Source organism: Symphalangus syndactylus, chromosome 8 (assembly GCF_028878055.3).
Source record: "Symphalangus syndactylus isolate Jambi chromosome 8, NHGRI_mSymSyn1-v2.1_pri, whole genome shotgun sequence".
NCBI lineage: Eukaryota > Metazoa > Chordata > Mammalia > Primates > Hylobatidae > Symphalangus > Symphalangus syndactylus.
Window position 1 is genome coordinate 52030981 of NC_072430.2, and position 266033 is coordinate 52297013.

General features: G+C 44.4%; 5 protein-coding genes, 1 long non-coding RNA gene and 1 other non-coding gene across 23 annotated transcripts; 4 read left to right on the forward strand and 3 right to left on the reverse strand.

The window, feature by feature from the left end:
- The first annotated feature begins 26597 nt into the window (after positions 1–26597).
- LOC129489055 (U2 spliceosomal RNA) lies at positions 26598–26788 on the forward strand. Its single transcript, XR_008659874.1, has one exon. It is a non-coding gene; the product is annotated as a U2 spliceosomal RNA (small nuclear RNA).
- Positions 26789–49389: 22601 nt separating this feature from the next.
- Positions 49390–145870, forward strand: MAX (MYC associated factor X). 10 transcript variants are annotated; one of them, XM_055289085.2, is made up of 5 exons: positions 49390–50069; positions 50801–50827; positions 58813–58920; positions 74578–74701; positions 75955–77490. In XM_055289085.2, exons 1-5 carry the CDS (start codon positions 50034–50036, stop codon positions 76140–76142), a joined length of 483 nt encoding a protein of 160 aa, XP_055145060.1. In that variant the 5' UTR covers positions 49390–50033; the 3' UTR covers positions 76143–77490. The 10 variants fall into 10 exon arrangements, with proteins under 10 accessions (XP_055145060.1, XP_055145061.1, XP_055145062.1 ...); XM_055289086.2 differs by lacking the exon at positions 75955–77490 and adding an exon at positions 74971–75179 and having other exon boundaries at positions 49718–50069; XM_055289087.2 differs by lacking the exon at positions 50801–50827 and having other exon boundaries at positions 49759–50069.
- LOC129487767 (uncharacterized) lies at positions 56778–62694 on the reverse strand. 2 transcript variants are annotated; one of them, XR_008659457.2, is made up of 3 exons: positions 61981–62694; positions 57190–58996; positions 56778–56904 (listed from the first exon to the last, which is right to left on the reverse strand). It is a non-coding gene; the product is annotated as an uncharacterized lncRNA (long non-coding RNA). The 2 variants fall into 2 exon arrangements; XR_010122099.1 differs by having other exon boundaries at positions 56778–58996.
- On the reverse strand, positions 89954–163976 carry FNTB (farnesyltransferase, CAAX box, subunit beta). Of its 2 annotated transcripts, none has more exons than XM_055289078.2 (12): positions 163618–163976; positions 145878–145942; positions 138124–138196; positions 134487–134578; positions 125169–125315; positions 124987–125070; positions 120083–120169; positions 111366–111495; positions 108183–108315; positions 98984–99095; positions 97636–97750; positions 89954–91429 (listed from the first exon to the last, which is right to left on the reverse strand). In XM_055289078.2, exons 1-12 carry the CDS (start codon positions 163762–163764, stop codon positions 91298–91300), a joined length of 1317 nt encoding a protein of 438 aa, XP_055145053.1. In that variant the 5' UTR covers positions 163765–163976; the 3' UTR covers positions 89954–91297. The 2 variants fall into 2 exon arrangements, with proteins under 2 accessions (XP_055145053.1, XP_063500578.1); XM_063644508.1 differs by lacking the exon at positions 163618–163976 and adding an exon at positions 160599–160715.
- An 8713-nt stretch (positions 163977–172689) lies between these two features.
- Positions 172690–204151, forward strand: RAB15 (RAB15, member RAS oncogene family). Of its 3 annotated transcripts, none has more exons than XM_055289083.2 (7): positions 172690–172709; positions 197410–197470; positions 198319–198379; positions 198829–198906; positions 199589–199678; positions 201225–201290; positions 201446–204151. In XM_055289083.2, the coding sequence occupies exons 2-7, from the start codon at positions 197424–197426 to the stop codon at positions 201602–201604; spliced, it is 501 nt and encodes a 166-aa protein (XP_055145058.1). In that variant the 5' UTR covers positions 172690–172709; positions 197410–197423; the 3' UTR covers positions 201605–204151. The 3 variants fall into 3 exon arrangements, with proteins under 3 accessions (XP_055145058.1, XP_055145056.1, XP_055145057.1); XM_055289081.2 differs by lacking the exon at positions 172690–172709 and adding an exon at positions 177345–177774; XM_055289082.2 differs by lacking the exon at positions 172690–172709 and adding an exon at positions 196061–196202.
- CHURC1 (churchill domain containing 1) lies at positions 204061–235269 on the reverse strand. Of its 4 annotated transcripts, none has more exons than XM_063644511.1 (4): positions 235102–235230; positions 225537–225672; positions 223567–223637; positions 204061–206676 (listed from the first exon to the last, which is right to left on the reverse strand). In XM_063644511.1, the coding sequence occupies exons 1-4, from the start codon at positions 235219–235221 to the stop codon at positions 206563–206565; spliced, it is 441 nt and encodes a 146-aa protein (XP_063500581.1). In that variant the 5' UTR covers positions 235222–235230; the 3' UTR covers positions 204061–206562. The 4 variants fall into 4 exon arrangements, with proteins under 4 accessions (XP_063500581.1, XP_055145071.2, XP_055145072.2 ...); XM_055289096.2 differs by lacking the exon at positions 204061–206676 and adding an exon at positions 214648–217495 and having other exon boundaries at positions 235102–235269; XM_055289097.2 differs by lacking the exon at positions 204061–206676 and adding an exon at positions 214648–217495 and having other exon boundaries at positions 223567–223640; positions 235102–235236.
- On the forward strand, positions 207248–210825 carry GPX2 (glutathione peroxidase 2). The gene is made up of 2 exons (XM_055289084.1): positions 207248–207469; positions 210145–210825. Exons 1-2 carry the CDS (start codon positions 207248–207250, stop codon positions 210493–210495), a joined length of 573 nt encoding a protein of 190 aa, XP_055145059.1. The 3' UTR covers positions 210496–210825.
- Positions 235270–266033: the final 30764 nt, after the last annotated feature.

The following is a 266033-nucleotide window of genomic DNA, read 5'->3' on the forward strand; positions in this document are numbered from 1 at the left end:
GGAAGGGCCTTGTGGGCCACACTGAGTAATTGGCATGCTATCCCAGACCTGCACTGTCCTATCCAGTAGCCATTAGCCACAACTCAGTTCCACAGTCACATTTATGTAGCCATGTTCAAATGCCCAGTGGCCACATGGCTAGTGGCTGCCATATTGGACATTTCCATCATCACAGGGAGTTTTATTGGGCACACTGTTGTGACTCTCAGGAGGCTCTAAGGATCTTTAAGCAGAGGAGAGGCAGTACCACATTTTCATTTAGATGAAATGAAAGGGTGGAGGGTGCATTGGAGCCAAGGAGACTACTACGATAGTCCAAATGGGAAATCTGGAGTCCCTAAAAACGGGCAGTGTCTGTGGGAAAGGGAACAGAGGAACAGATTCAAGAACGACTTAGATGATGGAACCTAGTGATAGGTATGTGTGGAGCCTGACAGACAGGACAAATCCCAGTTTCTAGACTGACCCTGAAATGGCATCTACTCTCAGTGAAGGAGAAGGCATGGTCAGCCGCTGAGACTCGGGTAGGAGACTTGGTTAGGCCATTTGTCCTCTCTGGAGCTGTAACCTTGCTATACGACAAAGAGAAGAGAGTGAAGGGAATAACCTTTTAAAAATGTTTACTCTTCTATTAATATTTCAAATCACTTTTTATTTATTTATGTATGTATATATGTATGTATTTATTTATTTTTTAGAGATGGGGTCTCACTATGTTGCCCAGGCTGGCCCCAAACTCCTGATTGAGAAATGCTCCTGCCTTGGCCTCGCAAAGTGTTGGGATTAGAGGCATGAGCCACCATGCCCGGCCACACACATCAACTCCTAGTAACAAATTATAGCCCAAATTCTTCAGTTATTATATGCCTAGAACACCTCTTTATCATGTTAGCTACCAAAAGTTTCAAGAAGATGAATAAAAATCTTAAATCTTTAGGTTCTCTAAGCATTACATTCTTTAGCATTTATTGAGTGACTGCTATTTGTAAGATATTGAGGGTAAAATAAGACATGAGAGACACAATCTCAGCCATCAATCTTTGAATAAAAAAAGACTTCAAATGAATAATATATTTTTAATTTTGTATTTTACAAATGTAAGGAGTACATGAGAAATTTTGTTATATGCATATAATGGGTAGTGATCAAGTCAGGGAATTTAGGGTGTCATCACTCAAGCGCAATACATTTTGTTAAGCATATTCACCCTACTCTATCAAATATTCAGGGTATACTTCTGGAGTCTTCACAGAGACAAAAAAAAAAAAAACATTCAGGGTATTTATGGTGTCCATTACCCAAGAACAATACATCTTTATTAATTATAATCACTCTACTCTTTCAAACATTTAATTTATTCCTTCTGCCTTACTGTATGTTTATACCCATTAACCCACTTCTCTTCATCCTCCCTCTTCCACTCACCCTTTCCAGTCTCTAATTTATTGGGTTTTTTTGTTTTGTTTTGTTTTTGAGACGGAGTGTCACTGTGTCGCCCAGGTTGGAGTGCAGTAATGCAATTTCGGTTCACCTCAACCTCCGCCTCCCAGGTTCAAGCGATTCTCTTCCTGCCTTGGCCTTCTGAGTAGCTGGGATTACAGGCACCCACCACCATGCCGGGCTAATTTTTGTATTTTTAGTAGAGACAGGGTTTCACCATGTTGGCCAGGCTGGTCTCGAACTCCTGATTTCAGGTGATCTGCCCACCTCGGCCTCCCAAAGTGCTGGGATTACAGGCATAAACCACCATGCCCAGCCCCTAATCTATCTTAAAAAGAATAATACTTAGATACCTGTTTCGGGAAGTCAGGAACGCAGGGACTGGCTGAAGCCATGGCAGAAGAACATAAATTGTGAAGATTCCATGGACATTTATTAGTTCCCCAAATTAATACTTTTATAATTTCTTATGCCTGTCTTTACTACAATCTCTGAACATAAATTGTGAAGATTTCATGGACACTTATCACTTCCCCAATCAATACCCTTGTGACTTCCTATCCCTGCCTTTACTTTAATCGCTTAATCCCATCATCTTCGTAAACTGAGGAGGATGTATGTCACCTCAGGACTCTGTGATGATTGCGTTAACTGCACAAATTGTTTGTAGAGCATGTATGTTTGAACAATATGAAATCTGGGCACCTTGAAAGAAGAACAGGATAACAGCAATGTTCAGGGAACAAGAGAGATAAACTTAAACTCTGACCCACGGTGAGCCGGGCGGAACAGAGCCATACTTCTCTTCTTTCAAAAGCAAATGGGAGAAATATCACTGAATTCTTTTTCTCAGCAAAGAACATCCCTGAGAAAGAGAATGCATCCCTGAGGGTAGGCCTCTGAAATGGTCACTTTGGGGGCAGCTGTCTTTTACGGTCACAGCTGTAGGGATGAAATAAGCCCGTCTCCCATAGTGCTCCCAGGCTTATTAGGATGAGGAAATTCCCGCCAAATAAATTTTGGTCAGACCAGTTGTCTGCTCTCAAACCCTGTCTCCTGATAAGATGTTATCAATGACAATGCATGCACAAAACTTCATTAGCAATTTTAATTTTGCCCCGGTCCTGTGGTCCTGTGATCTCACCCTGCCTCCATTTGCCTTGTGATATCTTATTACCTTGTGAAGCATGTGATCTCTGTGACCCACACCCTATTCGTACACTCCCTCCCCTTTTGAAAATCACTAATAAAAACTTGCTGGTTTTGCAGCTTGTGGGGCATCACGGAACCTGCCAACATGTGATGTCTCCCCCGGACACCCAGCTTTAAAATTTCTCTCTTTTGTGCTCTGTCCCTTTATTTCTCAGACTGGCTGACACTTAGGGAAAATAGAAAAGAACCTATGTGACTATCGGGGGCAGGTTCTCCCAATAGATACCAATGCCACCAATCCCCTCCATTGACTCTGTTTTATGTCTGGTGTTCAGAAAAGTAATTTATCTTCAGTTACTACTATTAACAAAATTTCTAAGCAGCTTCAGGATGTTCTGGATATGCATATTTGAGAGTAAGGAGTTTCTGCTTTCAGCAAAAGCCAGCATAAGCTCATTTACCCAGGTGTGACTGAAGAGGTTGGTTTTGCAATCAGATGAACCCGGGTTTGAATCCTGCCTCTGCCATTTATTGGCTATACAGCCTTTTGTAAGCATAACATCTCTGAGCATCAGTTTACTCATCATAAAATAGGTGACAGTTTACCTCATAGGATCCATGTGGCAAGTAAGTGAGATTAATGCAAGAGAATCACTTGGCAGAATGCTTGGCACTTGGAAAGCATTCAATAACAGGGATGTATATCCCTCATTTATTCAATGTCTTCCACCTGGGCAGGAAAACTAAACATGGCCTCTGTCTCTCTTTCCTCACGTCCTCCATCATTCTATTCTGATCCAAGCCAGGTTGGTTGGGCATAAGTGGTTCTATTCCCACTTGTCTTGGAATTTTTTCTGTAAAAGGTGCATTATACATTCCTCTCTATTTGGCGAGAGTGCACTTGGTATCTGGCCAGTTTCCCCCCACATCATAATGGGAGCTGGGACATGAGTAGCAGCCCGAACTCAAGCTAAGATCTCTTACAATCCCTCTCTGCTAATTCCTGCCACCAGTGATTAACAGTGACAAATTAAGGAGCATAAGACCACAGTTGGGTTTACTTCTGGCACAGAGAAATGTACACAGTAAAAACAGACAAAATCCACAGATAATTTTCACATATTTGTAAAGTGTTCCCCAGAGAGCATAAGCTATAGGAAACCCAAGCATTGGCCACGTGGCTGTCTCCATGTCCTTCAGCTGGCTGGGGTCACTAGCAGGGTTGGAAACCCAAAATGTCCACGTTCCCACTAGGATTGTGTTCTCATCCAATTTGCCACCTCTCATCCAATTTCTCATTTACACTGAACTCTGAATCTCCTTCTAGCATTGACTTCTTACTGCTGTTTCGTTCCGTCAGCTGGTTTGACCCAAACAAGGAAATCAGTCTTTTTTGCTTTGAATATCCCAAGGCAACAACTGGCCCAACACAAAGCTGGGAAATAAATGTGTGGGGGTAATTTATTCCTTAAAAAAATGTACAAGTGATGCCGGGCGTGGTGGCTCACGCCTGTAATCCCAGTACTTTGGGAGGTCGGGGCGGGTGGATCAGCTGAGGTCAGGAGTTCAAAACCAGCCTGACCAAGATGGTGAAACCCCATCTCTACTAAAAATACAAAAAAGTTAGCTGGGCGTGTTGGCGGGTGCCTGTAGTCCCAGCTACTTGGGAGGCTGAGACAGGAGAATCGCTTGAACTTGGGAGGCAGAGGTTGCAGTGAGAGGAGAAATTGTATCACAGCACTCTAGCCTGGGTGACAGAGCAAGACTCTATCTCAAAAAAAAAAAAAAAAAGTAAAAGTGACTAGATATCATGAGGGCTGGCTTCATGGGTGTGCAAGCATTGCAGTCCTATGAGACCCTATGCCCAGAAGGATCCTGTACTCAGGCTTTCATATTCTTTGGTCACTGTCTTAAAATTCTCAATAATTTTATCTTTGAATTTGTGCTTTGTAAGTGAAGTCTGTTGGGTCAATGGTGCGTGCACCATGGACTTGGAGCCTGGATTCATGCTCAGTACTGCCCCAGGCCAACTCCCTGCCTTACTGGGCCAGGTTCTCAGCTGTCCCCAACGGACTCCCTCACCCACCCGCTGCCCATCTCTGCTGGGTGCCCCAGGCCCCCTCTCCACCCTCACCTAATGGCCTCCCCTCTACCCAATGCCTCTCCACTGTGGGTTGGGGTGGCCGGCACATGCGAAAGTGAGATGCCTGACCCGACTTCCCCAGCCCTGGCTTGGGCAAAGCACCTGAGTTGGTGGCTGATGGGAGGGGAAAGGAGAACCTGCAGCCAGTGGGTCCCCGAGCAGGGCCCCCACGGGCTCGGTGCCTGTGAGGATCTGTGCTGGTGGGATTCCCTATGCCTGAGGGAGCACAACAGTAAGTAGCAAATTAAAAACAGCATGACAGGCTGCAGTTGAAAGAGAAGCACTTCCTGTTTGAGCACCTCTAATGGCACTTCTTCCTGCATTTGGAACATGTTCATTTTGTTTCCTCACTGGGCTCCACGGATTACTGGTCGTCATGGTCAGCGTTTCGCTGATAAGGAATTTCTGTAGCCTTCTCTGCCGTAGGGAATTTCTCACTGGCCAGCTTTCCCCACCAGGTTGCTTTGATTCTTCTCAAGTCACCATAGACCCTTCTCATCTCCCTCTTTTCCGGTCCTGTTCACCCCTTCAATCCTTCTTCCTAGCCCCAAACTCCAAATTACCTCATGCTACTGTGCAGAATTCTCTAACACTCTGTTTCCATTTTCCATCTTCCAGATCGAGTTCCTAAAACCTAACTTTTCATGACCAAATTACCTACTAAAAGTGTTTTTGTGAAACAAAAAACAGGTTATTCCCCGAGAGAAATTCTACTACCAGCTTTTTTGGTGGCTTTTGTTGTTGTTTCCAGTAGCAGGCTTTTTTTCTCTCCATTGTGTATATACAAATCTCCAATTACTTGTCAACAGCATTTACCAAGTTGTGTTGCCTGGAAGATTAGTGCCATAAAACAGCCCAGAAAACAAAAGGGTTTTACAGCCAGTAAGTTTGGGAAACATCAAATACTCTGCTTCCCTCCCCTCCCACTCTTTTTTGTAGATTTATATGTCACATTAGCTTATTAAGGAAATTGGTTTGATTTTATTTTAAATAGCATTTTCCAATTTATTTGTCAGTGGACCCCTTTTTTTCAGGTAACAGCTACTAACTGTCCACTTTGAAAGCATTGCCTTAGAGCCAAGATTGGCAAACTTCTTCTGATAAGGGCCAGATGGTAAATATTTTAGGCTTTCTGTGCCACTACTGACCTCTGTTCTTGTAGCTAAAAAGCAACCATAGACGATACATAAATGAATGAGTGCGGCTGTGTTCCTATAAAATTTTATTTATGAACACTGGAATTTGAATTTCATATCATTTTCACTTGTCACGAGATAGTCTTCTTTGAATTTTTTTTTTGTTCAACTATTTTAAAATGTAAAAAAAATTCTTAGCTCAAGAGACAAACGAAAACAGGTGGTGGGCTAGACTTGGCTGGGAGGCAATATTTTGACAATCTCCGACTTAGAGGAAGACGGAGGAAAAAAGTTACTCATAAGCACAAGTTGAATACCGTTTCTCAACCTTAACTATTATTGATTATGATTTTTTTCAATTGATTATATCTTACTACCTCTGGGCTATTAAAAGAAAAAAAAGCATTGTTACCCCTTGAGGCTCAGATGGTTTCAACTCCTATGATTAGCTGATACTTAAGCTCTTGGTGGTAAATACTTAATTATCTCATGTCTGCAACTATTTCAGCACACAACCTCATGTTCCAAGCAGTTTAGCTCTCCGTACGTGAGTCGCTGCCAGCATTACTTGTCGGGAAGAATCTGGATGCAGAACTAGCCATGTTCTTTAAGCTCTTCCCAGTTGCTTGTTTTGAGATAGATACACTCCCCTAGAGCCCAACACCAGACCCAAAGAATTAAACCACAAAGCAGACACCCACGTGCTTTAGAGAATAACTAACTCATTCCCAGTCTTTTCATAATTACACCCACATACACATGTTCTTGACTTCATGGCACATCCCATTTCCCTCTTATAAATACATGGGGTTTTAAGCCAAAATTGATTAAAATTGATTTTCTGGAAGGTTTATTGTTAAGATTATCCCCTAAGATAGCTGGAGATAACGTTGGGAGTTGTAAAAACTCAGTTTATAATCACATTGAATGACATACACTTTAAGGCTCTGAAGTATGTTTCTGTTTTGTCTCTTTTTAAATTCTTGTACAGTGGGTATGTAACAGGAATAGAATCAAATGAAGAGGAAATTACAGGGCAGCAACTTTGGACAACAGTGAAAAGGAAAGATGCATTGCTTGCTTTAGTGTTCATGTGACCACCTTATCCTAGAAACAGAAACTAAGTGGCAGAGAGTCACCTGTGAGTGTGACTAATGCCATCAATTCCAGGAGAACAAGAAAAAAAAAGCCTTCTGTCCCAACTGAGAGAGCAATAAAGCCATTTTAAGAAACCAGCATAAAAACATGAACAAAATCTTAAATGAGAGATGTCTCCTCAACCACCTTGTGGAAGAAACGAAGGCGGGCCACCCACACTCAGTTAATAAAGTCTCAAAAGTGGGCTTGTTAGGGGACTGAGAACCAGGAAGGTGGCAGTGGGTGGGTGGGTGGCTGGTGACACTCACTCGTTTTTAGGCAACACCAAGCATGTGTTTTTGCTGATCTGTGGAACACATCAAAGCAATACTCCAGGAGGTAGGTAAGCCATTGGTATTGTCCATGTCTAAAAGCTCCCTAAATACTTAATTACCTGATTCCCTGATTACGTTTGACATCACACTCTTAGAATAATAACATCTGCAGCACAGCTACAGCCAGTGGCTGGCGGGTGAGGGAGAGCATCTGGTGGCTAGTCAGAAGACATAGACTGTCACCTTAGCCATGCCACTGACCTACTGGGTGATCTTGAATTTCCCCCTTTAAGTTCAACTTCTGCCATCATCCTTACCAGATGCTTATTAACACATCAAGGCCTTGTAGTCCAGTGATTAAAAACATGGGCTGGCTGGGCATAGTGGCTCATGCCTGTAATCCCAGCACTTTGGGAGGCCAGGGCGGGCAGATCACAAGGTTTACAGGCATGCACCACCACCCCCGGCTAATTTTGTATTTTTAGTAGAGACAGGGTTTCATCACCTTGACCAGGCTGGTCTTGAACTCCTGACCTCAGGTGATCTACCAGCCTTGGCCTCCCAAAGTGCTGGGATTACAGGTGTGAGCCACCTTGCCCAGCCCAGAATTTCTTCATCACCGCAAAGAGAAACTCTGTACCCATTAAGCAATAACTCCCCATCTCCTGGCCTTTTGATACTTAGCTTGTGCAGTGTTTAAGTGAATGCACTTTAGAGCCAAGGAAACTGAGTTGAATCATTGGTTCTGCCCTTGCTAGCTCTGGGACCTTAAACAATTTACCTGACCTCTTTAAGCCTTGGTTTACTCATGTACAGAATGGAGCAAATAAGAATAACAACACTCATTGGGTTGTTCTGTGCATATAATATCACACCACAAAAGTAGTGCCTGTAGAAAGACAAATATTACATGTTGTCACTCATATGTGGGAGCAAAAAAAGTTGATCTCATGGAGGTAGTGAGTAGAATGGTGGTTACCAGACACTTTGAAAAGTAGTGGGGGTAGAGGAGCATAAAGAGGGGTTGATTAATGAGTACAAAAATACAACTGGATAGAAGAAATAAACTCTAGTATTCAATAGCACAATAGGATGACTATAGTTAACAATAATTTATTGTATATTTAAAAATAGCTAGAAGAGAATATTTGGAATGTTCCCAACACAAAGAAATACTGAATGTTTGAGGTGATAGATATTCCAGTTACCCTGATTTAGTCATTACACACTGTATGCTTGTATCAAAATATCACATGTACCCTATAAATATGCACAACTATTATATATCAATTTTTTTAAAAAAAGGAGTGTGTGGAACATCATAAACTCTCAATAAGCACTGACTTCTAATTATTGCCTGCTTTGCTTTGCCTCCTCCTTGTTGTCAGTGTTGCTTCAGATGAGGGTTCTCTGCTATGATCCCCAAGTCCCTAGAACTTCCATCCCACCTGGGCTAGGACTAGCTCCCTTCCCACTCTTTGGGATGGGCTTGGGGGATTTGGCATTTCTTCTTTTTTTTCTTTTTCTTTTTTTTAAGAGATGAGGTCCTCGCTATGTTGCCCAGGCTGGTCTTGAACTCCTGGCATCAAGTGATCCTCCCACCTTGGCTTCTCAAAGTGTTGGGATTACAAGTATGAGCCACCATGCACAGTTGGATTTAGGCATTAACCTTCATATTAATTATTAGCATTTCTTTTTTGTTTTGAGACAGAGTCCCAGTCTGTTGCTCAGGCTAGAGTGCAGTGGTGTGATCATGGCTCACTGCAACCTCAAATTCCTGGGCTCAACGCAATCTTCCCACCTCAGCCTCCCAAAGTGCTGGGGTTACAGGTGTGAGCCCTGCACCCAATAGTCACTAACATTTGTCAAGTACTTATAGATGAGGTAAACCAACACAGATATTAATATATACTAAGTAACATGAAGAAGGTTTCCCAGCTTGTAGGTGAAAGAGATAAGATTTGAATGCAGTCTGACTTTATAGCCCATGTTCTTTTTTTATTATTTATTTTTGAGATGGAGTCTCACTCTGTCACCCAGGCTGGAGTGCAGTGGTGCAATCTCGGCTCACTACAACCTCCACCTCCTGGGTTTAAGCGATTCTCCTGCCTCAGCCTCCCGAGTAGCTGGGACTACAGGCATGCACCACCACGCCCGGCTAATTTTTGTATTTTTAGTAGAGACGGGGGTTTCAGCATATTGGCCAGGCCGGCCTTGAACTCCTGACCTTGTGATCTGCCCGCCCCGGCCTCCCAAAGTGCTGGGATTACAGGCATGAGCCACTATGCCCAGCCAGCCCATGTTCTTAATCACTGGACTACAAGGCCTTGATGTGTTAATAAGCATCTGGTAAGGATGATGGCAGAAGTTGAACTTCAAGGGGGAAATTCAAGCTACCCAGTAGGTCAGTGGCATGGCTAAGGTGACAGTCTATGTCTTCTGACTAGCCACCAGATGCTCTCCCTTGGGAGGCTGAGGCAGGAGAATTGCTTGAACCCAGGAGGTGGAGGTTGCAGTGAGCCAAGATCACACCAATGCACTCCAGCCTGGGCAACAAGAGCGAAACTCAGTCTCAGAAAAAAGAGAAAGAAATTCTGGAAGTAGTTGTGATGCTCACACGACATTGTGAATGTACTTAATGCCACTGAATTGTCCACTTTAAAATGGTTAAAATGAATTAGCCAGGCATGGTGGTGCATGCCTATAGTTCCAGCTACTTGGGAGGCTGAGGTAGGAGGATCACTTGAGCCCAGGAGCTCAAGGCCATAGTGAGCTGTGATTGTACCACTGCACTTCAGCCTGGGCAACAGAGCAAGACTGTCTCAAAAAAATAAAAAATTGGCCAGGCATGGTGGCACATGCCTGTAATCCCAGCACTTTGGGAGGCCAGGGTGGGTGAATCACTTGATGTCAGGAGTTGAAGACCAGCCTGGCCAACATGGCAAAACCTTGTCTCTACTAAAAATTTAAAAAAATAAAAAAACTAAAAAATAAATTAGGCCAGGAGTGGTGGCTCACACCTGTAATCCTGGCACTTTGGGAGGCCGAGGCAGGTGGATTGCTGGAGCTCAGGAGTTCAAGACCAGCCTGGGCAACACGGTAAAACCCTGTCTCTACTAAAATAGAAAAAATTAGCCAGGCGTGGTAATGCTTGCCTATAGGCCCAGCTACTCAGGAGGCTGAGGCAGGAGAATCACTTGAACCCGGAAGAGGGAGGTTGCAGTGAGCCAAGATCACGCCACTGCACTCCAGCCTGGGCGACAAGGCGAGATTCCGTCTCAAAAAAAAAAAAAAATTAGCCGGGCGTGGTGGTGGGCACCTGTAATCCCAGCTACTTGGGAGGCTGAGGCAGAAGGGTGGCTTGAACCCAGAAGGCAGAGGTTACAGTGAGCTAAGATCATGCCACTGCACAGCCTGGGCAACAGAGCAAGACTCTGTCTGAAAAAAATAAAATAGAAATAAAAATAATGGTTAAAATGGTAAATTATATGTTAAGTATATTTTATCCCTTCCACACATACAAAATGCCAGAAGACAGGTTGAAAGTTCCCCTCAATCGCAAGAGGTTAAAGAGAGCTTTGGAAGTCAAGGACCAAACTAGGCATTAGTGATTGAGAAAAACAAAAGCTAGAATGGACTTTTGTCCCTCCCTTGCAAAAAAGATAGTTTGTAAAACGTTGTCAATAATAAACTTGAGCTTATTCCTTGAAGAAAGCATTTTGCACCCTTGGAAGCCCACAGGCGCAAAGACACCACTCTCATGGGCCTTTCCTAGGATTTCATAGAGAAAACGTATTTTAAAAGCCAGAGAACTACCAAGGGGGACAAGCCTTTTAAATTAAAAAAAAAAAAAAACTGAATCAATCCAGTAAGGGCTGTGTTTGTTGGACAATATTTCTTTCTCGTATAATTAAGACTTGGAAAAACCTAGGCAATACCATTCAGGACATAGGGGTGGGCAAGGACTTCATGTCTAAAACACCAAAAGCAATGGCAACAAAAGCCAAAATCGACAAATGGGATCTCATTAAACTAAAGAGCTTCTGCACAGCAAAAGAAACTATCATCAGAGTGAACAGGCAACCTACACAATGGGAGAAAATTTTTGCAACCTACTCATCTGACAAAGGGCTAATATCCAGAATCTACAATGAACTCAAACAAATTTACAAGAAAAAAACAAACAACCCCATCAAAAAGTGGGCAGAGGACATGAACAGACACTTCTCAAAAGAAGACATTTATGCAGCCAAAAAACACATGAAGAAATGCTCCTCATCACTGGCCATCAGAGAAATGCAAATCAAAACCACAGTGAGATACCATCTCACACCAGTTAGAATGGCCATCATTAAAAAATCAGGAAACAACAGGTGCTGGAGAGGATGTGGAGAAATAGGAACACTTTTACACTGTTGGTGGGACTGTAAACTAGTTCAACCATTGTGGAAGTCAGTGTGGCGATTCCTCAGGGATCTAGAACTAGAAATACCATTTGACCCAGCCATCCCATTACTGGGTATATACCCAAAGGACTATAAATCATGCTGCTATAAAGACACATGCACACGTATGTTTATTGCGGCACTATTCACAATAGCAAAGAGTTGGAACCAACCCAAATGTCCAACAACGATAGACTGGATTAAGAAAATGTGGCACATATACACCATGGAATACTATGCAGCCATAAAAAATGATGAGTTCGTGTCCTTTGTAGGGACATGGATGAAACTGGAAAACATCATTCTCAGTAAACTATCGCAAGGACAAAAAACCAAACACCGCATGTTCTCACTCATAGGTGGGAATTGAACAATGAGAACTCATGGACACAGGAAGGGGAACATCACACTCCGGGGACTGTTGTGGGGTGGGGGGAGGGGGGAGGGACAGCATTAGGAGATACACCTAATGCTAAATGACGAATTAATGGGTGCAGGAAATCAACATGGCACATGGATACATATGTAACAAACCTGCACATTGTGCACATGTACCCTAAAACCCTAAAGTATAATAAAAAAAAAATATATATATATATATATATATAAAACCAAACATAAAAAAAAAAAACAAAAAAAAACAAAAAAAAAAAAAAAAAAAGAAATACATGTATCATTTGCCTTCAGTAAAAAAAAAAAAAAAAAAAAAAAAGAAGCTTAGCATTGTGTTCAAGGTCAAGACCATAGTCTCAGGATCTTCTGTGAGGCTCTATTTGCTGCAACTGTTTTTGTTTGTATGCTTGTTCTTAGTAAATATTGTGTTATTCAGGTTTTAATAAAGAAAACAGGTACGCATGTGTTAAAAATAAATAAATAAATAAAGACTTGGAATACAAAATGTGCTCACCAAATAATGAAGAAAGTGAAATAAATGTGTGAAAGAGCCGGAAAAATGGAATAGACGATGCCTCGATAAATCCCTCGGGAGAGATTCATGATAAGCAGTTTATTTCCAGTCATAAAACAGTCTCTAAAACAAAGGTGCAGGATAAACACTGGTCCACTTTGTTAAGGAGGCTTGTGGAATAATCTAGGAAAAGTCAGAAACCCCATGCAGGGCGGATGGGGATTGCCTGGTGGAACAGCACCTGAGCTTGTTTTCTTCACAGAACAGCAGGAGAATCTTAAACAGCTCAGTGAGTGGGGATGGGCCAGGGGGAAGGGCGGTGGTATCGCAGATGTTTTGCTTGGGCTCCCCTCTCCAGAGAGTGAAAACTGGCTGAAGATGAAAATTAGTCTGGCAGGCCCAGACATGACTAACAATACTCCTACATCTCCATTCCACAAGGCATTTGGCTGGATCCCATAGAAGCTGGAAATGGCCATTTTTCCCCTGGGGTAGTGACTCCAATCCAATGCATTGATCATTCTTAGTTGCTAGAAGCCTGGGAGCTGATAATGAATCTGACTGGCTGATAAGAAGATGGTTCACTAGGCCAGGCTCACACCTGTAATCCCAGCACTTTGGGAGGCCGAGGAGGGCGGATCATGAGGTCAGGAGTTCGAGACCAGCCTGACCAACATGGTGAAATCCTGCCTCTCTTAAAAATACAAGAAAATCAGCCAGGTGCGGTGGCTCATTCCTGTAATCCCAGCTCTCAGGGAGGCAGAGGCAGGAGGATAGCTTGAGCCCAGGAGTTTGAGACCTGCCTGGGCAATATAGTGAGACCCTGTTCTCCACAAAAAGGAAGAAAAAAAAGACAAAAAAAAATGTAAAATACAAAAAATTAGCCAGGTGTGGTGGCACGTGCCTGTAATCCCAGCTACTTGGGAAGCTGAAGCAGGAGAATCACTTGAACCTGGGAAGTGGAGGTTGCAGTGAGCCGAGATCCTGCCATTGCATTCCAGTCTGGGTGACAGAACAACACTCCATCTCAAAAAAAAAAAAAAAAAAAGATGGTTCACTGGATGTTTTGTAGACATGTGTCCATGTGGCATTGAACTCTAGCCCACTGCCTCCCTATTGGCTTCTTTCTGGTGGTCCAGAGCCTATGTGAGGGTAAGGACTTGGAGAAAACTGTGTCTCCTCAGATGATGAAAGTCTCAGAAAGGGAACTGTTTATTCCTGGCAGTACTGCCCTTTTACCTGGGCAAGTGGTACCCTTTTCCTAGGCCCTATGCATTAAAAGTGCCCTCTCTGGCTCTCCACTGGCAGTCACCCTCCCTCAGAGTGGTGTGCCTACTGCACGTCCAAGCCACTCTTCTAACATAACACTCCCAGAATTTCTTGTACAAACAGCTCTGAGCCCACTTCCAGGGCCTGCGATGTCTTCTTCTCTGTGTCTGTCTTTTGGGTCTCTCCTTAGGAGGACAGACCTCTGCATAAGTAGATGCTCCTAAAACCCAAGGGGTAGCCAAGTGGCAACTGTGGGGAAGGAGGTGCAACATACGGATGAAGCGTGGACATGTGGGCTGAGGTGCCTACCCACATGCACACAAAGTCCTTCATGATGCAGATGAGACCAGGGTGTAAAGAGAAGGGAGTGGGCTGGGGGGCTGGGCAGGTACTCCCTGGTCTTCTGTGTCCCTGTGCAGAACCCTGAGGAGTCCAATAATTCTAAATTTGTAACTGACTTTCTAGGTTGTTATGAAGATATATGCATCAAGGTGGGAGGATATAACTTCATTAAGCAGCTTGCTGGTTTGGTGTATAACTTTCAAAGACGTGGCCAAATGGTATGTGGGCCTTCCTTCGTTCTCTTCTCCTAGGCCCTGCAGATGTGGGATGGGCTTGTTTCTAGGTTGCATCCCTTTCTTCCAGATGCCACTTCCCGATAGTAGGGTGTTCAGTTTGTTTGTCTTTCTCCCTCTTAGACCTAAGAAGTAAACCACTCATCCGTGATTTGCAAAAACCTGCTGTTTATTCTTAGGGGTGAAACCATGAAAGCTAAACCATTAGTCTTCAAGTTAACTGAACGAGGCAAGAGAATCCATACTTTCTCCAAGGAGTAAAAAACTCAGTCAAATCGTACACCAGATAAAAGGTAATGAAAATTCCTGTTTTCCTTTGGGGTTGTGGCGGTTGATCTAGGAACAGGGGGAGGGAGGCCAGGCTTCTACCTATAGCTGGGAAGCAGCCCTGGCTTTTGCTTTTAGCTCTAGGGGGAGATGCTTGTGGAAAGCACCTGTTGGTTGGGAGCTCAAAGCATTTTCCTTTTTCTCTCCCTAGAGAACCTGCTGAGTATCCTGGAGGAAACGGGAGGTAAACTGTTCAGAGTAACAAGCCCAGTGAGGCTGTCTAAATGAGCACCAGCCCGGGTTACTTATGGTAGGGAGTTAGGATAAAACGTCTGGCATACCCTGGAGATTTGGAGGCAGGTTCGATAGCAAACTGCTGCCCTGAATATGCAGAGAGGTGCCAGGTGAGGCTCCTTCTCATATTCCTCATAGTCCTGAAGTTTCACAAAACACAGGAAAGCATTCGGTGAGGTTATTGACATTTGTGATGGAGACGGAGGGGGAGAAGCCAGTGGTGAGTCTGGCCCAGCTGTCCTGAGGTTGGTTGGCACCCTCAGGATGGCAGTAAGGCTTGAGTCTAAAGAAGGTGGACTCCTGACTACTCTAAGCCTAGCACTGGGGAAGAGGCCCTGCTCCCACAGAAGGCCAGACCTCTGAGAAGGGGGCAATTGTGCAACCCCAAGAGAGAGCACTGCCTTAAATGTTATACCCTAAACACCTGGCTTGCCCCACCCCAGGCCCAGCCCTGAGGCTGCCAGGTCCAGCAGGTGGTTCTACGATTACTAGGCAGCTGAGCCACACGTGGGTTGGTTTCTCCTGTCTTGAGAGAAGAAAAGTCAAGCCTTCACAGAGAAGCAGTCCTCTGACAACCAGTGGACTGCCCCAACCTGGACGAAGGCCTGACTCCCTGGGAGATTTGGAGAGGGGCATCCATCCAGCCACAACCTTCCACTGACTCAAAGCCACTTTATTAAACTGATCTCATCCCTGCCCTCAGCTGCCCTCAAATGCTCTCTCTCGTCTTCTCTCCGCAGACCATGTGGTCCTGGACCCAAAAACTACCAGTGCTTACCTCCAAGAAGCAGAAGGTAATCTGAGTGTAATGAACACAGGCATGAAGCTGTCTGTGCCTTCCAACCCACAGAGGTTCTCCTACTTCAGTGTGCTGGGGACTGTGGGATTCTCATCAGGCAGACACGACTGAGACGTGCAGGTGGCTTTTGGTGGCTGATGGAGGCTCAGCATGATCAAAGAATGCATGAGTAGAAAAGAGTGGTTTAAACTAAAACCCAAGGAAGGCACCTCAGTTATTGGGCTCTCTACCAAAGTCAATACCAGGCTCTCACCTACCCCTGCACTGACATCTTCTTCTTCTTCTTTTTTTTTTTTTTTGAGACAGAGCCTTGCTCTGTTGCCCAGGCTGGAGTGCAGTGGAGCAATCTCGGCTCAGTGCAAGCTCTGCCTCCCAGGTTCACGCCATTCTCTTGCCTCAGCCTCCTGAGTAGCTGGGACTACAGGCGCCCACCACCATGCCCAGCTAATTTTTTGTATTTTAAGTAGAGATGGAGTTTCACCGTGTTAGCCAAGATGGTCTCGATCTCCTGACCTCATGATCTGCCCGCCTCGGCCTCCCAAAGTGCTGGGATTATAGGCGTAAGCCACCGCGCCCGGCCAACATCTTCTTAAAAGACAGACTCAGGACTTTAGAAGAAGGCCAAATGTCATTCTACAACATGGAGAATTTAACCCCCAGCTCCATTTCTCAGCCAAGTGTATTCAGAAAAATCTTTCCTTTTTTCTGGCTGCCCTCAAAAGGGGCCAGCGTTATCCTCTTGCCCTAATAGGAAGCCCCTTCTGAGCATACCTCCTACCAAGAAACTTGGATTGTGGGTCATAGGCACTCAGGAGTGCTTCTCAAACCATCTTTGCTGAGGCCATGGGAGCACAAGCCTTCTTATTGCTTGTAGGATGATTTGGGTGGTTGGAAACATAGTAGAAATAAAATGAACAGGACATCCCTCGCCATGAGCCTTATCCTGTTTTAATGTAGTAGCCAAGCAAAAACTCTTCTCAACTCAATTTCTTCTACTTTCATCAAATGCCATTTAAAACCCGACTTCAAACTCTCTAGGAAAACCCAATTCCTCTGCCCTAAGCTCTCTCTTCCAAACAATGGCAAGGAGAGCAAATGAAGATAATTGTGGAGCCACAGAGAAACTTAATAACAAACGCATTATCGAGAATCATATTCAACACATGAATGTTATTTCTATAGCAAGATGTGATGTGAGAACAAAAACTATGCGAGGTTCCTATATGCTTAAAATAGTGTCTTGTATATATTCCATAGAGACCCTGCAACATGGGTGTACATCACCATAAAAGATTTTCATTCTAAGTTTCAAAATATGTGCTGACTATAACTGAGGGAGGCTTAATGATTGGCAAAATTCAGGGCACTTCTCGCTGTGGCCCAGATGTTACTTTCATTCCCATTTGTGACAACAAGGTAGACATTTTAGAACTTTAGGACAAAGACTGATGAAAAGAATTTTACTGTCCCTTGATTTCCTATTAAATTCAGCCTCAAGCAGTATCCACACCGTTCCTATCCTCTGTCTGAGAGTGGGATTATTCCATTATCTGAATGGTCCATGGTCCCAAAACTGGGCAGCTCACCAGAATTGGGGGTGAAGGACAAAGGGGGCACCTCACACCTGTGGTGGGGCCTCTGTCAATAAGGAAAGGAGATGATTTGCTTCCATTTATTACTTTCCTCAGAGAAGAAATTGTGGGCCCACAGTGACATCCCACTGCAACTTTCATACCACACTGGGACATGAGTACATGTATATTTCTATTCTAAAATGGAAAGCATGTATGATTTGTAAACAAAGAGCTACTTTAACCGGAATGTGTAGACAGTGTTCTCTTCCTATATTGCAACTATCAGCCCATCTTCTGGGGAGAGCGTTTGGACCTTGGAGTTTCCTGCTTAATCACAATAGATAAGCACCATAGCATGACATTTAAAAAACACAGACTCTAGGCTGGGCGTGGTGGCTCATGCCTGTAATCCCAGCACTTTGGGAGGCCAAGGCTGGTAGATGACCTCAGGTCAGGAGTTCGAGACCAGCCTGGTCAATGTGATGAAACCCTGTCTCTACTAAAAATACAAAATTAGCCGGGGGTGGTGGTGCATGCCTGTAATCCCAGCTACTAGGGAGGCTGAGGCAGAAGAATCACTTGAACCTGGGAGGTGGAGGTTGCAGTGAGCCGAGATTGTACCATTGCACTCCAGCCTGGGCAACAAGAGCGAAACTCCGTCTAAACAAACAAACAAACAAAAAACCATGGACTCTGAGGCCCAACTGTCTGGGTTCAAATCCTGGCTCTGGCACGTACTAGCTGGGAGGCTTTAGGCATGACACTCAACCCCTCTGTGCTTCAATTCCCCTATCTGTGCCTCAGCTATGTGGGAATGAGGATGGTCCCCTCACCAGAAGGCTATTAGAAGGCTTTACATGGGCTGGGTGTGGTGGCTCACTCCTATAATCTCAGCACTTTGGGAAGCCGAGGTGGGAGGATTGTTTGAGCCCAGGAGTTCAAGACCAGCCAAGGCAATATGATGAAACACCATCTCTACAAAAAATACAAAAATTAGCCAGGCGTGGTGGCACATGCCTGTAGTTCCAGCTACTTGAAAGGCTGAGGCAGGAGAATTGCTTGAGCCTGGGGGGTCGAGACTATAGTGAGCTATGTTTGCACCACTGCACTCCAGCTTGAGCAACAAAGTGAGACCTTGTCTCAAATACAAAAAAAAAAAGAAAGAAAAGCTTATATGAATTACTATCTGTATAATATTAAGCACATAGTAAGCAACTATAAAGGCATTTGTAAAATAAATATATAATTACATGTCTATTCATCTTACATGCCTCCCACAAGAAGGAAAAAGTCATTTCTTGGTGGTGTTAGGAGGTCTCAGGCCCCAGTGGGAAATTTCTGAGGGTCTCCTTTAACAGAAGCTCAAATACTTATAATGTTAGCCTTTAGAACAAAATCATGAAACTGAGACCACACCTGATCTAGACTCTTACCTTAGAAAAGACTACACACAAACCACCTTCAAACCAGTCTAGTCCAATTTGAACTACCCCCTGGAATATTGCAAACAGTAATTATTTTAACCAAAGGAGTTTAAATTACTTATTCATCAGGTCGGCTTTACGGATGAGTAAAACAGTTTCATGTTGAGTTGGAGATGGAGGCAATTGTTTTCTAAAAATAATTTATTGAGGTCAAATTCATACAATTATTTTTTAAATCTTAAACCACCTAATTTAGAGAATAGCCGTAAAGTATCTCAAGCTTTCACCTGCTTGCAAAGTTACTCCCAGGCCTAGCCAACATGTGTTCTCCAGGCGAGATTTTACCACCTCGCATGGTAAATAAGAATGAACTTCCTCATACCATAAATGTATTAACTCATACTCTGTGAATGGCATGTTTATGATGTGGTTATTATCGTGTCATGAAACTGTAACAGGCAGATTTTTACAAGACCCTGCCTTCCTTGTGTGTAGGGACCTCGTGAGTGAATCATCACAGAATGATTCTGAAGTGGGTGGAGCCAAAGACCTGAGTGGCAAGGGCTTAAAGCAGGGGTCTCCAATCCCCAGGCCGTGGACTGGTGAGGGTCTGTGGCCTGTTAGGAACCGGGCCATAGAGCAACAGGCGAGCATTACTGCCTGAGCTCTGCCTCCTGTCAGATCAGCTGCAGCATTAGATTCCCATAGGAGCACGAACCCTATTGTGACCTGCCTGATGATATAAGGTGGAACAGTTACATCCTAAAACCATCCCCTACCCCACACCCATATGGTTTGGCTCTGTGTCCCCTCCCAAATATCACCTCCAATTGTAATCCCCACATGTCGAGGGAGGGACCTAGTGGGAGGTGATTGGATGATGGGGGTGATTTCCCCCATGTTGTTCTCTTGACAGTGAGTGAGTGAATTCTGATGAAATCTGATTTTTGTTTGTTTGTTTTTGAGATGGAGTCTCACTCTGTTGCCCAGGCTGGAGTGCAGTGGTGTGATCTTGGTTCACCACAACCTCTGCCTCCCAGGTTCAAGCGATTCTCCTGCCTCAGCCTCCCAAGTAGCTGGGACTACAGGCGCATGACACCACACCCAACTAATTTTTGTATTTTTAATAGAGAAGGGGTTTCACCATGTTGGCCGGGCTGGTCTCAAACTCCTGACCTTGTGATCTGCCCTCCTCGGCCTCCCAAAGTGCTGGGATTACAGGTGTGAGCCACCATGCCTGGCGGAAATCTGATGGTTTTAAAGTGTGCAGCACTTCCCCACTTGCTGTCTCGCTCCCTCCTGCTGCCCTCTAAGACATGCTTTGCTCACCCTTTACCATCTGCCATTATTGTAAGTTTCTCAAGGCCTTCCAATCATGCTTCCTGTTAAGTGTATGGAACTCTGAGTCAATTACACCTCTTTTCTTCATAAATTACCCAGTTTCAGGTAGCTCTTTATAGCAGTGTGAAAATGGACCAATACATCCCTGCACCCTCACCCCTACCCCCACTATCTGTGGAAAAATTGTCTTCCAAAAAACTAGTCCCTAGTGCCAAAAAGGTTGGGGACCACTGGCTTAAAGACATCCATCTGTATGGACACATACAGCTCACAGCTCAGCTGTGGACTAGGTATACTCTTATACTAACTGTACTAGATGAGAAAGACAGGCTTCTAGAAGTTCCAGAAGGTTGAGTTTTAGTGGAGCTGGAGTTTGGCCTTACATGGAATGAGATGTATCTGTTGAACCAGGTTCCCTGGACTAGGAAGCAATATTACACCCAGAGGCCACATCGCTGAGAGGCAGGCACAGGAGCCGGGAGTATAAGAAGCCCAGATGCCTGCAAAGCTGGGCCTTGAAGAGCTGACATGAATGCATTTCTTTTTTTTTTTGAGACAGAGTCTCACTCTGTTGCCCAGGCTGGAGTGCAGTGGCACAATCTCACCTCACCACAACCTCCGCCTCCCGTGTTCAAGCAATTCTCCTGCCTCAACCTCCCGAGTAGCTGGGACTACAGGCATGTGCTACCACGCCGGGCTAATTTTTGTATTTTTAGTAGAGACGGGGTTTCACTATGTTGGCCAGATTGGTCTCAAACTCCTGACCTCGTGATCCGCCTGCCTCAGCCTTCCAAAGTGCTGAGATTACAGGCATGAGCCACCGGGCCCGGCAAAATGAATGCATTTCAAGAGCAGGGAATCTGAGAGCCATGTACAGATCTTAGATATTTTCACAGAATTTCTTAGGATAAGAAACCTAATTGTGTTTATGTTGCTATATTCTGAGGTGTTATTTTCTTTAGATATTCCCTTCATTTTTTATAAAATATCTTGTTTATAAACTTTTTTGGCTCTATTAAGGGAGTTTGGCCTATGCCTTTTTTTTTTTTTTTTTAGACGCAATTTTGCTTGTCACCCAGGTTGGAGTGCAATGGTGTGATTTGGGCTCACCGTGACCTCCGCCTCCCGGGTTCAAGCAATTCTCCTGTCTCAGCCTCCCAAGTATCTGAGATTACAGGCGTCCACCACCATGCCTGGCTAATTTTTGTATTTTTAGTAGGCCCAGCTGGCCTATGCTTTCTTTGGAGTGAATAGGGCCACATTTTATCCCTAGGTCCCTGAGCAGTAGAGAAAGGAGGAGTGAAAAATGAGAGAAGCTAAAAGACAGGCCGGGCGCGGTGGCTCATGCCTGTAAATCCCAGTACCTTGGGAGGCCGAGGCCAGTGGATCAGCTGAGATTAGGAGTTCAAGACCAGCCAGGCCAACATAGTGAAACCTCATCTCTACAAAAACACAAAAATTAGCCAGGCATGATGGCAGGTGCCTATAATCCCAGCTACCTGGGAGGCCAAGGCGGGAGAATCTCTTGAACCCAGGAGGCGGAGGTTGCAGTGAGCTGAGATGCGCCACTGCACTCCAGCCTGGATGACAGAGTGAGACTCCGTCTCAAAAAAAAAAGAAAAAAAGATAAAAAAGAAAAAGAAGGGACAGACAAAAACTCAGGGAGAAACAGCCTGTCCTGCCAGCAGAGCATCTTGCCGTAGCCTCCCACATAGCTCAAAACTCAGAACCAAGAGCCCACTCCCCCATTCTGTGAAGATAGCCTTCTTCCTGCCTCCCAGGACCCTCCCTTCTTCAAAAGTCATCTCACAGCCAAGACCTCTCCAGTTGTGCCCCCTTTGCTCTCAGTCTCCCCACGTCCTCCAGTATCCATCTTTCTTCTCATTTCCTCAAATGCGAAGTCCTTTTTATAGCTACAGCTTGCCTTGATATTTGTGTTTCCTCCATGTTGTTTTTACAAGTATTCTATAATATATATAAATAATTTTTACCTTGTCTGATTAGAGTTGAAGTTCTTTGAAGGTGAATAGCTTCTATCTCCTTTGTAAGTCTCTGCCATTTCATTTATGTTAAGCAGTTTTTCAAAAGTAAAATCTCTTTATTTTTTTTAAATGTATCACTGTAACATAACAACAACAACAACAACAAAACTCCAAACAGTACAGAAAAGAAAATTCAAAAATCCCATCCCAAAGAGATAACATCCATTAATAGTTTGGAATACATCTTTACCACACCTTGGTCTGCTGCAGTACAAAGATTGACAAAAATGGGATCTCCATATTCTCTTCACAACTTTCTCCTTTTATCATGATGTTGCTACACAGACTGACTTCATTCCTCTAAATTGCAATATGATATTCCAAGACACAGACGTTTCATAATACTATTGGTCTATTTAATAGATACAGAGGCTGTTCCAGATGGACTTTCAGGTTGTAAGAAAGCAGTCAAGGATAACTTCTGTGTTTCAAGCTTGGGTTCCTCGATAGATAGATGGTGGTAATGCCAATTAAGATGTGGAATATGCTAGGCGTGGTGGCTCACACCTGTAATCCCAGCACTTTGGGAGACTGAGGCGGACAGATCACTTGAGGCCAGGAGTTCGAGACCAGCCTGGCCAATATGGTGAAACCCTGTCTCTACTAAAAATACAAAAATTAGCCAAGCCTGGTGGCGGGTGCCTGTCATCCCAGCTACTCAGGACACTGAGGCAGGAGAACTGCTTGAACGCGGGAAGTAGAGGTTGCAGTGAACTGAGATCGCACCACTGCACTCCACCCTGAGTGACGGAGCTAGACTCTGTCTAAGAAAGAAAGAGAGGAAACGAGGAAGCGAGGAAGGAGGGAGGGAGGGAAGAAGGAAGGAGCAGAATACCAGAGAAATAGCAGGTCTTGGGTGTATAAATAGTTGTTTATCTCCCTGATTATTTTCTCTTTACAATAATACAACCATCAAAATCAGAAACTAACATCAATAACTTACTGCTATCTAATCCTCATGAGCCACTTGAGTTTCACTAATTGTTCCAGTAACATCCTTTATAGAAAAGTATTCAATCCAGGATCATGCATAGCATTTAGTTGTCATGTTTTTTCAATTTGCTTTAATCTGGAAGAACTCCCCACTTGTTCATGGACTTTCATGGCTTTGAAATTTAAAAAAAAAAATTTTGTAGAAATAGTGTCCCGCCATGTTGCCCAGGCTGATCTCAAACTCCTGGCCTCAATGGATTCTCCCACCTTGTCTTCCCAGAGCTGGGATTGCAGACCTGAGCCACCCTTCCTGGCTGGCCTTGAAACTTTTGAAGATTACTGGCCAGTTTTTTTTTTTCCTAAATGGAAAGTTCCTCATTTTGTGTTTGTCTGATGTTTCCTCACGATTACATCTAGGTTATACATTTTTGTCAAGGATGTCACAGAAGTGATGTTGTGTCCACACTATCAAGGGGTGCTCGATATTGACTTGGCCCATTACTTGTGATGTTAACCTTGAGTAGATAACATCTGCCAGATTTCTCCATTGTAAAATTACTTTTTTTCTTTTGTAGTCATTGACTATTTACTGGGAGGTACTTTGAAGTGATGTAAATATCCATTTCTCATCCAACTTTCAGCCAATATTTTTACCATCCCTTGGTGATTCTGAGCTGAATTTTTACCATTATTTTGCTTGCCAAAGTGATGTTCTAATTCCATTATTATTCTAAGTTCATTAGTTGACATTCTGTGGTAAGGAAAAGCTTTCTCCTCTTCCCATGTATTATTTATTTATTTCAGTATAAGCTCATTCCCCTTATATTAAATGAGTTATAATCTATAATTGTTATTATTTATATCGATGCTCAAATTATCCCAGAATTAGCAAGTGGGAGCCCCTTCAAGCTAGTTTATATGTTCTTTTGACAAGTGTCCATTATTGTTTTAGCACTTTCTTATTTTTTTTCTTTTTCCTAACCACTAAATGATATAGGAGCACCTCCTTAATTTCTGACACAAAAGATATTGCAGGCTCATTTGGTACTCTCTCTGGCCCAGCCTTAAAATTAGACATTTCTCCAAACAGCCTTGATTTCTTTTAGCAAAGAATGGTATTTATTTATTTATTTACTCTTATATTTATTTATATATTTTTTTCAGATGGGATCTCGCTCTGTTACCCAGTCTGGAGTGCAGTGGTGTGATCTCAGCTTACTGCAACCACCACCTCCCAGGTTCAAGCGATTCCTCTGTCTCAGCCTCCCAAGTAGCTGGGACTACAGGTGCACGCCACCACGCCCAGCTAATTTTTGTATTTTTAGTAGAGACAGAGTTTCACCACATTGGTTAGGCTGGTCTCGAATTCCTGACCTCAGGTGATCCATCCACCTTGGCCTCCCAAAGTGCTGGGGTTACAGGTGTGAGCCACCGCACCTGGCAAGAATAGTATTTAGAAGCCAAAACCTGAGTACAAAATGTGCTCATTGCTATGAGGTGTTGCTCCTCCCAGACCCTCTCAGAGGATAGACCTATATTTACTTATTTATTTTTCCCTATTTATTTTTATATATGAAAGCCTTAAGTTTATATGGTTACCTTCCATTCTTTTTTTTTTTTTTTTTTTTTTGAGACGGAGTTTCGCTCTGTCGCCCAGGCTGGAGTGCAGTGGCGCCATCTCGGCTCACTGCAAGCTCCGCCTCCCGGGTTCACGCCATTCTCCTGCCTCAGCCTCTCCGAGTAGCTGGGACTACAGGCGCCCGCCACCACGCCCGGCTAATTTTTTGTATTTTTAGTAGAGACGGGGTTTCACCGTGGTCTCGATATCCTGACCTCGTGATCCACCCGCCTCGGCCTCCCAAAGTGCTGGGATTACAAGCGTGAGCCACCGCGCCCGGCCTATGGTTACCTTTCATTCTTATCCAACACCACAAGATTCATTAATTCTAGTCACTTTCCTCTCCACATGTAACTTCTCTCTTTGCTAGGCAGACACCTGTCTTCTACTATTCTCAGTATGTTTATTCATATGATCAGAGCCCCTATACATTAACAATCTTCTGTTTCTGCCATCATACCCCTGCACAGTTGCTCTCATCTGTGCAGATGGCCCATCCTCACCCCTGCATTGGCACAGGTGTCCTCTTCCCTCCACTCAGACCCTGACAATGTTATCAGGCTATCACCACCCCTCATTCACAGAGGCCGCCTCACTCCACTTGGGCTCTTATACCCTATGATATAGTTTAGATATTTGTCTTAACCCAGTCTCATGCTGAATTGTAATCCTCAGTATTGGAGGCAGAGCTTGGTGGGAGGTGATTGGATCATGAGGGTGGACTTCTCATGAATGTTTAATACCATTCCCTTGGTGCTACCCTCATGATAGTGAGTTCTGGTTGTTAAAAAGTGTGTGGCACATTCCCCCTCTCTCCCTTGCTCCAGCTCTGGCCATGTGATGTGCCTCCTCCTCCCTTGCCTTCCACCACGATTGTAAGTTTCCCGAGGCCTCTCCAGAAGCCCAGCAGATGCCAGCATCATGCATCCCGTACAGCTTGCAGAACTGTGAGCCAATTAAGCCTCAGGTTTTTTTGCTTGTTTGTTTTTGTTTTTTGAGGCAGTCTTGCTCTGTTGCCCAGGTTGGAGTGCAGTGGCGCTATCTCAATCTTGGCTCACTGCAACCTCTGCCTCCCAGGTTCAAGTGATTCTCGTGCCTCAGCCCCCCAAGTAGCTGGGATTACAGGCACCCACCATGCCCAGCTAATTTTTGTATTTTTAGTAGAGATGGAGTTTCACCATATTGGCAAGGCTGGTCTTGAACTCCTGACCTCAAGCAATCCTCCCACCTCAGCCTCCCAAAGTGCTGGGATTACAGGCATAAGCCACTGTGCCCTGCTACCTCAGGTATTTTTTATTGCAATGTGAGAACAAACTAATACACCCCATGACAGGCCCCCAAAACGCCACTACCACACGACCCACTGATGCAGACTTTGTTCAACCCAACCTAATGGCTTTAGACTAAAATATTCAAAGGAAGGAAATGAAGAAGAGAGGGAAACATTTCCCTGATTTTTTTTTTTTTTTGAGATGGAGTTTTGTTCTTGTCGCCCAGGCTGGAGTGCAATGGTGCAATCTCGGCTCACTGCAACCTCCACCTCCTGGGTTCAAGCGATTATCCTGTCTCAGCCTCCTGAGTAGCTAGGATTACAGCCCAGCTAATTTTTTATATTTTTAGTAGAGACAGGGTTTCGCCATGTTGGCCAGGCTGGTCTCAAACTCCTGACCTCAGGTGATCCACCAACCTCAACCTCCCAAAGTGCTGGGATTACAGGTGTGAGCCACCGCACCCAGCCTCCCTGATTATTTTTTAATTAAAAAATTAATGCAAATATCATGAACAATAAAGAAACACTAAGAAACTCTCTTAGAAGAAGACTAAGGATCACTTCTTGGCCTTTTGGCTAAGATAAAGTATAGTATCTGTTTTTATCAGTTTCATATCTGATATGTCCTCTATCCAAGGACAATATATTAAATGGATTTTTGGAAATAGGAGATGGAATAGGAGCTTGCTACATCCACTCCACACATTGACCTGGTACTGCAGCACTTCCAGGAACAGTGCACCCAAACCTTGAAAAAAAAAAATTTTTTTTTTTTTTTTCTGAGACAGAGTCTCACTCTGTTGTCCAGGCTGGAGTGCAGTAGTGCCATCTCCGCTCACTGCAAGCTCCACCTCCCAGGTTCATGCCATTCTCCTGCCTCAGCCTCCTGAGTAGCTGGGACTACAGGCACCTGCAACCACACCCAGCTAATTTTTTTGTATTTTTAGTAGAGACAGGGTTTCACTGTATTAGCCAGGATGGTCTTGATCTCCTGACCTCGTGATCTGCCTGCCTCAGCCTCCCAAAGTGCTGGGATTACAGGCGTGAGCCACTGCGCCCGGCCAAAGAAAAGCAAATTTTAACGAAAAAACGAAGAAGGAGACTAAGGAGACAGGACAACTAAATGCAATGTGGAATCTTGGGCCAGAAAAGAACATTAGTGAGAAAATGATGAAACTGGAATAAGGCATAATAATAATAATAATAGTGTTATTATCAGTTAATAATGTTACGTCAAAGTTAATTTTATGATTTTGATCATTCTACTATGATTACGTAAGATGTTAATATTAAGGGAATCTAGGTGAAAGGTATATAGGAAGACTTGATAGGATTTCTGTAACCTTTCTGTAAGTACAACATTATTTCAAAGTAGAATTTTTTTTAAGTATTGCATTTTGGGCATATGTTCCCAGGATCTCCTTAGGGCTGTGTCATGCGCTAAAAAATAAAAAAATATATTTTTAAAGTATTGAATTTTATTTAGAAAAAATTCAAATAAGATAGACATATTCAAACTAAAAAAATGAAGAATAAATAAGAAATTGTACTGATTTTATACAAACTCTCCCAGAAAACAGAAGAAGAGAGAGAATATTTCTCCCCTTGTTATTCCAATACCAAAATCAGAAAAGACGCTACAAAAGGAAAAAAACAAAAACCATGGGCCAATATTCTTATGAATCTAAACAGGATAATTCTTAACAAAATATTAGCAAATCAAGGGCCGGGTGTGGTGGCTCACTCCTGTAATCCCAGCACTTTGGGAAGCTGAGATGGGTGGATCACCTGAGGTCAGGAGTTTGAGACCAGCCTGGCAAACATGGTGAAACCCTGTCTCTACAAAAACACAAAAATTAGCAGGGCATGATGGCATGTGCCTGTAATCCTAGTTACTCAGGAGGCTGAGGCAGGAGAATCACTTGAACCTGGGAGGTGGAGGTTGCAGTGAGCTGAGTTCGCACCATTGCACTCCAGCCTAGGCAACAGAGCAAGACTTTGTCTCAAAAAAAAAAAAGAAAAAAGAAAATCAAATCTAGTAATACATAAAAAGCATAACACATCATGACCAAGTAGGGTTTATCCAGGAATGCAGAGTTGGTTTCCTGGTTTTGAATGTTGATTCAACATATAAAAAACTCAATCAATATAATTTACCATATTAACAAACTAATAAAGGTATGGCCATAAAAGCATTTGCCAAAATCTAGCATTTTTTCATGATAGAAACCACTCATGTAACTGGAAAAGGAAGGGAACTTTCTCAAATGATAAAGAACAACATACTGGCTGGGCGCAGTGGCTCACGCCTGTAATCCCAGCACTCTGGGAGGCTGAGGCGGGTGGATCACGAGGTCAGGAGTTCAACACCAGCCTGGCCAATATGGTGAAACCCCATCTCTACTAAAAATACAAAACTTAGCCGGGTATGGTGGCAGGTGCCTGTAATCCCAGCTCCTTGGGAGGCTGAGGCAGAGAATTGCTTGAACCTGGGAGGCAGAGGTTGCAATGAGCCAAGATTGCACCACTGCACTCCAGCTTGGGCGGCAGAGTGAGACTCCATCTCAAAAAAAAAAAAAATGAACAACATACTTAGTGAAAAAGTAAATATTTTCCCTGAAATTGAGAACACAGCAAGATATCTGTTCTCACCCCTTCTATACAACACTGAACTGGTGTCCTTGCCAGAACAATAAGGCAAGCGAAAGAAATAAAATACATACTATTTGGAAATAAAGAAATAAAAATGTTACCATCAATATAGAAAATCCTAAAGGATATACAAAACCATGAACTAATAAGTGAATTTAGTAGTCACAGAATGCAAAAATTATATTTCAAGATACTAGTAATAAACATTTAGAAATTAAAAATTTTTAAATTGCATTTACTTTAGAATAAATAACATAAAATTCTTGGGAATAAATCTGACAAAACATGTAAGATCTTATACTGGAAACTAAAAAATATTGCTGAAAAAATTAAAACCTAAATAAATGGAGAGGTATACCATGTTCATGAATCAGAAGACTCAATATTCTTAAAATGTCAGCTTTCCCTAAATTAACCTAAAGATTCAAAGTAATCACAATAAAAATCCCACAGCCTAGTATTTTTATTTTAGAAATTGACAAGCTGATCCCAAACTTTGTATGGAAATGAAAAGAACTTGGGATAGTCAAAGCTATTTTGAAAAAGCAAAACTGGAGGACTCACATTACCACATTTCATATCTCTGACAAATTTATAATAATCAAAACAGTGTAGTTTTAATATATGGTAGACAGACTGATGGAACAGAATAGAAAGTTCAAAAATAGGCCAGGCACGGTGGCTCATGCCTGTAATCCCAGCACTTTAGGAGGCTGAGGCAGGTGGATCACCTGAGGTCAGGAGTTCAAGACCAGCCTGGCCAACATGGCGAAACCCCATCTCTACAAAAAACACACACAAAAATGAGCTGGGCATGGTGGCAGTCACCTGTAGTCCCAGCTACTTGGGAGGCTGAGGCAGGAGAATTGCTTGAACCTGGGAGGGGGAGGTTGCAGTGAGCCAAGATCACGCCACTGCACTCCAGCCTGGGCAACAAGAAGAAAACTCCATCTCAAAAAAAAAAAAAAAAAAAAAAAAAAGTTCAAAAATAGACCCACACATATAAGTAAATTGGTATAGAAAAAAGATGCCAAGGTAAATAGTTCCAATGGAGAAAGGATAGTCTTTTCAACAAATGGTGATGCTGGAACAATTGGACATAAATGTGCAAAGAAATGAAATTTGACTCTGACCTTGTATCATATAAAAAATTAACTCAATAGGCAAATCTATAGAGACAGAAAGTAGATTAATGATTGCTTATAGCTGAGGAGATGGGAGAAGAAATGAAAAGTCACTACTAATGGGCATAGGGTTTCTTTTCGGGTTGACACAAATGTTCACAATTAGATCATGATGGTGACTACACAACCCTGTAAATATACTAAAAACCATTGAATTCTACACTAGAATAGATTCAATGTGTGATATATGAATTATATTTCAATAAAACTTAAAAATTTAACTCTAAATGAACCATAAACCTAAATATAAGAGCTAAAACTGTAAAGTACTAAAAGAAAACAAAAGAAAAATGTGTGTCACCTTCAGTTAGGCAAAGATTTCTTAAATAGAACAAAAAAAGGACAAACCACTCAAGAAAAAAATACATTTTATCAAAACTTAAAACTTTTGCTGTTCAAAGGACACTGTTCACGGGCCAGGTGTGGTGGCTCACACCTGTAATCCCAGCATTTTGGGAGCAGATCACTTGAGGTCAGGAGTTCGAGACGAGCCTGGCTAACATGGTGAATCCTGTCTCTACTAAAAATACAAAAATTTGCTGGGTGTGGTGGCACATGCTTGTAATTCCTGCTACTTTGGAGGCTGAGGCTGAGAGTCACTTGAACCTGGGAGGTAGAGGTTGCAGTGAGCTGAGATCACACCACTGTACTCCAGCTTGATCAACAGAGCGAGACTCTGTCTCAAAAAAAAAAGAAAAAAAGACACTGTTCAGAGAATAAAAATTCATGTCTTAGCTGCTTTCAAAAAAGAAAAAAAGTAAAAAGACAAGTCACAAACTGGGAGAAAATATTTGCAAAAACACATCTGTGATAAAGAATTTATATCCAGAATATATTAAGAACTTATAATTCAATAATAGATAACTCAGATTTTTTTTTTTTTTTTTTGAGACGGAGTCTCACCCTGTCACCCAGGCTGGAGTGCAGTGGCATGATCTCGGCTCACTGCAAGCTCCGCCTCCTGGGTTCATGCCATTCTCCTGCCTCAGCCTCCCAAGTAGCTGAAGATAACCCCGATTTTTAAATGCACAAAAGATTTGAACACATCACCAAAAATCATATACAGATGACCAATAAACACATGAAAAGATGTTCAACATCATTAGTCATTAGGGAAATGAAAATTAAAACCATAATGAGATAACTACACACCTGCTAGAATGATTCAAATTCAAAAAAATGCCAATGCCTAAAGCTGGTGAAAATGTGGAGCAACTGGAATACTCATGATGGGAATGCAAAATGCCACTTTGGAAAAGTTTGGCAGCTTCTTATAAAGTTCTCATTTCTAGGTATTTACTCAAGAGAAAACATATCTACCTAAAAACTTGTGCACAAATGTTTGTAATTGTAAACACACATTTTGTTTTATTTGTAATTTGTAATTGACAAAAGCAGAAAACAAGCCACATTGGTAAATGGATAAACTACAATACATTGGAATGCCACTCAGCAATAAAAAGAAACAGGCCGGGCGCGGTGGCTCACACCTGTAATCCCAGCCCTTTGGGAGGCTGAGGCAGGCGGATCCTAAGGTCAGGAGATCGAGACCATCCTGACCAACATGGTGAAACCCCATCTCTACTAAAAATACAAAAATTAGCTGGGTGTGGTGGCATGTGCCTGTAGTCCCAGCTACTCGGGAGGCCGAGGCAGGAGAATCACTTGAGCCCAGGAGGCGGAGGTTGTGGCGAGCCGAGATTGCACCACTGCACTCCAGCCTGGTGACAGAGTGAGATTCCATCTCAAAAAAAAAAAGAAAAAAAAGAAACAAATCTCTACAAGCATTATGATGGGTGAATCTATATAGCATTTTGCTAAGTGAAAGAAGCCAGGCACAAAAATATACATGCTTACAGTATGATTCCATTTATTTGACATTCTAAAAGAGACTAAGCAATAGGGACAGAAATCAGATCAGTGGTCACCTGGGGTGGGGAGTGGAGACAGGAGATGGACTGCAAAAGGGCAGGAGAGAAATTTGAATGTGGTGGAAGTGTTTTTTTGTTTGTTTTTTTGTTTTTTTTGAGACGGAGTTTCACTCTTGTTGCCCAGGCTGGAGTGCAATGGCATGATCTCAGCTCACTGCAATCTCTGCTTCCCAGGTTCAAGCGATTGTCCTGCCTCAGCCTCCCGAGTAGCTGGGATTACAGGGGTCCACCACCATGCCCAGCTCATTTTTTGTACTTTTAGTAGAGACGGGGTTTCACCATATTGGCCAGGCTGGTCTTGAACTCCTGATCTCAGGTGATCCGCCTGCCTCAGCCTCCCAAAATGCTGGGATTACAGGCATGAGCCATGACACTTGGCCTGGAAGTGTTCTATATCTTGATTCAGGTGGTGGTTATATGACTGTGTACATTTCTCAAAACTCATCTAACCATAGACTTTTTTTTTTTTTTTTTGAGACAGGGTCTCACTCTGTTGTACAGGCTGGAGTGCAGTAGCACAATCATAGCTCACTGCAGCCTCAATCTCCTGGGCTCAAGTGATCCCTCCACCTCAACCTCCCAAGTAGCTGAGACTACAGGTGCATGCCACCACATATGGTTAACTTTTAAAAATTTTTTGTAGAGACAGGGTCTCACTGTGTTGTCCAAGCTGGACTTAAACTCCTGGGCTCAAGGGATTCTCTTGCCTTGGCCTCCTAAAGTGCTGAGATGACAGGCATGAGCCACTGTGCCCAGCACCACAGAATTTTTTTTTTTTTTTTGAGATGGAGTCTCGCTCTGTCACCCAGGCTGGAGTGCAATGGCGTGATCTTGGCTCATTGCAACCTCCACCTCCCAGGTTCAAGCAATTCTGCCTCAGCCTCCTGAGTAGCTGAGATTACAGGTGCATGCCACCATGTCCGGCTAATTTTTGTATTTTTAGTAGAGATGGGGTTTCATCATGTTGGTCAGGCTGGTCTTGAACTCCTGACCTCATGATCCACCTGCCTCGGCCTCCTAAAGTGCTGAGATTATAGGAGTGAGCCACTGCACCTGGCCCACCGTAGACTTTTAATAGGGTGATTTTACTATATGTAACTGTTACTTCAGTGAAGCTAACTTTTTAAAAAATAATATAATAAGTACCAAAAAATATTTTAGGGGTGGGGGGAAGTAATGCATTATCTTTAGAAAAAACTCAAAGAATATAAAAGCATACAAAATTTAAAAAATCTCCTCTTTGCCATTTTCAATCCTAGCTCTATTAACAGTTTGTAACTATTATTCCAGATTATTTTTATATACTCATTTATATTTGTAAAAATATGTTAATATGATACCACAGTACATATTGTTTTGTAACCTGCCTCATTCATATTATTTTCATTCTGGACATCTTTTCCTCTTTTATCAGTAGATTAAAATCTCTCTCATCTCCCACATCAGCACATCTCACTGTCAAGGATGGAATGGGCTTTCCATTATGTTGACCATTTCTGCTTGCCATAGGTCAGCTGGCCAGAGAGGGTCGGCCTGACCGACTAGAAGAACAGACATCTTCCAGCGGCTGTCAGCGTCCAAAGGACACTGTGTTCCTTGGACCTCTTACCAAACCAGCCAGGTCAGTTTCTCCTCCTATTTCAAAGCATATTTCCTCTCATCCTCTTGAATTGCCACAGCATTTGGCCTGTAATTTCACTACAGGATCTGGGGAGAAAGGGAGGACTGTGTCCTAGAAGAAAATATTTCTATAAATACTGAGCAACCGTTCACACACTATAATTCCTATTATTTTAATCAATATACTTCGAGCTTAAACAATTCTACCAATGCTTGAGAGATCTTTTCAAGGTCACACAAGCGACTGGCAGTGATCAGAAGGCAGAGAGTAAGATGTATTCACCCAAGACAGCCTGTGCCAGGGGCTGCTATCTCTACCAAGCCCAAAGTGGAAGGACAGGAGCATGAAGTTCAGCATTGGCAGTTGGAAGTAACAACTGGATTGTGGAAACTTACATGACAGTGTAGGTGGTGTTTGCCCACTCACCCCTAGAAAGAGCACCTGAGTGCTCTAGACACCCAGGTTCTCCTTCACAGATCGCTGCTCTTCTCTCCCCTGACATCCCGGAACACCTGTCTTCGTGAAGTGCATGGCAGCTTCAGACTGTGCTGACCACAAAACGCTCTCAATCCACATAAGGAATTAACAAGCTGGAGTTCTCCATATCACTGTTCTACAAACTGGAGTCGGCGAGGAGCTGACAGAACTGGAGAGGTCGCAGCCACTATGCTGTGGTTGATCGAAAGCTGTAGTTTGGGGTTTCTCAGGGCCTTTCACATTATTTTTCTTTTTTTTTGTCATTAGTTTAGATATCATTAGTTTGTTATCAAAGAGATACATGGAAATTATACATGATGAAACATTTTGGAACTTCAGTGGGATGGGCAGGTTCATGTTGATGCTATTTCAATAGTGATTTTATTTCAATCTACATACTTTGCAAGAATGTCACCATCTCTAAATGGGAAATAATCCTTGTAGGCTGGGCACAGTGGCTCATGCCTGTAATCCAAGCTACTTGGGAGGCTGAGGCAGGAGAATTGCTTAAACCCGGGACGTGGAGGTTGCAGTGAGCTGAGATTGTGCCACTGTACTCCAGCTTGGGCAACAAGAGTGAAACTCTGTCTCAAAAAAAAAAAAAAGAAATAATCCTTGTCATCTAGAACTACTTTGGTAGGGCCCTTCACATTCTAAAATTCTTTACTATGTTTCTAATCCAAGGCAGCAGTGCCATAGTTAAGAGCACATGCATTTCAGTGTCAAAAACTTGGGCTTAGGTCCTGGTTCTGCCACCTACTTGCCAAGTGTTGTTGGACAAGTTACTTGACTTTGCCCAACCTGTTTCATCTTTGCTGGGCTGCTGGGAGGGTTTCTGTGGTATGATGCAGGACACAGCACAGCACTTGCGACCTGGAAGGTGCTTAGTACCATGGCTATCATTGTTACTATTATTAAGAAATTTATTGAGGCTGGGCATGATAGCTTACATCTGTAATCCCAGCACTTTGGGAGGATCACTAGAGCCCAGCTTAATTCAATACCAGCCTGGGCAACACAGTGAGAATCCTCATCTCTAAAAATAAAAGTAAAATAAAATGTGGGCGCAGTGGGTCACGCCTGTAATCCCAGCATTTTGGGAGGCTGAGACAGCTGGATCACTTGAGGTCAGAAGTTGGAGACCAGCCTAACCAACATGGTGAAACCCTGTCTGTACTAAACATACAAAAAATTGGCCATGTGTGGTGGCACATGCCTGTAATCCCAGCTACCCGGGAGGCTGAGGCAGGAGAATTGCTTGAACCTGGGAGTTGGAGGTTGCAGTGAGCTGAGATTGTGCCACTGCACTCCAGCCTGGGCAACAGAGCAAGACTCAGTTACAAAAAAAAAAAAGTAAGTCACTTAACATCTCTGGGTTAAGCAAGGTGCAGTGGCTCATGCCTGTAATGCCAACACTTTGGGAGGCTGAGGCAGGTGGATGGCTTGAATTCAGGAGTTTGAGACCAGCCTGGGCAACATGGCAAAACTCCATCTCAAGAAATACAAAAATTAGCTTGGTGTGCTGGTACATGCCTCTAGTCCCAGCTACATGGGAGGCTGAGATGGGAGGCTCTCTTGAGCCTGGTAGGCAGAGGTTGCAGGGAGCTGAGATCGCGCTGCTGCATTCAAGCCTAGGCAGCAGAGCAAGACTCTGTCTCAAAAACAAAAACAAAAATAGATAAAAGAAATCTCTGCGTTGTATTAATGTTAAGCTATTGTTTATTGAGCACTTACTATTTGCCTGGCACTGTGCTCTCATCATCATTCATCCAATCCTTAAAACACCCCATGTGTAAATGTTCCACAGTCAGCAGGTCTCGGCAAACCTACCCCCAAAGACTGAGGAAGCTGAAAGGCCATAGAAAGAGCCTGACAAATCCAGTTTCTCAGAAAGAAACATTTAGTAGAAACTTATTAACAGAAGCCAAGTCTTGGGATGGTGGATCCCCTCAAGGTTATACCCCAGATCCAGGGCTTATATACCATAGAGAATTAGCTTAAGGGCATGATATGGTTTGGATTTTTGTCGTGGCCTAACTCTGATGTCAAATTGTAATCCCCAATGCTGGAAGAGGGGCCTGGTGGGAGGTGATTGGATCATGAAGACAGACTTTTCCCTTGCTGTTCCGGTGATAGTGAGTTCTCACGAGATCTGGTTGTTTAAAAATGTGTAGCACCTCCCCCTTCTCTCTGTTCCTCCTTCTCCCGCCATGTAAGACATACTTGCTTCCCCTTTGCCTTCCACGGTGATAGTAAGTTTCCTGAGGCCTTCCCAGCCATGCTTCCCATACAGCCTGCAGAACCATGAATCAATCAAACCTCTTTTCTTTGTAAATTACCCTGTCTCAGGTAGTTCTTTATAGCAATGCGAGAATGGACTAATACAGGGCAGGATTTTTGTTTGTTTGTTTGTTTTTTGTTTGTGAGACAGAGTCTCTCTCTGTCGCCCAGGCTAGAGTGCAATGGCATGATCTCGGCTCACTGCAACCTCCGCCTTCCTGTTTCAAGTGATTCTTCTGCCTCAGTTTCCCGAGTAGCTGGGACTACAGGTGCCCGCCACCACGCCCAGCGAATTTTTGTATTTTTAGTAGAGATGGGGTTTCATCATATTGGCCAGGCTGGTCTCAAACTCCTGACCTTGTGATCTGCGCCCTGCCTCCCAAAGTGCTGGGATTACAGGTGTGAGCCACTGCGCCTGGCCAGGGCAGGATGTTTGTGTTTATGCCTAAGGACAGGATTTTTGTTTTTTTGTTTTGTTTTGTTTTTTGAAGATGGAGTCTCACTCTATCACCCAGGCTAGAGCGCAATGGCAAAATCTCGGCTCACTGCAACCTCCACCTCCTGGGTTTGAACAATTCTCCCTGCCTCAGCCTCCCGAGTGGCGGGATTACAGGCGCGTGCCACCACGCCCAGCTAATTTTTGTATTTTCAGTAGAGATGGGATTTCACCAAGTTGGCCAGCCTGGTCTCGAACTCCCAAACTCAGATGATCTGCCCATCTCAGCCTCCCAGTGCTGGGATTACAGGCATGAGCCACCACGCCCATCCAAGGACAGGATTTATAGTTAGTACATGAAAGGAGAAATCTTAGAGGCATTCCCAGAACTAGGGTTAATCAGAAGTCAATATGGCAGATTAGCATCCATGATGGAGTTACTTTAGCCTCCACAGTAAGTATCACTTATATACAGAGAAACATAGGCACAGAGAGTTAATCATCTTGTCCAAGGTCACACAGCCCGTAAGTGGTGGAGTCAGGACTGCAGCACAGCAGTGATCTATTTTTGTGGATACAAGGGATGAGACTATGTGATCTCCAGGGTCCCTGTCAGTGACAAGCAATGTCTCTGTGGATGTTAGGATTCCAAGGTTTTCTGAAGTACTCAACATTATCTCCCTAAAATTGTGCCTCCATGTGAAGGTGAGAATGGACCCACATCAATGCAAAAAGTGGAGAGGGAGTCTGTATCTTGGCACAAGACTTTCAGTCCTTCTCAAACTAGGAAAGGATGGTCATTCCACACCCCTTTCTCACACATAGTTAGATTGACAAGAGGCTTTCTTCCCAGAATATCTCTGAAGATAATGATATGTAATTTATGGCATGGTTCCGAGGAAGCCAGTAAGGTCGACAGCCCAGGACTGAGCCTAGAAAAGAAGCCCCTTGAGAGAGCAGCAGCAGGAGGGCTCAGGGCTGCCTAGCAGAAAGCCTTAGTTCTGCCCAATGTTCTTGGCCCAGTTCTTGTGTGTAAGGAAAAGCAGAAGGTGCAATCTGAAGAGTGTTAGTAACTAGTAACTATCAGTAGCTAAAGGCCAGTAGGCTGGCATAGGATAACAAGGGTCTATTGTCTGGATTCCAACATACCTGGATTTTAGGGGTTGATGGAACTGTTCTGTATCCTCATTGTGCTAGTTTGCATAACTGTATTTGTTTGTCAAAACTGGCAGAGCTGCACCCTAAATTTTACTTTATGTAAATTATGCCCCAACTAGAAGAAAACTAAAACAAAATCCTGCCACATATCTGATCTCCTTTTATCCCCATATCTCTGTCACCTAGGGCAGATTATGTGCTTTGTGCTGGGGGAAGGTAAGGCTGGTGGAGGGGAGTGGAACTCAAGTGGCTTTGGGACTCTGGCCCCTTGCTGGAGCTATTTACATTCTGATTTGGTGAAGCCTCCAAGACTTTAGCCCCTGCAGTCACTTCTCTCTCCCACCCTCTCTTTCCCATGAATTTCCAATGTTTTAAGTCATCAGTCTAAATAACACCAATAATTGATAAATTAATTTGTTAACTAAAAGTTTGGGCCAGGTGTGGTGTGGCTCACACCTGTAATCCCAGCACTCTGGGAGGCTGAAGTGGGTGGATCCCTTGAACCCAGTTCAAGAGACCAGTGTGGGTAACATAGCGAAACCCCATCTCTATACAAAATTTATATAAGTGGTCCCAGCCACTCAACAGGCTGAGGTGAAAGCATTGCTTGAGCCCAGGAGGTGGGAGAGTGAGATCCTATCTCAAAAAAAAAAAAAAAAAAAAAGGTTTGGCAATGGGTGTCTGAATTCTGCAAAGCTCCAGAGAGCCACCTCCTTTCAAAGTCCCAAGTTTTGTCACAGGGAGGAGACGAGGAATACCTGTTTGGAGGAACCAACTGCCCCAGGCATGTTCCTCTGAAATAAAAGGAACTTGGAGTTTGGAGGCAAAATATTTTTGCTTTGATAAGCAAGAAGCAGGGTCAAAGCTGGGCAATCTGTCACACGTCTCAGCAGTGACTTCTGACAAAGATTCTTTGCTTGGCCATACCTTTTTCAGGCTTCTGAATTTTCTGCTAGGCCCATCTGTGCACTTCCTTGTAAAATCTGGTTTTAGCAAAGAACCCTAAGTCCATTTATCAAGAAGGTCCTATCCTCGATACCATCTTCAATATCTGATCAGGTTCCTCATCCTCCATTATCCCCTAGGCAATGTTTAATCACCCTGGCCTGTCTTCAGCAAGAATCCTATTAGGTATGTTTGGCCAGAATCTCCCTTACCCCTGATGTTTCTTCTTGGTAATTTTCTACCCACTGATCCCGATAGTGCTCCTTGGCTACAAACTCCCATTGAGCCCGATCTCTCTACCCCTCTGCAAGACCCAGTTGCAGTGGTCCCTATACTTGATGGTCCTGAATAAAGTCTTCCTTACCATGCTTTAACAAGTGTTATTAAATAATTTTTTCTATTAACACTTTTAAACTGTCTGTTGAACTACATTTTGCCATTTGGAGAGCATCAGAATGGAGACCCTGATATAATTATATTTTAAACAGAAGTTATTGTTCTGGGCTGGGCACAGTGGCTCACGCCTTTAATCCTAGCACTCTGGGAGGCCAAGGCGGGCGGATCACCTGAGGTAAGGAGTTTCAAGACCAGCCTGGCCAACATGGTGAAACCCTGTCTCTTCTAAAAATACAAAAATTAGCTGGGGGCGGTGGCACACGCCTGTAGTCCCAGCTACTTGGGAGGCTGAGGCAGGAGAATCGCTTGAACCCAGGAGGCAGAGGTTGCAGTGAGCCAAGATCGTGCCATTTTACTCCAGCCTGGGAAAAAAGAGTGAAACTCCGTCTCAAAAAAAAAAAAAAAAAGTTATTGTTCCATTCAACCTCAAACATCTCCATTAAAAATCTGTGATTTTTTGTTTGTTTGTTCTTCGTAAGTTGGGCTTTGACTATAGGATGGGACATATTATAATGGGTGCAATATTATTCCATTATATTAAAATTTCTCCTGTATCATATAAAATCTATTGTATATTATTAACAGTAGCCAAAGTGATCAATCAACTTCCATCAACAAACTTACAATGCATATTAGGCAACTAACCCTGGTGTTAACAAAACATCCTCTGCTGGCTTTTTCTTACAAAAGCTATGAACAAATGCCTTTGGTTTTCTGACAAAGGAGTCAAATTAATTCAAGGACTTCAAGTAAGGTATAGACTAAGCCCTTGTCTAGATCAGCCCTTGACATTAATCTCCTCTCCACCATGACCCCTAAGTCCTCAGGATTGTCTAAACACATCTGGAGAATATTTCAAAGCTAGGCATTATTAGCAGGGACTGCCCTGCCAAGCACACTGTGTGGAACAGGACTCTAACCAACAGCTTCTTTGTTATCCATCAACCCCAGGATGGGTTGTTCTTACCTCCAGGTAGGGAAGCTCTTCTTAGCTCCCTGGCAAAGGTGAAACAGTCTTCATAATTTGTTTCCAGGTACTTCTAGGTGTGAATTAACATTCATGCAGTCTGTAAAATATGATGAAATTAAAATAAACATTTGTGAGGTTCAGTCCCCAAGTATTGTCTTAGAACATTCAGGCTGCTCTATGACAAAATACCATAAACCAGGCGGCATATAAACAACAAACATTTATTTCTCACAGCTCTGGAGGCTGAGAAGTCTAAGATCAAGGCACCAACAGATTCAGTATCTGGTGACAACGCATTCCTCATGGACACCACCTTCTCACTGCATCCTCACATAGTGGAAAGGGCAGATGAGCTTCCTTGTGCCTCTTTTATTATTCTTTTTTATTCTACTTTTTTTATACAGACAGGGTCTTGCTCTGTCACCCAGGCTGGTCTCAAACTCCTGGGCTCAAGCAATCTTCCCACGTTGGCTTCCCAAAGTTCTGGGATTACAGACATGAGCCACCGCACCTGGCTCCTTGTGCCTCTTTTATAAGGGCACTTATCTCATCTATGAGGACTCTGCCCTCCTGACCTAATTATCTCCCAAAAGGCCCCACCTTGTAATACCACTGCACCATTGCTTGGGGGGATAGGATTTCAACATACGAACTTTGGAGAAACACAAATATTTAGACTATAGAATATTACGTGCCTACCATGTGCCAAGTACCATGCTAGGTGCCAGGGATGACTAGGAACAAAATGGACAAGGTCTCTGGCCTCATAAAGCTTTTCGTGGTCTAATAAGGCAGTAGCCAATAAATAAACAAACACCAAATAATAATCGATGTCGGCCGGGCGCAGTGGCTCACGCCTGTAATCCCAGCACTTTGGGAGGCCGAGGCCAGCGGATCACGAAGTCAGGAGATCAAGACTATCCTGGCCAACATGGTGAAACCCCATCTCGACTAAAAATACAAAAAATTAGCCAGGTGTGGTGGCACATGCCTATAGTCTCAGTTACTCAGGAGGCTGAGGCAGGGGAATTGTTTGAACCCGGGAGTTGGAGGTTGCAGTGAGCTGAGATTGCACCACTGCACACCAGCCTGGCCTGGCGACAGAGCAAGACTCCATCTCAAAACAAACAAACAAACAAACGAAAAAATAAAACTGTGGCAATAAATGCAGCCTACCTGACAAGGTAAGAAGGCCTCTTGGAGCAGCTAAAAATGAGCAGACCACTCCAAAGCCAGGGTGACAAGCATCCTGCCAGGGGAAGCTAAAAGCACAAAGACCCTGACTGGAAGAAGGGAGGCCAGGGCAGACTTAGGGGTAGAGACGAGGTGGGGGCGGTGACAGCTGAAGTCAGAGAGGTAGGCAGAGGCCAGATCACACAGGACCTCACAGGCTGGTAAAAAGGTGATGTCAAGGTCATTGAAGGTTAAGCACAGAGCGACGTGATCTGATTTACCTTTGTAAACAATCATGCTGGCTGTCTGAGTGGAGAACAGATTAAAATGGGAGAAAGTACAGAAGTAGGAAACCAACTTTTTATTAATTCAAAAACTTTTTATTAAATGCCTACTACGTGCTAGGCTCCTTGACTAATATGAGATGGTAGAAAAGGAAGAAAATGAATAAAGAGAGCGAGCTCTGTTCTGGAAGGAAAGCCAACAGGACCTGCTCATGGTGAGAATTCAGGGACCCTGCAGAGAGACAAAAGCAGAATTTCACTCCCAGGTTTCTGGTTTTGGTAACTGAGAGGATGGTGGCACCATCTTGGGAAAGAGGTGGAAAACCAGGTTAGGGAGGGGTGGGAGGACGCAAGAGTTGTTTCAGAGTCAGACGTGGTGGCCCACGCCTGTAATTCCAGCACTTTGGGAGGCCAAGGTGGGAGGATTGCCTGAGTAGAGACCAGATGGGCCACATGGGCAAGACCCCAACTCTTAAAAAAAAAAAAAAAGTTGTTTTGAAGAGGTAAATCTGAGGTGCTATCTCCTAACAGGAGACAGTTACTACTACTACCTCAGAGGTAGTCTGAGATGATATCTCCTAACAGGAGATATCAAGTGCTATGGATGAATGGAGGGCTTCAAGGAAGGTCTGAGCTAGAAGACCATCAACATATACATGACAGTGGACATGAACATCTAGAAGAAAGACCTGAACCCCAAATATCTCCAGCAAGCAATCAGGTAGAAGAGTCAGCAAATGCGGCAGTGAGATGAGAATAAAACCACTGAGTGCAAAGCCTTGTATACCTGAATAAAGACACCCCAGGATGCAGAGGGACTAACTTTGAGGAGCTTACAGTCAATTTAGTGCAGGACAGGGACATGCAAACAGGAAGTCACAAAACAAAAATAGTCCTATGAGAAGGAACGCACCAGGTACAATGGGAACAATAGATGGGCACCTAATCCAGCCTCGGAGAATCCAGGAGGACTTCCAGGAAGAAGAGGTGATGGATAAGCCCCAAGGATGAGAATAAAATGGAGATAAGTAGGAGGAGTTTGGGGGAGATAACACTCAAGGCAGAGAGCGCAGCACGTGGAAATTCCTGCAAGCAAAAGAAAACATGGTCCTTTGGGGGAAAGGCAAGAGATTCTACATGGCTGGAGTGTGGAGGATGAGAGAGCAGGAGCTGAAAGATGAGGCTGGCACAGGAGTCAAATCATGGAGGTCCTTAAGTGCCAGACTAAGGAGGCTAGGCTTATCCCCAGGTCACTGGGAGGGAGTGAAACATTTTATCGACTCAGTGAAGATATTTCATTCTGCACAGATCACTCTGGCTACTGGTGGAGAATGGCAGGTGGCATGGAGACTCACCAGGGGGCTGTGGCCCACGAGAGATGGCGGAGGCCTAAATGAGACAGGATCTGCAGTGGAAACAAGGGGTTTGAAAGGCCTGGGACATAGCAGGCTTGCTGAGTGACTAGATGAGGGATTGGCAGGTGAGGGAGGGATGTTGAGGTTGAAGAGAGCCAATAAATAGCATCCAGGTCTCCTACCCCAAATTTGGAACCAGTTCAGACAGAGACACAGTCAGACAGATGGAGACAAAAGTAATAGCTTCATTATTGATAAGGCTTAATTGGAGAACAAGGTTCAGCCTGTGTGGCTTCCATGACATTTCTTTTTTTTATTATTTATTTTTATTATTTTATTATTATTTTATTTTATTTTATTTTATTTTGAGATGGAGTCTCGCTCTGTTGCCCAGGCTGGAGTGCAGTAGCACAATGTCGGCTCACTGCAAACTCTGCCTCCCAGGTTCACGTCATTCTTCCGCCTCAGCCTCCCAAGTAGCTGGGACTACAGACATGTGCCACTATGCCTGCCTAATTTTTGTATTTTTAGTAGAGACAGGGTTTCTCCATGTTGGTCAGTCTGGTCTCCAACTCCTGACCTCAGGTGATCCACCTGACTCAGCCTCCCAAAGTGCTGGGATTACAGGTGTGAGCCACTGCGCCCAGCTTTCTTTTACTTTTTTTTTCTTTTTTTGAGACAGTCTTGGTCTTCTCACCCAGGCTGGAGTGCAGTGGTGCGATCTTGGCTCACTGAACAACCTCTGCCTCCTGGGTTCAAGCAATTCCCCTGCCTTAGCCTCCCATGTAGCTGGGATTTCAGGCGCCCACCACCACACCCGGCTGATTTTTGTACTTTTAGTAGAGACAGGGTTTCACCATATTGGCCAGGCTGGTCTCGAACTCCCAACCTTAGGTGATCTGCCCGGCTCGGCCTCCCAAAGTGCCGGGATTATAGGTGTGAGCCACTGCATCCGACCTCTTTTTTTTTCTAACCTTTTTGTTTTAGTTTTGTCTTTGTTTTTGTTTTGAGGCAGGGTCTCACTATGTTGCCCAGGCTGGCCTTGAACTCCTACGCTCAGATTATCCTCCTGCCTCAGCTAAGTAGCTGGGACTACAGGTGTATACCACTGTGCCCAGCCTCCTTAATATTTCTTGAATTAACTGTACTCACACAGTCATAGCAAAACTGGGCAAACATAAGTCCCCTCCCCAAGGACAGCTCCCCACAGAAGAGGGGAGCCTCCTCCCCAAGGACAGCTCCCTACAGCTCAGGGAGAGAGGGCTGAGCCACATGGGACCAGTTTCTCCTTGCAACTCACCAAGTTGATGATTCAGTCACTCACCCACCAAGAGGAAATGAAGGAGAGGGCAGAGAGGCCAGAAGTATTCCTCCCATATTTTCCCTTTCCTGTAGAGTAGATTGGAAGTTCTCAGCCTTCTCTAAAAATGTGAGAAGAGGAGGAAAGGGTCCCTCACTGTGCTTAGAGATCTTCCATTTGGCCTTCTAGATCCAACCACTCTGGGCCATGGATCTAAGTTCTTCTTCTTGGGCTCTCTCCACACACACAGTCCCCCAACCCCCCAGTTCTGGTCACCACTCTGCCCCCTCTCCCCTGTAGGCCTCGGGGTGAGAACAGATTCCCAATGGTAGTGTGCAATCCCTTGAAGTTTCTTTAGAGCCTGCCCACATATTTGCAAACAACCTCTTTATTTAAAACTCAAACGATCCTAATTTGAGTATGTCAGCTGGTTCCTGTGGGGAACCTTGATAGTCACACCCCTTCCCCCAAATAAAGAGAAAGCAAGCACAACTGACATGGGAAATGATCAGGACCATCTTCTTACGGGTTATGGCTTAAGAAGTTTGCTGCTCAGGAAAGACAGTGGGCTTATTGAGATAGCAGTTGTCTTTTAATAGCTCTACTATTTTGGTGAGAATGATGCTACTCAGTTAAAAAAAAGTCATTGAGGCTGGGCGCAGTGGCTCATGCCTGTAATCCCAGCACTTTGGGAGGCCGAGGCGGGCGGATCACCAGGTCAGGAGATCGAGACCATCCTAGCTAACACAGTGAAACCCCATCTCTACTAAAAATAGAAAAAATTAGTCAGGCGTGGTGGCAGGTGCCTGTAGTCCCAGCTACTTGGGAGGCTGAGGCAGGAGAATGGCATGAACCCAGGAGGCGGAGCTTGCAGTGAGCTGAGATCACGCCACTGCACTCCAGACTGGGCGACAGAGCAAGACTCCGTGTCAAAAAAAAAAAAAAAAAAAAGAAAAAAAAAAAGTCATTGAAAATCCCACCTCTTGGAAACAAACACTATTAAAATGCTTTCTCTTTGTGTGTGTGTGTGTGTGTGTGCGTGTGTGTGTTTGTGTGTGTATGGAGATGAAGATCTCCTTATGTTGCCCAGGCTGATTTCTAAGTCCTGGTCTCAAGCAATCCTCCCACCTCCAAAGTGCTGGGATTATAGGCATGAGCTACTATGCCCAATCAGCTATTAAAGTTTTTGATTAATACTATTCTACATATTTCTCTATACATATATGCTCCTACAGATATACTCATTTTACATGAATGAGTCATACTCTAAATGCTGTATCAAAACCTGCTTTTGGCACAAATGTTCTCAGGATCTCTTGAGGGCTGTGACACAGGAAGTAAAAAAAGAAAGAAAAAAAGAAAACCTTGCTTTCTCTCACTCATCCATAAGCCTTGTGTTTTGAGTTTCCTGTGGAATAATTCAAGTAGATGTGTCCAGAAGTAAACTGCATATAACAATCTAGAACTAAAAAGAGAGGTGTGGTCTTGGGGTCACCATCAGAGAGCTGGTCACCAAAGCCTCAGGGGGTAGAGGATCCTAGCAGGCAGAGGGTGGAGGACAGAGAGGCAAGTGCCAACCAAAAGGTCCCTGGAACGCAAACAGTGATGGTGGGAAGGAGAAAAGCACAGGAATTCTTGGCCTTCAAGAGAGGAGTGGCCAACAGCGTAGATGGCCAACATCAGGTCAAATAAGATAAAGGCTTTGGATTTGGCAATAAAGTGGTAGCTAGTGGCCTGGAAGAGTGATTTTAGTCAAGTGGTAGTGTGGGAGCCAAATTGTAAAAGAGCTAAAGAGATAATGGAAGGAATCCACCTGCTCACACCACCGCTACTCCACTCCCTCTTCATCACAGCTCTCAGACCCCATTGTGCATATGAATTACCTGGGCATAATGTTATCATGTAGATCTGATTTAGTAGGTCTGGGTGGGGCCTGAGGTTCTGTATTTCTTACGAGCTTCCTTGTGATGTGTTTGCAGTTCAGCCCTGATAAGCTCACCTGGGGCTTTGCCAAAGATACTCAAGTGTAGATGAAAATGAGTTCTTGCGGTTCTAGATGCACAACAGAGAAATACTGAAAAGGAACACTAAGGAAACTTCTCATCTGCCTCGTTCTTTCCTGTGTGTATGTGCCTCACTCATGAAAATCCCTACATTTGGGTCATTTAAAAGTTTACTTTTTTTTTTTTTGAGACTGAGTCTCGCTCTATTGCCCAGGCTCACTGCAACCTCTGCCTCCCAGGTTCAAGTGATTCTCCTGCCTCAGCCTCCCGAGTAGCTGGGATTAAAGGCATGTGCCACCACACCTGGCTAATTTTTGTATTTTTGGTAGAGAAGGAATTTCACCATGTTGGCCAGGCTGGTCTCGAATTCCTGATCTCAAGTGATCCTCCTGCCTTGGCCTCCCAAAGTGCTAGGATCATAGGAGTGAGCCATTGTGCCCGGCCTAAAAGTTTCTTAAATCCCAAATGTATGAGACTTTTCTAGTTAACTTTTTGTTATTTTTCTACTTTAATTGCACTAGGTCCAAGAATACACTAATATTACAGTCCTTTAAAACTTGTTGAGATTTGGCCAGGCAAGGTGGCTCATGCCTGTAATCCCAGCACTTTGGGAGGCTGAGACAGGCAGATCACCTGAGGTCAGGAGTTTGAGACCAGCCTGACCAACATGGAGACACCCCATCTCTATAGAAAATACAAAGTTAGCCGGGCGTGGTGGCTCATGCCTGTAATCCCAGCTACTCGGGAGGCTGAGGCAGGAGAATCACTTGAACCCAGGAGACGGAGGTTGTGGTGAGCCGAGATCACGCCATTGCACTCCAGCCTGAGCAACAAGAGCGAAACTCCATCTCAAAAAAAAAAAAAAAAAGTTGAGATTTGCCTTATAGCTAAGTACATGGTCAATTTTTGTAAATGTTCCACGAGTGCTTGAAGACAACATATTCTACAACTGTTGGGTGCAGTGTTATGTCTATTAGGTCAAATTTCTTAATCAGGTTGACAGGTCTTCATATTCTATTGATTCCTAAAAGGAGATGTGTTAAAATCTCCAGTCTCCCTACCAGGAAAGCCTTTCCTCCTCACCTCAGTCCACCTTATTCACGATAAACAAAATGTTACGTGGTCTTTGCAGACTCAGCCCTTACCCTAATGCAACTGACAACCTAAGAAGACTTGCCTGGTCACCAACACCTCCCCAGCCCCACCTCATACCTCATACTCCTTCTTCCTCCTCTGAGCTCTTACAGCATTCACTGTCTGTACAAACAATTTGACACTTACCTAATTTGTCTTCATCACAATTATTTGAGTTGATAATTTACTCCTGTCAGGTTTTAAATTCCACGTCCGTAAAGATTATCTTATTTTTCTTTTATAACAGTTTTATTGGAATATAATTATTGACATACCATAAAATTCACTCTTTAAAAGCATACAATTCAATGGGAAACTATATTATTTATTCTGGCATCATCTATAGCTGTGGTTCTTAGTCTTGGGTGCACACTGGAATTACCGGAAGAGCTTTAAAAACTCCTTCAGTCTGGAAAAAAAAAATCCTTCAGTCTGGATCTCCCCTCCAGAGGTTCTGGCTTAATTGGTTTGGGGTGTGGCCTGGGGATGGGAATTTTTTTAAGCTCCTAGGATGATTTTAACTTGTAGCTGGGGTTGCCCTAGAGTGCTCTGTTCATAGCAGGCACCCAACAACTGTTTGTTGTAATCATCAATTAGCTTTAACTTCTAGTATCCAGTTAATTAACTCGCTCAAAAGTGGCTGTCTGTCTCCCCAATAGCCCATCAGCTCTTATCACATAATGGTCTGCTTATATCTGTCTCCCCAACCCAGCAGGAAAGGAACACTATGAGAAAAAAGCATGTAGAAAAGGTAAGTTCACTTGCAAAGATGTGCAGACTTCAGTAGGACTGGATCACTGAATAAGAAATACAACAGATATTAGACCGCGCACGGTGGCTCATGCTATAGGCGTGAGCACGTGAGCACTTTGGGAGGCCGAGGCGGTTGTATCACGAGGTCAGGAGTTTTGAGACCAGCCTGGCCAAGTTGGTGAAACCCTGTCTCTACTAAAAATACAAAAATTAGCCGGGCGCGGTGGTGGGCGCCTGTAATCCCAGCTACTCGGGAGAGTGAGGCAGGAGAATCGCTTGAATCCGGGAGAGGGAGGTTGCAGTGGGCCAAGATCCCGCCACTGCTCTCTAGCCTGGGCGACAAAGCAAGACTCCGTCTCAAAAAAAAAAAAAAGAGAGAAATACAACAGATATTAAAGGAAAAATTACCACATTTACATTTGTCTTTTCGGCATGAATGACATGCTCACGTTGAGGAATGTATGTCACAAGAATTGTGTGTGACATATCCCCAAATTTCCACACTCAAAAGTCAGGGATAATATGGTATTCATCCGGGAATCAGTAACTCATGGGAAAAACTCAAGATGTCATTCACTTTGGAGACCAGATGTAAAGGAGTAGTATGATTCAGGGTGGAAAGTGTCTTTCTTATGGTTTTCTTCCTTCCCATGGGACTCGTTGCACACTCATAAAATGGCGGCAGGGCCGGCACGCTTGCTTGCTCAGCTGTGAGCTGCATGAAGGCAGGGATGCTTTTGGTCTTATCCGTTATGGCATCCCCTTGTGGCACATGTTAGGTGTTCAATAAATATTGGTGGAATGGATGTGATTACACTTTATGCCACAGTATATAAATATTTTAACTGGATTTTAACTGGACAGGGAACTGCAAAAGTTTCCCATATTGATCCTTTTTGCAATCTTAATTATGGTACTCTGAGCTAGGATATTGCCTAAACTGCCTGGGCTACAACAAACTCTGAAAGGGCTTTTACTTCCACGTCCATAGTGGTTGAGGGTTCGCGTTCTGTGAACGCTGCAACCTCACGTGAGTAGCTTAGGAGCGAGGACGGTCACTCCCGGATAAATGAATACAGGATTCTCGCGGCTGGGAGCGGTCGCCCGACGAGGTCGGTCATTCTGCCTGTCCGGTAGCACCACGAACACCTGCCACCGACACCTCCCCACCAGCCCCCGAGGGTTCGCGCGGGCATCCCGAGCCGCGCCCCCTGGTCCGCCGCAGCCAGATTCCCTCCCGGGCGGGTTACGCCCCTAGGCGCAAAACGGAACCACTCCGTATCAAGAAGACAAAGTATAACCAGTCATACCAAAGAGAGGCAGCATTATTTAGACAGCCGGCTACTCCCCCAGAGACTCCACCCAGTCCCCTGGGCCCGGCGTCCAGCGCGCAGACGGTGCCCGGCTCCAGGAGCTCCAGCTCCCTCCACGTGTCCTGTCTTCCCAGCAGCCTCCTCTGCCGCCTCGGGAGGAAAATCTCCTGACAACTCGCGGTCTGCGGACTACGACTCCCAGGAGGCGCCGCGCCGCGGCTCTCCCCGCCCCACTCCCCGGGACGCGCAGGCGCCTTGGGCTCCGTCAACAAGCCGGACTGGCGACGCCTGGATGCGGTTTCTTCCGGGATTTGTAGTTTTTCTGGAGCTACCCGGGCCGTCTGTCAGAGGGACAAGAACTACAAGTCTCGGCTGCCCCAGCGCTGCGAGCCTGGTCACGTGGCGGGGGCCGACCGGGCGTGCGTGCCGCCGTTGATCCGGTGCTGCAGTGAGGAGGTGGTTCTTGCCCGTGTTGTGTGTGTGTGTGTGAGTGAGAGAGCGAGTGAGTGAGTGAGTGAGTGTGTGTGTGGGGGGGACTCGGCTTGTTGTTGTCGGTGACTTCCCCCTCCCCTTCACCCCTTCCCCTCCCCGCCGCCGCTGCAGTGGCCGCTGCCTGGGCCGTAGGAAATGAGCGATAACGATGACATCGAGGTGGAGAGCGACGTGAGTCCTGGGGCTTCTTCCTTCCCGTGCGGGTTGTCAGGCGGGGACAGCGGCCAGGGCTCTCAGCGGGGCGACGGCGGGAGGGGGCCGGGCTGCCGCCGCCTCCTTCGTCTTCCCCTCGGGGCCAGGACTGCCTCCGTCGCGTTCCCGGCTCGCTCCCCTCCGGCTCCTGGCCGGAGCGGCCTCCTGGGACTGGAGGTTGGGGGAAGACACGCGGCTTCTGGGACCCCCCACCTTCTCCCGTGGGGGAGGGTGCTGCGGCCTCCCGCTCCCACCTTCCCCGGCTCAGGATCCGGGGGACAAGGATGGGGGGCGCCCGGGATCCCATTGTCCGGATCCAAGGGAAGGGGACGGCGTTCAGGACCTGCCCCTTCGGACTGCGATCCTCTCCTCCCGTGACCCGCGGATCCTGGGGGGCGAGGAAGGGCGGAGAGGGGTTGGGGGTGCCTAGATGCCCGAGCTGGGTCTGCAGGGAGGAGACAGTGCTCGGGACCCCTCTGGCCCAGGTCGGATCCCGGAAGGAGGGGCGGCGCTCGGGACCCCTCTACCCCGCTACCGGATCCCGCCGAGGGTGGAAGGGTGGGGGCAAGGGGTGGGGAGGGAGGAAGGGGTGTCGGGCTGACTCCCCACCCTCCGCTTCCTCTGCCGCCGGCATTTTCTTTCTTATTATTGAATGTTAAGTGTAAAAATAACTTCTATATTTTCTATTTTTTTTTTCTCTCTTATTCCAGGAAGAGCAACCGAGGTTTCAATCTGCGGTACGTCTCCTACTCTCCATTTCATTTTTATTTCCGTTCAGTTCTATTCCTTTTTGGGGTCAGAGAGAAAAAGAGATCGTACTATTACTTTTAATATTGTAGTAAACTCTAATGTTAACCACTAAGGTGAGGTGGGGCCTGGTTCTGGAGGGTGGGGGGGTTGCAAATCCCATCATTCTAGATTCTCAGGTGATAAGTTCAGTGATTCTAGGTAAGAGGAGCTGTATACAAAGAATTGAATTGTTGTGTAGTTTTCAGATAGGGGATCCAGCTGCCACTATGTAAGTGGAAATGAGAAATGCAGCATTCTGAAGTCTGTGGTAGTATCATTTCAGGGCAAAGTGGTCAGAAGATTTACTTAGGAACAAGTAGGTTTTAAACCATATCTGTATAATTGTGTGAAGCTGAAGCCACATGCAATAATCGCCTTTAACCAAGTCATGTGACTGCTATAGACCCGTAGAATCTAGCACAACATGGTATTCTAATGCAAAAATTGGAAATGTGGAGGAGTCAAACGTTGCATCATCAAAGTGTCACGTAAAGTTATTATGGTCTGATTCTGTGTATTTGAAGGAGGTATAAAGAAAATTTAAAAATAGCTGAAGAAAAGTGGCATTGCAGAGACAGTTTTGCTGAAAGGTGATGGATGAGACCATATAATGTTATCAATAATTTCTTAGTGTTTTGATATTAATGTTCTCAGTAGATGGTTCTGTGGATTTAGATAAGCACTAATTTCATGTCTTTGGAGTCTGAGACAGTAATATGGGTGTTTCATGAATAGATTAGAGAGAAAAAAAGAATATACACAGAATAAATCAGAATCAGAGAGGGGAAGAGAAATAAGTATATCAGAGTGTCTAATGTTTGATAGTTGGGAGCAGTAAGAAGTGTATAGAATGGGGGGTAAAAAATTCAAATGCTCATAAGGGCCATAAAGAATAAGGAAGAGGTGAGGGCTTGGGTACTGGAGAGCAGTGCCTCTTCTAAAAAGTCAGCACTACTGAACTCCAGTGGTTTGTTACGTAGGAGTGAAGGGTCAGTATTGCTAGATCTTCCTATTTTTTATTTTATTTTATTTATTTATTTTTTAGACAGAGTCTCACTCTGTTGCCAGGCTGGAGTGCAATGGTGCTATCTTGGCTCACTGCAACCTCCGCCTCCTGGGTTCAAGCGATTCTCCTGCCTCAGCCTCCCAAATAGCTGGGACTACAGGCGCGTGCCACCACACCCAGCTAATTTTTGTATTTTTAATAGAGATGGGGTTTCACCATATTGGCCAGGCTGGTCTGATCTCTTGACCTCGTGATCTGCCGGCCTTGGCCTCCCAAAGTGCTGGGATTACAGGCCTGAGCCACCGCGCGCAGCGGATCTTCCTATTTTTTAAGAAAGATTAGAAATCTAAAACTTTATGTTATTTTTCTGATTTTTAAAATGATGTGTGGAACAACTGTTCGGGGGCTTGTTAGAATTTGCAGGATGTCACTTTGATACCTCTCGTATAAGAACTTGCTAACCACAGGATAAAGGCAAGCCATCTCAGTTATACCTGCTCTTCATTAGAGCAAGCAAAGATTGTGCGGGTTGTCTAAGCAGATAGGCATTAAGAAAACTTATTTATTGAGAGCTGATATTTCCATAAAATCCGGGATGTAGTTGTTCCAGAAGTCTTAAAAATTATCCCTGGGTAATAGTCATTAAAGATAATTTGTTTTATTTATTCTTGAAGTATTCTCATATACTTATGCATATATTTGAAAATCGAATTCCTTTTTCTCATTTACTTTTATCCTTCATGTTTGGGGCCTAGTCTGTTGAAAACTTTTTTTTTCCCTGAAAGTCTCCAGTTGTAAAATCTGTGCCAGGTCTTGATCAGAGTTGGAGGGTAAGGATTGTTTAGCCTTCCTTTGCAGAATCATCCTTTGAATTGAAATTATACTGACTTCCCAGTAAGAGAAAGTTGTGTTTTTTTTTTTTTTGGTGAAATTTTGGCTCACAGTTCTTGAAAGCCTTCTGCTTTTCAAAATTTTCATCCATATGATTGTTGATATAAATTTGTTTATTAAATTATTACAATATTTCTGCTTTCCTGGAATGCTAATCTCATTGTTTTGTCTAGATGTTTTTAGTTTGCTATTAAGGTGCCTAGGATTTTTCCTTTTGATTTTGGGGGGTAGGCAAGGGAAGTTGGTTTGACACTTTGTTTTTAATTTAACACATCTATTTGTTGAGATTTCTAAGTATTACTCTGCACAATGTAATTACAACAGCATGGAGAGAAAAAGCAGATGTGTTATAGACAAATTTTGTAGTATATTAAACAACTATTGTGACTGTGTAGGGTAAAAAGGATTCCATTTTTTCCCCTCTGTGAATGCATCTGCTTACTTCTCTATATTTAATATTAGATAATAAATATATTTAAAATTTAAGAGGGAGCTATTCTTAAGTTTTGCCTTAGAAAAAAGGTTTAAAAAAAATGTGGACTGTGAACAACCAAATAGGTATTTAGGACTACAGAAGAAGTTGAAAAAGTTATTTGAAAAAGGTTCTGTGGATCCTAATATAAAAACGTTCATGTATGTTTTATAATGTCACTACAATATCTAGGCCTTACTACATGAGAAATGTAAGATACTGAGAACAGAGTTAGGAAGTTAGGCTAACTAACAGAAAGTGAAACTGATTGGGCAAATATTTTTTTCTATTGCTTCAGTACAAACGGAAAACAGCTTCTCCAATGACCAGTAAGCTTTATTAAAGGAAGTAACCCCAAAGAGTATTCTTATTACTAAACTGAATACATTGCAAAATCCCACTGATGTTATTTTTATTATATTTTGGAGGGAAGAGGTTGCATTTTAAAGATAAATTTCTGGGACAGGTATATTATATTGCAAGGGCTTCCTTTTGCTTTATTTCTGTTTGGGAAGTTTCTTTAGCAAAGAGTGAAAGTGTACAAGAAATATATGGGTTAGTGTGTTGGTCAGGAAATGCAAGGTTTTTTCCAGCGACCATCCTTGATGGCACCTGAGTGAGTTGCAGTTGCAGTATACCTGTTAGGGGTTTGAAAACAGATTTGTGCAATTCCACTTCTGGACCTTTCTGGTATGAAATATTTTTAACTTCTCAGAGCTCTTTGCTTCTTTAGGAATATTCAGAAGAGAACGAGCTTGGTAGCCTCCGAGATTGGAATTCACTCAGTAAACTACTGTCTGTTTTACCTGCAGTCAGTTGCATGGCAAAAGTGCTGCACAATGCATGTACTTTTTCTCTGCTTAGAGTTGTTGACAGTGATAACAGAAATGCCAGAGTTAGTTCCTAAATGTGCCTGTGTTAGAGTAAAAGTTGTTCTTATGTCTAAAAGAATTTTTCTAAGATGCCAGTAATGGTGAAATAGTTGGTCAAAGAATTCAGCTTGGTTTTTAATTAAAATTTCCTGACCAAGGCATCCTTCTCTGAAATGGCTATAGTATGAGGCCTTGTTTGGATTATAGCATTTGCCAGTTCTTTTAGGCACCAAAAGAAAAAAGTTTGAAAACAAATACATACATTAGATAATGTTGGAAATGTATACCAGGCAATCAGCTACAAGCAGGACAGGTATTGGAAAATTGCAATCCATGTCTTTCTCTTAGGGAGCTTGGTGAGTTTATCCCATCCTACCTGCCCATTATTTTATGTTATAATTTTTGGTTTGATTAAATGAGTATTTTAAGTTGCTTAGAAATTGAGCTTTATCCTGTCTTGTTCTTATCTATCAGAAGTAAGAAATAGAGAGAGATGAGATTTTTGGGTCTGTGTATTCTCGTGTCCTTAGTCTCAATTAAAGAATAGCTTGATAAGAATCATAAGCAACACAAGCTTCCCTCTAAAATACAACCTTCACATTTTGTAAAGGTAGTAAATATTTAGTGGGCAACTAATTCACTATATGCTAAGAATTTTCTGTATTAGAATTGAGATGATTCCCCTTATAGGTGGGGTTAGCTGTCAGGTAGCCTGCAAGACATGGCATTGTTCTGGAGAACCTTGTGCATCCTGGAATAATGAAGCATTTATTTCCCCATGCTATTTGCCTAGAACTTGGAGGAAATAAGATTACTGACTGATGTGATGCCTTGAACAAAGATGCAGTCTCTGTGCAGTAAGTTGGAAGAAAATAATTTTAAGAGATTTCCCTCAATTTTGAACAGACCTCCTTAGCCTAGATGACTTCTTGCCAACGTAGCAACTTCTTGGCTAACAAAATAATGTTTGCCTTCAACATCTAACAACACTTAAGATATACGTGCTTGGTAGTGTCAAAGATGGACAAATTGTAGGTGAAGATTTTTATTCTGGCTACCAGTGTGGAAAGTTGGGTAGAAATATAACTGAGAGGCTGAATAAAAACTTTGGCAGAGATGTCAAAGCTGGAAGTGATTTGGTGCGGGAGTTTCTGTTGAGCATCTGTGGACCACTGCATAGCCCCTTAGTATTTCTGTTAGGGATGCCCTGGAGGAAGGGTTTTCTGGCAGACATCCAGATGTACAAATCCAGCATACTAGAAGAGTGGGCAGCATCCAGCCGCTGTTCCCATAGGATGTGTAGGGGAGATATTTGGGAGCCTGCTGTACAGTCCAAGAATACCTCCGTGGTCTCCTAGAATAGGGCCAAATTAATTCCACAAGGGGGCTTTCCATACCATTCGTTTTCATTATTGAACATCATTCTCAGTACAGGCTCATCTGAGTAGAGTTTTATTTGTTCAAGACAATTGTTTGGCCCTGTTTTTTAAAACCAGTTTTGCATTTGTGGGTGGATATTAGATGCCTTACACTGGGAGTCTTCACCCAGTTTTTCTTCTTCAACTCTGAAATCTTGGCCCTCTCAAAAAGGGTTGCCAGTTAACAAGGTAGTGATAAAGCCTGCAAACTAGTCCTCCAATGGGGGTGGGGATGAGGCGCGGGCAGTGTTATCTGTCTGGGTGGATCTGTGGTTTGGAAATGTTTCCCACAGAGAATTCTCAGCCTTGTGTAAAGGTTTTTCTGTTTTTCGTGTGCTCTTTCAAAACATTAGTGAAAACATTTAATTCAGAGTTGCCTGGAATTAGGCTTGTTAGTTCTGCATGTTTTTAACTTGCTCTTTCTTTTTTTTTTTTTTTTTTTTTTTTTTTTGAGACAGAGTCTCGCTCTGTCGCCCAGGCTGGAGTGCAGTGGCACCATATCGGCTCACTGCAAGCTCCGCCTCCCAGGTTCACGCCATTCTCCTGCCTCAGCCTCCTGAGTAGCTGGGACTACAGGCGCCCGCCACTGCGCCCGGCTAATTTTTTGTATTTTTAGTAGAGACGGGGTTTCACCGTGGTCTCGATCTCCTGACCTCGTGATCCGCCCGCCTCGGCCTCCCAAAGTGCTGGGATTACAGGCTTGAGCCACCGCGCCCGGCTTAACTTGCTCTTTCAAATCGAGCTTGGGGAAGAGAAAAATACATCCTTGCCATTGTCTCTGAGAAATTTAAAATTGACTCCACTAGTAGCTCAGGGATGGACATGGCAGCAGGGATTGGTCTAAGATTCCACTCTTCTGCTAGTTAAATTGGGCCTGGAACCACTACAGAAATTCCATCCACTACTTTGAGAACAACAGTCCCCAGCCCAGGCTTTCTACTAGGCAGTGGATTGCTGCCTTTCCTTGTTGAGCCAACTTCTCAAACTTGGCTGGCTCCCCAGATGAGAAGCCAAGATTTCTGCTCATGATCTACAGCCAAGTTCACTTACAATCCTCTAACCGAGAGACTTGTCCATTTGAGTCCTTTCAGAGCTCAGTGAATGGGAGGGGGTAGTGTATTGTGGGGATGATTTTGGTATTAGATTATACTTAGCTCCACCTCTTTAGTGCAGGGCCACGTGAAACCAAGTGCAACTTCATTCTAGCCGTTTGAGATTTGCAGGGCTCTCCCAGAAAGAAAACAGACAATTAGAATTTTATTTGTATCAACAAGAGGGATTGTGGGTAATTCTGGTGCATAGCTCTCAGCTGGGAGGAGGGCCAAGAATCAGGGTGATTTAGTAGACAGGAGTATCTTGGGCTGCTCTGGAGACCAAAGATGGGCGATTAATTTGCATGTAAATAAACCACCTTAGGTAGTATATAGCAAACAGGAGCGGCAGACACATGCCAAATGTTGTCTCTTGGCCTTTAAGCTCCTTAGGTATAGTCCCAGCCTAACTTATCTTTATGTAGATGATCAGAGGGAACAACAGTAAGTTCAAAAGGACTAGATACTTAAATAGGTTTAATTCTGTCGCGCTATTTCATGCTACTGTTAGAAGGCATCTATAAATTTTGCTCTAAAGTTGTATGATACAGAGTACCTACCTCTAGCCTCAGGTTATGTGGTGTTCCAAACTTGACTATCCTCTCAGCTTCTCCATAATATTTCATATGTCACTATAGTTCAGTAAACATTCATTTTACAGTGAATCCAGACTTAACAAGATTAGGACAACTTTAGCAGTGCTCCAGGCATCTGCCCCCAAAAGAGAGATATGCTATGGAGAACCATGGTTGTCATGGGAACCACATGTCCATTTCAACAGAGCTGTAGGTGAGGTATTATGTTTAAGAGACCAGGAAGTAACTCAGATGACCACAGGTGCTCCCAGCCTCCTCTTCCTCTGTAATGACTAGGACTTTTAGGATTAAATAACAGGAGAATTTCAAGTCCTTTCATTCTCACAACTCTTGATAGATTTTTGTCTGTACATCTTCTCTAGTACAAGGATTCATGTGAGGCAGCATTATTCTTGTGCTAAGCCAAGTTATTTACTCTTGTTCCATTTTTTGAATTTCTGGCCCTCTGTGTGTATAGATTTAAGCTACCTGAACTTCCCATGTACAGACTGGCTCTCTAGGTTAGCTCAGTGCAACCTTGTGCATTCAAGGTGAATATTCAGAGCATAATTTCCATAATTCCTAGAGTGTAGGTGCGATGAAGTTCTTCTTGCTTTGGGTTGTTTGTGTTCCATTTGGAGGGGAGACCCCTCTCATGGGGACCTGCTGAAGTGCTCTTACCATGCTCTCCAGCGCTCTCTTCTGCCTGAAGCCAGAGCATTTTGCCATTCCTGACTTGGTGTTGGCAGTTTTGGTCCATCTCCAGTTGACTGTTCTTTGTGATTCCAAGCAGGCTAAGACTTTGACTTGGATATTTAGATACTGCCAAATTAGCCTGACCTGCCACAGGTACTTGAGGGAATTTATTCTGAGTATGTGGTGTCAGAAGTTGTGTCCTCTAAGAACTGCCTGTCTGGCACTGCCTGTGTGCAAGAAAGCCCTTGGCAGGATAGCACCTTGGATCTACTTTTAAAAAACAAGAACTCAGAATTCATTTGTCATCTTATCAGCTCTGTCATAATGATCTCAGATTCATGCATCTAGGTTTTATAGAGGTTTTAGTTTCTATTGTATGATTTGGTGAGAAGGTCTTAAACTAGTGCCTTTTAGTGGGCTTGGGACTCACGGCGATGGTTTCACATTAAAGAAGCACCAGTGACTTAACTCTTTCTTCCCCTGGACGCCCATCTGGGGAATCTCTTACAGTGGAGGTGATCACATCTTAAGAAGGGGCCACTGGAGCTTTCTCTAGTCACTTCCTAACCACAGACTGGTGGCTCTTCTGTCACATAAGCAAGTTGGGGGGGGACCACTGATGTTACAGCAGAGTCACACTTTGTCCCCCCGAATAACTTTTATTTTACTTATGCATGAGCTGGATGCATCGAGCTACTTTGGATGTTCCTGTCGCAAGCGTTGCTCACCCCTTTCTCCCCCTTTAGCAGATCCTAATTCTGGAGACTCCTAACTGCCCACCTCGAGAAATCCTTCCCAGGCCACTCGCCAGGGACAGTGCTGACAGCGTGTACTTCCAGGCTGTACCCCACCCACCTTGTACCAAGCAAAAGGAGTGACATTCCTAATATGTTCTTTCTCCCATTTTTCTAGGCTGACAAACGGGCTCATCATAATGCACTGGAACGGAAACGTAGGGACCACATCAAAGACAGCTTTCACAGTTTGCGGGACTCAGTCCCATCACTCCAAGGAGAGAAGGTGAGTTTCCTGAGAAGGCTGAGTAGCTGGCCACTACTAGCTTGGAACTTGTTGTGGAGCTTAGCAGAGCACTCACCTATTGGGAAGGAAATGTAGTCAGAGATATTCAGGTAGCATGGTTGCCTTATTTTTTTACTGTTTGGAGGATCACTGCACACCTTACCTACTCCAGTTTATCCTTAACAAAATATGTCAGATATAATGGAGCTATTTGTGAGATAACGGTAGGAGTTATCTTTCAAAATCTATATTATTTGTAATAAATTCTAGAAATTATAACTATACACTATAGTCTAAAGAGTGGCCCAGAGTTCGTTTGGGATAACAGTAAAGATTCCAGAGGTCATTAATACCCTAGACCTCCATGAGAATTTCTTTCCTATGGTTCAAAGTTAATACTTATTGTAAATGAGCACTTGCAGAAATGTATGTAATGTATGTGAAAAACAACCTGGGCACCATTGATTTTCTAGCCCCAATAATTGTTATTTCCAAGGCGTATAAAGAGCATTTTAAGCTGTGGGACAAAAGACTTGAGTGAAGAGACATGTTCATGTGAAATAGAAAAAAATAACCATTCTTCCCCACTCCCTTCTGGAACCTAGCGTTTTCCCTGGAGGGCTAGGCACCGGCTGTTTCTACATTTGAAAAACAAAATTAGAAGCTTTGAGTAAAAGCCTATGGGTTAGGGTCACTCCCTGGAATTTGGAGAAAACATCTGCACGGCTAGTTCCATCCTTGACAGAGAGTGTAGTTGTCTGCAGCAATTCATTGGAATAACTGGCAAGCTGGGAAGAGGACCTATGTTTTTGCTTTAGTGATTCAGTGTTTTATAAAGAAGGAACTATTCTGTTAAGAATAATCTTTGCTTTTGGGTGCACTTTGATTTAGTTCTGTGGTGGGGGTCCTGGATTTGTTTGGTTATCCAAGATCAAATTTGGAACCCTTATGCTTTCATTTTTTATATTGTCACTCTGGTAAGTTATAGCCTCTATACTTTATCTAAGGTGTGGCATTCCATGTGGCGGAAACATGGAGAAGGTCTGACCTTCATAAAGAACAAAACAGGCCATGTGCATACCTGGTATTGCAAAACCAGAATTTGCCATGGGTTAAGCCTACTTAGTGTGGACTTGATTTAATGACCTTAAACCAAGGTACTTACCTGGAATAACAACCTTCCTGGGTACAACACTAAGTACCACGGAAATGTTTATGACTAGAGACAGACTCACCCCTTTAGTCAAAGTAAACACATGCCAAAGATTATCTCTTAGGCTTCTTTGACCTGTTGACAGTTGGTGCTTATTCCTGTACCATAGTATCAATTAAAATTGCTTTGGTAAACTATATGGACAAGAGCTGCCTTCTCCTAAGTCTCACATCTAACCAGGAGTGGCACTGGGGCAATGTTTCTCAAGGGGTGAGTTGCGGACCACCCACATCAGATTCACTACTGAATCAGCCTTTCTGGAGGGAAGCCTAGGAATCTGTATTTATAACAAGCAGTCAGATGATTCTTAGGCATTCTTAAGTTTGAATACATTGGGAGAGGTGGGTCATAGGATCACAACTATACCTTTTCCTTATCCAGCCTGTTTTACAATGCCGTAACATTCTTCCTTAACTCCTTATAATTACATTATTCTAAATGCTATTTTCTCCTTTCTTTCTTCAAGGAAGTTGAAGGTTTGAATTTGGTAGTCTTACAAATGGAATAGTTTGTCATTTGTTGTGGCTCATTTATTTATTCATTCATGCCGTTCAACACATACTTACTGAGGGTCTACTACATGCCAGGCACTATCCTAGATACTGGGAATAAAGCAGTAAACGAAACAGACAATAACGGAGCTCTTGCTCTGATGAGGAAATGATTAAAAAATGAAGTAAGAATTTAAAATATATGTATTATGTCAGGTAAGTACCAATGAGAAAAACAGGGAAGAAGAGTTGCAATTTTAATTATGGCAGAGAAGAAGAGTGTTGCTGGCAAGGTGACATTTTAGCAAAGCTTTGAACAAAGTGAAGCAAAGAATAGTGCATCTGTCTGGTAATGAGCATTCCAGGCAGAGGGAAGGCAAGTGTGGTAGCACTGAGACAGGAACCTGTAAGCATTCCTGGGCCAGGCAGGGAAAACAAAGAGGCCAGAGTGGCTAGAGTGGAATGAGTGAAGGGATGGTGGCAGGAGATGCCGGCAGAAAAGTAGCAGGACTGGGAGAGAGGAGTGGTCCAGGGGAACCAGATTCTAGAGCCAGTCAACGAAACCCCAATTTGAGAATTTATAAGATACCATTCTAATTTCAGAATCCTCCTATCCTGTGTTATAATCCAAATATGTCCTACTGACAGTGAATGAAGGAAATGTCTAAGCTCTCAACTTCTTCCTCTTTAAAAAGCAAGCTGCCAGCGCTGTTTCATAGGTGCCATGAGTCTAACAATATTTTGGTCCCTCAGACTTATGAGTTCTCACTAAACCTGGCGTTTTTTTTAAGTGTGGTATTTGAACCAAAGGAAATAGGTTTATTCTTAGATTGTGGTAATTAAGGTTATGACATTATGTAAATAATCATGAGATGATTATTTTACCATGTGAGTTTTGGGAAACTTAGATTCTTAAAGGGAAAGCCTTTTATTTGGGTCTCTCTATGTTCCAGTCTCCTTTGACTTAAGCATCTTTATGATTCAGCTGACTTCTCCCTTAGCATTTGGATTATCTGTCATATGTGTCCTAAGCCTTTTGTTTTTTAAAGAGAAAGCAATATGTTAATTGAATTGGATCCTAAACAATAATGGGGGATACTTGTGTAAAAAAGAAAGAAAGCTTTAAATGTGGGACCCAAACTCTTATTTACCCTTTGTTTTCTGTATTTCTGCTGTAAATTAAACATTTTTAAAAATGGTTGGCTGGGCATGGTGGCTGATGCCTGTAATACCAGCACTTTGGGAGACAGGCAGGTGGATCGCTTGAACCCAGGCGTTTGAGACCAACCTAAGCAACATGGCAAAACTGCATCTCTACAAAAAATGCAAAAATTAGTCGGGCGTGGTGGTGCTTACCTGTAGTCCAGGCTACTTGGGAGGCTGTGGTGGGAGGATCACTTGAGTTTGGGAGGTCCAGGCTGCAGTGAACTGTGATGGCACCACTCCAGCCTGGGTGATAGAATGAGACCCTGTCTCAAAAAAAAATAAATAAATAAGAATTATCTTTTTCTTGAGAAAAAAAATCAGTAATAATTGACATTGTATTGCAATGTAAAATTAAATCCACACAGCAGTTGTATAAGGTATGGTACTGTTATTTGACAGTTATTACTGCTGTTGCTCCTGTCAGTGTTGTTAACAGGCTCAAGATCACTATCCCATCTGTAGCAGGACAGGGGCTAGAACTCAAGATTGCCAGTTGCCAAGTTCCATCTTTTTCCAGTACCATATGGGTAAGCAGTTTAAGGATATTTTAAAGAAATCTTGCTTAAATACTTGTATCTTGTCATTGTCCTGGGAGCTTCCCCTGGATAGGCCTATTAATCTTGGCAGTGTGTCATACCACGGCTACTACAGAAATGCTATCCTCTGAGGTGGCGTATGTAGGTAACACTGAAATGCAGGGTATTAAGGATCATTTAAAGCCTATAATTTCCTTCTGAGTTCACATAGTTGCTCTGAGCCCAAGAAAATAGACCATTACAGTTGGTGGTTCATTTGGGTTTTGCTGTAGGTCTCAGAGTTAGCAAGTAGACCCTTGAACTCTGTTGTTTGAGTCTTTTGTGTTCCTTGCAGTTTCTCAACTGTACATGGAGTTCCACTGTTGTTCCACTGGGAACAATAGGATGGAATTAGAACCATCAGCCAGCCAACCAGAATAATGGAGTAAGGGCAAGATCAACTATGGGCCCCTCCCCTTTTTTTTTTTTTTACAGAGATGTTACTTTTACAGAAAGTATTATTTAAGTGTCCTTGCTTGGGTACTAGGGAGTGTTACACAATGGTTCACTGGCACTAAGCTCCCCGTATTTATGTTGGGGGGCAAGACCTGATAGCCAGCCTTTACATGGGAGTATAATTCTGTCCTCCATCTCATAAGCCCCAGTACCTGAGCCAGAATGATTATAACCAATCACACTGTCTCTTTATCATGGATGGCTTTAGCAGTAGGTTGTTTTCATCATTGCCATTTGTAGCTCTACAGTGGTTTATAGTAATTTCTCATCTTTTAAGTCTCTCCCTCAGTGCCTGTTGTTATCAAACTCATTGCTCTCTCAGGCAGTGGAGCTCTGCATTTCTCCCTTATGGGGAGAGCTGTGTTGAAGAGAGAGAATATAACTTCAAATGAAAATAAAGAAAAACAGAATTTCTTGATTTTGAGGTGAGAATTTGAGGGCACTGCCTCTGTCAGTTCCTATCACAGATTCTGGCACATAGTACGTTCTCAGTAAATTGTGGTGGAGAGAGAGAGCCAGAGGAAACAGCAGGCTTGCTCAGCCATTAAAGAAAACAGCAACAGTCAACATTATGTGCTCAACTATATAAGTGAGACTTTGTAAGTGCTGTAGAGGTTAAAAGACATAATAGATGGTGTCTACCCTTGAGGGTCTTGCTCTCTTGTTGGGAAAGAGGATTACATCTAACAATTAACAATAATGAGATAACATGCTGAGCATCAGATAAGAGCTTTACATTGAGTTAATCTCAGTTTCATTTCCATTAAAATCTAGTTTTCTTAACAGGTAGATGTTGAAACCAAATACTAATAGTTCCCTTATGGCAGGGAACATGATTCTTAAGGATAAAGGCTCTCATAGCATTTATACTTTTATGTACACACATTTATATATTATACTTAATATATGTGGTTTTACATATATTTGTGTGATTATTCAATGACTGTCTGCTGGCACTACACTACAATAAGTACCATGAAGGCAGGGAAAGTGTCTCCTTTTGGTTATATTTCTTCCCTCAGTGCCTGCACATAGTAGGGAGCATAGTGAATATTTATTAACTGAGGGGAGGAATCCCCCATCAACCTGGCCACATTATTTTGAGAGATGGCTCATTCCTGTTGATGCTTTTAAGGCTGACAGTTCATTCGGTAACCTATGTCTATAGCATATCTGAGCCACTGGGGGGATTGTCTTTTAAATGAAATGTAAACTACAGCCCTATCCACTTCTCCTCATTACTCATTAAGGTTATATTAGCTAGCCAGACTCCAACTTGGGCAATTATCTTTTTAAAGTTTCTACATCTTAAATTGTTGCCCATAGTTGCCCAAGTCTCCCTTAGGCTCCAGGCTCAGCAATTATAAATGCATTTAATTTCTTATAAATTATTTGCATGCTGCTGAAAACCTCCAAGGGCTTTTCATTGCCCATTTAGGTAAGGACTGGTATTCCGTGTTCTGTAAATAAGGTACCCAGCTTGCCTACCTGCTTTTTCGCCTCCTTCCTAACATTAACCTTCCAGGTACTGTACACCCTTGTATTAGTCCATTTTCATGCTGCTGATAAAGACATACCTGAGATTGGGCAATTTACAAAAGAAGGAGGTTTAGTGGACTTACAGTTCACATGGCTGGAAGGAAGCCTCACAATCATGGCGGAAGGCAAGGAGGAACAAGTCATGTCTTACATGGATGGCAGCAGGCAAAGAGAGAGAGCTTGTGCAGGGAAGCTCCTGTTTTTAAAACCATCAGATCTTGCAAGACTCATTCACTATCATGAGAACAGCATGGGAAAGACCTGTCCCTGTGATTCAATTACCTCCCACTGAGTTCCTTCCACGACACATGGGAATTATGGGAGTTACAATTCAAGATGAGATTTGGGTGGAGACACAACCAAACTATGTTATTCTGCTCCTGGCCCCTCCCAAATCTCATGTCCTCACATTTCAAAACCAATCGTGCCTTGTCAACAGTCCCCAAAAGTCTTAACTCATTTCAGTATTAACTCAGAAGTCCACAGTGCAAAGTCTCATCTGGGACAAGACAAGTCCTTTCTGCCTATGAGCCTGTAAAATCAAAAGCAAGTTAGTTACTTCCTAGATAGAATGGGGGTACAGGCATTGGATAAATACAGCCATTCCAAATGGGAGAAATTGGTCAAAAAAGGGGGCTACAGGCCTCATGCAAGTCCAAAATCCAGCAGGGCAGTCAAATCTAAAAACCCTATAATGATCTCCTTTGACTCCATGTCTCACATAGAGGTCATGCTGACAGAAGAGGTGGGTTCCCTTGGTCTTGCATAGCTCTACCCTTGTGGCTTTGCAAGGTGCAGCCTCCTTCCTGGCTGCTTTCACAGGCTGGCATTGAGTGTCTGCAGCTTTTCCAGGTGCACAGTGCAAGCTGTCAGTGGATCTACCATTCTGGGGTCTGCAGGATGGTGGCACTCTTCTCACAGCTCCACTAGAGAGTGCCCCAGTAGAGACTCGGTGTGGGGGCTCTGACCCCACATTTCCTGTCTGCACTGCCCTAGCAGAGGTCCTCCATGAGGGCCCTGTCCTTTAAGCAAACTTCCTCCTGGACACACAGGTGTTTCCATACTCCATCCTCTGAAATCTAGGCAGAGGTTCCCAAACCCCAATTCTTGACTTCTGTGCATTCTCAGGCTCAATACCATGTGGAAGCTGCCAAGGGTTGGGGTTTGCACCCTCTGAAGCCACAACCTGAGCTCTGCATTGGGCCCTTTCAGCCACGACTGGAGTGGCCAGGATGCAGGGCACTAAGTCCCTAGGCTGCATACAACATGGGGACCCTGGGCCGAGCCCACAAGACCAGTTTTTCCTCCTAGGCCTCTGAGCCTGTTATGGGAACAGCTGCTGTGAAGATCTCTGACATGCCCTGGAGACATTTTCCCCATTGTCTTGGGGATTAACATTCGGCTCCTCATTACTTATGCAAATCTGTGCGGCCAGCTTGAATTTCTTCTCAGGAAATGGGATTTTCTTTTCTAGCACATGGTCAGGCTACAAATTTTCTGAACTTTTATGCTCTGCTTCTCTTATAAAACTAAATGCCTTTTACAGCACCCAAGTCACCTCTTGAATGCTTTGCTGCTTAGAAATTTCTTCCTCCAGATACCCTAAATCATCTCTGTGAAGTTCAAAGTTCCACATATCTCTAGGGTAGGGGCAAAATGCTGCCAGTCTCTTTACTGAAACATAACAGGGTCACCTTTGCTCTACTTCTCAACAAGTTCCTCATCTCCATCTGAGACCACCTCAGCCTGGACTTTATTGCCCATATCATTATCAGCATTTTGGGCAAAGCCATTCAACAAGTCCTTAGGACGTTTGAAACTTTCCCACATTTTTCTGTCTTCTTCTGAGCCCTTCAGGTTGTTCCAACCTCTGCCTGTTACCTAGTTCCAAAGTTGCTTCCACATTTTCAGGTATCTTTTTAGCAGTGCCCTACTCTACTGGTACCAATTTACTGCATTTAGTCCATTTTCATGCTGCTGATAAAGACATACCTGAGACTGGGCAATTTACAAAAGAAAGAGGTTTAATGACTTACAGTTCAATATGGCGGGGGAGGCCTCACAATCATGGTGGAAGGCAAGGAGAAGCAAGTCACGTTTTACATGGATGGCAGCAGGCTAAGAGAGCTTGTGCAGGGAAACTGCTGTTTTTAAAACCATCAGCTCTCGTGAAACTTACTCACTGTCACAAGAATAACATGGGAAAGACCAACCCCCATGATTCAATTACCACTCACTAGGTTCCTCCCACAACACATGGGAATTGTGGGAGTTAAATTCAAGGTGAGATTTGGGTAGGGACACAGCCAAACCATATCAACCCCTCTTCTGTTTGCCCAGGAATTTCATTCTCAGCTTATCTGAGTTCTTTGTTTTTCTTAAGGTCCAACCCCAGCCACACTGCCCAGGTGACTTGGGGGTTCCATATTGATGAGCCCTGCTCACAAGGCCTACCTGCAGTCTGTCTTCTATTTCCTGCCTGAGTTCCCCCCTTCCCTCAGTCTCCAGCTCCTTGCCTTAGAGGCCAATATCAAATACTGCCCCACCCTTAGAACTCTCCCTTTAACCTCTGTGGCCTTTTGTGGGACCTCTTCTCAGTCTCCCTAATTTCTGTGATTATCTTATCACCTAACTAAATGGTATGCTCCTGTAGGGCAGAAATCTAATTATTCCTTCTGGGAGACTGTCATACAGAATGGGAGAGGTCTCACTCCCCCAAGAGTACTAGAGAGCTCTTCACCCCTAACATTTTTCGCATCTTGAGATTCGGAAGGATAGAGATTGATTACTAGGCCTTGCCTTTAGCATTTTTTTTTTTTTCTCCAACAAAATGCAAAAACTTTAGAAAAATGGGAAGAAGAAAAAACATGAATCCCTCTTTCCTCTAACACAACTACAGCCTTCCCTTTGGCTATGACAAATGCTGCCCAACAGAAATTTAGCATGAGTCACAAATGCATTTTAAATATAACTTAAATACAATTAAATTTTCGAGTAGAGCCAATTAAAAAGTTAAACAGGTGAAAATTTGAATAATATAATTTATTTAGCCTAATATTCAAAAATAAGTATGATCTCAACATGTAATCAATATATTTAAAATTATTCATTCACTAAGTCTTAAAATTCAACTTAACAGCACATCTCAATTCAGAGTACTCACATTTCAAGTGTTTATTAGCCACATGTGGCTAGTGACTATCAGATCAGATAGTATAATCCAAAAATAGACTCTCCGTACCCCCCCGCCCCATTTAATGTGACTAAAATTAGACATCATCTTAAAGTGGATGTGAAAAGAAACCTGCCTCCTTTTTTTTCTCCCCAAAAGCTGCTATTGTTCAATCCATGGATTTATTGATGGAGTCTAAGAAGCAAGGAAATATAGTGTTATCAATTTGTGTATTCCTTCCTGGTCTCTTCATCTACATGCTTCCCACAGGGAAAGTACTATTTATAGCTTGCTGCTTTTACATAATATATTTTTTCCCCAGGTCATACAGTGTGCTCATGTTTAGTCATTAGGCATGTTCCTTTTGGGCAATTGGGGTTGCATTCAGTTTTTAAAATTTAAAATTTATAATTATAATATGGACATCTCTGTATATGTAGCCATTTCCATAGATTCCAAGAAGTTGGATTTCTGGGTTGAGGGGTGTGAGCATCTGACCTTTTTCCGTGTGTTGCCAAAATGCTTTCCAAGAGGATTGTTTTTATGTCCTCTTTCTTCCATTTCTTTCTTTTTTTCAAGCAAATTCTAAAGAGTAGTCTTTTGGTAGTGTTTTGAGAGTACCAGTTTCATTATCACTGGAATTTTTTTTTTTGGAAGAGGGTAACTAATTCAGTAAACAAAAGTTAGTAATTTTGTGTTCTATTTATTACTTGTGAAATTAACTGCTTTTCCACATGTTTATTTACTAGCTCTATTTCCTCTTTTGGAAATTGTGTACTCCTGTCCTTCATCGTCAAAGTTTGATGCAGAAATGCCACACCTTCATTTCAAGCTACTAAGTACACAAGAAAAAAGAATGCAAGATTTAAAAAATGATTGTTTTGAGTCCTTACACAAATGTCTTACTCCTGGCTTTAATTAAGCTGCTTGAGAGCTGATAGCTCTGCCTTTCCCTGGTAATCAGCAAAATGGTCCTGTGGCTGGGGAGGCCCTGGCAGCAGGAAGCCTTCAAGGAGCCACGGGTCTGTGCTGACTCTGGCCTTACAACCTTCCAGCCTCCTTTGCTGGCATTGATGGGGTTCCATTTTTGAATGAACTAGTTTAATGTGGATCCAAATTTATTGTGCATGTTCTTTCATTTTGGTTTTCAAAAGATGGCTTATTCACATGGAAACGTACACCAGTTTAGCCCTGGGCCCTCCCCTTACCTTCGTATGTGTAAAACTTACACACTTTTCAGAAAATAAATGGTTTCATTTTCTCTAAAATAACTAGTACAAAATAAAACAGATGTGAGTTGTTGAGTCCAGCAGTACCTCTTTTTTCATCCCTCCAGATATGGCATTTTGGTTCTTAGGGAAACAAGACAGCTGTAACATCAGCCCACTGGCATCTGTTTTTGGCACTGAAGAGGAACAGTGTTTAGTAGAGTTAAGATTATTGTTTCTCACATCAGCACTGGGACCCTAGGGAAGGGCAGTGGTGTTCCTAATGTTAACAATCTAGCACTACTATTCTTTTCCTCACCTCTCCCCACACACTTTCTAAAACAACTTGAATTTTTAGAGAAATCCAAGTTACTGTGATAAAATTTATAACTCCAGAAATGTTTGGAACTCTTGCCTTACATTGAAAATTTTTGAGAACCATTGCCTTAAATGAGATTTAATAACCTTGGACTTCATCTGAAGCATCAATGCTAACAACTTCAGTAGTCATTTGGGGCCTTAAACGGTTCTATTTAGAATCCAAGTCTTTTGGGTTTGAGGCCTTTTGTGACATATGTAGTCAGTTCTTACCATGATGTGTGGGGTGGGTGGATGCTGTTCAAAAGCAGAGGTCTGACATTGGGTGCCTCTGCTTGAGAGGGTTGGCCTTCCCTCTGTCTGCTTACTGCCTTGGGAGGGAACGCAAATGGACACGTAGCTGCAGCATGAACAGTAGGAGGGACAGGAACCTGGCAGACCCTCTGCCACACCCTGGGTCTTCTACGTTGTTCATTTTGCTTTTATCCTTCTGGGCTGCCAAGAGGTAATGAAGCCAGCAATACTGTGGGAAGCTCACATCCCCCATATAACCTTCCACTTCCGCCCTCCAGACCAGACGGTTAGGTCAGTTCTCTCACGCTAGCTTGCATCTTGAGGCTTTTCCTCTCAATGTGTTTCTGCTAGAAACCTGTTTAGTTCTCACCTGCCTTTAAAATAGAAAGAAAAATAATCTTCCTTCATTGCTGCTATACTGCTATTACAAACTACCATTTTTCACTTTTTTTTTTTTTTTTTTTTATGCAGGGTCTCACTCTGTTTTTCAGGCTGGAGTGTGTTGGCACAAGCATGTCTCACTGCAGCTTCAGCCCCATGGGCTCAAGAGATTCTCCCACCTCTGCCTCCCAAATAGCTGGGAGCACATTCGTGTACCACCATGCCCAGCTAATCTTTTGATTTTTTTATAGAGCCCAAGTGTCTTGCTGTGTTTTCTAGGCTGGTCCCCAGCACCTGAGCCCTAGTGATCTTCCCACGTCAGCCTCCCAGGGTGCTGGGATTATAGGCATGAGCCACTGCACCTGGCCTACTTCTTACTTTTCAACCAAATTCTGAAGACTAGTCTTCATCATTGCCTCACTTGCAACTCAATTCCTACACCTGTTACCCATGCAGAGACAATTTACCATTGGGCTTTGGCTGTCACTCCTCCAAGAAAACCACCTTCACTAGGGTCTTCCATTGACGTCCTTGTAGGCAAATCAGGTGACTTTCGTAGTCCTTTTCCTCCTCCAACTTTCCCCTCCATGACAACACTGTCCCTGCAATTCTATTGATCTTTTTAAATTAGTTCCATAGCTTCCCCTGTGTTCCCAAAATATGAGTGTCCTCGAGGCTTGGATTCAAATCCTGACTCAACTTCCTATTAGTTTATATAACATTGGGTAAATTACAGCTGTGTGTCTCAGTTTCCTCATTTATAAAATAGGGAAAACATCAGAAGGTTGTGTGAGGATGCCTGACACTTAGTAAGTACTCAGTAAGTGTTAGCGCTGCCATTGTTACCACCCCCATCATCATCGTCATTTGTGTTGCTGTGTGCAGCCATGGCTTTGGAGCAAGATCTGGCAAGGCTGCCCAGCATCCTTTTATGTGGCTCCCAGAGGTGAGAGAGAGGCCTGCTGAGCCCTTTATGTTTACTCACATGGCTACATGGGAGGCCTGGCTACCCCTTCAGTCCCTTCAGCCACCATCCACCCTGTCTCAGGGCTCCATCCAAGCCATTTAAAGAGCCATTTCTGTTCACAAAGACAGAATCAAAATTATGATTCTGCTAATTATAAAAACTATCAGGAAAAAAATATTCAGGTTTTTACTGAGTACCCAAGGCAGCACTTGCTCTGTGGACACGTTGACTTACCAAGTTCTATCTGATCAGTCACACTCACATGAAGATAGGCAGTTGACTCAGCTGACTTAGAGCAATTTGCAGAAAACAGAAACTGAAAGCCCAGGGTTATTCCATAGTCCATGCCATAAATCCCAGGGTTTCTTGCTGGCTTCATGTTTACTGGTCATATATTATAAACTCATAAAGACAAGGAAGGCCCTGCCCCCACCTTCATGCTGTGTTTGGCCACATGATCTTGTATGGAGTGGAAAGATGGGAGGGGAGGATTGCAGGTGAGTCTAGCATTTTTAGCTTCAGCCTTTTGCTTTTTCTTCCCTGGACTACATGCACATGCAAATTTGGGATATTTCTATATTTTGTGCTTTAAATTTTTTTCTTGTTGGATCTTAATTCTTGTTGGGTATCCTGGGAAGAGTAAAATAAAGTTAACTCTGAACCATTCTTTTGGACTTGCTGAGGGATCAGGGCACCCTAAGTGACCTGGGGCACTTCTGCTTTCAGCAGAGGATGGAGGAAGGGCTGTGCTTAGCATTCTGAAGGCCTCGTTCTGAGTTTAAACCAATCCAGCCTTCTTTGGACTCCTGTTGTTCCCAAGACACTATGTTCTGAACATCTATGAATTTTATCTTCATCCAAAAACTACCCTGAAATGGAAACTGCCATCCCTCACAGATCTTTTTCTCTCTTCTGGCTTGTTTTGCTGTGCTTACTGCTCACTTTTCACTTCTTGATCCTAATTCCCTGGTTTCATGTATAAATATTTGAAGGAGAAACTGGTAGCAAAAAGGCTGTTACTCAGTCTGGTCATTCGTTAAAAGTTATCATTGAACATTTGCAAGTGCTCTCTGGATTCAGAGATTGTGCATTTTTTCCCTTGTCCCAGATGCACATGGGTAGTTAAGAGCTAATGTTGCCTTCTGGGAACTGTTAGTTGAAAAAATAGCTTTTACATAGGCAAATTTAAAAAGAAGGATGTAAATATGCATAGCAATTACGTCAGTGATGGAAAAGGTAGACTTTGGAGGGCTAGATAGGGTCTTAGAGAATTTCTAGTCAGATGAGGAATAGGCAAGGTGAGAAATGTGTCTGCAGCCACAGAACCCATTAATGACAAGCATGTAGAGCACTCCTCTGTCCTCTAATTCCCAAATTCTTCCTCACCACTCTACCACCTCTCATCAGTACTAATCATTTTTCATTCCATCTCCAGTATCCAGAGAGGAAGGTATTTTAATTAGTCCCTTCTAATTATGTGCTCCTTTTTTCCACCCCATTTTGTCACCTAATAATTAAACCCTAATAAGGCCCCTTTGTAGAAATGGGAAACAGTGTCTGAAGTATCCATCGCTAGGCTAGGAACTCTCATTCCTTCTACATAAGCTGACTGACTTAACTAAAGAAACGCATCTTGCTTTTCCCCCATCCCATCTTGCCTGTGCTATTCCAAATGCCACCTTGGTCTAACACAGGGCTCACCATTTCAGATAGGAGCACGTTGCATGCACACATGCAGAACCAAGGCCAGTGCCTGGCACACAGTAGGTAATCACCCCAGCCAGAAGCCATCTTTCCCATGGTGTCTCTAATCTCTGCTAGTCAGGTTATGCTTGTCAACACTGCCCTGTGATTTGTCTGTGTATAGACATATTTATCTCCTCAACTAGATAGTAAGTAAGCTTTGGGGCAAAGAAGCCATGACTAATACATTTCGTTTCCCCACAGTATCTGCCTAGCATCTTGTACATAATTTGCGCCTGATAAAAATGGTTGATTATGAACAATTTCCTTGAGGAAATTACCTTAAGGGTGCTATAAGAGGAAAGCCTGGAAATTGTAGTACTCGTGAGGACTTACGAATAAGCACAGGCCTTACAAACCTTTCTGAAACTCAGCCCAAACTGAGGCCTATAAATTGAGATTGTTAGGATTTAATATGAGTAGATCTGGTTTTGCTAGCCACGGTGTACATGTTTTCTTTGTCTTTCTCCCGCTGTTGTGTTCTGGTTGTTTAGGACCCATTTGGCTTGTAATATAAAATTGTCAAGCACTCCCTACCCTGGGTAAGAAGCTTTCTGGCTGCTCAGGAGCCTCTAGCTGGAAGGCGATACTTAAGCTACTAGGCTACCCTGCCTTGAGCTTCGCTTGGCTTTGTACTATTCTACCAATTTGGCTGGCTGCCTGGCCATAAGTAACTCTGACTATGTTTGTAGCCTGGAGAGAATCTCCCAGACAAGTTTGATGTCTAGGGGCACAGTAACATGACATCCATGTTATTGACTTACGAACTTACTCTAACAAGGCAATACCCAGGCAACCCACAGCCATTGTAGAGGTGTGGTTGTTTCCTGAAATGGCCCAATCTCATGCTCTTCCTGTGTTGACATCAAGCACTGACAGCTTTTTATGAAAGTCTCTTTAGCCAGGAAGGCTGAAATAGTGACACAGCAGCATCGTTCAGTTGGGAATAGTTAACAATGGTTTCAGAGTTTGGCTGGAATCTTGGGTCTTGATGAAACACATTGTACCCATTCCATCTCAAGCCAGGCCCTAGCAGAATTAGTGACCTAAAGCTTTCATTTAAGTAGTATTTTTAATGTTTCCAGACATAGCGAAGCTAAAGACTTTAAAGCAACCTAAAGAACCAGAGGGGATGGGAGGAGTACAATTCAGGAGTCAGATGACTCTGAGTTTAAATCCAGGCCATGCCACTGTCCAGCTGGTGATTTTGAATAAAGCGGTATACTTCTCTGATCCTTAGGTTCCTAGTAGAGCTACCTCTGAGACTAATCTTGTGAGGTAAGCTCTATAAAGCACTTGGCACCACGTATGTCACAAAAAAGGCCTTCATGGATGCAGTGGCTCACGCCTGTAATCCCAGCAGTTTGGGAGGCCAAGGTGGGTGGATCACCTGAGGTCAGGAGTTCGAGACCAGTCTGGCCAACATGGTGAAACCCCATCTTTATTAAAAATGTAAAAATTAGCCAGCAACGTGGCATGTACCTGTAATCCCAGCTACTCTGGAGGCTGAGGCAGAAGAATCACTTGAACCCGGGAGGTGGAGGTTGCAGTGAGCTGAGATTACACCACTCTACTCCAGCCTGGGCAACAGGGCGAGACTACGTCTCCAAAAAAAAAAAAAACAGGCTGGGCACAGTGGCTCATGCTTGTAACCTATAGTCCCAGCACTTCGGGAGGCCAAGGTGGGCAGATCACCTGAGGCCAGGAGTTCAAGACCAGCCTGGCTAACATGGTGAAACCCCATTTCTACTAAAAATACAAAAAAATTAGCTGGGTGTGGTGGCGCACGCCTATAATCCTAGCTACTCAGGAGGTTGAGGCAGGAGAATCACTTGAAACCAGGAGGCAGAGGTTGCTGTGAGCCAGGATCACGGCGTTGCACTCCAGCTTAGGCAACAAGAGCGAAACTCTGTCTCAAAAAAAACCCCAAAAAAACAAAGAAGGCCTATAGTAGCCATTACTGTATTTCTTCAGCCTTTTCCCACCTTACCCTCTCGTTTCCAGCCACCCAAGCAGTTGCTGCAGGCCAGGTTCCCTCACTGCCTGGATTCGGTTTTTATTTTGTCCCCTGTGCTTTTTCTCATATTGCCACAGGCATCCCGGGCCCAAATCCTAGACAAAGCCACAGAGTATATCCAGTATATGCGAAGGAAAAACCACACACACCAGCAAGATATTGACGACCTCAAGCGGCAGAATGCTCTTCTGGAGCAGCAAGGTGAGCACCCGAGCTTGTGGGGCAGCTGGCCCTGCTGTGCTCCAGCCAGGTCAGGCTTTGGCACCTGGGCCTGCAGAGTCAGAGCCAGTCATGGAGTATGTGCTCAGTAGCAGGCTTGGTCCTGCTTCTTGGGGCCTGAGTAGCTGAGTGTTAGAGCCGTCCTGAGGAAGGACCTGAGGCGCCAGTGAGGAGACAGTGGAAGCTAGGAAGTTGGACAGCTGGAGACTTGTATCTTTTCTGGCCTGACCTCTCCCCTTGTTGGGGCTCAGGTGCTCTGCCGGCAGTAGGGATCACACCTGGCATCAGGTGTCTGAAAAGAGCTTTGAGGTCCTTGGAGTGGAATGTGCTGTGTAAGTACCAGAGACTCCAGGTGTTCAGGGACAGTGAGCCCTCCCCATTGTCAATGGTAGTCCAATCAGGGCAGCCTATGGGCTAGGCCCATGCTGTTCTCAATGCTCACACCCGCCTTTTCCTACAACCACAGGGGAAAGCGAGAGCTGATCAAGTTCTTTGTTCCTGGGGAATTCACTTCTCTTCCTCCCTCATGGAAGATGCAAGTAAAAGGAAATGCAAGTAACCACCTGGGTTAGAAAACCTCAAATAAAATAAAATAAAATAAAATAAATTAAATGGGTTGACCTTCCAGGCTCAAGCTGAGCTGAACCAAGGGATGGGCAGTGGGTGGTGTCAGTGGGTTGGTTACTGGGCCAAGCAGCCTGCATGTAGGGGCTATTTGAAAAGCCCAGGTATTTTACGTGTATTGGTGACTTGCTTCCAAGTGTCCAGCTTGTCATTCCAAGTGGATCTTGTACACGAGAGCTAAGCCAAAACTGTTCTTTGGCTGATACGTCTTATGTCATCCTTTCCTGCTGTTGTGTGGCCTCACACCTTGTGGAGCCTCATGCTCCTGGGCCAGCTTCTCCTCTGTTATTGCACTACTGAATCCCACAGGGAGCTCATGCTCTATTCTCTCCGCGGGGCTTCCACGGCAGGACGGTGACATCACAAGCCTTCTCTTCGGAGTTGGGTGGGATTGCAGAGTGTCTGCTGGCTCCCAGGTCCAGCTGGGAAAGGCGGGAGGGAAATGAAGTGTGTGAGTGAACAGCCACCTGAAGGGAGCTACTTCTGAGCATCTTGAGCCTCGGGGGCCGACAAGCAAGCCCTTAGGAAGAACAGGCTGGACCCTGAGTCTGAGACTCGGTTACTCCCAAGTCTCCAGAAGGCAGTAACACACTCCCTTGGTTGCCTTTTAGTCCGTGCACTGGAGAAGGCGAGGTCAAGTGCCCAACTGCAGACCAACTACCCCTCCTCAGACAACAGCCTCTACACCAACGCCAAGGGCAGCACCATCTCTGCCTTCGATGGGGGCTCGGACTCCAGCTCGGAGTCTGAGCCTGAAGAGCCCCAAAGCAGGAAGAAGCTCCGGATGGAGGCCAGCTAAGCCACTCGGGGCAGGCCAGCAATAAAAACTGTCTGTCTCCATCGTCTCATCCTCCTTTCAGTTCATCGGTAGAACCCTCAGAACCATTTAAGAGACTCTTTATTTTTCTCTTTCTCCCTTTTTTTTTTTAATTTTTATTTTTACATAGAAGCTCTTGGACAACAGCTGTCGTTCTCCTTCCCCATTTCCACTGTATATTTTTTTAATGTATTCCCTTCAGGGATTCCCTGTCCCCAACAGGAATTTTTAAACCAAAACACCCCAACTTGGCAGCTTTTTCTGTGGAGGACAGATGGCCGGCCGGACCTCTGAGCACATAGTGTCCTGCCCACCCTACCAGCTCCTCCAGCCCTGCCGGGCACATGCCCAGGGGACGCCTGCCCTGCCCAGGCGGCCTCCTGGCCCGCCCTCACCTCTGATAGACTTTGTGAATCTGAACTGCTCTACTTTGAGAAGATGACCGGTTTGGAGTAATCAGAATGAACCCTCCTCCTTTTTAAGGGTTTTTTTTTTTCCTTTTTCTAAAAAGCTATGTATCGCTCCTATTGAAAGACCAGATCCTTAAAGAAGTTTGTGGTATAAAAAGAAAGTGGGGACAGATTCGCAGCACAGAGTTGCTGGCATGTTTCACTCCTGCTTCTCTCAGACAGCTGTTTAAGCCTGCGGCGCCAGCCTCACGGAGGGCCGTGTGACACTCTCGTGGTATGTATGGGAGATGGCATCAGTGAAGCAGCAGCCACCAGGGAGTGGCCATTTGGGGTTGGGACAGGGAGGGTGTTTTGGGTGGCATAGAGGTTTTGTATTGAGGGCCAGTGATGATGTTTTGATATTTATTTCCTGCTACTTAAATTTGAATTTGAGTGAATTGTACCTATTTCTGATGATGTCGGTCTTGCAAAGCGACAGATTCATAAAGTAATGATGAACTCTTTCTTTCTTCCCGTGTGTATTTCTAAGAAATAGAGCCAACTGATTTTGTATGTAAATACCAAGAGCAATTTACCTGGTACTAAACCCGCACCCCAGTGCGGACCCTTCCCAGCCCTCACCCCACTTCTTTCCTACTGTCCTGGAACCTGTCTCCATTGTGTGATCCAGCCCTGGTTCTGGCTGTGGTCAGCAGATCCCAGTGAAGGGTTTTGTGTGTTTAGGCCTCATTTCTTTGTCTTTTTCCTACTCCGTTCCTGGCATTTGCTGATTTCTAGTGTATACTCTGTAGTCTCAGTTCGTGTTTGATTCCATTCCATGGAAATAAAAAGTATGTTGTACATACTGCCGAAGAATTGTCTTGCAAGTTAAGGCTTCCCCCTTTACTATAAGACTATAAATAAAAACTTATTTTATCCTTCTTGGTGGTGGTGTCTTCTTGCCCTTGTTAAGGCCAAGGTGGTTGATGAGAGACCCCTCTGGAAGCTGTTAGGGCCTCAGCGTAAGTCTGAGTGAGAAGTGGAGGTGGCTTACCTGGTCTTGCAGAACCAGGAGCAGCCATAAGCCAGAGTTGCTTCCCCTTTCTCCCCCTTTCTCAGCTCAGCCTGAGAGAGTAAATGGGTGGTGATGGCTTTGTTCATTGGATGAGGCTTTTGAGGTTCGACAGGGATGTAGCCTTAGCTGTGGCAACATTTCTAGGTCTAGTTTCTGCTAAGCAAGTGACCTTTGGGGGAATTGGTAGCCCAGAGCTGTGGTTCAGGTTCTCCTGGTAATGAGTACCCAGTTCAGAGGTGGCTGTTCTCCAGGACCTTTCAGTTTCTAGACAGTTCCAGTTTATTAAGAGGAGGCAGCACAGCTGCCAAGGACTGGAAGTCAAGAAGGCTCCAACTGCACCGAGTTAGCTCTACTCAGACTGGGACCCAACACCAGCCTGAACTTGTTTGACCTTGGAAGAAAAAGGAATTATGGCCAGAACGCAGCTCAGTGTTGGTTTTCCTGTCTGGCTGACAGGAAATACTGCTGTTCCTAGACCCAGAGAGGAAGTCAAGTCAAATCAGTTCTTGGATTTGTCACCATCTTTAGAGTGGTGGAGAGCACTGTGGCTCCTATCAATTGTATGTCAAATCCGTAATATCTTTTTTTGTTTAATGGGAGCTGGGGCAGATGGGTCATGTCTCTATAAGAGGCAATTTGAAACATGATCAAGCCTCCAAAGGCCATGATTACATTAAGGAAAGGAAAAATGCTGGGAAAGCAAGATCACATTCATTAAGGGCACTTCTTTTCAAGATAGAGGAAAGAAACTGCAATAAGGAAGAAATGGAAATGAGAATCAGGTTATTGCCTAAAGCCCTCAAGGTTAACATGCTTTCCTCTTTTTCATTGCCCTTAACTATATCTCTTTGTATATCTGGGCTTAAGTATACAGTCGGTTTGCTTAGTATTGGTGTTAGAAGTGAGCTGTGGGTGAAGCCGTGTTGATGCAGAGATGGAAGCCATGTGAAGCTGGCACCCACTAGGGAGATAGCAAACAGGAAGGGGCAGTCAAGCCAGCATGAGGACAGGTGGTGTCCCTGAGAGCCAGTCCCTGGCTCCAGTATATTGGCTGGACAAAGGATTGAGTTTAGGCTTCTCTAGATTTCAGTAAACCAGTTAGAGGACAAGGGGCACAGTGGCTAGGTGGCTGGTTCACCTAGGAAAATCCAAACTACCTGATTGGCGTGGTGAGCGGACTTTGGCACAGGGTGGAGGTACCACTGGAAACAGCTTCCTGGACGGGAACACAGGGCAGGGGAGCTCCACCTGGAGACTGCTCAGCTAAAAAGGACAAGTCAGTCACAGCCAAGCAAGCCCCTTCTGGTATGTGTGTCTAGGAAGTGAGTGTGAGTATTCCCTCAGAATACCAAAGTCTGACCATAGCTTACTCTCTCACAGTAATGGTAGTCTCTGGTTTATTTTTTATATTACTCTGGACACTCACTTGCACAAAGCCAGATAAGCTGTAGATTTGCTTGGTCACTGTGGCAGGTGGCTTCACTGAGGGGTCTGTTAAGCGTGCTATTTCCCTACCAATACAGTTGCCCCAAGTGCAAGGGTATTTAAAATGGCCCAGTTTTTAAAGTTCTTGATATGCTAGCCCCATTGTAAAACATCGACAACTTCTTAGGTAAAGAATCTAAGCTCACAGAGCTGTGATCTTAGCTGAGACAGGTTTAAAAAAGAAGACTGAGTAGACAATAGGAGCCAGAGCCCTGAACGGGGACTAAAGTAAGCAGAATTCTGTTTCTGATAGTATCATGTGTGTTTTATGCTTGGCCTCTGAAAGCAGACTGGCTGGGTTCACAGTCCTGTCTCTGCCACTCGGTGGCTGTGTTACTTCTCCCAGCCTCGGCATCTTTATCTATAAAATGAGGATAATAATAGCACTAGCCTCATGAGATGGTTATGAGGATTAAGTGAGATAATGCTTATAATGTGCTTGACCTCAGGACCAAGCAAGCACTGAGGTGCCTCTGCTGCCATTATCTACACAAAGCATGTAACCAGGGCTGACTCAGCAAAGTGGAAAAAGCCAGCTCCCGGACACCTTCCCTAAAGTGAGTAAGGGTTGACTTCTTGGTATATCACAAATGCTTCCCACTCCTCAGAGATGTGCCCCATCCTTACCAGGCACAGTGACTAAAGAGAGCAAGGTGAAACCAGGACTGGACTGACCAACTCTTCAAGACTAAAGCAGCCCCTGTGGGTACATTAATTAGATCTGGTGTCAACTCGAGCGAGGCTCTGCCCATTCCCTCCCACCACGATTCAGTGGCATCTCTCAGCTTTGGACACTTTTGGAGGCCCAGGCAGAACTGCTCAGAAGCCCCATGTGGTATTACTCAAAGTGGGATCCTTGGATCACGCCCAGGGCTGCTTGTTAAAAGGATTCCTGGGCTCTAACCCCTCTGATCTAAAGTGTGCCGTGGCCCACCAGTCAGTTTAACAAGCTCTTTCAGGTGGTCCTCAAGTCACTCAGGTTTGACTCCCAACAGTGATATAACCTGGGGAACCAAAAGGACGCTGTTGAGGAAGTTAGGCACAGCTGAGCTGAACTAGCGAAGTGGTTCTGAGGTCAGGATGAAGGTGAGGGAGGCAGGCTTGTTAAATAGTTCAACCCTTAGAGCTGCCTTGATGAGTCTACGTGCTCCCAGCGGGCCTCCGATGCTCTAGGGGGCTGGCTGAGCTACCAAGTTTTTAAACTTGAGAAGGAAGAAAGCTGAGGGCTGCCTACACCAGCCCCTTTAGAAGCCCCAAGCAGGGGTAATGACATGGGGCAGCACTCATTTCTGTAGCACGCCTTGGCTGGCCTGTGGTCCCCAGGCAGGTTTTATAATCCAGCTAGAGCAAGGCTCTCTCTCCGGCCTGGTCACCAGGATGCGTTCTCAAAAGCCTCTGGGAACATGAAACTAGAGCATTCCTTTCTTCAGAACGGTTTCTCTAGCCTGAAGAGGAAACCCAGGTAGGAAAAAAGAGTTTGCCAATGTCTACACTGCTAGATAGCGAATAGAGAATTTCCTTCAGTGTCTAGGGTTTACTAGGGCAGCGGCTAACTCATACATCCCCAAAGTTTCCTTGGGAAGGGAATAAAAAATATGTTCTAGTTAACTTCCTCAGGAAGGAAACCAATTTGGCTAAGCCAGGCTTAACTACAGGTAGGGCTGGGTGACTGCACCAGGCAGGCCTGTGCATGGGTTTTGGAGGCTCTCCTGGCAAACCTCATCACCCTGCTGGTAAGTGTTGTCATTGCTTGGTGTTTCGTTGGGGTTGGTGTTGGGAAGGAGCCCAAGGAGCTTCAGAATGACTGCCAGAGCGGGTAGGGCTAGGGGCTCTGAGCCCGCCTGTCTGGACTGCCATGCCAGCTACAACCCTTACCTTTGGGGTGACATTGCTCTGGCTTCCTGAGCCATAATGTGAGGACAATAATAGCACCAAGTGCCCTTGTGAGGCTTAAAGGAGTGTGAAAAGCCCATGAATTGTTCCTGGCATTTAATACTCAATAAATACTGTAAAATCTTAGATCTGTCTGCCATCGGGGCAGTGCAGCCATTTTTGAGTTTTGTTAAAATGTGGAATGAGGCTGGGCGCAGTGGCTCATGCCTGTAATACCAGCACTTTGGGAGGCCAAGGCGGGCGGATCACTTGAGGTCAGGAGTTTGAGACCAGCCTGGTCAATGTGGTCTCTACTAAAAATAAAAAAAAATTAGCTGAGCATGGTGGCGCACGCCTGTGGTCCCAGCTACTCGGGAGACTGAGGCAGGAGAATCACTTGAACCTAGGAGGCAGAGGTTGCAGTGAGTCAAGATCACGCCACTGCACTCCAGCCTGGGTGGCACAGCAAGACTCCTTCTCAGGAAAAAAAAAAAAAAAAAACATGGAGCAAATAAACTCTCCTTTTTGCTGATGTAATAAGAGTTTAGTATATTAACATCCTTGAAAGGGGAGGTAAATGTATGTTGAATGCTAAAAGGCAGTAAAAATTTGCATGTTTTCTGAAAGAACTTGAGCAAGACCACAAATCTGTTACCTTTTGGAGAAAAAAAAGGAGTCGGGGAATGAAATATACCCTTGCAGGCTGGCTCAGAGCCATTAACCATTAGCATACTGGTGACTTTGCCCTGTTCTTCATTCCAGTTTCAGTTTGCGTTTCTGCAGTACTGGGTGGCAGGCACTGTGCCAGGTTCAGATACTGCAAGCGCATCTTGTGCCTGCCCCGTGTTTCTTGCCCAGGGCTGGTTATGACAGTGGTCAAGCCATCGTTTTTCAGCCTTCCCCTTCAGGGACTCCTTGAGCAGAATCTGCCTGGTGGGTGAGGTGGAGCAGATGAGCCTCATGACTGGGCCGAGGGGCCCGCACGCTCTAGCTCACTCTGGATCCCATGTGCACACATGCACACACAACACACCCAGCAGGACGGGCGTGTCTAGAAGAATGCCGAGCAGGTGGCCTTGGACAGTTCACAACCAGCCGAGCAGGTCCCCTCCTGCGCCCTGTGCTAGATGCCAGCTGCCCCAGCAGGCCTGTTGTGACTGCCAGGCCCCATTTAGGATTGTTTTCCTCTGATGTCCTTTGTGGGGTGGGGCTCTTGTATACCCACAGCCTGCTCTGGGCAAAATTATGTAGCATGGTCTCTACTACTAATTTTTTCTGGTAAATTAAAGGCTAGAGAATAAGAAGAAAAAGAATCAAGGATCTAATATTAAGAAATCTGAGCCCAAACCTTCTACTCCAGTGCCGAACATGGTGAAGAATTAAGCTTCCTGTCAAGAAAAACAAGACTGACAGCCTGTAGACCAATAGAGGGAGGTGTGCCTTCTCTCCAGAAGCCTACTTCTGCAGGAACCCAGGAGTATGGAATGAGCCATGCAAAGTCTGATTCAAAAAATAACCCAATGGGCATGCACCCCCGGTCACTCATCCAGAGTCTGGCTGGCAGCCTGGCAGCCCATGGCTCCCATGCACAGTGCTTGAGAGCTTCATTGTTTCCTGTCTGCTGGTGCCATCAACAGCTCTGGGGTGGCAGGAGCAGATCTTGGGCTAAAGGACAGTGGCCAACAGCTTTGGGCCAAAAGGCCGCAGCAAGACCAACAAGCTAAGAGGAGGAATGTCATGTCCACAGCGAATACCTACTGCAGCAAGGCTGTAGGAGACTTTGCGGGGGAGAGACCGTTTCCAACAACTTGACCATGTTTCCCATCCAGGGCCCTCTGTGCAGAGAGTGGTGGTGAGCAAGTATTTCCAACTGGGAGCCCCCACAGGGTCAGTGGCTGGTCTGTGCACTTGCTACTGGACTCCTAGCACTGTGCCTGGCTTGTGGTGGGTACTCTACAAATGCTGCATGCAGATGTGTGTGTGCCAGTGGACTCCAGCCTCGCGATGTACCTTCATCTCTGTGCCGTTGATAGGGTGGTTCCAGGGTTGCCTCTGCATGAGTTCAACCCTCAGGTATTTGAGCAGCACGTAGCCTCAGCCCAGCACTGTGCTGGCTACTGCGGCAATCTAGGCAGCTTATAAAGGCTGGGCGTTGCCTTGAAGAAGCTTAGAGATGAGGTTAGGCATTTAGCACAAATGTGCATGTCTGGGCTCTGAATGCCAGAGGAGTTCAGGAGATGGGCCCTCAGTGAGAGCGGTTTGGCACTATGGGAGGGGCAGGGCCACCAGGTCATTGCTTCTCAAGCTCTTGATGGGCTCTCCTTCTGTCCTGCCCACAAGAGCCCAGCCTTGGGCTCCCCATCTAGCTGTCCAGAGAGGCTGGGGGTGGGGGGCTGTTGGTGAAGGGAGGGTGGACCAGAGCCGCCTGCTCTGCACAGGTTGGGTCACCATTCTATTCCACCACATTCACTGGTCCCTTGGTATCCAGGCACATGGCAGCCACTGCTCCAGAGAGTGAGGAGAGGGACTGGGGGGATGGAGCCTCGCAAGGAGCATGGACACCCAGCACTTATGTTATCACCATCACCATCTGCATCTGCCTTACCTGGCTACCTCTCCATTAAGCACACCTGGGAGCATTGCCCTTGCAGCCCTTCCCCCTTGACAGAGCTGTGACATTGAGCCCTGCCCTGGTCTGGTAGCTGAGGGCCCAGACTCCCCTTGCCTCCTTTGTCCCATCAGCCCAGGCCGTCATGGGTATAGAAGGTGGCAATGAAGTCTCACACTCAGGGTAACCAACATGCAATACTTATGGAAAGACTGTGTGATCAAGGGTTGAGAGAATAGTATACTGAACCCAAGTGTACCCATTACATAGTGTGAACAATGATCAACATGCAGTACTCGTTGAAAGAAAAGGGATGATAAAAATGCACTGTTATTGAAAGTAAGAAAGTGTGGGGTCTGTTAAGGAGACAAAGGAGCCCACTGAGAAAGCTCCCAAAGGCCAAAACTGCAACAATTTGAGCAACAAAATAAATAATGTAGCATTGGAACATAATATGAAGTATAGAGTCCATAGTGAAAGAAATGATTGAATAAATTGAGAATAAACATCTCCTGTGTAGAATTCTAGGTAGTTTATGTAGGTGCTCTGCCTTCAAGGATATGGAGCATAACTCCCCACTTCTTTTGTTTGTAGTTTTGAGACAGAGTCTCACGCTGTCGCCCAGGTTGGAGTGCAGTGGCACGATCTCAACTCACTGCAACCTCCGCCTCCCAGGTTTAAGCAATTCTCCTGCCTCAGCTTATCAAGTGGCTGAGATTACAGGTGTGTGCCACCACACCCGGCTAATTTTTGTATTTTTAGTAGCTATGGGGTTTCATCATTTTGGCCAGGCTGGTCTCGAACTCCTGACCTCAAGTGTTCCACCTGCTTCGGCCTGCCAAAGTGCTGGCATTACAGGCATGAGCCACCTCCCCACTTCTTAAGCGTGGACTGCATATAGTAACTACCTTCTAAAGGATACATTCAGGAAAAGGAGAAAAAAGTAACCTTATGGAGGAACCTGACAAACAGTACCTCAGCCAGGCGATGAAGGGTAACATCAGCATAAACATGATGAAGCAGGTTGATAGTATGTATCCTTGATGTGTGATGAGAATGGTACTTTACCTCTGTGGCCTTCCTCCAAAAAACTGTTAGGCATGGTCTGGGCACGGTGGCTCATACCTGTAATCATAGCACTTTGGGAGGCCAAGGGAGGATGATCGCTTAAGTCTATCAGTTCAAGACCAGCTTGGGCAACATAGCAAGAGCCTGCCTCTACCAAAAAAAAAATTTAGCTGCACATGGTGGTGTGTGCATGTGGTCCCAGCTACTCAGGAAGCTGACCAGGAGGATTGCTTGAGCCCAGGAGGTTGAGGCTGCAGTGAGCCATGATCCACTGTACTCTAGCCTGGGTGACAGAGCAAGACACTGTCTCTTGCAAAAAAAAAAAAACAAAAAACCTAACCCCATCTAGTCATAATGATAACATCAAACAAATCCCGCCTGAGGGATGTTCTACAAAATACCTGGCCATACTTTTCAAAACTGTCAAAGTCATCAAAAACAAGGAAAGAATGAGAAACTGTCAAAACCAAGAGGAGTCTAAGGAGACATGAGACATGACAGCTCAGTGTAATGGTGTCCTGGGTGGGATCTTGGGACAGAAAAAGGCCATTAGGTAAAAACCAGGGGAATTCAAATAAGGTATGGACTTTCATTAGTAATGTATCAAAATTGGTTCATTCATTATGGCAAATGCCACCTATTAGTGGAAGATGTTAATAGGGAAAAATGACTAATGGGTCTGTGGGAACTCTGTACTATCTTTGCAATTTTTCTGTCAATCTCAAACTATTCCAAAATGTTTATTTTGTAAAATGCTTTTTTTTTTTAAGACAAGGTCTTGCTCTGTCACCCAGGCTGGAGTACAGTGGCATAATCATGGCTTACTGCAGCCTCGATTTCTCAGGCTCAAGTGACCCCCCCCCCATCTTAGCCTCCCAAGTAGCTGTGAGCACAGGTGTATGCCACCGTATCCAACTAATTTTTTTTTTATTTTTTGTAGAGACAGAGTGTGGCTGTGTTACTCAGGCTGGTCTCAAACTCCTGAGTTCAAGTGATCTTCCAGCCTTGGCCTCCCAAAGTGTTGGGATTACAGTCATGAGCCACCACACCCGACCTAAAAAATACATTGTTCTTTTTTTTTTTTTTTTTTGAGACAGAATTTCGCTCTTGTTGCCCAGGCTGGAGTGCAAAGGTGCAATCTCAGCTCACCGCAACCTCTGCCTCCTGGGTTCAAGCGATTCTCCTACCTAAGCCTCTAAGCCTCCCAAGTAGCTGGGATTACAGGCATGCACCACCATGCCCGGCTAATTTTGTATTTTCAGTAGAGACGGGGTTTCTCCATGTTGGTCAGGCTGGTCGCGAACTCCCGACCTTAGGTGATCTGCCCGCCTTGGCCTCCCAAAGTGTTGGGGTTATAGGTGTGAGGCATCGCACCCGGCCATGCATTATTCTTATTGTTACTTCGGAAGCGCTGTATTTCTTCAGGGGGAGCAGAGGGCAAGGGAAAGTTTCCATTAAGCTGGCCTAATGATGAGCGCCCTGTCCCTGCCCTGCTTGGTTTTATTCTTGGATGTGCCAGAGAAGCGGGCGGGGGGAGGAACGTGAGGCCACCTGGCTCCAGTTCCCCAGCTGGTGGAAAGCAGAGGCAAAGAGGGTTACTGCAGGAAAGTGAGAGGATGCGCAGGAACCTGTTAGATGTGCCTGGGCTAGGTTGGAGAAAGCTGGCTGCTGTCAGGCTGTGGTCAGCTCCTGGGAAGACGGACTCATCACGGCCTCACTGAGCCACACAGCATCACACTTTGCACTGGTGTGGCATGCACCTGGTGCAGCAAACATCACTCTATGCCACACACTTGGCGGCAACTGGAGACCTCATTAGAAGGGTGAGGGGCCTGCCCTGCTATTTGCTGTCACCATCCCTCACCTAGTGACAGATGGCAGCTGGCATGCTGGGCCTCAGTCATCCAGCCTAGAGGTAAAACAAGCATGTTCCACCAGTGCCCCCTATTCCCCGAGACCTCTCACCTTCCTTCAGAGGCCTGCGGTGGTGGAAGGGCGTGGGCTTTGGAGGCAGCAGATCTGGGCTCAGGCTCAGGCACCACCATTTGACAGCTGGGAAACCTTGGGTGATTCACTTAAGCTCTCCAACCTGTTTCTCCAGTTGTAAAAGGCAGGTAATACGCCTGCTTCACTCACCTTACAAGGTGAGTCAAATGATCAAATGAGAGGCGGTAGACCAGGAGGGACTGTCTTAGGGGTTATTGTTTGGGTAGATGAGGCAAGAGTAGTCAACACTTTTTAAGCAGCAGGTAAGGCCTTGGTGTTAGGGCTAATTGGTGGTAGAGTTTTTTATATAGTCACACCACATAATGTTTTGGTCAACAACAGAATGCATGTACGACAGTGGTCCCGTGAGATCATAATACTGTATTTTTACTGTACCTTTTCCATGTTTAGATTCACAAATACTTACCACTGTGTTCCAGTTGCCTACAGTATCCAGTATGGTGACAAGCTGCACAGGTTTGTAGCCTAGGAGCAACAGGCTACCCCATCTAGCCTATGTGTGCAGTAGGCTAGGCCATCTAGGTCTGTGTAAGCGCACTCCATGATGTTCACACAACGACAAGATCACCTGACTGATTTTCTCAGGGCGTATCCTCGTGATTAAGTGACATAACTGTATTAGGTTGCTTTCAGTTGCAGGTAATAGTAAGTCCAACTCACACTGGCTCATATAACTGAAAATCCAGAGGCCACATGGGCCTCGGGAGCCATGTGATCAGGGCCATGTTTCTCAGTCTCAGAGCATGTGTGTGTGCTGGCTTCTCATGCTGGTTTCCTTCTAGGTAATAGGAAAGCGCTGCTTTTCCCCGTCATACAGCGTCTACAACATCTCTGTCTTTAGACTATTTTAGGTCACATGCTTGTGCTCTGAATTGATCACTAGGGCAAGGACAAGTCATGCTGACTGGCTTAGGCCTGAGTTACTCCCAACCTGAACAAATTACTGGGGCAATGAGAGACAAATGAAAATTATCGGCTTAGCCGATCGGGGCCTGGGCCTGGAGGTAGGAGGGCATCAAGCCCAGGCAAACCTTTTGGCTGCCACAGGTGGGGAGGAGTGGTATGGATGCCAATAGTGTCCCTACAGGCTTCTATCCCAGTAATAATCCACTGTTATTCCATACATAAATCCAATGGCCATTTGCCTCTCTAGCATCCATTTACCCCTTTGGCAACAATCCTAATTTGCATTTGGAGCTTTGTTCCTTCCCCGTTCCCAAAAACTACGTGCTTCTAAGGAAGCCTCATTTCCCTCTCATGGGAGAGGCATGTGACCAAGACTTTGGCCAATTGGTGCACTGTATCCTCCAAGCCATCGGACTGCTTCTTGGAAAGGCACTTGGTTTGATTAAAGCCAGTGAAACACAATGATACTCGCTGGAAGGAAGGCTGGGGTGGAACCAGGTATGCCTGTCTGCTGACCCTGACCCCAAGAGGATGTAGAGTCTGGAGCTATTGGTGCTGCCATTTTACAACCCCATGGAGAGCCTGAGATTGAGGCTAATGTAGAGAGATGGAGGGAGGGTGAGGAACCTAATAGGGCCAGCCTAACTCCTGGACTCTGCAGTTTGAGTCAACAGGTTGCCTCTTTGCTTTAAAAGCCAGTTTGGGTCAAGTTTTCTACCAGTTGCAATGGTGTCTTAAATCATATTATACTCTCTTTCCTATTCAAAGGCAGTAAATGCCACCAAGCAGTGCATGTGGGCAACTAGAATGCTTGGTCCAATCCTTACTATTTGTCACTTGACACATGAAAAGCATCCCAGTCATGAAAGATATGGAAGAATGCTCAATAATACCAAGAAGGGAGAGCAGTGTGGAACTATTGTTTACTGGTATTATCTCAGGGGTGTTTCCCCTGATTATCCATGAGGTTCTCTTTATGCTCCGCTCCCTGTAGGGTCTAGCAGGCTTCCCAACTTATCTGGTGTTCAAGGTGGGTCTAAGGGTGAAACTGGAGCCCACCTGGATACGGAGATCTGTATTAGTTTTGTGTTTATTGATGGGAGAAAGTATTTGGGGTCATCTACCTTGAATGCTACATAAATGTCTTCTACTCAAGGAGTCACATAATCTCTCCAAAGGTGCGGTGGCTCACACCTGTAATCTCAGCACTTTGGGAGGCTGAGGCGGGAGGATCACTTGAGCCCAGGAGCTCGAGACCAGCTTGGGCAACATGGTGAAACCCCATTTCTACAAAAAATACAAAAATTAGCTAGCTGTGGTGGTGTGCACCTGTGGTCCTAGCTACTTGGGAGGCTAAGGCAGGAGGAACTTCTGAGCCCAGGAGGTCGAGGCTGCAGCAAGCCATGATTGTGCCATTGCACTCCAGCCTGGGTGCATTTCAGCAAGATCCTATCTCAAATGAGTGAATAAACAAATCTCTAGGACTCACCTTGAGGGCTGTCAGGAAACCCTCCGGAAAAGGATGTCTCATGGATATGCCAGTGTAAACTCTCCTGAAATAACCCTTTCTCTTCTCTACCCAGACTAACTCTACCTACCCTTTGGGGTCCAACTCAGATCCCTCCTTGGTAAAAAGCCAGTTCAGACTGAAGCAGTCCCTTCTATTAACCACACTAATTATTACTGTAATTAATCTCATAATACCTTCAGGCTCCTCGTGCTGAGAGGATTTTGCCTTTTGTTATAGTGATGGAAAGGATGCATTTCAATATGTTGCCTTGCAGTGCAAACCTTTGTTAACAGGGCAAAAATAGCATAGGGGGCAGGAATTACATTCCTGGATGTGCATTTGGCTTATTTACATGGATTTGGGTGTCCTCTAAGGACACCATCTTCTCTCCCCTCCAAGAGGGTCAGGCCACAGGACATCCATATTCTTGGCTTCCCATGGGAGAGGGTCTCTCGCCAGAGGAAGGGAAAGCCAAGTGGCCACAGAGTTCCAGCCTGTCCCTGTGACAGCCCCTGCCTCTGGCCAGACATCCACCCACCCTTGCTAAGTCAGCCTGCTCTGGGGCTACTAGGCTCAGTCCTTGCTGTCTGTCGGAGACAGACCATGAAGTGCAGTGTGTGGAGGGCTGGGACATACCACACCGAATTACCCCAGGGAGCTTGGAAAACAACTCTTCCCACTCTCTGTTAGGCCCACGGCTTCCTCTACTGGAGGAGACAGCACGTGAGGATGGAACTCGGTCATTCCTCTGTCACCACCGATACGAACAGTCTGGAATCCTGCACACAGGAGACTGACGATCCCTGAGCAACCTTTAGTAGCTCCTACCATTGGGCATTTTCTTGGTACAGATCACAAATAAGAGACATCATAGAAAATGTTATTCTTTTATTATTTCAAGGAGGTAATACATAGCCCAATATGTCAAAGCAAAAGGGAATTAGAGGCAGCAAATGGCCAGGTTTTTCTAAGAGCCTCATGCTGCATCTCTGAGCTCCTGTCTGCCCGCAGCCCACAGCTGCTTACATGAAGGCCAGGTCAGTGGACAGACGGCCCAACTCGACACTCCACTGACCGAGAAAGGGCTCAATGTGCAGCACAGCAGAGGCACTGCCAGGACCCAGCACGCTGGGCGGCACCCCGCGCTGCCACCACCAGCTCCGGAGGCTAGTGCCTTAGTAGCAGCCAGTGTGTCTAGCACTTGATTTTATTCCTGTGAGCCTAGAGTGGGCAGGACGTGAATAAATCCTGAGTCATAAATTAAGGTGAAAGACTTAGTAGTGTTAATACTCTGGGTGAGAAAAGACAACACAGTCTTAGAGGAGAGTGGGCTTGGAGTCTGGTGGAAGAAAGATAAAAACCCCCAGAAGGGCCTCGGCCTGCAGGCACTGCCTTGAGGCCATCAGAGGGGGTTTTCACGGTACATGATAGGGAGGAGTGAGGCAGGTGGGCACTGGAGGGCTGCTTCCTCTGGCACAGTTGAACTAGAGGTTCATTTTCCACTCATAATTGGTTTCCTAGGTCTAAGTCACCACACCTGGGGCTGAAGCAAGTCTTGCCTGTGCACCAAGCGTGGCCTTGGACCCTGGAGAGATGCAAGGCTCAGTTCTCCAGTGTTGAAGTGGAAGGACTCCCAACTGAAGGAGATCTTTCACCCCCCACCTCCAGCTCTTTTTCCCTTGCAAATGACCAGGGTGCGAGTCGAGAGGCAGAGGCACCTCCTGGTGCAACCCCACCACAGTCTTACAGAGAACTCATCTTGGTGGGACCCAAAGCCCAGCCTTGGCATGGAGCAGACTTATTCCGCCCATGGGAGGGCACGCAGTCTGGCGACTGAATGGTGGCGTGCAAGTGGGAGTCAGCAGTGGCTCTGGATGCCGTAATACTCAGATGCCATTCATCTCTGTGTGATCATCCTGGCTGGAGAGCTGGTGAGGAGGGGCTGCTTCCTCCTGGCGTGCACTGTTCACCAACCACACCACGTGGGCTGATAGATTTTTGGTTTGATAGGTGTGGAAAGAATTTTTAAAACCAGCCACTGTGTTCTCCAAACCCAGAACCATTGGTTTTGTTTTGTTTGACAAGAAAGGACCAAGAGAACCACAGCTCCACTGAGGCTAAGGCTTGTGTAGCACAGAATACAGTATGTATTGAAACGTATAAACCTTGTCTGACTGGGGAGATGGGTAAGCAGAGAGCTGCGGGGACCCAGGTCCTCTAGATGTTTGCAGGCTCTGCCGATGTCTCATCCTTAAGCTCCTCAAAACCTGGGACTGGCTTCTGCAGAAAGTATGTAGTGGCCTGGATCACCTTGTCTGGTCCAATGTTGTACACTGGGTGAGTGGGCTGCTGCAAAGAGAAGAAAAGGTGCCAGTTAATCACCCCGGTCGTTCTTGAAAACATAACACATCCTTTGCTCCATGAAAGGCACTTCTAAGAATTTAGTATAAGGAATCAGAGACACAAAGATTTATCACACAAAGCCCAAAGGTTCAAAAACGGTGTATTTGCTAAAACTATCTAGTACATGGGACACAGGGTAATATACAGCCATTATAAACATGCATTTAAATATTTAACGATATAGGCAAATGCTTACAACATAGTATGTGAGAAAACAGCATGTAAAATACTATCTCAAACTTTTTTTTTTTTTTTTTTTGAGAGAGTCTTGCTCTGTTGCTCTGGCTGGAGTGCAATGACGCGATCTCAGATCACTGCAACCTCTGCCTCCTGGGTTCAAGCGATTCTCCTGGCTCAGCCTCCTGAGTACCTGGGATTACAGGTGTGAGCCACCATGCCTGGGTAATTTTTGTATTTTTAGTAGAGACAGGGTTTCACCATGTTGGTCAGGCTGGTCTCAAACTCCTGACCTTAGGTGATCCACCCACCTCAGCCTCCCAAGGTGCTGGGGTTACAGGTGTGAGCCATCACGCCTGGTCTCAAACTTCTTAAAAAGTGTATTTGTACCTGTGATGTATATAAATGGCAAAAATCATACCCATACCAAAATATTAATAGTGATATGATTATTTTTAATTTTCTTATTTACATGTTATGTATCCCAATTATTAAAATAATAAGCATGTATTTACATTTATAATCAAGAAAAAGAGGGCCGGATGCGGTGGCTCATGCCTGTAATCCCAGCATTTTGGGAGGCCGAGGTGGATGGATCACCTGAGGTCAGGAGTTCAAGACCAGCCAGCCAAGATGGTGAAACCCCGTCTCTACAAAAATACAAAAATTAGCCGGGTATGATGGTGGGTGCCTGTAATCCCAGCTAGTTGGGAGGCTGAGGCAGGAGAATCGCTTGAACCCGGGAAGCAGAGGTTGCAGTGAGCCAAGGTCACGCCACTGCACTCTAACCTGGGCAAGAGAGCGAGATTCTGTCTCAAAAAACAAAAAAAAAAGAAAAAAGGACCACAACCCTATTACGTAGTAAGGCTGTCAGGTCATATTTAAATATATAAACATAATTTAAATATAAAATTTAAGTTAAATAGATGTTATTCTAGTACATCACAGAAACCCAAAAGAAACTTTAGATTTGACACAGGGCATAATCCTAGGCCAATATTCAGGATTCTCCCACTGTGGGATAATGAAGAAGGGGACACAACTGCAGGAGAGATTTAAAAAATTTTGAGAGAATACTATGAGCAACCTCATACTAAAACATACAAAAATTCAGATAAACAATTTTTAAAAACCAGGAAAACTGTCAAAATTGACTTAAGGAATTTTTAAAGGCCTACATGAAGAAACTTATTCTGCCACCCCCACATACCCTAAAAGATACTAGACCTAGATGGTTTCTCCAGCAAGTAGTATCAAACCTACAAAGAAACAGATAATCTCTGACCTATACAAACTTTTTAAGGACTGAAAAAAAAAAGGGGCCAGTGTGAGGGCCAGGTACCATGGTTCACACCTATAATCCCAGCACTTTGGGTGGCTGAGGTAGGATAGCTTGAGGCCAAGAGTTCAAGACCAGACTAGGCAACATAGCAAAACCCTGTCTCTACAAAAAATTTAAAAATTAGCAGGTTCTGGTGGTGTGCACCTGTAGTCCCTGCTACTTGGGAGGCTAAGGCAGGAGGATAGCTTTAGCCCAGGAGTTCCAGGCTACGGTGAGCTATGATCACAGCACTGCACTCCAGCATGAGTGACAGAGTGAGATCATGTCTCTGAAAAAGAAAAGAAAAAGAAAAAAGAGGAGCATACCTCATAATTTTATGAGGCTATGATATTATCCTGAAACACTGGAAAAGGACAATACAATAAAATTTTAGATCAATCTTTCTTATGAATGCACATGCAAAAAAATCCTAAATAAAAGTACTAGGCAAACATACTGGCAAACTGAATCCAGCAGTATACTGAACAAAACACACAGACACAGACACACTGTCTCTACTATGACCAAGAAGGGCTTATCCTGGGAATATAAGGCTTAACATCAGAATATTAATGAAACATATCATATTAAAGAAGAAAAATCAGATGCAGAGAAAGCATTCAATAAAATTTAACACTACCTTATGATTGAAACTAACAAAAACAACCTAGGAAATCAGGAATAAAAGCGAATATCACTAACTTGACATAATGTAACTATCACAACCCTACAGTAAATATCATGCTTAATGATCAGATTATAAAAAGCCTTTCCATTACAATCAGGAACAAGACAGGAATGCCCTCTATTACCTTTAGTCAGCACTATGTGGGGATCTTAGCCAACAATACAAGGCAAGAAAAATAAAATGGAAACTAACTTAGACAAACTTAAAACTATTAAGAGAGTTAAACAAGGTGGCTGGACACAGATTTATACATATTATTAGCATTTCTATACACTAGTAACAAACAGTTACAAAATTGAAAATAAAAAAAGATTCCAGTCACAAGAGACATAAAAACTGTAAATTAGACATAACTCTAACTGAAAAAAAAAAATGCTAGTCTTTTATGGAAAAAATTATTAAAAAACCACTGAAAGACATTAAAGAAAAATTATGTTCATAAATGGAAGCCTAAATATTGAAAAGAAGTCAGTTCTCTTTGTACTCCTGGGAAGACAGGAAGAAAAAAAAAAAAACAAGTTGGTTCTCTCCTATTAATCTAAAATGTAGTGCAATTCCAATAAAAATCCCATTCGAACTTGACAGGCTGATCCTACAATTCACAGGAAAGAGCAAAAGGCAAAGAAAAGCCAAGGCAATTTTGAAGAAAAACAACAAGGCAGACAGGACTTGCCTACCTGTTTTCAGACTTGCTTAAAAGAGTGCAGATAGGCAAACAGACCAAAGGAACAAAATAGAGAGTCCAGAAACAGGGCCCTTTCATGTATGGAAACTTGAGGGTGTGGTACACATGAGATACACATCAGCAGGAAAGGTTGTAGACTTCAGTAAATGGTGCTGGTCAACTGGTTATCCATATGGAAAAAAGATAACATTATATCCAAGCCTCACCATACACAGAAACCAAATCCAAGAGAATTAAAAATCTAGATGAAAAATTCAAGCTTTAGACTATTTAAAAGAAGTTACACTTAATGACTTGCTGCATTGCCTTGTTCATTCCCTTCATAGCACGCATCACAATTTGTAATGTATTTGTTTAATGTGTGCCTCCTTTTGTCTGCTTCCCTCAAAAAATGGTAGAGATTCCCTAAGTAAATCCCCACCTACCCTCCTCCAAAAACAAACCCCTGAACGACAGAAGACAAACAGATTTGACCACTTCAAAATTAAAATATTAAAATATTTTTGTGGGGAAGGGGTGCTGGGGGCAGGGTCTCACTCCATCTCCCAGACTGGAGCAAACAGAGCTCACTGCAGCCTTGACTACCTGGGCTCAAGCGATTCTCCCACCTCAGCCTCCCAAAGTGCTAGGTTTACAGGTGCGAACCACCATATCTGGCCTAAGATCTTCTATTTAACAAAAAAACAAACACTAAAAACAAAATGCTATGGTTTGGATGTGGTTTATTTGTCCCCACAAAAATTAATGTTGAAATCTGATCCCCAAGGTGGCGATGTTGAAAGGTGGGGTCTATGGAATGTGTTTGGGTTTGAGGGGTGGATCCCTCAGGAGTGCCTTGGTGCTGTTCTTGCAGTAGTGAGTGAGCTCTCACTCTTGCTCTGGGGACTCTGGATTAGTCCTTGAGGGAATGGATTAGCTCCTGCAGGGGGAGGCTGTTATAAAGCCAGGATGCCCTCAGGCTCTCCTCTCTTTGCATGGGTTGGCTTCCCCTTTGACTTCCACATGTTATAATGCAGCACAACCCTTGCCAGAAGCCAGAGCCATGCCCTTGAATTTCTCAGTCTATAGAACCATGAGCTAAATAAATCTCTTTTATTTAGACATTACCTAGTCTCAGGTATTCTCTTATAGCAACACAAATCAGAGTCACAAAATGAAAAGACAAGTCACAAGCTGGAAGATATTCACTACACACATGTAATTGACAAAAGATTAGTATCAAAAATATACAGAGAACTACAAATACTTAAGGGAAAACAACTGAAGTTACCCATCAGTAAGAAAATGAGCACAGAATATGAACTGGCAGACAATTTGCAGAAGACAACACAAATGGCCAACAAACACTTGAAAATATTCTCAACCTCACTACTAATCAGGAAAACACAAAATCAAACAAATACTATTTCACACCCATCAAATTGGCAAAAAGGAAAAGGTCTGACTATGGATCGATTCATCTTACACAACCACGCTGGGGAGGAGTTAGAGAGCTATCTATCAAAGATGACAATACGTGTCCCCTTCAACCCAGCAGGTCCCCTCTTGGAGACATTCTAACATGTGAACCCAATGAGACAGATACCAGAACGTTCACTGCAACATTGTAATAGCAAAAAATTGATAACTAGCAGGAGAACAGAGAAATACACTGGGGTACATTTATACAAGGCAGTATCATGTAATAGTTAAAATGAATAAACTGGAGCAACACATGTGAACACAGATAAACCTCAAAAATACAATGGTGAGTGCAAAAAGCAATGTGGAATAACTGGTACAGTAGGTAACATACAAAAAGTTTGAAAACATGCAAACAACTGTTATATTGCTTATAAACGACTATATATTGCTTATAGATACGTATGTATGTAGCAATAGCACAAAAACATCCATAGGCATGATACATGTCAAACTTGGGAAAGGGTTACCTCTGGAGAAGGAGGGAGGAAAAAAAACTGGAAGAGGGCTACATAAGAGGCAAATAGGGGGAAATAATTAGGGCCTGGAAAAGCTGGGTGGTTGTTTTTCTGATTAAGAATGAGGTTGAGCGTCTTTTCAACTATCTATTGGCCATTTGTGTTTCTTCCATTTGAAATGTTTCCCAATTTAAAAGAAACAAAGATGAGGCCAGGCGTGGTGGCTCACACATGTAATCCTGGCACCTTGGGAGGCCGAGGCAGGCAGATCACTTGAGGCCAGGAGTTTGAGACCAGCCTGGCCAACATGGTGAAACTCCATCTCTACTAAAAATACAAAAACTAGCTGGGTGTGGTGGCGCATGCCTGTAATCCCAGCTACTCAGGAGGCTGAGGCACGAGAATTGCTTGGACCTGGGAGGCGGAGGTTGCAGTGAGCCAAGATCATGCCACTGCACTCCAGCATGGGTGACAGAGTGAGACTTTGTCTCACAAAAACAAATTAAAAATTAAAAAAAAAATTTTAAACAAAAAAGGAAGGTTAAAACGACACAGTTGAGAAAATAAGGCAGTGACCTAGGTGGTAGCAGCAGGCCGTGTTTACACTGGTGGAAGTAGGGCTTAGTAAGAGTAGGGAACTGCACACACAAATTCATGACAGTCTGCATGGGCCCTGTGATTTGATCACTGGGGACAGTCTCCATTGGATTCATGTCCAGAATCACATCTAGGCTCAGAGCACCTCCAGGTTGTCCTCAGCTGGCTGCAGCGGTGAGCATCCTGCCCTCACAGGGCTATTGGTGAGCATCCTGCTCTCACCAGGCTATTGTTTTTTGAGGAAAGCAGACAAACACACATTAAACAACACACCACCAACTGAGTAAAGTACTACAAAGAACATGAACAAGGCGCTGAGGCAGAGAGTTCTGGGGATCTCGTTCTCTGAAGAGATGGCATCTAAGCTGAGCCTCTGGGGGAGATGCGGCAGGCTGTACAGCCAGTGCCGCGCGGCTGCAGTGCTCTCATGAGCCTGCTGGGACTCACAGCCTCAGACTGACACGTAACTGTGGCCTCCTCGAGGGGAAGCTAATACCGGCAGTGGGCTAGGTCCTCAGCCCTGGGATAAAGGCACAACAGCTCTGTGACAGATCAGACCACCCATCTGGAACCCTGAGCTTGCCCAGAGGTGCGTCTCCTCTGCGGTCACATCCTCACTAATGGCTACACAGCTCCAAGGGCAGAGGGACCACAAGCTTCCGCCTGTCCACACAGGAAACGCAGAGCCAGTTCTGCTTGCTTGGAAAGCCTTCTGTCCGCGAGGTCCCTGTGGAGAAGGGGTGTGAAGCCCTGCACCCGCCTTACCAGAGCGTTTTCGGGCACACCCAGGACCACATCATGCAACATGGCTCCGCTGCCGAAGTGCTGGGCTATGGACAGGCCGCTCAGGCAGTAGCAGGTGTGGTAGAAATCACGCGACCTGTAAGGACAGGCAGCTCTGAGCAGGCGCTCCTCTGCTCCACACACATCTACGAATGCAGCCACACCAATTCAGAGACCACTGGTGCAATCACACATCCCCCGCCATCCTCCATGTGGCTAGAGGAGGCATGGTTTTCCCAGTAGTGTTATTTAAAGCCCCACTGGCTGAGCACAGTGGCTCACACCCATAATCCCAGCATGTAGGAGGCTGAGGCAAGAGAACAGTTTGAGGCCAGGAGTTCAAAACCAACTTGGGCAACATAGGAGACCCCGTCTCTACAAAAAATTAAAAATTAGCTAGGTGTGGTGGCCGATGCCTGTAATTCCAGTTACTTGGGAGGCTGAAGCAGGAGGATCACTTGAGCCCAAGAGGTGAAGGCTGCAGTGAGCCATGATTGTGACACTGCACTCCAGCCTGGGTGACAGAGTGAGACCCTGTCTCAAAAAAGTAAGATACAATAAAATAAAAGCCCCATCCTCCAGCCCTGCCCAGCAGTGGGAACTGTATTTTTTTTTCTTTTCTTTCTTTTTTACCTTAAACTATTAAAGGAAACTGTAATTTTACAGTCAGTCTCTCCAGCTGTCTTCTGGAAAGGGCTCTCCAGGGGCAGTACTAGTGATAAATTGATACACTTCTCTAGAAAAATACCTAAATATCTAGAAATGGGCCACATTCTTCCTGATAAATTGCGGGACCAGGCCTTCCCCTGGACGCCAAGAGCAGCAGGACGTGTGCTGGGGTCGGGGGAGACAGAGGGTGGGTAACAAAGATTAGAGGACTTATTTTATTTCCCTTTTTCTTTTATAACACATAAGCCATCTCAGATTTGAGCTTAATCATTTAATCCACTCTATAATAGCTGTCATGATTACAGTCTCTGTTTACAACACTCAGGGGTTTTAAAATCCTGTATCCTATTCTATTTAGATCAGTTTTTTGGTTTTGTTTTGTTTTTTAAAAAAAGAAGAGTTATCTACCCAGCAATCTGTTTCCCTGTCTGGGGGAGGGGGCTGCATGCAAGCTGGGGGACAAGACAGGCAGCTGGAGGTGCCAGTCAATGGCCTCAAGGGGTGCTCCCAACTGGGTGCTTTTTCCCATACAACCTAGTGCTATGCAGGTGCTAAAGTTGACACCTCTGCTCTTGAGGTCTGGCTCTGAGTAGGCCTGAGGTGCATGCCCCTCTGCTCTCTCCTCCCCTCTCCCTTCCCTCCCCAGAGAGAACACACTCACTTGCCAGGTTTATCCAGAAGCCCCCCCGCAGGGCACTGGCAGCACATCAGGATGTACTCCTGCAGGGCCTGCTGATGGAACATCCAGTGGCTCATGCTAAGGGCAGGGTCACCTGTTGAAGGGCAAAGGGTCAGTAAGGGCCCGGCAGATCCAGCCAAGTATCAATGACCTAATTCTGCTTTCTCACCTGGGGGAATAGTCAAGGTTTCCCACTCCCCTTCCTCTTCCATTCATTCTTGCTACAACTGCTATCTTCCCCATGTCCCACGCACAGCATGTCCCTTCTCCTGAACTTTGACATGTGTCAAAGAGCAGCAGTACAAAGTGGCACTTTCACTTTCTTGAAATGCACCCTGTTAACATGGATGGTGATCCTCAACCACATCTCTGGCACGCAGTGAACCAGCCTAGCTGTTTAGCTTACCTTCCCAGACTGACCTCAGTAGCTGCTCCCAACTTGGTCCATAACTCTACCCTGGACTTCAAGAGACATTCCCTCTAGCATATCTCTATAACTTCTTAACCAGACTGATTAGCTCAGAGAATTCTTAATGGGTGATAAAGTCTGTTTCTTCTACTTTTCTAAGCCTAAATTTAATTGATCTCCAAAGGGAATTCTCTAACTTGTCTCTCAGCTCAAAGAATTTACCTAAGAAACATTACCAGTAACTGCCCTCCTGCATCATATGATACCCTAGCAAAAACTGGGTATTCTGGTAATACTACTAAGGTACTGACAAGCAACTGGACTTCTTCACTCTGAAGTTCAATCACTATAGTCAAAGAATTCTGTGGGCCACACAGTTATCAAATGGGAAGGAGGGACAAATCACGGACAGGTGTGCAGAAACATCTGTGTAGAAATCGATTAAAAATACATATACATATAGGATGTACATTAAGTCCTTGGTCAGTTTTATACTTTGATACCTGGGCTAAAAGATGCCCGACAGTAAATCATTAAAAAAAAAAAAAGATGCCCAACAATTGGTAAATAGCACCTGAAAGCTAATTTTTCTTTCTCCCAATCTTTTTGGTTCTATGCATTTTTCTACCTAGTTATTTATAACTGTGTAGCTTATGTTTTTCACTTAGCACTATAGGCATAAACTTTTCTATTCTACTACATAATCTGCATAGCCATCACTGTGAATAGCCATATAGTATTTCATTAAGTGGACATACAAGGTAACTGTATCATAAAAAGAACTGAGCTAAAAATCTTATATATATGTGAGTATATACATGTCTATGGTGGGCCGGGCGCAATGGCTCACGCCTGTAATCCCAGCACTTTGGGAGGCCGAGGCAGGTTGATCACGAGGTCAGGAGATCAAGACCATCCTGGCTAACATGGTGAAACCCCATCTCTACTAAAAATACAAAAAAATTGGCCGGGCGTGGTGGCAGGCGCCTGTAGTCCCAGCTACTCAGGAGGCTGAGGCAGGAGAATGGTGTGAACCCAGGAGGCGGAGCTTGCAGTGAGCCGAGATCGTGCCACTGCACTCCAGCCTGGGCAACAGAGCGAGGCTCCGTCTCAACAACAACAACAACAAAAAATGTCTATGGTGAAAATTATAAAAGTTTATGGTATCAATAACCTTTCACATTTTGGAGAAAATAGCAAAAAAGAAAAAAAGGGGAAAAGAGATTTCTAAAAATAAAAATGAAAAGTTTATGATACAGTCTATAAAGAGATTGAAGCAAAATATTAAACTGTTGAATATTTCCTTTTTTTTTTTTTTTTTTTTTTTTGAGACGGAGTCTCGCTCTGTTGCCCAGGCTGGAGGGCAGTGGCGCAATCTCGGCTCACTGCAACCTCCGCCTCCCGGGTTCAAGCGATTCTCCTGCCTCAGCCTCCCGAGTAGCTGGGATTACAGGCATGCACCACCATGCCTGGCTAGTTTTTGTATTTTTAGTAGAGACGTGGTTTCACTATCTTGGTCAGGCTGGTCTCAAATTCCTGACCTCAGGTGACCCACCCTCTTTTGGCCTCCCAAAGTGCTGGGATTACAGGCGTGAGCCACCACACCCAGCCTAAATTGTTGAATATTTCAAACAGACAATAATAATTTATTAAATTTCTTTAAAAAGAGACAGAGGAAAAGGGTTTCCAAGGTTGAGCACTAGGTGAGGGACAGTGGCCAGCTGACATTTAGAGGCCAGGGACAAAAGCTTCTCATCTTCAACCCTGAGTCGCACCCAGCCCTGAAACACCCATTAAGAGACACAGGAAACTGAGTCTGACCTAAGGAGAAGCATCCAGTCTGCCATCTCAGGCTGGCTGCAGGCCACATGCTTTGATACACTTGCACTGTTTTAATTCCCTTCCTTTCTTTTCCTCACCTGTAAGCACAGTGGGCTTTGTTGTAGAAGATACACACATACCTGATGGGAGTTCACTCTATCTTCTTTTACTTATTTGCAAGGTTGTCTCCAGTTCCTTGCCATTATGAGGAATGCTGCACTAAATCTTTGTCAATATTATGTATGCTTAGGATTATTTTCTTCAAATAGACTGACCACAGTGGAATTATTCGGTTAAAGGGAATAAACATTGTTAAGGCTTTTAATAGATACTGATAAATTGCTTTAAGAATTTATAGACTACTCTCAGCACAATCCCTGTGGAGTAGCCCTGCTCTGCAGGAGCTGTCAAAAATAAATATATAAATAAACTAAAAATAAAAACAAAGACTTTATATAGCTACCAGCAAAATTTAAAATTTTGCTATACCACCTCCAGCATTAGCACCTTTTTGTTGTTGTTGTTGAGATGCCATCTTGCTCTGTCGTCCAGGCTGGAGTGCAGTGGTGCGATCTCGGCTCACTGCAACCTCCGTCTCCCAGGTTCAAGTCATTCCCCTGTCTCAGCCTCCTGAGTACCTGAGATTACAGGTACAAGCTACCACGCCTGGCTAATTTTTGCATTTTTAGTAGAGATGGGGTTTCACCATGTTGGTCAAGCTGGTCTCAAACTCCTAAAGTGATCTGCCCAACTCGGCCTCCCAAAGTGCTAGGATTACAGGCGTGAGCCACCATGCCCGGCCAGCTTTAGTTACTTTTTAAAAGTTATCAGCAATTAAAATGGTAAAAAGAAATAGCACCTGATAGTTTATTTTGATTTGCATGCCTCTGATTACTAATTAGGGTGAAATTTTTCCATAATTTGTGTATAATATTTGCATTTCCTTATGATGGTGTCTGTTTGGCCTGTATCTTCTGAGATCCAATAGCCAATTTTATTAATCTAGCTTTTTCTTATATTTGCCCCTTGTCTACATCATATGCTGCATCTATTTTCTCCTTTTTGCTCCTCTGTTTTGGTTATGTGAGTTTAAAACTTTTTTAAAATTAATTTTAAAATTTAATTAATGTAAAACATATATGTTTTATACATAATATTGTAATCATAATATTGATTTTTCCTTTGCAATTTCCTTTTTAAGAAAATATTTAATGTGTATGGGGATTTTTGGGGGGAAGAGTGGTGAAAATGTCCTAAAATTGTCATGATGGTTCGCAACTGAATAGGTAAGTTGTATGGTATGGGAATTGTATCTCAACAAAGCTATTATTTTAAAAAGCATATTTATTAAACTTTAGGAAACTGCATTACACATCTGTACAAAATGTACACATATTTCATATCCTATAACAAATAAAAGACTATTATTATAAGGTAAATGATAACCTGTGGGTAAAATTAGAATCTGAAAAGAAAACGCTATGTTTATTATATAAAAAACTATAGACTGTTTCAGTGACTTCCTATATTATTGAAGCTTAGAAGCTCAAAGTTCAAAAACTCTACAAGGAGCTTCCAGAAATCCTGAATTTGGACACCAGCACACATAATCACAACAAGATTAAAGCAGATATGATTATAGGGTGATAACTGCACACTGGAATCGGCCTTTTAAATCCTTTCTACCTCTTCCTGAAATTATAGGTCTCCATTCTAATCTCATTTTGCATTTCAAAGGTTCCTTTTATCTAAAAAAAATCAAAAGTCTTTCCACACCATAACTGATAGGTGCAGCCATCTGTAGCTCAATTTCACAGGTAGGCAAGAAAATTCCAGGGTATGTCCCAAAGAACATACAAGAAACCAGTAACTACCAAGCCAAGTGGAAACTCACAGGCCTGCTGCTTTCTTATTACTCCACAAAACAAAATGACTCACTGATTTAGTCAGCACTTGAGATTTCTTAAGCCTTTTTTTTTTTTGAGACAGAGTCCCGCCCTGTCACCCAGGCTGGAGTGCAATGGCGGGATCTCAGCTCACTGCAACCTCCACTTCCGGGGTCCAAGGGATTATTCTCCTGCCTCAGCCTCCTGAGTAGCTGGGATTACAGGCACATGCCACCACGCCTGGCTAATTTTTTGTATCTTTAGTAGAGATGGGGTTTCACCATGTTGGCCAGGCTGGTCTTGAACTCCTGACCTCATGATCCACCCGCCTCGGCCTCCCAAAATGCTGGGATTACAGGCTTTTTTTTTTTTTTTTTTGAGACAAAGTCTTGCTCTGTCGCCCAGGCTGGGGTTGCAGTGGCCCTCTCTGCCTGCAACCTCTGCCTCCCAGATTCAAGTGATCCTTCTACCTCAGCCTCCTGAGTAGCTAGGACTACAGGCACGTGCCACCATGTCTGGTTAACTGTTTTTAATTTTTTGTAGAGACAAGCTCTCACTATATTGCCCAGGCTGGACTTGAACTCCTGAGCTCAAGAGGTCCTCCTGCTTTGGCCTCCCAAAGTGCTGGGATTATAGTCATGAACCACCATGCCCAGCATTTTAAGCTATTAACAGTAATTCCTTCTTCTACTCAAATACTGTCATTTACACATAGAAGGTAGTCATTGGCATGGAGCCACTGATGGTCACTTACTGGGTCAGGGCATGGCCTAGACCCACGTGCTGCACTATGTAGACCATTCTTTTTGCTTTTTAGTTAGCAATATGATCAATGCCTTTTAAAAAATGTATTTGTACATTTACCAAAATAAAATTAGTAATGCACATGTTTTTTTTTTTTTAAAAAAAGATCACAGTATAATACAGAAGAATATAAAATCTAAAAAGTTGGCCAGGTATGGTGGCTCACGCCTATAATCTCAGCACTTTGTGTGGCCAAGGAAGGTGGATCACTTGAGGCCAGGAGTTTGAGACCAGCCAGGCCAACACAGTCATACCCTGTCTCTACTAAAAATAGAAAACATTGGCTGGGTGTGGTGGTGTACGCCTGTAATCCCAGCTACACAGGAGGCTGAGGCAGGAAAATCGATTGAACCAAGGAGGCAGAGGTTGCAGTGAGCCGAGATTGCACCACTGCACTCCAGCCTCAGCAACAGAGTGAGACTCTGTCTCAAAAAAAAAAAAAAAACAAAAAAAAAAACGCTGAAAAGTCTCCCTCCTTCTGTCTTCTGTCTGCTTCTCTTTTCCCAAAGGTACCCACTGTTAAACGGGTTTAGTGTAGGGTTCCAGGAAAAGCTGTGTACATCTCAGGCTGTGTGCCTAGGGAAAGCTCCAGGCCCCGCCCCCTTACACTTCGTGTTGTATCTTGGAGAGCTTTCTATATCAGCCCATGGTATGCAGCTACTGTTTGGAGAGATTTTTATTATTTAACCCTTAACCTTTTGATAGGCACTTAGGCTGCTATTAAAACTCCACTTCAATATACATCCTTTGCTAATATCCCTGCAGGTAAATTCCTGACAGTGCACTTGCTGTGTTCAAAGGCTAAGTGCCCTTATAATTTAAATGGATGTCTCCAAACTGCCCTCCAAAAAATGACTTACCTATTTACATCCCCACTAACAGTATCAAATTACCTGTTTTCTCACACTCTCCCCAACATAGGGTATCAAGTTTTTTAATCTCTGCCAATCCAATAATAAAAACAAATAGTGCCACTCTTTTGTTTAACTACAAGTGAGCTAAACAATTTTTCGTTGGATTAATGGCCACCTACTGTGGGTATGAGCAGGGCAGGGTTCAGATGCCAGCTAGTCTGGATTCACACAACCACATACTGACCCTTGTGAGTGCCAGTCAGGTATAAAGCAGTCACTTAGCCTCACTGTACTTTGCTTCCTCATCTGTAAACAATGGTACCTATTTCATAGGGCTGTTTTGAGAATTAAATGAGAAAATATATGTGAAATGCTCAGTACAGCCCCTGGCATACAGTGAGGGCTTGGGAAGACTCCGCTACCAGTAGTAGTGGCAGTTGTAGTAGAAAAAGTAAGAAGGACAGTTCTTTCTCTGGGACCTCTTTCTTCAGATCCTTTGGCTGTTTTTCAGTTGGGTGGTCCATCCATTTCTTACTGGTTTGTATGATTTTTTTTTTTTTCAAATTAAAGAAATTAGCCATTCATCACTTGTTATAAATATTTGTCCCACCTTGCTGCTTGTTTTGTTTGTAGAATTTCCCTGTTTCTGTAAAATAACTTTTGTTGTCTTTTTTTATGCAAGAAATACCTATTAACTATAGAAGGATTAGAAAATACAAACAGAGGAAACAAACATCACCTGTAATTTCACATCCTAGATACTTTCTATGAATTTTTTGTAGTCAACTCTTCACTAAAAATGGGATTCCACACATATTGCTTTGATATGATCACAATATATTGTGACTATCTTTCTACACTGCATCCCCTTTTGACTCCCAAAGTCAGTATTTTGCCTTCCTTTCAACACACTTCCCTTCTTTACAGACTCTTGTCTGTTCTAAGTTCAAGAGATGCCCTGTGTCTGAGAAGACAACACAGGCCTTCTCCCAGCCCATGAAAAAAGCTGGAAGCACCAAGATTCATAGGCACCCTTTTCCACAGACAAAGCTTTGAATGCTACCAAGCCCTCTAGAACATGTGCTACACGAAACAATTAACCAGCAGCCCCCCTGGAAGACTTTGACAGGTGGTGCTCCTGTTATAGCTCATTCCACATTTCCCTGGGATTGCAGAATTACTGCGTCTTATCCATGCCAGGGACAGGTTTGTAAAAGACTGACGGTTTTACCAGGGGCGTGACCTCACCAGTTCCAAATAAAGAGATCACCATGATCCCAAGTTTTTTTCTATCTTAGAAATGTTGGGCCGGGCACAGTGGCTCACGCCTGTAATCTCAGCACTTTGGAAGGCCGAGGCGGGCAGATCACCTGAGGTTAGGAGTTCAAGACCAGCCTGACCAACATGGAGAAACCCTGTCTCTACTAAAAATACAAAATTAGCTGGGCGTGGTGGTGCATGCCTATAATCCCAGCTATTTGGGAGGCTGAGGCAGGAGAATCACTTGAACCCAGGGGGCAGAGGTTGCGGTGATCCATTGCACTCCAGCCTGGGCAACAAGAGTGAAACTCCATCTCAAAAAATAATAATAATAAAATAAAAAATGTTTGACTTGGGGAATTCCTGACTTCCCTACTGGTGGTCAAGGCAGAGACTGTGCAGGCTCCAGAGTCAGTGCATTTGCTGACAGCGCACTTGCCGTGTTCAAAGCATAAATGCCTTATATGCCTTAATACTGACACCTGAAGTCCAGTGGGCCCAGGCCGGGAAAATGGGACAGAGGCTCTGCTTACTTTAATTCAGTGTCAGAAATGGTCACAACTCAACAACTCAAAGGAAATTAAGGAACTAAATAATGAGGCTCAGGGCCGGGCTCGGTGGCTCACGCCTGTAATCCCAGCACTTTGGGAGGCCGAAGTGGGCGGATCACCTGAGGTCAGGAGTTCAAGACCAGCCTGGCCAACATGGTGAAACCCTGTCTCTACTAAAAATACAAAAATTAGCCAGGTGTGGTGGCACGCACCTGTAGTCTCAGCTACTCAGGAGGCTGAGGCAGGAGAATTGCTTGAACTTGGGAGGTGGAGGTTGCAGTGAGCCGAGATGGTGCCACTGCACTCTAGCCTGAGAGACAGAGCAAGACTCCACCTCAGGGGCGGCAGGGAGGGGGGAAGACGGGGAGTGGGGGGCTCAGAAACAGGAGAAAAAATTATGGGGAGGGGAAGAAAAGAATCTGATCTTTTACATTTGAGCAGTTACATTATCCAACTAAGTCCAAAGAACAGCTTCTCTCTGGACCCAGGGATCTCATTCCAAAAACAGATCAGCAACCAGCAGGGCCCCATAACTTCCTCTCTCCCACAGGTCTACTCAGAGACACCTGCTCTCACATCAAGTACACCAGAAAGATGGTGCAGGAGTTAGCAGGCAGACTGAGGTTTCAAGAGATAAAGAGAGAATAAGGCCGGGCGCGGTGGCTCACGCTTGTAATCCCAGCACTTTGGGAGGCCGAGGCGGGCGGATCACGAGGTCAGGAGATCGAGACCACGGTGAAACCCCGTCTCTACTAAAAATACAAAAAATTAGCCAGGCGTGGTGGCGGGCGCCTGTAGTCCCAGCTACTCGGAGAGGCTGAGGCAGGAGAATGGCGTGAACCCGGGAGGCGGAGCTTGCAGTGAGCCGAGATTGCGCCACTGCACTCCAGCCTGGGCGACAGAGCAAGACTCCGTCTCAAAAAAAGAAAAAAAAAAAAAAAAAAAAAAAAAAAAAGAGATAAAGAGAGAATGTTCCCAGAGTTTTTGCTCGCTAACTGCTTCGGTTTTGCATTCCCGTTTGAGACCCCACAGAAATGAACTCCAATGATGCAGGTGGAACAAACTCCCATTTAGGCTTGTTCAATGAATGTAAAATAAAACATTTCTAATGGTGACAACTCTGCAGCCAGTCAGACACGGTGAGTCTCTTCTCCATGGGTTCTGGTTCTCTACCCCTTTACACAGTTGCCTTTCCTGTTGCTGTTGCAACAGTGACTGTTGCAACACTGAGGGTTTTCAGCTCTGCCCTGCACCCAGAGGTGGTGACAATCACCACAGAGCCCAGCACAGGAGTGGGCTGCTCCTTCCAGATAACGCAGAAGCAGCACCCACTTCCTCCCCGCTCCCCGTAGCAATTTCAAGGAAGCTCATTCTGTCGCAGCCAATTTGAAGAAGCAAAGAATGACACTAAACCAATGAAACTAAATCTTGCTCTGCATACGCATGCCCCACAGCATGAGGTTCCACACTGGGCACTCAAAATCCAGGATAGACAGAGCTCATTTCAACCCCTCTAAAAAAGCATGCTGGGCTTCCAGACTTTGTGAGTAGTGGAGGGAAATCATCCAGCCCCAGCGAACAGCTCCCCAGGCTCACCTTGGGCGTGCAGTGCGCGGTGGAGCAGGGGCAGGAGCCCTGCCTGCCAGAAGGAATAGCAGCCATCCACCAGCTTGTTGCAGCGGCCCTGAAATCCTCCTTCAAATCGCATCTGCCGGCTTGTCACCCATTGCTGAGGAGACACAGATGGGAAAGGCAGTTGTAGGCTAAAAGAGACAAAATCTAGCCCGACAGGATCTCCAGGAGTCAATCTGTGGGATGGAGGGTTTCCCATCTCGTGGCTTCTCGGCACTCTAGTTTTGGTGCTCTGGTTTTCTTTCCTTCCCTCCCCACACTGCCATAGACACAGAGTGAAGCCTTTAAGCCAATGCTGTGGAGGCATCCAGCACTGATCTCTGCTCAATGCCTAGCAAACAACTACCTTTTCCTGGGTTTCAAAGCTGTGCCAGTGCTGAGAGGATAAAGAGGCCAAACTGGTTTGTAAGGAGACCTTCAAAGTCTCTTAATAAACATGGCTTAAGTTGGAAATTGAAGGCAAGACTACCAGTAGCTCATTTCTCATTACTTCCCTGCTCCGGGGAGTTTATTAAAAGCAGATAAATGGAATTTGGTACTATATTTCATCAGATGATTTCAAACTGCTCCTGACTTTTACTTGGCACCTGGGGAAATTTACCCAAGGTCTCTTTAGCAAGTCACTAGCAGGCCTGAAAGCAGAAGCCATTCAATTACCAAATGACAACTCTGCCCAGTCTGTGGCTGATATAAGAAAATCTTTTACTTTGAAGCTATAAAATAGGTCTTGATGTCACTCAGTGGTCACACACGATACCACCATTCCTTGCTTATCTACAAGTTTTCTAAACACACTCTACTACAAAGATCAAGATAGTCATGCGTTTGGTCCCTCGGAATGAGCAGAACCAACTGGCTGAGCAGATATGACATTTCCCTTTCCTTCCCTAGACCGCCTAGGCCATTCCAGCCATGGACTTACAGAGCTGCCTCACTCAACTGAAAGGGTACAGGGGAGGGTAGTTCCTGTTTCTAGAGTCTTACTAGGTAAAGGTCCTGAAAGGAGCCACTGGGACCCTTGATGGAAGTGGGGGCCAGCCCTCCCCTAAAAGCTGTTGTTTAGATTATATCCCTCTTCAAGGCAACACCTGCCCATACAGAGTCACAGTCACAAATTCTTAAAAGAGACAGAAAACACTGCACTGCAGGTTCAGGTACTAATATATCCTCGGTTGGTCTTGAATGAACCAGGGCTTCCAGCATGTAATGGAAGTGGGCTAAGCATTACTCAGGCAGAGAGAAAGCAGGCGCTGCACTGGGAGTGGGTTCCTCATTTCTACTGACCGCAGGGCTGAAGTGTTGTTAAGCAGACTAATTTACTTTTTCCAGTGCCTAAGCCCATGGATTTGTTCTGTTTCCTTGGGCTATAGGAATTCATACTTCAGATATGGGTCCTACTTCTCCCAAAGCAAATGGAAGGGAGTAGTTTGGGTTAGAACAGGGGTCCCTAACCCCCAGGTCACGCCAGGCTGCACAGCAGGACATGAGTAGTGGGTGAGCCAGTGAAGCTTAATCTGTATTTACAGCTGCTCCTCACTGCTCCCATTACTGCCTGAGCTCCACTTCCTGACAGATCAGCGGCAGCATTAGATTCTCATAGGAATGCAAACCCTACTGTGAACCATGTGTGCCAGGCTTCTAGGTTGCAGGCTCTATATGAGAGTCTAATGCCTGATGATCTGTCACTGTCTCCCATCACCCCCAAATGGGACTGTCTAGTTGAAGGAAAACAAGCTCAGGGCTCCCACTGATTCTACATTATGGTGAGTTGTATAACTATTTCATTATATATTACAATGTAATCATATAAATAAAGTACACAATAAATGTAATGTACTTGAATCATCCTGAAACCATCACCCCCCATCCCACCCCCAACCCCAGGTCCATGGAAAAATTATCTCCCACAAAACTGGTCCCTTGTGCCAAAAAGATTATTACTCTGGGTTACAGGGACACTAACATTTATTAAGTACCTACTATGTGCCAGGCTGTTTATAAATGTTCTCTCCTTTAACCTTAAAAAAAAAAAGGATTGTTATCCCTACCTTATAAAAGAAAAAAAATATCAGGCGAAAAGAGATTAGACAATTTGCCCAAGGACCCATGTCTCAAATGTAGTAGGGACAGGGTTCAAATCTAGAACACTGTCATTATAACTGAGGCACTCCCTAATCACATTCCTTATTTCTGCCTGGGAGATGGGACTTTTTTGTTTCATCCCTTATTGGTGTTCAGATTTTAAAACATCTGAGAAACTCTTAAGTTCAGCATACAAAGTTGGCTGTTTCAGCATGAGCCTTCAAGCCTTCACGAATCTTTAAAAAGACTATGCCGGGGGAGGCTTTCTGAAGGTGGAGGCAAGACACTGCTGGTTACATCTCTACAGGGTACAACAGAAACTCTCCAGGAAGCGAACGATGGGCCGCATAACGGGAGGCTGGCATCTGAACTCAGGGAGAGGAGGTGCATGTCAGTTGCAGCTGGTTTGCTTTGAGGTCATGGTCAGGGGGTACATGCTCCCCAAATGACATGACGGGGAATGCCTTCTCCTTGGTGGCCATGGAGGTGTGTGTGTTTGTGCACCCACTGTTCATTTAACTACAATCTAGTGACTCCCTGAAGCTGACTGCTTTCTGACTGTCTTCTGAATACTGGCCAGGAGCTTGGGGTCCAGACATAAATGTTGGGCTGCCTTCTCAATGCAATTAGCCAACTCTGCCTAAACAACTCATTTAAATGTAGGTACTAACTGTTTACACAGTGCAGCAGGTAATAAAAGTTTGGTTTCAAAATGCTGCAAAGCTCTTCTTGTAACTTTTCCTCTTATGAGGTTCTTTCTATAACACACAATAACCTCTAATTCTATGAAACTGAAGTATAAGGAAGGTACTCTGCTCACACCAGATGTCTGCAGGACACAGTCTATGTAGTCTACACACTATGTAAAAAGCTCTAAGCAGGAAGACAGAAAGGCAGAAGGAGGAGCCAAGACAGAGCAGCTGCTCACTCCTTCCGCTGTGTTGGAACAGAGCTAACTCTGTTAGCCCTTCCCATAGCCAAACTCTCCCGAAGCCTGCGTGTCTCAGTACAATCATATCACCATGACCTGGGGCCTGAGAGGAGGATGGCTCAAAAGACACTTACTAATAAGCTCTTCAAGTTCAAGGAACGTTCCCTCTTGAGGATTACCAGCGCGGCCAGGCCACAGAAGGTATAGCCACCATGGGCTTCCATCCCTGGTACCCCGCCAATGCCACCTTCCCAGTTCTGACACCTAAGAAGAGATTGAGAAAAGCAGAATGAGTGGCCAGTGAGTGGACGTACACAAGACCAGGACCATCCTAGGTGGCAGAGAAAAAGTTCACTCAGATTAAGGTGTGAACCATCACAACTATGAATGAAAAGATGCCAACTAATTAACTTTTGGAAATGTCTTTTCAAAAAAAAAAAAGCTGGGCCTGGTGGCGTCCATGTGTAATCCCAGCTGCTCAGGAGACTAAGGCAAGAAGATCACTTGAGGCCAGGAGTTCAAGGCTGCAGTGAGCTATGATCACACCATTGTGCTCCAGCCCGGGTGAAAGAGCGAGACTAGGTCTCCAAAAAAAATAAGTACAATAAAAACTGTAAAATGTTAAAAACCCAGACACTTAGAAACAGCCTACTTGTGTAAGAAACATAGTAATTCAAATTATTACTCTTTGGGAAAAAGTTATAAAATCATATATATACACATATATGTACATATATACACACACATATACATATGTGTACATATATACACACACATACATATATGTACATATATACATATGTGTACATATACACATATATGTACATATACATATATGTACATGCACACACATATACATATATGTCCATATATACACATGTATACATATATGTACATATATACACATATATACCTATATACATATATGTACACATACACACATATATACATATATACATATATGTACATATACGCACATATATACATATATACATATATGTACATATACACACATATATATATACACACACATATATATAGTGATAACCATCAAGTTAAAATTGAGAAGTGATTGTTGATTCTAGTGATCTTTATTTTTGAAACAGGGTCTTAACTCTGTTACCTAGGTTGACTGCAGATCACGGCTCACTGCAGCCTCAACCTCCTGGACTCAGGCAATCCTCCCACCTCAGCCCCCTGAGTAGCTGGGACTATGGGCGTGCCCCACCATACCCGGACCATTTTTTGTATCTTTTGTAGAGATGGGGCTTTGCCATGTTACCTAGGCTGGTCTTAAATTTCTGGCCTCAAGGAATCCTCTCACCCCAGCATCCCAAAGTGCTGGGATGACAGGCATGGGCCACCGCACTTGGCCTCTGGTGATCTTTGAGTACAGGTCTACTGGTAATATTTTTCCTTTTTGTTTTTCTCTTTGTTCGAAAAGTTTTTATAATGAACCTTTATACTATTCAAAAATAAACATTATTTTTAAAAATTATAATTAGGCTAGGTGGCGATGGCTTCTTAAACAGCCTGCAGAACCATGAGCCAAATAAACCTCTTTTCTTTCTAAGTTACCAAGCCTCAGGTATTCCTTTATAGTGACACAAAATGGACTAACACAAGAAGGACAAGAAATAACTGACTTAGTAGAATAGAGAAATCTTCCCTACCCAAACGGAAAGGATGGGAGAGGGGCAACAAAAAGCAAGGTGATCTGCTCCAATAAAAGGCTCCAGGATTAGAGATACAGGGAACCTCCACGAAGTGGAATGCGTTTGAACCAAGTTTGTTGATTGCAAACTTATATAAGAATCAGACCTTTAAGTCCCCTACTCATATCCAGCAGAAGATGGGAAGTTTCAGAGGTTTAATCAGAAGGATCTGAGTTCCAGAATATCCAACACGCTAAGAGGAGGAGGGAGCACTGTACCAAATGGGATTACGTGAGAGTCAGCAATCTCAACACAATAACCCCAGCCTCATTCTTCCGTCTATTTCACACAAGGCTGCCAGTTTCATACCCCACGCAGGAATTTAGAAGATTCCTCTCTGAAGGAACTGATAAGCCCAAAAGAAAAACCCTACAGATACTGCTTTGAGAATTCCCCAGTGAATGGCTTGATCCTGCCCACCCTCGCAGAGCTCCCCAGCAGCTTTTCAGTGCTGGACCCTTAAATATGAACAGACAGCTGTAGAGTACCAGACATTTGACCATAGTCTCTACTATGAAAGAGAAGGAGACCAAAACAAAGAAAAATAAATTGGAGGAAATAAGACAGGGAGCAAAAGAAAACTTTTTAAAGTTGTATCTTTAGATAAAATATTATATGAAGTAAGACTATTGAGAGGACAAAATATCCCCAGAAAAAAACAAGAGAGTATATAAAAAAGTAGTCAGGAAGTAAAAGTAGTCAGGGAGGAAAACTAAAAATAGGATTACAAAAATAAAAACAAGAGGATTAGAAGATAAATACTAAGCAAATCTCTCAAAGTATAAGAAGGATTAAGAGATGGAAACGAACCATGCAACAAAATATTTTTATTTTCATTTATTTATTTTTGAGACAGAGTCTCGCTCGGTTGCCGAGGCTGGAGTGCAGTGGCACAATCTTGGCTCACTGCAACCTTCGCCTCCTGGGTTCAAGTGATTCTCCTGCCTCAGCCTCCTGAGTACCTGGGATTACAGGTGCATGCCACCACGCCCAGCTAATTTTTGTATTTTTAGTAGAGACAGGGTTTAACCATGTTGGTCAGGCTGGTTTCTTTCTTTTTTTTTTTTTTTTTTTTTTGAGACGGAGTCTTGCTCTGTCACCCAGGCTGGAGTGCAGTGGCACAATCTCGGCTCACTGCAAACTCTGCCTCCCGGGTTCATGCCATTCTCCTGCCTCAGCCTCTCCGAGTAGCTGGGACTACAGGCGCCCGCCACCACGCCCGGCTAATTTTTTGTATTTTTAGTAGAGACGGGGTTTCACCGTGGTCTCGATCTCCTGACCTCGTGATCCGCCCGCCTCGGCCTCCCAAAGTGCTGGGATTACAAGCGTGAGCCACCGCGCCCGGCCTTGGTCAGGCTGGTTTCGAACTCCTGACCTCGTGATCTGCCTGCCTTGGCCTCCCAAAGTGCTGGGATTACAGGTATGAGCCACTGTGCCCGGCAGTATTTTTATTTTTATTTATTTATTTATTTATTTATTTATTTATTTATTTATTTATTTTGAGATGGAGTCTCACACTGTCACCTAGGCTGGAGTGCAATGGTGCGATCTTGGCTCACTGCAACCTCTGCCTCTTGGGTTCAAGCAATTCTCCTGCCTCAGCCTCCCAAGTAGCTGGGATTACAGGTACCCACCATCACACCCGGCTAATTTTTTGTATATTTTGTAGAGGATGGGTTTCACCATGTTGGCCATGGTGGTCTCGAACTCCTGACCTCGTGATCCGCCTGCCTTGGCCTCCCAAAGTGTTGGGATTACAGGCGTGAGCCACCACGCCCAGCCTCAAAGTATTTTTAAAAGTCAGACAATCAAATGTACTAATGGGATGTCATATTTTTAAAAGGCTGGCCAGGTTTGGTGGCTCATGTCTGTAATCCCAGCACTTTGGGAGACCAAGGCAAGAGGATCATTTGAGATCAGGAGTTTGAGACTAACCTGATCAACATGGCGAAACCCCGTAAAAATTAGCTGGGTGTGGTGGCACACGCCTATAAATCCAGCTACTTGGGTGGCTGAGGCAGGACAATCACTTGAACCTGGGAGAAAGAGGTTGCAGTGAGCCAGACTGCACCACTGCACTCCAGCCTGGGCAACAGAGCAAGGCACCGTCTCAATCAATCAATCAATCAATCAATAAAGAGGCTGGGCACGGTGGCTCACACCTGTAATCCCAGCACTTGGGGAAGCTGCGGCAGGAGGATTACTTCGGCCCAGGAGTTTGAGACCAACTTGGGCAACGTGGTGAGGCTTTGTCTCTACAAAAATTTAAAAAATTAGCTGGTGGTGGATGCCTGTAGTCACAGCTACTCAGGAGGCTGAGGATGATCACTTGAGCCTGGAAAGTCGAGGCAGCAGTGAGCCATGATTGTGTCACTGCACTCCAACCTGGGAGACACATAAGACCCCGTCTCAAAAAAAAAAAAAAAAAGGCCCGGCGTGGTGGCTCACTCCTGTAATCTCAGCACTTTGGGAGGCCGAGGCAGGCGGATCACTTGAGGTCAGGAGTTCGAGACCAGCCTGGCCAACATGGTAAAACCCCGTCTCTACTAAAAATACAAAAATTAGCTGGGCGTGGTGGTGGGCTTCTGTAATCCCAGCTACTCGGGAGGCTGAGGCAGGAGAATTGCCGGAACCTGAGAGGCAGAGGTTGCAGTGAGCCGAGATCACGCCATTGCACTCCAGCCCGGACGACAACAGCAAGACTCCGTCTCAAAGGAAAAAAAAAAAAAGGGCAAACACAGAAAACACAAGTGAAGAAATTATCAAAGAAATACTGTAATAAAGACTCTTGGTACTAAAACATATGCACTTCCAAATCGAGTGCCCAGCACAATGAATAAAAAATAATCCACATCAAGATTCATCATCAAGTTTCCAAACAAGAATAAAGATTCCAGGCCAGGCGAGGTGGCTCATGTCTGTAACCCCAGTACTTTGGGAGGCTGAGGAGGGCAGATCACTTGAAGTCAGGAGTTTGAGACCAGCCTGGCCAATATGGCGAGACCCCACCTCTACTAAAAATACAAAAATTAGTTGGGCATGGTGGCAGGCACCTGAGGTTGCAGTGAGCTGAGATTACGCCACTGCACTCCAGCCTGGGTGACGGAGCAAGACTCCATCACACACAAAAAGAATAGATTCTAAGCCTCTAAAGAAGGACAGGATGGGGACAGAGAAAGAGAGACAGAAGAAAAAAACAGAGAATTAAGAATCACAATGGCACTGCCAGGTAGTACAGCACAGTGGAATCCATTTGATTTCTTTGTATTTCTGCTTAATATAAAATTTAAAGGCTGGGTGTGGTGGCTCACGCCTATAATCCTAGCACTTTGGGAGGCTGAGGCAGGCGGATTGCTTAAGCTCTGGGGTTTAAGACCAGCCTGGGCAACATGGAAAAACCCCATCTCTACTAAAAACACAAAAATTAGCCAGGTGTGGTGGCATACACCTGCAGTCCTGGCTACTTGGAAAGCCGAAGGAGGAGGATCACTTGAACCCAGGAGGTCAAGGCTGCAGTGAGCCAAGATCACGCCACTGCACTCCAGCCTGGGTGACAAAGTGAGACCCTCTTTCAAAAAATAAATTAAATTAAATTAATTAAATTCAGTATCCCACCACTTGACATATAAGGAAACTATGACACGGAGCAATGGAATAACTTGTCCAAGCACAAAGCTAATTAGAAATGGCAGGCTAGCCATGGTGGCTCACACCTGTAATTCCAACACTTCGTGGGGCTGAGGCAGGAAGATTGCTTGAAACCAGGAGTTCAAGATCAGCCTGGGCAACATAGTGAGACTCTGTCTTTACAAGACATTTTAAAAATTAGCTAGGTGTTGTGGTGCACACCTGTTGTCTCTGCTACTCAGGAGGCTGAGGTGGGAAGACTGCTTGCGCCCAGGAGGTCAAGGCTACAGTGAGCCGTGATCATATCACTGCAATCCAGCCAGGGCAACAGAGCAACACCCTGTCTTCAAAGAAAAAAAAAAAGCTGGGCGCAGTGGCTCATACCTGTAATCCTTGAACTTTGGGAGGTCAAGGTGGGTGGATAGCCTGAGCCCAGAAGTTCAAGCCCCACCTGGACAACACAGACAGATCCCATCTCTACACATTTTTTTTTAAACATTAGCTGGTTATGGTGGCACGCGCCTGTTGTCCCAGCTACTTAGGAGGTTGAGATGGGAGGATTGCTTGAGCCCAGGAGGTGGCGGCTGCGGCGAGCTGTGATCATGCCACTACACTCCAGCTTGTGCAACAGAGCAAGACTCTGTCTCAAAAAAAGAAAGAGAGAATTGAAAGAGAGATAGAGAGAGGAAGAAAGAAGGAAGAGAAGAGAAAAGAAAGGGCAAAACTGGGATTCAAACACAGGCTGTCTGAGTTCCGTGTCTAGTCTGTGCCTAACCAATCAACCCCCCTGCAAATGACAGCTGTACACTGTAACAAAATACAAAAAAAACAGCTTCCTGAGGGCTCAGCTGACTGAAAAAAGGCAGGCAGATTTTGGTGGAGTTTGAAACTTGGAACAGAGAACAGCACGCAGTTAGTCCCTCCCTTCCCCCACAACTTCTTCTCTCTGGTTTGCCCTCAGGATGGCAGCCGTAGCCCAGGGTGGCAGCAGCAGGCCAGGGGTCAGGGTCAGGGGCGGGCAGCCAACACTCTAATGGGAAGCCAACCATCCTTCTGGCAGGAAGATGCAGGCTGCCAGAAACTGAGGACGAATCCAGAAATAGGAAAGTCAAAGAAGAGAAATCCCAAATTCTGCATTTAAACTCAGTTCAAGTTTCCACATACGTGCTGGGGAAACAAAGCAACTTCTAAGCAAGAACTGAGCTCTGAGCTGCTGCAGGAGTGACAGTTTGCAGCTTGAGTCTGACCAAGTTGACTGCCTCCTAAACTGAAAACATCAACACCTTTTGGGGCAAACCAACAGAATCCATACCGTTCTGTTGTGTGACACCTCCACCATCATATCACAATGTCCAGGACACAACACAACATCACTCAGCACAGCAAGACTCGTGGAGCTGACATGCCAACTCCAGGACACACAGATGTGGAAATTCCCAGACAAGCAATTTAAAGCAGACATTATAATTACATACTTACCACAGCAAAATGAAGAAAAATGCACTCATAAAGAATAAAAAGATGGAAAATCTCAGCTGAGAAACACAAAATATAAAAGAGAACCAAACACAGGCAGTGCCTACTCTCCAGCTCTCAACTATAGCTGCCTTACCATTGAGCATGACAGTCCTCAATGAACTCTGGTTACTATTATCAGCCTTATTAACAATGACATTGGAAGCTAGAAGATAACGAAGCAATGCTTACAAAATTCAGAAAGACTACAGTTTATACCATTTCCAAGTTAGAAATCTCTAACCAAATAATTAAGTGTGAGATTAGAACACAGATACATGCAAGATATTAAAAATGTATCGCCCAGGTACCCTTTTTTGGGATCTGTTGGAGTACAATACTTCATGAAAATTAGAAAACCAAGAAAAAGGAGGACAGGGACTTCAACAAAGGAGAGAAATGAAGTGAATTTCATGCTGAAAGGAAGCTTTGGGATGCCTGCTGTGTAGCAAGCTGAGAGCAATCTGTCCAGACTGAAGCAGGAGGGCAGAGGGCTCCAGAAGGGGCGACTCAAAATGCACATGTGCACAGAGACAGGTTACCTGAAGGGTTTGACTATGTTTAGAGTAATTTTTTATAGCTCTGACAGACAATTTGGGAAGGAATTCATAAGTACATTCATGATATATCCATTAACTCCAGGAAAATAAAACTCATACAAAAAAGTAAATATGATCTCAGCATACCATATGGTATCACTGTAAATTATATTTATATGGTAATACATACTACTTTGATAAAAATAAAATTTTTTTAACTAAAACAGTATCTCAGCTTGGCTATCATTCCATCATAGTATGTATGTGTCTACTATACCTTTTGCTTTTTTTTTTTTTTTTGAGACGGAGTCTCGCCCTGTCACCCAGGCTGGAGTGCAGTGGTGCCATCTCGGCTCACTGCAAGCTCTGCCTCCCAGGTTCACACCGTTCTCCTGCCTCAGCCTCCCGAGTAGCTGGGACTACAGGCACCCACCACCACGCCCAGCTAATTTTTTGTATTTTTAGTAGAGACGGGGTTTCACTATGTTGGCCAGGATGGTCTCGATTTCCTGACCTCATGATCTGCCTGCCTTGGCCTCCCAAAGTGCTGGAATTACAGGCGTGAGCCACCGCACCTGGCCTACTTTTTTTAAATTATGAAATATTTGAAGCATCCAGGAAAGTATAGCAAACAAAATATACAACATACATGTATCTAATACCTAGCTTAGAATTAGCCATATACACTTCAGGTCTTTGTTGTTGTTAACTATTACAGCTGAAGTCTCCTATGCAGACTTATCTCATTTCCTTTGCTCTCCCCTCAGCAGGAATCACCATGCTAAATTTGGTGTTTATCTTTCGTATACATGTTTTTATATTATTACCACATGACTCTTCTCAGAAACAATACAGAATTCTCTTGCATGTTTCAAATTTTAAGTAAATGTGCTAATCTGTATGGTTTTTTGTATTTTTTTCATTCTTTCAACTCAACATAGAGATTTTTCCATATTGATCCATGTAACTCTAGTTCATTCATTTTGACTGCTACATTATATTCTGATGCAACTATACCACTCTTACCCATCTCATGCTTATGAGCACTGAATCTGCATCCAGCTTTTGGCTCTTATAAACAAGTCCTGTGCTCCTCTCTCCCATTCGTATGTGCAAGGGTTTCTGTGGGAGTGGAATTACTGGGTCCTACACAAGAGCATCTTTGACATACTGTCAAATTGCTCTAAAAACTGGTTAAATCAATTCAGGCTCTCACTAATATTGTTTACCAAAGTTTTTTTATCTTTGCCAATCTAAAATATAATATAACATTAAAGAAAGTTTGGAAAAAAGAAGACATTTTAAGGATTTAAAAAAATCATTAGATAACCCTAATGGATCTCCTGTGATTTTTGTATTCCCTTCCAAGTCCCTTTGCATTTTCTTTATTTTTCTGAAGTAACATCGTGACTGCCTGCTCTCCAAGAGGCCAGGAGAAACCCTGGCTTCTCTCACCTTGCTATCCATTCAGCAGTGCCCTCAAAGAGGTCTGGAGTAATGATGTTGGTCAGCGAGGCTACAGAGGCGGCACAGTATGCGCTTCTGGAAAGACAGAAAAGGGAAACACATTAAGCTCTACAGAAGAGCTAATGAGGCTCAGTGAACTCCGAGGGCGGACTGCTCGCCTTGCCTAGTAAGCTGTAATCACCTCCTGTCCTCACTCTTGGCACACGGTCAGTCCTCCTGGGTCTCCAACTGAGAGGTGTGACATTCTATTTGGATAGAGTTGCTCACGGCATGGCTTCAGTGAAAGAACATGACATTCTATTCTCCCTACCTCCACATGGTCCAATCTACATCAGAGGAAATAACAGCCGTATCAATTCATGTCAAAAGTGGATTCAGCTCTTCTTTCAAAGACCTATAATGGTTGCCATAAATCTATGGTATCATTCAGGTACTTCTGATATCCTCATTCATTTGGATGTTAGTACTGTTTCAGATCTAGGATTTCTGTTTACAGCCTTGATACATTAAAGATTAACTATACTTTTTCTGCAACAGATAAACTGCAAAACAGGCTACCAAATCGTAATAGATCAAACAACGATAGGAACAGGTGAGTCCACTCCAATACAGTCCTTAAACCTCTAGAGGGAGAAAAAAGCCTTGATTTCAAACCTCTCACCAGTACACACACACAGACACACATGTTAAATGAAAAAGGTGCACATCTATATTTTTTGTTTTGCTTTTGTTTTGGTTTTTATTGAGACAGGGTCTCACTCTGTCGCCCAGGCTGGAGTGCAGTGGTATGATCTCAGCTCACTGCAACCTCCGCCTCCTGGGTTCAAGCAATTCTCCTATATCAGCCTCCCAAGTAGCTGGGATTACAGGCGCATGCCACCATGCCTGGCTTATTTTTGTATTTTTAGTGGAGATGGGGTTTCACCATGTTGGCTAGGCTGGTTTCGAACTCCTGACCTCAAGCAATCCACCTGCCTTGGCCTACCAAAGTGCTGGGATTACAGGCATAAGCCACCGCACCTGGGCTATTTTTAAAAAAAACATTATTAGGCTGGGCACAGTGGCTCACGTCTGTAATCCCAGCACTTTGGGAGGCTGAGGCAGGCGGATCACGGGCCAGGAGTTCAAGACCAACCTGACCAATCTTGCGAAACCCCGTCTCCACTAAAAATACAAAAATTAGCTGGGCATGGTGGCGTGTGCCTGTAGTCCCAAATACTCGGGAGGCTAAGGCAGGGGAACCACTTGAACCTGGGAGGCAGGGGTTGCAGTGAGCCAAGATCGTGCCACCGCATTCCAGCCTAGCGACAGAGCGACACTCCACCTCAAAAAAAAAAAAAAAAAAAATTATTATACTTGATTTAGGATCATTCTTGCTGTTCCATCCTCCCAGCCCTAATTCTTCTCGGGGCACATTTTATTTCAGCTTCTCCCTCTGTCATGGAATACACACAGAGACTGCCTTTCCTTCCCCTCTATGGTTTTTTCAAATACCCAGCACAGGGAAGACAAAAATCATTGGTTTGAATTCTGCTCAAAAATCCTTCTCCTGGCCAGGCGTGGTAGCTCACGCCTGTAATCCCAGCACTTTGGGAGGCTAAGGCAGGTGGATTATTTGAGGTCAGGAGTTCAAGACCAGCCTGACCAACATGGTGAGACCTCGTCTCTACTAAAAATACAAAAATTAGCTGGGCATGGTGGCACACGCCTGTAATCCCAGCTACTTGGGAGACTGAGGCAGGAGAATCGTTTGAACCCCAGAGACGGAGGCTGCAGTGAGCCAAGATCCCACCACTGCACTCCTGCCTGGGCAACAGAAAGAAACTCCGTCTCAAAACAAAACAAACAAAAATTATTTTCCTAAGGGCTCCTAAGAAACCTAAAAGAAGGGCCTAGTTTCCATCTTCTTTTTTTTTTTTTTAGATAGGATCTCGCTTTGTTGCCCACGCTGCAGTGCAGTGGCGCTATCATGGCTCACTGCAAACTCCTGGGTTCAAACTGATCTTGCCTCAGTCTCCTCTAAGCAGCTGAGGCTACAGATGCATGCCACCACACCTTGCTAATTTTTTAAAAATTTTTTGTAGAGACAGGGTCTTGCTGTGTTACCCAGGTTGGTCTTAAACTCCTGGCCTCAAGTGATTCTGTCATCTCAGCCTCTCAAAGTGTTGAGATTACAGACATGAGCCACTGCGCTCGGCCCTGGTTTCCATCTTACTCAGTATAGACATAACATGAAGTCAGACTTACTGAGGTATTCCAAAGAAGTCTCTGCAGAAGCTGCATGCATTATGATCCTACCAGCATTTTTAGCAGCCAAAGACACAGTGGAAGTTTAGTTCCACCAGCAGGCATTGGGAGCACACAAGAGTCACAAGTGCCAATGCCAAATGTGATCATCTACCATCAGCTAATTTTGAAGATCTGCTCTAATTTCCTTGCAATCGTGGGCCTCTTAAAGAGGCTCAAATGCATTTGCTCTTGAATCCTATTGTGAGTTGTGAGGTAGGAGGCGACCTATAATACAGTTTGCCTCTCACAAGTGTGAGGACTAAGAGGTGATGACAGAAGACACGAGTCCCAGGTCTCACACTGAGATGGGGAGGAAACGTAATACAACCTTTTCATGTATTTCTCCCCCTTTCCCTCCACCCAGTCATCGCAGCTCTCAAATTTGAATTTGTCCACTAACTTTCCATCCGTGCTGCCATCACCCAAATCCAAGCCTTCTTCAACCTGGATCAGTCTTCCTGCTCTCTCTCCCTCCAGCCCTGAAACCAGAGGGCTTTTATTGGAACACTACAATCCATCACTGCAATTGGATAACTTCTAAGAAAATAAAATCAGATCATATCACTAAACTCCAGACTCCATGGGAGATTTCTGTAGCCTGTTCCCAGCCTGTCCCTCCAGCTCCACTGCTCCCCTGCCCACCAGGCCATCTACACTTCAACACTGAACTCTTGTCCTTTCCTGGGCAACACATGCTCTCTCACCAAACTTCTGCAAATGCTAGATCCCTGCCTCCACCTTATCCTCACAGAATGATCTAGATTATACAACCTAGATTAGGAGGTCAGGAATAATGACTTCTTCCTTTCTTAAGAACTGAGAAAAAATGGTGCTTGCTATGAGTTCACTGTGATTTGATTTTTTACAATACACTGGAACTATAGACCCTTGAGTAGGCTCATCTCTGAAACTATCAGCAGTGTAACAGAGCAGAAAGATCATCCAGAGACTGCTGTCTATCCCAGAAGGGCAGCGAGCTAGTCTCCAGATGTCATACTCTCCCCTGTCACTGCTGCTTTTCTCCAAGTCAAATCCACCCAAACAAGCACTCCTGAGGACTGGCTGATGCTTCCAGGCAAAGGACAATGAAAGAAATGCCAAGTGAAAAATGATGGAATCGGGGTACTAGAAACCAGGCAAAGCAAGGAAAATGGATGCAATCTGCTAGCTTTTCTCCATCATTCGTATCTTTAATCCTTTATGTAAATAGAAAGCACAGGCATGAATGGCAGAGCATCACCCAAAGAGCAAAGGTCAGGGAAGAATATGGCTACAGCGCTCAGCAGGGGAACCAATCTGCCTTACTGGAGAAGTTTCCTAGCATTTATCTAGAACATATAAATAAAGAGCATAGGAAAAAAAAAAGTGCTAGAATGAATAAGATAGCAAATAATCATAGCTGCAAAAGGTATATGATAAAATACCAAAAGGATCTTGCTATGATTTGTTTGCTTTTGCCTAATAATCTTAGTAGGTTTTTAAAAGCTATGTTTCGAGACTGTGCATATTTTGGGGGAATAGCAATGGAACAGGAATGAAAATGTAGTGAACACGAGGGAAAAAAACTCTTTTAACATTTTCCTTAAGAAGAATCAACACATACTGATTTACCTCAGTAGTTCTACTGGCTTCACTGGTATACACAGATCCTAATCTAATTTTTTTGGTTGGATTAGACAAGTTAGAGATAGAAGAACATCTTGAACTAAAGGCCTTTGCAGCCTGATTACCTGCTATTATCTGTAATGTATTTTATGCTCCACAATGTTCGTGGTTTTTTCCTCCCCTATACTTTCAAACCAATGGTTAAACCAGATGCTTAAGCCAGAATATTAATCAACTTGTGTAGAAGCAAACCCATTTACACATAGGCAGTAAGACAGCTTTGCTATAGACACCTCACAAAATGTATTTCTCAACTAAATAATAAGCAAATGGCACAAAATCTCAATAAGCCACTGTCTTAGAGAAATGGCTTATTCAATGAATTCCCTGTATGCCTCGTAAGTAATCTGCCAGGTGAGGAAGCAACTTGCTTGGTACATCAGACACTTATGGAGGAAAATAATAATTTCGAGCTAACTGGCACCAATCAGTTAATGTGATTTTATTGCACTGCACTCTCCTGGCCCACAAGGCTCTCTGCACCCCCCAGAAAAACTCTCATGTGCCTCAGGAGGACCTCAGGGGTTAACATTCTCATGATTTCATCAAATTCACTCAGAAGGTATTTACTGAGGCCCTGCTGGGCTTTCCCCTCCCTTCCTATCTGAGCGAGGTGAAGGAATACATTACACCATACAGCTATTTATATTGTGGTATATCATTTCATACCAAACAAATGTATTTTTAATTTCTAAAACAAAAGCATTTGTTTCTGTCTTATATTTTCACATTTACATAAAATAAGTCAAGTCATCATGACACCTGAGGACATCTGCATCACATCTGAATGATTCTGACATGTCACTGACATGTCATCCCATGTGTCATTCTGGGACAAAGCAGCAGCTTCCCCATGATGTTCCTTAGGCTTGGCGTCTCTAATGGCAGATGAGCTCTAGAGTCAACTGATGTGGCAGCCTGTGCAAAACCCCACTCACCTCACATCCACCTCACCTCCGACATGCATGAGAAAGGAGCCGTCAGGTTGCTTCAGGGAGTACAAATACTGAAGAAGCTTTTCTCTGAGAAACAGGGAAAAAGGCAGGAGAGGCAACAGTCAGTGCGTGTCAGCAGGCGGGGAACTCCTCTGGGTTTCTGTCACTGCTGGTTTTCACTGTACCTGTTAATGATGTCATAGGCCTCCTCGGTGCCAATGATGCACAATGCATTGACTGCTGCATATGTGGGTGCAAGGTGTGGATACTGACCGGGGCCTCCTCCAAAGCCACCTTCTGGGCTCTGACACAGCTCCAGGAACTGACACACACTAGGTACACGGCCAAAGGGCAAAAACAAAGTCAGAGAGCATTCATGTCAAAACACCAAATTCCCACTAGATTCCATGCCTTTCCAATGATCCCCCACGCCCTCAAAAGTTGGGGGGAACCTCTCCTCCCACCTGTTGAATATAACCTCTCCCCAAAGGGCTTAATTCTCTCCCCAGCTATCATCATTTCTGTCTGCCCTCCTCTGAGTTTCATACTTCAGTGCTTCCCTGGTCATGAAGCAGGGAACACAAGGCTGGGAAGAAACCGACTTTCGTGGCTATGGGGTAAGAGTCTCCCGTGCTTCCCACACAAACCTTTCCCAGACTTTCCACTCAACTCGCTGCCCTGGACCTGTGGTGCCAGCCTCCTCCTCCTTGCCTTTGGGAACCTCCCAGCCTTTGAATTTTGCCAAAACATGGTGCTCAACTGCTTCTTTCCACACTAACCATCCTAGTCAGGATCCATCACCTAGGCCTATCATGAACATGTAAAGAGAGGTCTTCTCACTCCCATTGCCACCTAAGCCTCTGTGGGCCACTGATTTCTACTCTACCAGTAAGAAGCAAGTTTTTTTGTTTTTGTTTTTTGTTTTTGAGGCGGGGTTGCCCTCGGTCACCCAGGCTGCAGTGCAGCGGCGTGACCTCAGCTCATTGCAGCATCCACCTGCCAGGTTCAAGGGATTCTTTTGCCTCACCCTTCCAAGTAGCTGGGATTACAGGCATGCACCATCACACCCAGCCAATTTTTTGTATGTTCAGTAGAGACGAGGTTTCACCATGTTGGCTAGGCTGGTCTTGAATTACCTGACCTCAAGTGATCCACCCGCTGCAGCCTCTGAAAGTGCTGGGATTACAGGTGTGAGCCACTGCATTCGGCCGAAAAACACATTTGTAATGGAGCCTACTTCCATGGCTGGGAAAATAGAAGACAGGCAGGCTGCTCTCATGCTCACCTTAATTGTGGTAAACATAAGAGGAGCTGCACTGACTCACCGTGAGAATGCCTCCCAGTCTGCAGGTTCTTGGAGAATTCTCCATACTAATTCAAACAGGCTCCCATTCTCTCACTGAGGGGAGCTGTTTTCTGAGGGTTTGCCTCCAAGCTTGGCATCAGGCTGCCCAGAGGTTATAGTCTTGCTTTAGGTGAAATCAAGAGAGCCCTATCAACAGTCCAGGGTCTTCTGAAGTGCACCAGAAAGGGTGCCCCAGGAAAGCCCTGGTTATCAAGCTGTTTCTCCACAGCTCAGCAGGGTCACAGCCTTCCTGCCAGGAGAAACCTCCATTTAGAACAAGCAAATTGTCTTTGCAGTGTTCATGGGGCCTTCTTTCCTGGGCGCTCTCACCTCATTATTTCCTTGCTACTACTGCCAGAAAGACTACATAGCCTACTCTCCAAGAAGACACAAGTTTATAACTGTTTGCCAACATCACATATAATTACTTTCGATTTCAGAGTTCTCATTATCCGGGCAGGGAAAGCAAAAGCAAATGCTGTTGCCTTGCTCTGTGAGTTCTGAAACGTCACAGGTTAAAACAACACACACTTCTTTTTGCACCTAAAATTTTACTGTAGAAAACACAAGGATTGAAACTGAAGTTGAAGACAATTATGTGGCACTATGGTTTTTGTTTTTGTTTTTGATTTTGAGAGAGGGTCTTACTCTGTCAGCCAGGCTGTAGGACAGCAGCATTATCACGGCTCACTGCAGCCTCAACCTCCCCAGACTCAAGCTATCCTCCCACCTCAGTCTCCCAAGTAGCTGGAATTACAGGCATGAGCCACCACGCCTGGCTAGTTTTTGTATTTTTTTATAAAGATGTGGTTTCACCATGTTGCCCAGGCTAGTCTTGAACTCCTGGGCTCAAGCAATCCTTCCACCTCGGACTCCCAAAGTGCTGAGGTCACAGGTGTGAGCCACCGTGCCCAGCATGTGACGCATTTTTAACAGCAATTAATTTCTGTAGAGAACTTGAATTTGTTCCTTCTTTCCAAATCGTCATCAATTCGTATGACATTTCCCAGAACCAAATAGTTAATAAGCGCATGTCCTAACAAAGGCTGGCTGCACTAGCATACCAAAAGGTTTCTGTACCACAAAAACAAAAAGTTTAAGCTGATACAAAACTTACCAGTACATTTTTTAAAAGAAAGAAAAAGAGTCACCTGGTTATTCACTCCCTTTCCCAGCTCCTAAGATAGAATCGTGCCAAACGCAACACTACTGACCCTAAAGCCTCGAATTAGGATCTGAATGTACCAGACACCTTGATACCATCCCTCCATGCCAACCTCCCTCAGCTGACGTGCTGCATCTGACTGTCTGGGGCTGTGCTAGAGAACTGGAGGTTGGGCTTCTCTTGATCTCAGACACTTTCGTATTACAGAACATTCTGATCCCAAGGCTTTCCAACTTGCACCTTAAGGAACTGGCAAGTTGACCATGAACTACCAGCTGTCATTAACAGACTTCTTAGCAATTCTGAAGACCAAAATGTTAATGATACTTCTATATATTAAAAAAAAAAAAAAAAAGGAGCCAGGCATAGTGGCTCGCGCCTGTAATTCCAGCACTTTGGGAGGCCAAGGCAGGAATATTGCTTGAAGCCAGTAGTTCAAGACCAGCCTGGGCAACACAGTGAGACCCCAAGCTCTACAAAAAAATAATTTTTTTCCCACAAAGGTAGGGGGAGAAAAACTTATCATAGAGATAAGAAGTTCACCAACAAATAAAAAATTACAAGCAAAAAACATTGTACAAACACCAAGCGGCACGTTTTGTGAAAAACAAGTATTCACAAAATCATTCGTTTAGAATATGACTGAAAGCTGTAATACATCAATTTTCTTTAACGTCAGCAAGGCATTTCATTCTAGCTTACGTGCCAATTACCAGCAAAGTGGGAAACTATCTTCTACACCACGGATCTTCAAACCCAAAATGTGTGCATCAGAATCTGTAGAAAGCTAACAAAAGAACACAGAGACCCAGTCTTCCTGAGGTGGAAAAGATCCTGGGCCTCTGTGTTTTTACCAAATTCTCAGGTGATTCAGATACATGCAAAGCTTGAGCCATCACTAGTCCTTGCTGCACAACTAAAATTACTTGGGGGGTGTTTTAAAAATCCCAACACCCAAGCCACACCTAATTCCAATTAAACTGGAATCACCATGGGAGGGACCCAGGTGGCAGTATTTTTTTAAAACTCCCCATGTGATTCCAATGTTCACCAGGTATCAGTGCTTCTCAAACTTGAGTTGCATAGAAATTACCTGTGGATCTTGCTAAACTGCAGCTCTAATTCAGTAGAACTAGATGGGTCTGAGAGTCCTCTTTTTTTTTTTTTTTGAGGAGATGGAGTGTCGCTCTGCCGCCCAGGCTGGAGTGCAGTGGCGCAATCTCGGCTCACTGCAAGCTCCGCCTCCTGGGTTCAAGTGATTCTCCTGCCTCAGCCTCCTGAGTAGCTGGAACTACAGGCGCCCGCCACCACGCCCGGCTAATTTTTGTGTTTTTTAGTAGAATCAGGGTTTCACCGTGTTGCCCAGGCTGGTCTCAAACTCCCGAGCTCGGACAATCCGCCCGCCTCGGCCTCCCAAAGTACTAGGATTACAGGCGTGAGCCACCACGCCCAGCTGAGAGTCCTCATTTCTAATAAGTTCCCAGGTGATAGCAATGCTCCTGGTCTGGGGACCACATTTTGAGTAGCAATGAGATACATCTGTGCTGTCCAATAGGCAGCCACTAGCCACATAAGGCAATTTAAATTTTCAATTAATTAAAATAGAAAATTCAGCTCTTCCGTCACACAAGCCACATTTCAAGTACTCAACAGCTAACTGTGGCTAGTGGCCAATATAGAACATGTATAGACGTTTATAGACATCTATAGACATTTACAGAATATAGAACATTTTCATTATCACAGAAAGTTCTATTGGACACCACCACTCTATCATTCCATCATTAAAGAGTATGTAAATCTTGACAGAGGGTCAAGTTCAAAGCAGGGATATCAGCGATTGCCTCTCAGCCTTATAAGGAGTTTACTGGGACTCTTAGGTGATGGCTGAGGACTGATCTAAAGTGATTGATTCTGGCCAGGCATGGTGGCTCATGCCTGTAATCCCAGCACTTTGGCTGAGGTGAGGGGATCACTTGAGCTCAGGAGTTCAAGGCCAGCCTGGACAATATGGCAAAACCCCATCTCTACAAAAATTATAAAAATTAACCAGGCATGTTGGCACCCACCTCTAGCCCTAGCTACTCAGGAGGCTGAGGTGGGAGGATCACTTGAGCTTGGGGAGGTCCAGGTTGCAGGGAGCTGTGATTGTGCCACTGCACTCCAGCCCAGACAATAGAGTGAGACCCTGTCTCAATCAATTAATCAATGTTGATTCTAAACACTGTCATCAGTTTGGATGAAGGATTCAAAGGCATGTACAGTAAATAAGCATATAATACAAAATGAGCAGCAAAACAAATCAGAAACCAATAAGAATAAAACAAATGAAATAGGTACAAATAGCAAGAATTATGCTTAGAGATGGCAGGGGTGGGGGATGGGTAAGGCACATGAATACAAGATGGGAAATGACTAGGAACATAGCAGGAAAAGACCAGTAATAAGGGTCCACGAGTTGTGAAGAACAACAATAAAAATGCTTGTTAAAAGCATCATAAACACAGTATTAGTCAGAACTGTATCTGGCTCTAGCCTCCATTTTCCACCTCAAAGGGAATTCACATTAGAGTTGTAAAAATGACTACATTTTTTTTTTTAAGTATTTGGCTGGGTGTGGTGGCTCGTGCCTGTAATCCCTAGACTTTGGGAGGCCAAGGCAGGAGGATCACTCAAGGCCAAGAGTTCGAGACCAGCTTAGGCAATACAGCAAGACCTTATCTCTATTTTTAAAATAAAATAAAAAGCTTAATATTACAGATAATCACAATGAGAAAGCTATCCAGCAAAATACCTCAAATATACAAAGGATAATTACATAAATATTCTAGTAGGTAAAAACTGAGACTAATTTGTAGCAAGAAGTACTTAGGTTACATAAAAAACTTCAGCACTAGAATAGGCTATCATAGACAGACTTAAGGCCTAGGATAAGTTATAAAGATTATAGCTATGTTCTGCACAATTGGGCAGGTTTAAAAAAAAAAAAAAAAAGAAAAAAAGATTTACAGCTTTGGAAATAGGAACAGTCATCCATGGGCAGAACGGCTTAGGAGGAGATGTAAATGCAAGATGCATGAGTTGGCATCACATCAAGCTTGTTCTCATACTAACTGTAAAACAGCTTCAGCTTGATATAGTGAAAAGGAAATCTCCTTCCCTAGGTAGAGTATGACAATGGACAGGTGAAGACGGGCAGCATCTCTTGTTGATTCCGGGTGGCCTCTGCTGCTCACAGAGTCTACTTCTGTTACCCAGGCTGGAGTGCAGTGGTGTGATTTCGGCTCACTGCAACCTCTGCCTCCCGGATTCAAGTGATTCTCCTGCTTCAGTCTCCCGAGTAGCTGGGATCACAGGTGCCAGCCACCACACCCAGCTATTTTTTGTATTTTTAGTAGAGACAGGGTTTCACCCTGTTGGCCAGACTGGTCTCGAACTCCTGACCTCAAGTGATCCGCCTGTCTCAGCCTGTCAAAGTCCTGGGATTACAGCCATGAGCCACTACATCCAGCCAGAAAGTTTTTTTTTTTCTTTTTCTTTTTTTTTTTGAGATGGAGTTTCACTCTTGTTGCCCAGGCTGGAGTGCAGTGGTGCAATCTTGGCTCACCGCAACCTCCGCCTCCCGGGTTCAAGTGAGTCTCCTGCCTCAGCCTCCTGAGTAGGAGGCTGGAGCGCAGTAACAGAAGGAGACTCTTGTCTCAAAAAACAAACAAACAGCCTCCTGAGTAGGATTACAGGCTTGCGCCACCACGCCTGGCTAATTTTGTATTTTTAGTAGAGACGGGGTTTCTCCATATTGGCCAGGCTGGTCTCAAACTCCCGATCTCAGGTGATCCACCCACTTCAGCCTCTCAAAGTGCTGGGATTACAGGCGTGAGCCACTGCGCCTGGCCTTTTTTTTTTTTTTTCAGTCTCACTCTGTCCTCCAGGCTGTGGCATGATCTTGGCTCATCGCAACATCCACCTCCCAGATTCAAGCAATTCTCCTGCCTTAGTCTCCCGAGTAGCTGGGATTACAGGCATACACCACCAAGCCAGGCTAATTTTTGTATTTTTAGTAGAGACAAGATTTCCCCATGTTGGCCAGGCTGGTCTTGACCTCAGGTGATCTGCCGGCCTTGGCCTCCCAAAGCCCTGGGATTACAAGTGTGAGACACCGTGCCCAGCCCAGAAAGTTTATAAAATCACTTTAAACCCCATCATCCAGAAATAACTACTACATGTATCTTTCTGGTTTTATCTATGCATATAATCATCTATATTTTTAATATATGTAAATTAAATCTTTTAAATTATTTTCATTTCACATCTCTCTATATAAATACATATGTTTTAACATACAAATATACACATTCATATATTTATTGAGACAGGGTCTTGCTCTGTTGCCTAGGCTGGAATGCAGTGGTGCCATCATGGCTCACTGTAGCCTCAAAATCCTGAACTCAAGTGACCTTCCTGTCTCGGCCTCCCGAGCAGCTAGAACTAGAAGCGTGCACCATCACACCCAGCGATTTTTATTTTTATTTTTGAGATGGAGTCTCACTATGTTGCCCAAACTGGTCTTGAATTCCTGGGCCCCAGTGGTCCTCTGACCTTGGCCTCCCAAAGTGCTGGGATTACAGGTGTGATCACGCGTGGCCACATTTATAAATTTTTTAACGGTTATATAGTATTTCACAGAATGTACTGCACCATAACTGACTTAAGTTTTATTTTTTAAATTTATGTATTTTATTTATTTATTTTTTTGAGATGGAGTGTCGCTCTGTCACCCGGACTAGAGTGCAAAGGCGCAATCTCGACTCACTGCAACCTCCCCCTCCTGGGTTCAAGTGATTCTCCTGCCTCAGCCTCCCAAGTAGCTGGGATGACACGCATGCACCACCATGCCCAGCTAATTTTTGTATTTTAGTAGAGATAGGGTTTCACCATGTTGGCCAGGCTGGTCTCAAACTCCTGACCTCAAGTGATCCACCCACCTTAACCTCCCAAAGTGCTTGGGATTACAGGCATGAGCCAGCACACCCAGCTTTACATTTAAAAAAAATGTTTTTAAACATTCTCTACTGTTGATATTTAATTTAGATTGCTTCCAATGAAAGGCCCTTTAAGGGCTCCTCTCTTCCTATGTGACATTGCCCCAAAAGCGGCGCTGACACTTCCTCAGAAAAGCCTTCACTATAAAACACCAAGTACACAGCCTAGAAAAAAAACTCAGTCGATTTTGGCTCGAGTTCTTCCACCTCAGTCACCCCCTGTGATTCTCTCTTCCAGTTTCTTATGAGTCTGTGGCCTCCTCCGTCCAGCGTTCAGATACAGGCTCACAGAAATCCCCATTTTTTCTTTCTTCTCTCACCCAACTTTCCCATTGTGCAAGAATGAAGGGAAAACTTTCCAAATATCGTGATTGTGTAGGAGTGAAGGGAAAACTTCCCAAACAATCGCCAGGCTCCCAAGCTGGTATTTCAAAAACACACAAGGCTGGATGTGGTGGCTCACGCCTGTTATCCCAGCACTTTGGGAGGCCGAGGTGGGTAGATCACCTGAGGTCAGGAGTTCAAGACCAGCCTGGTCAATATGGTGAAAGCCTACCTCTACTAAAAATACAAAAATTAGCCGGGCACAGTGGTGGGTGCCTGTAATCCCAGCTACTCAGGAGGCTGAGGCAGGAGAATCACTTGAACCCGGGAAGTGGAGGCTGCAGTGTGCTGAGATTGTGCCACTGCATCCCAGCCTGGGTGACAGAGTGAAACTCTGTCTCAAAAAAAAAAAAAAAAAAAAACAAACCACATGGGCCTTTCTTTGACAATTAAATTCCTGTTACTGCAGAAACTGTGTCCAACTCTCCTTCCAGTGCTGGAAGCAGCCAGGCTTGCAGTGGCATCCCGATGATTAAAACAATGCACTTGCCTCTCCCTCAGAAAGCATCCTACGTACCACAAGGGTTAATGGCCTAATTCTTTATTATCTTCCCCATCCACATTCATCACAAGACACCCTGCCCAGGAAGGCAAGAATGAGAGGTTATTGTTAAGACAGAATGAATGAGACAATGTGCAGTTCTGTTCCTCTGACCTGACAATGTGACCGAGGCAGGGGCTCTGTGACCAGACAGGGGCCCTGGCTAGCCTCTGTGTGTCCCAGCACAGCTGCCTCCTTGTGCTGTGGAGAAACAAACCTGGCTCAGAAGTCTCTCATCCCAGATGCTTCGCCCTCAAGAACACCAGAGGAAGCTGAGAAATTCGAGATGCTGCCTAGAGCCCATGCTGCCTCTCAGTGGATCTCTTGGATCCAATTCCTGGCTGCCCTTTCTTATTCCAGGTATCCCTAGGACTGAAGTCATGATCAGTCTTTTCTTCTTTAATATATAAATGGTGATAAGTGTCTGGGAATGAGATGCCAGATCAAGAATGCCATCTGTACAAGGATCTTGGGAAGAAGCTCAGTTGCTTGGATATCTAATCATCGATCGGGTTTAGGAAAACTGAGAGTCATGGCATTTGTATGCCACGCCAGTAATACATCCAGTCCCATCAAGAGCTACACGGTCCCTCCAAGCACCAGGAGCAGGGAGATACTTCTATAGAGGTACATAGGAAAGGCAAAGGCATTTTTGTTCACTGGACTGGCACATGCTTCCCCACAGAAGCTGTTCAAATGCATACTGTACTTTCTGGCAAAATCTTGTCTCTCAGAGTTGATGATTAAGACTTTTCTCAAAGACCAGAGTCAAGAGCCAAAAGAAAAGGCCACAGAAGAAACCAGAATCCTTCTCTTGGAAGTTCAAAGTCTTGTTCTACCCACCAGCTTACATTGGGTTTCTAAAGTGGAGGAGTTTCAGGAAGTTGCCGGAGGTCATGAGAAGGGCAAGGATTTCTTTGTGGCACTGTTTTTTTTCCAGTCCAAACAAATAAAACAGAAACAAAACAAAACCCCAAACTCAAAATACAATTTCAGAGAACACCCCAGATTTCCCAAAGACAGACTCACTCTGTAGCCACTATCTGGGGGATGGGTTCATCTAGCAGTTCCAAGCTGTGCAGGATCCAATAGCAGAGCCATGGGCGGCTGGCATCCAGACACTGAGAGAGAGACAGGAGAGAAAACATCCCTTATTCACAATCACTCCAAGACACTGCTGCCAAGGCCGTATCTGTTTCACTCCCAGCAGCCTGGCAAGGGGGAGGAGGGCCCCCTTGCTCAAACAACAATCAGTGAATAAAGGACACTTTGCTTTGTGGTCTTAGCCAGGAGCTGAAATGACCATCTGTTAAAAAAAAAAAAAAAAGGTAACAAGGCCGGGCGTGGTGGTTCATGCCTGCAATCCCAGCACTTTGGGAGGCCAAGATGGGTGGATCATTTAAGGTCAGGAGTTCAAGACCAGCTTGGCCAACATGACGAAACCCTGTCTCTATTAAAAATACAAAAATTAGCTGGGCATGGTGATGTGCACCTGTAATCCCAGCTACTTGGGAGGCTGAGGCAGGAGAATCACTTGAACCCAGGAGGCAGAGGTTGCAGTGAGCCGATATGGCACCACTGCACTCCAGCCTGGGTGACAGAGCGAGACTCTGTCTCAAAAAAAAAAAAAAAAAAAGAAAGAAAGAAAAGAAAAAAAGACAACAGGATTAAAAAAAAAGGTGACCGGCCGGGCGCGGTGGCTCACGCTTGTAATCCCAGCACTTTGGGAGGCCGAGGCGGGCGGATCACGAGGTCAGGAGATCGAGACCAAGGTGAAACCCCGTCTCTACTAAAAATACAAAAAATTAGCCGGGCGCGGTGGCGGGCGCCTGTAGTCCCAGCTACTCGGAGAGGCTGACGCAGGAGAATGGCGTGAACCCGGGAGGCGGAGCTTGCAGTGAGCCGAGATTGCGCCACTGCACTCCAGCCTGGGCGACAGAGCGAGACTCCGTCTCAAAAAAAAAAAAAAAAAAAAAAAAAAAAAAAAAAAAAAAGGTGACCCTGAACCCAGTGGATCCCTCCCTGGCAGGCATCTAAGGAAGGCTGAGCAGAGGACTTCCTACAGGCCAGGAGGTTAGGGGCTGCTATTTTCTTGGTGTAGAACCAAGGAGATATACACTCTCTGAAGAGATTTCCTGGCTTAACTCAATCACTGATTCAACAAATATTTGATAGTATCTACTTGTGCCAAGCACTGTATTAGACACCGGGGTGATGATGATAAAATTTGGTTTCTACTGTTTATTTTTTTGAGACAGGGTCTCGCTCTGTCACCCAGGCTAGAGTGCAGTGGTATGATCTCAGCTCACTGCAGCCTCAACCTCCCGGGCTCAAGCAATCCTCCCACCTCAGCCTCCTAAGTAGCTGGGACTAGGGGCAAATACCACCATGCCTGGCTAATTTTTTAAGTTTTTATAGAGACAGGGTCCCACTATGTTGCCCAGGCTGGTCTTGAACTCCTGGGCTGAAGCAATTCACCTGCCTGAGCCTCCCAAAGTGCTGGGATTACAGGCATGAGCCACCATGCCTGACCTGGTTTCTGTTCTTGAGATGCTTGGGATATAGAATGCATGTGGTTACCTGTAGGGGAAGAGAGCACTGGACAGACATATAAGTTACCTCATGTCTTTCTGGAACCAACCCGTGTACATATACCTGGAGAAATGCTGTAATGGACAAAAACAGAGTTTTGAGGGAGCACATGGAAGAGACTGACTAATTCTGCCTGGGGAGCTAGGAAAGGCTTCCAAAGGCGACATGCAGACGGCTCTTCATCCTAATTAAACCACAATGATTATTGAGCATTCAAGGCTAGGCAGGGTAGGTAGGAGTACTGCCCCAGTTTTATAAATTAAACTACATAAATGAGGTCCAAAGATTAACCTTTTTCAGATTATAAAAATAGTAAATGTCAGAGCTGAGACAAGAACCTAGGTTTTTAGACTCAATCCAGTGTTCTTTCCGTTGGCCCAAGCTGCCCTCTTTAAAACTGTGCTGATATCCCAAGCTGTGGCTAACCCGCCACCTGGAAGGCAGGTTGGTGAGCTACTGAAGACACTGCCAGGGATGCAGCCTAAGTTTGAATCCCAGTTCCTCATCTTACTAGCTATGTGCCTTTGAGCAAATGACTTAATTTTACTATGCCCATTTCATTATCTGCAAAAAGCAAAAGATTGATCTACCTCACGTAGTTACAAGATTTAAATAAGAGAATGCAGCTGGGCGTAGTAGCTCACACCTGTAACCCCAGAGCCTTGGGAGGCTGAGGCAGGTGGATCACTTGAAGTTAGGAGTTCGAGACCAGCCTGGCCAACATGGTGAAACCCCGTCTCTACTAAAAATACAAAAATTAGCCAAGCATGATGGTGCACACCTGTAATCCTGGCCACTCAGGAGGCTGAGGCAAGAGAATCGCTTGAACCTGAAGCGGAGGTTGCAGTGACCCAAGATCATGCCACTGCACTCCAGCCTGGGAAACAGAGCGAGACTCCATCTCACAAATAATGAGAGAATGCACAGTAAGCTTTCAGCACACTGTTCAATAAACTGTTAGCTGATATGGTACCAACTGTATCATAACTATTGAGAACTTGAGTCAAGGATTGAAAATTCATAGCCCACAGGCCAAATCTAGCCCATGGATGTGTATTGTTTAATTGGAAGTAGCTACAACATTTGTCAGGAGAGTCACATGAAAACGTGGATTTCCAGCTTCATTTGGAGAAAAAAAAAAAAAAAGAAAGATGATTTGGCAACCCTGGGTCTGCATTCCTAGATGGCAGCAATGGGTGGGAACAGAGTAAGGGCACGGGTTCTCCAGTTAGCCTCTGTCTCCATGCAGCCCACCTCACTGATTTATGCTGCCTGCCTGGGCCCTACAGGCATTTGAGTTGGCAAATCATTGCCACAAATAATCAAATGTGGAACCCAAATAAAAAACAGATTAAAAATAGAGATGCCGCTCTATGTTAAGCAGGGCAGAAAGATTGGAGCCTTCCTGTTCACATTCACCCTTTGCCTGCCACTCAATCCCATCCAACATCTGTCCCCCTCCACCGTCACCCAGCCCTGAGGTTGCTCTGGGAAATATTAAAGATCTCCTCTTAAATAGTAGTGTTAAATTGCAAGGACCACTCTCTATACTGGTCCTCTAGTCAGTATAGAAATTAGATCTTATTACAAGAAAGGGTTTTTTGTCTCTTTAATGAAGATATGAAAAGTAATGTACTAGAAGGAGTGGTGAAGTTGGAAAATTTGTAACCATCATGATACAGACTTAACAGGTTTGGACAACAGCCCTCAATAAATGAGCAAGAAATTAAATCAGTTTACAGGGCAAAGGGTTAAGGGTGAACAGGTAACTGGCTTTTAGCCAGCTGTCAAGGAGGTCTAGATAAAGCACGTGAACCCCTCAGTCACCATCTAGTAACAGAAGAAAGCCCCATCCTATCTAGGGTGCTCCACTCACTCTGGAAGAGACTAGGTTCTGCCCTTTCAGGGCTAGAGTCCCAGCTCTGTGACAGCACCCTACCTCCTGCCAGAGCCACAAAGAACAAAGAGTGACTCTGCAACAGGTCGGCCCCAACAGTCTTTTACGTTTAAATAGAAAAAGGAGGAAGATTTGGCGGATAATTTGACAGCAAGAGTTCCTGAGTAATGTGTTTACCTCATAGGCATCCGTCAGTTGTCGAAGGCCTCTTTTCAGATAATGGAAGTGCTTCTCCCTCTGCAAAACAAGCCTGGAAAGACAAACAGCTTATAAGCCCATTCTAATAGCTTATGCTTCCACCATACACACATATATGCACGTACACACACACAGGTACACACTCAGCTTCAGGATGTCCCCCTGCAGTCACTGATTGGATAACCAGCAACTTCTCTGGTTCCAAAGAGCAACTAAACCAGAGAAAAGAAGCTCTTGTCAAGCTTCTTTTTAGAAGCTCTAGTTTAGAGCTTCTCTAAACTAGAGAAAAGAATGTCTCTAAAGCATCTGAAAACCATGCCAGCTGACATTTTGAGTGCGATTGTCTCCTAAAGGCAGTGACTTTGGGCTAACAGAAAAGCCGCAATGAGCACACGCAGCCAGGCAATGACAGTCCACCCAGAAACTTCCTCCAGCATCTAAGAACAGATATCTTTATGGCTCCCCATCCTATAAGTAATTTAAATCTGAGCCTCGCCACTTCCCTGCCTCAGCCGCTGTCATTTCAGTCACCCCTTCTGGGATGATTTCTCCAAGGCCCGTAGTTTACACCCTGCCTGCCTCTCAGTTATCATCTATTATTCCCTCCCTGAAATTCCACCTCCCACGTGTGACCCACGGCCCTGGCCAGAGGACCGTGTTCTGCAGCCAGTCGCTGTCCTTGGCTTTCAAGTCAGCAATACTGGCTTTAAGATGGAATGTGCTGCCCATGGCCACCTGCACAGGCGGGCAAAGCACAAAGGCTGCACTTCTTTCTTGGTCTGGCAGAAGAGCCTGTGTGACTAGGGAAGGAAGGAAAAAGCACAGATTGTCAAGATGTTCCCTGCACTTGCAGATTACAGAAACAAAGGAAAGAGAACCATTCCCTTTGCTAGGTAGTCAATTCCACGATTGTTTATCAAATTCCCACTGTACTTGGCTCAGAATAAGAGCCTTCATGTAGTCTTTTTTTTTTTTTTTTTTTTGCTGAGATGGAGCCTCGCTCTGTCACCCAGGCTGGAGTGCAGTGGTGTGATTTCAGCTTACTGCAACCTCCACCTCCTAGGTTCAAGCTATTCTCCTGCCTCAGCCGCCTGAGTAGCTGGGATTACAGGCACGTGCCACCACACCCAGCTAATTTTTGTATTTTTAGTGGAGATAGGGGTTTCACCATGTTGGCCAGGCTGGTCTTGAACTCCTGACCTCAGGTAATCCACCCACCTCGGCCTCCCAAAATGCTGGGATTACAGGCGTGAGCCACCGCGCCCAGCCCTTCATGTGGTCTTTACCTCAAAAACTCTTCCAATTCAGAAATGAGGTAAGTATATCACTGGCTACAAGGAAAGAATGGGTAGGTTTTGTAAGAGAAAAACATAAAATACTACTGAGGCTCAAAAGGGAGGGGATATCTCATGAAGAAAGGAATGACCAGGAAAGTTTGTGTGAAAAAGGAGGAATGTGCGATGAGTGGCCCTGGCAGAAGGAGAAAATTTTAATTCAAGTTTCAATAGCTGCAGGTAGCTAATGGCTACTCTACTATGCAGCACAGGTATAAAGCGTGCAAGAGGAGTGACAGGTGGGAGAATCTGGCCTCAATACAAGGATGAAAGAGGAATGGGAGAAAAGCAGCTAGGACCTTTCTTTTTTAAAAAAACAAGGATCTGGGATGCTGACTGAGGCATTTCTACTCAATTTACTAGGTAAAGGGAAGTCCTGAAGGTTTTTGAGATGAGAAAAGAAATGATCAGAACTGTGCTTTAGAAAAACAGTAGCTACTCAGTGTGTATTTACAAACTGGAGTAACTGAAAACACTGCAGTGGGCAGACAGATGGGGTGGGGAGACAGGGTTAGAAGCTCTGAGGAGCTGACCCAGTGGGGGCTACTTAGGGCCCAAACTAGTGTGTGACCTGTGATCAGCCAACTTTTGGATGTGTGGGTTTTAGGATGCTGGAAGTGCATTCAGGTGAGGATGTCAATCAGGCTGCTGGACGCACACGTGAGGCTCAGGAGAGGGATTCAGGTTACACACACAGACTGGGAAGCATTCGTCTGCACGCAAGTGACAGGTGAAGCCACAGAAGGTGAGAGGGCAGAGAGAGAAGTTTGAAAGCAAAACTGTGGAAGACCCATCTCTAAGCGTTTGGAGGAGTCAGTAAAGGAGAGAAACAGGAGAGTTTACATATGCTGGGGAAGAGCAAAGGAAGTGTCATGTCACAGGCCATCAGGGAGGAGAGAATTTCAGGAAGGTGTTTAACAGTGGCAGATGCTGCAGCAAGACTGAGGGGAAAAGAAAACAAACCACAGAAGGGCGGGAGACCTCCAAGAACATTCAGAGCAGAGGTGAAGGCAAATTGTAAACAAGTGAAGGCCAGACTCAGTTTCTCTTTCAGGAAAGTCCACTCAGGACGCAGGGAGCACCCATCTGTGTGGGCAGAGTGTCCAGCACTGGGGTAGAGGCTGCTCTGTACCCTAGAGCGACAGTCCAGAGGTGGACACAGATGTGAAAGTGACAAGCAGAGCCCTATCCAATAAACGCTGTGATCAGCCATGGGAACAGATGGAGGGTCGGAAAACTCTTCCCAAAGGGAACAGCATTGAGGTTAAGGCTGGAAGGACATGAGTTAAGCAGGCAAAATGAAGAAAATATCATGACACATTTGAGTTAGTTTAGTTCAGCTGAATCAAAAGTACAAGGCAGTAAGCAGAGAAATTCCACATTAAAAATGCAAAAGCTCAGAGGAAATCCATAGGGAAGGTCTGTAAAGAGGATAGAGGAGGGCTGGGATGAGGGTATAGTAGGAGAGGTGAGCCTAGAATAAGGAAGGATGCTACATTCTTTGAACGAGAAATGATGGGTATGAAGCGAGCGAAATATAGGTCTCTGATGAGGGAAGGAGGAAACAGGAAAGTCAGGTGGGTCAGCCTCGATTTTCTCAGGAACTAGGAATCAAGATGGTGGGTGAGCTGTGGAGTGCCACTGTGGTGGGTGTGTTAGGGAATCTACATGAGACGAATAAAAGGATTGTAAGGCAGTTAGTGAAAGGCCAGTGAAATTAAGAAGTATAACATGTTGGTGAAGCCAGTCAGCAGCCTCAGGAGAAACCAAGCCTGCTGACACCTTGGTCTTAGACTTCCAGCCTCCAGAACTGTGAAAAAATAAATCTCTGTGGTTTAATGCACCCCATCTGTGATACTGTGTTATGGCAGCCCAAGCCGACTAATACCCTCACCGGTCCTTCATTCTCAACTCACCTCTATCCAAAAATCTTTTCTGTGTAGGAAGTTAAGAAAGAAAAGGTAGAGCTCTTCCTATTTTTACCTGAACAATTCAGCCCCAAAACCATTCAATCACATGGAGCAGAATAAGACAGGCTTCGTGCAGGACGTGAGGGGGTGCAGGGTGGGATGCGGGCTGTCAGCTCAAGTGGATGAGGAGGGCCCCATGTCACTGTGCAGAGGGTGACAGGACAGCAAGTGGGTAAATCTGTTAAGGCTATGGGAAGTCAGGTTTCCACTGTCTGAGAAGGAACTTACACATCTGTGTGTACTGGGTAATGATTTAAATAGAATTTCTTATGAGGGGTGAGCCCACTGGGCTTCCAGACTCTTCATAATGTGCCTCCACCCACACTACTCCCCAACCTCATCTCCGCCCCTGAGCTCTGGTCATGCTGCCTTCTTTGAGCTCCGCTCCTTTCAGTCTCCTGGCTTTAGCACATGCTGTTCCCTCTGCCTGGAACACTCTCCCCATCCTTTAAGTTAGCCACCCCTATTCCACCTACAGATTCAGCTTAAATGTCACTTTCTCTAAGAAGCCTTCCCCAACTTCCCAATCCAAATTAGATTCTCCCAGTGATTCTCTCTCTCAAACTATCCCATTGGTAACTGTATATTTGTGTTCATTTGTTTAATGTCCACCTCCTCCACTAGGCCAAGAGCACAGCAGGGGCAGGCCCAGGGCTAGCCTTGCTCATGCTAGCTTCCCTGAGCCCAGCAGAGTGTCCTGTCCTTTGGAGACTCTCTAGATACTGCTGCTGAAAGAGAGGATCACACAAAGGCAGCAGAATGGAATGAGAGCAAAGCCACTTCCTCCCCCCAAACCTGGGCCATCCTGGGAAACATGCATTTGATTGTGACAGATGAGAGGACAGGGGATTCAGTCCATTGTTGGTTCCTGGGGATTTTCTAAACTCACTAAAGCCAGGGGCCTCTCTAGTCAAAAAATTACATGTGAGCGAGGTATCTGTGTAGTTTATGCATTTCAGGTTTCTTACTAAAGCCAAGGTGATAAATGCAAAAGGGTACATTCAAAAGGGTGTGAAAACGTGACAATACTCACAGGGAAGAAAAAATGAATTTTCATGGGAAAGCAGATATGAATAAACAAAACCATGAAGAGCATGGTCAAAAAGCTCCTTGGGACTGACTACCTCACTCCAGGTAGACAGTCACAACCTTAGAGAAGGAAATCATTTCTGGGAAGGGGATTAATTATAGAATGTACTGACATTCAGCTCCAGCCTTGACTTTCAGCCCAGTCTGCTATTCAGCTTTGGCCCTGGAACACTGAATAGGCAAATGCCGACTTCAGCATCATCACAGGCATCCCTGGACCTGTGCGTGGTCTGTGGTCCTGGGTGTGTGTGTGAGTCTGTCCCTTTTGATCAACGTCATGACCTCAGACACACAAACAAGCCCTGCCATCTAGATTTACTGCTAACAGCTGACCATGCACTTTAGCTAACAGTGAAGGTTACTTCCTGTATTAAAGTGTCAGACTTCTAAATTTTGACTATTAAGATATTAAATATTGAGACTGTGATAATAATTTAAAATTCTGATAAATTTTCTAATTTATTCCTGTATCCTCACTCATTCTATGATGGTGATGTTTGGCTTCAGCCTTATATTGATATGTTGAATTATATACTCAGCCATTCAGCCAAAATGTATAATATCTCCAATATTAATTAGCATCCTTCAAAACACTCAATTTCATAGGCAACAATGGTAAAACGGGTAATTGTGAAATTCCTGAAACTAACCCAGAGCCCTGATATATTCTATTTCCACAAGGATCCAAGCCCAGGAGGAACACTTTTTTTTTTCCCACCCATACCTGACCTACCATCTATGAATCAGGGGATTTCACTCCTTTAATATCATCTTCCACCACTCCCAAAAAACAACTGCTGCCTCCCAGACTATATAACCTCCCATTTTCCCTCATATCTCAGTGTGAATAAAAGTCTTTCTTCAGCTCATGAGCTAAGGAAAAACAAATTTTAAAAAACGAATGAAAGAGACCAAGGGCTCTATCCTGATGGTAAGTGAAAAGGGAATGTCAAATAATCAAAGGTTCATGTGGGAAACAGAGGCTGTGTGTCCCCAGAGCCCAGGCAGTAGACAGTGACTCAGCCCAATCGGGTGAGTCATCGGGGGTACAACCACGACAATAAAGCCCCTCCGAAAGCAATCACCCATACCCTCACCATTATGAAGTCTTGTCCCCTCTGGGGAAGCTAAGCTTGAACCAGCTTGTGCCTAGGGGCAGCAAACTGCCAAGGATACCATTATATTTAAGAGAGCTTGTTCTCCCAAGCTGTTTAAATAAATGGCATCATTTGCTAATCTCTAGCTGTGTCTCATGACAAGAGGAATAATTCATTTTATTGAGGTCAGAGCATTGGGTTAATGCAGAGATTTGGTTTAGCAGTTAAGGGAAAGACTATACTAGTAAGCTGATATTTTTCCTCCTTTCCTTCCCCAGGGAACGAAGATGAAGTTAACCCTCCCACCTATCTTTCCCGATGAACACTTGCCTTTTCCAACTGTTTTCTGCCATGGCTAATCAGAAAAAGTTTCTTAAGGAAATGGTGGCAAAAAAAAAAAAAAAAGACACAAAGGTAACAAAGCTGGACCCATTTATAACGTTGCAGTAAGCAGAAGTACCTAGAGACTGACTTCCTAGGATTTAGTCTGTTAGGAGATCTCAAGAAGTCGAGAGACATGATGAAGGAGGAAAGGCTGAATTTCAGACCTGCAACTTCCCAACCACAGTGAATCAGCCAGTGACCTAATCAGACTTTGTTCAGAGATGTCAAGGAAAAGTGTTCTCTCGGCCAGGTGCCACGGCTCACACCTGTAATCTCAGCACTTTGGGAGGACTGCTTGAGGCCAGGAGCTCAAGACAAGCCTGAGCCACACAGTGACACCCCCATCTCTACAACAAATGAAAACAAAAATAAAATAAGATAGGCATGGTGACATGTTCCTATAGCCCCAGCTACTGGAGAGGCTGCACTGAAAGGACTCGCAGGAGTTCAAGGCTGCTGTGGGCTATGATCAGGGCACTGCACTCCAGCCTGGGCAACAGAGCAAGACAGGGCAAGACAGGGCAGGGCAGGACCGGACAGGACAGGACAAGACAGGACAAGACAAGGCAGACAGAAAGGAAAGAAAGTGAGAAAGAAAGAGAGAGAGAGAAAGATAGAAAGAGAGAAGAGAGAAAGAAAGAGAAAGAGAATGAGAGGAAGGAAAGAAGGAAGGAAGGAAGGAAGGAAGGAAGGAAGGAAGGAAGGAAGGAAGGAAGGAAGGAAGGAAGGGTGTTCCATCATTAAGATAAAATGGTGACCACACAGTTTTAGGCTACTGATCAATTCTGATGGCTGGAAATAAAACAAATAATAGTTTCAAAAAAAGAATCTGTGACTGCATGAGAAGTACTAATACAAGAATGAAATAATCTTATGAAATTCTAGTGTGACATATTACAAAACACTGGAAAATAAAGGTTCAAATAAAATAATAAATTTCTTCCTATAATTCCCTTTTCAAAATACCTGACCTCACAGGACTTAGAAGACTTCAACTTGCTAAGCTCCAAGGAAAACAAAAGGCATTCTATTTCTTATTTGAAATTTCATCCTTGGGATATGCTACACAATTACCAACAGGGAGCAGGCATGGAGAAACTCAAACTTCCCGTGTTTTTCCAGTCAAATAATAATCTGCATCAAAGGAATCCACCCTTTGCCATCTCCCTGGACTCTAAATGTTTCAAAGTACAATATGAAAAAGAAAAATCTGGGCCGGGCACAGTGGCTCATGCCTGTAATCCCAGCACTTTGGGAGGGTGAGGTGGGTGGATCACCTGAAGTCAGGAGTTTAAGACCAGACTGGCCAACACGGTGAAACCCTGTCTCTACTAAAAATACAAAAATCAGCCGAGTGTGGTGGTGGGCGCCTGTAATCCCAGCTTCTTGAGAGGCTGAGGCAGGAGAATCACTTGAACCTGGGAGGTGGAGGTTCCAGGGAGCCGAGATCGTGCCACTGCACCCCAGCCTGGGCAACAAGAGCAAAACGCTGTCTCAAAAAAAAAAAGAAAAAAAAAGAAAAAGAAAAACCTGAGATTTATCTGAAGACCAGAACAGCAGGCCACCACTAAACAAAAACCTGGAATTCCTCTCTCCATCTTCAGACCTCAGAATTGAGGCACTGAGGGAGATCCCCATGTAACACCTGGCAGCTCAGCTCGAGTGGAGAATCGCTCTAAACAGTATTCTACCAGGGGGAGGAGTGGGGGTCCTAGCATATCCCGGTAACCACAAGGACAAGAAGCACCATTCTTGCAGCAGATGCTCCCCGTGGTTAGATTCGCTCAAGGAGGAAAGAAGAAAGGCTTCTGCATGGTGGTGTTCTCCCAGATCCCCTCAAACTCCTAACCACAGCTTACCTTGGTACAAAGTGGTTGAACTTGTAAGAACTGAAGACCTCTTGGATCTTTTCTTCTACTTTTGCCTGGTAAGGATGCAGGAGATAGGAGAGAGAAAACAAATACAGATGAGACCTCCATCAGCTTTTTCTTCCTATTGCCACAAATGCCTATTGGAGAGGGTTGGTTGGTATGGTCCGGAACTTCACAGTACTGTAAGACAGGGGTTCTGCAGGATGACAGGCTTAGGACAAGGCGAGAGGGAATCCCCTGTACCATGGTGGCATCACAATGGACTTTTCCAGAAACCGAATCCATAATATCCAAACTAATGGCAGTTTTGGTGTTTGGTTCCCTGGCACCAGTTACTCTGGGAGCAGATGAAGACAGATGTCTCTTGCTTGTGTAGGAGAGCATATGCCACCCAAAAATATGCCTCAACAGCATAAGGATTATTTTGAGAAACTGCAGCTACAGGAGAAGCTCTGAAAACAGAGTATACCAGTTTGTGAGGGAAACTGACATCTATAAAGGAAATCTCCATTTGTGAGTGTTTCCCTCTCTGTACCAAAAGAGAAGGATGACTAAATCAGAGGAAACTATTGTCAATGGAGAAGGCACCTACTGAAATCTGCGTAACAAACATTACTCTTATTTACCATACTTGTCCTGTTCACCTCCCCGTAACTAGCTTCCTCCACAATCTTCTGTTTTTAGTTGAAAATGCTATATAAGCTGGAGTTCTAGATCACCTCTTTCAGAATTACTCATTTTCCCCTGGGTATCTCCTATGTATACATGAAGTATACACGTTAACAAACTTCTGCTTGTTTTTCTTTTGTTACCCTGTTGTTTTGTTATAGTGGTTCCAGCCCAGAAATTAGAAGGGTAGAGGGAAAATGATTTTTTTTCTCCCCTCCACTTGAAATATGTATTCTTCCTGCTCTATGAAGTTATTTGGATGTTCATTAACTCACCACTCTCAAATACTTAATTAGTTTCTGCCAACAGTCATGCTTCTTATCGTAAAACTGAACAGTTAAAATATTAAAATCATCAGGGAGATTTATAACAACATCAATTGTTGAAACACCAAAACAAATAGCAAATTCTGGTCCTACGTCACACACAGGACTCCACAGTCCCATAAAATGAAGGATCTCAGAAAGTCAGGTCACAAAAGAAATCAGATCTTTCTCTTCTGAAGACCACACCATAATGCTAAAACCACCCCACATGGTTGACAAAAATTGCATGCTGGGTTCTGGACAGAAATACAGTTGTAATTAAGCATGAATCAGGCTGCACTTCAGCCCACTTCCTGGTTGCTAAACGTCTGACCATTTGTATCCTATCATTCCTAAAGAGCCAGGATCTCTGACATTAGAATCATAAGACTTTTGTTTAAGGATCATCTAAGATGTTTTTCATACTCTGAAGTCCAGCAATCAGTTTGAAAACCCCCACAGAGGAACAGGATCTGCCTGAGAATACAGCTTCCTTATCTCCCTGTCAATGACTTCACCCTACACTTTTCAATCAATCAACAAACTCCTCACTCCACACTTCAGCCCACCCCAAAACCCTTAAAAGCCCTAACCCCAAATTCCTCAAGGAGGGATTTGAAGATTCTTCCCATCTCCTCATCAGGTGACCCTATGACTAAACCTCCTTCTCTGCTGCAACCCCCATCTTTCTTTATTATTATTATTATTATTATTATTTTTGAGACAGAGTCTCTGTCATCCAGGCTGGAGTGTAGCGGCATGATCTCGGCTCACCGCAACCTCCGCCTCCCGGGTTCAAGCGATTCTCCTGCCTCAGCCTCCCAAGTAGCTAGGATTACAGGCGTTCACCACCCCGCCCAGCTAATTTTTGTATTTTTAGTAGAGATGAGGTTTCACCATGTTGGCCACGCTGGTCTCGAACTCCTGACCTCAGGTGATCTACCTGCCTCGGCCTCCCAAAGTGCTGGGATTACAGGCATGAGCCACCATGCCCAGCCAACCCCTTGGTGTATTGACTTGCTGAGTGCGTCAGGAAATGGTTGTAGTCACAATGTGGTCTTATGGGAGAGCCCCTGTATACAAGGTATAGTAATGAGGGAGCGTCTGGTTAACAGGATTGGGGTTCACCTTCCTTGGCATTCCTAATCTTTATAGTGAGACATGTTTTTGTTGAGATTTCAAGATACATAAAAATCTCCCTGGGAAACTTCAAAATTGAGTCATTTATTTCCGAAACACCCATTGAGGTAGAGCTCCTAGTCCCTTTGAGAAGCATGCAAGAATTATCTGTGACGATGAGGGGAGCAGTGATATGAATCATCTAAAATGGCAGCCAATCTAAAATTAATTTACATCTGGTTTTAGAATATCCTTTGATATTTGCTTTTGAACATGAATTTGAGGGATGATCTGTTTAAAAGGTTACAGTACTTCAAAAAACAGACAGATGTCACCATGAGAATCTGACTTGGGAGGAATAAGAAAGTTGTCCCAGAATCATCATAATTCTTTTTCCATTCCCGACACTCATGCAGCTAAAATAAAGCACCAGCCTAAATGAAACACAGACTGCATTTCTCAGTCATGCCTATAAGCTGAATGGGATAGAAAAATATACAAGAAATTGGTAAGATCATTAAATAAAGATTTGCCTATGATATACCATGATCCCTCAGTATCCATGGGGGATTGGTTCCAGGATCTCCCAGGATACCAAAATCTGTGGATGCTCAAGTCCTTGATACAAAATGCTGGAGTATTTGCACAAAACCTATACAACCCTCCCATATAATCACGAGTAGCTTAACTACAGGGATACATTCTGAGAGACGCCTTCTTAGGTGATTTCATCATGGTGGGAACATCAGAGTATACTCACACCAACCTGGGTGGTATAGCCTACCACACACGTAGGCTGAATAGTGTGGCCTACTGCTCCTGGGCCACAGACCTGTACAGCATATTACTGTACTGAATACTGTAGGCAAATGTAACACAATAGTAAGCCTTTGTATATCTAAAAGTAACTAAACATAGAAAAGGTAGAGTGAAAATACAGTACTATAATCTTTCCAGACCACTGTGGTATATGTAGTCTGTTGATTGTTATATAGTGCATGCCTGTATTTTAAATCATCTTTAGATTACTTATAATACCTCCTAGTACAATATAACTGCAATTGAGAAAAGAAAAATAGCACAGAGCAGTCTGAGTTATGTGAGGTATGCAAAATTGATCAGGCCCAGAGAGACCAAGTATAGGACTTCATTTATGCTCCCAACACCCATGTCCGGGGGCAGTTGTTTAAAGGCATTTCATTCCTCCCTAGCTGCCTCATCCATTATCTTCATGTCCCTGGAATTTGTGATATGAAGAATAATGTATACCTTATGTAATTTTAATGTAAAGTCTTGGTAAACAATTTAGGAATCGCCTCTTCTTTTTCTCTTATTTTTCTTTTAGTCAGCTTTTTGGGGTAACTATTCTTTTTTTTTTTTTTTTTTTTGAGATGGAGTCTGGCTCTGCCAGGCTGAAGTGCAGCGGTGCGATCTCAGCTCACTGCAACCTCCACCTCCTGCGTTCAAGTGATTCTCCTGCCTCAGCCTCCCGAGTAGCTGGGACTACAGGTGTGTGCCACCATGCCCAGCTAATTTTTTGTATTTTTAGTAGAGATGGGGTTTCACTGTATTAGCCAGGATGGTCTCGATCTCCTGACCTCACGATCTGCCGGTCTCAGCCTCCCAAAGTGCTGGGATTACAGGCGTGAGCCACCTCGCCTGGCCCTGGGTAACTATTCTTGTCCTTTACTGGCCCTGGGTAACTATTCTTGTCCTTTAAAAACCTACTCGTAACTGTTGCTAATCAGAGTGTATATTCAGGGCAACTTGAATCTATGCTCTTGGGTTACAATCTTCAAGCTTGGCCCAAATAAACTCTCTACTTACATTAACTTTGCCTGAGCTTCTTCCTTTTAGATTGACATAATAACAAGAAAATAAGTTTTTACTTATTCAGTACAGACACAATTTTTTTTCCAAATATTTCTGATCTGTGGTTGGCTGAATCCACAGATGCAGAACCCACGGATACGGAGGACCAACTGTACTGTTTTATTTAAGTGAGTTAACGAATTCTGAATGACACAAAATCAAGTGGGAAGAAAATTCACTTCCTTTACCCCAATACAAGCCTATTCAAATCCATATGACTTAATAATATTCAAAGGCTAATGCATGAACCCATCTTCCCCTTGGCATTCTGGCACTTAGATGCCTAGGAAGGAAAGCTCCCAGCCAGGAACTCCTTAATCAGAAGTCCTATCTTCAGCTTTCTTGCGGGAAAGCAGCCAAGTACAGGGCAAGAAAAATGGAGGCTTATTTCTAAGCTAAGACACCGGACAAAAACATGGAAATATGTCATACTGCAAGGTGGAAAATGCTTAAAATTTTCCCAACATAGTGTCCTTCTCTTTGGAGTTCCTAATCATTTCTTCAGAATGAACAAGTGATTTTCCAGTGCAGTTAGTAACTGCCTCATATCTGAAAAGTCAAGTTATGAATTCTGATGACTATCTGTGTATTACAGGTCAGCTGTTCATAACAATGAATAATTTTCTCTTAAGAACTAGTATATTCTGGTATATTTCTCTTTTTTCTTTTTTTTTTTTTTTTTTTGAGACGGAGTCTTGCTCTGTCACCCAGGCTGGAGTGCAGTGGCGCGATCTCGGCTCACTGCAAGCTCCGCCTCCCGGGTTCACGCCATTCTCCTGGCTCAGCCTCCCGAGTAGCTGGGACTACAGGCGCCCGCCAACACGCCCGGCTAATTTTTTGTATTTTTAGTAGAGACGGGGTTTCACCGTGTTAGCCAGGATGGCCTTGATCTCCTGACCTCGTGATCCGCCCGCCTCGGCCTCCCAAAGTGCTGGGATTACAGGCTTGAGCTACCGCGCCCGGCCTCTTTTTTTTCTTAATAGGTCCCATGGAGAACTAAGAACTGGTGTATTTTTTTAACAGCTTTATTGAGATATAATTCATATACCATTCAACTCACTCATTTAAACTGCACAAATCAATGACTTCTAGCATATTCATAGATTTGTGCATCCATCACAATCAATTTTAGAACATTTCACTCCCCTGAAAAGTAACCCCACACCTCTTAAGCATCAAATCCAATTTATCATTCTCCCCACTGCTAACCACTAATTTACTTTCTTTGTTTTTGAGATGGTGTCTCACTCTGTTGCCCAGGCTGGAGTGCAGTGGTGTGATCTTGGCTCATTGTAACCTCTGCCTCCCAGGTTCAAACGATTCTCCTGCCTCAGCCTCCTAAGTAGCTGGGATTACAGGCACCCACCACCACGCCCGGCTAATTTTTTGTATTTTTAGTAGAGACGGGTTTCGCCATGTTGGCCAGGTTGGTCTCAAACTCCTGACCTCAAGTGATCTGTGCACCTTGGCCTCCCAAAGTGCTGGGATTACAGGCATGAGCCACCGTGCCTGGCCCACTAATTTACTATCTATAAATTTACCTGTTTGGAATTGTATATAAATGGAATCATAAAAGCTGTGGTCCTTTGTGGCTTGCTTCTTTCACAATGTTTTCAAAGCTCATCTATGCTGTAGCATGTGCCAGTACTCCGTTTCTTTTTATTCATATTATTTCACCAAATAATATTCCATTGTGTAGATCTATCACATTTCGTTTACCAATTTATCAGCTGGTGGACATTTTGGCTGTTTCCATTTTTTGGCTATTATGAATAATGCTGCTATGAGTCAGAGAAACCATTCCTCTTACTCAAGAAACAGGTTCTCCAGAAACTAAGTTAAACTTGTTTGAAATGTAAATTCTCAGGTATCCTCAGTATAGACCTATAGATTCACTTAGCGGGCGGGGTCCACCCAACTTCTTTTAACAAGTCCTCCAGTGGATTCTGATGCAATGCTAATGTTTGTGAACATTGTCAGAATCAAAATGGAGTCACTTGTCTTTAAAAATCCTGACAAATAAAGCCGGGGACAGCTATGAAGAGAGGGTTCTCATGCATCAATGCCTGATTAACAAAAACTATCCCAAATGACTCTGTAAAAACCACGACCCTGCACAAAGGTCATCACAACTTTATACAAAAAATATTTCCACGAGGACATCTGTCCAGCAATTGCCTTTCCAATCTCAGACTGGTCACACTTGTTACTGATCCTTGTAGCCAATAATAATTATCTTAAAAGAATTATATAATCCTCATTATTCCTTGAAAAACCTTTGTCTTCCTTTACCTCCTTGAATATGCACAGTTTACTGTGGCACAAAGATTCCTGTTGCAATACACTATTCCCAAATAAGTGTCATGTTCTTTTAGAGAGCCTCTCTCTGTTAATTTAGGTTGAAAGTTTGATAAAACAAGATTTTTAGTAGTGGCAATGGTCACTAAATTTCAGCTCAGAGGTTGATGAGTAAAGTTTTACCTCAAATAGTACTTTCTTCATTCATAATTAATTTAAAAAACAGTAACGTACTTTTCTTCTCAACTAGTAAAGGATAAACAAAGGTAACAAATCTTTTTAAATGTTTAACAAACAAAAATTTCTCTAAATAACCTAACATTTTGAATGTGCAGGAGACCAGAATATGCCACCTCAAAATATGACCGTAGGAGACCAGAATATGCCTTCCCACGATAGGCTTCTTTGGCATAAGGATTATTTTGAGCTGATTATTTTGAGAAACAGCAGACAAAGGAAAAGCTCTGAAAACAGAGTAGAAGTTACCTCATTTGTAAAGGAAAATTACATCTATAGAAGGAAATCTCCATTTGCCTCTTTCTGAACCAGGGAGACAAGGATGACTCTAAACCACTAGGAATTCTTACCAATGGAGAAGGCACCTGCCTAAATCTGCATAACAAACCTTATCCTTGTTTACTGTGCTTTTCCCGGTCATCTCCCCATTCCGGGCCTCCCCAACATCCTTCTTTGTTTCAGCTGAACATGGTAGTTAAGCCTGAAGTCTATGCCACCTCTTTGAGATTTGCTCATTTTGTAATCGCCCAACTGGTTCTTCCAGCTTGCTGCACCGACAAAATCAATTCACTGAGACCATAGCCTTGCAATAAAGAAAGACTTTAACTGACATGCAGCTGGCCACACCACACTGGAGACAGAGTTATTACTCAAATCAATTTTCCCAAAGGTTTGGAGGTTTTTCAAGGATAGTTTGGTGGGCAGGCGGTTAGGGAATGGGAATGTTGATTGGTTGGGGATGAAATCATAGGGATGTGGAAGGAAGATGGTCCTCCTGCACTGAGCCTGTGGGTGGGGCCACAGGACCGGTCTATGTGGAGTCAGCCAGTCAGAAATGCAAAAATCTGCAAAGACATCTCAAACAGCCAATCTTAGGTTCTGCAATTGGGATGTTATCTACAGGAGTAATTGAGAAAGCTCTAAATCTTGTGACCTCCGGAATAATTGCTGGTTATCCTTTACACCTACATCTTAACAGAATTCAGGACCCTCTCACTATCCTGAAGGGAGATTGTCTTTCCAGAATTATGACCATAAGAGAAATCTGACAAGACTCCAACTGATCAAGCAAGATTGTTTCTATTTTTTTTTACTGTGAAATGAAAAAAGGCAAAATGGCAGTGTGACAATTTATGTGAATTTTTAAAAACACAAATCCAGTTGTTTATGAATGCATAAAAGGATTAAAAGTGAAGTGGAAGGATGCACAAACAACTTACGATAAGGGCTGCTTCTGGGAAGGGTGGGAGGCACACTGAACTGGGGATAGGGTTAAAGGAGGGTTTGGCTATATTTCTAATTGCTTTTCCTTTAAACAAATAACCAGAAGTAAAAAAAAAAAAAAGATGTTAGCAAATGTTAATTCTCAGTTACAGAAAAATGGCTAATTACACTATTATACTTTTGTTAACCATAAATTTCCTAGAAAAATAAAGGAAAAGGATTTCAAAGTGCTTAGTTTTGTAATGCCTCATCCCCCACACCTACATAGATAGGCAGGCCACGACATGTGCAGAAGCTGTGTTCTCAAAGTTCATTGGTTTTTAGACCTTATTTGTTTTCCCATCAACACAATGTTACACCTAACTGTTAGGTTCCAAGGCCAGCTCTCCCGTTATTTAATGTATAACCTAACAAATGTTAAGCCTAACAGTACCTCTCTCATCTTCTCTAATCATGAGGCAACTCATCACTCACGATATGGCAAAAAGGGAACCCAAGAGTTGAGTTTACCCCTGCTTCTGATAGGGCACAGGCTAGCTGTTTCTTTTCTTTCTTACTTTTCTTTCTCTCTCCTGTCTGTCTTTCTTTCTTATAATAGAGATGGGCCTCACCATGTTGCACAGGCTGGTCTCAAATTCCTGGCCTCAAGCAGTCCTCCTGCCTCAGCCTCCCAAAGTGCTGGGATCACAGGCATGAGCCACGGTGCCCAGCCCAGGGCTTGGTTGTTTCTTTTTTTTTTTTTTGAGACAGTTTTGCTCTTGTCATGAAGGCTGGAGTGCAATGGCATGATCTCAGCTCACTGCAACCTCTACCTCCCGGGTTCAAGAGACCTGGCTAATTTTTGTATTTTTAGTAGAGATAGGGTTTTACCATGTTAGCCAGGCTGGTCTCGAACTCCTGACCTCAGGTGATTCGCGTGCCTCAGCCTCCCAAAGTGCAGGGATTACAGATATGAGCCATTGCACCTGGCCCCAGGCTAGGTGTTTCTATGTACAGAATGTTTTCAAGTTTGCTGATCAGGCTTTATACATACATACATACATACATATACATACATACACATATGTGCACACATGCATATATATAAAATATATATGTATAATATACACATATATCTTTAAAATATATAATATAAACTATGTATCAATTTATAAACTATACACGTATATATGATATACACTAATAAAGTAATGCGCCACATAAGGATGTTTTGGTCAACAACGTACCGCATATTCCACGGTAGTCCTGTAAGACTATGATGGGGCTGAAAAATCCCCACAGCCTAGTAACACAGCCTTCATAATGTCCTAGCACAAAGCATCACTCACATGCCTGTGGTGACACTGGTGTCAACAAACCTACTGCACTGCCAGTGCTATAAAAGTATAACACATACAATTATGCACAGTACCTAACACTTGATAATGATAATAAACAACTACATTACTAATTCATATATTTACTATACTATACTTTATATTATTATTTTAGAGTGTATCTCTACTTATTTAAAAAATTAACTATAAAACAGCCTGAGGCAGGTCCTTCAGGAGGAATTCCTGAAGAATGCACTATTATCCTAGGAGATGACAGCTCCATGCCTATTACTGTCCCTGAAGGCCTTCCAGTGGGATGAAATGTGGAGATGGAAGGCAGTGACACTGATGATCCTGACCCTGTCTAGGTCCAGGCTGATGTGTGCATTTGTGTCTTGGTTTTTAACAAAAAAGTTTAAAAGGTAAAAAGAAAGTTAAAAAATTTAAAAGTAGGCCGGGCGCGGTGGCTCACGCTTGTAATCCCAGCACTTTGGGAGGCCGAGGCGGGCGGATCACGAGGTCAGGAGATCGAGACCATGGTGAAACCCCGTCTCTACTAAAAATACAAAAAATTAGCCGGGCGTGGTGGCGGGCGCCTGTAGTCCCAGCTACTCGGAGAGGCTGAGGCAGGAGAATGGCGTGAACCCGGGAGGCGAAGCTTGCAGTGAGCTGAGATGCTGAGATCGCGCCACTGCACTCCAGCCTGGGGGACAGAGCGAGACTCCGTCTAAAAAAAAAAAAAAAAAAAAAAAAATTTAAAAGTAGAAAACAGCTTACAGAATAAGAATATACAGAAAATATTTTTGTACAGCAGTACAATGTGCTTGTGTTTTAAACTGTTATTACAAAAGGGTCAAAAAGCTGTAAAACAAATTTTTAAGTTTATGAAGTAAATAACTTACAGTAAGCTAGGTTTAATTTATTATTGAAAGAAAAAAGTGTATGAATAAATCTAGTGTAGCTTAAGCATACCGTGTTTATTTTTATTTTATTTTTCATAATGTCTCCTCACTAATAAGTGTACAGTGTTTATAAAGTCTATAGTAGTGTACACTCATATCCTAGGGCTTCACATTCACTCACCACTCATTCACTCACTCACCCAGAGCAACTTTCAGTCCCACAAGCTCCATTCATGCTAAGTTCCCTAGATAGGTCTATCATTTTTTATCTTTTATAACATATTTTTACTTTACCTTTTCTATATTCACATATGTTTAGATACAAAAATATTTACCATTGTGTTCCAATTGCCTGCAGTATTTAGTATAGTAACATACTGTGTAGGTTTGTAGCCTGTAGCCTAGGAGCAACAGGCTATACCATATAGCCTAGGTGTGTAGTAGGCTATGCCATCTACATTTGTGTTAAGTACACTCTATGATGTTCACATGACAAGGAAATTTCCTACTGACAATGTATTTCTACTGTTATTAAGTGATGCATAACTATATGTATATTAGTTTGTATTGTTCAATGATGGAGAGATTGTGTTGGACTCTAGGGGCCAGGGATCAAGTAACTGTACTAGAGTCCGCAACACTTAGGTGCCATGGCAATAAATAAAGAGCTAACCAAATGCCTGCATCCTGGACAGCTCTGTTTAAAAGGTATTTCATGGAGTTTTTCATTTAATCAATAGAAATCCAATCACTAGGCCAGGCGTGGTAGCTCACGCCTGTAATCCCAGCACTCTGGGAGGTGGAAGTGGGTGGATCATTTGAGGTCAGGAGTTTGAGACCAGCCTGGTCAACATGGTAAAACCCCATCTCTACTAAAATACAAAAATTAGCTGGGTGTGGTAGCACATGCCTGTAATCCCAGGTACTTGGGAGCCTGAGGCAGAAGAATCGCTTGAACCCGGGAGGCAGAGGTTACGGTGAGCGGAGATCGCGCCGCTGCACTCCAGCCTGGGCGACAAGAGCGAAACTCTGTCTCAAAAAAAAAAAGAAATCCAATCAATAAAAGCAGAGAATAGTTTCCATTCAGTAAGTGGTAAACAACAACTAATGCATTTGGCACTTTCTCTTTCACAGCTTCTATCTAAAGCCAATCTCATGAGGCACCAACTTTCACACCAGGCACCATCACTTCTCTGCTTCCTGTATCTCCCTCCTCTCCCAACACAGAATGTTTCAGAAAGTAGATCTGCTGCCTAAGATTCATTTCACTGAAGCTTCAGTAAAAGAATCATTTAACATATGAAATATAAGGCAAGACTTTTCAAAAAAAATTATCTCTCAGAAAATACAAGTCACTTTATATTCAAATACTTACAAGTACCTCTTGCTGTAGGAAGTTTTTCAATTTCTTTATTTTGAATACAAAGTACCAGCTGGGGATGACACAATACCCTAAAACAACCTCAGTTAAGGTGTGGTTTGGGCTGCTTTGGCTAATGGTAATCAGTGAAACAAGATAAATTAAACACAAATTAAGTAATTACCCCTGGAGATATAAACACACGCTTCCATGTGTAAACTGCCAGTGTAAGGCCAGCTTTTTATTTTGTTTATTCATTTTTTACTTTTTTTAGAGATGGAGTCTCACCCTGTTGCCCAGGCTGTCTCGAATTTGTGGGCTCAAGCTATCCACCCACTCGGCCTTCCAAAGTGCCAGGATTACAGGCATCAGTCACCATGCCTGGCCAGTACACCAACGTTTTAAAGATCATTTTAGCCGGGTGCGGTGGCTCATGCCTGTACTTTGGGAGTCCAAGGCGGGCGGATAGCTCGAGTTCAGGACCAGCCTGGGCAACACAGCGAAACCCTGTCTCTACAAAAAAATACAAAAAGTGGCCGAATGTGGTAGCACACGCCAGTAGTTCCAGCTACTCAAGAGGCTGAGGTGGGAGGATCACTTGAGCCTGGAAAGTTGCTGCAGTGAGCCATGATCGTGCCACTGTACTCCGGCCTGGGCAACAGAGTGAGACCCTGTCTTTAAAAAAAAAAAAAAAAAAAAGACATCATTTGAAAAAGTAATAAAGTGGTTCAGTTGCAGTGACCACAAATATATACCAACTGGAAACACCATAAAAAAAAAAAAAAATTCTAGGCTCATGCCTGTAATCCCAACACTTTGGTAGGCCAAGGCAGGCCTGTGAGGTCAAGGCTGCAGTGAGTGGTGATTGCATCACCGCACTCCAGCCTGGGCGACAAAGTGAGACCCTTTCTTAAAAAAAAAGTCTAATGTTATGCAATTGGATACTTGTAACTTGGAATAAACTGTTCAGTGGTAACATCTTATTCATATTCAAAAAGGATGTATCTCAAGAACTGAACATGTGGTCCGGAAATCCATACTGGCTGACTCAAAAAGTGGATCCAGTGATGATAAAAATAGTGAAGTCAAAGATGCATGTGAAGTCTGAAAAGAAACATTTTATAAATAAGAAGAAGAGGAAAACCAGCATTTCTAAATTAGTGTTACTTTATAAAGTAGGTGATTTTAAGTAGGTATATAGACCCAAATTTAAACGTAAATTTTGTAAGCAGGTATTTTTCACTTATATACCTAAAAGTACATGTATTTTCAACTTCACCAAAAACAACCTTTTGGACTTTTTAATGGGGAAATTTTGACATGCAGGATTACTTTACACTTGGGCAATATGGTATATGCTGAATTTCAATAAAATAAAATGGATTCAGAAAGCTAGCCTACTGACCACTTAACCAAGTAGAGCTCCGGTTCCTTCTATCAGAGGCATAAAAAGTTGAGAAGTTTTATCATATTTAGTGATTGGATCCTACAAGCTGAAATAAGTCAACAGCCAGTCAGGATTCTGTTCCGCTGGTCCCTCCTTAGGATATGTGGTAGCCCACTGCCCGAACCTGAAGCCAGCACATCACCTGCCTCTTAAAACCCTGATGGGGGCCCACCCGCCCAGCTCACCTCATTTCCTACCACATCCAACCTGCACCCTCTGTTCCTGGTAAACCATCTTAAAGCCCCCAGTCAAGCCTGAGTCTTTCCTCGAAACAGCTCTCCCTCCTAGAATGGCTGCCCCAAACTCTATTTTTTATAGCCCACCCAGTTCCACGTTCTCCATGAAGTCATCCTGACCACCTCAGCCCACACAGATGGCTTTTCAACTCCCCAAAATCCTCGTGCAAAGCAGTCATAATTTAGCACTCTGTGACTGCCTATAGCATATTCTTCTTATTTTTTTCTTTTTTGAGATGGAGTCTTGCTCTGTCACCCAGGCTTGACTGCAATGGTGCAATCTCGGCTCACTGCAACCTCTGCCTCCCAGGTCCAAGAGATTCACCTGCCTTAGTGTCCTGAGTAGCTGGTATTACAGGTGCACACCACCAGGCCTAGCTAATTTTTGTATTTTTTTAGTAGAGATGGGGTTTCACCATGTTGGCTAGGCTGATCTCAAACTCCTGACCTCCAGTGATCCGCCAGCCTCAGCCTCCCAAAGTACTGGGATTACAGGAGTGAGCCACCACACTCAGCCTTACAGCATATTCTTTTTTTATCTCTCTAAGATAAAAGAATTTTGAGGGCAGGGATCAAGACTAATAATTCTCTTATATTCCCCTCAGAGTTCAAGTCACTTGATTGACAAGGAACCATGCCAGTGGTTCAATGACACCATGCCATTTAAAGTGGAGGATGCGTTTGCCACTGTTCAAAGACAAACTCAAAGAAAAACAGTAGTATCTTTTGTAAACACCTGTTTTTGGCAAGGCTGCTACCTCTGAGACTATCAGTATTAACCTACTGGCCTGAATCAGAGTGTTTGCAATGGGATGATTCCAGATGGCACAATAAGGAAGGCAGGCACTAACAATACAACCACGTCTTGTTCTCTAGTGTCATGAAAGGCCCTCCCTGCATCTGCATTAACAAAACAGCTTAGCAAGGTAGAGACCTTCATAAAAATATCCAGAGCTGACCATTTCTCATTACCTCCACTACCGTCACTGTGAGCTAAGCCACCGTCACCTCTCTCCCAGGATACTGCAACAGCCTCCTAGCTGGTTTCCCTGTATCCACCCTCACTCCCCACCATCTACTCTTGACAGTTAAATGAGCCTGTTAAAATGTTAGTCGGATTGTGTCACTTCCCTGCTCAAAACTCTCTGATCATGGATCAGTCTAAGTCCTGGCAGGAAACAGATGGCACAAAGTGGGTGATTTGAGGAGAGTTTATAAAGGAACTATTTACAAAGATGTGGGCAGGTGTAGGGAAACTACAAGAGAAAATGCAGTATCTGGAGCTGGTAAATCAGGGGTACCTGAACTCCTCATAGACCTGCAGGTGTGAAGGATGTTGAGGGAGAGAGACAAAGAGCTCCACAGAGAAGGCACATGACAGGAAATGTGACCTTAAGTCTAAGGAAACCCCAGCCCACACAAGCCTGCAGGAGGGAAGAAATACAGCGGTCTCATTCTTCTCCTTCTCAGTCACCCCCAGCAATACTTCCCATGGCCCGCAGCCATAAAGCAAGGAAACCTGTCAGTGCAGGGCCCCCTCCTGGGGCACATCTACAGAGCAGGCTGGAAAAGGGCCAAGTGAATCTGGGGCAGTAAATGGCAGGTATACAGCCAAGTGGCTCCCCATCTCAGTCAGGGTATTTTAAAGTACTTCCAAGGGCCAGTGAGACCCTACATGATCCAACCCATCTCCTACTCTCTGGTTTGCTAAGCCCCCTGCTCACCAGGCATTCTGCTGCCTTGGTCCTTTGTGCTTGCTGCTTTCTCTGCCCAGAATACTCTTGCATCAGATCCATGATGGCTTCCTCCCTCATCTGAGACTTCAGGTCTCAGATCACATGTGTCGTCACCAGAGGGTTCCCCTTACCACCTTATATGAAGACCTCCCCTGCTCCCACCCCACCCTTTCCTGACACACCCTATCCCCTCTATCCCAAGGTGTTACTCTCCACAGCGTTTCTAATTAACATTTTATATTGAGATAGCTATAGATATTATCTCTTTTAATTGACTGCCTCATTGGCCTAGAAACAGTTTTATAAAGGCATCAACTTGGCCTCTTTTGTTCAACAACTTATGCCGAGTGTCTAGAACAGTGCCTGGCACGTAGAAGGCGCTCAAGTATTTGCTGAAGGAATGAGAACCAATGAATGGAACAGACGACTCACAGCTAAGGACTCCTTCCACTATTTATAGGTTTAACTCCTATTGCCAAATTATTGCTTAATAAATAAACGGAGTCTTCTGATAATCAGACAGGAAGCAGGTAACAAGCATTTATTTTATTTTTCTTTTTTTTAATTTAAAAAGTTTTTGTCTTAAATAGACACAGGGTCTTGCTATGTTGCCCAGGCCAGTACCAAAATCAGTATAGTCATTTTTTGTTTTGTTTTAAGAGACAGGGTTTTACTCTGTTGCCCAGGCTAGAGTACAGTGGCTCGATCATGGCTCATCTGTGAACTCTTGGGCTCAAAAACGAACCCCCACCTCAGCCTCCCAAGTAGCTGGGACTACAGGTGCATGCCACCACGCTCAGCTATTTTTTTTTTTTTTTTGGTAGAGACAGGGTCTTGCTATGTTGCCCAAGTTGGTCTCCTGGGCTCAGGTGATCTTCCCACCTCGAACTCCCAAAGTGCTGGGATGACAGGTGTCAGCCATCAATTTGTTTCTAATGGCAACGGCACAAAATTGAGCTATCAGTAAATGGAAGCCTTAGTCAAAACTGAAAGAGTAATAGTATATCCTCTGTAAACAACTCCTCCTAACAAAGTTGTTACTTTTGATGAATGTATCATCATTAACCTACCAATATGGTAGGTCTCTAAACCTCAGTCTTCTCATCCATAAAAAGTGAAAGGATTGAATGATACCACATATGGAGAGCATTTAGCACTGTGCTGAGACTCAATAAATGGTCACTAACATGATTATTAAAACAGTGAGGCAGGCCACAAAAATGAGATACAACATTATCTTCCTACTACCTGAAACTGTTCATCCTAGACTCTAATAATGTGTGCTGGAATAACAACATGAAAAAGAAATATGAGATTCTTTACTGTCTGCCATACCATTGGGTCTAGATTTGAAAGATGCTCGCACCAGGCGCAGTGGCTCACGACTGTAATCCCAGCACTCTGGGAGGCCGAGGAGGGCAGATCACTTGAGGTCAGGAGTTCAAGACCAGCCTGGCCACATGGTGAAAACTGTCTCTACTAAAATACAAAAATTAGCTGGGTGTGGTGGTGGGCGCCTATAGTCCCAGCTACTCTGGAGGCTGAGGCAGGAGAATGGCGTGAACCCGGGAGGCAGAGGTTGCAGTAAGCCGATATCGTGCCATTGCATCCCAGCCTGGCAACAGGGCGAGAACCCGTCTCAAAAAAAAAAAAAAAAAAAAGGCAATCCCATAATCTAAGGTCAGATAATAAGTAAAACATTTGACCTCAATCAACTCAGCAATCCATCATTTAGGAATTCTGCAAAGATCCTGTAGGTTTTTCATCAATGAGAAATTTCTTTACAACCTTTTGCAGTCAGCCTTCCCTGGACACACTGGTAGGCAAACCAACCTGGAGAATTAGCTAAATTCGAGAGGTGAGGATTTCCTTTGCTACCCTAAATTCCATGAAGTTTAAATCTCCAGTTAAAATATTCTCTCTGCTACTTTCTGAATCACCAGGTATCAAGCCCTTGTTTCTGTTATAAATTTATAATTCTATTTAGTCATAACTGTACAATAAAACAATTATTGTTACTAATTTTGCCAAAGTACAGGCTTCCAACTTAAAGTAGGAAATACAAAACAGGTCTCTCCAAGATAAAGCCTGGAGACTGACCTTACTAAGAGATCTTACTTCAGTAAGCAGCAGGATGTTCATTTATTAGTGTTAAGAATCATCCTAACCACTTTTCCTAGCGACAGATGGATAAACAGTTCCACATAGCAACCTTGGGAACAATTCCAATTAGGGAATAAGAAGAAAAACAAAACTATGGTTTTGGGCATATGAATATACACTCATTCGCCAAACACTTTTCAAAATGATAGGTTCGATCCTACTTCTAGGCCTTAGGGAATGATTAGTAGTCCAAAATCCATACTTTCTATTAGATCACTTTCCAAACTCTGTTTTCCTGCCTCTCCCCCAACCAGGCTCCTGGTCAGGAGCTGTTTTATTTCCTTGTACTTCCATCGTTTAATATTGTGTCCGACACGTCGCTGGTGCTCAATGGCTGAATGACTACCAAAATGCCCACCCACGAGGCGGGCCCCCAAACCTGGCACTGTAGGTCAAAAATTAAACAGATCGTGAAACGGCATGACAGCAGCCTGGCCCTCCTCTCTGCCTCCAGAAGCTGAGAGCAGGTTGGGAAAAGTGCATTATGCACCCCAGAACCTCCCGAAGTACTGGCAGAACAGAGTGGGCTGTCTGACCCGCCCGGGCTGCCTCTGTCCTCCAGGCATAGAACACGATTCTTCTCGTTCTTTAGGGCAGAGAGGACCCGGCTACTGCCCTCTCCTCCAAGCCCAACCTTGAAACGACCCTTCCCCAAGCTGGCCGCGCAAACGCTCCACGACGAAGCCCAAGCCTGGGCACCCGCAGCTTCCCAGAGGGAAGGCGCCGCGGTGCGCTGTGGGAGTCGTAGTTCCCCGGTGAGTTCCGCACCCGGGCGGCCGTGCGAACGGGACTCCCGCTCCCAGAACACACCGCGCGGGCGCCTCGCCCAGTCCTGCCACCTCACCTGTTCTATGGACGTGACTGTTTCCACTGAGTCGTCCTGCAAACGCTCTCGCGCGTGCTCGGGCCTCAGACTGTACAGCGGCTCTGACCAGACGGGGGAGGAAGATGGAGGGCAATAGTAGGTGAAAGAACTCGGAGAAGCCATCATCAAGAGAGCAGCGGACAGTGTGTAGGTCTCTGCTTCGTTAAGCAACAACGCGCATTGAAACTCGAGCGGGCTAAGGCGCTACGGCGAGCGGATAGAGGCAAAAAGATTTTGAACGCGAATGTCTCCTCCCGCCTACACGTCTTTAGAGTGAGTTACTGAGATGCTGCCGCCCCCCACTGGGCGGAGGAGCTGCTGCAAGAGCGCAGAGTCCTGAAGCGCAAGAGTGTCTACATCCGAATTTCATTTCAGAGAGATGACGTAGGACGCCTCGGTTTGTTACGCAAATTGTTAAAGAACTTTAACATTCTGCTAATTCTCACTTAATTGTAATGCAATGGTTTGCAGTTTCAGGTGCCCAAGAACCCAATGAATGTAAGTTTGAAAGCATTTCTGACAGCTCTACTGATTTGCCTCAGTCACGCTATTACTAATAGAATTATTGTGCACCTTGGGGTACTTGACAGCCTCCCAGGAGAAGGCGGCAGCTGCTCAAACGTGCAAGGACGCCGTCTCAGTAACTCAGTGATGGAGGGAGGGGGGCATTATGATTTTCTCCTGTCTCTTGGAGGCAACACTGCAGTAGCAAGAACTGAAATGCAGTAGAAGGAACAAGGTTAAGTGAAATAGACAGTCCGCAGATATTTATGGAACACCTGCTATGTGTCAGGCCTTGTGCTAGGTCCTAGGAATACAAAAGTGAACAAAACAAAGTCCCTGCCGTTGGAAACCTTACATTCTAAGAAAATCGACAGAATTGAATGTATCCAACACAATAAATATATGAAGACTTGTGATAAATGATATGAAGGAAAATAACAGGGTCTATGAGAGAGACTAAAGGGGTAGGAAACTAATTGAATTGTATGGTCAGGCCAAGCCTCTCTAAGTGACCTTTCATTTGAGATCCGAAGGATGACGAGGAGGCATCCAGAAGAACAGTGTGGGAAAGAACTCCTGAAAAGGAAGAAACAGCAACTTTTAGAAGACATGTGCTGGGCACGGTGGCTCACACCTGTAATCCCAGCACTTTGGGAGGCTGAGGCAGGAGGATCACTTGAGGAGTTAGAACATCCTGGGCAACATAGCAAGACCTCATCTCTATTAAATACCAAAAAATTAGCTGGGCGAGGTGGCGCATGCCTGTAGTCCCAGCTGCTCGGCAGGCTAAGGTGGGAGGATCTCTTGAGCCCAGGAAGTCGAGGCTGCAGTGAGCTATGATTGTGCCACTGCACTCCAGCCAGGGTGGCAGAGTGAGACCCTGTTTCAAAAAAAAAAGCAAAACAAAAAAAACAAACAAAAACGATAGGCTCAAGTGAGCCTCCTGCCTCAGCCTCCTGAGTATCTGGAACTACAGATGCGCACCACCACGCCCAGCTAGAATAAAAGAAATTCTTATTGATTCTTATGGAGTGGACTTACTCATCACACTCGCCTCCAGAACAACCAAGTTTAAAGTTGTGATTTTTAGGAAAACGCTGCTACCTTTGGACAAGCAATAGAAGAGAATTTATTTTAGGGCATGCATCAAAAGTACTACACCAAAAATTATAATACCAGAGATTAAACTGGGGGAGTTGTATGTAGGAGATTATAGAAGATATGATAATAACAGACATTCTGGGTACACTTGGAGACAAGCTTTATTTCCTGCTCAGAGCAATTTCACTCTGCTCCCACTCCATTCCATGTCACATGTCTAGGATCCAGGGATTATAGGCCAGAGTGACATTTGACAACCAGCCATTCCCCTGTTCTCAGTCTCTGGTAGTAAATAGAATCACTCACAAAAATTTCAAAGATGAGGCTGGGCTGGCCTAAAGACCTCAGGTGGGTGAACACTACCACCGTGTCCATTTTAGTGGTACTGTTGCTGAACTAAGACCTAGAGGCACCAGAATGTTACCAAATCTGGAAATAAGGGGACTGTATGGGTTAGGACCCATGGATATGGCTGCACAATGTGAAATGGTCTCATTATACTGCCCCCTGTATTGGCATCTTATAGTCTTTCCTTTAGTTATATTTTGGGAAAAAAATTGTCTGATAAGGTCAGGGTCATATCTAAGGATTCAGCCTTTGTCACAAAGAGTTTCTTTGCAGGAGAGCTGGAAACTTAACGCTTCAATCCTGAAGATTGTGCTATTGAAAGAATATCTGGGACAGTTTTGTGACAAATTGTTGCATCTGTCACAGATGGACCTAAAGCAATTGCAAACTGTATTTTAGAAATAAAAATTCATCTCTAAAATTCATTCTCCTCTGCAGTGGGATCCAAAAGATGTGAATAGGAACATGGGCAAGAGTCTCCGGCAGGATAGTGCGTTCTCATTCAATTAATGTTTATAGAGTACAGGGTAAGTGCCAGGCACTGAGCTAAGTGCTAAGGAGACAGCAGTGAATAAGCCAGACACAGTCTCTGCCACTGTGGTTCTCATGACTTACCAGAAAAAACATTAAACAGTAATGACAGAATTGACTCTTTCATGACAGTTGGGAGAAATGGGATGAGGCAGAAAGAAGCACGGAGTGTTGTGAGCTTGCATGATGGGGGGACCCTAAGGTAGCCTGGAAGGTCTGGAAAGACTCCCATGAGGAAGTGAGTTAATTAATCCAGGGGATGGGAACATCCCAGGCAGAGGAAACCCAGTAACAACCCCAAATCAAGTGAAACCAGTAATGAAAAATATGTGGGGTTTGTACTCCGTGTAAGCATCGAGAAGACTTGGATCAAATAGCCTACTAGTTGTCCCTCCTCTTGGTTTAATACAACCACTCATTCAAGAAGCAGAATGAACATAAATATTAATGGTGCTATAGAGAATTATATATTTAGAGAGGAAACTCTTAGTCATGATAATAGCAACTCCAGCTTGGACTGCAGATGGTTTATGTTTATCTTACTCAAATGCCTGATACTCTTTTCTAAATTAAACTGATCGTATTTCTTTAAAAATAATATTAAATGTGGACCGTGCTATTTTATACTTTTAAGAGCAAGAAAAAGAAAAAAGTAATGGCCTAAATGAACCACTAGAGGTCGCTTCTGACCCTGGAGTGCATTTAGGGAATAAGTTTTAAAACTGCTCTTACCGTTCTCCCTGTTTTCACTCATACAAGCCGCATGTCGGAGTGAATTGTTTCCTTTAATATCTTGTGAAACTGTGTAATAATACATATTGGAACATTTGCAAAATGGAAAGAACTCATCTGTTATCCCGCTAGGTAATTAACTTCCTCCCCAAGTTTACTGCCCACCGGCGGTCCTGTCCCTCCTGTTCTCCTGGATGGAATAACTGCCCCATCTCCTACCTAGGGCCAGGTCATCTCCCTTCCTCACGCGCCACCCCCCAAAGACTATCGCAATTCTCCCTTGCCTTTCCTAAAACACCAAATTTTTCTTCTACTTGATCATCCAGATCTCCCTCAAGCATGCCATTTTCTCATTCTTGGCTGCGTGGAGGGTGAGGGGCTATTTTTTTTTTTTTTTTTTTTTTTTTTTTGAGAAGGAATCTCGCTCTGTCGCCCAGGCTGGAGTGCAGTGGCGCGATCTCGGCTCACTGCAACCTCCACCTCCCGGTTTCATGCCATCCTCCTGCCTCAGCCACCTAAGTAGCTGGGACTACAGGCACCCGCCACCACGCCCGGCTAATTTTTTTTTTTTTTTTTTTTTTTGTATTTTTAGTAGAGACTGGGTTTCACCGTGTTAGCCAGGATGGTCTCGATCTCCTGACCTCGTGATCCGCCCGCCTCGGCCTCCCAAAGTCATGGGATTACAGGCATGAGCCACCGCGCCCGGCCGTTGGGGGTGGGGGGGTGCATCTCTAACCCTCTTGATTCCACTCCTTCTCCAGCTACCTCTCTATGACTCATTGGCAGAGACCCTTGAAAGATTTGCTGCTACTAACGTCTCCAGGTCCTCTCTTCCAACTCTCTCAAGCCCATTCTAATCAGGCTTTCCAATCGTTTCTTATCAACTCTCCATAAAACTCCATATCGCCAAATCCAAGGGCCAGGTCTCAGTCCTGATCTCAAGTCTTCCTTCTTGACTTCCCAGCCATATTTGCACAGTTGATCATTTCCCTTCTTGAAACACATTGTCCTTGTGGTGTCTCACACTGGTTTTCCTCCTTCCTTGCCTTGCTAATATCTTGGATACCTTAGCTTGGGGTACCCCAGGATTCAGTCCTCAGACCTCTTATCTGTCTGCACTCACTTCCCTGTCAGCTCAGGCAGTCTCAATGTTTTAAGTAACACTTGCAGGTTGAAAACTCCCTAATTTGTATCTCCAACCTGGATCTCTCCTGAACTCCAGAGTTCATGTCTAATGTCTATTTGCATTTCCACTTAGATCTCCAACAGGCATCTCAAACTTAACATATCCACAACAGAACTGCTGGTCTTCCCTTCCAAACTTGTGCACTCAGTCTCCCCGATCTCTGTTATGATAACTCCATCCTTCCAGTTACTCCAAATACCTTGGAATCATTCTTGTTGCCTCTCTTTTTCTCACTCCTTGTAAGTTCTGTTCTAAATATATCTAGCATCTGATCACTGCTTACCAATCCCATTGCCAGTGTCCTGGTCCAAGCCACCATCATCTGTTACTTGGATTCTTACACTAATCTCTTAACTGTTCTCCCTCTTTTCACTCTTGTCCCCCGTACCCTAATACAAACTTGCTATAGACTGAATGTTTAGGTGCCTCCAATATTCATATGTTGAAACCTAATCCCCAATATGAAGGTGTTTGAAGGTGGAGCCTTTGGTAGGTGTTTGGGTCATGAGGGCAGAGCTGCCACGAATGGGATCCATGTCCTTATAAAAGAGACCCCACAGAGCTCCCTCACTCCTTCTGCCATATAAGGACACATAGAGAAGGCAACATCCCTTGAACCAGGAAGCAGGCCCTCACCAGACACCGAATCTGCAGGTGCCTTGATGTTGGACTTTATTTCTGTTATTGACAAGGTGCCCAGTGTATGGGATTCTGTTCTAGCAGCCTCAAAGGTCTAAGACAAAATGAAAAAGCCAGACTGAACTTTTAAAAATGTAAGCAAAGCCACCCCTTCACTCAAAGCTCCCTTCTCATCTCAAAGTCAAGGTGGCCTAGAGGACCCCAAATCACCTCTCTGGCCCCTTCCCTTGCACTCTCCAGCTTGCTCACTGCCTCGACACTGGCCTCCCTGCTGTTCTGTGTACACCTCTCCTACTGCAGCCTCGGAGCACTGATGCTTGTGTTGCCTCTCCCTGCAGAGCTCCGCCCCAGACATAGACATGGATTGCCCTCCCATCTTATAGTTTTTACTCAAATTCTTTTTTCTTTTTCTTTTTTTATAATTTCTTTTTTCTAAAAATTTTTATAGTGATGGGGTCTTCCTGTGTTCCCCGGGCTAGTCTCAAACTGCTAGAATCAAGCAATCCTCCCACATCAGCCTCCCAAAGTGCTGGGATTACAGGCATGAGCCACCACGCCTGGCCCAAATTCTTTAATCTAACCAAACAATTTCCCTTTTCTTGAGATCTTTCCTGTCCTCCCCATGTAAAATGGAGTGCCACCCCCTTTGGTAATAGCTTATTCCCACTCCCCTGCTTTATTTTTCTCATCACTAGATCAGAGACTTTATATTTTGTGTATTGATTTGTTTACTATCTGTCTTTCTCCACCAAAATGTAAGCTTTATGGGGCAGGGATTTTTTTTTTTTGTCTGTTTTATTCATTGCTGTACTCCCTGACATAATAGACACTGAATAAGTTAAATGATTCAAATGATTTCCAGTCATTGTAATGAACATTTGAGTGCTCATTTGTGTAACATAATTGTAGATGATAATGACAATGAACATAATACTAGCCTTATCCTTCAAGAGCTCACTATCTAATAACTACAGAGACCATGTAAATATAAATGAGTATAAAATAAATGTATAAACATAAATAAATCTATTAAGTAGATAAGATTCAAAATGAAAAAATATATAAATGATAAAAACAAAATAAGACATAATACATATACACAGAATATATTCCCCAAGAATGTATTCTCTTACAGTGGGAATGTAGCTGAAGCAGTAATTCATTTTAATCTATTTAATGAAGATGGCCTTTTATGTATAATATTTGTGTTTAGTAACATTTGTAAGAGACTAGTCTTAAGTAATCATTTTTTAATAATTATACTGAAATTTAGAAATTGTGAAATGTATTTTAAAAAGATGTTCTGTATCACACAAAAGGGAATATAAAAAGTTTCCAATCATAAAAAACAAAAGAATAGCTTTCTAAATGCAGTACAATGACTTTATGGCACAAAGAACAGCTGTGAGCTTCTCAGAAATCAATAAATCATCAATACTACATGGCTGCATTATTTTATTGTGTTGTATGTTGATATGAAATAAATTACATTATATATTATTAATCATTACATATACTCTATTACTGAAAACCTGTGCAAAAGTATTGACTCACAGTCCTGTTTTGGGTTTATCATGGTGAATATTTTACCAGCAGATACAAAATGGAAGCCAACTAAACAACATTGTTCACCTTGAAAACTGTAAGAAATGATTTTTTATTTGGCCGGGCATGGTGGCTCATGCCTGTAATCCCAGCACTTTGGGAGGCCGAGGTGGGTGGATCACGAGGTCAAGAGATCAAGACCATCCTGGCTAACATGGTGAAACCGTGTCTCTACTAAAAATACAAAAATTATCTGGGCATGTTGGTGTGCTCCTGTAGTCCCAGCTACTCCGGAGGCTGAGGCAGGAGAATCACTTGAACCTGGAAGGTGGAGGTTGCAGTGAGCCAAAATCCCACCATTGCACTCCAGCCTGGTGACAGAGCAAGACTCTGTCTCAAAAAAAAAAAAAAGAAAAAGAAAAAGAAAAATTTTTTTAAACTGTTGAGAAGCAGTGCCAGAGGTGTACACTGTAGGACATCCAGTGACTCTCCAGCCTGGCTGTGCACTGGGATCATTGGTGGAGCCTTCGAAAATCCAGATTCTCCCAGGCGTCAGCCCAACCAACTAAATCAGAATCTGTGGGGCTGGGGCCCAGGCACATGCATTTTGTCAAAGCTCCACAAGTGATGCTGACTCACAGCTAGGGTTGGAGCCACCTTGAAGCTTCTTTGTATGTGGTAGAAACATGAGCTGTCCACCAGAGACTGGCTCCTCTTCCACAGGGAGAGTTGCAGCTGGGAAGTGACTGCTCAGCAGTCTCCTTTGCATTTAGGCAGAGGCTTGTGAGTGGGTGCTGGCCAATAAAAAGTGGAAGACGTGATATCCACCACATCTAGACCTGACCCTTTAAAACCTTTCATGCGATCCTCTATTTCCTCGCTTCCCCTCTCTGCCAGCTGAAAGTCAATGCCTGGGGTAGCCCTCCATAATCAAAAGAACGTCATGCCACATGTTCTAGAAGTTAAAAACCTCAGTTAACAAAGAGGTCTTTTTCAGTGTTTCACTCCACTGGACAAATGGTATCCCTTTGTAGATTCAAAATAATTTTCTGGACAGATTTTGTGACATCTTTCCAATGTATATTATTACTACTCCTTTCAAACAATCTTTTTCAAGTCTGCTAATTTAGAACTACAGGGTCAACTCTCCCCCCTCCTGTTGACAGAGCCCTTCTTCCCCTGCTGTCTATAAGGCAGTCTTAGAGGGGTCTTAAGTGTATACTTAGGTGAAAAAGGAGACCCTGTAAATCCTGATATGTGAGAGACCTGGGGTATGGCGTCTCCTTGCCTTTGGTTGGCAGGCACTCTCTCTGATCCTTCCTGCAAGGCAGATCTTATAAAGAACGTCGGCCGGGTGCGGTGGCTCATGCCTGTAATCCCAGCACTTTCGGAAGCTGAGGTGGGCGGATCATGAGGTCAGGAGATCGAGACCATCTAACACATCTAACACGGTGAAACCCCGTCTCTACTAAAAATACAAAAAAATTAGCTGGGCATGTTGGCAGGTGCCTGTAGTCCCATCTACTCATAGTCCCAGCTACTCAGGAGGCTGAGGCAGGAGAATGGTGTGAACCCGAGAGGCGGAGCTTGCAGTGAGCTGAGATCGCACCACAGCACTCCAGCCTGGGTGACAGAGTGAGACCTCGTCTCAAAAAAAAAAAAAGAGAGATTAGGACATTGATAGGCACAGGTGGAAGACCATGTGAACATGAAGACAGCCATCTATAGCCAAGGAGATACCTCATGAGAAACCAACCCTGCTGACACCTTCATCTCATATTTCTGACTGGCACAATTGTGGGAAATAAATTCCTGGTGTTTTTGTGTGTGTTTTTGTTTGTTTGTTTGTTTGTTTGTTTTGAGACGGAGTCTTGCTCTGTTGCCCAGGCTGGAGTGCAATGGCGTGATCTCGGCTCACTGCAACCTCTGCCTCCTGGGCTCAAGCAATTCTCCTGTCTCATCCTCCCAAGTAGCTGGGATTACAGGCATGGGCCACCATGCCTGGCTAATTTTTGTATTTTTAGTAGAGACGGGGTTTCACCATGTTGGCCAGGCTGGTCTCGAACTCCTGACCTCATGATCTGCCTGCCTTGGCCTCCCAAAGTGCTGGGATTACAGGCGTGAGCCACCACGCCCAGCCAAATTGCTGTTGTTTAAGCCACCCAGTCTCTGGTACTTTGTTATGGCATCCCTAGAAAACTGATGCAGTCATGAAGGTGGTGGCCAGGACACTGAGGACAACCTGAGATGGTACTGTGGGTCATTTTGTGTCAACATCAATTACCATCAGAATTGTTTCCTGTGGTTCCCAGCCCCCAAATGCACGTGTCTCTGATAATTTGCCTTCTCCCCTCTTTCCTTGTCATTTGAGTATCTTTCCTCCATTCTCTATTTAGTCAGGGGAAAACAAAGAAAAAGCATGTGAATGGAGGACAGTACTGAGACCATGGTAGGGGGGATGTGTCCTGTTTCTATCAATCACGAGGTAAGGAGGAAATCCTTCTGCACCGTGGGCACATCACTAACAGTCCCCCAGAGTAGGAAACACAGGGTAAGTCCAGAAGAGGCGGGCGTTTCACTAACGGGGAGCCCCATGGTCCAGCTGTGTTGAGTCTTGGTGATGGGCTGCCTATCGGTGCAACTCTCCAGCTGTTCAGCTGTTGCTATGGCAGGTCCCACAGTGGTGCCTTTGGGTGCATGCTCAGTGTGGCTGGGGTGGGGATGGGGGTGAACGGGGGCAGGCACTTGTCTCCCTGGTTAAAGAATCAGTATCACATAATTGAGAGACTGATTCTAGGAGGATTCTAGTGGAAAAGACGTTCAGCAACCATTCCTCAGATGTCTCCCAGTTCTACTGAAATGTGCCCCAGTCCAAGCTGACCACAAATGGGGAGGATGCCAAAATGTTCCACTGAGTGACTGAGGTAAGGGGATGGAATTTAGGTATTTCATTTACAAAGACCTGGTTAAAGTGAACTTTGTTGTCTCCACTAGTCTATATGGTTCTTTTTTTTTTTTTTTTTTTTTTTGAGACAGAATCTCATTCTGTCGCGCAGGCTGGAGTGCAGTGGCGCAATCTCAGCTCGCTCACTACAACCTCTGCTTCCTGGGTTCAAGTGATTCTCCTGCCTCAGCCTCCGGAGTAGCTGGGATTACAGGCGTGCGCCACCACGCCAGCTAATTTTTGTATTTTTAGTAGAGATGGAGTTTTGCCATGTTGGCCAGGCTGTTCTTGAACTCCTGACCTCAGGTAAGCCACCCACCTCGGCTTCCCAAAGTGCTGGCATAAGCCACTGCGCCTGGCCATCTATATGATTCTTTTGCTAACATTGTCCCAAAATCTTAGGTCCTCCATCTCACAAAACACACACACAGACATATAGACACACACACAGAGAGATCTGTATGATGGCTCTGAAAGTGACTGAACCCAGATGAGGATGAGGATGAGTATTTGAAGGTTGGGTTTTGGTTTCTAAACTATTCTCCATCTCTCTCTTTTTTTTTTTTTTAGGCAGAGTCTTGCTTGCTCTGTTGCCCAGGCTGGAGTGCAGTGGTGTGATCTCAGCTCACTGCAGTCTCCGCCTCCCAGGTTCAAGTGATTCTCCTGCCTCAGCCTCCTGAGTAGCTGGGATTACAGGCACGTGCCACCACGCTCAGCTAATTTTTGTATTTTTAGTATAGACAGGGTTCCATGTTGGTCAGGCTGGTCTCGAACTCCTGACCTTGTGATCTGCCCACCTTGGACTTTCAAAGTGCTGGATTATAGGCGTGAGCCAGTGCGCCCGGCCTTTTCTTTTCTTTTTTTTTGAGACAGAGTCTTGCTCCGTCGCCCAGGCTGGAGTGCAGTGGCACGATCTCGGCTCACTGCAACCTCCACTTCCCGGGTTCAACCGATTCTCCTGCCTCAGCCTCCCGACTAGCTGGGATAACAGGCGCCCGCCACTAGGCCTGGCTAATTTTTGTATTTCTAGTAGAGATGGGGTTTCACCATGTTGGCCAGGCTGGTCTCAAACTCCTGACCTCAGGTGATCCATCTACTTCGGCCTCCCAAAGTGCTGGGATTACAGGCGTGAGCCACCTTGCCTGGCCTTTTTTTTTTTTTTTCTAAAGCAATGTAAGCTACTGAATTTGAGGTCAGTCTAGTATGACTACATACACTCCTTTTTTTTTTTTTTTTTTTTTGAGACAGAGTTTCACTCTTGTTGCCCAGGCTGGAGTGCAATGGCAGGATCTTGGCTCACTGCAACCTCTGCTTCCCGGGTTCAAGCGATTCTCCTGCCTCAGCCTCCAGAGTAGCTGGGATTACAGGCGTGTGCCACCATGCCCAGCTAATTTTAGTAGAGACGGGGTTTTACCCTGTTGGCTAGACTGGTCTCGAACTCCTGACCTCAGGTGATCTGCCCACCTCAGCCTCCCAAAGTGCTGGGATTACAGGGGTTAGCCACCGCGCCTAGCCATTTTTTTTTTCTAAAGCAATGTAAGCTACTGAATTTGAGGTCAGTCCAGTATGACTACATACACTCAATTTTTTATGAGTATGAACATTTATTTCTCTGGATTCCTTCAGCAAACCTCATTCTCTTTCCTGTCTTGCCTAGGGAAAGCCATTTCTTTCAAAGTAAAGTGAGGAATCCACGTCAGCTTGCATTTTCTTTCCTGTTTCCTCAGACAGAAGCAAGCAGAGAGCCACTAAAGGTCCCAATGAGGAGGCCTGCAGAGAGCTATTTACCATTACAGTGCCGATCAGTGGGAAGGCAGCTGCGGTGCCCAAAGGGGGTCAGGCTGGGTTGGATCTGTGCTCGGTACTCTGGTGGTGGTGGGAAGAAAATCACAGCAGGTTGGGCCTCGGTTGCTAGAAAACATCCCTGGCCGTATTCATCTGTGGGATATTCTTACCACCCGGGATGCACAGGGAAAACATTACAGGATGTTTTCTGCACCTCTGCTTTATTGAGTGCTGGGTCAACCGTTGTGCTGTCCTTTCTTTTTTTTTTTTTTTTTTTTTTTGACGGAGTCTCGCTCTGTCAGCCAGGCTGGAGTGCAGTGGCGCGATCTCGGCTCACTGCAAGCTCCGCCTCCCGGGTTCACGCCATTCTCCTGCATCAGCCTCCTGAGTAGCTGGGATTACAGGCGCCCGCCACCACGCCTGGCTGATTTTTTGTATTTTTAGTAGAGACGGGGTTTCACCATGTTAGCCAGGATGGTCTCCTGACCTCGTGATCCGCCCGCCTCGGCCTCCCAAAGTGCTGGGATTACAGGCCTGAGCTACCGCGCCGGTCTGTCCTTTCCATGCATTATCTTATTTCATCTTTCCAGCAATCCTATAAGGTAGTCACTCTAAATATCCTATTTTGAGATGAGGAAACAGAGGCACAGAGGGGTTCAGTAATGTGCTCAAGATTGCACAGCTGTTGAGTGGTGACACTGGGACTGGAACCCAAGTGTGCCTAACTCCAGAGCCCTACGCATGCACCTGAAACCCCGTGTAAGCCCAATGTACAGACGCGCACCTAGAAATAACGGAATCCACTACATCAGTTCCTTTAGCTTTCAGTGTAATCAGAGTAGCTAGCAGGCTCGGGATTTTCCCGCTTTTCTTTTTTTTTTTTTTTTTTTGAGACGGAGTTTTGCTCTTGTTGCCCAGGCTGGAGTGCAATGGTGCAATCTCGGCTCACTGCAACCTTCGCCTCCCGGGTTCACGCCATTCTCCTGCCTCAGCCGCCCGAGTAGCTGGGATTACAGGCACCGGCCACCACGCCCAGCTAATTTTTTATATTTTTAGTAGAGATAGGGTTTCACCGTGTTGGCCAGGCTGGTCTTGAACTTTTCCCCTCCTATTATAATTCAGACACTTAACCTGAAATATACCTTTTCAAATGAAGTAAATGGGCTTACCACTTTCCTTGACCTACTATTGAAAAATACATTCTTCATCCAATATTCAGCCTGAAAACAGGTATATATATATATATGTATATACTTTTCATTGCTTTTTTTTTTCTGAGACAAGGTCTCACTCTGTTGCGCAGGCTGGAGTGCAGTGTCATGATCTCGGCTCACTGCAACCTTCGCCTAATGGGTTCAAACAATCCTCCCACCTCAGCCTCTCAAGCCTGGGATTACAGGCGAGCTACCATGCCCAGCTAATTTTTTTATTTTTAGTAGAGACTGGGTTTCACTACATTGGCCAGGCTGGTCTCCAACTCCTGACCTCAAAGTGATCTGCCTGCCTCAGCCTCCCAAAGTACTGGGATTACAGGCATGAGCCAATGCGCCTGGCCTTTCATTGCTTTTTAAAGACCTAATAGGCTAGACTTTGCTCTCCCTCAATACTCGTTGGTAGGGATAGGCAATTCTCTCAACTCCAGAGAGCATTCGTTTGCCTCTTTCTGGTGCTAACACATTCAGTGGTAGGAAACTGGGTCTTGAACAAGGGCCATTCATTCTTGGTGCCACTGGCTATACCACAGAGACATTTAGGGGTCTGAAACAATACATTGGTCACCTGGGCACCTATACGAAGCACCTTAGATGGAAAACAGACTTTTGCCCTCACACCTCCAAAGGATTTTGCCCTTGGAGATGTTTTTATGATCATCTATCTTTCCACCCTGGTGGAGGACGTGAGTAGGCATTTTCCTCATTTAAAGAAAAAATGGGGACGGGGGAGGGCCGTGACGCAGTCACACAGGTAAGGGGCCGCCAGATGGCAGGGAGGGGGAATTCCACCCACATTCTCGGGGGCTCATGTAGACGGGTGTTCGAATCCAGATCCTGCTCAAGGCCTTCCTACCTCAGGTGAGCCCAGCTGAGGACCAACCACTGGGGAGCCCGGCCAGGATCCTGCAGATGCAGGGTGCCACGGCCGGCGGAATTACCGGCGCCAGTCTTGGGGTGGTATATGGGGAGAAGTGGTGAGCCCGGAAAGCCAAGCATGGTAGAAGTGGGCTGGGTAGGGGCTCACCTCAACTCCCCCATTCGGAGCGTCTGCGGAAAAACGAAAACGTTCCCCCGCCCCGGGCAGGAAGGGGTTGGGGGGGCGGCTGGCGCCCCGCCCCAGCGTCGCCCGCTCGTTGGGGTCCGGCGTTCCTGCGCGCGCTCTCCGCCCCCTCTCTCCGGGGCGGTGGCGGCGGCGGCGCAGGGGAAGGGGCGGGCAGGGGCCGCCGCCGCTTTCTCCTCCCACCGCTGCGCGCCAGCCCGGCCGAGCCGAGCGGTCACCGCGCCGGGCTCCCGCCGCAGCCGCGGTTCCCGGCACCCAGCGAGCGAGTGGGCAGGCGGGAGGGCGAGGCCGCCGCGGGGGCCGGGCCCTGCGTCCTCCTCGCCGCCCGCAGCGTCCCCGGGCGGGCGCGGGCCGCGATGGCAGCGGCGGAGCAGGGCTGAACCCGCTGCCCGCCCGCAGCCCCCGGCCCCGCTGGCCCCAGCCATGGCGAAGCAGTACGATGTGCTGTTCCGGCTGCTGCTGATCGGGGACTCCGGGGTGGGCAAGACCTGCCTGCTGTGCCGCTTCACCGACAACGAGTTCCACTCCTCGCACATCTCCACCATCGGTAAGGGGCGGTGGCCCGGGGCGCCCCTCCCTCCCCGCCCGCGGCCCCTTTCCCCGCCACCCCCGTCCCCAGCTGGGGAGGAATTGCCAGCCCCTCCGGCTGGAGGCGGTGGCGCGGGAGGCCGGAGTCCGCGATAAATCTCGGGGTGAGCATAGGTTTTGGCAAGTGAGGGTGTCCCTGCTGCCTGCCGTCCGGACCAGGGGTGGGGTCTCCCGCCTCTTGCCGGGGAGACTTCCCTCCCATCAAACCGAGAAACCGGGGGTGAGGGGAGCGGGTGTAGGCCTGGGTACCCCGAGCTGGGGTAGCGAGAATCATAGCCGCTGGAATAACATCCCCACACCCCCAGGGGGAGGGGAAGTAAAGCTTGTGCTGGGGGAAAGGGGGTCAGGGTGGAGACCGGAGTCACTGAGGCACCCTTGGTTCTGTGGTGACCCAAGGTGGAGCCGGCGGGGGGTGAGGCGGGGGAAGAGAGGACGTACGGAGGGGCCGCAGGGATCGAGTTTCCAGGGCAGAGTTGGGAAGGTAAGCCACAAGGTGGGACACCTGGGGGAGGGCACAGATAGGGTGAGGAGCCCCTGCGCCTGGGAAGAAGAGGAGCCGAGACATCTGTTCTGAGGGAGGCTAGAGGTTGGAGGAGTGTCAGGAATACCTGCCCAGACCAAGGGGTCAGAAGGCAGGCAGGAGCCGCCTGAGGACATTTCTCATCTGGCATTGCTGGAGCCTGTGGTTAGAGGGACAAGGCCCGGTGGCATCCCGGACAGCACTATGATGGGGTCACTTATTCTAGGAATGGGTCCATGGCCTCCCCTCTGAGACAGTCTCCCACTCCTAGGCTGTGAGGGGCCCCCTCCCCAAGAAGTCTGAGTAGAGGGAATTTCATCCTCAGCTGCTACCCGGGTCAGCCCTGGAGTAGCCTCTGCATTGCCCAGGCCCCTGGAAACACCTGCTGGCTAGCTGGTCATCTATTTGGAATGCTCTCCTAGAAGTCCCTGCTGCCATCAGGGACGGGAACCAGCTCTCAGCTTCCTCTTGAGGATTCATGTCCACGCCATCCCCCCTTCCCCCAACACACATTCCTTGCTGAGAGAGAAGTAGGAGCAGATAGATACAGCCAGGAGGAACAGAACCTTCTGGTTAAGAAGCCAGCTTTATTGTCCGAGAGACCTGAGACCTCACTTTGGGGCAAAGCAACCTTGAATATCGCCTAAACTTCTGAGCTTTATTTAGTTTCTCATCTGTAGAATGGGTATAATAATTGCACCTACCTCCCAAGTTGTTGTCAAGATTAAATGAGATAATGATTGTTAAGTGCTTAGCACAGCCAGACACATGGTGAAGCTCGATAAATGCTGATTATTCTTACTGCTATTGCCATTATCATTGCGCTTTTAGGGTCCCCTCTCTTTGTTTCACCAACTTGAAGGGTGAAACAACAGGACTTGGGGTCGGGGAACAGAACTTGTCCATCTTTCTCAGAGGAGCTGTAAGGCCAACTCTTAGGAAACCCAGGAGCTTGGGCTGAGCCATGGTTTGGATGAGAGACATTGCAGAAAGAAGGGGAGCCTACAGACACTAAGGCTTTGTGCCTGCCAGGAGGACTCGGGGAAGAGGCAGGTGCAGGAGAAAGGCATGGGCATGATGGAGGGAGTGGCAGAGGAACCAGATGGTGTATGAGGACAGGTTGTGGGCTCAGGGTCAAAGGGCGGTGGGTTATCCCTTAAGGAAACTAGGAGTGGCTATTTTTGGGAGAGGCCTGGTGCTTGGGACTACTGAGCTATCTCCAGAGAGCTGTGGGCTGCCTGGGAGGCCCTGGCTTTGGCCTGAAGAGCTGTTGTTTGCACCTGCTCCCCTAGTCACATTCCAAGTCCTACGGGTGACCTGGACTTTTCCCTTTGAGGGATTCATTCAACCATCTCATTTCAGAAGCTCTGGGACTCCTGCTTCGTGCTGTGGGAGGCAGGCTCCCCTGGGAGACACATACCCTCCTTTTTGAGGGCACCCCTGTTTCTAAAATACCAGGATGGCCCTCTGAGGCTCATGCTCTCCTTAAAGAGAGTCCATTGCCTCACACCTCTAATCATCCACCCTTCTCCTTGTCCCTTCCCCTTGTAATCTCTCTTCTTAGACACCTTCTGCTAATAGGTGAACACTAAATAGGTCACAGGGACTTCCTGAAACCCTCCAGGGCAGACACTTTGGGCACATAGGGGAATCAGTGAACTGAGTAGGGTGTCTCTGCAGCACTGTCTTCCCTCAAGGCCCTTGGTATATTGGCCTAAAACCTAAAGATGGCTCCCAGATTTCTTCCTCCACTTCTGACGGCCGGGTTCCCCTTTCTACAGGACACAGAGGATTCTCTAGGGTCCCCCTTTCCACAGGACACAGAGGACTCTTTAGGAGTTTGGATTCCATGGAATAGAAAGAAACCTGTCTTTTTTCACATCAGCCTTTTAAAATCTGCCCCACTGGGTATCTTAAATGCTTTCTTATTTAAAGCTTATTAAGGGACTTGGGATTCTCCCTTATCTTGGGCGTGTTTTTCAGCATTGACTAAAACTTAAACGAAAGAGTTGGATGGTCAAGAAAAGCTTTTTCCTTAAGTGATAGGGACAGTTTCTCAAGGAGGTAGAAGGGGCAGCCAGGAGACAAATCAAGGAGCCAACGAAATGAGTGCTACCAAGTCATAGTCATTCGCTTATTTTAAAAAAACGCGTGTCCTGTATGCCAGGCTCTGCACTGAGACCGAGAGATTCCAAGATGAATAATACCCACAGTCACTGTTCTCAAATTGTGCACTATCTAAAACACATTACATGACCATGCTGGGTACTGATTGAGGCACCTTTCCCAGGGGCTTTTTTTGTGAATTAAGAAAACAAAGTAATTCACCAGTTACTGCCAAGACAGTCTGGCTTCTTGGCTCATGTGGATATCCCCTAGGCCGGTACTTTTGTGATTTACTGTGTACTCCACTTTAAGGGCCTGCGATCTTCTAGAGAAGAACCTGCCAGGGAGCAGTGAGAGGCCTCCCTGGTAGACTGAGACACTGACTGTCCCTCCCCCTATCCTTTTCGTTTTTCTGGCCAGCAGGCCAGCAGGTGGCCCTGCCTCTGGCTCTGCCACAGGCATTTCCTTCCTGTGCAGCTGTGCTGGCCTGGCTGGGGGTTGGTGCAAAGGGGTCCCCGAAATACTGTCTTAAACAAATTAATTGAGCATTCACTACCAAGCTCTGTGCTAGGCATTTTAGAGACATATTGCAGTCTACGTTTTCTGCCCACAGAAGCCCATAACCTAGATGGGGAGGCAAGACATAGGCAAAAACAAAAAAAAAGAGCTAGTGCCAAAATGAGATATCTGAAAGTACTTGGTGAATCAATCTTCAAATGTAAAGGATGGATTATGATCATTACGGTAACTCTTAATGAAGGTCTCACAGTGGGTATCAGAAGCTAAATTATGATGCAAGATGTGCCATGAGGCAGCCGGAGAATGGCGATGGATGGGATGGGTGAGTGCTATTCCCACGACTCCATGCTGAGGCTAGGGAAGAGAGAGGTCCCTGTGGACTAGAACCGGCAGGGAAGGCTGAAGCTAGGCCTCAGTTCCTGCAGCAGAAGGGAGCAGATGGAGTAACATGAGCAGAGATAACAGGTGGGATTGAGTGGGTGTCCCTAGGGCTCTAGGCAGTTTAGATGCAACAGAAGGGATTCTTCAGAAAAGCAAGAACATTCTTCTGTTTCTCTCTCTGTCTCCCAAACTATAAGTGCCTTGATGGTGCGACCAAATCTTATTACTCTTTGTTTTCATAGTCCCTAGTACAGGGCCAGGCAGATCTCAATGCCTGTTGTTAAATTAATGAATGCATGCAGGGACCAGTTGGCAGAGGGCATTGAGAGCCTGGCTAAGGAGGTGGAACATGAGCCTTAGCAATGGTAGGAGGGGTTTTGAGTAGGGTACTAATGAGGTTGGCTGGAAGAAGGGGTTAAGACTTGAAGCAGGGAGACTAGTCAGGGGCTGCAGTAGTATCTGGGCATGAAGGAACCTCTGAATGGACCCTCACCCCCAGTGGTACCAATACCAACTTCCGCACAGTCACCTGTTCTAGTTTCCCTCCAGAATGAGGAGTGGTTCAAGCCAATCAACCTGGCAACTTCTGAAAGAATCTTATAGGACCTGTGCCATGACCAGGTAGGGAGAAGATGTCATACATGGACATCTATGTTCAGGGGACCTTTGAGGACCTTTCTGCGTGGTGGCCAGGAGTGAGAAGATGTAAACCATGAATGGAAACTGAAGAGACTGCTCAGGAGTTGTTGGTTTTCTTTTCTTTTCTTTTCTTTTTTGAGACTAGGTTTCACTCTGTCACCCAGTCTGGAGTGTGGTGGTGGCACAATCACGGCTCACTGCAGCCTCGATCTCCTAAACTCAATCCTCCCGCCTCAGCCTCTCAAGTAGCTGGGACTACAGGCGCATGCCACCGCATTCAGCTAATGTTTGTATGTTTTGTAGAGATGGGGTTTCACTATGTTGACCAGGCTGGTCTCAAACTCCTGGACTCGTGATCCACCAGCCTCAGCCTTCCAAAATGCTGGGATTATAGGCGTGAGCTACCTCGCTCCCTCAGGAGTTGGTTTTCTCCCTCCCATCCTTAGTCTTCCCTGAGTAGACCTGTCACCTAGTCCCTGGACCTTTTGTTTTGAAAGCCACCCTCCAGGCTGCACTCCTTCTGGGTGAGGAGGAGGGTGATCTGGTTGGACGGGTTGGGCTGCTGTGGCTTCAGGGCACTTTCTCAGGCTGGGTTGCTGCTGCTATGTCACCTTTCTCAGGGAGTTCTGTTGGGACTGGCTTGGCTGCCTGGGGCAAGGGCTTGTGACTGAGGAGGGGAGAGGGTGAGGGAGGGGGTGGGGCTAGATCCAAGCCTGGAACAGGGTGACCTAACAGACATTGGGGCCTGTGCTTAGACACTAGGATCCTGGGGTTTGCAGGTTTCTAGACTGAGAGGAGCTGGGGGCAAATGCAGTGTGACGTTGTAAGAGGGTCAGGGCTGGGTCTGTGTCAGCCTTCAGGCAGCCTGAGACCAGTCTCTACCTACTCTGTTCCCCGGTACCTAGAAAGGAAGGGAAGGTGAGAAGCAATGAGCAGAATGGAAAGAGCCCAGATTTTTTTTTTTTTTTTTTGAGACAGAGTCTTGCTCTTGCCCAGGCTGGAGTGCAGTGGCTCAGTGTCAGCTCACTGCAAGCTCCGCCTCCCGGGTTCACGCCATTCTCCTGCCTCAGCCTCCTGAGTAGCTGGGATTACAGGCGCCCGCCACCACGCCTGGCTGATTTTTTTTGTATTTTTAGTAGAGACGGGGTTTCACTGTGTTAGCCAGGATAGTCTCGATCTCCTGATCTTGTGATCCGCCCGCCTCGGCCTCCCAAAGTGCTGGGATTACAGGCGTGAGCCACCGTGCCTGGCCACTAGAGCCCAGATTAACATGCACATTTCCCATGGCCTTACTGGCCCTGTGACCTTCAGACACTTTGGTGACATCTTTGTGCTTCGTTTCTGCATCTTTAAATTGAAGATGGTAACAGAGTCTTTCTTAAAGGTTGTTGTGAAGATTATAGAGCCTAGTGCATACAAAGCACTTGGCAGAGCCCTTGATAAAATAATAGCTGCTATCATTATATTATCATTATTTATTTATTTATTTATTTATTTATTTATTTTTTTTGAGACCGAGTATCGCTGTGTCACCCAGGCTGGAGTGCAGTGGCACAATCTCGGCTCACTGCAACCTCCGCCACCTGGGTTTAACTGATTCTCCTGCCTCAGCCTCCTGAGTAGCTGGGATTACAGGCGCCTGCCACCACGCCCGGCTATTATTATTATTCCTAACTATAAGAATGTTGTAGAGATGAATACACTGTCAGTGCGCTAGGAGGTCATCCTGTGTATCCATCACTTGTGCACTCAGTAATTCAGGCGCTATTTACTGAACACCAACTACATGCCAGGTGCCATGCTAAGATTTGGGGATACAGTGGTGACCAAAACAGACAGAAACCAAGGAGCTGGCCGACATTCCAGGGGAGTGCATAGGAAGCTGTGTTTCATTTCAGTTTCTGCTCTAGTACCCCCCTTCCCCTGGCAGTGCCAGGGTCTGAGAAGGAAGAGTGAGGTGGTGAGGAGGTGTGAAGCAGTGGGGTGACCTGAGAGGAGAGGATGGGTGGCCTTGCTTCAAGGCTTGAGCCCCTGCCAGGTGTCGCTCTGCCTCGGGCCCCTGTTTCTCCTGCTGACACAGGCACAGACCTGATCTCCCACCCCTTCCCCAAGGACATGACCTTGGGAAGGAACATATCTGAAGCCTGCAGAGGGTTTCTGCTGCTCTGCATCTGTGCCACGTTCACAGATCCGCAGATGCACCCACAGCTGGGAGCACCGGTTCCTCCCACCTCCCTGCACTCCCTGGTTTCTGTTCCTTCCTCCTCCTCCTTCCTTCTTCCCGCTCCCCAGACAGGCTGGTGATGAGCTTTATAACATGAAAGCTGATATTTGGCCATTATGCTTCTACCCTGATTGCCAGCTCTTCTCAGAGTGCCTTCTTCTGTAATCCAATCTTTGCACCAGTTTCCCTGTGAAACTGCCAGTTTTCTGTATAGGCTTCTGCCCTCTCTTTGGCTCTTCTCTCTGGTCAGTGAGCTTTGTCAAGGGGAACACAGGGCTTCCTGGACACGTAATTCCTCCCACTGAGGAGGAAGCGGCTAATCATCATCCCTGTTTTATTTTATTTTTTGAGACGAAGTCTAGCTCTGTCACCCAGGCTGGAGTGCAACGGCTTGATCTCGGCTCACTGCAACTTCTGTCTCCCAGGTTCAAGCGATTCTTCTGCCTCAGCCTCCTGAGCAGCTGGGATTACAGGCGTGCACCAGCACACCCGGCTAATTTTTTGTATTTTTAGTAGAGACAGGGTTTCACCACGTTGGCCAGGCTGGTCTCAAACTCCCGACCTCAGGTCATCCACCCACCTCGGCCTCCCAAAGTGCTGGGATTACAGGAGTGAGCCACCATGCCCGGCCAACCCCATCTCTTAAAAAACAAAAAAAACAAAAAAAAACACTTTTTAAATTAACTGGTCATGGTGGCATGTGCCTGTAGTCCTAACTACTCAGGAGGCTGAAGTGGAAGGATTGCTTGAGCCCAAGAGTTGGAGGCCACAGTGAGCTGTGATCACATCACTGTACTCCAGCCTGGGTGACAGAGTGAGACCCTGTCTCAGGAAAAAAAAAAAAAAAAAAATTACTGAGAACTCTGTGACCATGGCACCATGAACTATAGAAAGGGCTAACAGATGGCTTTAAAATGTGGGTTATGGCCAGGTGTGGTGGCTCACGCCTGTAATCCCAGCACTTTGGAAGGCCAAGGTGGGTGGATCACAAGGTCAGGAGTTTGAGACCAGCCCGGCCAGTGTAGTGAAACCTCATCTCTACTAAAAATACAAAAAATTAGCCGCGTGTTGTGGCAGGTGCCTGTAATCCTAGCTACTCGGGAGGCTGAGGCAGGAGAATTGCTTGAACCTGGGAAGTGGAGGTTGCCACAAGCTGAGATCCTGCCACTGCACTCCAGCCTGGGCGACAGAGCAAGACTCTGTCTCAAAAACAAAAAAAAAGTGGGTTATTTTCTTTTCTTTTTCTTTTCTTTTTTTTTTTTTGAAACGGAGTCTTGCTCTGTCACCAGGCTGGAGTGCAGTGGAGATCTCAGCTCACTGCAACCTCTGCCTCCCAGGTTCAAGTGATTCCCCTGCCTCAGCCTCCCGAGTAGCTGGGACTACAGGCGCACACCACCACGCCCGGCTAAGTTTTTCTATTTTAGTACAGACGGGGTTTCACCATGTTGGCCAGGATGGTCTCGATCTCCTGACCTCGTGATCCACCCACCTCGGTCTCCCAAAGTGCTGGGATTACAGGCGTGAGCCACCGCACCCAGCTTAAAAGTGGATTATTTTCTAATTGCTCTTCTCTGATTAAGATTTTCTCTTTGCCCATCTTTTCTCTAGATATGTACTGACTTCATTCACCCGTTTATTCATCTCACTGGCTCATTCATTTTTGCTTTCATTTACTCAACTTTGTTGAATAATATTTAGTGATCTACCTGCTGCCAGGCGGTGAGAGTATGAAATGAACAGGATGCTGCTTTGCCCTCTGGGAGCTGACAGTGTAGCTGGGAACCAGACATCCAAACAAGCAGAATATTATGCAAAAGAAATGTCAGGATGCTTTGGAATCACAGAGGTGTGAGAAATCCCTCCCGGGGAGGCTGGTGAAGGCTTTGAAGAGGAAGTGACATTTGAGTGGAGTCTTGAAGACTAGGCAGGATTCTCCAGGGTCCCTGGGTGTGGGGGAAGCACACGTCCTCTTCCCTGTAGGAGGTGCTGTGGAGAACACCTCCAGTGGGGCTGCTACTCTTCAGCCTTGCTGGGGCTAGCTGGAGTGGCCACACCATGGTTATACCAGCTGAAGTTCAAGAAGCCCCTTGCTAGGAGATTGCTTTGCTGGCTCTGGGTGAGGGCAGGTGCATCTGGAAGCCCCCTTCTTTCTAAGATGTTTGCTCCTGAGTCTCCATGTCCCAGTCTTTTCTTCCCTGAACATTTTGCTACCAGTCAGCACAGCCCTGCCTGAGAAGGAGGCTGGAGGAGTGAGTAGTCAGTAGCCTGGTGGGTCTTGGCTGCCTCTGTGGTGCCCGCTGGCCTAAGTAGCAGGCTTAGGGAGGTGAGACCCAGTTCCAGGAGCTGCCAATGGGGAGTGAGACGGGGTGGCTGGAGCACACTGCACGTGTCACCAAGGCTCTAGGGAGGTCTGTGCACAAGGCAGTGGGAGAAGCAAGGGGAAGACCCAGCCTGGTCAACATGGCAAAACCCCGTCTCTACTAAAAATACAAAAATTAGCTGGGCGTGGTAGAGTGCGCCTGTAGTCCAGCTAACTTGGGAGGCTGAGGCAGGAGAATCACTTTAACACAGGAGGTGGAGGTTGCAGTGAGCCGAGATCGTACCACTGCACTCTAGCCTGGGTGACAGAGTGAGACCCTGTCTCAAAAAAAAAAAAAAAAAAAAAGTGGGGGAAGGGGAACACTGATCCTGATTATCTACTCCATATACTTACTATGTACCTACTACCTACACAGGGACAGTGGGCTTTACGCACGCCATTTATTCAGTGTATAGAGATCTCAGCATCACATAGGAGCAGGGAGTTCTGAAGTTGGCCTTGCTGGCGTTTGAGAAGTTTCTTGGTGCATTCCTCAGGTTCACGCCTCCAGACAAGTGTAAGTGCTATTGAATGCTGACTATGTTCCAGGAACTAAACCAGATGCTAGAAGACACGCGGTAAACAGTACAGATGCAGGTGCACATGTGGGGGTCGGCACAAGACCTGAGAGAAGGGAGGGGTCTTGCTGCAGTTCCCCTTTTGTAACAAAGGAGAGAGTACTGTTGACCTCTTCCTAGGAACTGTGAGTTTGACTGAACTGTGTCCTGCCACAGGATCTTTGCTGCTTCCTCTACCTGATTCTTTGGATCTCCCTGCTGGTACCTTCTTGTCATTTAGGTCTCAGCTCACATGTTACCTCCTTTAAAATGTCTTCTCTGGCCAGCCAGTCTAAATTTGCTTGCGCTTGGGGTCTCCTCACTCTCTACTTTATCCCGCAGTTGCTTCTTATCACGTATGGCTCTCTGAAGTTAGGTATTCATTACTTATATCTGTCTTCCCCACTAGAATTAAGCTCTGATGACAAGGATCTTTCTGTGCTGTGCATAGCTTATCTTCTAGTACCTAGCTTAGTTCCTGGCACATTGTAAGCATTCAATAACAGTTTGAATGAATGAATTAACAAATGAAAGAATGAATGAATGCATTTTCCTAGAGGACTTCTGTTCTTCCCTGAGGGAAGTTATAGGTAGTATTGGTTTCTTGGGACTGTTTTTTGTTTGTTTGTTTTGTTTTGTTTTGTTTTTTGAGACAGAGTCTCACTGTATCCCCCAGGCTGGAGTGCAGTGGCACAATCTTGGCTCACTGCAACTTCCGCCTCCCAGGTTCAAGCGATTCTCATGCCTCAGCCTCCCAAGTAGCTGGGATTCCAGGAGCCTGCCACCACCACCGGCTAATTTTTGTATTTTTAGTAGAGACAAGGTTTCACCATGTTGGCCAGGCTGGTCTTGAACTCTTGACCTCAGGTGACCTGCCTGCCTCGGCCTCCCAAAGTGCTGGGATTACAGGCATGAGCCACCACACCCGGCCTGTTTTTTGTTTTGTTTTGTTTTTTTAAGACAGAGTCTTGCACTGTCTCCCAGACTGGAGTGCAGTGGTGTGATCTCAGCTCATTGCAGCCTCAATCTCCTGGCCTCAGGTCCAGGTGATCCTCTTACCTCAGTCTTCTGAGTCGCTGGGCCCACTGGTGTATACCACCACACCTGGCTAATTTTTTATTTTTTTGCAGAGACATGGTCTCACTGTGTTGCCCAGACTGATCTTGAACTCCTTGGGTTCAAGTGATCCTCACACCTTGGCCTCCCAAAGTGCTGGGTTTACAGGTGTGGGCCACCATGCCTGGGCTTGAGACTCTTAAGATGATGAGGCTGGAGGGAGTGGATGGCCCCACTGCTTGAGCCCTAGAGATTCCTTACTCCAGAGTGCCCTGGCTGCAGAGGTGGCCCTGGAGGGTCACTCCAGCAACCTGGCTGAGCTAATGGGCATCATCTGATACCAGCTCGGACCCTGAACAACAGGCAACATGGACCTTAGTCTAAGGCACTGACCCCTCATCTCTGCATATACCAAAGAAGATGAGATTTGGGTGAGGACACAGCCAAACCATATCAGCTCCCGGGATCCCTGTGTGAATGGGGTCTTTTTTGGTGTTTTAGGGTTGCACAGGGTGACCTCTTTAGAGGTGACCTCCTGCCACAACCCACAGGAGGTGCACATGGCCCGCACATGCTGGTTTCCTGCAGTGGGAGGGGCTGGGGCACTGCTGGGACCTGTGCTTGGTAACCGGAGCCGGCCTGGCCCCGGGGATTGGGTGTCTGCCTTGGGTTTCAGGTGTATTAGGTTGTTCCTCGTTGTGGAGTCTCATTACTAATGAAAAGCTCAGGTTGCACTGCTGGTCCTTTGGGCTGTGGTTGATCCTGGTGATAACATTTGGCACCCAGAGGCAGCCCTGTTTCCACTAAAGCATGCAGTGCCTGGGTGGCAGGCAGGCAAGCTGGCACCTGCCCTTAACCCATGAGGTGCTGGCCCGCTAGTAGGCACACCCTACCTGTGCCAGAATTTAGGTTGTAGCCAGACTCTAGGAGCCATCTGGGCCCCACAGGGGCGGCATTTCCTCTTTTTGTTGAAACATTCCAGCCAAGTGCTGGCTTGGGCTTCATCTCTCTGTCGCACTCTTCTTCCTCTCCCCAACATAAGCCTCCTTCTACATCCTAGAGCTCTTTCCATTCCCCCTCCTGCAGCTCTGGGCTCGCTAATCTCATCCTTCCCTAAGGGAGCTTGACGGCTGCTTCTGCTAACATTTAATAAAGCTCTGCGTGCCAGACCCTGTGTTATGGATTTTACACCTTATCTTACAATCTTAAAAAAATAAAATTCTCTGAGAATTCTCTGTCACCCCCACTTTACAGGTGAGGAAACTGAGGCAAAGATAGGCTAACTGGCTTCCCCAACACCATGCAGGTAATTAGTGATAAAGGCAGGGTTGGAACCAAACTTGACCTCCCAGTTATGCTCTTAATGGCCAGGACACTCTGTGTCTTGAGCCATACTTCCTCCATGTTTTCTAGGGCTTTCTAGGGAGGCAGACAGTGATGGGAGGGAGTGTTCTTTGGTGTGGATGTGCCCTGCCTGCTCCTTTCTGTAAGCATCACAGCACCTCCACTGCTGTACTGGGGAGGCACCAAGTTCTTCCCTGTTTGCCAACCCAAGGCGAGCTAGCTTAGGAGCCACGTGAGTGCCGGGTGTCTCCCCTGCTGCATCCCTCTATTCTGCCCCTGCCCCCGGTGCCCAGAGGAGGGCCCTGCCTATCTTCCCAGTTCTCCAACAGCAATGCTGTCCCAGCACCCTTGGGCTCCAGTTGTGGCCTGGCAGCTGCTGGGGCAGAGGCGACACAGCCAGAGTCACAGCAGGAAGAGGATGGGGCCCAGGGCTGCCTCAGGCCATGGCTGCATGGCACCATCACTTGATTGAGGAGCTTTTCTTGCCAATGTCTGTGAGGCATCAGGTGGCAGGACACGTCCCCCTGCTCTTAAGCCTCAGGCATGCAGCCCTTCTTATGCTCTCTGGGGTGAGGGGAGATCCCCCTCATGGAATTGCTTTTTTTTTTTTTTGAAACAGGGTCCTGCTCTGTCAGTCAGGCTGGAGTGCAGCCTCAACCTCCCAGACTCAAGTGATCCTCCTGCCTCAGCCTCCCGAGTAGCTGGGACCACAGGTGGACACCATCACACCTGGTTTTTTTTTTTTTTTTTCTAGAGATGGGGGTCTCACTTTCTTGCTCAGTCTGGTCTCGAACTCCTGGGCTCAAGCAGTCTTCCCACCTTGTCTTCCCAAAGTGTTTGGATTACAGGTGTGAGCCACTGTGCTTGGCCTATTTATTTATTTAGAATTTGTTTTGGAATTGCTTCTTTATGCCTGGCACTATGCTGGCACTATGTGGCAGAGATTTAAAAAACAAGCAAACAAAACAAATGCTTTGTCAACCACAAAATGTATTCTCTGCCCCTTAGGTTCTTTTTGTGTAGTTGAGGCTAGAAGACAAAAATAGGGGGCAGTAAGGAGCAGGGAGCAATGGTTTAGGGGGTCTTCCTTCCAGCCCCCTTGTTGAAGCATCTGGCTCACTAGCTTGGGGGAGCCATTAGGCAGCAGTGGCCAGTCCTGAGGCACTCTCAGTTGTCACTAAGAAAAGGGGCATGTGCTCTATGGATACCCATGGGCTGAACTTGGAGTCTGGTCTGGACCCATGGCTGTGCTAGGATCCACCGTCCCTAGCCCCAACTGCAGTCAGCATGTTCATCATCCCTAGGCCTCTCCGCTTCTTTCTGCATGTTTGTCTGCCTCATGCCCTGCTCATTACCAACTGGTCAGTCCCCTCTGCCCTGCCTGAAGTGAGCTGGTTTGATTGGCTTAGCTAAGCTCCTTTGCCTCTGCTGGCCAGGTCACCCTGTGGGTCACCAGCAAACCTGTTGATGATCCAGTCTGAACCTGCTTTTCCACAAAGAACATGTTGCACCCAGCCCTGCTTCTCTGAGCAGAGGTTTGGGGCTGAGCTGTTCTAGCCAGAAAGGGACACAGGGTGTGGCAGGCACTATGATGGGCATATCTAATGTGCCGGGAAAAACAATGAGCTGCTCTCCGTGCTTTGGGCACCTGTTTGGGAGAGGGCCTGTCTGTCTGACTTTCTCCTCCTGGGGCTCCCAGCATCTCTGAGAACCTCTACCCAGAGCTGTGTAGAAGTGGTTTGCTTGTTTCCTAACACTTCTGTGCCCTATTTCTTTCTGTACCCAAGAAAGGAAGTAGACTGTTTTGTAGGGACACTGTCAGGGTGATAATCTGGACTTACTGGAATCATGAACCATGCCAAGGAGGAAGGAGAAAATAGGCTATGGTGGGTGTCTTAGTTAGGGCTGGCTACTGTAACAAAATGCCTTTAGCTGAGTAATTAAAAGCAAGAGAAATGTATTGCTCACAGTTTGGGAGGCTGGGAAGTCCAAGATCAGGGTGCCAGCAGATTCAGCGTCTGGTGAAGGCTGATGCTCTGTGACAAAGGTGGCACCTTCTAGCTCCGTCCTCACATGGCAGAAGAGGGAACGAGCTCCCTCCGGCCTCCTTTCTAAGGGCATTAGTCCCACACATGAGGGCTCTAACATCACGACTGAGTCACCTCCCAAAGGCCTCCCCTCCCACCAGCACTGCACTGGGGATTAAGTTTCAATATGGGAATTTTGGAGGAACACAGACCTTCAGACCATAGCAGCGGGCTTCTCCTCATGTGCCCCCTGCCTCACTTCTAGATGCCGCATAATGTCAGTGAAACCCCGTCTCTACTAAAAATACAAAAAATTAGCTGGATGTGGTGGCACGTGCCTGTAATCCCAGCTACTCGGGAGGCTGAGGCAGGAGAATTGCTTGAACCCAGGAGGCAGAGGTCGCAGTGTGACCTGAGATCGTGCCACTGCACTCCAGCCTGGGTGACAGAGCAAGACTCCGTCAAGAAAAAAGAGAAAAGGCATCGGGTATGCCAGGGTGTGTGGGAAAAGGCATCGGGTATGCCAGGGTGTGTGGGAAAAGGCATCGGGTATGCCAGGGCGTGTGGGAAAAGGTGGTAAGATTCCTGAGCCTCCCAGGGTTGGGAAGCCTCTGGCCGAGTGAAGGATACCCTGGGTGGGTTTTAAGACACCAGCTTTCCAGTCCAGCTCAGCTGTGGGATGTGGGAACATGAATCAGTTACTTGGCTTCCCTGTGGCTCACGATGATAATACCTACTCCTGCCTACTTCATGGGACCCGCATAAGAGCTGAGGGATTCCATAGCTCAGGGGTGTGCTATAAAGACAAGCACTATGCATCTGGGTGTGGTTCCGAAACTTTCTTGTGCAGAAGAGTAGGGCTGGGCGAGCCCTGAGAATGTGCATTTCTCACACACTCTGATGCTGCTGATGCTGTAGTCCCTTGGCTGGCAAGGGTAGCTGGATAGCAGGGGCCGGCACTCTGTAATGCCTTCCACTTCAGGGTTCTCTGGGCTGGTTTTCCTGACTCCCCAGGAAGCCTTTATTCAGCAGAGGGAAGGTAGGAGTGAGAGGACTACGCTGTCAGTGCTTCACATACATCGTTTAATTTATCCCACCACAGCCCTTAGGAGGGAAGTGGTATTCTCCTTCTACACTTAAGAAAATCGGCCTGGTGCGGAGGCTCATGCCTGTAATGCCAGCACTGTGGGAAGCTGAGGCGAGAGGATCACTGGAGCCCAGGAGTTCAAGACTAGTCTAGGCAATATAGGGAGATGTCATCTCTACAAAAAAAAAAAAAAAAAATTAGCTGGGCATGGTGGTGCATGCTTGTAGTCCCAGCTACCTACCCAGAGGCTGAGATGGGAGGATCACTTGAGTCCTGGAGGATCGAGGCGGCAGTGAGCTATGATTGCACCACTACACTCCATCCCTGGCAACAGAGTGAGACTCCGTCTCAAAAATAAATAAATAAATAAATAAATAAATAAATAAATAAATAAATAAATTGAAGCTAGGAGAAGTTAAGACTTGCCTGAAGTTACACAGCAAGTGCCAGAACCAGGATTTCAACCAGGTATTTTCTGACTCCAGGCCAATGGATGTTTCTTCCATGCATATATAGCTCTTGAACCTTCTTCTATCTAATATCACCCACAGTGCTGTTAAAAATACAGATTTCTGGGCCTCACCCTCAAATTATGATTCAGTAGGTCTAGTCAAGGTCATTGTTTTTGTCTTTGTTTTTGTTTTAAGTCACCCCAGGTGATTCTAAAGCCGAAGCTCTGCAAAGCACACCTTGAGAAACAGAGAACTCTTGTGCTGCCTCTCTTGACACTTCAGGTGCAAAACTTTTGTCCTAATGTAGTTCTCAAACTTACGCATGTGTGAGAATCACCGGGAGAGCTTACTGAAACTGATTGCGGGGCCCCATACCTAGAGGGCCTGATTCTATAGGTCTGAGGTAAGGCCCAAGAATTTGCATTTTGTTTTGTTTTCTTTTCTTTTCTCTTTTCTTTTTTTTTTTTTTGAGATGAAGTCTCACCCTGTCGCCCAGACTGGAGTGCAGTGGTGTGATCTCAGCTCACTGCAGCCTCTGCCTCCCGGGTTAAAGCGATTCTCCTGTCTGTCTCAGCCCCACACCCCAAACCCGCTCCTGAGTAGCTGGGATTACAGGTGCCTGCCACCATAACCAGCTAATTTTTGTATTTTTAGTAGAGACGGGGGGGTTCGCCATGTTGGCCAGGCTGGTCTCAAACTCCTGACCTCAGGTGATCCACTTGCCTCAGCCTCCCAAGGTCTTGGGATTACTGGTGTGAGCCACTGCGTGCGGCCAGAATTTGCATTTCTAACAAGTCTCAGGTGATGCTGATGCTGAGGGTCCAGGGACACGCTTTGAGAACAGCTTGTTACTCAGGCGATATGTGGACAGTAGCGTCATCTTCACCTGGGAGCTTCCTGCAGCATCTCAGGCCTTGCCCCACACCTATCGGATCAGAATCTGCATTTTAACTCAATCCCCGCGTGATTCTCATGTACCTGGAAGTTTGAGAAATACGACCTTAGAGGAGCCAGAATGTGAAACCACTGGAGGCAGAGATAGATGGAGAATATCTCTTCTTCCCACGGATACTAAAGATGCAACAAAAAGGGCTGACTCTCTGGGTGTGCACCCAGGTGGGGTTGATGAGGACCGAAAAGAGGCGAGATGTGGATAGAGGACTCTTCCCTGAGGGAAGGCAGAGAGAACATAGGAAAATCTGAAGAAAGGAGGTGGCTTCAGAGGAAAGGCATTCATCGGGGCCATAAAACGGTGGAGAAGGTATCCTGCTGAGAGCACAGGGGTGGGGAGGGGGTGCCCTGGAGCTGAAGCCTTCAGTGGGAGGACAGTGATAGGTGAACACACACGTGAATAAACAGTTTGCTAAGCAGCTGCGAGGGCTGGCCAAGGTGAGAAAGCATCCGTCTGCAGAGGCCTCAATAAGGCCAGTGTGTTGACTTTGTCCTGCGGTGTGCTCAGCAGTGGAAAAAACCAACAGCCACGCAGGGAGAGAGAAGGAGCCACGATGGGCATGGGTTACTGGGGCCAGGGCTTGACTGGTAGGCGGACACAGAGGAAGGCCCAGGCTGTGTGGGAACAGAGCGCAGAAGCAATAGATTCCTCTTGAAGATCCTTGGGCTGTTAACCTTTTTTAAATTTCAGAGAGGTTGTGTGGGCGGGGAGGGAGGAAGGAAAATCCTTCAGAAGACATAGACTTACTCTGTTTCTTCCATCATATGTGAATAAATATGGATAGCCAAGAGGTGAATAAAACACACGTTCCCAGGTGGCCAGTGAGACCTAGGTTGCAAGATGGTGGGGTGTGGGTGAGGCCGGGGAGTACTGCAAGCCCCAGAATTCCCCAGCCTTGGTCCCCCGCCACATAGCTAAGAAGTGAGGGAGGAGGTGAGAAGGAGTCACTGCCCAGCCTCACTTCCGGTGGACTATGCTGTCTCCTTGTCAGTTCTGTCTCTGGAAACAGTTGCCTGCTTTCACCTCTCCCTCCATCCCCTCTTCTCTCACAGGGAAAAATTCACCTTAATATTGGAAGTTCCTCTCCTAGCAAAGTCCTTCTCAAGCACCCACAGGCAAACAGGAAACTAAGCAGAGTTAGGGCTTCCATGCCTAGCCAACTACACGACTCTCCTCTCACTCCCCTAAAAACCAGCACAAGGGGCAGTGTAGGTTCTGGCATAGATGGACCTGTGTTGGAATCTCTGCACGTGCTGTGCTGACCCTGGCTAGCAGTTGACCTCTCTGAGCCCTTGTTTCCTTTCCACTAGGCTCTCTGAGGGCAGGGGCTGTGTCTTTTTCACTGCTCTGTCTGCACTGAGCACTGTGCAGGGCACATAGGAAGTTCCCATAAACGTTTGTGGGATAAAGGAAATAAAACCTTCTCTCTTCCTGTCCCCCTTGTGATGGCTTTGCACAAGGCACTGTCCTTGGCCAGGTTTGCTAGGCTAGTGTGAGGATAAACTAGGTATATTACAAATTGGAGAAAATTTCTCGTTCTTCTTGGGAGAAGGTGCTGTACAATGAAACAAGAATGTCTTGATTCCCTTCTATGCCAGGTACTGGGGAGAAACAGGTGCCTCATAACCATTGATCCAGGCAGCAATAAGCATACTCCTGCTTCCCAAGGCCTGATGCCTCTCTCCTTCTTCCCTTCCTTCTTCCCTCCTCCTCTTCACTCTTTCTCTGCACACATGGAAGAATGGCTGCTAGGCATTGCCCATTTGGAAAAGTACAGCTCAATGGATATGAATCAGCTTGGGCAGGCGAAAAATGATTCACGTCTGACCAAATCGATTTAGTTCAGGTTGCCCGTTCTGCATCTTTTTTCCCTTGTAATTAAATGATGATTGGTCTTGATGGTGGGAAGGAAGAGACAGAATTTAATTTGTTTGCCTTTGTAGAAAGCTGGGGACAGCACGGATAAGGGAAGATGTCTCCCATTTGGCAAATAACTGATGCGGAGGTGGAGTGGCAGTGGTGATGGGGATGCTGGCACCTTCAGGCCTCGTGGGCCAGGCAGTGCAGCTGGTGGCAGACGGTTCAGAACTCTACCATGTTCCCATCTGAAAACCATGGCTGATCATGCCCACTCCTGACCTTGCTCCAGGGAGTACACAAAGACGTAAGCTTAATTAACCCACCAGACGTAGCTCTTGAATCCCTGGGCATAATGCCTCGGTATAGTTAGGGTTGGGGAGAGGCATGGTCAGCAAAACAACCTCCCTCATCTCTCTGTTGTCACTCAGAGTCAAGCTGGCTGCTGCTGGTGATGCTGACTTCTCTTGCTGCAGATTTCTCCAATGTGTTTCTGCCCTGGACATGTTTGCCAAATCCCTTGTGTTTCTTGTGTCGTGGCAGCTTAGCTCCTCCAGCCCTTGGATGAAGAAGCGTGGGAACTCTGTGCTTCCTTTCCCTCCCGCAGTGACATGCCATGCCACTGCCTCTTCATCTGGTCCTATGACAGTCACTCATAAGCACCCGCATGTACCCGGCCCAGCACTAGCTCATGACAGCTGCAGTCAATTGGGCCAGGTGCTGTATCTCATCCGGCCCCCTCAGCAACCCTCTGAGATATTGGTAATGTCCCTGATGAAGACATTTACTGAGGCAGAAATGGAGGCTCAGTGAAGCAAGGTGCCTGATGTTATAGCAATGAGCTATGGGTGGCCAGAGTGAGGATAAGCTCACGCCTGACGCCAAAGCCCATGTTCCTTCTAGTCAACCACAGTGCATCCTATGGTGAATGGGTGAGTCAGCAACCAAGACGCATGAGGCCTTCTTTTTGGTGGGCCTTGGCTGGGTGCTGAGGCTTCAGGTACAATCATGGGTTGGAAGAGCCCTCCTCTCTCTCCACGGTCAGGCACTATGACCCCTTCTGGTTATTAACAAGGCAGAGAAAGAGAGGGAAGAAAGCAGGCAAATAATGCGGGTTGCTATTCCTAGAGATAGAATTTCAGGAAGGATAAACACAGCGTTCTCTCCAGAAGTATAAATAGGAAGACTTCACACATGACTAGAACGAGACATGTTTTAAGTCTGTTGAGTAAGGCAGTGATGAAGTAGATTTCCCCAGATTCACTCTTCCTCCACCTGGGTCCCCCAGGCCCTTTACTTTTGGCAACTTTCAGCTCAGGGAGGAAGGAAAGCCCCTTTCAAAGCTTCAGATACTTCCTTAAGGTCAGTTTCTGCTTAAAGAAGGCCTTTACATTACTTCATCCCTTTGCCAAATTAAACTGAAAGGAAACCTTTCAAGTGTGATTGCTTGGCCCTTTCCTGTTCATTTCTCATGAGTACCCTTTCTAACTTTCTTGCTTTCTTCCTTTCTCCAGGTGTTGACTTTAAGATGAAGACCATAGAGGTAGATGGCATCAAAGTGCGGATACAGATTTGGTGAGTTGGGGAGGAGGAGGAGGCAAATGTAGGAGGAGAGGACCTCTGGCTGCTCCTTAGCTGCCCCTGCCATGTGTAGAATTCCTAGGCTTCACCTGGGATAACTGGCCACCTCTATGATGGACAGAAGCGAAGTCTCAGAAGCCCATCTCTTCCTATGAGCCTTAATCTCCAGCCTCTAAGAAACTTTATAGGATTGACTACAAGCACCAAAGGGCAGGAATTAGAAGGAACTGGCACACTAACCGTTGTGAATTTGTCTCAGGATTAGGCTTTGCCCTTGGGCTGTGCCACACTGTGTTAAGATTGGAAGGAAGGAGGCTACACCCCCCATCATTTAGGGTGAGACCCCAAGAGAGTTCCTCAGGATAGCACGGTGCAGTTTCCACAGTAGCAGAGGGTGCTGCTGTGGCTCTCTGCCTGAGGTCTTGGAAGCACTGCCTTTGCCAGGGTTTAGAGCTCCCTCTCAATTCCACAGCAGTATGGGCACTGCCTTCAGAGGTCCCATAGGGACTAGGGGTGTAGCAGCATCCCCTGCCAACTCCCATCAAACCAAATCTGGCCACAGCGGCCATATTCCAGAGAGCTGTCCAAGGCCTGTTCTGGCTGTGGCTTCTGGTGTCTGCCAGGAGGGCAGTTGGCAGGAGGGGCCAAGGCCCTGCAGGCCTGGTCAGCCTCCAGCACAGATGACCAGGCCTCTGACTGTAGATCCCCGTGGGGATCCAAGCACCCCTGGTTTTTCACCCTGCAGCTCCCCAGTTTTTCCTACAAGGGGACAGCTCTGCTCTTCCCCTCCCCATCTGTTCCCATGGTCCCTGCTCCTCTGAGGGACTGGCTTTCTCCTGCAGGGACACCGCAGGGCAGGAGAGATACCAGACCATCACAAAGCAGTACTATCGGCGGGCCCAGGTAAGCCACCACGTTGGGGGTTTCAAAGTGGGAAGCTGCCACCCACACTCCCAGCTCTGGGTATTTGAGATGTCTGTGCCACGGATCCGCTAAACACAGTTCGCCTGCTTGGAGGAGCACAGGGCATCTTTCAGCTGTTCACTGATCGTTTTTCCATCCATTGTTCATGGCTCACTCACTGCAGGCAGGCCCCTGCCCTCACCCCTGACTTCCACCCTCCATCCTGGGTCAAAGATCCAGGACAAAGCATGTGGTGCCTTCCTGCTGTAGAAAGTTCTGTGATGGGCCTGGGAGGCAGCAGTGGTGGGGTCTGAGAGGAGATATTTCTGGATGCTGAGCAGGGAGAATGGGAGAGTGGGACCCAACCTTTAAGTTTCCACGGCCCCTTCTGGCCCCATGACTGCACTCTCTCTGTGCATATCACATCTCTCTATTTCTCTGTCTCTCAGGGGATATTTTTGGTCTACGACATTAGCAGCGAGCGCTCTTACCAGCACATCATGAAGTGGGTCAGTGACGTGGATGAGGTAGGAGATGCCACCTCACTGCCAGGGTGCGGAGAGGGTGCCTCACCGGGGAAGGCAAGGCGAGGGCCAGATGGGAAGGCCGGAGCTCTCAGGGTGGGCGAGCAAATGCTTCCAGGAAGCTTTGCCTTCCACAGCCCTGGATGAAGACCTCTGGGTGAGTAAGACAGGGGGAAGAAACTGAAGCTGCCATGCCCTCACTCTCCATACCCTGCCAGGCCTCCATGGCTGTGTCTTCCCTGGAAATGAATTAGTTCCAAGTCTTCCCTGTGAGCAGCTTCTTCCCTGAAATCTTGGGACCAGGTGGAGTTGCAAGATTGGGATCTAGTCCTGGCTCTGCACAATAGCTGTGGAGCCTTGGGAAGCCGTTTGAATCCTCTGGGTCCCCAGTTCCTGTAGAATGAGGGCTGGACTTACATCCAATGTCCTTTCCAGCTCTGATACCAGTGGTCTAACCCAAGGAAGCACCAGTCTTAGCCAGAGTGTCTTCTACCCTGAGCTGTCCCCATGATACCCTTGAGGTCAGCCGTGGCACTTGGGGGAGCCTGGCACCTGCATCCAGTCAGCCCACCCTGTCCCTAGGGCTCTGGAATTGGTGGTGGGCTGGAGGCAGTGCAGACTCTGTAGGGAAAATTGGGGGTGCAGGCAGCACTCACTGGCTGTTCTGCCCATCCTTTGTCCCTAGTACGCACCAGAAGGCGTCCAGAAGATCCTTATTGGGAATAAGGCTGATGAGGAGCAGAAACGGCAGGTGGGAAGAGAGCAAGGGCAGCAGGTAAGTGGAGGGAAAAGGCAAGTCCACCCCAGGTCCTCTGCTGGGCCTCCACGGCCAGTCCTGAGCACGGGGACCCGAGAGTGTGTTCCCCAGCAGCAGGTCCTCCCACGCGTCCCCAGCACCCCAAGGTCCTGGGGGAGTGGCCATCCTCGGAAGGCTTGTTGTCTGGGTTTTAGGACAGAAGCCCAGAGATTCGGGGTCCATCCAGAAACAAAGACGTCATGGGCAGCAACTCTCCCAAGTCTAGGTCCCCAAATGCAGGATTGCCCTCTGCTTAAGAGATCATCCCTGTGTCAGTAATGAAGGACTTCAAGTTGTCAACTTCTTCTCTGACAGCATCCAGGCCTAGCTGCCATGTTGCGGTCAAGAAATGATCTCTCATCCCACCTGACACTCCCCCACTCCTGTCCTTCTTACCCAGGAAAGAGCCAGGGAGGCAAATGAGGAGACAAAGAGCCACAGTTGGAGAAGCCATGGGGGCAGAAAGGGTAGGAGGATGGCACTGAGGGAATGTCCAAGCATGCAGGGAGACCATCCTCCCAGAGAGCAGAAAGAAATATTGGTCTTTTTTTCTTTCTTTCTTTTTTTTTTTGAAATGGAGTCTCGCTCTCTCACCCAGGCTAGAGTGCAGTGGCACCATCTCAGCTCACTGCAACCTCTGCCTCCTGAGTTGAAGCAATTCTTCTGCCTCAGCCTCCCAAGTAGCTGAGATTACAGGTGCATGCCACCACGCCTGGCTAATTTTTTTGTATTTTTAGTAGAGATGGGGTTTTGCCATATTGGCCAGGCCAGTCTCGAACTCCTAACCTCAGGTGATCCACCTGCCTCAGTCTCCCAAAGTGCTGGGATTACAGGCATGAGCCACCGCGCCCAGCCAAGATTGGTATTTCTGAGACAAGTTATCCACCCAGTCCATGGACCTCAAGAGTTTTCCTCTCCCTTCTCAGTCAATAGCATTCCATTAGTACTTAAAATGAAATTGATTGTTTGGTATAAAATATAAGACATGGTCATTGACCAATTTGAAAGTAGAGGCAAAGCCTACTAGCATAGTATTTATTGAGCGCTGTATGTGTGGCACTGTGCTAAGGCAAGCACTTTTAAGTGCACGACCCCATTTAATCATCCCACAACCGTGGATGGGAGACACTCTCAACCTCCTTTAACAGAAGATAAAGCTGGGGCTTACAGAGAATGAACAACTTGTCCAAGGTTGCACAGCTAGCCATCAGTGGCAGTGCTGCTATTCGGGTCTGGGACTGTGGGACTCCAGAGCCCATGTTTTTTATGAGGATGCCACACTGCCACAGTGGATGGTGTCTTTATCTCCTAATATATGATTGTGTGTTGGGGGGCGTGGGGTGGCAGCTGGAAGATTGGAGAGGCATATTTGTGGAGGATCTTCCCCCATTCTCTGCTACCCTCTCTTGGAGCTCCCAGTCCCATCTGAGAAATTATCTACTGCAGTGGCAGAAGCCTGTGCCTGGTTGTGTGGGCCCCTCCCCTGCCTTACTGACTCTCTTTCAGAAATGTCCTTCTCTTGCAGCTGGCGAAGGAGTATGGCATGGACTTCTATGAAACAAGTGCCTGCACCAACCTCAACATTAAAGAGGTGAGAGCCCTGGCGACCAGGCGCCGGCTCTCTCGGGCTGAGTCCAGCAGAGGCGGGAGGAGGAGCCATAAAATGGACCTCATCCCTTGGGCCGCTGCAGGGTTGCCAGGGGAGAGGAGGAGACGCTGGACTAATCTGTGCCCTTTGGTTTCCAGTCATTCACGCGTCTGACGGAGCTGGTGCTGCAGGCCCATAGGAAGGAGCTGGAAGGCCTCCGGGCGCGTGCCAGCAACGAGTTGGCATTGGCAGAGCTGGAGGAGGAGGAGGGCAAACCCGAGGGCCCAGCGAACTCTTCGAAAACCTGCTGGTGCTGAGTCCTGTGTGGGGCACCCCACACAACACCCCTCTTCCCTCAGGAGGCCCGTGGGCAGACAGGGGAGCCGGGGCTTTGCCCTGCTGCTGTCCTCTTGTGTGATGACCCTATTGAGTATCAGTAGCCACTACTCCCCCTGCCTGGCCCTGAGAGCGGCTCTGCTGTCATCTCAAGCAGCCCCTGCCCCCAGCCCGTCCACCCTGGAGTGGTCTTCTTCAGCCTGTTTCCCCAGCCACAGGCCTGCTACGACCCTCATGATGTGCCGCAAGCACTGTCTCACCATCCCGCACCCGCCAAACAACAGCCGGGGCTGGAGTCCAGGCCACTTTCAACTCCTCCTTTCTCCGTGCATCTTGTCTCCTCTCTGCTTTTTCTCTCTTCCCCCACTTCTCTTTCTCTGACCCCTCCCCTCCAGTGCGTTTAGTATCAAAGCTCCTCAAACCCCCTCCCCCGTGTGTCCTGCTGTGTGGCAGCTGCCACAGCTCGCTCTTTCCTTCATTCCTAACTGTCCGAGGGGATGGACCCAGGCTCGTGGGGAGGTTCCATCCTTGGATCCAGGAAGAACCCTCCACCTTGCCTCGTGGGTGGGCCAAAGGCTACAGGGTGCTTCTTCCTCTTCCCCTCCCCACTGTCCCTCGTGTACCATGGGCCTGCCCCCCCTCCAGTGACCTGCGAAAGTGGAGCATTGAGGTAGGAGGGAAACGGCAACCGGGGAGTCCTCGAGCCTGGGGCCGCCTTACCTCTACCCATTCCCCTACCAGAGCTTTGCTCTCGCTTGGCTGCCCGCCTGCCTCTTTGGGGAACTGAGCTCAGAGGCAGGTGCTTCAGAGAAGGAAACAAAATGAGGGGTGGCGGGGATAAAAAGTCACCTCCATTCTCTACCTCCCATGCAGCATGAACTCAATTTCTCTCCACCTGGCTCCCGAATTTAAAGATATGGACCAAGGCCTGTGGGTACTCCAGGGGCAAGGAGAGCCCCGGGGTCAGTGACACTGTCAGGCCAACCATGCACTCCAGAAAGGGGAGCATTTGGAAATGAAGGACTAGCTCCTATGTATCAGGTTAAGAGCAAGGGAGAGCTGGCCAGGGACAGCAGTTTGCACGGCAGAGGGGAATGTAGCAACAGCAGGGCCTCCTGGGCCCCATCTTCCATTTCTTAGGTAAGAAGAGCATTTCCTCAGACTCCCAGGCGGAGGACTGAGCCTAGCCTTCAGCAACCAAGGTTCTCCTGGGACCCAAAGTTTATGGGAGAAGGGCAAAGCCTTCATGGGAAGAAAGAAGGAAGGCCCTGGGTAGAAAGGCTTGGTGCTGTTTTCTTCAGCCTTTAAGACAAAGCGCTCATCTTGCCCTCTAGCTCCTGATAGGCTTGAGGGTTTGCCAACCACACTGTGGCTACAGGTGGAGGGAAGAGGACTCCCTCCTCCAGAGTGCTATGTTCAGGAAGTTTCTTTAACCCCATATGGCCCAAGAGTAGCTTGTAGGAGGCCCTTTAAAGATGGAACAAGTAATTTACCAGTTCTACTGGGGTTCCTGCCCACCTTCCCAAGGTGGGCGAGGCCTAGGAAGAGGGTCGTTCTTAAGCCACACATTAGCTGCATTGCATGGCTGTAGCCAAAACAAAGAACTGGGTGTTGAGTATTCATCAACTAAGGACCAAAATCCAGGGCACTCATATGTGAAGGATAAGAACCTCACTTCCTTACTCCTCCAAAAAGAGGTGGGGAAAGAACCACCAAACCTTTCCTCCTGACTTACCAAACCAGGAAACAGCAGGAGAGGGTGGCTCAGGACTTAGGGACAGGGTATAGCTTAGATGGTAGAAAGCAAAGGAAAGCAGGAAGTTATAAATCACTGGCTAATGAGAAACAGAGAGAGCTGACTCTAGGATGAAGCTGTGACTAGGCTGGAGTTGCTTTCTTGAAGATGGGACTCCTTGGGTATCAAGACCTATGCCACATCACACTGGGGCTAGGGAGGTAGGTGATGCCAGCCCTCAAGTCTGTCTTCAGCCAGGGACTTGCGAAGTTATATTGGGCAGTGGCTCCAATCTGTGGACCAGTATTTCAGCTTTCCCTGAAGATCAGGCAGGGTGCCATTCATTGTCTTTCTCTCCTAGCCCCCTCAGGAAAGAAGGACTATATTTGTACTGTATCCTAGGGGTTCTGGAAGGGAAAACACGGAATCGGGATTCTATAGACTGATAGGCCCTATCCACAAGGGCCATGACTGGGAAAAGGTATGGGAGCAGACGGAGAATTGGGATTTTAGGGTGCAGCTACACTCACCCTAAACCTCTGGTGGCCTGGGGCATGTCTTGAGGCCCAGACTGTTAAGCAGGCTCTGCTGGCCTGTTTACTCGTCACCACCTCTGCACCTGCTGTCTTGAGACTCCATCCAGCCCCAGGCACGCCACCTGCTCCTGAGCCCCCACTATCTCCCTGTGACGGGTGAACTTCGTGTACTATGTCTCGGGTCCATATATGAATTGTGAGCAGGGTTCATCTATTTTAAACACAGATGTTTACAAAATAAAGATTATTTCAAACCACCGGTGTGGCTGCCTGGATGAGTCCTTGGGGGTAGGTCTCACTCGGACCCTGGCAGTGATGTGGGAGGGAGAGAGGCAGTGCTGGTAGAAGCGGCTCCAGAAGCAAAGGCAACAGCAGTAGAGTGATCACGGAAGAGGCAAACATTGTCCTCTTCTCTACCTTCCCTAGTGCCACCTGCAGGGAGGCCCAAAGCAAAGCCCCATTGCCCTGCATTGGGCTGGCGCTGCAGAAATAAGATGAAACACAGTTATCGAGAGGATGCTGAACATCTATGAGCAGGTTTTAAAGCCAAGATGAGTCTCATCTGTTTGTGTGGGTCAGGAATGGGTCTTCCTGAAGGCATGAGGTGGGACTGGATAATCTTTCAGATTTGTGATTGGATACCTCGGGGGAGCAGAGGCAGACTGGGATCTCAGGACTACAACTATTTCATACTTTGGGATATGGAATTGATGGAGATGGAGAATATTGGGGATAAGGACTGAATGAAGAAAGGAGTAGGACAATGCAGGACAACGGTAGTCTTAAGATCTTCACTACACTTTACCGGGCACTAGTGATAGATAAACTCTTCTGACCCTAACCATCACCGTGTGAGATGGGGAGGGTGGTTATCTATCCATGTCCCACAGGCAAGGAAACAGATGCTCAGAGAACTTAAAGATTTGGCCCGGTGCAGTGGCTCATGCCTGTAATGCCAACTCTGGGAGGCTGAGGCAGGAGGATTGCTTGAGCCCAAGAGTTTGGGACCAGCCTGGGCAACATAGTGAGACACTGTCTCTAGAAAAAATTAGCTGAGTATGGTGGCTTGTGAGGCCGAGGCCAGTGGATCACTTGAGCCCAGAAGGTCAAGGCTGCAGTTGCACCATTGCACTCCAGCCTGGGTGACAGAGAGACCCTGTCTCAATAAAAAGAGCTTAAAGATTTGCCTAAGGGTCCCAAGTAACAGTGGCAGAATTGTGGTTGGAAACCACTGAATTGGAATCACTGGAAGGCAAAGCTTTGACATCTCTAGAAAAATCCCTACAAACAATTATCATTTGCAGTCAGAATTAAGAACCACCAACCTAGGCTTTCTGCCTAAGCCAGTGCTGTGTCCAGAGTAAGCACTGTCCCGCAGAAAGCCATGAGAATTACACGCTGCTTAGTGTATGCTTTAAGTTGTAAGCTTTTGGAAAGCGAGGCCAGTTTGAGGTAAATTTGGAGACAGAGATATTTTAGGACAGCCTCACCAAGTATATTCCATTAGGAAAGGTGAGAACCCTGGGAGAGTCTGAAGGGTCCAAGGTCACACCAGGAGAAAAGGGATGGCATGTACCTAAGGAAGAGGGAACCCCCGCACTCCTCATCTCGGGAACTTCTATGGCTTTCTTGAAGGCTTGCAAAAGAGCAGAGAATAAGAGGTGTCTCCGGAGGCCCAGAGAGTACTGGGGGAAGCTCTAGGTATGCACACAAATCTGGCAAGTTACAGTTTTGCCCACTATCAGTGCCAAGTCCTTGTGCCTCAGTGGCTTGGTGGGGACTCTTTCTTATTGGTTGCTTCTAGGAACTCCACCCAGCTTCAGCAGGGGACACACTTCCCTCTACACTTCCTGTCACTCCTTTTGCCCACTTAGGTAATGGAAACTTGTTTTTAGGGAGCAGCCAGCTCAGACACATGGTCCCTGTGTACTTGAACAGCCATGGAAAAGCTGCAAGGCAGCTTGGCGCTCACTGGCAATAATTCCTTCATCTTATCTCAACAAATCAGATTCTCAAGACCAGCTGCTCCCCAGACTTGCTTATTCTTTGTTCTAAGAAGACAGTTCCCAATGGATGTGCCCCCTGTGAAAACATCCTAGTAAACATTTGCTTTGTTATTGAAATTTCACTCTAAAATCCCAAAGCTAGGTCAAGCCCCATTACTAGTTTTACTGATGAAGAAATCAAGGCATTTTTAAAAGAGTAACTTGTTGAGTTGGCGGGTGCTTGGAAGAAGTGGCTTAGGGTCTTTTCAATTTCTGTGGCTTCCAGGGGTGGGCCTCTGAGATGGCCCTTAGCAGACGTCCTGCGATGCACTGCATGGCTCTTGTTGAAAGTATCAGAGGTGGCCTGCCTGCGTCTGGAACCACAGCAGCTTCAACTTCCTCCACACTTCCTTCTATGGGAAGGTGACCAGCACAAACCCGCTCTGAAAAGTCTTGGGGACCAAATCTCTCTCTGAGAGGGAGGTAGGCGCAGTTCATCCACTAAGTTTGCCCACCTGTTCTGTGACTCCTCTTCACCATTCTCCCAGCAACGACTGAGCCTCATGACTTGGGGGCTGGGGGATGAGGTGGAGGTGGGGGATATAATATAGGAGATGGTACAATGCAGGGGCAGCGGCTGGTGTGTTCTCCAGGACAAGTGGCACCACGCACTGAAAGACTTTTCAAGATAAACACAACTTTGTCTCTTCAGCCTGGCAAGAGCTGAGGCACTGAAAACTATTTTTTTCCCCTAGAAAATGACACACTCTGCTCCTAAGGGTCCCTTTGATTTTGTCCTGGTGGAAAGCAACAAAGAGAAGAACGTGAACAGGAATACGTATATTTCAGTTGTCATCTAAGTCCTGTGGACAGGAGGCTCAATTCTCTTCTTCATCTTTCAGATCTCCACAGACCCTGCCCTCTCACTGTACAATTCAGAGATTGACACTCAGCAGGCATTCAATAAATGTCTGTGTCAAGTGAGAACAATTTGATGGGGCAAGTAGGAGTCAATCCTGCGTCCCTCCCTCCCTTTTTTTCCTCTCCATTCGACCTTTAGGGCTCTGGTTTCCTGTAAGCAGTGAATTATTTACCTCTGCTCATAGATATCAAATTGGCCCTTCCCAGGTTGCAGCAGGGTGGGGCGGGAGGCGGCTTTGTTCAGTCTGTTAATAGGAGGAGCAACCTCCTTGTTCAAACAGCACTTACAGGTGGGGGCCTGTTTTTGCTAAGTCATCCTGGGGATGCTCAAAGCTCCGTTGTTAGATCCTTTCTGTCCTCCTTCCTGGCTCCTCCTTCCTCCCCACCCCTCGAATAGGCTCATAAGTGGGCTCAGGCCTCTCTGCGGGGCTCACTCTGCGCTTCACCATGGCTTTCATTGCCAAGTCCTTCTATGACCTCAGTGCAATCAGCCTGGATGGGGAGAAGGTAGATTTCAATACGTTCCGGGGCAGGGCCGTGCTGATTGAGAATGTGGCTTCGCTCTGAGGCACAACCACCCGGGACTTCACCCAGCTCAACGAGCTGCAATGCCGCTTTCCCAGGCGCCTGGTGGTCCTTGGCTTCCCCTGCAACCAATTTGGACATCAGGTGAGGGGTCCCTCCTTGTAATGCACCAAAGGTGTTGGGTTGGTGTAATGCACCAAAGGTGGGATAAAAGGAGAGGCTGAATGACCGTGTTCTGGAGTGTCTGGAATAATGGGGTATGTTTTGTTAAGCTAGGTCTTTAGGTGCATGTGACATACCAAGAGAAGGTATATATTTTTTAAGATTAAACACTGAGGCTGTGTGATTTTTATAGTTTACTGTCTTTCTACTATATTACTCCATGAGGGCTGGTTCCAGGTCTGTGTTTCTCTCCACTGTGTCCTCAGTGCCTAGGGCACAGAAAGCACTCATTAAATATTTGTGGAATAAATGAGTGGAGAAAATAGAAACCAGGAATCAAACAAGAATTAGACAGACTCAAGAGACCTTAGCTCTAGCTGGACTTGGTTTTGCTATTTAATGGCTCTGTGCCCTCGGAAAGGGCGCTTCATTTTTCGGTTTAGTTTCCTCATCTGTAAATTGGGGATAATACCACTTAGCTCATGGGATTATTATGATGTTTAGGGGATAGGATATATAAAAGTAACTTGAAAAATATAAAGTACTATGCAAATGCAAGCAAACTGATTATTTAGATTGAGGATGATTTTTGTTGGTTTAAATTAGCCAAGTGGAAAGAGAATAAGCAGGAAAGAGAAAGGTTTTCAAAAGGCACGTGCCTCTGGGCATTACATGCACCTATTTCTGATTAATGAGTCAAGTTGTTACAGATCTTCAGCCCACACACCTCGAGTTCTTTTTTAGGGATTCTTCTATTTCCACCTATGATTTTAACGTACAAGCAGGGAGAATGAACCCAAGTGAACCCTCTCATTATAATCCCCTTAGTTCAATTCACAGTGGTATGAAGGTGAGGAAGAGAGGAAAGCAGGAAGGCTGAAGCATCACTGGCTGTGACAAACCTGAGCCCAAACTGTTCACTGCTCTCACTGTTCTTCCTTAAGTTTTCTGTCTGGCCTTTTCTAGAGCAGGAGAGACAGAAGTAGCAAACCCTCTTTCGAGATGTCCTTCCAGCCCCAGAAGTACCTCCAGCCTCACACCATCACTTCAGCCTAGCAAGTTGCTGGAGGGAGTCTATAACCTACCGGGAGCCAGCCAGCCATTTGTATTAAGAAATAGAAATCTGCCAGGGTGCAGTGGCTCACACCTATAATCCCAGCGCTTTGGCAGGCTACGGTGGGCAGATTGCTTGAGCTCAGGAGTTCAAGATTAGCCTGAGAAACATGGTGAAACCTTGCCTCTACAAAAATTGCAAAAATTAGCCAGGCGTGGTGGCATGTGCCTGTAGTCTCAGCTACTTGGGAGGCTGAAGTGGGAGGATCGCTTCGGCCTGGGAAGTCGAGGCTGCAGTGAGCTATGACTGTGCCACTGCACCCCAGCCTAGGTGACAGAGTGAGGCCCCGTCTCAGGAAAAAAAACAGAAACAAAAACAGAGAAGTCCACTAGAGACCAGCTCTGGGCTCATGATGTCATGATGGCCTGGAACTGACTGAACTAGTTAGTTCTCACAGGTCAGAAGCAGGAACTTTCTCCCAGAGGAAGATATCTGTCTCTTAAATTGGAAAGGCAGAGGTGGAAAAGAAGGGTTCCCACGGGCCTTTTGGATTGTCATGAATGGTGATGCTGAGAGGGAATAGAACAGGGATGGCAGTGGGGAAGGAAAGGCAGGGACCAGGTTTTGAGCCAAAGCATGCGTAGCTGAGAGCAGTGAGTGGATAGGAGGTGTTGCAGTCTTTGGGTAGCAGCCTACTCGTGAAAAGAATGATAATTACATACTCACAACCTTTAGCCATCAAGCACTTATTTCCTCAACTCCCCCTCCCCCTGGCCTATTCCTGAACCCTAAATCCTGTATCCTATTTAGTTCACGCCTGTTGGTTACTAAGTAGTTCCATTTAGAGTACACATTCATTGTTGCCTTGAACTTGCTCTGCTGTTATGGCACCTGAAAACTAGATGTTCTTGGATGGGGGTCTTCCTTCATCAAAGCTTCTTCCCATTTGTACTTCAGTTCTAGGACAAGGCAAGAAGAAAGCAAGAAGCTGTAAATCCCATTCCTCTGGGTCTCAATTTCACCCTCAGTTCAAGGAGCTGAGTAGGCAGAGGCAAAGGCTATATTCAACACATGTGCAATTGAAAGGAGGCGAGGCAAAACCAGGGCAGAGGAAAGGGAAGGGGTGTGTGTCTAGGTATAGATTTATGGGTAGGTACGTCGGTAGGTTAGTTGAAGAGGAGGTTCTAAGCAGTATAACCTAAGCCTCTTTTCTCTTTCTTCTGCTTCAAAAACCTTAAGAACTGCTCAGGGTAGACTGGAGACAAAAGCAACAGCTCAGAAGTGCTAAATCGTGAAGAGTAGCCAAAGCATGGGCAACAAAGTGAGACCCCATCTCTATAAAAAAAAAAAAATTAGCCGGGCATGGTGGCCTGTGTCTGTAGTCTCAGCTACTAAAGAGGCTGAGGCAGGTGGAACGCTTGAGCCCAGAAGTTCAAGGCTGCAGTGAGCGACACCTTGTCTGTTTTGTCTCTCTCTCTCTCTCCTTCACAGTGAAAAAGAATGATCCTGGGGAGGGAGTGTAGGAGGGTGAAAGAGTTTCATGTTGTGGATCCTTCTCTTCCTCCGTCCCTTGTCCACACTCTTTGTCTTTTTCCTCCCCTAGGAGAACTGTCAGAATGAGGAGATCCTGAACAGTCTCAAGTATGTCCGTCCTGGGGGTGGATACCAGCCCACCTTCACCCTTGTCCAAAAATGTGAGGTGAATGGGCAGAACGAGCATCCTGTCTTCGCCTACCTGAAGGACAAGCTCCCCTACCCTTACGATGACCCATTTTCCCTCATGACCGATCCCAAGCTCATCATTTGGAGCCCTGTGCGCCGCTCAGATGTGGCCTGGAACTTTGAGAAGTTCCTCATAGGGCCAGAAGGAGAGCCCTTCCGACGCTACAGCTGCACCTTCCCAACCATCAACATTGAGCCTGACATCAAGCGCCTCCTTAAAGTTGCCATATAGACGTGAGCTGCTCAGCACACAGATCTCCTACTCCATCCAGTCCTGAGGAGCCTTAGGATGCAGCATGCCCTCAGGAGACACTGCTGGACCTCAGCATTCCCTTGATATCAGTCCCCTTCACTGCAGAGCCTTGCCTTTCCCCTCTGCCTGTTTCCTTTTCCTCTCCCAACCCTCTGGTTGGTGATTCAACTTGGGCTCCAAGACTTGGGCAAGCTCTGGGCCTTCACAGAATGATGGCACCTTCCTAAACCCTCATGGGTGGTGTCTGAGAGGGGTGAAGGGCCTGGAGCCACCCTGCTAGAAGAGACCAATAAAGGGCAGGTGTGGAAACGGCCAGCCTGTGTGTATCTTCTTTGACAGAGGGCGGAGGGAAGCTACAAACTGCAGGTGGGATAGAAGAACTGCTAGAACGAAAAGCTTTGGGAGGGGAGGATCTGATGGATCAAGGGATGCCCTAATTACTGACTGGAAAGCCAGCTCTCGCCAAGGTCTGCAGTGGCAGGTGGAGTTATGGGAAATGTGAATTATATTATTCCTTTACAGCTCTTCTTCAGAATTGGGGAAAAAGAGAAAGTGATAATGGGAGGTAGAGGAGGAAAAGACAATGAGCCCTTTGGTTGGGGATATTGGGAGGCTGTTAGGAGGATTACAGTCAGGAAGACATCAATAGCACTGTGGGTACCGGGCCAACTAGATCTGACTTGTGCCTTGGGAAATTCCTGGGAAGTCAGCTTAGTTAATGTTTACCGATAGCAAGGGCATAGAGGGTGTAGTTACTGAGAACACAAACAGCACTTTATCTTTTTCCTGCTCATCAAACATCTCGGGTGTTTGATCCTTTGCTAGACTGACTCTCCCTCCTTTTTAAAGTTCACGGCCTGGGTGTGGTGGCTCACGCCTGTAATCCCAGCACTTTGAGAGGCGGAGACAGGTGGATCCCTTGAGGTCAGGAGTTCGAGACCAGCCTGGCCAACGTGATGAAACCCTGTCTCTACTAAAAATACAAAAAATTAGCCAGGTGTGGTGGCGCATGCCTGTAATCCCAGCTACTCAGAAGGCTGAGGTGGGAGACTCGTTTGAACCCAGGAGGTGGAGGCTGCAGTGAGCCAAGATGGCGGCACCACTACTCTCCAGCCTGGGCGACAGAGTGAGACTCCATCTCAAAATAAATAAAGTTCACATTACACCCTCATTCTTCTCAAAATCACATATTCACAAATTCAGGCTCGAGACAAATAGAGGCAGGAATGACTGGACTCATTTCTTCCTCCGTAAGAAGGAAGGGGTTGGGGATGGGAGAGGGCCTCCCTTCAGAGTCAGGCTGTTTATCATCTGCCATTTGCAACATCATTATTCCTCACCATGTGGACAGTTTTGCTCAGAGGCCTTGCAAGGATGGTGTCCCCAATTCCTCATCCAGTGCAGACATAATCAAAACATACCACCACCGCCAAGGTCAAGTTCTATCATGTGCTGGAAAAGATACCTGCTGAGAGGCCACTGCCTCACAGACCTCATCCTGGAAACTTCTCATTTCACCTTTCCTTCTTTGACCACTAGATGGAATATTTTCACTTCTATTCACTGAAGCCCTGAAGGAACAGTTTTCCAAACTGGACACACTGCTTGAGAAGTCCAATGCTGAAGGGAAAATGTTTTTCCTTTAATTGTTCTGCTTACTCTAACCATTTTCTAAGCACTTGCATCATATGAGAGTGAATGTGGAATAGATGTTTAGGATCCCCACTGTCTGACCTTCAACTAAACCTGTCAACAACAGTGCTTTACTTCAAAAGGGTAACCTGAGTATTACAGTGGGAATCCCCTGGAACCTTTCTGCGGGCCTTCTGCTAACTTAAGGCTACCCTTACCTTCACCCTTGAAACCTCAAGCCTTTCAGATTCCTGCTCTTAAAGCCAACAGCTGGGGTATGAATTATTATGGGGCAGGACCATGTACCGATTTTAGAGCAATAACTGCAGACAAATCGATTGCTTTCCTGACGAAATAGAGAATTCTTCTTGGATGCTAGTCATCATCTTGACAGTACTATAGCCTGTTGTTACATCCAGTAACAGAGCCAGCTATCTCAGGTGTTGGAAACATGCCACAGGCAACTTAGAGCCTGAGACACCAGTACAATGTGTTCGGTCTTTCCCTTGAGGCCCAAGTTCAAAGAATTATTTAGGGATTCCCAAAGGAATGGGAATTACAGTATAAGTGATTCTGCAGAAAGTCAAGAGAAGGCCATAAAGCTAGAATGAGGGCTCCTCACTTGGGAGGGGAAATGCTATTTGCTCCAGACAGAACCTGATCTGTTTCACTCAGGGGGAAACAGGGAAGGCAAGACTGGAGGATTCTGTTTTACAAGGATGTTTAGGTTTACCAAATATTTAGTTGTGCTGTTGTTAAAATGAAGAGAAATTAGAAAGTATTTCCTTTCCTTTATTCTTCATCTTGTTTGTCCCCCTTATCATCCTCAGAAGTATTAGCTTGTGGTCATAAACAGACAAGGCAAAGCTTTAAAATATCACCCACTTTTCTAGATAAACAAAAATCTTTTAATCAAATTTCCCTAGGGGCACCCAGAAGGAGGGGGAAGTCTTAACAACTCTCCCAGAAGTGCTGAGATAATGCTATTCAATTGAGGAGGGACAGAGAGAATCACTAACCTGAGGGCTCTTACAAAAACAAAAAATAAAACAAAACAAAAAAACCAGAGCTTGGAACAAGTGATTTTAGGAGGCCAAGGTATAGATTGTGAAATCGATAATTATCTTCATGACTACATTCCCATAGCTATCTCTCCTTAGTTTATGAGACACTGAGGCCCAGTGTGGTGGCTCAAGCCTGTAATCCCAACACTTTGGGAAGTTGAGGCGGGAAGATGGCCTGAACCCAGGAGCTCACTACGTAGCCTGGGCTACATAGTGAGACTTCGTCCCTACAAAAAATTAAAAAAAAAAAAAAATCAGCTGAGCATGGTGATATACACCTGTAATGGTTTCAGCTACTCAGGAGGCTAAGGTGGGAGAATTGCTTGAGCCTGGGAGTTCGAGGCTGCAGTGAGCTATGATTGCATCACTGCACTCCAGCCTGGATGAGACCCTGTCTCAAAAACACTGAGCCAAACTCTAGAACTTTATTATAATCTCCATCACAACCATCACCCAAAATACCGTTCAGTTAATATTTACTATGGGCACAGACTGTGCTAGGTACTTTATATACACTAGATTATTTAATCCTCATAGAGATCCCATGAAAAATTGTTATTTCTATTAAAAGAAAAGGTAATTGGGCAAGACACTTGCCAAGGACACAGCACTTAGGAAGCAGCAAAGCTGCAAGTTAAAGCCAGGTCAGTCTGACTCCAAAGCCTCCACTCTTAACCATAACACAACAGTGCTTTCTTCTAGCTCAGATTTTTCTTCATAAAGACCACTGACAGCTGCCTGCACACAGCATTAGATTTAAATCATTAGATTTAAAAATTCTATGGAGGCATGATGGTTTCTAGTTTTCCACTGAAGACATTGAGGTACAGACAGGCTAATTGACTTGCCCAGTGTCCCATCATTAGCAGGTGACAAAGCTAATTCTAGACCCAGATCTTTTAATTCCTTTTCTGTCCAACTATACTGTATCTTGCAACAGTCTTGTACTACAGTAAAAAAAAAAAAAAAAAAAAAAAAAAAAACATACATTTTTAAATTTGAGCGCCTCAAATAACTAGCCCTGCTCACAACATGAAAGAATGAAACCGAAAGGACTTTTGATACACAGAAATAAAGGACAGTGAACCTAAACCTCTTCATGGTAACTTACAAATAACAAGCCATATCTGGTTGTGCCCAAGCTATCTCGGGTCAATTAAATTAGTACTGGGAGAACCTAAAACCACGTGAGAAAGAGCTAGATCAAACAAAACAACAAATACTGGCTGAGCTTTTAACTTCAGGAGCCTAACTAGCCAGACCGGTACATCACAGAATGATTAGAGAAAAAGGAGGTGCCAAGATAAGCTCACGTTTCCAATTATCCCCACAGGTGATTTCTCTTCCTTCTTATATCTCAGGAAGGGAAGTAAAAAGAAGAGCCATGTTTTGCCTAATTCCTAATTTGAACAGAAAAATAAGGATTCTGTGAAACTGGGTTCAAGTGGTCTTTATTAGATCCACATAAGAATCTAGAAAATGATAAAATATCACAAAACACAGCACAATGTTGGTTTACCAATAATGAAATATAGAGAGGATCTTATGTTTTAAATTTTTGTAACATATAGTCCAAAACAAATAGAATACTGCAATAGATGAGGACATTGGCAGGGCATATAAAATTAGACTCTTGGGCTTCAAATGACTAAGTTGGAAGCATTAGCAAACTCAAGGAAGGGACAATTCAGAGGCTATAATGGGCTTAATGCTGCTATTTAAAGTAATGAAGCATTTTCTCTGCTTTCTGGATTCATTTCACCAAATGATTTCCTCAGCAGGTCAGATATAGATTTGCAGCAAAATGAAAAACATTTTCCCGGAATAAAACAACTGATCCCTACAACAGCTGACTTAACTTTCCTGAATAATAAATCTTCATCTGACATGCCTGGATGCCTGAGAGCACTTGTCACTGATATTCTTAACCTCTTCCTAACCTTGCCAGATCCTTGTATTTCATATTTGCCAAACATTATTACTGAGAGGGGGTAACTGCACTAGCTGTGTGACCTTAAACAAGTTATTTAACTTTTTTTGTTGTTGTTTTGTTTTGTTTTTTGTTTTTGAGATGGAGTCTTGCTCTGTCTCCCAGGCTGGAGTGCAGTGGCATGACCTTGGCTCATTGCAACCTCCCTGTCGCGGGTTCAAGCGATTCTCCTGATCAGCCTCCCATGTTGCTGGGATGCAGGTGCACACCACCATGCCTGGCTAATTTTCGTATTTGTATTTTTAGTAAAGACGAGGTTACACCATGCTGGTCAGGCTGGTCTCAAACTCCTGACCTCAGGTGATCCACCTGCCTTGGCCTCCCAAAGTGCTGGGATTACAGGCATGAGCCACCGCACCCGGCAAGTTATTTAACTTCTTTGTGCCTGAGTTTTTTTGGCTCTAAAAGTGCTACACTGAAGTAAAGAACAGTGAACATAAACCTCTTCATGATAACTTACAAATAACGAGCCCTATCTGGTTATGGCTAAACTATCAATAGCACCTACCTTATGAATTTGTTAATGAGGATTAAATAAGTGCTTAAAAAGGTCTTAGCACATAGTAAGTACTTAATAAAGCTCAGATATTATTATTATTACTGTTATTCAACAAAGCTTTTCCCAGGTATCTACAATGAACACTTTCCTCATTTCTTGTTCTTATAAGGCCTTAGTTCAGAATTTCCAAATCTCCTAGATATGAAGAAGAAACACTTTTGTTTGTAATGCCTGACCCTTTAAATTTAGGTCTCAGAATGAGCACTAATTGAAGCCACCTCATTGTATCTAGTACTTTATATGCTTTCTAAAGTATCTTACATTCACTAATTCATTTAAATCTCCTAACAATACTGTGATGAATGTATTATATCAATTTTATTAGTCCAATTTGATAGAAACAGGACAATAAAGTCCAGAGCAATGCTTTGCTTAATGACTATACTGCTACTAAATGGCAGAGAGGCCTAAATGCCAGAGTTTATAACCTCCTAGCCAGCGCTCATGAAACTATGCAAAGTAAGATATTCTAAGATCCCTTTAAAGCAAATGAAACCATTTTCTCATTTATATTAACTAAAGTCCACACTGTATTCTGATTTCCCTAGTTTCTACCAAACGATCTTTTCTTTTTTTCGTGGTATATAATTCCATGTAGGATACCACATTACATCTAGCAGTCATGTCTTCTCAGGCTCCTCTTGGCTGTGACTATGTCTCAGATTTTCCTTGTTTTTGATGGCCTTGATAGTTTTGAGAAGTACTGGTTAGGTATTTTAAAGAATGCTCCTCAGTTGGAATTTGTGTGATGTTTCTCTCCTGATCAGACTTGGGTTCTGAGTTTTGGGGAGGAGAACCACAGAGGTAAAGTGCCATTCTTATCACATTCTGTATGATGTGATGCTATCGAGGATACATGCTATCAAAAGGGCTTATCATGGATGACGTTAACCTCAATCACCTGGCTGAGCTGGTGTCTGTCAGATTTCTCCACTGTAGTTACTCTTTTCCCCCTTTTCCGTATTATACTCTGCAAGGAAGTCACTATGCGAAGCCCACTAAGTGGGAAGTATCTACATAAATTATTTGAAATTCTTCTGCACAAGAGATTTGTTCCCATTCAATCATTTATATTAGTTTGGGCTTGTAAATATTTATTATATAGTTTGGGTTATAACCCAATACTACTTTATTTATTTTGTTACTCAAATTGCTCCAGCTCTGGCCTTTCAGAGATCCTTCAGTTCGATCATACTGACATACTCCCAATCACTGTGATTTTTTTTTTTAAATTTCAGTACTTCATTTTTCTGTGGCACAAGATACTCTAGGCTCATCTTGTATCGTTCATACCCCAGTTCTAGAATCAGTTGGTTTTCCAAGGAGCCCTGGTTCCTTTTATTGGAAACCAAAATCTGGGCACCAGGTGTGCTCCCATTCTAGTTGTTTTTTGACCACATAACTGCTAACAAAGATGCTTCCCTCTGGCTACACTGATGTGAACTTTGAACTTTAGCAGAAGAGCTCAGCTCTAGAGAACAATGATCTCCTACATTACTTTTTTTCCTCAAAGAATAAGTAAGTCTAAGCAGAAAAAAAATATGCAAAGAATTTTCAGTATGAATGAAATAAGACAAACCATCAGGCTTGCTGTATTGTAAACCAACCCAATATAGTTATAACAGATCTGTAGAAGGATCCTTAGAATAACAGAGTCATTTGTCGGGGGTCATCAGGGAGAATACTGATAGTATCTTCGGCTTTGCCACATAACAGACACAGCATGGTATACTCCTAGAACAAGATAAAGTGCATAATTACCTCGAGGAACAGGGAAAAAGATGCTTTATAACTTATTCTAGTTAAGATGTTCTCTACAAATTGTCATGAATATTCTTTCTGTACATTGGATCAATTTCTTCAACATGTATCAGCAATGTCTTAGGCTTATTCTGTATATTCCAGAGCCTGTTGTTTATATAAATTGATACATAAATGTCATCTTGGAAATACATGGCTATTTCTCAGAAAGCACATATATTTAGCTTAGTGCCGCTATTTAAAGTGATGAAGCAATTTGAGTGTGGGTCCCTATGGACAAATTCCTATTCTCACAGCTGTTCCTTTCTAGGATATTTAACACTAATACACAACAGAAATAATTTTTTGAAAAGAGAAAATTCCCAACCTGAAAAAGCTATTTTTATCTACCCCAGGAAAATAAACAATTATGTTAAATTCACTAGTATGTCCTGCCTCATTTTCAGATTACTAGTTGTCTGGGAATTTGATCCATTTAAGAAGTTTGTTTTCTAGGCTTAATAAATGCCCAGATTGGTAACAGAGGAGATTTTGTTTTAGGCAAAAACCCTTAGGGCAAGGTTCTTTTTCATTTTTTTTTTAGACACGGTCTCACTGTGTTGCCCAGATTGGAGTGCAGTGGCACAATGATGGTTCACTGCAGCCTTGACCTCCTGTGTGCTCAAGTGATCATCCCACCTCAGACCCCCAAGTAACTGAGATTACATGCACTTGGCATCACACCTAGCTAATTTTTAAATTTTTTGTAGAGATGGGGTCTCACTATGTTGCCCAGGGTGGCCTCAAACTCCTATGCTCAAGTGATCCTCCCGCCTTGGCCTCCCAAAGTGACACGATTACAGGTGTGAGACACTGCATCCAGCCCAAAGTCCTATTCTTATAGCTTTCTCTTTCTAGAATATTTAACAGTCATAAACTACAGACATATTTCTTTGAAACCTTTCGTTTAAAAGCCTTTTTCTCTGTACAAAAACAAACATCTATGTTAAGTCTTCTAGAATTTCCACACCTGATGCTGAGTTTGCTAGCTGTCTGGAAATTGATCAGTCAAGACAGTTTGTGTTTCTTAGGTTTAGACAGTCACTAGAGAGGGCCACAGAGGTAAACAATGACTGTGGTACAAAGAAATAGAAGCAGGCAACTGCCTTTTCCATCTTCTACTGGTGAGTTCAGGAGGGGAGCTTAGTTGTGGCAGTGGAAAAATTGCTTTACGAATTAAAAATAAAATAAAAATACATCCTCTTCAAGATCTTTTACTGTTCTCAAATACTTCCACTGCTTTAACCCACCAGGCATTGCTATTTGGATGGCAACCTTTTACAGGAAAAGAAGAAGGAAAAAAGTAATAGAGTCAAAAAGAGAAAATGTGTGAGGCTAAACAAATACTTGAGTTTTCAACCAATCTAGCCCATGACAAATTGATACTGAGTGCCTACATGCTCTGCAATGTGATAGCAGACATGAAAGACATGAAAGAACAAAGTCTGACTTTATAAAATCTGCAATCTAACTTGGGAGGGGGAAAAAAACCTACATATAATCTGGCAAGATTATTAAATCAGTGAGACTGATTATACCTGTAATCTTTATAGGCAGTCTGGAACCCAAATTTCATTGCAAGTCAATTATTTGGAATTCAAAAGCAATTTCCCACAGAAGTAATGTCATACACGGCGGTTAGGTTCCCAGGAAAATCCACAAGTCTTTTAAATTTATATTGTTCAAGTACCATAGAATCTAACCATATATAGAAGTGCTTCTGTGGGAAAATATGTCTAGAATTCTAACTTGGGATGCCAGGAACAGATCTCCTTGTGCTGCCAGGAATATGATGAGATTAGGACACCTTTTATCAAAACCAGCCAAGTAGAGAAAATAATTCCCCCAGTCATTCATAGGGACTCTCAAAGGCTCCAAATGGGCAGGGCCTAGGGGAAAAGATTTGGAGGGAAGAGCAGAGTGGGTGGAATTACCCCTGAGTAAGACCAGATCTTTTTTTTTTTTTTTTATTCTGAGGGCTTTACTTTTTTCTCTATTAGCTTTACTCTTTTCCTCTATTAGGCCCTGTTAATTCTGACTCCAAGTCTTCTCCTTCCCTGGCCCACAGAGGAATAGAAAGCAGTCTCATAGTTTCTGTCTTGTTTCTTGAAGTAAACACACAGTACATTTTGGTGTGTGGGGTGGGGGTGGGGGGGGGATTTTGCCAGGGGGATTTTTTTTTTTAAATAAAGGATGTCTATAATAATTTATGATGTATTTTCCATGTAAACTCTGTCCCTCTGTCTCCATTTTCCCCCTAGTCTTGCCATCAGAAAATCCTACTTTGTTTAATAATGGCATTATGGTTGTTTTAAAAACAGAATACTTATCTTTCACAGAGGCTAATGAAATATTTAAAGAGGTAGTGATATGTTTGGAATTTGCTTTGAAATAATCCTATGGGGGGATGTGAGAATGGTGAAATATAAATAAAGCAACTTGAAGATGGGTAGTGTACATTAGTACACTATTCTGCCTACTTTGGACTATGTTTAAATCTCCTATAAGATGTTTAATATGAAACAACCATGGTGGCTGGGAATCCCACCTTGAACTTGAACTACTGCCAGGATAGGATGAGGGGCTGGGGTAGGGTGGGGACAAGGATAGTAAGTAATGGCAGCTGGGAATGGAGGGTTCTTGTGGCCATTAGGCTGAGGTAGAAGTTCCCAAGTGGCTATTCACTAGAGTCAGGGCCTGACACAGGTACAAGAAAAGTTCAGAAAAGGGAGAAGATGCATAGGCTTGAAGAGCAAACAGGAGATGGAATTTGAGTTCAGGTAGAAAGAGGTAAGATTTAGTTGGCTTGAAGGTAGAGAGAGGGACAGTTCAAATCAAGGAAAAGGCATGAATATGGACAGCAATATGGAAAAGAGCACGCGCATCACTTACGGAGTAAAAGCGAAAGGAAGCTGCATTTGGTTTGTCAGCAGGGGAGTGAAGGATGATATGTTTAAGAAGATTAACTTGATGGCAGCGTTCAGAACTGCAGTCTGGGGAATGCTGCAGTAATTCAGCCTTCAATGGGTATGGTCCTTGACATGAGGTGTGGTGCCACAGTCAGAGAAAAAGCAAGCAAAACAAAGTAAAAAAAAGAGGGGATGGGGGTGTAGGCGTGAAGGCTAGAGAAGGAAATGTGAAAGTATCTAATAGGTCTCTACTGAGACTGAGTACATGTGTGTTCACTACATGAGAGAGCATAAAGAAGGTTCCAGACCACAGACCAAAAGCTCAGGAGTATCACTTCGAGAAAACAGGAAAGAAAAATGAGAGAAAACACAAAGGAGCAGTTAAAATGATTTAAAAAGGAAAGAAGTCAAGCACTACGGACCTCAAGGGCAGAAATGCTTCAAAAAGACAACAACAGTTAATAAAACTAGATGCAGAAGCCATGTAAGAGAGAAAAGAACTAAGACAAAGTCATAGGATGTGGTTAGATTATAGGAAACCTATGAGAGAATAGTTTTAGTACAGTGAAAATGAAACTCAGTTTGTAGGTAGTTAAGAGGAGTATAGGGAAATAAGGAAAATATGGTAAAGACCTATTCAAGTGGCCAGGCAATGGCTCACACCTGTAATCCCAGCACTTTGGGAGGCTGAGGCAGGAAGACTTTTGAGCCCAGGGGTTCAAGACCAGCCTGGGCAACAAAGTGAGATCTCACCTCTACAAAAAAAATTTTTAAATAGCCATGCACAGTGGCTAGTGCCTGTAGTCTCAGCTACTCAAGGCGTTGAGGCAGAAGGATCGCCTGAGCCCGGGAGGTCAAGGCTGCAGTGAGCTGTGATCATGCCACTGCACTCCATCTTGGGCGGCAGAGTAAGACCTTGTTGCAACAAACAACCTATTCAAGTAAAGAAGCAAGAGGAAGAAGAAATGATTACAGGATGAATCAAAGTACACTGGAAAGAAAGACGGTAACATGAGATTCCTGAGGAAATGCAGTAGGGGTAGCATTAGAGAGGAAATAAAAATATTCCTCTCTAACAGGAGAGAAGGAAGAGTCTAAAGTTGGGACAATGCTAAGTATGGTGTACATACGAAAGAGTAGCGGGAAATAAAAGAAGGGAAGCTGGGCCAGTCCAGTGAGAACCTTGAAATGAGGAGCTTGGATATTGTACTGTAGCTAAAGGTGCGCTATGGGAAGGCCAATGAGGTCACCCGTAAGTTTCATTTATTTTTACTTTTTAGTAGAGACAGGGTCTCACTATGTTACCCAGACTGTACTCAAACACTTGGCCTCAAGAGATTCTCCTGCCTCAGCCTCCTGAGTAGCTCAAACTATAGGCACACATCACTGTGCCCAGCTTTGAAAACATCATTTTAAGAAAATTAATATGATGGTACAGTATGGAGTATGACTTGACGGCTGGGGGTGTGGGGGGAGGAGTAGACTGGGAGTAGAGAGTCTAGTTTAAGAATCATTTTCACCACCATTTCATAGTTTCTCGCATCGTGACTACAAGCCACCTTCCTTTACCTTCTTCCTGTCCCAGAGTAATTTCCAGGGCAGCTTTGAAAATGGCTGCATTCAGTCATAAAGGAAAAATCAGCTAGACTTTGGTCTAGCTAATTTACAATGGCTTGGTTAGGACATAAACAGGCAACCTCAATATCTATTCAGGAGCTGTACATAACTCACGTGAGTTTTAGGAGCTTCTTGAAAATAGCTATAAGCACTCCTTTCCTCCCATAAAAGAATAGGACTGTTTCTTTAAGCCCAGGAGATGCTCATCTCCCTATGTGGCCACTACTCATTCACTAAGATGTCAATTTTGCCCTAAGTTACGCATATCATATAAATATTTCTTGAGGCATAATTTTTGGATGCTGAAGAAATATAGTCAAGATGTTATTTTAGATTAACCACAACATATCAGACCAGACTTTGACAGGTGACTAAGCACTTTCTTCCACGCTAAAATAAGGAATAAGAAGGGTTTTACTATCTTATGATTCTGCTATGGAAGATTATTATTATTTTCCTAATTAAGTACTATCCAAATGTGAAGGGAATTGAAAAAATTCTCTTGGCTGTTAAAAGCTCTAGCCTGATATTTATATCCTATGGACAAATATATAGTTCATACAAAATAAGTAACTCAACTTGAAGGCTTGAAAACAGGCAGTGAGGGACACAGATAGGTTTCAGTTTGTCCCTGGCTCTCCCCGACTGCCCAGCTTTTCTTTCTGACCATCAGACTTGTGACTCTTCAGCAACTACAGGCCTATACCAACCTTCCAGAGAATTCTTCACATGCTCTTACAATTGTGTAAGGATTAATCCTTATGATAAATCTCTTAATCTCCAGCTTCACAGTGGTTCGGTGTTTCTCCTCCAACCATGATACACACAGCTTGTAATTTTACTTAATAATATTATAATGTCTTACCACAAATGAGACTGCAGAGTTGTTCAACTCTACATGCCAACTTGGGAAAACAAAGAAAACCTCCTTATCACAATTTCCATGCTGGGCAAGTATGGTGGCAGTGGACAGGCCACCACTTAAAAGCCCACAACTGTGCAATCACATAACTGGGCAGAAAAAAGGAAGCACAATGGTAATCTCATAAGAAGCTAGAATGTGCTACTATTCTTTATAAATAAAAATGACAGGGCTGAGATATCATTTGTAAACTACACATTTTGATTTGTGACTCTCGTGAAGACAGGTTTACACAAATCCACCCACATCTAAAGTCTGTCTCTCAACTTGCACAGATATAAAAAAGGCATGGGGCTGGGCACAGTGGCTCATGCCTGTAATTCCAACACTTTGGAGGCCGAGATGGGAGGACTGCTTGAGCCCAGGTGTTCAAGACCAGCCTGGGCGACATAGCAAGACACTATCTCAAAAAAAAAAAAAAAAAAAGGCATAGTCTCCTTTAATATATGCTAACACTTTGCACTTCACTTATGAAAACTGTATTTAGATTCTCAAGGGCACTTTTATTATTCCCCTAACCTCCCCATATTTATATTTATACCCATATTTATATTTACCTGAAATTCATCCATGATACTGAATGTATACTCATGTCTGGCTATTACATGATGACAATTCTTACACAAATCTGCTAAAACAAAGAGAGATTTATGTAATTAAGTCTTTGGGAGTTTCTTAAAACTTCTATTAAAATTTCTATTCTCAGCATATTATTTAAAGAGAATCTTAAGTCTGTCATATTTAACATAGGAGGAAACCCATTATAGTATCTACCTTGATTTTTAAAAAATTCAGAATCTGCCACATAGCAACACTACATAATTCTGAGTCTGAGCTCAGAGACTTAATATGCATTTATTAATTGCCACTAAAAGTTCTTTAAGAGAATCAGTTAAAAGATATTTAAGTGTATTTTTAAACTAGCTAGATCAATTTTTTTTTTTTTTTTTTTTTTTGAGGCTGGGTCTTACTCTGTTGCCCAGGCTGGAGTGCAGTGACATGATCATGACTCACTGCAGCTTCAACCTCCCAGTCTCAAGTTATCCTCCCAAATCAGCCTCCTGAGTAGCTGGGAGAATAACTTGAGCCCGGGAGGGGCTCAAGACATGCACCAACACACTCAGTTAATTTTTTTGAATTTTTGTAGAGGTGAGGTCTCACTATGTTGACCAGGCTGGTCTTGAACCCCTGGGATCAAGCGATCCTCCCTCCCGGGCCTCCTAAAGTCCTAGGATTATAGGCGTGAGCCACCGCGCCCATCCCAGCTGGACCTATTTAACTATGTAAAAGCTTTCATTATCATGAATAATATAAACTGTGCTACTATATCCAATCATAAATAAAAACCAAAGCTGGGCATTAAAGTGAATTTAATGGTAACAAAATAATCTAGTAAAAATGATGATTTATTGAGTGCGTACTATTTTAAATATTTAATCTTCTAAAATACCCAATGAGGTAGACAGTATCATTACCACCTTTTTAGAGATAAGGAAACAAAGGCATACTTCAGTTAAGTAACTAGCAAGAGGACTGAGCCAGGATGTATTGGAACCAGAATTCAAACCCAAACAGCCTAGCCCCAGGGCCCTTGCTCTTAAACCACTATGCCCTATTGCCTGGAATGAAATACAGCTTAAAGAAAACATATGCTAAAAAGAAAGAAAAAGATTCTTCTAGCTTAGAACATTTATTATTATCTGACTCCATTCTAAAGGCTTGGTGTCTTTCAAACTCCTCTGTCAAAATACCATTACCTGTACATTTATTCCTCATGTGTTTACAAGGTAACCAAGAACCAGGAGACAAGCAAAAAGGGAATGTGAACAGTTAAATACTTCTCACAATATTGGGCACTGAAGTATACATATACTTAACTTACAGAAATCCTTAGTGCTAACCTCGGAATTGATTTTTTTATACATAGTTTATTTGGTTTCCCAGTATTGAGGACGAGGAGAAGGATATGAAGGCAGCTTATTATTTAGCAGCAAAAGTAAGGAACAACAGACTGACAGTGAGATTGGAGAAGAAAAAAAAAGCTAGACATTCTGAGCAGAAACAAGACTGAAAAAAACACTGCATTCCTAAAGTCATTTAGTATAGGGACAAGCAGCCCTAAACACTTTAATAGCTGTTGGAGGATATCATGGTATTATACTGTAGCAGAAAGTGAAAACTCACATGGATGACCCCAAGGTCACAATAATAACAATAATAAAAAGTATATCTTGTTAAGGCAGCATAAAGCTTTTAAAAATATGTCCCTGAAAAATAATTTGATAAACAAAAAAAATCAGTTTCTGAATCATAAGCTTTAGTTATCTGCAAAAGTCATTTACATAGACTATTTGATGATCCCATATAAATGAGGTGTTAACGACATTCTCCTCTTAAAGACCTAACTAGTAATTATGTGTGCAATACAATATTGAAATAGGCCTCAGAATATTTTGCGTAACATATCGACTTCCAAAAGCTGACAACTGCTAACACACTCAGGTTAAAAAAAAAAAAGTCTACTTACGATCATAGGTAACTATTTCTTCTCCATCTTCTTCTTTCAAGGATTTGTTTGTGATCAGCATAAAATCCCGCTTACTGCACACTGCACAGCCTGTAAAGTTCAGCAAGAAAGATCCATTCTCCAGGCAGGTATTACCCTAAAATATCAGAAACAGGAATTTAATTTCTTTACATTTCAAAATCTTTAGTGAAGATGATTAATAGACTTAAAATCTCTAAAGGCAAAACAAAACTAAAAAATTGCCAGCATTTACTTCTAGGTCATATACCAAATAATTTCTGAAATTACTAGCTTTCCTAAAGAAGTGTTACTCATGTTAAAAAAAAAAAAGCAACTAAAGTGCAGTGTTAGATCCTTAAGTCTCTGAGGACTGCCACTATGTTGAAAAGGGAGGATAAACTGCAAATAGATATTTAGAAACAACTTAAGGAAATCTTAATATAAAATATGAAAATAGAAAATTAGAAAAATTTAATAACCAACAATATTAAACAAGGCATACCAAAACTAAAATTAAATTCAATCAAAATAGAAACTGAGTCAATGATAAAGATGATCTTACATACTATGACGTTTAGTTGTTTGTTCAAATAGTTTTGAACCTTGATCATACAAAATAAACAAAAGTAAACTCTCAGCTCTAGATGTCAGTCCTTAAGGATACACATGATTGAGGCAGAGAAGCTTAAGTTCTTCATTTCATAAGACTGACACAATGGCATTTAAGAGAGAATGGGTTTTACATCTTTACTAAGAAACTATACAAATTTTCAAAAAAAGTTTTTAAAAAAGAAATTCTAAATAACTTATGCTCCTGGCTCAAGGGAAGCCTTTTTTTATTTATTTATTTTTTTGGTAATTGAGATGGGGTCTTGCTATGTTGCCCAGGCTGGTCTCAAACTCCTGGGCTCAAACGATCTTCCCACCTCAGCCTCCCAAGTATCGGGATTACAGTTGTGAGCCAACGTCCCCGACCCAAAGGAAGTCTTTGCTAAAGGCTTACTAATAATTGTTAATAATTAAAAGTCACTTTATAAATAATCTAGTCCAATCCCATTTCTCAGCAACACACTTAAAGAGTATTTTTAAATAATGTGATTAAAAATCACTCAAATCGACGTTTCTCCAGTGCATCCGTGTCTGGTATTGTGCAAAGCACAATAGAGGATTCAAAGACGAGCCAAATATGTTCCTACCTTCAAGGAGTTTTAAGAGGCATCAGCGAAATTAAGATCCACCATAAATAACGCCACTAGGAAATCTTTCTGGATTCCAAGCACCAGAATTAATCTCTCCCTTCTATGTATTGAGGAAGAGATTAACTCTGGTGGGAGAATTAATCTCTCCCTTCTACATATTGAGGAATCTCTCCCTTCTATGTCTTGAGGAAGAGATTAATTCTAGTGGGAGAAATCAAGACATTACTACATAGAGTTATTAAATCATAGGTGCACTGCCTTAACTACTAAAAGGGAAAAGGGCCTTAGGATTAAAATATACATTTCCAGTTATTAAGAGCAAATGCTTTTTTTTTTTTTTTTTTGAGACGGAGTCTCGCTCTGTCGCCCAGGCTGAAGTGCAGTGGCACGCTCTCAGCTCACTGCAAGCTCCGCCTCCCAGGTTCATGCCATTCTCCTGCTTCAGCTTCCCAAGTAGCTGGGACTACAGGTGCCCGCCACCACGCCCGGGTAATTTTTTGTATTTTTAGTAGAGACGGGGTTTCACTGTGTTAGCCAGGATGGTCTCGATCTCCTGACCTCGTGATCCGCCCATCTTGGCCTCCCAAAGTGCTGGGATTACAGGCGTGAGCCACCGCGCCCAGACTTTCTTTTTTTTTTTTTAAATAAAATCTACTGAGGTACAATTTACATACAATAAAATTCACACACTGTAAGGGTACACATAGGTGAATGACTTTTAACCAATGTATATACCCATGTAACCACTACCCTAGTGATGGTATGAAACATTTCTATTTACCCCAAAAAGTTCCTTCATGCTTTTCAGTCTATCTCTAACCTCCATCCCACCCCAGACACCCACTGATCTGATTTCCATCTCCAGTCTTGCACGTTCTAGAATTTTATATAAACAGAATCAGTATACTCCCGCATCCAACTTCCCTTGCTCGATATAATGCCCATGTTCATGATCCCTGTTGTTCTAGGTACTGGTAGTTTGTTGCTTTTCATTGCCAAATAGTATTCCCTGTAGGATTCAGCTGTTGGTAGACATTTGGGTTGTTTCCATTTGGGGCTATTATGAATAAAGCAGCTATAGAGATTCATGTGCAAGTCTTGGGTGGACATATGTCTTCCTTTCCCTTGGGTAAATATGTAGAAGTGGAATTGCTAATATGGTAAAAATATGATATATTTAACTTTACAAGAAACTGCCAAATGGTTTTCCAATTTACATTCCTGCCAGCAATGTGTGAGTTCCAGTTGCTCTATATCTACATCAATACTAGGTATTGCTTTTTATTTTTGCCATTCCAGTTATGTAAAGTGGTATCTCATTGTAGTTTTAACTTTTGTTTCCTTGATGATTAATGATGTTGAGTATCTTTTCGTGGTGCTTATTCATGTATCTTCTTTTATGAAATGTCTATTCAAGTATTTTGTCCATTTTCAAAAAGTTAGGTTGTTTGAGTTGTAAGAGTTCTTTATATATCTTAGATACAAGTTTTTTCCCAAATATATTTTCTCTGTCATTGATTTGCCTTTTTTGATGGTTTCTTCTAATGAGCAAACAAGTTTTGATTTTCATAAAGTCCAATTTATCATTTTTTCTTTTATAATTTATACTTTTTTTCTCCTAAGACATCTCTGCCTACCACAGGGTTGCAAAAAGTTTCTTATGCTTTTTTCTAGAAGTTTTATAGTTTTAGTTTGTAGGTTTAGGTTTATAATCCATTTTGAAATAATTTTATATATGAGGTAAGGATCAAGGTTTATTTAGTTCCATATGGATTTCCAGTTGTTTTGGCAAGATTTGTTGAAGACTGTCTTTTCCCCCACTGAATTACAATGGTGCTTTTGTAGAAAAAAGTCAATTACCATATACATGTGGGTCTGCTTTGACTATTCTGTTCCCTTGATACATATATCTACCTTCCCACTAATATTAAACTCTCTTGATTACTACAGTTTTACAGTAAGTCTTTAAATCAGGTAGTTTATGTCCTATAATTTGGGTATTCTTGGTTCTTTTCCGTTTCATGTAAATTTTAACATGAGCTTACACACTTTACAAAAAACTCTACTGGAGTTTGAATTGGGACTCCCTTGAATCTATAAAAGCTGACTGCCAAGGACTCCAAAAAATTAAGGAAAACAAAACAGTTTTTAAAAAGATCTAAATGCCAATTTCAAATAAACATAACTCTGAACTGGACTGCATCCACAGACACAGGTTCCTTGCACAATGCGGCCTAGCCTCTGTAATCTGACCATGTAAGTAGGCAGAATGTGACTCTAAGAAAACACTGAAGGAAGAGAAGTATCTATATATCTGTTGTCTGGTAAGTAAATGCTTCAAATGGCAAAATACAAGTACAGTATATAAGAAGCGGATGGGACTTTCTTTAAGAGCCCTGGTCATTTGAAAGCAGCAAGAGTAACCTTCATCAGTGAGGCACAGCTCTTTTATTAGATGAGGCAAGACTATTAACATCCAAATTTGGGAAAGTAAACTAAAGCACACATTATTCAGGGAAGGTTTTCAGGCTCCCATAATAGGTGGAAAAGAATGCAATTCAAATCAATTCCACAATAATAACAGTAGACCATAACAGCTTCAAGAACAAAAGGAAAAAATTCGACATGTTAAGTACCCTTAGAAAATTTGATTCAGATAAATCCTGGTTAAGGATTTGTAAAGGTACACAAGAGTGCAAGAAGAAATGGCTGAAAACTATGAGGATAATTAATATGAGAGTATGTTATAAAATCTTATGAGAAAGCTGTAATTATTCTGCTAAAGACTGGATCAATTTTTTTCCAGCAAATTATTTCAGATGATACAAGTTAATAGCTAATGTATATATTTTGCAGGGAATGTTTAAAAATGGAAAATACGGTTTTTATTAAAGAACCAATTTTTTGTTTCATTGATTTTCTCTTGTATTCTCTCAGTATTTTCTACTCTGATCCTTATTATTTCCTTCCTTCTGCTTGCTCTGGGTTTAGTTTGCTCTTTTTTTTCCATTGTCTTTTTTTTTTTTTTTTTTGAGACAGGGTCTCACTCTGTCACCTAGGCTAGAATGCTGTGGCACAATCTTGGCTCACTGCAACCTCTGCCTCCTGGGTTCAAGTGATTGTCTCACCTCAGCCTCCCAAGTAGCTGGGACTACAGGCACACAAAACTATGCCAGGCTAATTTTTGCATTGTTTGGTAGACAGGGTTTCACCAAGTTGGCCAGGCTGGTCTCAAACTCCTGACCTCAAGTGATCTGCTAGCCTCGGCCTCCAAAAGTCCCGGGATTACAGGCGTGAGCCACCATACCCGGCCCGTTTTTCCATTGCCTTAAGTGGAAGGTTAGGTAATTGATTGAAGAGTATACTTTTTAAATACAGGCACTCATAACTATAAATTTTAAGATGCAGAGTATCATTTTAAGGCACTCTTACATACAACTGTTTTGCTAATTATATTACTCAGCATTTAATTAAATCTGGTTCAATGTTATCTACTAAGCAACAACTTGAGTATAGGAAGTTTGGTAGATTAGCTTAAAGTGACAAATACAAAACATGTAATTTTAAACATATCACTAACACTGATTTTTTCTAATAATGTATTTCTGTATTCCTGTTGCATTACTAACAAAATTTCAAGCTGAAATTAAAATATATGAAATGTTTCATTTCCAGTTTGATATGAAAAATAGTTGATTACAATTTTGTGCCTGTTCAGTAATTTTAGAAAATGTAGTAGAGTTCTAGTTCCGACTGGTTTGCTAAATGCTTTTCTGAAGGAAAAAAAAAATGTGGTTCGCCGTTGAGTTAAAAAACATTTGGGTTCAGAAAATTAGTATGGTTCATTCCAACTTGACTCACGTTTGAATTCAAATTCTCAGTGTTAACATTATAAGCAAGTAGGCCAGAGCCCCATTAAGAATTCAGTACTATATATTTCTAGTCTGTAAAAATAAATGACAAAACTCCAAACAACTTTATGTAATAAAAGATAAATAATTAACTATTATTTACTCATTCTACACTTAGAGCTTCCCAACAAATGATTTTTTGTTTGTTTTTTTAAGTAGACAGGGTTTTGCTCTGATGCCCAGGCTGGAGTACAGTGGTGTGATCTTGGCTCACTGGAGCCTCGAACTCCTGGGTTGAGGGAATCCTCCTACCTTAGCCTCTTCCCAAGTAGGTGGAACTATAGGCACACACCACCACGCCTGGCTAATGTTTTTTAATTTTTATTTTTAGTAAGGATGGGGTCTCACTATGTTGCCCAGGCTGGTCTCAAACTCCTGGGTTCAAGCCATCCTTGTGCCTCGGCTTCCCAAAGTGTTAGGATTACGCGTGTGAGCCACCAGGCCCGGCCCACTATCTTCTTATTACCCTTCCCTTTGCTAAGCTTCTGCAAAGCTGAGCAAAAGCAGTAGGCTTCTGCTCTTACTGCACTTAAAAATAGGTCATAACTTCAAAGAACCCCAGAGTTGGAAGGATCCTTGACATTCCAAATGGTCAGTTAGTATCTACCGAATAATAGGAAGAGAGCTTAATTCCTTTAAGAGTTACTCATTCCATTTTGAAATGTCAGAATGTTCTTTATTCTGATTCAAAGTCTAAGACCCGTAACATCCACCCACTAATTATTTCTAAATCTGTCTCTAAAATTCCAAAGAGAAGTTTAATTCTTCTTCATGACAGTCTTTTAATTATTTTAGAACAGAATAAAATCAGAGAAAAGTGCCTTTGAAAGGCACTCTCCTGGTTATCCAATCACCTCAATCCCTTTTTCTACTATGCTTCCTTATACTTTATTTTCATTTCTGAAGTTAATTTAGTCTTTGGAGCTCAGTCCTTGATTCTCTACATTTTTTTCCTCAGAGAACAAATCCTATTTTGACACTTGTATTTGACTGACTCATTTGTCTGTGTAGTTGTACCCAAACTGCAGTCTTATATCTTCACCCTTCAGATATTCTCAACCTCAGGTGAAGCATGATATTAATAACAATTTGACCATTTGTCCCCAATTTTGTTTTTTCTTCCCATATGCCTCCAATTTCTGTAATGATACTTCTAACATCCCAGTTGCCTAGATTGAAAACCCTGAGATCATGTGATCATGTATAGGTCTCCCCTTATTCTCTTCTACATTAAACTGGTTGAATCTTGTTAATTCTTTTTTTTTTTTTCCAACAGGGTCTCGCTCTGTTGCCCAGGCTGGAGTGCAATGGCACGATCATGGCTCACTGCAACCTCCCACCTCAACCTCCAAGTAGCTAGGACTACAGGTGCATGCCATCACGCCTGGCTAATATTTGTGGTGGTCTTTTGTTTTTTTGTTTTTTTTTTTGAGACGGAGTTTTGCTCTTGTCGCCCAGGGTGGAATGCAGTGGTGTGATCTTGGCTCACTGCAACCTCTGCTTCCCAGGTTCAAGCAATTCTAATGCCTCAGCCTCCCAAGTAGCTGGGATTACAGGCGCCTGCCACCACACCCAGCTAATTTTTGTATTTTTAGTAGAGACGGGGTTTCGCCATGTTGGCCAAGCTGGTCTCAAACTCCTGACCTCAGGTGATCTGCCAGCCTTGGCCTCCCAAAGTGCTGGGATTACAGGCGTGAGCCACCGCGCCCAGCCTATTTGTATTTTTTGTAGAGACAGGGTTTTGCCATGTTTGAGACTGGTCACAAACTCCTGGGCTCAAGTGATCCACCGGCCTTGGCCTCCCAAAGTGCTGGGATTACAGGTGTGAGCACCGTGGCCGACCTAATTCTTTCTTTGAAATAAGGTCTTCATTATCTCATGCCTACACCACTGTTGCCATGGCTCCTCAAATGCTCTGTGGAGTTCTGTCTTTACACACCCTCTACCCCACCATTTCAACATTCAGCCATAAGATTCATTTTCCTAAATAACAGATTTCAGAAACATTTCTCTATTAAAATTTTGATGGTTGCTCAATGCCTAAAATGTAAACTCTGAACTTCTCAATATGACTTTTAAGTTTTACAATAAATCCACTCTTAAGAATCTAACCTAAGGCCGGGCGTGGTGGCTCACGCCTGTAATCCTGGCACTTTGGGAGGCCGAGGCAGGTGGATCACGAGGTCAGGAGATCGAGACCATCCTGGCTAACAAGGCGAAACCCCGTCTCTACTAAAAATACAAAAAAAGTAGCCGGGTGTGGTGGCGGGCACCTGCAGTCCCAGCTACTCAGGAGGCTGAGGCAGGAGAATGGCATGAACCTGGGAAGCAGAGCTTGCAGTGAGCCGAGATCATGCCACTGCACTCCAGCCTGGGCGACAGAGCAAGACTCCATCTCAAAAAAAAAAAAAAAAAAAAATCCAACCTAATCTCTTTAATATTCTCTACTGCAAACTTCTCCCTCACGGTCTCATAATAGCCCATGTTTATTACTGGTTTCATAAAAATCTTTTTAAACTTTAAAAAAATGAAATAGTACACAGTAAAGTACATGAAACATAAATGTAGAGAACAAGAAATAATTATAAAGTGTACATCTGTAGAACCACCACCCAAATCAAGAAATAAAACACTGCTTGCACCCCGGAAGACTTTTTCTCATGTGACCCTTCGTGATCACACCCTAATCCCTTAGCAGTACCCACTATATCGACTTAACAGTAATTGTGTGCTTTCCTTACAGTTTTGCCACCCAGGTACATCCTTGAATAATATATTTTGGCTTGCCTCTTTTTGAATTATACTTTATGTGTTCTTTCATCAACACTATTTGTAAGAATTTTCAGGTTGCTGTGTAATTCTAGTTTGGTTTCATGGCTATAATTCAGGGTTTCTCTACCTCCGCACTATTGACATTGGGAGTGATACTTTGTTGTGGTGGCTGTCCCATGTATTGCAGGATGTTTAGCGGCATCCCTCGCATCACCCATTAGCAGTCAGTAGTACTTCCCCTTTTGACAACCAAAAAATGTCTCTGGATATTGCCAAATGTCTCCTAAGAGGCAAAAATCACTCCTGGTAGAGAACTACTGCTCTAATTCATTCACTTCCATTCCTCCTTCATTAATGGTGTTCCATTCTAATGAATATATCACAGTTACTTTTCCAATCTACTAGAAAAATAATGCTGTTATGAACACTCTTATTTATAAAAGTCTTCAGAAGCATATACACATGCATTTTTCTGGAATGGGAATCGCTGGGTCATTTCCGTATTTTACAAGGCTCACCCACTTTTTCAAAGTAGTTGTACCATATGAGAATTCATACTGTTATACATGCTACTCAAAAGCCTAAGTATTACCCATAAGATACTAAGACATAAGCAACTACAGAGACTTCCTCCCTCCCTCCCAACCCATGCACAAATTCCGTTTCTGTAATTTTCCCCCATCCTCCAGCTCCTCACCTTCTTTTCTACCCTAATTGCAACTGTCCTTCAAGTCTTAGATGATGTCCACCTTTTCTCAGGGGAGAACAGCACTATCCCCTATTGCCCTCCCCTTTCCCGAAACTTGAATAGCATTTCTGAACTGAGCTACTCATTTTTTGTTAGTCACATACTCCCCAAAACTGTAAGCTGTTAGGCAGCACCAAAGCTGCCTTTTAATTTCTTCTCTGAAATAAATAATCCAGCCAGACGCGGTGGCTCATGCCAGTAATCCCAGCACTTTCGGAGGCCAAGGCGGGAGGATCGCTTGATCCCAGGAATTTGAGACCAGCCTGGGAAACAGTGGCACCCTGTCTCAAAGAGAGGAGAAATAATCCCTTTCTGGCCTAGCAAAGTAATCTAACTACACATATATGAATGTTCAACAAGGATGCCTTGAATGAATGAGAATAGACAAGATTGGCAAACTCCTGAACGTGAAAGTAACTGAGAAATTTAGGAGGCAGTAACAGGCAGGAAACCTAAATTCTAGTCCTGGCTCTCATCCATGCAACTAGAATGTGAACTTGGGCAAGTGATTTCCCCTCTCTGGGTATCGGTTTCTTCATCTGCAAAAGTGTTAGAACAGATGACCACAGAGGTCCCCTCCAGCGCTAGAATTCGGTAAGAAAATTGTACTTCATCAAATCGAGCTTGAGGATGAGACCGGAAGTGGGGGTGGGGCAATCCCTCGGTTGTCGACGGGGGTTGTGGTGGTGGGGTTCCTCTGTTGCTCCCTGGAGCTCAAGAGAACGGCCACGACAGCTGAGGTCAGCCGCCAGGGCGGGGACCAGAGGTACAGACCGCCACAGGCCATCCCTGGTGTGCCTAAATACCGCTACCGGGTCACCGGGACCGGCAGTGCGGCCGAGTCCGCCCACGTACGGCCTCTCTGGGAAGGCCAGCCTGGGATATGAGACACCTCGGGGGCCGGCCGCGGGCCAAGGGAGCGCCCAGTCGCTCACCCGGTTGGGATATTCCTTCTCCACACAGTCGCCACACATCGCGACGCAGTCAACAAGGAATGTCCTCCAACGCCTCCGGGAAGACGAAACCTCGCGAGAACTGAGATACGGTTGCCGCATGCGCCCAAGTACTCGACTCCTGGGTATTCCGTCTCGGGAACCCAGTCGAAGTCTCCGCCCCTTAGCAACTGTTGTCAAGGCAGGGCACAGTCTCCTTGGCACCGTGCGTGGGCAAAGGGTGGGGCTTCAGAAACCTTCAGAGAAAGACGAAGAAATCTTGTGCACTGACAGATGTGACGAGAAGGGAAAGTGGATCTTGCGCTGAGCGAAGTTCTCACAGACACCTGAGCTTAGGCTGACAAGAAAGGCAAATCACGACACACAAGAAAGGGAATTATTTCTCGCTACCACATATTCAAATCTGAAATGTTAATAAATACCTTTCTGTACCATTTCTTAAGGCAATGAGAGTGAATAAGAGACCAGATATCAGCAGGTGAATAAACAGTAACCGAAGTGTTTGGAAAGACACACTCAGAGTGCTGCAGAAAATCTCCTAAAAGAACACTTAAAATATTAGTAATAATTGGCCATTCCAGAGTCCTCTGGAGTACATAGCAACGAGGAACGTATTTCCATCTCTCTCAGGTGTCACAGAAGCACCTCAGTGGGGGGGGCAAGCACTATGTAAATAGAAAAATGGCCAGGTCATCAGCCATCCCATTACTGGGTATATACCCAAAGGATTATAAATCATGCTGCTATAAAGACACATGCACATGTATGTTTATTGCGGCACTATTCACAATACCAAAGACTTGGAACCAACCCAAATGGAACCAACCCAAATGTCCATCAGTGATAGACTGGATTAAGAAAATGTGGCACATATATACCATGGAATACTATGCAGCCATAAAAAAGGATGAGTTCATGTCCTTTGTAGGGACATGGATGAAGCTGGAAACCGTCATTCTGAGCAAACTATCGCAAGGACAGAAAACCAAACACCGCGTGTTCTCACTCATAGGTGGGAATTGAACAATAAGAACACTTGGACACAGGGTTGGGGAACAACACATACTGGGGCCTGTCGTGGGGTGGGGGGAGGGGGGAGGGATAGCATTAGGAGATATACCTAATGTAAATGACGAGTTAATGTGTGCAGCACACCAACATGGCATATGTATACATATGTAACAAATCTGCACGTTGTGCACATGTACCCTAGAACTTAAAGTATATTAAAAATAAATAAATAAATATATAAAGATTTCAAAAATTACCTAATTGAATTGACTGCGGATGATAGTTTGATTTCAGATTTGCACATCCATTTATAAATGATCTATTGGTTCACAGATTAAAAAGCCAATAAACATATGTGCTTCCAAAAAAAAAGAAAGAAAGAAAAGTAGCCAGGTCAGTTGTTCCTGCATCATTTCCCAATCCTGTGGATCTCAAAATGCTTGTGATTGTTGCCCCGCCTCATCCTTTCTCTCTGTATTGAAAGCATCTTATTTATTCGCAACGACCTAATTAACTTGCATACGAATCTCCGAAGTTTGTCTCCGCTTCTGAACAATGTGTCTTTATCACACTCCTCTACTCCAGTGGGAACATCAACATCCTCCCTCAGCCCTGCTTTATTGCTGTCATGTCAGTGAAGAAAGATTGGGGAGCATGGGAGACTCTGGGATCCAGATTCCTTAAAGAAGAGATTAATAACCATTTCAAAGCACACCAGTTTAAATTGCTAATACAGGAATTATTTTTCCACGGAAGCACTGAAGTTGTAACCTTTAGTATTTCAACTTCTAGTAAGTATCTGCAACGGTTACTAAAAATCATAGGTGTGCTAAGAAACTGCATGAACTAGAGCCATCGGAGTTTACCTTATTCTTAGAATAATTATAATACCTCCCATTTGTATGACATTTTCAGCCTTTCAAAAGTGTCCTCATTTCAGTTTCTAATTTTATGCTATTACAACCTTATGTGGTTGGTAAGAAAAATATGTCTCCTCTTTTCAGATGAGGAAACCACAGAAGTGAGTAGTTAAAGGTCTTGTCTATGGTAACAAAGCTACTCAGTAGTCAGCCAGGGCTAGGACTCTGTTGCTACCCTTGGCTCAGTTTGTTTCTAATACAGTAGCACTAGCCACTTATGGCTATAAAGCACTTTAAATATGGCAAGTTTGAACTGAGATTGTGCTGTGAGTACATTCTGCACACCAGATTTGGAAGCTTTAGTATTAAAATATATAAAAATCTCAGTAATAAATTTTTATGATTATGTTGAAATAATTTTTGACATACTGGGTTAAATAAACATGTATTATTAAATTAATTTCACCTGCTTTTTTAATGTGGCTACTAGAAAATTAAAAATTACACACGTAGCTCTCATATTCCTATTGGACAGGGCTAGTCTATTCTTTTTTTTTTTTTTTTTTTTCTCTTTTAAGGCAGAGTCTCACTCTGTCACCTAGGCTGGAATGCACTGGCACAATCTCGGCTCACTGCAACCTCTGCCTCCCAGGTTCAAGCAATTCTCATGCCTCAGCCTCCCAAGTAGCTGGGACTACAGGGGCACACCACCACAACTGGCTAATTTTTTGTAGTTTTAGTAGAGACGAGGTTTTACCATGTTGGCCAGGGTGGTCTTGAACTCCCAGTCTCAAGTGATCCACCTACCTCAGCCTTCCAAAGTGCTGGGATTACAGGTGTGAGCCACTGCACCTGGCCCAATTCTTTCTCTTCATCCATTTTTAAATGCTTTCTCTGTTTTTAAAGCCTAATACTGACTTTTAATCCTTTGCTACTCCCCAGATACTCACAATTTAGTCTGAGAGATAAAATGAGCACAAATACTAATAATTACTGGCAGATTGGGGTATAAGAACACAAAATGGTGAGACTACACCCAGGGGGAGGATTAGGAAAGAGGAATTTGGGCCTTAAAGCATGTATAGAATTTCAAAAAGCAGAGTTTTGTTTTGTTTTGTATAGAAATTTCAGGTGGACCATGCCAAGGAGTTTGGATTTTATTCTGCATGTGGTAGGGAGCCACTGAAGGTTTGAGCAGGAGAGTGTTGCCAGAGTTGTGGTTTAAAATTATTTTAGGCTGGGTGTGGTGGCTGACACCTGTAATGCCAGCACTTTGGGAGGCCAAGGCAGGAGGATAGCTTGAAGCCAGGAGTTCAAGACCAGCTTGGGCAACATAGTGATGACCTCAAAAAACTTAAAAATTAGCCTAGTGTGGTGGTGTGCACCTGCAGTCCTAGCTACTCAGGAGGCTGAGACGGGAAGATCTCTTGAGCCTAGGAGTTTAAGGCTATAATGAGCTATGATCATGCTGCTTGCACCCCCGCCTGGGCAACAGAGTGAGACTCTGTCCCTAAAAAATAAATAAATAAAAAAAAGATTATTTTAGCTGCATTTTATTGGGACTTACTGGAACTGGGAAAAAAATGGACATGCCAAAGGCAGACGTTAGCAGGAACCACAAGGGGGAGATGTATAGCTTTCTGCCTCATCACTGAGAATATACATGACAAAAATAAATTAATTAAAAATTACACTAAAGTCATAGATCTTAAAGAGTACATCCATTAGCATGAATTGATTTCATATTCTAAGGCATGAAAGACAATCTACATATTCATGAAATTTTTTTACCTTCCCAGAGTTATATCATAACTTATTATTAAAATGAGCAAGATAAAAAAAAGTCAGCCGGGTGTGGTGGCTCACGCTTGTAATCCCAGCACTTTGGGAGGCTGAGACGGGTGGATCATGAGGTCAGGAGTTCGAGACCAGGCTGGCCAACACAGTGAAACCCCATCTCTACTAAAAATACAAAAATTAGCCGGGCGTGGTGGCGCGTGCCTGTAATCCCAGCTACTCAGGAGGCTGAGGCAGGAGCAACGCTTGAACCCGGGAGTCAGAGGTTGCAGTGAGCCGAGATCGTGCCATTGCACTCCAGTCTAGGCGACAGAGCTAGACTCCATCTCAAAAAAAAAAAAAAAAAAAAAGTCATCATATTTATGGTCACAAAAGCTCAAAAGCTCAGGGCTATCTATCCAATGAAGTCCTCCATTTAAATCTAGCCACATTCAGAGAAGAGAGGCAGGAAATGAGACTCAGGGGAGGAGGTAGGGAGGACCAGAAATTAAAGTGTGACTGTGGTAATGGGAATATAAAAGTATCTGAGGTTGACAGATGGGAGAAAGGAAAATAGAGGCTACAAAGCAGAAGATTAGCACCTGAATGAAATGAACAAGTAGTGATGTAACATAAGAAAAACAATAAACAAAAAAATATTTTCTCTTATAGGTAACTATATAAAATAAAATTTGCAGAATCAACTTTATCTTCTAATAGAATTTTCTTTGGGGCAATACCCTGCCCCTATGGGTCTTTAATAAATATGTGATGTCCATGATGTATATCAAACAAACCATGTTGCAGTTTATGTATGAGATCATCTCTTGTAAAAGGAATTGATTAAAGAGAATCTAATGTTAAAATGGCCCTAATTTCTGGCTCAATTACATGTGCTAAACTACATCCTTGTGGTAAGATGAAAGTTTTCCCTAAAGAATGCAGTTTGACTCTCCTTTTAACACCTTCTTTCTATTTTTTCTTTTGCCTTATGATGTCTTAAGCCAAGAGGCTGAAAGGACGACACAATGCTGATTATATCTATTCGTTTCATCTTTTGTTGAAAGGAGCAAATAAGTGCCCCAGCCTTTATGTTAGTATCCTCAGACCCATTTCACAGATGCAGTAGAGGAAGCTCATCTCCAAGCAGAAGCTCGTCTGTTTGGTGAAGATATAGGTCATTCTTTCCATTGTTCCAGGGAAAGTGTGAAATAAGAGTCTGTGGTTGTCATCACCTGATGTCACCTGCCTGATATGAATGAATTAGCAGCATTTCTGGGTTAACACAGTGAATACAGGTGAGCCTGGCTGAGGACAGGTACAAAAGCACTCCTAGAAGTTCAGGGTCAGCAGGTTTGTTTCTTAATTCAGTGGGAGAGTTAGACTTTCTTCCCTTTAGGGTTCTCCTCCCAACTTCAGGCTACTTCCCCTATTCAGATGATAAACTCAAGCCTTTCAGACACATTTATTTATTTATTTTTTGCTTTTTAAAACTTTATTTCAACATAACTATGCTTACAGAAGCACACTCATATTGGCTAATAGAATGCAATTTAAGTTTAAACTTACCCTGTACAATTTGAATAAAAAACTTGGTACATGGTTTAGTATTTTAAAAATGATTTGCAGTCTGGTTTATTTTTTATCTATTACAAATGTATAAAAGACCCTCCATCAAATTCTGCTAAAGAAGGCAGCAGAAACTTGAGAAAATTACCTTTGGTTTGTCTTAGAAAACAAACAGGCATTGCACTGCTTAAGTTTATAAAATTGGTGCAAAAAAAATTGTAATGCTTCAATGCCAGTTTAAAAAGTTCAGTAACCAATGGATATGGAAATGGGTGCGAAGGAGCCTATATACACATGTGAAACTGTAAATATCTGACTTAGGTAATATTGCATGTAGATTATAAATCTACACACACCAAGATTCATATAATTTCTTCAACCTGAATTAACAATATCTGTTCACTTCATCTCCTGAGGTCAATCAGGGAACTGGACACAGTAGTTGTTTTTCTGATGTATGCAAAAAAGAAAATGGAATTTCTTCCTCAGCTTTTCAGTCTAGAAGTCAGTATACTATTGGCAAGGTGTTCCTTCCGTTGTCAACATTCATAGAGTGACATACAATGAGGTCTACTTGGGTTTTAATTTGTATCAGCACTCATATCCAAAATAGTCTCCAAAGTTAATGACCACATGACTTTAGAAGTGACTCCAAAAAATAAAATGGCCCTGCTTAGAAGATTAGAGCAAAGCATTCAGCAATATTTATAAGAAGCCTTATCAAAAAATGCAGCCCCTTGTGAATTACACCTCAGTTTTAAAAAGTAGCCCCCAAATAAGAAGTAGCTCTGAAAAAGAGGAAAAAATGTAACTTAAAATATCTTAAAAACCGGCAGGGCACAGTGGCTCACACCTGTAATCCCGGCACTTTGGGAAGCCGAGACGGGCGGATCACGAGGTCAGGAGATCGAGACCATCCTGGCTAACACGGTGAAACCGCGTCTCTACTAAAAATACAAAAAAAAGCCTTAGCCAGGCATGGTGGTGGGCACCTGTAGCTCCAGCTACTCGGGAGGCTGAGGCAGGAGAATGGCGTGAACCCGCGAGGCAGAGCTTGCAGTGAGCCAAGATCGCGCCACTGCACTCCAGCCTGGGTGACAGTGCGAGACTTCGGTCTCAAAAAAAAAAAATAAATAAAAAATAAAAAATCTTAAAAACCAATGTGAATATAGGTTCAAAAAATGATAGTTAAAAGGGATTCATTTTCTTAAGACTACCTAGGATTAAGACTTATAATGTATTCCAGTATTTCAAGTTTATCGCTAGTTACTAAACATAAATTTACAAATAACATGTCCATTTTTCAAACATATAACACTTAAAAGCAAAGGAATAGCCATTATTTCCCTCTGATTCTGTTTTTTTCGCTCTCCTCACTTTTTTTCAAATACAGATTATCATTTCTGTATAAAGTTTTCACCATATGTGTCGAAATCTCAAATTGTAGTTTCTGGGGAAATATTATCTCTCAAATCTTGCATGGTTTGGGGTGGATTTTTAAATATTTTATGTATGTATGTATGTATGTATGTATATAGAGATGAGAGTCTCACTGTGTTGCCCAGACTGGTCTCGAGCTCCTGGGCTCTAGCAATCCTCCTGCCTCTGCCTCCCACAGTGCTGGGTTTAGAGGCATGAGTCACCACAACTAGCCAGAAGGAATTTAATAATCAAAATGCAATTGGGTTTCAGATATTTTATTGTGAGTTTTTTTTCCCCCAATGTGTGCCTCAAGGACATAGTAAGACTTAGAGCAGACTTTTATTCTCTTCCACCTCTATGGACTCTGAGAGGTGAAGGAGTTTGGAATTTTTAGAGAAACCGGGGAAGTGAGGAAAGGGAAGTCAAGAGACTTCTGTTTTGTCCTGGAGAATGGCTAGCAGATGGAGGGTTTACTTCAAGGTAACCCAGGCACAAAATCCATAGAAATCAAAAAAACTTGGGTAGTGTTGCAAAGAGTAGTTTTGACTTGGAATGGAGAAGGGGTATATAGAAGCTGCAAAGACTATTTGGAAAATAACATGGTGATTTAAAGTTAAAACATTAGATTTTAGTCCTCATTGTAACTTAATAACTCAAGGACCTTAAACAAGTTGCTTATTGGCTGGTCTTCAATTTTCTCATCTGTAAAATAATGACAATAATAAATATACCTACCTTATAGGCTTACTTTATAAAATGATACACAAATGTTTTCGGTATATGTGTTTCTACATATGACTTAAGGGTTTTAAGAAAAGTAACTCTGGCCTTAAGCCTGAGGTGGTAGAAGGGAGGATAATAAATTAAGAAAGAGGACTTGCAATAACTCAAACTGTCCGATGTGTGAATGTGTGTCTGCTGAAGTGGATAATATGAGACTGTGTACTTTAACAAATTTGTACAAGGTGATTTGTGTGTAACTGGAAAAACTGAGTGAGCATGTTGTGTTGGAGATGATGCTGTGGTAAAAGGGTCGTGTCAGGGAGGGAAACCACAGGAGATGGAGAAGGAGAAAGGCCAGGCTTCTCCAGGAAGTGGTTTTGGAAAGTTACCTCAAGGCACAAAGAGAAAGGGAGCCTTCCTTATAAGTGCTACTTTGGGCTCTACCTAATCACAGATTCCCAACCTTTCTAGTTCTTTGTACTTTTTTCTCTTTACAATATCTCCTTTGAGAACTAATGAGAGGGCCGGGAGTGATGGCTCACACCTGTAATCCCAGCGCTTTGAGAGGCCAAGGCTGGCAGATCACTTGAGGTCAGGAGATCGAGACCAGCCTGGCCAATATGATGAAACCCTATCTCTACTAAAAATACAAAAAATTAGCAGGGTATGGTGACCTACGCCTTAATCCCAGCTACTCAGGAGGCTAAGGCAGGAGAATCATTTGAACCTGGGAGATGGAAGTTGCAGTGAGCCGACATTGTGCCATCACTCCAGCCTGGGCGAGAGAGTGAGGCTCCATCTCAAAAAAAAAAAAAAAAAAGAACTAATGAGAAAGTGCATAGCAAGGTTTGAGAGAACTGAGGTATATTATTCAGCAACAACAGTAGACAGCACCAAGAATGTGACAGTTATCATATCTCATTATGTCACTGCTTTAAAAGCTCCATGATTCCCTATTGCCCTTAGGATAAAGACCAAATTCCTTCCTACAGCACCCACAGCTTTTTAAAAGTTGGCCCAGTCTACTTCTGTAGCCCTATGTCCTGCTGCTCCCTACCTCCCTTCCTGCTGTCATCCCACATTTCCTGTTTCTAGCCTCACCAATTCCTCATGGCCCTCACCACACCAAAGTCTTCTTTCTAGCTTTTTGTGTGCTGCTCCTTCTGTCCAGAATAGCCCTTTCTCTCCTTATTGAATTCATATTCAGGTTCTCAGACATGGCTCAAACATCACCTCTTCCATAAAGACTGCATATTAGTATCCCTTTCCAAGTACCCACAATAACAGTTTATTAATTCCCCTATTATAGTATGCACAGTCAGCTCTTGACTGCAAACTTGAGAATCATGCTTGTTTCCCAGGATTTAGCATTATACCTGACACATAAGTGCTCAGTAAGTATTTTTTTGATTGATTACAAAAGCTGAACACGCAGTTTCACCCTTCCCACCACTTTACTCCAAATTCCATAGCCAAAGGCAGTTACCATTCCACCTGTCTCATTTGGATTTTGCTTTGTTCACTCCAGGTCTTTGCTTTCAATGGTTTTGCAATTTGAGAAAGAAAACAAACAAACAAAAATTAGGAGAGTTTTGGTTAGAAAATAATACCTTTTTTTCTAATAAATTACCAGTGATTTAGTTGCTAAATCATGTCTTCATTCTGTGCCCACTGGAGGGAAGATTCTGCCTAAGACATGGATGACTCAACAAGGAGAAGGATGTGCCCTAATATCATCCAATTTAACACCTCCTTGCTCTCTAGGAAATGACCTATAAACTTAGCAGTTTGCTACTTCATTCCTGGAAGTTTAGCAACAGCTTCCTGACTTCAATTGGTTCTTTTTTTTTTTTTTGAGATGGAGTTTCACTCTTGTCGCCCAGGCTGGAGTGCAATGGCGCAATCTCGGCTCACTGCAACCTCTGCTTCCTAGGTTCAAGCAATTCTCCTCCCTCAGCCTCCCAAGTAGCTAGGATTACAGGCATGTGCCACCACATCCGTCTGATTTTTTACATTTAGTAGAGATGGGGTTTCACCGTGTTGGTCAGGCTGGTCTTGAACTCCTGACCTCAGGTAATCCACCTGCCTCAGCCTCCCAAAGTGTTGGGATTACAGGTGTGAGCCATCACACCTGGCCTTCAATCGGTTCTATACACTACTTTATGTATCTCTTTTATAAATAATTGGATCCAGCCGGGTGTGATGGCTCATGCCTGTAATCCCAGCACTTTGGGAGGCCAAGGCAGGAGGATCGCTTGAGCTCAGAAGTTCAGGACCAGCCTGGGTAACATGGCAAGACTCTGTCTCTACAAAAAATACAAAAATTAACTGGGCAGTGGGTGTGGGGGCATGTGCCTGTAATCCCAGCTACTTGGGAGGCTGAGGTGGGAGGATCACTTGAGCCTTGGAGGTTGATACTGCAGTGAGCTTTGATTGCACCATGGCACTCCAGCCTGGACAACAGAGACCTTGCCTCTAGATACATACATACATACGTACATACATACATACATAATGGTTTTTGTCAACCTGGGCTGAAGGAAGGCAGTGACTCTTCTACAGGCAAGGTATCTACATCAGAGAGCATTTCATTTCAAAATTCAGAATGGTGCTCAAAGTGTAAATATACCTGGAAGAAGTAATATGATGATATTAAAGCTCAGGAATTCAATTTCACTCATATAATGTTTGGGGAATCTGCCTCATGCCCACCTTTCACAATCGGGGGCAAGGCAAGAAAAACCAGTGATCACAATACAGTGTAATAACTGCTTTTCGGGATGCTCCTGGGGCCCAGGTAAAGGGCAGCCTGGGAGAGGTCAGAGAGAGGAGGGGACACAGTCTCAGCAATGATTTTCCAGAAGTGTTGATCCATCTGCAGACTCTTTAAGCTTAGACATTAGGGAATGTTGGGCAGGGTGTTCCCCCGACACAAGGAACGACATGTGCAAAAGTGCAGAAATGCTGAGAAACAAGTTTGGAAGGGGTGGTACATAGGGGAGGTTGCACTGATCTAAGTAATGTCACATCCTTTCATGAAGAGGATAAAGTTTTGACCCTTTAGTCAGGGGATGTTGGCTTCATAGTTATGCCTCGGCCCAGCGCTTGTAAAGGTTGTATAATGGATTTTAAATTGCTCAAGCTTCTTCCTACCATATACCAGGATCACATTTTCTACCAAAGTGGTGGTATGGAGACATACAACTGTGGACTCACAGCCCAGCTCTGTGACTTATTAGCCGTGATGAAACATTGTGGGAAAGGTACTAACTTCTCTGTTCCCTTTCCCTCATTTGCAAAATGGGAATGCACCTTCTTCATGGAGTTGCTGTGAGAATTAAAGGAGAGAATCCACATTACACACGGTCTGACATATGTATTAAGTATTCCATAAATGTTAGCTATGATGAAGATGATTCCAATGGACCTAATAAAGATGTAAGAACAAGTGGCTAGTAGTCAAGGGATGGTAATTAACTGCAACCGAATCCCAGAGTTAAGAAAAGTCTTAAGAAGTCACTTAATATACTCCTTTGCATCTAAGATCAATGCTTAAATCAACACTGTTCGACCCTACCTGCCACCAAGGGTTCTAACTATACTCAAGGAAAGATTGGGAGTAGAGGGAAAGGGTGAAAGAAAATCACAAGTAGAAAGAAGAGAATGAGAGATAAAGGGAAAAGGAAGTAGAATGATAGGACAAATGAGATAGAAAATACACATTCGTGGCGCATCTACTATTTAAGTTGCCTGTTCCTGACTTCAGTCTTCCAAGGCAAGTGATGACTTCATTCAAGTTGAAAAGAACCAAAGGAAGAACTGGGAACTACAAGAGGTCAATATATCCAATAATTCCAGAGAGGTCCAGGTATTAAAAGATCATAAGTAGAAGAAAGTGTTGAGTCATCTTTTATCTTTTTTTTTTTTTGAGATGGAGTTTCACTCTTTTGCTCAGGCTGGAGTGCAGTGGCATGATCTCGGCTCATTGCAACCTCTGCCTCCCAGGTTCAAGCGATTCTCCTGCCTCAGCCTCCCGAGTAGCTGGGATCATAGGTGTGGGCCACCACGCCCAGCTAATTTTTGTATTTTTAGTAGAGACAGGGTTTTGGCATGTTGGCCAGGCTGGTCTCGAACTCCTGACCTCAGGTGATCCACCCTCCTCGGTCTCCTAAAGTGCTAGGATTACAGATGTGAGCCACCGCACCTGGCCATCTTTTATCTTTTCTGATGAGGTGTGTGTGTGTGTGTGTGTGTGTGATGTTCTGTCACTGTTGCCCAAACTGGAGTGCAGTGGCATGATCTCGGCACACTGCAACTTCTGCCTCCTTGGCTCAAGCCATCCTCCAGCCTCAGCCTCCTGAGTAGCTAGGATTACAGGCACGCACCACTTTGCCTGGCTAATTTTTGTTGTTGTTGTTGTTGTTTTTAGTACAGACAAGTTCTCATTACGTTGCTCAGACTCTAAGAAGCTTTTTATCAAACGAGAATATTTAGAGAATCTCTAGAGAGATTATTGTGTGTATTAAGACTACTGGTGTTATGAGGGGCTCAGAGACTCTCGCAGATACAAGTAAAAATGCTAGACCAAACATTTACAGGTGAAATCTCTCTGAGAACCAAATTTTAGAGGAGTAGTCAAAGGGAAACATCCTTATATCATCCATGCACAAATCAATGAATGCTGCTATCGTCACCTACTTGGTAGGAGGAATTTTAAAAAGGCCCAAACTGTCAGTAGTTTGAACAAAATGGTGTTCCCTTCTGGGGCTTTTCAACATCGACTCACACCGCCATGTGATTCTGACCTGCTATTCTTTTGTGGCATTATTTTGTTAAGTATTTACTCCTGAGAGATGATTCTGTCCTAATTATCTCTTACCCACATGTCTTTCATTTTTCAGTTTGTGTTCTAGTTCATTTTCAGAGCGTTCGCTCTCATGACCGCTGTCTTTCTTTTGGTTTTTAGATCTTCTTCCTCCTCTTTCTTTAGTTGCTGGTAGTTGAGCAGGGATAATGCTGAACTGGGGCCAGGTGTTAATTAAGCAAAATAAGTCAAGCAAGTCAAGACTTCCAAGTATTTGGTTTCAGGTAAGTTAGCCACCACAGCATTTTCTTAGATATAATTTTATTTTGATTTGATTTCTGTAAGTCCTCTGGTTGGCACTGTTATCTTTCTGCTGTGTGACAAAGCAATGCAAAGAGGATGCGTCAAGATACAGACAAATGACATGATTCAGCAACAAGGCAACAGGGCACAGCCTTGTGCCAGAGGCCTCAGCAAAATCTTGAGGACATTTTTTGACGTCATTATCTGTTTCTGGGGACATAGAGGTTTTTGTCTTTTTGCCAGAAGGAAAATTAGGTAGTGAATTTTCTGATTTTGAAAGTTTATTCCTAACCCATGTTTCATTCCTAAGTAACAGAGTAAAGACATCATCATGATGAACAAACAACTTTTAGTGTATATTATATGTAAGACACTGGCCAGGCACCAGGAGAACACACAGAGAGAATACATAATTTATACTCAGATGGTTTACTATCTTGAGGAGATTAGATATATGCATTTAAATACATACATACATTTTAACAAACAAATAAAAACTACCAGATAACACATACCAAGCGCCAAAGGGTAATATGTAAGTAGGTTGACCATATGGCCCAGCTTGTCCTGGACAGTCCCAGTTCATACCTGTGGTTTCAGAGTAATTGTGACCCTTTTAACTAGCAAATATTACAATCTGGATGATAAATTATATGGTCACCATATGTACAGACCACTAATCTAGGAATCAAGAGGAGGGGGTGATTATCAATGGCTGGGGCAGCTGGTGGTGAGTTCATGGAACTGGTAGAACTTGAGCTGGGCCTTGAAGGAAGAGTTGGGGCAGAGGCAAGGGGCAAGTAGTCTATAGGGAGAAGACCAAGAACAAAGGCACCAGCCAGGCGTGGTGGCTCATGCCTGTAATCTCAGCGCTTTGGGAGGCTGAGGCGGGCAGATCACCAGAGGTGAGGAATTTGAGACCTGCCTAGCCAACATAGTGAAATCCCGTCTCTTCCAAAAAAAAAAAAAAAAAATTAGCCAGCTACTCAGGAGGCTGAGGCAGGAGAATCGCTTGAACCCAGGAGGCGGAGGTTGCAGTGAGCTGAGATTGCATCACTGCACTCCAGCCTGGGCAACAGAGTGAGACTCCATCTCAAGAAAAAAAAAAAAAAGAACAAAGGCACCAAAATGGACATGGGAATAAAATACAGTCACTGCATTACTCCAGGGGATACTGTTCACATTATATTCTCTGTGAATAGTGTCCTCTGGAATGTGCAAGTGTCAGCTAAGGGTATGTCATATTTGGGAGCAATTGGAAAATTAGCTGGAGAAGAGAATTTGTGTAAGGTAAGAATAGAAATAAGTATTAGCTGGTTGTGGTGGCACACGCCTGTAGTCTCAGCTACTTGGGAGGCTGAGGCGGGAGGATCACTTGCCCCCAAGAGGTTGAGGCTGCAGTGAGCTAAGATCAAGCTACTGCTCTCCAGCCTGGGTGACAGAGCAAGTCCCCATCTCAATTTGAAAAAAAAATTTAAAGAAATAAAAGAAGTAAGAAACAGATAGTGGAGGATATTAAATGCCAGGTTAAGATATGTAACTTTCATCCCATAGGTGATAGTAATCTAACTGAAGAGTTTTGAATAAGGAAATGATACATACAACAAAATATTTTTAAGAGAGTAATATTCCCAATGAAACTGTTGAATGTATTAAAAAGAAAAGGAAGACGAAGGAGAAGAACTAGTTTCAAAACTATTGGAAATGCATAGGAGAGAAATGATGAGTCTGAGCTACAGTAGTGGCAGTGGGAAAGGGATAGGAAAAGAGACTTGAGAGAATTTGCAAAGACAGGATTGATAAGAGTTTGGTAACTGGCCAACTATGCAAGGAGAGGGAATAGTCAAGAATGACTCAAGTATTCAAACCTGAGTCACTGAGAAAATGATGGTATCATTGATGAATGTGGAGAAGTTGAGAGGGGGGAGGACTTAACTTTGAGGGGAAAGATAAGCTCTGCTCTAGACACGATGAGTTTCAGACATCCATTTGGAAATATCCAGTAGGAAATATTAAGTTGCAGCTGAGACAGGAGATCATGGCTAGAGATGTGGATTTAGGAATTCTGCGGAGCACTGAATAATTGAATGAAAAAGTGTTTTCCTTCAAGATCATAAGTGGCAGACAGCCCAATATTATCACCTGAGTTGCAATTTTATTGGTAGAGTAGATAGGAATATAGGTTGGAAAGATAGCAGAAGAGATCCCAGAGGTGGAAGTAAAAAGACAGTGTGGTAGGTCAAGACAGCGAAAGGAAAAGAACATTTCAAGCTGGAGAGGTTGGTCTACAGGGCCAAATGCCGGAAGGAGGTCAAGAAAGATGAAAATTGAGAAAATTAATAGTTTTTGGTGGTGAGGATGACACTGTGGACTTTAGAGGGTATGATTTTATTGTGGTTATATAGATGTGCTCCATGTTTTAAGGGTGAGGGATGAATAGGTGGCAAGTCAAGGTAGATAATGAATGAAGGCTGATTTTGTGAGAAATTTGGCAGTAAAAGAAGAGAAAAATGGGATGAAAGTTCAAGGAATAGCCACTACTAAGAAAGAATTTTTTTTCGTTTTCCTGAGACTGGGTCTTGCTCTGTCACCCAGGCTGGGGTGCAGTGGCACCATCAAGGCTCACTTCAGCCTCAACCTCCTGGGCTCCAGTGATCCTCTAACCTCAGCTTCCCATGTAGCTGGGACTACAGGTGTGTGCCACCGTGCCCAGCTAATTAAAAAAAATTTTTTTTAGAGACAGAGTCTTGCCATGTTGCTCAGGCTGGTCTTAAACTCCTGGGTTCAAGTGATCCTCCTGCCTCAGCCTTCCAAAGTGCTGGGACTGCAAGTGTGAGCCACTACTCTTGGCCAAGGAAGGATTTTTAAAAATATATATGATAAGGAATTTATGTTATGTGTTGGACTATAGATAGCCCTTTATTTGCTTAGAACAAATTCTGATTTTTCAAATTGCTCACAGTACCTTTTTCCTCTGAATTCTATGCAAGAAGTTTACTACAGCAAGGGAGGAAGAAAATACAGATAGGACAAGATCTGATAAAGGATTCAATAGTTACTTATCAAAAGATTAAAATGGACTTAATCTCTTTCATGTAGCTGGGGCCCTTTTCTATTCAGGCAGAAATTTAGGTTAGAAGAGGATATCTCTAAAATACTGAAGAAGATTTTTTGCTTGCTTGTTTTTTGTTTGCTTCTTTGTAGAGACAGGGTCTTGCTCTATCACCCAGGCTGGAGTGCAGTGGTGTCATCATAGCTCACTGCAGCCTCAAACTCCTGGGATTAAACAGTCCTCCTGGCTTAGCCTCCCAAAGTGCTGGGATTACAGACATGATAAGCCACTGCACCCAGCCTGTTTTTTTTTTTTTTTTGAGAGTTTTCTAAAGCCCCCAGTGCACTCCCCAGTTTAAAAACCTTCAGTGGCCTGCAGATTCCCCAGCCTGACATCCTCATGCTTTCCACTTTCCCAGCCACCATCGTTCAGGCCCCAATTACTTCTCCCCTTGATGACTATTATAGCCTGTCTCCTGTCTCTCTTCACTCCAGCCATCCTACATACTGCTGCTAGCTTAATTTTCCTAAAGCACAGTTCTGATCTTATCTATGCCTTGATAAAAGCCTTCAACGAATTACCATTGTCAACTGATTTAGGCACAGATTCCTCTACCCCACTGTTAAAACCAGCCACAATATGGCTGTGGTTCACCTCTTCTGTCTTAATTTCTATACTTTCCATATAAATAAACTGATCTACAGGCATGAAAATAATGGGTCACCTAGTCCTTCTATTTGGAGTGGCCATATGACATTTTCCTATTAAAAAACAACAAGTAATTTACACACAAAAGAGGGAAAAAGAAGGTGTGAGGGTCACTTTTGCTTGTTTTTTGAGACAGAGTCTCTTTTTTTTGTGACAGTCACTCAGGCTGCAATGCAGTAGCATGAGCATGGCTCACTGCAGCCTCAACCTTCCAGGCTTAAGTGATCCTCCCACCTCAGCCCCCTGAGTAGCTGGGACTACAGGCATGCACCACCATGCCTGGCTAATTTTTTTTTTTTTTTTTTTTTTTAGAGACAGGGTTTCAGTATATTGCCTCAAACTTCTGGACTCAAGCAATCCTTCTGCCTCGGCCTCCCAAAGTGCTGGGATTACAGGCATGAGCCACCATGACTGGCCTTCATTTTTCATTTCCTGTTAAATGTGATGTTGCTGTCTGAACCCCCTCCCCAGAATTTTCTTTGTAATTTTTATATGGCATTTACCAAATGCTGCCTTATATTAGAATCATTTGTTTCCTTCTCCTATCTCCACTCCACTAGAGTGAATGCAGCCTAAGGACAAAGACCATATGGTCCTCATCTCCGATCCCCGCCTTGCACATGGGGCATTCAATAATTTTTCTACAATTTCCTGACTATATTGAAAAGAGGTTGTGGGTTGCCCTTAAATAACTCTGCCATTGCTTACCATTTCTCAAGATGTTCTTATCCTTTCCTATCAAGACGCATGTTTTTTTTTTCTTTGATGTAACACATGTATGTCCTTATATGGCTATACAAACATTATTTGTTGCATTTTAGGTAGCTAGAAGACAGGCAGTTTTTATTGTTTAATCTAGTTTATGGAATGCTCAATTGAAAGATTTGCAAATATAAACTCTTACTAAATCTTTTATAATAATAAAATTTTACTCATAAATCTACTTACAGAAGATCATTTTATAAATCAAGCGTTCTTAAACCAGGATGGAACTATATATAAAATTAAGTATTTATGTATAAATGCATATTTTTCTCTGTAGAGAGGGTGCATAGCTTTCATTACATACAGGAATTTGTTACCCAGAAAGAGTAAGAACCATTCTTATGAATCACTACATCTATAGCAATGTTTTTACTTTGTCCCAACTCATTACTTGCAAAGGAATTTTTTAAAGTATCAGTAGTTGTTTCATAGACAACAGAACCAGTCAAAGAATCATTTAGGATAGTTCCTGATGCTACTTCCAAACCTCTACCTTGTCCCCACTTCGCTACCAGTCTTGCCTTCAGCTTAATTGAAGAACAAAATAATGAGATCACACACATGATGTACAAAGACCTCACCATCTGCCACATACATCTTCCTCTTCATGCCTTCTTTTGGAGGCCTCTGCTATTTTCACAGGAGATTTTTATCCAGATTCCCACTATCAAAATTCTTAAATGAACCCTTCTTTCTCATGCCCACACTTCTGGCCAATCCTACAGTTTTAGATAAGAGTTTGTTTTAAGAGGAATAAAATCTCTTATAACAGTGCCAATTTGAGGTGCTGGATCCATTAGCTTTTCCTGATAAACTTTAGAAAAAGGGAATGGGAAGTAAACTTCTGGCTTACTATTAAAAACCTGCTTCTTGGTCAGTTTTCTGCAAAAGTTGTCTCTCTTCCTCTCTCTCGTGGATTATTAATGATTTTTCTGTATCGTTCTCCTTTCTATCTTATTCCCTTTAGGATTCACTCTTCCCCAGTGATTTAATTTAGTTAATGTTCTAATTAGTGCAACTTCCACTCCAGGAGATTCCCTGAGCTTTCACATCAGTGCTTTTCCATATGATAAACTCCATTAACAAGTCTCTGAACATTCAAGAAAAAGGAAGCAGTTGTTTAATGCAATAGTCTCTACCTCATTTGCCCCTGTCTTCTTGTCCAACTTTCTTGGATATTCTGGAGCTTCATCAGCAGATAATTCCATCAACAGAGAAATAGGGCTGAGCTTTTTCAGTACGTACTGTCCCTATCATCACTCTAAGTAAAAAATATTTTTATACACAAGGAAAACACCATCCCTTAGAACGGCTTTTTTTTTTTTTTTTTTTTTTTTTTTTGAGACGGAGTCTAGCTGTCTCACCCAGGCAGTGGCTTTCGATCTTGGCTCACCGTAACCTCCACCTCCCAGGTTCAAGCGATTCTCCTGCCTCAGCATCCCAAGTAGCTGGGACCACAGGCATGCGCCACCACACCTGGCTGATTTTTTTTGTACTTTTAGTAGAGACAGGGTTTCACCATGTTGGCCAGGCTGGTCTCGAACTCCTGACCTGAGATGATCCACCTGCCTTGGCCTCCCAAAGTGCTGGGATTACAGATGTGAGCCACTGCGCCCAGCTAGAACGGCTTTTTAAAATGCCGTTTTGTTTGTTTGTTTTGTTTTGTTTTTTCGTTTTGAGATGGAGTCTCACTCTCTCACCCAGGCTAGAGCACAGTGGTGCAACGTCAGCTCACTGCAACCTCCACCTCCCAGGTTCAAGTGATTATCCTGCCTCAGCCTCCTGAGTAGCTGGGATGACAGACATGCGCCACCACACCCAGCAAATTTTTGTAGAGATGGGGTTTCACCATGTTGGCTAGGCTGGTCTCAAACTCCTGACCTTAGGTGATCTGCCTGCCTTGGCCTCCCAAAGTGCTGGGATTACAGGGGCGAGCCACCATGCCTGGCTGAGATTTGTTCTGATATACTCATCTTTTTCTTCCAATCTCCAAGGATTCCCAGACATAATTAGGAGTATAGTCTAATCTGGACTGTGAAATCAAACAGCTAAGTGAACCACAACAGACTATTCAATCTGATGTTCTAAGCAGCCATTCTTAACCTTAGTTGCACATTGAAATCAACTGGGGAGCTTAAAAGATTCATGATTGGGTCCCATCCCGAGAGATTCTGATTTACTGGTGTAGGATGCAGCATAGACAGTGGGGATTTTTAAAAGCTAATATAGCAGTAGGCAAAGATGAGAATCCACACTCTAATGTAGTCAGCATGACTAACACAATCAGCTTCAATCAATGAAGCTGAAACAGTGTCATAATACTGTCATAAGACAGCAGAGGGCAGGGTTGGCTTGCATTTACATAGAGATAAACCATCTTACATAGGAAATGGTAAGTAGTTAATAATGTAATTTTAACTTTGTACTTTGTGGTTGTCTTTTGCCATAAAGCTTTCCTTCACTGTTAAAGCAAAATTACTTTTTGTACATTGGAATTTACTGGGAAGCCCCTGGGGGGCAGCTGATCAATAAGTTCATTGTATAATTTATTGTCCAAACCAGTACATTTCTGAGAGTGCCAAGGGAGCACTATTAACGATTATGCCAGGACAACAGGTTCAAACCTGTTTTGGGCAAACTGGAACATATGGTCACCACGTCTTATGTGGGATCCAGGAGATGAGCTAGAATCTGTAACATAGCTTTATTCATTAAAGCAACTAGTAGAAACTATGTACTTATGCTGTGTACTTATGCTTATTAAAATCTTCAGCATTATTTTTATGTATACCCTATCTACCTATCATTGTTTAGTATCATACTAGGGATCTTGGGCAATAGAAGAGAAACTTTTTAAAGTATCAAGCATTATACAATTTAGTTGGGAAGAGAAGACTGATACAGAACTTTGTTCTGGTAAATAAATCACAAGAACCCCTTCAAAAATCCTTTCAGTAAGCAGAATATAGCAAGTAAAATAAATAATGAGTTAGTGAGAGATAAACTGTAGATTATGTGCATGCTGTTCTTGACTTGTTGTGGCTCCACTTAGAGTTTCTGGTCATGGTCCTTGCATGCCTCCAGCACTTCCAGTAGGCAGAGACGAGACCAGTTGATTTCCTGAGCTGCCCTGGGTCTAAACCTTAGACATTCTCTTCCTTGTGAGCATAGCATCTCTATTCTCATAGCTTCTCTATTCTCTATTTTCATAGCTTCTCTATGCCCTCGCTAACTCCTTAGTTAACCTCTATAGCCATTGATCTCCAGATTGAGTCAAGGAATTTGAGTATGAAAGGTATGATACAAATGACAAAAAGCAAATAATATACTACTAACAATCATTTAAGTCAGCAACAGAAAGATTCCTCAAGTAGAGAAGTTTAGACCCCGTTTGGACACTCAGATCGCCCATCCCACATGGAGATCCAGATCCCCCTATTGGGAGTTGCAACTACGCCAAACACTTTTTGACTGATAACAACCACAGTGGTGACCTGCCTTTATGATCTCCCACAAGATTTTTTTTTTCTACCAATTTTCAACTTCAAAACTGTTATTCACTGTTATTCACTATTTTGCTTTTTTTTTTTTTTTTTTGAGATAGAGTCTCACTCCTTCGCCCAGGCTGGAGTGCAGTGGCACGATCTCGGCTTACTGCAACCTCTGCATCTTGGGTTCAGTGATTCTCCCACCTCAGCCAGGATTCCAGGCAGACACCACCACATATTTTATTTTGTATTTTTAGTAGAGATGTAGAGATGGGGTTTCACTATATTGGCCAGGCTGGTCTTGAACTCCTGACCTCAAGTGATCCACTGCCTTGGCTTCCCAAAGTGCTGGGATTACAGGTGAGAGCCACTGCACCCGGGCCACCATTTTGCATGTAAGAAGCTTATTCTCAGCTGTGTGCAGTGCCTCACACCTGTAGTCCTAGCTGCTTGGGAGGTTGAGATGGCAGGATTCCTTGAGCTCAAGAGTTTGAAACCAGCCTGGGTAACATAACAAGACTCTGTCTCTCAAGAAAAGAAAAGGAAAAAAAAAAGCTTATTATTCTTCTTTTGCTAACTTATCTTGTATGAATTCCTACTTGATATTTAACCTATCTTATAATTTGTTCTGCATTTTTTCATACTTATTTGAGTAATAAATATAGTTATCAAGGTTAATTAGGCAACCTTAGGAAACTCAAATAATTAAAGCACAGTAGTAAAGAAAGCAAAGTTATAAGATCAATCCTGTCATAAAATGGTTAGGGTTTGCTATGGTTTGAATGTGTTCCCCAAAGTTCATGTGTTGGAGACTTACTCCCCAATGCAACAGTGTTGACAGGTGGGATTCTTTTTTTTTTTTCGAGACAGAGTCTTACTCTGTTGCCCAGGCGGGAGTGCAGTGGTATGACCGTGGCTTGCTGTAGCCTCGGCCTTCCAGGCTCAGGTGATCCTCCCACCCCAGCCTCCGGAGTAGCTGAGACTACAGGCATGTACCATCATGCCCAGCTAATTTTTAATTTTTTTTGTAGAGACTGGGTTTTGCCATGTTCCCAAGGCTGGTTTTGAATTCCTGAGATCAAACGATCTGTCCAGACAGGTGGGATCTTGAGGCAGTTATTAGGTCATGAGGGCTCTGCCCCCATAAATGCATTCATGTTATTATCTTAGGAGGGCATTCATTATCAGGAGAGTGGGTTTGATAAGAACAGCCCCTTTTGCCCTCACGCTTGTTCGCTCTCTTGCCCTTCCACCTTTCCACCATGAGACGATGCAGCAGGATGGCCTTCGCCACATGTTGGTGCCATAATCTTGGACTTCCCAGCCTCCAGCACCATGAGCCAAATAAATTCTGTTTATTATAAATTACTCAATCCATAGTATTCTGTTATAGCAGCACAAAACAAAGTAAGGATTGTTTCTTTCCACAGCCTCAGGTTGTGTCTAATGGCCAGTGTGATGGCTTGACAGGTCTTCCCATTGCTCATGGGATGGACTGGTAAGGGGCTGAGCTTGGGTCAGGTAACTCCATCTTCCACACTGGCAATGCGATCCCTGAGTGAGCAAAACAGATCAGCTGTGCCGGTTTTTAATAGGATCCCTGAATGAGCAAAACAGATCAGCTGTGCTGGTTTTGTGTAAAAAAAAAAAAGTGTTTTTTTTTTTTTTTAACCTTTGTGGCACAGTTATTTCATTATCTGAGTTATTGATGAGAATATTCAGACCTTGTTTTCCTTTAGTTCACTGCTGTTTTGTTCTTGTTCTCACCATCCTGTCTATCAAAGCTTGTTCGCAGGTAAGGATCTCATATCTGCTATTTATATGTTACTATATTTTCCCCCACATTGAAAACAACTTTATTATTTATTATAAAATATTCTATGCTTATGAAAAGACCCAAACCTCATAGAAAAATAGAGAAGGAAGTAAGAATTACTCTAAATCTCACTATCTAGAAATCACTTAGATTTTTTTGGAGTATCTTTCCTGATATGAAATGTCTTATTTCTTAATCAAATAGAAATTATTTAGAGCCTACTTAAAAAAAATCAACAGTATGTCATGACATCTTTCCCTATCAGTAAGTATAAAACCACATCACTTTAATGACTATATAGAATTTATGTGTGTGTGTGTGTGCATGCGTTCACACCATAATTGGTCTAACCAATCCCATTTTGATGAATATTGAAGTGATTTCTAATTTTTCATTATTATAATGAACATCTACTATGTTCTTAGCATAAGTGTAAAATAAAGAAAGCTAAAGCTAAAAGAATCCTTAGAGACTAGCTAGTTCAATGCCATCATTTTGCAGAAGAGAAGCTGAGGTACAGAGAGGTTAAGAGGAAGTAGAATCCAGATATTTTGCCTTTACATCTACTGATCTTTCTGGTTTACCCTGCTACTATCTTAAAAAAAAAATTACTTGGCTCTTAAAATGTCACTAAGTGGAACTGACTTTTTTTTCTTATGCCAATAGCCAAAAGATCCTACCTTAAAAGCCAACTCCTCCCGGGGTCATTGCATTTTAAGATTTGTTTTTAAGGCTGGGTGTGGTGGCTCACATCTGTAATCCCAGCACTTTGGGAGGCCTAGGCAGGTGGATTACCTGAGGTCAGGAGTTCGAGACCAGCCTGGCCAACATGGTGAAACCCCGTCTCTACTAAAAATACAACAAAATTAGCCAGGTGTGGTGGCAGGCACCTGTAATCTCAGCTACTTGGCAGGCTGAAGCAGGAGAATCACTTGAATCTGGGAGGCGGAGGTTGCAGCGAGCCAAGATCTCGCCATTGCACTCCAGCCTGGGTGACAAGAGCAAAACTCTGTCTCAAAAACAAACAAACAAAAAAAGATTTGTTTTTAGTTATGAAATAAGTTAGCAGATTCCTGTACAGTCTTTGGAATGAAGGCAGGGTAGGGATATGCTGAGTATTTGAAATATATGGGGCTGGTGCCTACCTGTTTATGCCTGGCAGTATTTATTTGAGGAGAAAGGTGAGGGTGGAGAAATACAGTTAGGCAGCAGTTGGGGTCAGTGATGGAAAACAAATGCCCACTCACAGTTTGGAACCCTTCCCAAAAGAAGGGTCTACATCTTTCCTTTCATTCAGTTTCTGCTATGGAAGGTCAAGAGCTGGGCGCGTAAGTGCATTTTGATTACTAAGATGGAGATGGAATAGAACAAGCAGCACAGAGTTGTTACTCTGTATATGCTTAGCATAATGTGGGTCTAAATTCTTGACTTAATTAATGACTTAAAATATTAGGTTATAGTATGAATCATCTACACTAAATATCATGGGATGTGTTAATTTAAAAATCATGAGATACTGCTCCTTGAATAAATGATGCTTTAATAAGCAAGAGTTTTGGATTTCTATGTGATCTTTGTAAAACTACTTAAACTCTTTCTTAATTTCTTTATATAGCAGTAAGGATAATGATAGCAATTTACTTCATGAAATTGAATAAAAATTACATAAGGCATTTGGAAGAAAGAAAATGATAAATACACTTTTAAAAATAGAATTTTTCATACCAAAAAAATGAGGAAAATGATATTTCTGAGAAGACCCATTTATATTCTGTATGAATTCTATAAAACATATCATGTTTGAATTGAATCATAGTTTCTTGTAGACCAGACCTTAAAGCATTGAAGAAATATCCAAACAGAAATTGAGCAGCTGTAGAAATATCCAATAGAAAAGAAAATGAGATGAATTTGCAGAAGTAATGGAGTCTTTTATTGCAATATCTTTCCAAACTTTATTGAAAATTTCCCAAAGGTCTTGGTTAATATTAAGAACAAATATTTGTGAATTTGGAAACTGCTCACTAACAAATAAAAGCAATTAACAAGACCATTTATGCTGGCAGTAATTATCATATAAACACAAAATTGTTTTATTGGTTAAACTGTTAGAACTCCAGCTGTCATTCCATATTAACAAATTTGATTTTTTAAAATTATATTTTCTACCCTTGATTTGAGTTCCTGGCTTGATAAATATTAATAAAGGAAGAGAACAAAGTTTTCAGGGTTAGTTACTCTCAGTTGTCTACTTGCAGACTACCCACTCTGTGGAGTACTCAAGGTAGAGTGTTAATATCAAAACAACATTAACTCACTCCTTATAATGCATTTGGATTCATCTTCCTATGTTCTTAATCCTGTGTACTCAAGGCTTTGGCATACTGGAGTATGGGAGTTGGAGCAGGGCCATTGCCCAAGGATGAGGACTGAAAATGACACTGAGAGGGTAGAGCAGACAGAGACAAAAGCTAACCGAATCATCATTATTGTGTTTGCTATCCCTTGTTATAAAGACGTTGGAAGATGGCAGACCCCTGCCTCCGTAGATGAGCTCAGTGGTAGCTGTGAGCATAGAACCTACTCGATTGACTCCATTTCTCACTCATAGACGATAAGTTAGGTATGGATGCATCAGGGTAGCTGAGGACCTGGTGAAATTCAGGCACAAATATTGCGAGCTATGTTTCAGGGAATGTGAATTCATTTAAATAACCTTATTCGAACACAGGAAAGTTAATCTCCTGAAAAAAATCACAAACATGCATTTTTAAGCCAAATAGAAATGACTTTTTGAATTACCTACTTCTTTGGTTGATCTCCAAGATTGCAACCTCCTTTGATTTCCGTAATGCGTTCATTCATTTATTTACTCATTTGCTCATTAGGCCTTTATTGAGTATATCTTATATCTTTTGTGTCAGATACTATGCTAAGTGCCGGGAATCTTAAAACTATATCCTGAAAGCAATGGGGAGCCACTGGCTGATGTAAAGAAGCAGAGTGACAACCTTCCTTTTTAGAAAGTGTACTTTGGCTACTACGTGGAAGCAGAATTGAAGGAGAGGGAAACTGGAGAACGGATGAACAGGTAAGAGGCTCCAGAAGCAATTCATTGTGAGAAAAGATGAGGCTGTGTGATGGACTTAATTGTATCCCCCTAAATTCACATGTTGAAGTCTTAGATCTCAATGCCTCAGAAAGTGACTGTATTTGAAGATAAGGCTTTACAGAGGTAGTGAAAGTAAAACTGAGGTCATATGGATGGGCCCTAACCAAATATAATTCATGTCCGTATAAAAAAAAAAGAGAGATTAGGACATAGATGCACATAGAGTGGAGACTATGGGAAGACAGAGGGAAAAGATAGCCCTCTACAAGCAAAGGAGAGAGGCTTCAGAAGAAATCAACCCTGCTGAAAACTTGATCTTGGACTTCTAGACCCTAGTACTGTAAGGAAATTAATTTCTGTGTTTGACCCACCCAGCATATGGTACTTTGTCATGGGAGCCCTAGCAAATTAATACAGCCTTTGGAACAAGGCAACTGCTATAGGACATTAGCACCTACAGGCCCCAGTTCATCAGATACCCCAGTGTAAGTCTGCCATGATGTCTACTCAAGCTCATATGAGGTGACAAAAAACCTAATCCTGTGTGGCAAGGAAAGATCAGGAAGTGCAATATAAGAAAAGATGCAGCCAGGCATGGTGGCTCACACCTGTAATCCCAGCACTTTAGGAGGCCAAGGCAGGTGGATCACGAGGTCAGGAGTTCGAGATTAGCCTGATCAACACGATGAAACCCCATCTCTACTAAAAATACAAAAATTAGCTGGGCATGGTGGTGCATGCCTGTAATCCCAGCTACTCAGGAGGCTGAGGTGGGAGAATCACTTGAACCTAGGAGGTGGAGGTTGCAGTGAGCCACTGCATTCCAGCCTAGGCAACAGAGCGAGACTCCATCTCAAAAAAAAAAAGAAAAAAGAAAAGATGCTCATTAATTTCCAAGCCTGGTTAATGCTTCCATGGACTAGCAGATTACAGGATGCAAATCTTGTTTTGCTTTTTCCTGTTATTGGTGGAGGGAAATTTGAAATTGGTGTCATCTGCCCCTTCAGAGGATGGTTCATCTGATATTTGCAAACTTGTTGCAGGCTTTCAGGTTCCTTCTGTAACCATTCTGTTTGAGGCATCTGAAGGGCAAGTTTGGTCCCTAATCCTTGGTTCCTCCATATTGTAATGGCAGGCTTTTCCAACTGGTCCTGCTGCTGCTTTGTCTTCGAAAGTTGTGGAGAATGTGATGCCTCTAGATGTTTCCAAAAATGAAATGGAAATTTCACCTTAATTTTATGAAATGCATCTCTTTGCAAAAGGGTAAAGAAGAAGGGAAGTAATGATTTTTGAGCTATGGGCACTATTCTGATGATTTCTGAACATTATCATGAGTTCTTGATACCTCCATTGTTGTTGGTGGGGATTTGAGTTTGAGTTGAGTGGAACTTTAGGTTTGTTTGGTTTGGTATTTACCTTTTTCAGTAGCTTTCCTACATATATATTCATTACTGAATTCAAGTAGTTCATTTATTGCACACAAATAACTTTGGTTATGTGATTCAGTTTTTTGTTTTTGTTTTTATTTTTGTTTTATATAGATTCTTGCTCTGTCACCTAAGCTGGAGTACAGTGGCGTGATCATAGCTCACTGCAGCTTCGAACTCCTAGGCTCAGGTGATCCTCCCACCTCAGCCTCCCAAAGTGCTGGGATTACAGGCATGAGCCATCACACCCAGCTCCAAATATTTTTAGGATCAATTTAATTCAAGGCCAAGCAAGTTGGTGTAGCTTATTATAGTTTTTGGTTTATGACTTATTTTTATTCAATGTCTTGGGTTTTATAAATAAAATCATAAACTTTAAAACTGTTCATAAAACTGTGAACTATATTTAAAAATCATCTGGCTGGCAACTCAGTTGGTTTTTATAATCTGAAAATTTATGCTTTTCTTCAACTCTGAGAATTTCTATTCTAGTTTCCCATTATTACCTTCTTCTACTCTCTTTTCTTTCCTTTTGTAACTTCTATTAAGCAAATACTGGACCTTGGGGGATTTTGCCTACATGGCTTTCAACCATTTTCACATACTTTCCATCTCCTTTGTCTTTTGCCTGGTGTTTGGGGAAAATTTCTTTGGCTTCTGTTTCCACTAATTTGCCCTTCAAGTAGGTCTGTTCTGCTTCTCAACTAATGGATTTTCAATATCAGAAATGGCTTTTTAAATTTCTAAGGTTTCTCACTGATTATTTGTTGTGGATGCAATATCCTTTCAAGACTTGCTGATTAAAATTAAATTCATTTAACATTTATCTTGTTCCTTTTATTAACTTAGTTTCCTCTGATATTATTTCCTTCTATTACTTGGATTTGGTGTTTCTCTTTCATGGTATTGGTTCCCCTCTCCCCATAAGATATTTGGTGGTTGTCCTATCATCCCTTAATATGGGAATGGGCTTGTCTCCTCTTTCTGCTTATCATAGCCTATCTTCAGGGGCTGTGAAGATGGGTCAGGACATGCTATCCCAAGAGAGTGAAAGGTTTCCGTCATTTCTTGGGGTCACTATATCCTTGAGCTCTGCCCCTTGGGTCCCAGGATCACCACTAATTTTTTTTTTTTTTTATCCCGCAGGCAAACACCTGATATTTAATGTGAGCAGGACAGAGGAGGCTCCTAAGTGAATTATTCTGTCTCAGGCCCCCTCCTCCTCTTGTATCCTTTAACTCTTGCTTGCACCTTCCCTAAACTATTGCTCCTCCTGAATCTGTTTTGGTTTCCTCTGATTTTGTTTCTCTGTGAATGAGATCTTGCGTCTTTTCTGTATCTCTGGATTTCTTGAACATTGTTGGAACACTGATCCCCTTTCTCCTTATTTTCCTGTGCTTTTAGATGCCTGTTTCAGACATATCTTCCAATGAAATTTGGGGTAGAAGAGAAGCTAAATGCGTGTATTCAATCCACCATCTCCATCCAATCTTTACTTTTTAATTTATTTATCATTTCTACTTGTTATCAAACAATACAAGCTTATTGTGAAAAACTCAAAGACTATAGAAATGGAAAGCGAAATTTCCCTCCTATGTTAGATGACTCTAACATAAGTCTCAACTTATATCTTCTTGGCCTCACCTGTTGGTTTCAGCTAGACCTGAGTAGACAGTTCTGTGAAGGCTTACCCCCCCACTCTCTGGCTGTCAACATCTATTCTCAAATTCACACCTTCTCTTCTGGCTCCAGAGCTCTTCCAAATCTGCAGGCTGCCTGTGTGGTGCTTGCTGGGTAGCTCAGAAGTGTAGGTTTTCAACATGGGTGGGAGACCAGTGGGGGCAGTCCCTTGTCCAACTAGGATGAGGGCTAATCTCCTATCCTTCACATAGACAATTCCAAGAGGTATTCTATACTCTTCTGAGGAGGTCCCTCCAGACTTGATCCCTATTACTCACAATGATGACCTTGATAACGAACCTATGTACGCGTTTCCTTCTCCCTTCTTTTTTTTTTTTTTTTTTGAGACTGAGTCTTGCTCTGTCACCCAGGTGGAGTGCAGTGGCATGATCTTGGCTCACTGCAGCCTATGCCTCCCAGGTTTGAGCAATTCTCCTGCCTCAGCTTCCCAAGTAGCTGGGATTACAGGTGCGCACCACCACACCCAGCTAATTTTTGTGTTTTTGGTAGAGATGGGGTTTTGCCATGTTGGCCAGGCTGGTCTTGAACTCCTGACCTTAAGTGAGACGCCTGCCTCGGCCTCCCAAAGTACTGGAATTACAGGTGTGAGCCACCATGCCCAACCTTTCTCCCTTCTTTTATTCTCCCAATTTCTCATTCCTGGCCACAGAGAATCTGTTCCCCTTTCCCTATTATTTGACAATGCCCTTTCCTCACTGCAAGCCTAAATTTTCTCTCTCCCTCAGTTCTGATTTATCATTTCACTGTAACTCTATTAGCTGTAAAGCATTTGGGGATGCTGTCAGGATAACATGCTCTGTAGCAAATGAGGTTGTATTGAATTATTTAGCTTTCAGCTAAAGTGGAGATAACTAAAGCAGCTGAGCTGGTTTGTAAAATGTTGGGGTAATCTGCTGATTTGGAGCTTTTATTGTATTAATTTTTTCTTATGGTTGAAAATTATAAATTTTAAGGCTACAAAGAAAAATATGTACGCAACTATTTAGTTCAGTACCACGGACCCATAACTAAGGAATTATCTGGCTTGCATAGTATATAATTACGTAGCTGCAGAACCACCATTCTAGAGAACCATGAATTTATCTAATAAGTTTATTCATACAAGGTTTTAAAAAACCATAAATACATAATTTCCCTCCATTTTTTTCTATCAAAAATAGATCAAGGATTTCTGCTTGAGATGTATAATAGTCTCAGCTTTTGAAGTTGGCCTGTTTTTCTTGAGCTTTCCTTGCCAGAATTTGACTTTTAAATATTTTTTTTTCACAAAACAGAACTTTCTGCTTTTAACTCAGTAATAGACAAATGCATTCTTAAATGTTGTCAACAAAGGGGAGGAGGGGATCACTGCTAATCTATCGATGACCATGAATGTTTTTGTATCCTCTTTCCCATATTACTAGTGTCTCTTGGAAAATTGAGCTGTAATAAGGGTCCAGCCAAGAGGATGGCGGAGTGAAGAATTCTGTGGCTTTGTAATACTGGGGTGTTTGTCCCACTCAGCACATCTCAGTGTCTAAATGCCCACCCTCAAGAAGTGGGACTGCAGCAGGAAGTGAAGTATCTTTGCATATGTTCAATATATAAACTAAACTCGAACATCTGGCAATTAAACACCCCTTTCCTGGGTGAATTCTGGAAAACAGCACAATTATACTCCCAAGCAAATAACTCACGAGTAAGACTGTTCCCTTGTTAAGAACACCAGGCAGCATCAGTAAAAGTTAAAACTTCTTTCAGCATCTATGCGCTTTTAATCTCCACGGCCATTTCCATAATACCTGAGATCACCTGCGTTGATAGCTGGTGAGAAATCATCCCAGGCACTGCAGGTGGAGAAAAGAGATGAAAGCTACCGCAAGGCATACACGTAAACCTTACTGAACAATGACCTTGTATCGTTAGAAAGTCAAGAAAATGGACTGCCTTGCAAGCTGCCCGTGTTCTGTTGAGTCTGTCTCCGGGGGCAACTCGGAGATGCCTTTTTGGCACCATCAGTTCTAGTATTTCCTCTGGCCTGCTGCGCCGCTCCTCATCCAGGCTTGTAGTGAGGCACCCCCACTCGCCCGGAGACCCGGGCCGGCCAGGAGGTGCCAGTGGGCAGATGTGGCAGCCTGCCTGTTGATTACAGTCCCTACAATGTGCGAGCGCCTTGGGACTGCAGGCTGCGCGCCGCCAGGTTTGCCTGGTTCGTCCTGATTACACTAGGTTTTCGGGCAGAAACAGCGACACTGAGCTCGGGCTGGGGGTGGGGGCCTCGGGCCCAGTGCCCGCCCCCTGCCCTCCCACCGCCAGCCAGGAGAAGCCCGCCCGGGAGCGCGCTTTCTAATGCACCAGCCCCCGGGAACAATCTGTCCCTCCCAAACCCTCCACGGCA

Excerpts from the sequence above, each read along its gene's own strand:
- MAX (XM_055289085.2), top strand. The coding sequence starts at position 50,034 with ATGAGCGATAACGATGACATCGAGGTGGAGAGCGAC. Across the intron at positions 50,828-58,812 it reads AACCGAGGTTTCAATCTGCG|GCTGACAAACGGGCTCATCA; the intron begins GTACGTCTCCTA and ends CCATTTTTCTAG. Across the intron at positions 74,702-75,954 it reads TGCTCTTCTGGAGCAGCAAG|TCCGTGCACTGGAGAAGGCG; the intron begins GTGAGCACCCGA and ends GTTGCCTTTTAG.
- FNTB (XM_055289078.2), bottom strand. The coding sequence starts at position 163,764 with ATGATGGCTTCTCCGAGTTCTTTCACCTACTATTGCCCTCCATCTTCC. Across the intron at positions 125,316-134,486 it reads CCCCAGATAGTGGCTACAGA|TGTGTGTCAGTTCCTGGAGC; the intron begins GTGAGTCTGTCT and ends CCGTGTACCTAG. Across the intron at positions 97,751-98,983 it reads CTTCTGGATAAACCTGGCAA|GTCGCGTGATTTCTACCACA; the intron begins GTGAGTGTGTTC and ends CTGTCCTTACAG.
- RAB15 (XM_055289081.2), top strand. The coding sequence starts at position 177,651 with ATGGCGAAGCAGTACGATGTGCTGTTCCGGCTGCTGCTGATCGGGGAC. Across the intron at positions 177,775-197,409 it reads CTCGCACATCTCCACCATCG|GTGTTGACTTTAAGATGAAG; the intron begins GTAAGGGGCGGT and ends TCCTTTCTCCAG. Across the intron at positions 198,380-198,828 it reads AGTACTATCGGCGGGCCCAG|GGGATATTTTTGGTCTACGA; the intron begins GTAAGCCACCAC and ends TCTGTCTCTCAG.
- CHURC1 (XM_063644511.1), bottom strand. The coding sequence starts at position 235,221 with ATGCGGCAACCGTATCTCAGTTCTCGCGAGGTTTCGTCTTCCCGGAGG. Across the intron at positions 223,638-225,536 it reads AGAAATAGTTACCTATGATC|ATTTGTGTAAGAATTGTCAT; the intron begins GTAAGTAGACTT and ends TTGTTTTAGCAG. Across the intron at positions 206,677-223,566 it reads GTATCATGGATGAATTTCAG|GACAAAATCAAAGGGACCCT; the intron begins GTAAATATAAAT and ends GCTTTCCACCAG.